Raw genomic sequence first — 284,395 nt, forward strand, 5'->3', positions numbered from 1 at the left:
GAATCACAGAGGGATTTGGTTTGGAAGGGACCTTAAAGCTCGTCCCATCCCACTCCCTGCCATGGGAAGGGACACCTTCCACTATCCCAGGTGGCTTCAAGCCTCATCCAGCCTGACCTTGAACACTTCCAGTGATCCAGAGACAGCCACAGCTGCTTTGGGCACCCTGTGCCAGGGCCTGCCCACCCTCACAGGAAACAATTCCTTCCCAATATCTGAAATAAACCCATTCCCTTTCAGTTTGAAGCCATTTTCCTTAAAGAAGTTATGGCTACAGAAAGGATCAACTAACCTGAATAACTCTTAAAACTCTGGGAGACTGGAAGGTGCTGTGTTGAACCAAGGGAACATGGAACAGCAAGGCTGGTACTTCCTAAACGCTTTCCAGTTGGACTGGTCTGAAGGAAAAAGCTGATCTTGGTCTCCAGATGGATGAGAAGTCCAAGGCTGGAACATTCCATCCTCTGCAGGAGATTCACCTTGACTCCAGGGGACACCTCAGGCTTGTGTTTTGAACCAACTCACTCTGTAGACAGTGAAAAGATTTAGTGCCTAATGTGAGAATAAATCATGGAAATCTGTAGGATATACAGCAGGCTGCAGCTCTTGCCCTTGGCTGAGGCCTTCTTTGAAGGCTTCCATGCACCAGAGGGTTCAAAGAACTTTTTCCATGGCTGATACTTCCCTGCTGGCACTCCTGGCAAGGCAAGGGCTACCAGCTGCTCTGTGGCAGGAGACAGAAGAGATGTTCAGGTTTATGTCCCATCTCCCAGGCTTGTCCCAGGGTAAGAACCACCCTGTGAGAGCACTGGGATTTCAATCATTTCCTCCTTCCTTCTCTCCAGGGGTTTTAATTAGCATTGCCATTGCACTCCTTAATTTGACCACATGCCTTGCTTCCAGTTTAAGCCCCCCTTTCATTTTTTTTCCCCTTGCTCTGATCCCTTTAAGACTCAGCTGTAAAACTTCGCAGACCTTGTGTCATAACACTTCATAATCACACTGTGAGTAACCCGACAGAAATCAGCTCGTTCCTGGTGATCCAGGGGGATTGGGAGCAGCATCTCATTCCTTGCTGCTGGATGCTTCCCACTGCAGGTTTTCTTGGCAGGGCTCTGGCAACCACTGGGATGAGCCTGAGGCACCTTGTGGAGGGTCCTGCATTTCTGTGGAGAGGGGTAAGACAGAAGAGGAAAAACAAGATTCTTTTTGTGTTGTGAGTGCCCAGGAAAGTGATCTGTGCGTGAAGGGAAAACAATTTGTGTGTGAAGACAAAAGCCTGCCAGTGCAGAAAATGGAGTCATAAATCCTTTGGGGCACAAACACACATGTGGGCACAAAATTGGCCTTGCACTCACAGGTCATGAAATCCTGGAATGGTTTGGGTTGGCAAGGATCATAAAGATCATCCCACCCCCTGCCATGGGCAGGGACACCTTCCACTATCTCAGGCTGCTCCAAGCCCCAGTGTTCAACCTGGTCTGGTGTACTTCTAGGGATCCAGGGGTAGCCACAGCTCCTCTGTGCACCCTGCACCAAGGCCTCCCCACCTCACAGGGAAGAATTTCTTCCCAGTATCCAATCTAAACCTCATCTCTTCCAGTTTAAAGTCATTCCTCCTTGCCCTTTCACCATTCATTCCCTTCTTCCACCCTGCAACGTGCTGCAGCCCTGTCCTTGCACATTTTTCCTCCTGGCTGCATTTTTCAGGCCCTGATCCAGCCCTCTGAGGAGCTTCCCATTGGCTCGAGCAGCTCTTGGATCAGGTGCCTCCAGTGAAACCCATCCCAGCCAGATCCCATCACGGGGGTGTCATTTGGGAGCCTCAGTTGTGAGCCTGGGCTTGGCTCTCTCGCTGACCTCTGCACAAACCTCTCCTCGTTTTCCTTGGCTTCTCCCGTGGCTCTGCAGCCGCCTGTGGGTTCGGCGGTGGCTCAGGTTACTCGCTGATGGCCTGTGCTCCTACCTCTGCCTTTCAGGAAGTGTTCACTCCAGGATTTATAAAGGGTTCTTGGTAGCACCCTCTGTACTTCAATCTGTGAAACCATTTCAGTTTAACCACCTGTTTTCACACGCTCATAATTTCACAAAGCATCCACCTTTTGGGATAAAATTTTCCATGCTTCAGCTCTTGCCCGAGGTGCTAGTTTGTTTGTTTTTTATTTTTTTTTTTTATTTTTTTTTATTTTTTTTACTTTAAATGAAATTCCAAAAGAAAAAGTAAGTTTGAGCCAAATCCATTCCACATTTCTGTGCTTGGCGCCAGGCAAGAAACTTTCCCTATTAAAAAAAAAAAAAAAAAAAAAAAAAAAAAAAATTCTATCAACACTTCTTGTCCTGGAGCTCAAAGAAAAAAAAAATCTGCTTGGGAACTGCCACAAACACAAAAGTGTTGGAGCCCAGCCATGGGCTGAAAACCCTGATCCACCCCAAAGACTTGAAAATGAGGTGCTTCTCTTTGCCTTGCTGTCAGGCCATGGGTGGTACAGAGCCTGTGGTTCCTCTGACACCAGAGCCCATGGCCAGGCTCTGCCCCAGCCTCTCCTGGAGTCAGAAGCAGCTTTTCCATAAAAATGGAAATTTTTTTTCTCATGCCGGTAGGTCCATCATTAATTATGGGTGGGCTCAGAGTGCCCTGAGGTCAGGAGGAGCTTCCCAGTGACATTGGCCACTGGGCAGGTTCAAGGGGCTGCTGGGGTCTGGGGGAGAAGCAGCACAGGTTGTAAAATATGTCACAGGTTTTCCTTGGATATTTCACTCAGGGCACCTTGGGAAATGGAACACAAAGAAGTAACAGCAGGCTGTGAGATCAAGCAGTCAAAGTAATCAGGAAATGGTTTTTTAAAGCTTTCCATTGCTCAGAAATAATGTCTCAGCTTCCCTGAGCCATCTGTGTTCTCCCTGGTGTTGACAAACACATCCCTTGTGCTGTTTGAACCTGTCCTCATTCCTGTCACCAGAGCACGCTGTCCCAAGCCACCCCAGGGCAAACAGAACAGTCCTGACCCCAAAACAGTGCTCTGGCTGCCCCCAACAGCATTTTCCTGCTCCTGCCCTGGAGAGTTGTCCCACTAGTGCCTCCATGGATTAATTCCTGGTGACACAAGCCTTCACTCTGAGCTCCAGCTTGGAAATCCATAACCTGGAAGTGTCCACGGCCAGGTTGGATGGGGCTTAGAGCACCCTGGGATAGTGGAAGGTGTCCCTACCCATAGCAGGGGTGGGACTGGATGGGCTTTAAGGTCCCTTCCAAGCCCAACCAGTCTTGGATTCTGTGATTCTCAGAGTGCAGAGACACAGTTCAGCCCTGGCTGGATATTTTTCCCAATATCCAATCAAAAGGAGTAGGAGCTGTCCACATTGATTAATCCCTGCTGGGAGCACTGGGAGTGTGTGAAGGTGTGGAGGTCACCTAGGACAGATTAAACTGTGCCAGGTCCACATTTTGCTATTTGATTTAAGAAGGGGCACTCTGCACAAAATAAGGGCAAATATTCTGTTCAGGCACTGGGAATGAGCTGGAAGTGAAACCCAGTGGGCATCAGACACTTCACACAAACCCTTGGCATATTTCAAGGTTAATTGGACACCAAAATCTGCCCTTTTTAAGCCAACATTTCCTCAAAAGTGCAAGAGAACCTCCTGCCCACCAGCTCCTTTCCTGCAGGCCCTGCATGGCCATCACTCCATGAATTTGGGAAGGGCTTCCTGCCTTCTGGAAGGGCTCCAAGCACATTTTTCTCCCCGGGGGAGCCATCCCACAGTGGCTCCCCACAAAGCCCAGCCTGATGCTGAGGGCAGCAGAGGAAGCTCCCACACATTCCCCACCTCTGGAAGCAGCTGGGGTGCCTTGGGGTGGTCCTGTTCTCCCGGAGCTCTGGGCAGTCACACATGGAGAGCAAACACAGCCCCTGACACCTGAGAAAGTGACATTGGAACAAAATCCCACGTTCTCCGCGCGTTCCCACATGGCTCCCGGTGGCTCCACTGGCAGGTTTGGAGCCAGCACAATAGAACAGTATTTGGGTGTGAGAGACCTGGAGCTCCCACCTTGCTCCAAAGACAAGGATCCCATTAATGGGAGCTCCCAGCTCACAGCCCAGCAGGGTTAAATATAAAACCAGCCCTTTCTTGACACTTCACTGGAATGCCAGGAGCTCTGAAATTGCTGGGAGTGCTGAAACTGGAGGAGAATACCTTCCCTTCCTGCCAGGTTACCTGAGCAGCACAAAGCTATGGTGGGTGGCCTGAAATTCCTCCTGGCTGCAGGGCTGGTCCTCTGCAGGAATGCTGAGACCATCTCTTGCTTTCCTCTCCTCATCCTATGTGTGGGGACAGACACAGTTATCGCAAAGAAAACCCATCACTATTGGAAACTCTCCCCTGGTTCTTCTGCTCAGCAGCTTTTCCCCATCCAGGCTGCTCAGGATCCTGAGCACACATCCATCCTCAGGTTGGATGGGGTTTGGAGCAACCTGGTCCAGTGGAAGGTCTCTCTGCCCATGGCACAAGATTATTTTTAAGGTTCTTCCCAACTCAAACCATTCTGGGATTCTGTGCTCACTTTAAATCCAGGTGTCTTGGAGCACCCTCCAGAACTGATATCCCTTTGCTCTCCTCTCAGAACATTTGTGTTTGGACCCAAACTGTTGGGACTTTTGTTCAACTGCTGTCCTGTCAGGAGCAACAAGAAGCAGGAATAAAGCTCTTAGTGATACTAGAACAAAGAAACCTTCTTGTAAATTGAGCGGAACAGCGCACAAAGGGTTCTGCATCTTTGTACAACCCAAATAATGCTGTCTGTCTTTGCAGGCCTCTCCTCCACGTGCAGCTTCCAGGGAAGAAAACCCCACAGCAGAGCAGGGAGATGCCCAAAGGAACCTCTGGCCCCATGAGAAGCTTGTGCTGGAGCAGGGTCCTGGGAGGACATGTGGCGCCATGGAAAAAGGACCCACCACAGATGGTCAGGGGAGTAATTTGGGTGTTGTGGAGAGGAGCATCTCAGGCTCTTTCCTCTTCCTAGTGCCACCTCTCCAGTTAAAATAAAATAAAATAAAATAAAATAAAATAAAATAAAATAACATTGTGCAAATGGTTAAGGGCTGTTTGTCTGCCTTTTGGCAGGATGTGAGGAGACAAAGCTGCTGGCACAGGGTGCCCAGAGAAGCTGTGGCTGTCCCTGAATCCCTGGAAGTGTTCCCGGCCAGGTTGGATGGGGCTTGGAGCATCCTGGGGACAGTGGAAGGTGTCCCTGCCCATGGCAGGGGGTTGAATGGGGTGATCTTTAAGGTCCCTTCCAGCCCAAATCCCTCTGGGATTACACAGAAGCCCAGGTCTCTGTGTTCTGGCCATCAGTGTGACTTGTGGTTGTTTCTGTCCCCTCCTGTGCTCCAGCCCCCGGTGCTGACCCAGGCCCCACCTCAGGTTCACTCCAGTTTCCAGCCCTGTAACGTGCACTGGAAGTTCTGCCGAGATTATTTGAATTGGACAGAAAAACTTCCTTTCTCCCTCCCTAGGTTAAAACCAGAGCAGCTTGGAACCTCCAGCTCGGAGCAACTGCTGCTTATCCAAACAGCTTCTCCTTCCCAGACATGGATCTCCAGCTCCTCCCAAGCTCAGCCGACACTTGGGCTCCAGCAGCAGCAGATGCTGTTCCAAAAAGCAGAGAAAATCTGAAAGCACAGGAGAAATGAAGCACTTCTTGCCACCAAGCTAATCCTAGGGAAAGCTGCTGGCCAGGAAGTAATCTCTGTGGCTAGGCTGCCAGCCCAGGAATGAGGAGACACTGGGAAGCTCTTGCCCCACTTCCCATCCCTTTCCTTCTAGACCCATTCAATCCTCTGTTTGTTACCAAAACTCTGTTGAACACTGAGGTTTGTTTAGGAGAGTGGGATAGAGGTGGGATGCTGTTGTTTTGTTCTGGATGCAAGAAAATCTTTTCAGATCAATGTAAGTGAAGGGACTCACAATGGAGCAGTTCCTGAGGGACTGGCCCCATGGATAAAGAGACCCACACTGGAGCAGTTCCTGAAGGACTGAACCCCTCAGAGAGGGTCAGAGGTCCCTTCTTCAGAGAGGGGACAGTCCTGTTATGCCCTGGCCAGGCAGGATCTGCTGCCCTTCCCAGGGAAAGGAAATTCCTCCTGTTTGTGTCTGTATTTGGGCTGGATCTGTTATTTCAGGTATTTTGATAGTTTCTTCTTTTCCTTCTCTGCCTGATCCTACACAGGGTAGAGTGAGCCCATTGCCTTCTGCCTGATGCTCCTCAGTAGCCAAAAAATGCCCAAAAGGGGAAAACAGCTGTGAGGGCAAAGCCTACCTTGCATGTTCACCACAGAGCTGGACACACCCAGCCAGGAGCCTCAGTGACCGAGGCAGCACCTGAGCACACGAGCAGCCTGAAAAAAAGCAGTCAAACCCATCCATTCCCTGCCCATTCCTGGGCACACAACAAAGCCAAGCCTGTGGGAGCAGCAGGGCATAAAGCAAGGCCGACCCAAGCAACTCCTGCCTCACAAGTCATAAATCTGGGGGGGAAATTCCTTTCCCTTTTCTCCTGGGAAGCGTTTCCCTCCTGTGGCTCACTCTTGGTTTGTGGATTTGGGTAGGAGGGGGTGGGAGCTAATCCTTTTTTCATCACGTTAAATTAAACTATAAACCATACCTCTTAATTCCTTTCAATTAAATTTCTCCCTGGAAAATGGAAATGTTATTTTGCCATGTTTTTTCACAAAACAGTGCAGGGAAGAGACAGGCCTTGGTGTTGCAGGGAGTTTTCCAAGGAGTTGTAGGGGCTGCCTGGGGCTCTCCAAGAGCTGAAGGGGACCCTATGGCTGACAGATTCCAAATCCATCCCTTGTGCTATAATGGCACACCTCCACAATTGGGTGAATTGGGGAGGAGGGAAGGGCACGAATTCATCTGAGGAAGAGTCCAGCCACTTTAGATAAGTAAAGTCTTAGTGCCAACCCATCCCTTTGAATTCTCCTGCTGGAGAAAGGATACACTCACAAAAATCCTTGAAATGCTTCTACACAGCCACAGTCCTGCCTTTCTCTCCTACAGCATCAGCTGTGGTGGTTGCTTCCCCAGTGGGTGGATCCAAGGGTGCTTTGTGGGGAAAAAAAGATTTTGGGGTGCTTTGGGGAAAAGAAGATTTTTTTAAAAATCACTGGAATATTAAGTGGAATCATTGGAATATTAATAATATTCAAGGAAAACTGTTGGAGCAAGACCAGCAAGAGCAGGCACCAGCTCGAAGGGAGTGAGAAACCCAGACTGGACTCAGGGACATCATGGCTGAGTTGGAGGTGGGATGTTCCACACATCAGAATTTCCTGATTTCAAGGCAAAAATAGCAATGCTAATGAGGATAATGAAATGGAAGCAGGGGTAGAACTCTTTTCCCAGGTCAGCAGACAGCCTGGAGCCACAGCCTGGGAAGACAAAGCCCTCAGCATTCACCTCTGAGGCCAAAGCTTCCACAACACTTCCAACACCACTCTGCACGTGTTCGCTCCACAGCCACACATTTCCCAGCGAGACCATGTCCCAGCAGGGCCACAGCAAGGGTGAGCTCTGTCCCCACTGAGGACACTGCAGGGCACCAGGGGAGTGGGAATTTGGGGGCCCCAAATTGGGGGCTCCCTGGCCCTGCACAGACACCCCAACAATCCCACCCTGGGCATCCCTGGCAGCTGTGCCTATTCCCTGGGGAGCCTGGGCAGTGCCCAGCACCCTCTGGGGGAAGAATCTTTTCCTGAAACCCAGCCTGAGCCTGCCCTGGCACAGCTCCAGTCACTCCCTCAGGTCTCGGTGCTCAAGAAATCAGCTGGATGTGGAAGCAGCTCACATGACCAGCCTAGCTGGACTGGCAACATCAGGCACTGGTGTCTCTGGTGAGGTCCCAGGTGAGCAGAGGATCCTCACAACCCCAGCTGGACCATCTTGTACCTAAAGTCCACCCAAATCCCATGTCACATACCTCAACCCTCCAGCCTTCCCTTCTCTTGCACTCCTGAACACAAAATTAAACCTCTGCCATTCCCACCCGCGGGAGCAGCCTCCAACACCCAGAGCACTCACAGATGTCTGAGTTCCACTTGAGGCCTCTGAGCTCGCTCCACTGTCCCCTTCCTTCAGCCTCCTCTGTCCCCGAGTCCCCCTGGCCCGGGGAGGTCCTGTCACTCCGCAGTGTCCCTCCCTGCCCAGTTGCTTTGGGATCCTGCCACCAGTTGCACCTTTCCAGCTGAGAAACATTCCCGGCCCAAAGGCAGAGGGGCTGGCAGCGCCCTCTCGACCTGCTACACGGCACAGGAATGTCAGGCACGTCGTGAAACACAAATCCTGCTTCCCAGAACTGTCAGGCTCCATTAGCACAGCAGGGGCTGACAATGAGAAGGGCTTTCGATCCCAAACCACCGATCCAGTGAAGTTTCCTTTGCTAATGAACCACCCACAGGCTGAAACACAACTCCCGGGCCCTGGGTGTGCACACACACGTCCCCCATCCCCTCCTCCAGGCACAGCTGCCCCGTTTGCTTTTCTGCTGCTGCATCCTCAACCTGCCTCAGCTCCCAGGCTTTGTTCCATCCCTGGAAGACAGAACAAATTCAGAAGTTAAGGCTGCGTGATGTTAAAATGCTATTAAACCTTAACACCAACCAGTTCTTGCTGAAGTGATATTTGGTCAGCAAGCACAAGAAAATGGGCACATAAAGAAGCACAAAGTCACCCCTGAGTTCTCCCAGGCCTCCAAGCCCAGGCTCCCCACTCTGAGAAGGGACAGGCACTTCTAACACCAAGGACAGATGGACACAAGGGTCATGTCACCAGGCAAAGACCACTCAGAGCCCACCAGCAGGGACAGGATGAGGGGAGGCTGAAGGGAATGTCATGGAGCAGCTGAGGGAAAGGAAAAATCATGATTGAAATCCTGTTTAACTCGTAAGTCCCTCCATGTCTCTGGGAAACACCTGCTGGTGCTCCCACTCCGCTTTCCTGCCAATCCCAGGCTCCAGCAGCACCAGGCTGGATTTTGTGCACGAAGAGACGTGTGAGAGGGCACCAAGGGGTGACAAAGGCTGGGGGACAGGTGACAAATCTCTCTGTGCCCTTTAGGGGTGGCTTGGAGCAGTGGGAAGCTCACGGGGGCAAACACCACCTGAGCAGGAGTCTGAGCAATCCCACCAAACCCTGTATTGTACAATCCAAGCATTTAATGGGAAAATACTTTCACCAACAGTTCTGGGCTCTGGGAGTGCTGCTGGACATCCTGAAGCCCTTTTCCTTCATGTGCTGAGACCCAGGATGCAGTTCAGGTGTTGGAAAAGGGCCAAGCAAACAGAAAGAGCTCAGTGTCACAGCCTGTTGTTACCAGAGATCAAAAATTTCTCCTCTTCCTTCCCAAGCCCTCAAATGCTTCTCTACCCCCTCCAAAACCCCACAGAGCAAAGCCTCCCACCCTTCCAAACATCTCTATTTAACACCCTAAACACTCACATTATGCTGATGATCATTTGGTAGATTTTTAGGTCCAGACACCAGATAAAGAAACCATGAAGAAAAAAAAAAAAACAAAACAACCATAAACCCAGGAACCCAAAGAAACACAGATACACTAATCAAAGAAGGAAAAACAAGGCCACTAACACTTCATCCACAACCAAAACATCATCATAAAATCCTTGGCAACAGCCTTACAGGGGACTAAAGCCTCTGCACCCAGCACAGAGTCACACAGTTGTGTCTGCACTAATACTCTTTGCAGATTTAGGAATCACTAACACTGGACTCTCATGGGCAGAACACTCCAGGCGTCATTAGGAAAATGCTCCAGACATCTGCAGTTCACTAAAGAAAAATCAGTGGAATTATTCCCCTAGAAAAAGCTACAAGGACATGCACTGGGGAGGAAACAGGTACTTAAATTAATCCTTTCCAAATGAACATATGCAATAAAAATGGAATTAACACCTGTGCAGATAAAACACTTCAGCTCCCTTACGTGGTGATGCTCGAATTGCATTTTCAATTAGTCCTAATCAGATTCCTGATAGCTCTGAACAGGATTGAGGAACCTTCTGACCTGCAAGAGTTTGGAACATTTAAGGGGGAAAAAAAGAGTTCTTTAATACTCGTTTATCAGGACAGTGTGTTCAGAGGGAATTTCAGGGGAGATAACGAGAAGGAGATGAAGGGAGAAGTGGCCAGGGAGGGAAAGGGAAGTGAGAAACAGCAGCTCACAGTTAAACAAACAAGTTCTTTTAATAGCTCTGCAACTCGAGCATTCAAGTGAATATAATTTTATCCTACGTAATATCAACATCTAGAAATCAATGCAATAGTGGAGTTTTTTATATAATTTTTAGGGTTCTGGTTCCTAAACATTTTATATCTGAACAAGGTGTATCTACTATTTGGGTTTTGGTTTTTCGGTAGCAATGTCAGTCAGTGAGTCCCAAGGCTCTTTCATTTCTTTTCCCTCTTCTTCACCTTCTTGAAGGCAAATTTATGCTAAGAACCATCCTCTGGATTTTTTCTTCATTACTTAAAATACTTGCTTTTACAGCACAGATCTTGTCTTGCTGGTCTTTAATCAGCTGCTCCAGTTCAGCCAGGTCAGCTTTAAGTGGTTCCACAGCGCTGTCTGTGATGCTGGAAGAGACACAGGGAACGTGATGTTGTTGGAAACTTTCAAGCTGCTTCAGGTTATTTAACCCTCCAAGAAAGTACATTTCAGTATCTGGCAGGCTGCAAAGTATTTCATGGAATCACAGAATCCCAGGATGGTTTGGGCTGGAAGGGACCTTGAAGCCCATCCAGTCCCACCCCCTGGCCTGGGCAGGGACACCTTCCCCTATCCCAGGGTACTCTAAGACCCATCCAGCCTGGCCTTTAAGTTGTTCCCACTCTTCCTGAAAGAAAGATTGGAATAAAAAGCACAAAGACAAAGCTAGTAATATGGATAGAGGGGAATATTTTTCAGAGGAGATCACTCAAAATTCAACAGTAAAAATCACTTCTTGGCTCATCTGGTTTTTCTGCTAAACTCTGAAACAAGAGACAGAGAAGCTGTGTCTGCTCCTGGATCCCTGGAAATGTTCAGGGCAGGGCTGGACAGGGCTTGGAGCACCCTGGGATAGTGGAAGGTGTCCCTGCCCATGGTGGGGGTGGGAATGGATGAGCTTTAAGGTCCCCTCCAACCCAATGCCATGCCATGATTCCTTAATGTAGAAAAGGAGCCATCAGGAGCTGCTGACAATGACAGGCAATGCCACACTAGCAGGAAATTTCATAAATCCTACACTAATGAACACAAGTAGCATCTTAAAAATATTTTTTCCATAATTTTGCTTATCTTCAGGAACACTGCACAGCCGGGAAATGCTAGTCTGTCATTCTGAATGACCCAGTCACTCGAGGGCTCACCACCTAAAGTTCAGATCTCCAAATCCTTTGGTTTTCCCCTTTTGCACCACAGAAATCACCAAATCACTAGGAATCACATGGGTATTTGCTCACTGGGATCCTGCAAGCGTCTGTCACAGAAGCAAAGCAAACAGGGAAGAGTTTCCCAATCCCAGGACATGTGGGAAGCATTGTCTTCTTCATGGCTGCTACTCTGTAATCCTGTCCTGAAGGATTGGAAGTGCCTCACTGCACTGATTTGTGACACAGGAGAGAACTCAGCTAAGAATCCCCCCATGCTGCTTCTGCACAGATTCAGGGAGCAGCAAATCTCTCTGGGCTGAATATGGCTCCAAAAATATTGATCTCTACCTCATGTTTAAGATCACAGCACATACAGCTGGAAGGGATGTTCTGTTTTCAAGGAGTGTAAAGACACAGAGGTGAGACAAGTAAGGCCAAAGGAGCTGTTTCAACCACTGCCATTGACACCAGAACACGATGAACCCATGGCACAAAGAGCAGGCTGGGGTTTAGAAATCCACTCCTGCTCTGGGTTCAATATTTATGTTGTTTGTAAGTTTTAAGGGCCCCTAAAATCTGTCTCAAGAGACAAGCCCAGCTGGCCTGGCCACATTCACCTCTGCTCCCTCTGCAAAGCCTCCGTGTGCTCCCTATTCTCCTGGCGCCACGTGTGCAGCTCGTTCCTCATGGCATCCATGTCCTCCTGGATGTAATCCACAATTCTGCCCAGCCTGAAGGCATTCTGGCACACGGTCTGAATGGACACCTGGAACTTCTCGATTTCTTTGGCTACCAAGTCTCTCTCCCTCTTCCTGGATGCTTCTGAGACAATTGGCTTCTCCTAACAAGAGAGACGAAGAGGGAAAGCATCAGAATTAGGGAAAATTGTTGCTGCAGGCTGAACGAAGGATATTTTGAGACTGCAAACTGGGAAGTAGCTGGAGAAGTGTTTGTGATAGTCTGAAATGGAAGAGAAGAATCGTGGAATCACAGAATGGTTTGGGTTGGGAGGGACCTTAGAGCTCATCCCATCCCATCCCCTGCCACAGGCAGGGACACCTTCCACTATCCCAGGTTGCTCCAAGCCCCAATGTCCAACCTGGCCTGGGACACTTCCAGGGATCCAGGGGCAGCCACACCTTTCTGGGCAAGCTTTGAAAGCAGCAGCAAATTCTGCTGCTGTGTGGGAGCTCCAGGGCACAGCCTCCTCTGACTTCTCTGCATCAGCCCCTTCAAGATGCTTCTCTCCCTCCACTGTCCATATCTGGGTTTCCAGCTCCTAATGCTGCTCCTAACAAGACCACTTCAGAGCTATAGCAGCCTGTGGTTATTCCCTGCCTTGCATTCCTGTTCATGGCTGTAAAGCCACACAGGCTGCAGGTGTGGCCTCCATAAACTCCACTTGTCCAAATGAATTTGGGCTCGTGCTGCTTCCCTCATGTGCAGCCAGCAGAGTCTCTGTGGTTCAGGTCCTGAGGCCTCTCAGCTCTCTGCAAGTCAAACTCAGAGTTTGCTCCAGAGGTAAAGCCAGCAGGAGCAAAAGGATGCTGTAAAAAGAGCAAAGTGATGCCACACTGCTAATACACTGGAATAATCTTATTCCAGCAAAGCCATTAAGGAAAAGCCCACTGGAATTTCCCCCCATCCCGTGAAGAGAAAACAACCTCCTTTTTCTTTCTTTCCAACGCTCCTGCAGGTCAATTTCCCAAACCCAGATACAGAGCTTGAAGTAGAGTTTATTTAAAGCCATTTTGGTCGTTTATTATGTGCCAGATAACTAGAAAGGCCTTTCTCTGCCACCCCAACCAGAGGATGAGCCAATTCCTAGGCACAATTCCTGCTAAACGCAGAGGTGGCAGTGCTGGGACAGGGAATCTGTCCCGCTATCCCCTCCTGCCCTCCTCCCAGCTGCCTGGCTTCCTGTGCGAGCTGGGGGCTGTTTTCTCAGCTGGCTTTTTGGAGGCTGCAGGGCCTCCTGCCAAGCACATTTCAGCAGCCCTGGGCTGGCTGGAGGACTCAGGGAGAGATGTGTTTGAGGAAAACAGTTTCCGAAGATCCGAAGGCTGAGCCTCGCTCTGGGCTGCGGCCCGTGCTCTGCCACACACACGGAGCAGGAAAACACTGGATTCCTGACTTCACTGGAGCTCATGTTTGAGTGGTTTAATTAGGAACTGGGCTGAGGTGACAAAGACTGCTGAACCCGTGCCCTTCGCTGCCAAAGTCACTTCAGGAGTGCTGGCTGAGCTGTTAAAAACAACAAGGCCCCAAATTCCCTCCTGTTCAGGCCGTGCCTCCCTCACAGCAGCAGGTGTTTCATTACACCACACCACACAAACCACAGGAGCCAGAGCTTTCCTGAAGCCATCCATGCATTTGCTGTTCTTTAGGATGGAAGAGCTGCAATCTCACAGCTTTTCAAACCCTTCTCTCTCTATCCTGACTCTTTTCCCACTCCTTTTCCTACTCTGTGCTCCACCAAAGCCAGAGGGAAGGCTCAATCCATAGCACTGGATTTTCCACGTAAGGCTGGGAAGTGAACTATGCAGACAAGCACCTCCAGTCCATCAGCACAGTTATATCAGATCCAACAGCTTCCAAGGAAAAAATCTCTTTCCCTTGTTTTTCCCCTCCTAAATGCTCCAAACCCTCACCACTCTCCTTGCCACCATCCATTAGGCTCAGCCAAGAAATAAGGAATTTATTTCACATACAGAACTCTCAGGAGGGAAAAGACTCAGCCAGGCCATTATCTGAGGGTTGGTCTGTGAAAACCTGCTTCATTTCTATTTTCCAAATGTCAAGTTTTGGAATGTTTCCCAAGGCATTCTGCTGGAAATGCTGGCAATCCATGGTTTGGATAAGTGTACTCTTCACAGGATAAAACTGGCTGATGGCCTGGCCCAGAGAGGGGTAGGGAATGGGGCCACATCCAGCTGGGATTGGTCACCAGTGGGGTTCCCCAGCGCTTGGAGATCTTTTCCAACCAAAATGATTCTGTGATTCTATTTCTCATTCTTGTAATGCTGGCATGACCTCTCTGATACCTAGACAGATCAAGCGGCCACACTTCCCTCCACAGGGAATTACAGGATCAAAATAAAAAATAAAACAGAAATGAAAATCCCACAATTCAGTAAAGAAGCAAACCAGAATTGTATGCTTTAGATACAGAATATATCGATATACAGATCTATAAATACATAGCTCTGTAAACACAGGTCCAGCTCACAATTTGAAATATTCCAGGCTAAAATACACTTGAGCTGCTTGAAAAGCTCAAGTGAAAACAAACAAAAAAAATGGAATATTTTTGATAAATCAGTTACTTAAAGTGTATTAGTAAAAACTGAAAATTAATTCTAGTGTCGCTGTAATTCCAGTTCTTTGTGCAGGTGAATACTTCAAAAGTGAGATTAAAAGGAGAAAATATTATCCCATCCAAAGTCAGTCATGGAATTACAGGATTGTCACAGTTGGAAAACACCTTTAGGATCATCAAGGCCAACTGGCATTGCAAGAACTGAAACAAACCACTAAAATCTATTAAATACGATTTGAAATAAAAATCTAGTAAATACTATTCATACAGGTTCATCAATAGGCTTGTTTAAAAATAAAGAAAAAAAACAAATAGAAATTGATAATTGCCTTTGAAACATATGATATTGAAGTGGTGTAAGAACTCCCAAGTTTCAAGAAAAATCCAAGAAAAATTTCCTCCCAAGAAAGATTTCCCAACCTGAAGGCACAGGAGGTCAAGGGGCACACTGTGTCCCTCATCCCACAAGTTAGAAAAATCACCATCTGTTCTTTCTTTGTCTCATTAACACCTGGGCTACCAAGATCCCAGAATCCCAGAGTGGCCTGGGTGGGAAGGAACCTCAAAGCTCATCCAGTTTCAAGCTGCTCTTATGACATTCCAGGGATGGGACAGCCACGGTTCCACATGCTGCAGCTCAAGGCTCACAATTATCACCGTGACACTCTCAAGCTTTGGCAACGCATGCTGATTTTAAACAATTAAGGGGAGAGAAACCCATTAGTGCCTGTTCCCAGCTGCACAGTTCCAGCTATGGGTTAAAATCTCAGAAATGATGGCAGATGGTTTCCCATACGCAACAACGTGGGCAGTACAAGCCCTGAGTGCCACCTTTGCTCACTCTGCACAAATGCGTAACAGGAGATTTTCAGCCAGGAGAAAAATGCCAGAATCTGAATTGTTCCAGGCTTTTTCATTAGGCCCTACACCTCAACGAACTTCCCTTTCACAACAGCCCCAGAATCAATAAATTATCCCCATATAAAAGGCTGGATCACTTCTGTAGGCCCAACATGTTTCCTTTCTTTCATGTTTTTCATAAGGCACCAAGACAAATGTTTACTTTGGATTCCTGGAAAAAGGCTGCTTTTCCCATTACCTCAATGTGAGCAGAACACAATGTGGACTTGGGTGCAGGGACCTGAGAAATCTGAAAGCAGGAATTTTCTTTTTTAATCAAGAAGTGGGAAATTATCAACGAGGCTCCAGAAACCACCAGAATTTCAAGAAACAGTATTTGCTTACTTTTATATACCTTGCCCTTTTTTTTTCATTAACGGTTTTTAAAATATGAATCAAATTAGTACAAGCATCTATCAAGCATTTTAATAGCTTCTACAGCCCCTTTTAACTCTATTATTATGTCCCACTAGGAAAACAGACCCAAGTAATCACAGTTTTATTGAGCTCCACCATTTCCCCCTACCTCTTTCTACAGGACAGGGCAGAAACTTCATTTTGGACAAGTAACTGGGATATATCCAGTGTAAAACCAACAAGGTGGGATACTTTTTTATTGTATAAAATATATATTTTTGATCATAAAAGGGTGTTTTCTTTTCCTGGTTTTTACAGAGTCTGTGTTTTAAGTAGATTGTAACTATCCACCAGGGATCCCCATAAGAAACTCTTTCACAGAACAAGGGGGGAAACAGTAAATGTTAAAGCATTTCAAATGAACAGGATGCTTTTTCTGCTGATGCCAGGTATGGGGTTCAGGCACAGGCCAAGGAGTTGGAGACACAATGTTCTTTATCACTGTATTTCCCAGAGTCAGTCTGACCTGCTCCTGAGCTGAAATGCTCCACAAGAAAATAAAAGAATGGCTCTTTCAAGAGAGCTTTTCCAATCTCCTTTCTCTTTTTTTTTTTTTGGAGGGCAGTGGTTTTCCTTTCAGTTCATATACGGTCCTTCCAAAAAGAGCTGGACTTTTCACCCACCCCAGTCCACACACCCACCCTGCTTTCCTGGCAAGAAGTCAGTTCCCAAAATCTGCTATATTTGGGGCAATATTCAGCACACAAAGCAAAATCATGGAATGGTATGACTTGGAAGGGACCTCAAAGCTATTCCACCCTCGCCATGGGCAGGGATACCTTCCACTGCCCCAGGCTGCTCCAAGGTCTGTCCAACCTGGCCTTGGGCACTTCCAGGGATCAAGGGGCAGCCACAGCTTCCCTGGGCACCCTGTGTCAGGCCTCTCCACCCTCCCAGGGAAAAATTCCTTCCCAATATCCCATCCAGCCCTGCCCTCTGGTAGTGGGAAGCCATTCCCTGTGTTCTGTCCCTCCATCCATATTCCCAAATCCCTCTCCAGCTCTCCTGGAGCTCCTTTAGGCCCTGGAAGGGGCTCTGAGGTCTCCCTGGAGCCCTCTCCTCTCCATGTGAGCACCCTCAGCTCCCCCAGCCTAGCTCCAGAGCAGAGGGGCTCCAGCTCTGTGGATCCTGAGCCAAAGGAGACAAGCCAGGAAATGATTCCAGCTGTAATTAGTGACAGCAGAGCACATTAATTCACCCACGATGCCACACTGTGCCAGCTCTGCCCAACACTCCCTTTCACCTCACACTCCCTATGTCCAGAACCTCTTCCTCCTGAAAGAGCAGCCTTTCCTGGTGAAAAAGGACTTGGAATAAACCTGCTCCTTGTGTTAAACAACTTCCCCCCCACCAGGCCCGAGCACCTTGAAAAATGTGACAGGCCCTGTGCTGTGTCCTTTACACACTGCACCCTCTCCTGGGGAGCAACCTCAGCTGCCTCACTACTTTTACACACCCTTTGTGCCCACAGATCCATCTGCTGTCTCACTTGGATTTATAGTGCACCCACAGGACAGAAGTTCTGTGGTTTGGGGCACGAAGGAGCCCTGACACCAGGATTATCCCAAGAGTGGCCCTGTTCCTGTGTTCACAGCTTGTAGCATGACTGCTTGGGGGCCACATTTTTGTTTCCTGAGAGCTGGGAGCAGTGGAAGGACCCTGGAGCAAACACTGTCTCCATTTGAGCTCCCGTGCTGCTCAGCTGCTGAGTTAAAAATCTTATTTTTGAGAAACTGTGTGCTTGCACCAGAGATTTCCCACTGAATTAGTGTCACCTCACCATCAACAGAGATGTCACAGAGGTGAAAACCCTCCATAGGTAACGCCTCCATTTTCCTGTCAGCATTCCTGAGGACACACCAAGCTGGCAGGATGCTGTGGTGGGAATGACGAGCCTCCTCCAAACACCTGAATGATGGGATTTCTGACTCCAGCTGCTTAACACAGCACATTAATTGCATGGACTGGAGGGCATGCCCAGAGCTGTAATGTAAAAATGTAATTTTTAAATGTAAAAATCAATGATCTGCAGCTCTTCAAACAAACAGAATCAGCATTGATTAGATCTGTCCTGTGCTCTGAAGTGTATAATGTACCACACTGGGTAATTCAAGTTAATATTGCCCAGGTGCTGAGCTATTCAATACCACTTGTTCCTCCCAGAAGCCTCCAAGCTGCTGCTTTTCTGAAGCTCTCTGGGTAGTGCAAAGATGGGAATTCTGTTATCCCACTTGCTTCAGCTATTTAATAACCTGCCTACGGTTTTCCACACGTCAAATAAATGAAGTGGAATACAAAATGGAACATCTGTTTCTTTCTCTGGTTAACATTAGAGGCTTAGATTCTAAACAAATACATTTAGGAAGTTTTTTTTAGGAATTTGTTAGGCTGAACACAGCTAATCAAGGCAGTAAAAATCTTGTGTATTTCCAGAGTGACCCCTTTGTTTGACCTCAAAATTGTGTATATTATTTTAAGTTTCTGCACATGCAAAACCTAGATGATGAAAGTCTCAGTTTTCTTTCCTTCTCCCTTCTTTTCCTTTATTAAAACTCCTTAAAAAGCAAATGCATGTTTGGGAAACACAGCACAGAAAGGGTTCTGGAGGAATGTTTTTAACATAAATAAATGTTCCCCAGCCATCAGCAGCTGGAAGGTGTGAAACATCCCTGAGAGGGCACCAGTGTCACATTTGGATTAAGTATTAATCCACCAACTTCACCTCATTTCTGGATGATTAATCCCCAATAAATCAGGTAGATCCATTGATCTTTTTTTGCTGAATACTGGAGTTAATAATGTATTAAAAAAAAGTTCCAGCACTCAGCCTGCGATTTTTTCCCTCTTCATTTTCCCATCTGGCAGAAGATCAAGGCTTTAAAGACTAATGAACAGAAAAGGGAAAATATTTCATTTCTATTGGATGAATTGAACAGTTTAATCAAATGAGGGAAGATGAACATTCTAGTGATAAATAGAGGGAAGATGGAATTTCCCAAAGCAAGTTTTCTGTCAAGTATTCCCCGGGTTTTTTGATACCTTACTCCAAAAATATGGCAGTACCCTTAATTTTACTCTATGATGCACAACACAGTTTGGAATACAGCTGTATCCTGATGCAGAAGGTATTTGTCCTGGAGAGTTTGATGGAAAACAAATTAAATAGACAGAAACATTCCCAGAGGCAAAGTCACACTGAGAAATTCGGAGGTTTTTTTACTTTTACTGTCACAGCAACTCTCTTCTCTAAAATAATTTCCCAGGATTCAATCCTGTCCCCAGCTCTTGTTTTCTGAACTACCAAGTGCCTGTCACACACTCCAAGCGTTTTTAATCATCTTTTCCATTCAACTCTGCTGTCAGAAAAATCACACTTCTCTCTGGATCACAATTTCAGGAAAACAACACTCCTGTCTGGATCACAATTCCAGGAAAAACACACTTCTCTGTGGATCTCAGTTTTAGGAGAACCACACTTCTCTCTGGATCACAATTCCAGGAAAACTACACTTCCATCTGGATCACAATTTCAGGAGAACTAGAATCCTCTCTGGATCATGATTTCAGGAAAATCACACTTCCCTCTGAATCACAATTTCAGGAGAACAACACTCCCCTCTGGATCACAATTTCAGGATAACTAGACTCCTCTCTGGATCATCCACACCACAACCTAAAAAGCAGTAGCAGCAGAGGAACCTCCTGCAGTAGTAGCCAGCTGCTTGGACAGGCGATCCCATGGTGTTCCAGGAGCTTGGGTAGGTTTCCACGTGATGGACTAGAAGTCAGCAGTTTTTTTTCCAGAATTAGTTGTCTATTCTCGGCACTGCTAATGCAGAGCAGGGCTTCAAAAGTGCAACAAAAGTGAAACCAGCACTGAATAAATGTTTCAGGGGCTGAAAATCAGCAATGGGACTCAATGGTGATTGTAGAGGGTCACAATTGGCTATTTAAAAATATTTAAGGGGTTAAAAAAGGACTGGCTTAGTTTGTTAGTCAGGGAAAAAAGCCAACCAGAAAATTTAGCACGGACACCAGAGGAAGCTTCCTGAGCTTGAAATTCATGTGATTGTGTGAATCCTCACCCATTCTCCTGTTCTATGCCCAGTGTTGGACAGGACACACCACCAAGCAGGGCAGCCCACAGTGAGGGAGTGCTGAGAAACAGCATTAATGAATTCCTAATGCTTGTCCCAAACTGAGCCTGGAAGTGATGATCCAACAGCACCATCTAGTTATAAACCTGGAAACGGGAACAGCTGCATGGCTTGGGCTCAAGTGCCAGCTCAGAAATGAGCTTTGGAGCTGCTGCAGAAACAGCAGAATCAACCTGGAACCCTTCTTTGTCTCCAAACAATTCTCTAAAGGCAGAATTTCGCCAAGCAGACAAATTTTCCCACTGGATAAACTCATGTGAAGCAGGCACAGGTGTTTCAGTGACCACAGAGACCAAAAGAAGCACATTTCTAACAAATGGATGCAATTCAGCAAGTTGGGTAAAGCCAAAACCACTCCTAACAGATTATGGACAGCAATCTAAAGGTGTATTCCTCATTTTAGAAGGATTTGGTTGCTTCAGTTACAGAATCATCCCAGAGGAATTTGGGCTGGAAGGGACCTTAAAGTCCCTCCAGTGTCACCCCATTCCACTGGGCAGGGACACCTTCCACTGTCCAAGGCTGTTGCAAGCCCTGTCCAACCTGGCCTTGGACACTTCCAGAGATCCAGCAGCAGCCACAGCTGCTCTAGGCACCCCTGTGCTAGGGCCTCCCTGGAACAATTCCTTCCCAATATCCTACCTAACCCTACCTGGGCTCATCAACCACAGCCCTTGCAATACATAAAAGGAATTTTCTTCCAAGCCTGGATCTCAGCCAATCCCAAACTTCAGAGGGGAGGATATTCCCCAAGAGTCAGATCTGCCATCCCAACTTTCTCAACATGCTGGAAAAGAAAGGAAAGCCAAAAGAGACAGACAGGAGTCTGCCTCAAGAGTCTTGAAGAGTCACCACTGATTTCACAGAGCTCTGTCAACAGCTGGTCTCAAACACTTCAGACCATCCCTGAAAAGAATACAAGTAGGAAAACCCAGTTTTCTTTTACAATACTGAATTAAGACTAAAATAAATGTGATTGGAAGATATAAGAGCTCATTAAACTCACTCACCTCCCCAAAACATCACGTACTTGTCTAATTTTATGAGACTTTTATCACTGCAGTGCCTCAGTGCCTCTCCCCAGCACATGAAAATGGATTTAGAAGCTTTCCACAAGGCCAAGGGATCAGAAGAGTCCATCTCAATGTCCTACCTTTGCTGCCTCTTATAACAGGACCTCTGTAAGGCAGACAAAGCCAGAGCTCTCCATTGTAACAGGAAGACACGCCAATATGGGGGGTTCAAGCTTTTGCTTTTGGTTTGTGATCACTGCTAGAACATTCCCACACACTTTCTAAGTGATCAATACAGAAAAAAAACCCCACAAAACCTAGCAAAAACAAAACCTACCCTCCCTTTCTCAACTGTGGAAAGAATCACTTAAGCAAGACAAGACATGATAGAGAAAAGCTTGATCACAAATGGAATAAAACACATTTAAAGCAAAGAAAAAGATCACAATTACAACATTTAATCTCCCAGTTCTTTGAAGGCCATTGCCACCTCACCCTGTCTGTGGTCTGTCCTGATTTCTGTGATGCCTCGTAATCCTTCTTTGTTTCTAGGAGTCTTTTCACCAGCCCACCTGTTGAAAAAACAGTGATTTTTCTAAGCACCGATGGACACTAAACAGTTTCAAACATTCAGACAATAAAATTAAACAACTGTTTGTTTTTTTTATGCAGACAATTTTTAGAGCAACATAAACAGTATTTTATTTTGTATTTTAAACACTGACACACAAGGTATTTGTTATTTGACCTTTTTTTTCCCAAGCTTTTCTAGAACTTGTCTTTAAATCCAACCTCATATCTCAGAGCTGACAAGCTGTACCTGACACTTGAAGAAACATTAATTTATGAGCTTTATGCAGAATTTTAAATCTGCTGACATTGAGGATGCATAGAAAATGTGTATTTAACAAAGCTGTAAATCCAGCTGCACAGGAAAACAAGCCTGGGTAAATAAGTTGGTTTTCCTGCAAACGTTGCAAACCCCTTCCCTCAGGAGGGATTTAACTGCTCTGTTCAGCATTTTAAGTGTTCAGCATTTGGTTTAAACCCAGGGCTTGATTCTAGATCTGTATAAATATAGATAAAAGCAAACGTACCATGCTTTTGATCTTCAACCAGCTCCACTTCTGGCTCCTACATATGCAGGAAGAGAGCTTTAGTTGCAAAAAGTTGGCATTGCTGTCATATGGAACTATTCAAAAACATTCAGCTGGAGGATAGTTCAACAAGTCAGGGAATCATGGAATGGTTTGGGTGGGAAAGGACCTTAAAGCTCATCCCATTCCAACCCCTGCCATGGGCAGAGACACCTTCCACTGTCCCAGGCTGCTCCAAGCCCCAGTATCCAATCCGGCCTTGGACACTGCCAGGCGGAGTCACAGCTTATCAGGAATTCCTTCCCAATACTCCATCCAGCCATGCCCTCTAGCACTGGGAAGCCATTCCCTGTGTCCTCCATGCCTTGTCCCATGTCCCTCTCCAGCTCTCCTGGAGCCCCTTTAGGCCCTGAAAGGGGCTTTGAGGTCTCCCTGGAGCTTCTCTTCTCCAGGCTGGACATTCCAAACAAAATATGGAAAAAGGTTCAGTAAGATGCAATAGGAACAGACCTTTGGCATCTCTGGCAGGGGCACTGCTGCCTCCACCATGAACTGCTCATCCTCCTCATCAGAAGCCTGCTGCTCCCTGATCACGTTCGGGGCCGTTTTAGTGCTGCCACTCCTGTCAGGGACACAAGGAAAAGGGAATATACACAGGAAAAGGAAAAGACACAAGGAAAAAGGAATGGAAATACTGAGAGATCTATCCAGAATAAACAAAATTCAACTAAAAGCCATCAAAATATCACAGAATCCCAGAATCACTGAGGCTGGAAAATCTCTCCAAGTCCGCCCTGTGAGCAATCCCCCCCCACAGCACTGAGTGCCACATCCAGGCCTTCCTTGGACACTCCAGGGATGGGAACTCCACATGTCCCCACCATGAGATGACCACCCCAAACTGGTGATGCCAGAGGAGCTGGGAAGGGTGTGCTCCAAGGAACACCCACTCTGCATCTCCCTCATCCCTCACCTTTCTGGCATTAGGAGCTCGGTGCTTTCCTGATGTTTCACTCGCGGAGGTGCCGGCCTCGCGCTGCCAGGACGGGGAATCCGTCTGGAATAACAGCAGGAATAGAAAAATCATTTTCACAAGTGACACAGCAACACAAACTCTTGCTGAGAAAAAAAAAAAAAAAAAAAAAAAAAAAAAAAAAAAAATCAAACACTCAAATTAAAAACCAAGTTCACCTTATCCACACCATCCCTATGGAATGCACAGAGGAAATGCAACATTCTCCTCAAAAACTTTACTAACATTCCACGGAAGCAGTTTATGGACGAAGAACAGAAAAAAGGATGGAAACATACCTTTGGGCAGGCTGAGGTGGGACATCAGGAAGTGCTTCCCCATTTTCAGGCTTTTCAGGACCCAGGTTCTCTGCTTCTCTTTCTATTGAACAAAACAACATAAAATTTGGCTTAGCTGGGCTAGGAAAACATTTTTTTAATGACAGCATTTGGAATCTTAGCACTGCATTGAAAAAACCAGATAAATTTCTTCATATTTGTTAAGTTTCTCAATATTGTGAAATTTGCCCCTCTGTGAAAATGACATCATCTCACTCAGTGCTTTTGTTTCCCTTAAACTCTTATCTTCCCCTGCTGGGATGCTTGGTTGAGGTGGTTGCTATTCTTCGAGTAAAGCCTACTCAAAGCATCTAAAATCACCCCGATTATGCTTAAAAATTCTGTAATACATCACAAAAAGAGCAAAAAGCATTAGAGAAGAGCTTGATTTATTAAAAAGTACTTTTTTCCATTAAAAGTTTTCGGTTATGTTTGATGCTGCTCTTTTGTCATTGGAATGTTACTGAGTCTCTGGCAAATTCATCTGTAAATGACAAATACACTGATTTTTCAGATAAGTTTTACTTACTCTGCAATCTGATCAAGTTAGTTAGGCATGAAGCACACAACAGGAATTACATCCAGAATCTAGGAACTACTCCCAGGGCCAGGAAAATTTGGATACAGAGTCTTGTTACTGTGCAACAAAATATAACTGAAGCAGACAGAAACAATTCTCTAAAAGATCCAGGAAAATCAGTTTATTTCAGCTAATAAACAATGTTTTATAATCCTGGGCTCATGGAATGGCTTGGATTTGGGATCTTAAAGGTCCTGAATCTAAAAAATGAAGGGTTTACAGTGCCTTGGTGAATAAAGCTGAAAATCAAGATCAGTCAATAAAATAAAGGTTGAGCTTGATGATACAGGTTGGACTTGATGATTTTGGAGATCTGTCCCAACTTTCATTATTCTTCTGATTTGGAATATTTGGTTCTTACACCAACAGAGGATCCAATCCAAATCAATAATGAACCTGGGGTACTCCTCTTACATCCATCTCAAATATAACATGAATTTATTTTCCATCCCAGATGCATTCCAAAGGACAAGACAGCTCCAAGAGATGAAGTGGAATTCACATGGAAATTCTCCCAGCTGGGGAAGGTCACACAAATGTCTTGGCCATCCATCCATATTTCATTAGGCTGCCACAGCCACAAGGCCCTGGAGGCCAAAGGTGGGCTGGGAACACCTCCCACATCCACGGGATCCATCCTCCCAACCAGGCCAAGCATGTGGATCTGGAGGGAACAAAAATGCAGCTTTTTGCTGCAATTTCAGTTCCTCCTCCTGCATTTTGCTTCCATGGCTCCACGCATGTTGTAGCTGGAGACAAATCCATGTCTTGGGAGCTATATCCAGATTGGGGGAGAAATGGAGAAGTAAGAATGCAGAGATGAAATTTTCCTCTGGAATCCTGTAAAATGCAAACACTAAGACTCCCAAATAGTTGCACAAAAAGGCAACGTGCAAAGATTTGCTTCTTACAGAGAACAAGTCACCAAAGGATTCAGGAGCAGCATCTGCCTCTTGGAAAACAGAAGAATAGGAAAAAGAAAATATAAGTAATTGCTTTATCAGGGGATGGACATTTTTCAAGGCAAAATATGACTCAGATGTGATTAAAACACACAGCAACAGTTGGATTAAGTGTAAATCACCCTCCTTACATCATTTAGCTGCATGGATTTGACCCAAAAAATCCAGCTGGGCTTTCCATGGCAGTCACACTTTACCTTTCCCTACCTTTCTGTTTTTCTGCAAGGCCTGATTCATTTTTCTCCTGCAGCTCAGCAGCACCATCCTCTGAAATCCCATCTGCCATACTCCTTGTGTCCACAGCTCCTGTAACAAAACAGTTTATAGTCAAATGAAACCCAAGAGCCAATAAAATTCAAAATAAAAAGCCATGCTAAATACTTGCTAGGATTTCTTTAAGGGCTACCCTAGTTTAATAAACCCTCTTCAGCGTCAATAAATCACATTCAAGGTGCACAAAGACTTTATAAATGAGTGCTGACTGAACTCCTGAAAGCTGAAATATTCAGTATAAACCTCTATCATTTATCTGCCCATGGAGAAGAGACATTTTCTCCTGTTGTACATTGATTTATTTCCAATTAATAGAAGATAAAATAGAAAGCTCTGATCATCAGCACAGCTCCAGAAAGTTTTCCTACCCTCTGGATTATTCACCTATGGCAGTCCCACTGTGTCAGAAAATAAAGAGGGCTAATGCCCCCAAAATATTCCTGGCTCTGGTAAACTAAAATTTAAGTGCTGCATCAGGGAAAGAGGAGTATTTTAAAATATTCACCCTAAAGTCATTCCCTTTTTTAAACTTATCAGGAAAACTGGATTCTGACTTTAAAGGGACAATCCCATAAATGGGGTGTGTCTGGTCCTTGAGTTTAGTGTCATATAAAACAAATACTGATATCTTGGGAAATAAAAGAAGTTATAGGATCAGCTAAGGATCACTGAGTAGTAAAATAAGGCTGCAGTTTTAATGGAATCCAGACAGAGGGTTTTTCAGCTGCCAAATTATTCAGACTTCACAGCACAGGAGATGTGACATAAAAATTTCAATTTTCTAGCACCAACTTGAATGAGGCTCCTAAATTAACACACATTCAGATTCCAAGTGTCAGGGTTTTCCCAAGGTATTTACAGTGCCCAAACAGGGCTATTCATTATCCTGAAAGCAGGACTGATTTAACTCCAGTATTTTGCCTTGGATACACGGAAACCTAAAAGAGAAATCCAAAAAAAAAACACGGGGATGCTTGGGAAGACACCCAGCAATGCATGATCTCTTTACATAAATTATTAATAATGAGATTGGCAAATGAACTGTATGAAGATCTCCATTAGTCTAAACAGCACCAGTTTTTAACCAGAACTGGCTGTTTTCAACAGGCATCAATTCACAGGTGTCACTGAATCTTCTGAACGGAGACATTAAAGTGATTTATGTACAGTGACTTCTTCTTTAGGATTAAAATACCAGGGGCACAAAGCTCTGAAAGGAAATTAGGAACAATCACTGAAATAAGAGATGGAAAGGAACTGAAATACAGACAGAAATTCCAGTTACACTGCTGCTGTCTGAGCTCTGGGTATTAGCCACTTTTATTCCTTATCCAGGAGTTTTTCCAGGCTCTTCCTCTTGGTTTCCTACACAAAGGGATGGCAGTGCTAGGCTTATTCCTGATGTGCAATATTTGGGATATTCTGAAGATAATCCACTTTCCAGTAAGTGTGTAAATACAGTATTTAAAGGTTGAACCGCAAAAGTTGGTGACATAATTGCAAGGAAGCACCTCTGCAGAGAAATAATTTATTTGGAAAGCCTGGCCCAACTGCCTATTAAACCCAATAAAAATCATTTCAAGGCTCAAGCCTTCACTTTGCTCTGCTGTAAACACTTAACAAATGTTAAATGTCAGAAATAGTTGCAGACAAGTCCAAATGCTCATTTAGAGAGTAATTACACAGAAATTACCAAAAGCAGGCTGAATTTGTATCTGCAACTGTGCACGGGGAACGAGAGCAAGCTGAACTGAATCTCGCTTCCTGTATCCCAAATCCAGGCAGGAAAATTGCCTCTTGGACTCACAAATGCAGGCTGGGAGTACAAACCAAACCCCGACAATAATAAACAGGGATATTTAGGTATTTCTGCTATTCCTACTCAATAACCCTCCAGCACATTTGATAGGAATAACAATATCCTCCCTGTGGTTACCTTCTCCTCTGGGCTTGGAATGATGCCTTGATCCTTTTGCTGAAGGCTGCTTTGATATCCTTGCAGCAGTTTCAGTCTGGAAAAAAAATCCAAACCAAACCAACCAACCAACCAAACAACAACAACAACAACAACAACAACCAAACAACCAACCAAACAAACAAACAAACAAAAAAAAAAAAAAAAAAAAAAAAAAAAAACCCAAAAAATTTATATAACAGTAGATTTAAAAATTATATCATTATATCTGAAATTTACTTCCTTGTGTTGCTTTTCTAAGTATTATACAGAGCAAATATTGACCTAAGAATTGATCCACACATTTATGCTGAATTTATTTCCCTCAAAGCCTGTGGATATTTTTTCCTGCATATGTGCCAGCTATTTTCTTTCACAAGAACTTATTTGATGGAAAAACAACTTCCAAATGGGAACTAAGAGTATCCAACCTCACGGAATAAAAAGGTTATGAAAAGGAGGAAGATTCCTACAATCACCTCTGGTTTTCAGCTGCATCAGATACACAGCTCCTCTTCAACCTGCTGCAAATTCTTTCAGATTCCCTTCCAAAACAGAAGCAAGGATTTAAAAAATTGTGCTACCAGGCTTGCACAGTCCATTACTTAAATGGCAACTTCCCTGGTTAAAAATCCTGTCTATTATGCAAAGTCCTAAAATATAGTTAGCATCTCCAGGGATCTCCTTCCATATGTGCTTTTTTGTCTTGCAGTCTTCATCCAAGATTTTGTGTCAGCCCTGCTGATCATCGTTAAGGTTGGAAAAGATGTCCAATGTCCACACTGATAACCCAAGAATCACAAATTCTGCCATTTTTATGCCATCAAAGAATGGTTTGAGTAGAAGGGACATTAAAGCTTAAAAGCTCATCCCCTTCTACCCCCAGCCTTGGGCAGGGACACCTTCCACCAAAACAAAGTATTTTTCCTCTTTAGGAAATTCTGGCATGTTCTAAGGAAAACCAGACAGGATTCCAATCTTCAAGTGGTTCATCCTAATTTTAATTCTTCATAATTACCTCCACAAGCCCAACACTATGGAAGGAGGGAAAAGAAAGCTCCTACCCCATCATGAGCACATCTGGCACACTCCAGCCCCAGCAGCTTTCTGAGTGAGGTCATTATTAGCACAGGTGGGGAGGGAGCTGGGAATAGGTGCTGAGGCTGCTGCAAGAGGGGATTGGGTCATTTATTTATGTGGCTACAAACAGAATTTTTGCGGAGCCACATGTGCAGCCTGGCAGCAGGTGCAGGGTGAAAGCTGACGTTTACTCGCTATAGCATTACACAAAAACAGAAAGCCCCCAATATTTATGACTGGTGGGCTTTCCAAAGGGAGATAAAAAGAGGTTATTCCCCTTCAAGACTTTGAAAAGCAGCCACTGGAGCCATTAAAGGGAAATCTTGCACTTCATCTCACACTATCCTGGAAAAAACACATTACAGTGGAATCCTTGATGGATGCATGCATGTTTCCCAGTCCTGGGTAATTTTGTTTCCACATGGAGAGGATCCAGAGCCTTCTGCAAACCATCCAGGCTGCTGCTTTGTCCTCATTATTAACCTTTAAAGAGGCCAAATTTCACTTTGAGACAGAAGAAAATGTTTGCTGGTGTTTCAGAGCTCATTATAAAATAAGCCACTGTGACTTCCCCCTCTAATTCATCAGCTCTACCAAGGGTTCTCTAATAATAAATAAGAGTTAAGTCTGTGAACAGCAATTTCATTCCATCAACCCTCCACAGTACTTTTCTTGTAATGAAATCCACAGGAGGTATCTTTCCACCTCTCCAACATAAAATGTGCAGGTATAGTTTTATATTAATAAAACTACATACAAGGAAAGATCTCAACTTGCTAAGGCCAATTTGAGTGCTGTGCTGATAAGACTTAGGAAAATATCCATCAATTATCTTTTCCTCATCTAAAGTCTCACGAGGTGATGTTCTATGGGTATTAGATTCTGCAAATTAAAACTTCTCAAACATAGATGAGGAAAATCTGGTTTTTTAACCAGTTTAAATGCTGGATTTCTAACATAGTGACAGCAAAGAGAGAGGGACATTCCCAGCTCCAGAACAGAAATATTTGAGCCACATCCTGCAGATTTCCATGGAATGATTCTCTCTGCTGTCCTTTTTTTAATTTCACAGTTTCGTTACATAACCTAAATAAGTTCCAAGGGGAACAGAAGTTCATTAGGTAGGATTTAGAGGCTGCTTCAAGTGACCACTTCCAGAGCAATAAAGCTTGCAGGGCAAAAATCAAGCCCATTCTGCAAGTGGCCAGAGGTGACAGGATATTACAGAAAGCTTTAGCTAAGAGTTCCAGCTGCCATGGGAAACATGGAAGAGACTTTTCCAAGGTGTTTGGCCTCGGGGGGAAATGATGTACCTGTTCTGCAGCCACTTCCAGCACCAGATGCTCTGTGACCTCCCCCACCTCTTGTCAAGTCTAAATAATAATGATCTTCATTATTCAGGAGGTCCAGAAGAAGGTCCATTTTAAATCTGATTTTTCCCTGAGATGGACTGAGAGTGAACAGAACACAACTCTACACTGATCCCAAACTGTGGGATGCAAGAGCCAGCCTTGAAGCAGTTTCTGATTGCCATGTGGCAGCCAAATGTCTATTAATTCCTACTTATTACTGCTTTCTTCTAGCTCCAGAAAATTATGGATACCCATGTGATGACTACTGCACGCTGGGTAACACAGAGTGTCTTTAGCAACAGAAAAATACATTTAAATTACAAAAAGGAGTCAGTCTTAAGTAGATTTGAAAACTGGCATTGATAATTAGCAGCAAGAAAAACTGAGATTTGCACGAACAGAGAAAATCTCATTAAGCAAAGCCAGGGACTAAACTTTAGGTGACAGCTTTGCTGTATGCCTAGAATGTTAAAAAAAAATCTAAACTGATCTGTTCTCTAAAGTAAATGCAGTAAAAGGTTAAAGATGTTAATCCTGAGGGGAAAAGAACAGTGGCTGACTCATTGGGTACTGCCTCAAACTGTTTTACTTCTATTATAGTGAGTATATATATTCTGTAACTATCTATAGAAAAGATATATATAAAAAGCTAAAGAGAGATGCTGAAGATTTATTAGTTCTGCAGCAGAGACCACAAAATAAGATTCTATATCCTCCATGTGCACAGAAAGTTGTTTGCCTTCTTTTGAATGCATTTGTTTCCCTGTCATGTGACTCAAGTGGAGCCACTGGTTCAACTGGGGTAAATCCCTGGAAATAAAGGCTGGGAAGCTCCTGGGAGGGCCAGAAGATCAACCCCAATCCAGGAGATGCAATTTCCAATGACATCCTGCTGGAATTCCCTCTAAATCACTTTGTGCAGATATCTCAGCTCTCAAAATTCACTGGGCACGTTTTCATGTCACCTCTCCCTTCCACAGCTTTAAAATGATGACATTTGCCATACTCTGCTCTAAAGTTTGTGTTTTCATCACCTCAGAAGTGAGCAGTCTCCACTGTTACGCAAGCAGGCAGAGGCAGGAATGTCATTTGGATTTCAGGTAATAATTCCAAAGCATTGGAATCCCTCCCAAAAGCATTTAGGAGGGGAAATGAAACTTTACTGCCCTGCTGCATTATTGTGGTGCCCAAGAGCACAACAGGAGTTTGGGATGAGGCTCAGAATTTCCATTAGAGACCAAATTTGCAGGAAGTTTGACTTGGCCATGAATACTGGCTGGAGGCTACAAAAAAAACCCCTCTTTTATAAGCTCTCCGTCCCACTGCCAACAACTTAAAGAGTTTGGTTGGATTGGAGTCAAAAAGAGCCATAAATTTGTCCTCTCACGAGGAAGACATGATAATGTCAGTGGGCCCAGAGACTCCTGCTAGGCTTGGAATCCTGCCTAGTTTTGACTCAGCCTCTGCTGCTTTAGGTTCATTTACTGAAGTCTCCCTCTTCAAACATTTGGTCACATGGCTCCATAATTCCCCAAACTGCCTCAGGTCATCAGGAAGCAGCAGATGGAGGTACAACGGTGTGTCAGAAGCAGGAGCTTCTGTGCAGAGGCACTGAGTTGCTCTCCCTGCTGCAAAACATGGACCCTGAAACAACACTGGACTCATTTTCTTTCCAAAACAGTAACTTCTGCTAAAATTCAAAAACAAATGCAAAAACCCTATCAGCTTTCCAGGAAAAATTCTGAGGAATTAAGAAAACTCATGGCAGGGAGTTGGAAGAGATGAGCTCTAAAGTTCTTCCCAACCCAAACCAGTCTGTGATCCTAAGAAGTGTCCAGAATACGAATACACAGAAATAAAATCTGCAAAATTAAATAAATTAAGTATACTTTTTTTCTGTCTCGAATCTCAAAGAAATTTTTAATAAATAAACAACCAAAAAACCCAGGAAAGCATCTGTTCCATGTATTTCTCAGCCCTAAAACTTGCCATTTACCTATCTTTCAACCCTACATTATTTTCGAGCAGGTTCCCAAATCAAAATGCAACACTGAATATTCCTGCCTCCTCCACTACTGACCTCAGTGTCTGGCTGGCATTTGCTGTCTTTAGTTGGCCTCTGTGGTTTTCTAAGTGCGGATTCTTTGGGATCCGAGGGCTGGGAAGAAATGAACTGGTTTAGGTTCAAAAGAAGCATTTTGGTGCCCATCAGTCCTGAATTTCTAACAGAACAGAATGGCAGAATAGGAAATACTTAGAGGAGGAGGAAATAGAAGAATAACAAAATGAAAGGCAATGAAGAGGTGGCACTCAAGGCAGTTTAGGACTTAAAATCCTTAGAATATTCAGGAATCCCAGACTAGTTTGGGTTGGAAGAGACATTAGAGACCATTCACTTCCAACTCTGAGAAGGCTCTCCAGCACCTGAAGAGAGCCAACATGAAAGATGGAGCGGGACTTGGATGAGGGCCTGGAGTGACAAGACACAAGGAATGGCTTCCTACTTCCAGAGGGCAGAATTAGATGAGATATTGGGAAGGAATTGTTCCCTGTGAGGGTGGGGAGACCCTGGCACAGGGTGCCCAGAGAAGCTGTGGCTGCCCCTGGATCCCAGGAAGTGCCCAGGGCCAGGCTGGACAGGGCTTGGAGCAGCCTGGGACAGTGGAAGGTGTCTCTGCCCATGGCAGGGGTTTGGAAAAAGGTCCCTTCCTGCTGAATGAGCAGGAATACAAACATGGAAGACAACTGGAACAAATACAGTCCCAACCACAGCACGGGGAAAGTTCTTCCCCAAAATTACATTTCAATTACCTTTTTCTCTGCTTTCTCCTTTCCATGTTCCCTTAAATGTTCCCCATCTTTTTCTCTGCCCCGATCTCTTCCTCTCTCTCTGTCTTTCTCTCCTTCTCTGTCTCTGGCCTTATCTTTGTCTCTTCCTTTCAGCCTGTCCTTTTCTCTTCCTCCTTCATGTCTTTTCTCTCTTTCCTGTCCTTTATCATGCCCGAGGCCATCTCCTTGCTCTGGGTCTCCTTTTCCTTTGTTTTTTTCTGTTTCTCTTCCTTGCTTGGTCATCCTGCTTTTGCCTCTTTCCCTCTCTTTTTTTTCTCCTTCCTTTGAGATGTCTCTTTCAGGTTCTTTGTGCCTCTCTTCATTATTCTTCTGTTTATCCCTCTCCTTTTCTCTTTCTCTGCTCTCTTTCAAATCACCTTCGGGTTTTCTGTCCTTGCTGGAGCTTCTGTCTTTAATTTCAGTGTCTCTCCTGCTCTAAAAAGAAAGTAAATACTAAAAATTAATTCCAACACACAATCACTCTACAAACACAAAAATGCTAAAAAAACCCCAAGCAAGTAAATAACAGTACCCCAGTACCCCCCAAAAATGCAAATGCTACCTCTTTATCCCTATGGCTTTTTTGTTCTTCTGCTTTGGGCTCTCTGCTTTCTTTGTCTCGAGGTTTAGAGGGTGGAGGTTTCCCTTTAGCATCAGCTTTCTCCCCAGCCAAGACCCTTTTTACAGCAGCGTCACTGGACAGCTGCAAAGAACAGAAAAACACCACTGAAATGAGTAAATTGTTTCATTAAGTAATTAATGCAGTAATAAGTATTTTAAGGATGTAACAATTCACTGGAAAAACTTAATAATTCCATGAAAGAATGCAATAATTCTGTGTAAGAACAGCCCCTACAATTGTTTTCAACCAGTTATCAAATTTCTCCATTATTCTATTTCCATAACCAAAAAAAAGCACAGTGGAAAAATTACTTTAGTTCCACAATTAAGAGATTTGACTGAAAGGAGATAAAGTCAAAGGTGAGCAACTGATTGTACAATTACTTTGTCTGTACCACAAAATTTTAAAGGTTCTGAAGCTTCATTTTGTGCTTCAAATGTAATAAAAGTTATTAAAAGACAAACAAATAAAGTGAGCGACAGTAAACATTAAAATCCTTAGTATTCAGAATGCATTTGTTTGGCAAGTTGGCTCAAACTCTTGTTAAAGATCATGAACTCTCTATCTGCTGTTACTAAGGGGTGACTAAGTGTTTCTACTGTGCAATTAATGACAGCAGAGGGGTAATTAAGGCACAGAATCATCTGGGCTGGACAAGATCTCCAAGGTCATCAAGTCCAACCTGTGACTGACGCCCACCTTGTCACCAGCCCAGAGCACTGAGTGCCGCATCCAAGTGTTCTGTGGACATCTCCAGGGATGGGGACCCCAAACCTTTCTGGACAGCCCCTTCCAAGGCCTGACCACCCTTTCCATGGAGAAGTTCCTACTGATGTCCAACCTGATCTTTCCCTGGCATAGCTTGAGGCCATTCCCTCTCCTCCTGTCTCTGTTCCCTGTGTGCATAAAATCTCTATCATTCTGTCCTACCTTATTTAAGCAACACTTCCCAATTGCCTGAAGGAATTCATTGGTTTTCTCGGGCTCATGTCCAGCCACAACTCGTGCTGGTTTCACTGACAGTGGCTCTCCTGTCACCATCACAACAGCATCGATGGCCTTCTGAAGGAAGTTGATTTTGGAATCCTTATCCTGGTAAAAGAGTAATTAAGAGAAACTTTTATCTCCACCATTATTATACTTGTTTTAGTTCCCTAACTGTACTTAACAAACGACCTGCCCCAACTACCCTTCAACAGAGATGATGTCTCCCAGTGATTACATAAAATCAGAAGTAAAAACTAAAAGACCAAATAAACAAAGTAAAGCCAAGTGAAATTTCACAGAAGTCCTCATAATTAAGGAATCTTCATGATTTCAGTCCTCCTTACAGCTCTGTCCCATTGATTACTCAGGTAACAATTATTCTCCTGATATCCTACAACTCCAGGAGGGATCACAGTTAGGAACAAGCCAAGTCTTCCTCCTGACCAGTTTTGGGAAGAGGAACTCAAGGTTGAGATATTTTCCCCCACACTCCAGGATTTTGATCTCCTCTGCCTGAGCTCTGGAAAAGCCCATGGGCTGTGAAAGAAATTTGTGAAAGAAATTCTCAGAGAGATAGCAGCACACAGAAGCAACAAAGACCTGCTCAGGAGCTGCTGGGAAATCTGCTTTTTGGGTCAACAAGAACACTATCAAAAAAAACAACAATTCAGTTATAAATTACTCCATTATAGTTATCCTGACAGCGGTAGGAGCAGTCACAGAAATAAACACACACATTAATCAGTGACTAAAACATGCAAGAACAGGCTGGAGGGCTGAGAAGTCAGGCTCCCAGAGCACACACTTAAGTTGCTACGTTAAACAAACACCATGGGATCAGCTGCCTAAGTGGCAACACACAGATACTGCTCTGTTTGCAAGGAATCAGCAACCAAAGCTCCCAAATCAGGCTGGGAGTTGGAGAACTCGGCATCAGGTCAGCCAAAAATCAAGGGAAAGCAGCAAATAGAGAGTAAAGCCACCCTTGGACTCAAGAAAAAGGGTTTTCAGCAATAATATTAACCTCCTCTTTCAGTAATCAGCCAGTTTTATACTGCAATAAAGCTACTGTGGAATGCAAATCCTAGACAGGTGAATCCTGGGATATTAAACAAGGATATTTAATGTATATATTTATATACCACATTTATATGTATTTGTACATATACACAAATATATAAAGCTATATATTTAGGGCCACAGATTCTGCTGAGAGACCACAAGACTCTTTAAAACCTATATGTGCACAAATCTACAGGTGTTTACCCCATGGAATGCATAATATAAGCCACAGGCAGGAACTTTTACAACTTCTTCACAAAAATAACAAGTCCTTGATGCTGAACACAGAAAAGGCCAAAAGAACGTTGTGGCAAGCTGCAAAGAACATTGAGAGCTAAATAAGCAAGAAGGTCCTATGCTCACCTTGACATTATCTGATTTCAACTCGAAATCCGTGTAAAGTCCTTTCAGAAAACCTGTGACCCTGATCACCTAAAAAAAAAAAAAAAAAAACCAGAAAAAATGGGGTAAGTTAAGAATATTTAAAGCCTATGTTCAGTAAATCTCGTGCAGCAGCAGGAAATGTATTCTTCCTGGAAAGGGTGGTCAGGCATTGGAATAAAGTCTCCATCCCTGGAGGTGCCCAAGGAACGTCTGGACGGGGCATTCAGTGCTCCGCGGTGGTGACAAGGCGAGCACAGGCTGGACTCAGTGACCTCAGGGGGGCTTTCCCAACCTCAATGATTGTGTGATTCTGTGCTGTTTCACTAGCCCAGGCTACTCCAAGAGCCAGTGTCCAACCTGGCCTTGGACACTTCCAGGGATCCAGGGGCAGCCACAGCTTCTCTGGGCACCCTGTGCCAGGGCCTCGCCACTCTCACAGCGAGTAATTCCTTCCCAAAACCCCACCTAACCCTGCCTCTGCCAGCGTGACCCCCTTTTCCTACTACTTTCCCACTCCAAACCCCGCAAACTCACCCCGCGCCCCAGAAGCCCAGTGATTTACACAACGCTCCGGCATCCCCCGCAGTGCCGCCCAGCCCGGGGGGGACCCCACTCCCACACCCACACCCACCCACCTCGGAGATGAGGTCGTGCAGATAGCGGAAGGGCGGCTTGCTCAGCAGCGCGTCGGTGAGCGGCGGCTTGCGGATCACCTGCCCCAGGGTCTCCCGCGTTTGCCGCGACACCGCCTCGTTCATCGCGGCCGGGTCGGGACCGAGGCCGGGGCTCGAACCGGGATCGCGGCGGGACCCGCCCGGCCCCGGCCCGGCGCTCCCGGCGTGCCCCGCGCGGCGCGTGCGCACGGCCCGTTGCTAAGGGGCAGCGCGGCCATAGCAACCGGCCCGCACCGCCCTCAGGGGATAAAAACCCTGAAAACAGCCCCAAAACCTCCGGAAACAGCCCCCAAATCACCTGTAAACAGCCCCCAAACCCCCGGAAACAGCCACAAACCTCTGGAAAGAGTCACAAACCCCCCAGAAACAGCCCCAAAGCCCCCGGAAACAGCCCCAAAAAAACTCTAGAAACAACCCCGAAGACTCCGGAAAGAGCCCCAAAACCCCGGAAACAGCCCCAAACTCTTGCCCCATGCCCCTCAGCACAACAGGTAGCAAATAAAATGTGTTAGGGAGAAATGCTATGTGTCAGCAGGTGAATCGTATTGGGAAAAGTTGTGGGGTTTTTTTGCTTTATCGCTAAAGGGTGGCTTTGTGGGACCCGAACACAAGGAAAACAGGGACCGTGGGAAGCACATCTAGAGGAGGACAGGGAGATGCTCCAAGGCTCTGGAGCCAGGCTGAGAGAGCTGGGGGTGCTCACCTGGAGAGGAGAAGGCTCTAGGGAGAGCTCAGAGCCCCTTCCAGGGCCCAAAGTGGCTCCAGGAGAGCTGGAGAGGGACTTGGAACAAGGGATGGAGGGACAGGACACAGGGAATGGCTTCTCACTGCCAGAGGGCAGGGCTGGATGGGATACTGGGGAAGAAATTGTTCCCTGTGAGGGTGGGCAGGCCCTGGCACAGGGTGCCCAGAGAAGCTGTGGCTGCCCCTGGATCCCTGGAAGTGTCCCAGTGTCCCAGGAGGTTGGGCACTGGGGTGTGAAGTCACCTAGGACAGTGGAACATGTCCCTGCCCATGGCAAGGGTGGCACTGAAGCACTGTTCCAATCCAACCCACACCCTTCTGTAAAGAAAGAATCAGATTTGGGAAGAAAAAGTGGCATGACAAAGCAAATGGATCTGGTCTTAGTGCAGGCAAAGACATTTTCCAGCAAAAAGGAAGCTGACTCTTCCATGCCAAGGGGTAATGTCACCTGGGCTCCTGCCAGCAGCTGCTTGAGGGAAGTGAATTTTACCTTCCCCCAAGCCCACTGCTGCTGAGGTTCCCAGACAAGCTCTGACTCTGGGATCTGGTGATCCTGGGAAGAACAGGTGTTGACAGCTCCCATATCCCAGGGCATCGGAAGAAGTCTCAGAGGAAGCAAGAAGACTGAGAAGAAGCTGCCCTGGGGAAGAGGGATGTTTATTTTGGGTTCGTGTGGTTTATCTGGGTTTTTCCTGATTCTCTATGAAGCATCTGAGATGCCTGAGGCGGAATCTCTTAAATTTGGCCTCATTTGCTCATTTTCCTGCAGAGGCACCCCAAGGAAGCAAAGCTCCATTTAACTGAAGAACCAAAAGCCAGGGCCAGGGCTTCACCACCCTCACAGGGAAGGATTTCTTTCCACTATCCCATTTAACCCTGCTAAACCTCCTGGAAATGCCATGAACTCTGCACCATGCTTGTCAGGAAGGATGCTGAGAAAAGCGTGGGAATCTTTCAGCTCAACTCTGGGATATTCCCATGTACCTGGAAAACCTCAGCCTCCAGGTCCAGAATCCCAGAAAGGTCTGAGCAAGCTGGGATGAACCAGATGACCAAAAACAAACAAACAAACAAACAAACCAGGAAAAAAAAAGAAAAAAAAAAAAAAAACAAAAAACCCAAAAAAACCACAAACACCACCTCCCCCCGCCAAAAAAAAAAAAGAGTTAATTTCCCAGAAAGTGGCTTAATAGTCTCTAGAAGATAATAGCTAATTTCAGTCAAAATCTCTTGCTCAAAATAACCAGTTCAAACAACTCATTAAAACTGAGATTAGAAAAATTTTCCAAGGCTTTTTCTAAGTCTAGGGCTCCAGAGTGGCTTTAATTTGTATCCTGGAGGAACATTCCCTGCTATCCTTGGTGCTTTCTCCACAGAGATTGGAAACATGGGACAAAGCAAAGCTGCTCCTGGACTCAGAGCCCTGAGCCAGGGCCAAGCCAGGACTCTCAGGAAAAGACAACAGCCACAAGGAATGGGGGAACCTCCCCCAGAGATGAGAATGCTGGTTCAGGAACACTGGAAAATTACTGCTAATTAATAGTCATGTCAGAAACCAGTTTGTTCCCTTCCCAACCAGTGGGACATCCACAGACAACCCAACTGGGCAGATAAAAATGACATTTTATTTTGTGAAGAACACTTAAAAAATAAAGATGAAAGCTCTTCCAGGCTTTGCAAATAACCATCAGAACCCACAAGAACCCATCAGAGTCACAAAGACTCCGTTTCCAAAAGGTGTTTCCTCTCCCCAGCTCCGTTTTCCATGAGTTCTCTCACTGTGGAATGGCCTGTGAGAGTTTTAAGAAAAAAACCTTGCATTTTGAGCCAACATTAGAAATAATCCAAGATTGGTTCAGTGCAGGCGCTGCTACATTACACTTGAACAAAGGCACAAAATTCCCACTTGGAATTTCCATTTCAATTTCTCCAAACTCAGTGTCCTCAGGGGGAGGCCAGAGTTATTCAAGAGCGGAAGGCTGAGCTCAGTCCAGTTCTCCAGCAGGAACCAGAGGAACTGAAGTGACAGCAAATAAATCCAATGGGTTGGAACCATGTGCGAACACAAACCTTTGGAATCAGCACCTTTGATCTCTGCTGTAAACCCAGACTCCCAAGAACACCTGATATGGAAAGAAGGCGACACGAATTAAGATGGGAAAACATCCACTGCCCTCCCCTCGGGCAGAAAGTGTATCCATGAAACTGGGATTTCAGGATTCAAGTGAGTGAGGACATTTAAGAGCCCCTTCTGCAGAACATCAGCCCCAAAAACCACAGGAGCACCTGCTGAATTCTAAAGATAAGCAAAGAAATAAGTTATAATCATGTGTTTCATGGTGCTTTTCACTTTTTTTTTTTTTTTCTGATGGCAGAGTGTCAGTTTTTACCTTTATGCTGTCCAAAATACAGAATAGTGTTAACCTACAAAAGGTACATGAAAACCCCCAGGTTAGCCAAAACTTGATAAATCTGCTCAACTTGGCAGCTCCTACTACAAAATCTACACATACAGCAAATAGGTCAAATATTTACTGCAGCCCCCAAAAGCAAGCTTGTGTTTTGTCCTGTCATTATCACAGATTTAATTAAGGATAATCAGGCTCACTTTGGAGTTAATACTTCAGAGCCTTTGACCTGGAGCCCATCTCAGTGAGCTGCTTGAGGCCAACTCCGGACACCAAGAGAAACAGGTTCTCTAATGTAACAGACTATCAGAACAGCTGGGAAATTGCTCTGAAGAGGAGCACTGAAAATAGATAAAAGCCCTTTTCCTGAGTACAGTAAAACCCACTGAAGATCAAACATTGGATCTGTCCTTTTTTTTCCAACCGTTTTGTCAATTAATGAAGTTTAGGGACAACAAAAATGCCCTAGAAACTGCAAAATTAAGTTTTACAGGCAACAAAACAAGCCCCAGAAACTTCAAAATCTAAGATTACATCCCTGTTGTTCCATATCACAAAAGGCCTCCAGGTTTTGCATCTTGACAGATCCTGGACTGGCTCTTTTTCATCCAATTTCCTACACTTTGCTCAGAGATTTCCACATTTCCTTAATTCTTAGGGCTGACTCCAGCTCCTACAGATTTAGGTTTAGAGATAAAGAGAAAAGCAAATTCTGGTAGCAGCAGCAACTTCAGTGATCAGAGATGAGAAAAAATTCTAAAAAGAGATGATTATGACTGCATTAAATGTCAGTAGTGATGGTGCAAGAGGTCAGATCTGACCCAACAAAGCATTTTGGGTGGTTACAAAAGAGTCACTGAGGGATTATACAATATATTAGTCCTTTTCCTCCCCTATAAAGTGCATTTACTCAGCCTGAGAGTAAGTACCACACAGAGAAAGGGACCTTAAAGCACTTCCCCAAGAGAGAGCAGAAGAAAATCAGAGTTATCCTGAATCCTACAGCCAGTTTGTGCCTCAGGGATCCTTGAAGACACTTTGGGAAAGTCCCTCTTGCTGCTGGAGCTGAGGCCCTGCAGGCCAGGTTAGTACAGGGTGGTGGGGGCAGAGCAGCTCCTGGTGCTATCTGAAAACCCCCACGTTGATGGAAAGAGCCACCTCTGGTTTGCGGGGCTTCATGGGGAACTTCTCCTCGGTGAAAAAGGGATCCTGGACACGCTCCTGGCGGCTGGAAAACAGAAATAACGTGGTCGATGTTTAGTGCTGGGCCTTAGCAGGGTGAGCCTGGCCTGAACTCGGAGTTCCAGTGAGCTCTGAAAACAGCCTGTGCAAGGCCAGGCCAGCCACGGGTTCATCCTCATCTCCACAGTACGTTCCAGAAAGAAGAACCATAAGGCTCAGTGGAGGAGCCCTGAGAGCCAGGAGCTTGAATTATCCAAGTGCTCCCTGCAGGATTACTAGAATTGTGTGTTCTGACAGCACTCAGCTACCACTGGCCTCAAAAATTATCCAAGCAGGCTGAATCATGGAATGGTTTGGATTTCAAGGGACCTTAAGGACCACCCAGTGCACCCCCTACCATGGGCAGGGAAACCTTCCACTATTCCAGTTGTTCCAAACCCCATCCAACCTGGCCGTGGACACTTCCAGGGATGGGGCAGCCACAGCCTCCCTGAAAAGCAGCAAACACTTTGCATATTTCTAAAGAAAAATGAAACTAAATTCTCACTACCTTTTCCTCTTTTCCAGAGCCAGCTTGCTTTGCTTCTCTTTCCCAGTGTCATCCCTGACAGTGCTGAAGTCCTTAGCGTCATCAAGGAGAAGGTTCTGTAATGAAAAAGGATTGGAGAGATCCAAATCAGAAGGTCAAACTATTTCCCAGCTGTTCCTCAACTGACACAATAAATTTCCAGATTGTTTCTTTTGACTAGTTTTGCACTGATTAATTTCAAGTTAATTAGAATTGCAATTGTTTGAGTTGGAGGGATATTAAAGGTGATCCAGTCCCACCCCTGCTGTGGGTAGGGACACCTTCCACTATCCCAGGTGGCTCAAAGCCCAGTCCAACCTGGCCAGGAACACTTTCAGGGATGGGTTTCTTCCAATAGGCTAAAACAGCAGGACAGGACATCACATTTTTTCCTACTGCTCTAAAACACAGCCAGAATGGTCTTTCCTTCTAACTAAGCCTGACTGCTAGCTCAGAGCTCAATGCTGGGTAATGCCTTTTCATACCATGAAATAGAACTATCATAGTTCAGTAATCCGTAATATGTAACAGGTTTGTATCTAGGATTTGATTTTTAAAGGGCACTTCCTTGGATTTTACTCAGATGTCCTGGGTTGCAGTGTAGGATGTACACAAAGTATTTATTCTATCACCATCTTCATGAACTGTTAAACCAAGTGGGGCAGTGTCTTCCCAGGCCCCTTGCCTTTGGGCTGTCTTCTGTTAATGGCCCATTAACGCCTTGCCCATGACTCACAGGTAACTCCCTCCAGGAGTTCTCTGTTTAATGGGCCATCAAGGACCCACCTCACAACTCATCATCCCACTCTAAGATGTTCTGCCCAGGGGGAGGAGCCAAGCATTCTCACCTGGATATAACCTGGGATTTGGGACAGGACAAGCAGCCCTTACCTACTGGATTCCCAGAGGACCAGAGCTACCAGACCTTTCTAGAGGATCACTGCTTCAGGAAGACCACCTCACCTGGACTGCTTCCACCATCCTGCTCAGGTTGTACTCTGACTCTGTCAGTGGTCCTTTGTGTTATTGCATTTATTTTATTTTATTTCTACCTTTTTACCTTTCTTCTTATTAAATTGTATTTCTGACTTGGAGCCTCTCACTCGTTTTGCTTTCAAACCATGACATCAGAATTTTAAAAACAAACAAACAAAGAAAAACAAAAACAAACAAACAAACAAAAAGTCAAAAAACGAGGGGAAGAAGAGAGATCCAGAAGAAAAAGGGAAAAGAGCAGCACCAGCAAGAAATTTCCTATTGACACAATGCAGTGTCCAAACCCACATCCCAGTACTCTCAGAAATGCAGCAAGATGAGAGAAAATCAGGAAGAAATTAAGATACTGCCAAGGGGACATTGCCTGAACCTGATCCTCACGCAACAATTAAATCCAGGAAAATTTACCTTCACCCCAATGATGTCTCCATCCTTCAGGTGATAAGGTGCTGACTGCAAACTCTCCTGTTTTTTCCTCCTTTTCCTCTTGGAGATTTGCTGTGTCTGAACAAAATCAAAGCAGAAGAGTTTGGAATTATTCTTAAATTCAATCCCTAAGCAACTGCAGCCCAAACCAACACGTGCTCCTCTCCAGCAACTGTTGGATTCTGTCATTCCAGATCTTACCCAGCTAGATATTGGCAGCCACTCAAATCTCTCAGGGAAGTATTTGGCTATTTCAATTTTATCTACAGGGAGACAATAGTGAGAAGCCACTCTTTGCCTCAGAGCCCAGGTTGTGCATTCCTTGGAGATATCCCACACCAAATCCCGGGAGTCAGAGTAGTCCCTCTCTCCTGGTATTCCCATCTGGACTCGCAGCAGCAGCTCATGGGGGCTGGCAGCAGGATGAGAGAATAGAAATTCTTGTGAGCCATGCTTTCAGAATTCCCAGCTTCCCCCTGCTCCTGCCCTCCCTCAATTTGTGGAAAACAATAAATAGTTTCCAAGCTGACATTCTGAGAGCCCTGAAGTCAAAAGCTGCTCAGTTAAGGCTTCCCTCAAATGCAGAGCTGTAAGAAATGAGAAATAAAGACCTTGAGATCTTACCCCAAATTCTCTTCTTCTTGCAAAGGTTCTATGCAGATTTCCACTCTGGCACCCAGCCTGTAGTCACTGAAAACAGAACAGAGATTGTCTGCACGGCTCTGGAGCTGGGCTGGGAAAGCTGGGGGTGCTCACCTGCAGGAGGGAAGGCTCCAAGGGAAACCTCAGAGCCCCTCTAGTGCCCGAAGGGGCTCCAGGAAAGCTAAAGAGAGACTTGGGACAAGCAATGGAGGGGCAGAACGAGAGGGAATGGCTTCCCACTGCCAGAGAGGAGGGTCAGATGGGATATTGGGAAGGAATTGATCCCTGTGAGGGCAGTGATCAATTCCTTCCTGTGATCAATTCCAGCTGTGGCTGCCATTGGATCCCTGGAAGTGTCCAAGGCCAGGCTGGACACTGGGGCTTGGAACCACCTGGGACAATGGAAGGTGTCCCTGCCCCTGGCAGGAGTGGGACTGCTCATCTTTAAGATCCTTTCCAACCCAGACTGAGCTGCTGCATCTCCCCACAATCCATCCCACATCCAGTCTGTTGCACATTCCTGAGGAAACCCACCTGAGTCTCCGCTTGTTGTCCCGGAGGAGCTTCCCGGGGCGTTTGCTGTCCACTGTCCAAGCTCTGAGGAACGAGGGCAGGGGCACAACTTGCTCCTGGCAGCAGGGTAAGGTCAGAGCCTGAAAAACAGAAATACTTTCTCAATAATTTTAGCAGCCAGTCTCCCTGGAAAAATAGAAAACCACCAGATTAACTCTCAAGAAAGAGGGCAAGGTAATGAAATTTATTCCACACCAGCTGTTGCTTGTGCCTATGAGCAAAATATTCACTTTTCAGCCTCAAAGGGAGTTGGATTTCCCTCCCTCTCAACAATTCTCAACTCAGCTTCCATTTCCAAAGTACTCAATTTCTTTCTTTTAACCAAAATTTGAACAACTGGGAGGGAATGAGGCTGTTGCAATCATTGCCCCAGTCTCCGGCCAAGTGCCGAGTTCCTCTAAGCCCTTCCCAAGGACACAACACTCCCCATGCTCAGCCAGTTCTCCTTGTTCAAGCTGCAAACAGTTCTCCATAGCAGTAGCCCGGCAGAGCCCATAACTGATGTCATACCCAAAAGATAAGTATTGGTATGGAGCTGAATCAGGTGAGACATCCTTCCCCATGCAATTCAAGTAGAGCAATCAACTGCTTAAACCACACAGAGCCTTTTGGTAGGACTGGGTTATACATCTTTGGGGGTTTGGGTTTAGTTTTTTCTTTTGGGGTGTTTTGCTTGGGTTGGTTTCTAGTGTATTAAAACCATACAAAGGTATTTAGTTTCTGGCCAAACAAAATGAGCCAGACCTTCCTGGCTGTCAAACCTTTGCACCCCAAAGTAATTCTTCATTCATCAGATTCCACATACAGAAATTTAAAAAAAAAAGATGCAGAAAACTAATACAGGAACAATGTGGAAATGGCAAAGTGGCTTTTTAGGAGGTGCTTGTTATGTGTGTGTTTCCCATGGAGAGATTTTACACTGAAATGAAGACAAAAGCTGCAAGGCAGAGCTTCAGCTGAAGTGCAACAAGGCTCCCGCGGGCCAGGACACGTGACAGGGAGGATGGGGACAGCACGGACACTAAGGAAGTGTCTGAGCTACGTGCCCTGGCTGCCTCTTGGTACTTACCAGTGACCATGGCATAAATGCCATGGCACAACACACTGGAGACAGGGGAAAAGGAAATAAAAAAGAGCTGTTAATAGAGCTCAAGTCATCACAGTGCTGCCGCACAGTCCAACACAGGAGAACATCTAACCTGCATCTTCAGATCTTCCAAAGAGGCCTCTCCTGCTATCTCTATCCTGCCAGCATAACAGAGATCCAGGCCTGGGTGGGTGGGCTCTGGCAGAGCTTTGAAGCAGGGGAGAAGGGGGAAGAAGAAACAACAAAAGAGTCAACATGATTCATGTAGTCCTGAGAGATAACAGTGACTTCAAGGTCTCATTTCACTTAGAGGGATCTGGAGTCCACTTAGAATATCCAGGAATCCTAGACTGGTTTGAGTTGGAAGGGACCTTTAAGGTCACCTCATTCCAACCCCCTGCCATGGCCATATCCAGCACATAAAATACATCCTGGTAATTTCCAAGCAGTTCCTATACTGCAAATTTCAGAACTAGGAGCAGTTATTCCCATTGATAAACAATGTTAGTTGTTGTTTAAACCTACTGCAAGTGAAGCCAGATTGCTCTTAGCTCCACTACTGAAATAACAGGGGAGAAACTGAAACTCAGAAAAGGTTTGGGGCAGAAGAAAAATGCAAAGGAAACTTCTACAAGGAGAGGGGTCCTGCCCTGCAGCACAACTCAGCACCAGAGGAATATTACTTTTAATACAAAATGAAAAAATCGATTTTCCAATTTTCCTATTCTCTTATTTCCACTTCATTTTCTTCTCCCTTCTAAACCCCCACTTGATTTTGCTGCCCTGGCTGGATTTTTGCTGCCCTTTTAAATTTGGATTTGACCTTTAGGAGGACAAATAGAGTTAAAACACTGCATTTAAGGTCTTTGATACTATCCAAGCTTTACTCATCCCTCCTTTTACAGCTTCCCAAAAAGCAACATAGCCTGAAGGGAATTAAATGTGCCTTCAGGAGTCTGGCATTTGAAGCCGACCACCTCTGCGGTCTTGATGGAAATGCTTTACAATGCTACCACTGCCTTCAGTACAGAGACTGACAAATAAAGAGCTCGTGCTACAAAATTTAGTGGGGTTTTGAGCAAATCCAGCTGAGGAACATCCCTACAGCAGGATTATCCAGCATTTATGTCCAAAAGTCCATCTGTCTCCTGAGTTGGTCCTTTCACCATAATCTGGATGTAATTCATGCAGCCCCTCCTAAGTTTCAGAAGGGTTTTAAGGCTTTGGATTAAAATTTAGGTTTGACTCGAAGAGCAACCACAGGTGATTCCATTCAAAGCCTGGCCAAGCTCACCTGCTGCAGCAGATACCTGCAAAACCTCCATCTTCCAGGTGATCCCATTCATCTGGTCTTGTGCATTCTCTTCATGTTTCTTGTGGCTTGAAGGCTTCAGCCACCAGATGGGGATTTTCAGGAAACCCTGGAAGAGAAAATACCAGGTGCCTCAAGTGTTGTGTGCAGACAAGGAGAAATTTCACCTTTAGCACAGGAAGAGAGAAAGAGTTTGTTTAAAACTAAGCTTTTGGAACAGGCTGCCCAGGGAAGTGGTGAAGTCACCACTCTGCAAGTGTCCAAAGAATGTGTGGATGTGGCAGCTTGGGATGTGATTTAGTGGGGAACACAGTGGTGGTGCAAAAATAATGATGCTACAATTTTGCAAGAGATAACCTGTTCCAGGCCAGGTTGGACACTGGGGCTTAGAGCAACCTGGGATGGTGGAAGGTGTCCCTGCCCATGACAGGGTGGCACTGGATGAGCTTTAAGGTCCCTCCCAACCCAAACCACTCTGGGATTCCAAGTCTCCAAACATTACCCACAGTCTCCTTTTACCTTTTCTGGAAGCTTTCCTTCAGTTATAATCAAAGTGTCTCCTCTACAAACATTGAGTTCCTTCAGAGTGGCATTCTGCAGGAAGAGAAAGCACAGGATGCCTGTCAGCCCACACCTGCCTTTTCCCCAGGGAGAAAAGAACCGGTGGATTAAAACAGGCTCCTCTTACTTCTTGACTTAATGCTTCCCCTGCTTCATAGCACCAGTCAAGCCTTCTCAAATGCCAGTTGTCACCTACCAAAACCCAAAAAGATAAACGCAGAAAACTAATTAGTCAATAATACCAGTGTGGGAAAATATTACAAAACTCTTAGGAACCATCAAGGGTCCTTTTTCTTTTGTTCTTTATTTTTATTTGCATTTTAATCACAACTCTGACTAAATGAATTACCACTTTCATCATCCTCAGATCTCTTGCTGTATGAAAATAATCTTTTATTTGCACAGATCTCTCTTCCTCACCTATCTCATTATCTTCCCCGGTTTCAGAGGAAAGAGAAGGAATTCCCATCTGTCAAATTATCATTTGAATCCATGAAAAGCTCTTTAAAATAAAAGAAACTATTAAAAAGACTTCATGTTTAGAATTCTTTCCCCTCCTCACATTAGAATGACACACAGATCACTTAAAAAACTTACAAGGTTAAGGGTAGGAGAAGGTCTCTTAAAAATATTAAAAATTCCTTTAAAAATATGTAAATAACACAACTAACCTGATAATCCACATTTCTCCAGCATTAAACTGAGACACTGAAAAAATAAACACAGAAGAGAGTTGTGTCAATGCTGAAGATGGGAAATAAATCTTTCAGCAAATCTATGCTAGAATTTTCTGATATAAAAAGTGACTGAGTGCTGGTCAATTCTTAAAACAATATAACTAAATACAGAAGATGTATTTGGGCTGCTTATTAAACCCTTCACAGATGAGATTGTTTTCAGGCAAGAAATTCACCACATCAGCTGAGCCAGCTTTCCCAAACTGGTAGAAAATTAAACCTGTGCTGTCAGTTTGTTCCTTTACTTGAACAAATTCTGACCAAGAGTTTGCAGATGCGCGTTTTAAAAAAATCAAAGCTGCAAATTCAACACTGGACTGGTAGCAGCAGAGCTTCCTTCACTCTGTGCATGGCTCTTCCCAACTCCTCTGCTTCCAGTTCTGTGCAAGGAATGCTGTCCAGGAGCTTGGGAGCAGAGCTGTGGGAGCAGCCAGCCTTACCTCTCTGACAGAGGCAGTCTCGTCCACAACTATCTCCATCTCAGGGCTGTAGTTTTGGTCACTCCCAACCATGAAGTACAGGAAGAGCTGAAAATCCAAATGCAAACTATCAGAATAAATATAGAAGTGTAAGAACAGGTCCTGTGGCAAGAATACAATCAAACAGCACTAAAACAGCACAGGAAGCAAAGAGTTACGGCCATCAGCAGACCCTCATTAGCCACCCCTGGTCTCCAGAAATGCACAACTACTCCTTCCCCTGCACATCAAGGCCAGGTTGGACAGCGCTCAGAACATTCTAGGACAGCGGAAGATGTCTCTTCCCATGGCAGAGGGTGGAATTGGATGAGTTTTAAGGTCTCTTCCAACCCAAACCATTCTGGGATATTTACAACTTGCACATTCCAAGAGCAATATACCCTCTTTTTTTTTTTCTTTATTCTCTTTAAGAAAGTCACTGCACCAGGCTCCTCCCATCCCACACTCCTGTACCTGAGTGGATGTTGGAGCTTTCCCACGACACAGCCCAAGCAAGCTTCCCATTTTCAGTTCTGCTTCCTTGACTGTGTAATCCTCAGGCACTTCAGGGAGGATAAATAAAAACATCAATTTTATCATCCTCAGAGCAAGCTAAAACCCTTCAGTGCCCTCTGGGGAGGTTAACTTGCTCAGCCCTGACTGCAATTTGTGAGTGTCCTATGAGGAGAACAAAGGCATGAGCTCTCCCAAGGTCCATCAGGAGCACAAATGGATTAGGTATGTAAGCAATAAAACCAAGCTGAATATTTCAGTTTAACCCCTATCTTTGTATTGGTATTGTTAATTACTTTTAAAACTGGAAAAAAAACCCCACACAACTGGTTCAGTTAAGCCTGTGAATCAGTGGAGTTACGCGTGGGTACTTCTCCCAGGAAACGACAAACAGAGGCACCAAATCTCCCCAGCTAATTTCTTACAGGACAGTGATACAATAAATCAATTTACCTGGAGACAGAAGTTTCCCATTGCCACTAACAGGTCTAAGACAGCTCTCATTTGCTGCAGCAAAAAGGGCAGGAAAGAGAGAGGCATTAAGTAATTCAAATAGGAATAGGAATTTGGCTCAAAATTTCAGACAAGTAACATCTTTAAGATTAATTACAACAGGTTTATCTGAGAGGCCTCCCTCTGTGACATCAAAAATATAACTGGAGAGAGACTCCTCGAGACTCCATCAACAGTCTCAGCTTTTATTCTTTAACTGAAAGGAAAATTCTACCACTAAATCCATTCAAAACCCAGTAAACTGTAACATTAGCAGATTGATAAAGCAGCTGAACACTTACCCAGCTCCTCCTCCAGCTGAAGCTCCCGGATCGCTTTCATTTTAATATCCGCCATCACCTAAAAGACAGGGGCATTAAAAGGGATACGAACACCTCCAGCCTGGAATGCCACCAACATCCCTGCTTGTTCAAGTGCCAGTGTACAAAGATAATCCTTCCCTCCTCTTTTAGCTTTGGTTACTGACACCATCTCAAACTTCCATTCACAGGATGGTCCAAAGAGAAAACTGTTTGACACTAAAACACTGCACTGGTTTAAGCTACCTGCAAATATCCCAGGGATTGTAACTCTGAGCTGAACACTAATTTCAGCAGGGACAAGCTCCATCCCCGAGGCTAAATCAAATGAGCTGGGCCAAGTGCAGTGGCCAAGCTGCTCAGGAAAGCAGTCCTTACTGTTTCAATAGTGGCAGTGATTTTAACGTGTTTCTCCTCCTGTTCCACCCCACAGAAGTTTTTTACTTGGAGCCAGCTGATGTCATAGGTGAAGGCAGTCAAATTCCCACTTGCCACGTTGACAAAGCTGTGGGAATCAGCAGTGCAAAGGCAGTCAGAGACAGGAAAACTAAAGACAGGCAGGGCTACATCACTCCCCAGCACAGTTCCCAAATAAACAACGATGCCAAAGTTGTTCATAGTGATGGCATCTCACAGAGCAGAGGCCTCAGGGAGCACAGAGTGTCATGAGACTATTTTCAAGGCAAATTATGTCATTCATGCTTTAGCAGAGGCCTTTTGAGGCATTTTCTCGATTTTTTCCTCTTAAATATATCTTTACTTGTCACAAAAGAGTATTAAACATGAAAAACAGAGTATTTGTAAAGTGTCACATTCAGTTACAGATCCTCACTCAAGGTAGCAGCATGGAGCTGTTTTCTTTGTGCCACAGCCATCAACAATGCATTGCACACAGATTTCTCTCTATTAAACAAACTTATGCTGTGTAATATGATTTACCAATGGCCCTAAAATCCATTTGCCTGCGGCTGATGGCTCTGCCCTGAGCTCTCTTTTTTCCCACAAATTGGAGCAGGAGTTCTTCCCAGCAGATTTTTCCCCCTTTACAAGTGTAAATCAAAGGTTGTGACTGCATTTTGAGAGCAAGAAAAAAAATCTAACAGCTGATAAATAACTAGTCTCCAAAACTTAAGCTGAAAATACTTGTAAGCTCATGGTGATAATTAGTTACAAGAATATATGCTGTTAGCATAATTTGAACAAAAAGGGTTTGCCAAAACTGCTTTTTTTGTTTAATTATAATCATAATCAAAAAGGTTACCTCTGGTCATGGCTGTCTAAGATCAGCACAGAGCACCCATCCCTGAGCCCAACACTTCGGACTGTTTCCTTCATGTCTTCCTCATGGAAAACTTCCCAGTTCTTGGCTTCTCTATCTGCTCCTGAGCCATTTTTGAGGATGATGCCCCCGGCTGGAGCCAAGGCTGAGTGCAGCTGCCCCAGGCTGGTGCTGGAGGAGAACACGTGCTGGGCCTCGCTGAAGTGCTGCCCCTTGCCGCCTTCGTTGTGCTCAGCCAAGCGAAGCACGTTGAGCATCACGGGCTCATGCTCAGGGCCCGTCAGCACCTTTGTGCCTCCAACCTGAGGGAAAGGAGGAAGGAATGGCAGCTTTGTGTGACGCTGATCCAGAAAATACAGGAAAGACTGAGCAGCGAGAAAATTGAGACCAAAAACAGACACTCCCCCCTCACAAACAAACCACCTCAGACCTAATTCTTGCTGAACAAACAACCAGAGTAACCCACAGGTGGTGGGAGGAGAACACACAAAGTTGTCCAGAGCATCAGGGCTGCCCCTGGATTCCTGGAAGTGCCCAAGGCCAGGCTGGAAGAGGAGCAACCTGGGACAGTGGAAGGTGCCCCTGTCCATGGCAAGAGGTGGAATGAAATCCTTAAGTCCCTTCCCAAGCCATTCCATGGAAATTGGAAACCAGTGGACACTTGGTAAAATCTAGAACACAGGAATTCAGCCTCTCAGGACATTAAAGAATTACCCAAATGTGACTGAACATTGTGACCTTACATTTTAAAGGCTTCATGTATCTGATATTCAACCTAAATTCCTTGCTGAGGAAAATTTAGTGACACAAACGCTGCAATAGAAAAAACGATACCAAAAATAAAACCAAGACAAACCCTGACCCTGTTACTACATGTTTGGGTGGTTTTGTTTGGTTTGGATTTTTTTTTTAAGAAAGCCAAAACAAAATGGATATTTTTACAATAAAAATAATTTAAAAGTAGCATTTCATTCTACTAGAGAGACAGAATAAAATGCTGTGCTTCACAACTACTTCTAGGTTAAGCAGAAGCCTTAATATTAAAAGGAAGATGGAAAACTACAAAAGCAGCACAGGATCTGCAGGAGACCTTGCACAGTCTTATCACTTCAGAGCTGACAAGGAAGGAAGTTTCTTGGTTCCTTTACCTCTTTCCCATTCCAGACGAAGAGGTCTGCTCCATGAGCCAGCCCAATACCGTCCAGGGTCAGCTCATCTCCTAAAAGACAGGAGCAAATCAAGCTCATCAAGCTCTTGCTCCCCACAAAACGCACAAACACGGTCAGCAAGTTTTTAAAAGTCACTGCACTTAAAGAACTGTACAAGGAGGGGGAGAATATTTAGAGCGGCTCAGAGTCTGTTTTGATGTTAACATTATGTAGAGTGGTATTATGTTCTGGTTCAACACTGATTTTCTGAAGCTGACCACAAAGAACATAAAACTTAAAAATTACTAAGTTTATAAAGACTGACATTTAGAATTGCCTAACAAAGCAAAGCTGGAGACAAAAATGATGATTTGAAAAACTGATGTACCCTTAATAAATTGATGAACTCTTTATGTGAGCATTTCCCTTTACAAAATTCCTACTTTAGCTGAAGTCTAACCTACATTTTCCTTTGATGTCACCCTGGCTCCTCTCTTCTATCCTCTCCTCCACCTATTAGGCCAATCCTATGAAAGCAAACATCCACAAGCAAATCAAGGGCAAGACACAGACTGATACATTCTTGTCAGCAAATGTGCTTAACTTGCTTAAGATCTGCAGTCTTACTGCATTTCACAACAAAGATTTCACAGCAAACTCTCAAAATTATTCATTCTACTAATAAGAGTGAAATAAATAATTTAAATAACTTAACATGAGTTTGAGCTGGAAGAGTGTTCAGTAATACACATCTCCAGGATGGTTTATACATGAAATCTTTGATGTCTGCAGGAATTAAAATACAGCAATAGCATGGAAGCCTGGCATGCAGCACTCTTACCATCAAGCACCTGGTACAGGTGTAATCCTGCTGGTAAAGGTTTGGCCGTGCTGAGAACCATGTCCCCTTCCCAAGACGACAACATCTAGTTGGGAAAAATAACCAGAAAAATGATGTAAAGTAACAAAGAGCAGTTACTCACAGCATTCACAATAATTACAATCTGCTGAAAGCTGCCACAGCCTGGCTCCCAAGCTTACTTGGTGACTCCTTGAAAAGACAAAGACAACTCTGTCACAAAATGAAATATTAAGAATAAGCCTGGAGCTCTGTAGTGTCAATCCATGGCCATGCTACATGCTGCCCAAATATAATTAACTAGCTCATATGAACTTCAAAGTCTCCATATTTGAAATTCTAGCAATTTCATGGCTTCGAGAACAGACCCCACACCACTCTTTCCTCCTGTGTAAACTCATTAAGTTTTTAGCCTCCTGAACTCCATTTACTATTGAAAATTTCTCCTTGACGCAAGGATTGCAGCATAAACATATATGTAGAGGTTGCAGAGGCTCAAGTAAAAATGAAGTTTGAGTTTATTTGATAGAGCAGGTACCTGGAACACTGTCTGCCGAAGGTCTCCCAGTGTTTTCCTTCTGTCAATAGTCAAATCCACCACACTCTCTTTCCAAGACAGTGAAGGATGCAAAGCTCCATTGTGGAATTTATAGCAGGAGCTCAGGTGAAGATGTAAATCAATGCCATTGTTTGCTGAGTCACATTCAGCTCTTTGGGAGTAAAACACAACAAACTGGTGAATTTAACACCTAACAGGTATTTCTGTGTAGCTGTCCTGGAACTGATCCCCCCAGGGCTAAATTCCCTGTCACATCCCTTCCTCTTTCATACCTGCCCCTAGTTGTAGCAGCAAACATTTAAAAAATAAATGAGTGGAATTCACTCAGAAACAGAATCCCAGGATGGTTTGGGTGGGGAGGACCTTAAAGCTCATCCAGCTCTCCCCGCGCCATGGGCAGGGACATCTTCCCTATCCCAGACTGCTACAAGTCCTGTCCAACCTGGCCCAGGACACTTCCCGGGATGGGGCAGCCACAGTCTTGTGTGAAATATCCCATAAACTATCACTCTTGTGTCTGTATTTTGATATCTTAACTGTGATTCAGGTGTATCAGCACTTGTGTCCCTCAACACAAGGGAAAGTTTTGTCCAACCTAAATACCACAAGCTCTTCAGTTTTCTGGCAGAGAATATAATTTATCTGTAAATTCACTATAAACAAAGTCCTTCCCCCTCCTCACAGAGAACTCCCTCTATAAACACAATAAAGATAATGCATTCCATTCTCTTGCCAGAATTGCAATGATTTTCATCAGAAAATGGTACAATCTGAAACTGTAAGTATGTTTCCCTTGAAATTCTGTGGGCTGCCTGCTAACAGGGAAGGCAGGGAACTAGCAGAATATGGATATAGAAATTATATTCTTCAATTAACCTGTATGACATTGAACCATTTCAGTTCTGACTCTGCTCAAGGAATTTCTTTCCTTTTGGATCCCTTGGGAGTCCTGCAGACAGGAGCTGTTTGAGTACAGTGACACCAACATACCTCTTTTTTTGCAGTTCTGTATTAGCAGCATTCATTTCATTCAGCAGGTGCTCAGGAATTTGGTACCTTGGATTTCCTCGTGCTGAAACAAAAAAATATAGGCTTAAAATGTTGTTGGACAAACAAGAAAAGTGATCAAGAGGAGACATAGTACAATAATCACTGAAAACAACTGTGAGATGATATAAAGAACAAACAAATGCTTTTACTCCTTCCAATCAACCTTTCCTTAAGGGAAATTAACACATAAATGCCATTAACAACAACTTGTACTTGTTTCAGCTGATGCTCTGCCATTATTTCTGGAGCAAGGTAAAAAAAATTAATCAGCTACAGCCAATTAATAGGTCACCACCTCCTCGTATCTTCACTTAACTCTTTTTTTCAAATGATTGCTATACAGAAAACTGGGGAAAATAAAACTTGGAAAGGATGAAATAGCCCTCCAGAATAAATGTCAAAGCAGGAAGCCCCCACAGAATCTCCAGATGAGTTTTGTGTACCTTCAGGGGGCCTTTTCAGCTGAGCTTTTCTGTAGAACAGCATGTAGGCACTCTCTTTACCCTGGAATTGCTTCTCAATATCCTTCTCCTTGATGGGCTGGACTTTAGAATCATTCAGATCAAACCAGTGGCACCCAGCAGAAGCGGCCCTTGGCCTTGGGGGGTTTTTCTCACAGTTCCACTGGACATCATTTTTCTGGGAAGGGCTCTCGAGATTTTGTTTATGAGAATCCAGCTTGAACAGGAGCTTGTGTGTTTCCTTCAGGCTGACCTTATTTCCATCAGGACTCAGCTGGAATATCTGAGGATGATTCTGCAAATACTGAAAGGGAAGCAAGGACAGGATGAAGAAGATGCCAAGTTTTAAATGTAACAGCCTGCATTAAGCTGCTCCATCTAATTCTCCTCAAAGTGAAACACAAACCGCATTAATTCATTGATTTTGTGGTGCTTCTTCATGTATTTTCTCAGTTTACCTCTGTAAAAGCCTCACATCTATACTACACACCTACATTTAAATATTTCTTGTGGAAACTGCAGGTAGCTCCCTTCAAATAACAAGCAAACATCAGTTTTCCACCCAGCTACAACACAAATGCTGAAGTATTTTCCTTAAGACATCATAAAATACAGCAACCAATTGGAAATTTATTTTACTGGAAAAAAATTACACAAAGTTTCAGGCAAACAACTCCTTGAGAATCTTATTTTCCCCAGCCTGCTAATTCACATTACAAACCTCCCTTTGCACAAGGTCCATCTTCTCAATTATCATCCTTCTGACTATTCAATAAGAATATAAATGATTTTAAAAGTTTCTAAAACCAAAACTAGCAAACCTGTAATTACCTTCCGTAATGCTCCGTATTGTTTTCTGTATTTCTTATTCCAGGACTCCCCTTTCTTCTCCAGTAATTTCTGTCCTAACTGATCCACAGGAATTTGTTTAGCTTCTTCCTGTAGGGAAATGAAAAACTAAGGTAACAAAGACTACAAAAGTCAAGGGATCAACACAGAGAAGCCAATTTTGAAGTGTTTTAATCATTCCTAGTTTTTAATAAGCTGCTGTAGCCTCATCTGGAGCTGTGTCAGAGGGGGTTTAGGTTGGGTATCAGAGAAAGGTTCTTCCCCCAGAGGGTGGTGGGACACTGCCCAGGCTCCCCAGGGAATGGGCACATTCCCAAGGCTGCCAGAGCTCCAGGACAATGCTCTCAGGGATGCACAGGGTGGGATTGTTAGGGTGTCTATGCAAGGCCAGGAGCTGGATCAATGCTGCTTGTGGGTCCCTTCCAACTCTGGATATTCTGATTCTTTTTGCAACAGCTTTGGTGAGCAGCTTTAGAAATACTCCAAAAGGACCTTTGTCTGTATGAAGAGCCACTGTTAATATTAAAACCAAGTTTTAAATGCTTCACACCAAGTTTGGCCTGGACACTTAAGCCTGCCCAATCCCACAAGCACCAACTCCTTGCAGGGTCCCTAGCTCCAAAACCAAAGCAATGAACTCCTTACATACCATACCTCTGATAAAATCCCTTTCAAGACTGCCAGTGGATTTCCTGTTTCTTTGGCATTCTCAGCGTCTCTTAAAGCCTTCTCTTCAATCAGCCCATCCTCTTCTTCCTGGGTAAGAAACACACTCACAAATATTGTGGTTTCACACACGATTAGAGGATTGTTCTGCACTGACATCATCATGCACAATTTCAGAGTGTGAAGGACATTCTGATAAACTGCCTTTATCAGTGAGGCAAGACAAACAAAGCCTCTTTAAAATATTAATTAAGTTTGGATGCACATTCATCCACTAGTTCTTAATACTCTTCTGAAAAGTACAACCTCAAAAGCAAGGACGAAAAGCCTTTGGGAACTTACTTGGAGTTGCCAGTTTCCTAATTCATCCACATCTCTGATATAAACATGATAGTGTCCTCCATAGCAGCCACCTTTGTGTATAATAACAGAGAAGAGCTCATACATGTACTCTGAATCATCCATTTCAGTCTTTAAAAAGAAAAACAATAATTGTAACAACAACTGAGGTCAGTCTCTCACACAAGGACAGCTTTACACCTTCAGCGTCACTTCAGACATTTCTCAGTGTGTGTTTGTATGTGCTGAGACTGAAATGGCTTTTGAGGGCTGGGGACACAAGGAAGGACTGGCATAAGCCACGGAGCGAGGCACAGGCTGATACATCATAAAATCCCAGAACAGTTTGGGTTGGAGGGACCTTAAAATTCATCTGGGTTCCTGCCAGGGGAAGGGACAACTTCCACTAGCCCAGGGTGCTCCAAGTCCTGTCCAAGCTGGCCTTGAACACTTCCAGGGATGGGGCAGCCACGGCTTCCCTGGGTAATCTGTGTTATTAAACAAGCAGCATTCTGAACCATACTGGAAACTCAAAATATTTTCAATTTCAGTGTTTGTTCACAACCAAGCTTATTTTGTTTATAAGAGGAGAGAGAAAAGAAGCAATACTAGGAAACAGTAAAGCTGGGCAGGGGGGGAAAGCCTTCCTCAAATGCAAACACTGAGAAATTTCCAAACTTGCATTGCCACACTTCAAGAAAAAAAAAATCTGTTCCATAACAGCACCTCTGTTGTGTTGTTTAAGGATCAAAAATTGTCATCAAGCAATGGCATAGCTCAGTTTATAACCAGAAACATATTTATGAATACAAACAGAGGTTCCTAAGAAAAACGGAATAACTACAGGCACCTAAAGCACATAAAGCTCAATTTATACATGATGCTTTCAGAGAATAATCACACAAAAAAAATATTTCAATTTCTATTTCCAGATAATAACCTTCCTCTCAAGGAAAGGTTCAGTAACTTTCGGGTAACTATTTTACCCTTCCCCCTTGTAGCTACAAGGGAGCTCAGTTCAAAAGTGGATGAGGACACCACAAAGCTACTCAAATACCTGACAAAATGCAAAATAAAAGATAACCTTGAGCTGTGGGTTCTCTGCTGAGCATATAGAAACTTTTAACAAATGTTAACATTGCCCACCTGGTCACAGAAAGGCCTCAGGTTGATCTGGATGGGGAAAGTGTAGCAGCTCGTTTCCTTGTACCGCTCACACTTCTCAAAGTCAAAGTTGAACCTCAGGAGGGAAATGGTGAGAAAGGGAGGCAGCTTGCGTAGTTTAGCAGACTGGGAAGGGATTTAAAAAACACTTTAAGCAGAGACTTAAAACAAAATTGTGCTTCCACCTTGCTGTAGTCAAATCCTTTTTCACCAAAGCTTTGTTACCACCAGAGAGACAAGACCAGTGCCCTCATTTTTGAAATGGCTTCACTAATTCACAATTTCCCTTCCAAATACACAACCTAAAAGTGACCTAGATCTTCTCCCCCTGTTGAGCCCCACATCCTCCTTGACTGGTGATCACCAGTCCCATACTTGATCCTGCCACAGCAAATGAAGGACATTGGTAAAATTCCAGTCAGTAATGACCTTTCCATTGCCCATGGGTTCTATACAGGCAGCCACAGAACAACCAGGAGCTAAAGTCTCCCTCATTTCTACAGGGGAGGACCCTCCAGGCAGGAAAGCCAGAATAATCCATTTTAATGATTCCAGATTAATCCAGATCCAACCATTTGATGGGTGAGCACATTAAGAACCCTCTTGAGGAAGTAAAACCAACCATCCTGTACCACCTGTGACAGCAGGTGTGGGCCTCCATGGCCACGTTTTTGAGCCTCTCCAATGTCTCCATCCTCCTCTCCACTGGCAGAGCCGCAACAGGAATACACACAGGGTTTACAAAATCCCCTGAATTAGGAATTCCATTTGTATCCACAGCCTGGCAACCCCCAGTACTGTGATTTCCTATCAAAATTCAGAGTTCCCACTCTCCTCCTGCATGGATGTGCACTTGTGAGAGGCAGACAAAACTTACCCCGTACTGCCTTGAACCCAGCCCAGCTAAACTCCAGCTAGCCTTTGCAACAAGACACATGAGGCACTGCTGAGTGTCCCTGAACTCCCAAGTCACTGATTAACCTGGCCTGACCTCAGTTGCCCTTTGAACTACTCCCTCCACATCCATAGGGCAGCAGGGTTTAGACTTCACTCATCCTTGCAGGAGGCCAAGGAGCTGCTACAAAGAGGGAAGAGTGCAGCAACAGCCTGAGTGTGCTTCCCTCCACAAAAACAGAGCAACAGATCCTATCCCCTGCACAGAGCAACGGCTGCTCATTGTTCTCTCTCATTTGGGTTCTTCAGAAGTGAGTTTCCATGATTTCTCTCATTGCACATTTTTGTTTTATGGTCTAACTTGTCCTTCCAAAATGCCCAGAGCAAGGTGCAGCAGAGGTGTTGAATGAGGCAATACTTTCCAAATTACACTACACTCAAGTGTTAGGGACAAAAAACTGCAACATTTGGGAAATGAGCCACAGGAGCTTTTCTTGACATCCCTGCTGAGGTTTCACAGAATCCCAGAAGAGTCTGGGATGGAAGGGACCTTAAAGCCCATCCTGCGCCACCCCCTGCAGTGGGCAGAAACACATTCCACTATCCCAGGTTGCTCCGAGCCCAGCCTTGGACACTTCAAGGGATGGAGCAGCCACACCTTCTCTGGGCACCCTCTGCCAGGGCCTCCCCATCCTCACAGGAAGAATTTTTTCCCAGTATCCCATCTAACTCTACATCATCCCACCCCAAGGTGTTACCTTTGAAGCTTCAACCAGTTTATCACAGGCTCCACATCGATACAAGTTGTCATTCTCAAAGTATTCTTCTTCCACATACATATTCCACAGGGCCTCCTCCAAGCCAGCCATACCTTTCACTGCCACTGTGAGGTCCAAGAAATCTTCCTGTGCAGAAAGGACAAGAAACAAGGTTCTGAGAGGTGTAAGTTGGTAGTTGTTAGAAAGATACCCATCCTATTCATCACAGTGATGGGCAAAAAATCCTCAAACGATCACAGAAACTAATTGTTAAAACCTGATTTTTTTAAATTACAAAGAGCATAAAAGACTAGCAAGATATGTTTTGCTGTTGCCTCACTGCACTCTACATCTACCATCTACTCAGAAGATGCAAAGCATTTAGGTTTTTTACCTCTCGTTTAGAAAGTACAGCCAAAGACTTAAAGTCCAACACTCACTACCTGGATTCAACATAGCTCTCAACAAGGATGGCATTATTTTTGGACTTTAAAAGCTAAAATATTCAAAGTCAACAGCCTGAAGAGACCCCCAGTGGAAGATCCCCAGCTTTACCTGTCTCTCACTGACATTCTTGCACTCCTTACAAACAATCTGGTTGACAACAATGCCATGGTACAGGCGGTTGATGAGGTCGTGTCCTGATGTCCCCACGAGGGAAGTCTCCAGAGCACTGAACAGGATTCTGTTCAATTCCTGCACATCATGCTGCCTCATCTCCTGCAGGAGGAAAACCAGACAGGAAGGAATGAAACACTACTGTGCTTATGGCTTAAAAATAACACATCAAATGTCCCAGAACCTCAACAACTACTCACACATTTATCCCTTGAGTAGTGAAATACTACCTTTATTATTGTTATTATTAATTTAGTTATGCTACAACCTACCTAAGACAGTTTCACTTGGGCACAATCATAGAATCTTGGAATAGTTTGGGTTGGAAGGACCTTAAAGATCATCCAGTGCCACCCCCTGCCATGGGCAGGGATACCTTCCACTGTCCCAGATTGCTTCAAGCCCTGTCCAGCCTGGCCTTGGACACTTCCAGGGGTCCAGGGGCAGCCACGGCTTCTCTGGGCACCCTGTGCCAGGGCCTGCCCACCCTCCCAGGGAACAATTCCTTCCCAATATTCTATTTAAACCTGCTCTCTGTTAATTTGAAGCCATTTCCTAGATTTAGATTAATCTCTGACTGACACAGTTCAACTTGGGTAAGAATCTAAGTACCTGAGGACAAGAAAAACACTCCTGTAAAAACAAAGGAAAAGCAACTGGAAACATATCTAAGAGAACAGTCATCTTCCGTTCCTCCCTGTAAACAACTGCCACGGACTCCATATGGAGATCCAACAGGATACACCAGGAGCTGATTCAATTCAATATCGTCTCCGCAACTTGGAGGATTTTAAGGCATTTCCTAAATGTCAGACTTCCAGAACCCATCTCTATCCAGGGAGAAGTGTGGGGATGGAGAGTGGCACCTCATGGCTGTTCCAGCCAAAGCTCTCGGTGAGGTCCGTGGTGGATGCAGCCTGCTGGTCCAGTAGCAGGAGCTGAGCAAACAGGCGCTGCAGCTGCAGTGGGATTATCCGCACCTGGGAACAACAGCAAGGGAACACAGCCTTCAAACCAGCCACGTCAACAGAAACAGGAGCAATTTACTACAGAGCTGGTGAGAAACTGCTGCTGCCTATTTCATTACACACATTACTCAATTCACACCCAGCAACCAGACTTTGTTCCCAAAAATCTACAGTGCCTCACCTTACACAGCCAAGGAGAATGCTTTGGGTTGGGAGGGACCTCAAAGCCCATCCCATTCCCAGGCTGCTCCAAGCCCCAGTGTCCAACCTGGTCTTGGACATTAACAGGGATCCAGAGGCAGCCACAGCTCTGTGCAAGGGCCTGCTCACCCTCACAGGGAACAATTCCTTCCCCAGTATCCCATCCAGCCCTGCCCTCTGGCAGTGGGAAGCCATCCCCTGTGTCCCGTCCCTCCATCCCAAGTCCCAAGTACCCCTCCAGCTCTCCTGAAGGGCTTGGTGGTGAGGTGGAAGGAGGTGGGATGGAGAACATCCCAGCAGATTCCATATCAGATTTCTGAAGCAAAACCTTATGGCAATAAAAGCTTAGGATTGTGTGAAAGATCTAGTATCAGCCAGACCAAACTGCCTCTCTGTGTCAAATTTAGGTTTTTTACTCATTTTCTTAAGTTTCTCATGAACTGGAACCATATTCCTCCAAACCAACATTGGACAGTGATGAACAAGAAAATTCTCAACACCTTTGCATCTGGTTTCCTGCTGTCATCCAAAGTCCCAAGTTCTTCAGGTCCCAAGGAGAACAAAGCCTCTGCAATTGGTAAAAAAAAATAATATTTAAAAAGACAACATCCCCTCTTTAAAAATTCAGCATATTTTGATGGCAAACACTATGACTTTATTCTGCAATAATTTATTTAAAGTGAACTGTGCCCCAAAATCACCTGAGTTCACTATTAAACAAATAACCAGAAGTTCAAGTCTCACTAAAATATCAATCTCAACATTATTTTAAGAAGGTTTTGAGCACCTCACCTCTAAATTCAGGTGTGAAAAGCAGAGTCTGCAGAAGGGAATTGAGGTAGCAGGTCCCACCCTGATTTTTGATTCCACTGAGGTTGGTGAAATCCCTGGGAGCTGGAGGCTCAGACTCTCTGGACTTCGATTTCTTCCCTTTCCCACAATGATTGTTGGAAATAAAGGAAAAATCCTCTTCAAATAAGTCCCCAAACATTGTGAAGGCAGAAGAGTCCTTTAAAAAGACAAAATAAGCATTTACCATAAAAAATGCAGTTGAACCCACTCACTTCAAATCCTCCAAGATAAACCTGGAGGACTGATGGAAGAATTTGTTTATATTTTTTCCCACCTTATAAATTAATCCATGTAAAAGTGTAAATTAATGTAAATTAAGAAAGGGTGAATTAAAAGCATTTCTGTTACGATGGGTCTGAGCAGACTTCACCAGAATCAAACCCACCACAATTCCATTTTGCACAAAGCTGTTATTTATTTCTGCAAGTGAACTGTCCCCTACCTTGGATTATCCTTATCCACCTCCTCCAAATCCCTGGGACTTCTTCATCTGAGATATTAAAGCAGAAAGGTTGTAAAGTTTCACTTTCCCAATGAACATAAATAGGAAATAAATCACTTTGCATCAGCTTTTCCTCCTCTGAATGCAGCTCTTGACTGCCTTAAAATCTTTGCAAAAGCCCCTCCTCCCAAGCTGCTAGATGGAATTCCTGGGCTTGGCACTCATTCCAAGCTGTCTCCCAGCCCTCATTCCTGTTTCCAGTCAGGCCTGTTGCACTTTAGCATTTAGATTCTTCTCTTCCCTGGATGCCTAGTGGCTCCTGAGCTGATCATTTGTCCCAAAAAAGGGCCATATTCAGGAGACAGCACCCACCCACCACTCTGGAGAGGCACTCAAGTGCCAAATCCTCCCTCACTCCTTATTTCTGGATCCTCCCTCCCTGAAAAACCACACAGGAATAGCAATTGGAAGGGATTCTGGATGGACCAGTGCCTTCACAAAGCAGAGATAGCTCAGAGCACAGGGCCTCAGGCTGGAATAAAACCATGGCAGGAGTAACTAAACTCCTGGAATAAATCCACAGCAAGAAATGTCAAAACTTCTCTAATAAATCCATGACAGGAGGTCCCAAAATTCTCTAATATCTCCATGACAGCAGATCCACAAATCCCTCTAATAAACCCATCATATTCCCAAACCCGTCTAATAAATCCATACCAGGAGATCACAAAATCCTCTAACAAATCCATGACAGGAAATCCCCCCAAACCCTTTGGGATATCAATGACAAATGATCTCAAACCCCTGTAATAAACCCACAGCAGCAGATCCCGAACTCTTCTAATAAATCTGTGAGAGGAGATCCCGAACCCCTCATAAAAAGAACATGCCAGGGGTTCCCAAAACCGTCTAATAAACCCATGGCAGGAGATCCCAACATCCTCTAATAAAGCCCTAAGACTCCCAAAGCCCGCTAATAAACCTATGACAGAGGTTCCCCAAACTCTCTAATTAACCCATGGTAGGAAATCCCAAACTCCTCTAATAAATCTGTGACAGGAGATCCCAAATGCCCCTAATAAATCCATGGCAGGAGATCCCAAACCCCTCTAATAAATCCATTCCAGGAGCCCCCCAAACCTGGCAGTCTCCCCTGGGCCGGCGGTCCACGGCCTCTCAGGGCCCGCCGCTCACCGTGCCCGGCCCGGCCCTCACGGCCACGGGCCCACGGCCGCCGCCATATTTGTTGTGTGGCGCCGCGCAAATCACACCGGGACCAGCGGCCCGCGGGAAAAGCGTGGGTCCGCGCGGGGCATGCTGGGAGTTGTAGTTTTTCCATGCGTTAAGGCAGGGGATGTCATGGGAATCTGTGGGACCTCCATTCCTGGAAGTGTTCGAGGACACACTCCATGAGGGCTAGGAGCGACCTGGAATACTGGAAACTGTAACTGCGCATGACGCGCGGTGGAATGCCACCCTTTAAGGGGAACTTTAAGGTCCCTTCCAAAGGAAACCATCCTGATATTCTACAAAGACCAGCTCCCTCTTTCAAACACACAGTTGTTTTGTGTCGTGGATTTATTACAGGGATTTGGGATCTCCTGCCATGGATTTATTAAAGGATTTTGGGATTGCCTACCGTGGATTTATTAGAAGAGTTTGCAGACCGCCTTTCATGGATTTCTTAGACGGGCTTGGGGATCAATTGTCATGTATTTATTAGAGGGATTTGGGATCTCCTGTTATAGATATATTGGAGGAGTTTTGGCATCTCTGTCTGGACTTATTAGAGGGGCTTGGCATCTCCTGCCACGGATTTATTAGAGGGGCTTAGGGATCACTTCTCATGGATTTATATGAGGTATTTTGGGATCACCAGTCATGGATTTATGCCAGCCTTGGCCGGTGTGTTGAACCTACGCTAATAATTCCCTCCTGAGTTTTCTCTAATAATTCCTGAGCCTGGAATGGCCCAGCCTGCACCTGACAGAATCCTCAAGCTCGGAAAAGACCTCCAGGATCACCCAGCCTCAGCCTCACACCAGCACTGCCGTCATCACCCCTAAACCACATCCCCAAGTGCCACATCAAGGCTCATCTTGGACACTTCCAGACACGGCGACTCTACCACCTCTCTGGGCAATTATTCCAACACTTAACCATTCTTCTAGTGATTTTTTTTTCTAATACCGACTCTGAACCTCCCCTGGTGCAACTTAATGCCATTTCCTCTCATCCTTTCCCTTGGGACACAGCAAACCAACCCAATCCCAGCCCATCTCCCATCAGGGAGTCGTAGAGAGCGACAAGGTCTCCTGGAGCCTCCTTTTCTCCATAAACACCCCCAGTTCCTTCAGCTCAGGAAGATTTTTTTCCCCTTCCCCAGCTCTGGACAGGGCTTCCCCCAAATTGGTGACTTTGCACCAAATCCAGCCTTCCCACTGTCCCTTTGCCCATGTGTGTGCAGGGAGCAGCTTTGATATCACCCTACCTTGAACCCAGCAAATAACAGAATTCCTGGCTGGGATAACCTGGGATAACCAGGCCAAGTGAGGAAGCCTTTGGCAAGTTCACAAATGCTGAGGTACTGATTAACTTCACCCATGCCAGGGTTGCCTTTGCACCCATTCGTTACGCTGAAGGTTTGGATGGAAAATTGATCTGGCATCAAGAGGCAGGGGAGGGCAGGACATTTCCCTGCCAGCTCTCTCCTTATCCCACTTCACCAAACAGCTGGGGTGCCATCAGAAAAATATACAAATTAACTTCTTTTATGTGAGAAAATGCTGATTGCTATATTGGTCAGCTTCCCACTGCCCAGATCCAAATGTGCTTTATAAAAATCTGAACATATTGAGTAGTTGTTTGTATGATGTTCTCTTTTCTTTAGAGTTTAGAAAAAAGCTTCAGAGAGTGTTTTAGTCTCATTTACCACAGAGCTTCTCTCCCCTACTCTGACAATCAAAAGGTTTTTTTTTCTGAAAAGCCATCCTGACATAAAACTGCTCTCTGCCACCTTCCCAGGAGAAGTAATCAAAGACCTTAGTAAAACAGGGAAAATAAGTAAGGCTGATCTGAGGAAAATAACATGCAGTTCACTTTGGTGCATTGCCCGTGGTATGAAGGGAGATGAGAGAAGGTGTGTTCCTGAGGCATGGAGGCTGCATGGCTCTGAATATCCTGGGGTGCATTATTTGTAATGTTGGCATCAATGGCAATGCTGTGAGGCTGGGGAAATCACGTCTGTGCTGAACCTGCTCCTTGGCTGAGTCAGGTCTGAAACCTGAGGCTGCAGTGGTTGCTAAAACACATTTAGTGCTGGTCTTATTGCTGGTGGGCAGCAGTTTTCAGCTACCGGAGGGCCTGTTTCCCAGGCAGGAAAACATCTCTGTAAAGTGAGAATGTAAGCTAGACAGAGCGAGGTCAGCCTCTGTATAGAGGGTTTGGTTTACCCAATTTTCTTTGCTAACTGGGAGACAGGATTTTTGGAGAAAAAGGCAAAATAGGCCAAGCTTAAAAGTAAAACAGATAGATTTTATTAACATACACTAAGAGAAGAAAACAAGAAAAGGAAAAAAAACGAAACAAAAAGCACCACAAATTAATTTCTAAACCAACCTTTTCTCCCAGCACAAACTGTTCATTTCCTACAAACAATGTAAAGAAGCAAAACTCAGAACTTCAGGTCAGTACCACTTATAAAATAGTCATTCATTCAGTCTTTGAGACAGAGAAGTCTCTCCTGTTGTTTGGTGACTTTCCACAAGACAAACAGTCTGGTCTTGGCTTCTAATTCACACAAAAGCAGCCTGCCCAGGAAATTCTGCAATTGTGGAACCTTCCATATTTACGTGGCCTTTCCCATGACCACACTTATGGGTAGGAGGTTCACAGATTGGAGTGGAACTTTTTTAAAATGAGCAGTTTCAAAGGCAAAGGATTTTTCACCTCAAGGAACAGTGATGTCTTCCCATTTCTTCACTGGCAGAGGGCTTCTTCTCATCTTCTCTGTTCAAACCTCTCATGGGATTACCCAAAACATAGCTTCTAATTCAATATTCACTCAGTCCATCACAGATACCTTTGCACAAATCCACAAATCATCTCCCCAATTCATATTTAAAGGATTATTCTAGCATATTACAGCCTGTTACCATAATGCATAAATTTTCAGCCTAGAACAAAGGCATCTGGGTTCCCTATCACTTAAAAAGTCACTCTCCCTTTACTGACTTTGACATCTCCATATTTTCCCTTTACATGTCTCCAATTTGGCATTTTCTCTCATTTCTGAGAAGGGTAAGAGTTTAAGAAAGTCTCAATCTGTATCAGGAAAGAGTTAACACTTATCTAGGCCTGCGGTGGCTATGTGATCTCTGCCACGGCAGCTGCAAGGGTTTCAGAGCCATGCCGGTGGCGGTGGAAGCTGATGGATGCCTTGTCTTCCATTCCTCCATCTGAAGGTGTGAGCCGCTCGCAGCTGCTCTTTGAGGCCCAGTGTAGGGTGAGGGGGAGACCCCCTCCTCCCCTTGGGCAAGGCCAGCAGCCAGGGACCCAGGGCACGGCCATGCCACGACCCAACCCAATCCCCGCTGTGGCTCTAGACACACGGCCAGCACTGTTGAACTGCAGCCCTGCCTCCTCTGCGGGAAGTGACTCTCAGATGCCTGGCTGGGTCCCAGCCACCTTGGGGGCAGCCAAGGCCAAAGCTGAGCCCTCCTCAGCTGGCCACGATGTTACCTGGTTGCCTGACAGGGAGAAAGAGGAAGTCTCAAACCCAGCCTCAGTTTATATGGGTATTACCAAAAGTCGTATTCCGTTTCCTGACTGCTCAGAACTGCATGTCAACCCAAAACTGGACCCCTAATAGGTTCCCGTCCTTCCCAGAGAATTTTAAGGTCCTAGCGGAATGATATTCTATTAACAAAAAAAAAGCAAACTATATCAACCCATGACACTCTCTCAGCACATTTTGGTGGTGTCCCTGGCACTGAGGAGATTCCTGCCAGCTCAGAAGAGCCTGAGCCTTGTCCTGAGGGTCTCCTGCTCCATCGCTGCAGGAATCATCTCAGGATCCATGTCTCCAACATGGAGAGGCTGCTTTCATTTGCTCCTGTGGGCTTGGGAGTTGTTCACACCAAGGTTGCCTCCCTGGGTCATGGCCAAGCTGTAACACAAGATGCAACAAAGATGAGGAGTCTTGATGGATGTGAGTAGCAGGTCAAGAATGAGCTCATTGAACTCTGAGGACCTCCAGTGACTCAGCATTGAAAGGGTCACCAAATCTTGGCATTCCATGTAAGGAGGGAAAAGGTAAAATAAACCACCCACAATTCAAAGCTGTGAATCATTAACAACAGAATTATAACAGAGGACAGTGCAACAAATCCATCCATCTGTTGCTTTCCAAAGTACCTACAGGTTACATCGTGCAGGAGAAATCTCTTCCATGCCCCCTACTCCAATCACAACAACATGGCATTGAGGCATTGCTGGGCTTGCATTTCCATCCTCCTCCTCCTGCCTGGCCTCTCGGATGGAGGGAAGCTCCTGGTGGTGCCCATGGTGGGAAGCCACTGGCTGAGCATGAAGGAAGTGGTGGAGAAGCTGAGCGAGAGAGGACACGAGGTGGTGGTGCTGGTTCCCGAGGTAAGCTGGCATATGGAGACAACGCAGGCCTACAAGGTGGTCACACACCCGGTGAGTCAGACCCTGGAAGAGCTGGATAATGCATTTCAGGAATATGTCACTGTGCACCTGATGGAGAAGGCCTTCCCCCTCAATGTCTTGGCAATGTACAAGGCCTATGTTCACACTTACAACACCTTTTTTGGGCAGTGCAAGGACCTGTTCCGCAGCCAGGAGACCCTGAGATTCCTCAACCAAAGTGGCTTTGATGCCGTCCTGACAGATCCAATCTTCATGTGTGGGACCATCCTGGCCCATCATCTCTCCCTTCCCTTTGTGTTCTTCATGAGGGGATTTGGTTGCAACCTGCACTTTGCAGCCCCACAGTGCCCGAGCCCTCCATCCTACATCCCAAGACTCTTCAGCTTCAATTCAGACGACATGACTTTTTTCCAGAGGGTGGAAAATGCCCTGATTTCCCTCCTGGAGTTCCAGTACTGCAACGGTTTCTATGGAGAAGCACTCAAGCTTTCCTCAGAAGTTCTTCAGAAGGATGTGTCCCTCACGGACCTCGTGAACTCCGCTGCCATTTGGCTCCTGAGGTTTGACTTTGTGTTTGAGTACGTCAGGCCAGTGATGCCCAACATGGTCTTTGTTGGCGGGATCAACTGTGCTAAGGGGAAACCACTGCCTAAGGTAATGGTCCTTTGCCTACAGATTGTACATTTCCCAATGAAAATTCATTATGTTGTTTCAAGAAGTTTATCGCTATTGATTTTTTTTAAAAATTCTGGCCAATATATAATTCATTCAGGTCTGAGTAGTTGTTTGTCGCAGGCTGAATCAAATAATCTTTATGGAGACATATTTGAACTGATGAGGGATTTGTAACAAATCCAACAAAAAAGATATTTCATCTACCATATAAATTCCTGTCCTCAGTGAATGTGTATTAACCACCAACCAGATCCAGTTTTGATTTCATTGTAATGGCATCTGACATATATTTCTTTTATCTGATCAAAAACCCACGATTCATCTTTGGTTTTTAAATCCAGCGTCATCAGCATCAGTTTCTTCACTTGAGTTTTCATGACAAATTCCTTCCAAAATGGCTGTCTGTGTTAAGTTACTCCTGTTTGTGGGGGTGAAATATAGATGTCACATTGAAATGGCAAGAAATAATCTTAGAATTGTGGATTTGGTGAAAGACTCTTGAATGCAGAACTCAGGTAAGATTTCATACCTGCTCCTTGACATCTGCTTTCACCAGAATTGTTCTGCTGGGTTTTTTAACGCTAATCTAGAAATCTAAATCTATTTTGATAGCCACCATGTCATCTCTGAAATGGTAACAGTGAACATTTCTTTCCAGGCTCAAAGCAGGACACCAATCTCTTTCCGAGGATATTGCTCCTTTGAGAAATTACACTCACTTTTAAAATTTCAAAGATTTATTAAACCTTAACAAAATACAAGAAAAGACAGAATAAGGAGAAAGAACAGCGCTGGGAGTCTCTAGGACCAGCAGCCATGTGTCGTCTATAAAATGGATGCTTTGCCTTTTATACTCCTAGCCCCTTCCCAGGGTCTTCTCAGCCAACCCCTTCTTCACCGTCCATTGGTGGAGATCTCTTTCTTACATCTTGATTGGAGATCAGCTGTTGCCACAGTAACAACCTGGCCCTCCTCCAGTGCCCCAACTACCAAGGCCATTGTGTGAGAACAATACAAGGGAGAGGGGAAAGAGGACTAGGGGAGGACATATCACAATACACCTACAAAACTTCTTCTAGCGTACACATAATATTTATCCCTTAATTGTGAGAGCCCATCCATCTAATTACTCATCTACAACAAACACCCCTTTTCCTCTTCTATAAGTTATTTGGCTCGCACAATTAACACCCATTTTTGATTCCGATAATCTACTCCCACTTCTCAAAGTCAAAATTTTTGAATGACTCATACTAGCATTTGTTGATGTGGGCAAGGACAGTGGGAACAGAAAAACCCCTCAGGTTTCCCTTAGGGACACTTAATGATGAATTGGTTGGAGCAGACAAAAGGGGAACTCAGAGATCCAATATGGCTTTTTACCCCCATCTACCATGCCTATGGGGTTGCTACCCATAGCAGGAGTACCTTGGTTGTGAGTATAGAGGCCAACTCAGTCTTGCCCTCTAGTTCCTGTTGTTAATTGCACCCGTATTGGATTTAGAAGGAAAGGATAGTTGAGGAATGATAGAGGTCTGGTATGCCCTTTTTGCCCCCACCTTACCATGCCTACAGGGTTGCTGCCTGCAGCAGGGCTATCGAATGTTCTCAGTGGCAAACTCAGGGGCCAACCCAGTCTTGTCCTGTATTTCTTGTCTTACTCCATTTGTTAGGTCCTAAGCAAACCACCCCAGCACCTCTTTATGGTTCCCTGTGTACCTCCCCTCAATAGATGCTTGCGATCTCTGTCTATTAAAACAGAACAATTACATTAATAACCGATACGGTTCAAACTCCCTGCCCGAAGTGTTACTTAAAACAGTCCTCGAGCTGGCTGGTGGAAGCTTGATTCTACTTTCTGCACATGCTGCTGCTTCTCTGGTTATCTCTCAGTCTCTGCTTAAGAGTCAATCTTGTCTCACACAGTCTGGAGACTCTTGTAGTACATTCATAGGGTTCTTCCACCAGGCATTTAACTCTGTTGGCATGAGACCATCCATCTCCACTCTGTGGTTCACACAGCTGATTCAGTGGTGAGCAATACCTGGAAAAGACCTTCCCACTGAGGGGTCAAAGGCTGATCTCTCCATGACTTGATCATTACCCAATTTCCAGGATTAATATTATGAATTTTGAAATCCAGGCTGGTAGTTTGCAGAATTGCCCCTTTATGCCTTAGTCCTTTTAAGGTTTGTGCCATAGATTGATACAGGCTGTGTGGTGGCCAGCATGTTATAAGCCCCACAAAGATGTATCAGGCCCTGAGGGCTGACTTGCAACCTCCCAGAAATGGCTCTAAAGTAATTGCAAGATGGATGATCAGGTGTGCTTTGAAAAGCGAAGTGTTTTAATTAAGGCAGAAAATAACAAATGATACAAATCAAAAGCAAAAGCCATGCACAGTGCAGAGAAGCCTCTAGCACCTGCTAAGGCACCCCAAAAAGCACCAATCACCTATTTCTTACGTAACTTAATGATTTAGGAGGGGGTTTTGGCTTGCTGCCCAGTAGAAACAGCTACAAGTTTAGTACATTTCAAGATCCAACCAGTACCCTCCTGTTTGCACTGGGCCAATTCCGATGAGCGAACAATGGAAAGTTCTGGGTCTTTTTCCTTAAGAGTCAGTAGTGAAACTGAAACTCTTTTCCCAAAATGGAAACACCCACACACCCACATGTGTGTCAGGGGTGCACCGCAAAACAGACATATTTCCTAGCATTGGCTTCCCTGTTTTCGTAGGTGGCAACTTTCTGTGGCAAGGTCAAAAAAGGTAGTCCAAACATCATTTCATATGATGAGACTCCTAGATCTGACTGGGGTTGGGTTCTAATTTTTAACAGAGCTAAAGGGAGGCATTTTATCCATGACATTTGAGTTGCTATCATCAGCTTAACCAAAGTTCTTTTAAGAGTTTGATTCATCTTTTCAACACAACCAGAACTCTGTGGATGCCATGGAGTGTGTAACTCCCATTTTACCCCCAGGCCTTGAACAACTTGCTGTAATATCTTAGATGCAAAATGAGTTCCTTGGTCTGGATCAATCATATTCACCATCCCATATCAGGGAATTATTGATTCCAGGAAAATTTTACTTACAATACTGGCATTGGCTTTAACTGTGGGCACTGCCTCTACCCAATGGGTTGAGTGATCTACTATCATTAGCAAAAATTTCTACTGTAGTGCTTGGGGAAGCTCAGTAAAGTCTACCTGGATGTTCTGAAAGGGCCATAAAGCTAGTTCCCACCCTCCTTTGGATGTTCTTTACGTGATTTTCCTATTTACTTGTTGACATATCACACACTGTTCAGTCACTTGCTGAGCTATTCCAAAAATTCCTCTGCAGCTCCAGTCCCTTTGGAATCGATCACTCAGCGCTTGGGTACCCCAATGTGCTGTACCATGCATGCCTTCTAGCATTTCTTGGCAAGTGGTTTATTTAACAATTGTCTCCCATCAGGTAATCTCCACTTCCCCTCATTATCTTTATTTGCTCCCATTCCAAGGAGTTCTCCCTGATCTGTCTCACTAAATACAGGGATTTCTTGCATTTCTCCTGGGGGGGTTAACACCATCATTAATTTTTCCATCCAACACTCAGCTGCATCCTTAGCTTCCGAATCTGCGAAATTGCTTTCTCCTTGCCTCCAGAGTAACCTCGTTTTGGTGTCATTTAACATATACCACTGCCACTTCTTCTGGTAATCGTAAGGCTTCTAATACCTCCAAAATAAGCTTTTCCGGAACCAGTCCCTTTCCCTTTGAACTTAATAGTCCCCTCTCTTCCCAAATCCTTCTAAAGGTATGCACTACCCCAAAGGCATATTTTGAGTCTGTATACACTGTTCCTCTTTCTTGTGTTAATATTTCCAGAGCTCGTTTTAGGGCATATAACTCATTTGCGTGGGCTGACCAGTTGGAAGGTCATTTTGCCTTTTCTTAAGGTTACCAACCCTTCATCTATTATAATATGCCCCAAAACCCAGTGGCCGTGGATTACCCTTGAAGATCCATTGATGTACAATCGTTTTTTTCCTTGGAGCAATTGATCCTTTAGCTATTCGCTTACCTTAGTTTGATAATTAATAACCTCTAGGCAATCATGCACTAGTCCTTCTACAGGTTCCCCATACAAAAACTGGGCAGGATTGAGATGGTTATCCACAATTAGCTCCATTTCGTTATCTATTAAAATGGCCTCATACTTGAACACTTGAGAGTCGGTAAGCCATTTCTCAGTCTTTTGGCTTAGGATACATCCAACTGAGTGTGGGGTATATACTTTCCATTTTCTCCCAAAGGTTAATTTCTTGCTTTCTTCCACCTGTAGGGTGGTTGCTGCTGCTGCCTGAATGCAGGTTGGCCACCCCCAGCTGACAGGGTCCAGGCAGGTCTGATAAATAGGCCTCTGGTTTCCTGCATCCTCCCCAGTCCTGGGACAGTACTCCATGTGCTACCCTGTAGTATTTTCCGTGGATGGCAGGGACAAGGAACTTTGCAGATCTGAGATGTTCTAGAAACACGTGGCTTTATTACAAAGGTCGTGGGTAAAGAGGGCCTGCTTTCAGCCACCAGCCTCGGCTGAAGCAAAGCCCTAAAGAGAGAATGGGGAGAGAGAGAGATAGAAGAAAGAGTAGGGGGAAAAAGGGGAGAAGCAAGAGGGCAGAGGGACAGAACAAGAGAGTAAAAAGAAGAGAGGCGAAGGGTGAAAGAGAGAGCAAGCAAGGTAAGAGAGTAAGAGAGCGATCACCTTGTTACAATACATTATATCTCTTTTTGTGTTGAATATTCTAATTTACAGTGACCAACCCGTGCAAGATACAAAACCTACAAACTGCATGCAGCCTATAAGAACTACTACATTACCATGTCATTTTATATTCTAAACTCTAAAAGCTACATTTCTTATCTGTTTTCTACCTGATGCCTTTGCAGAGTGGAAAGGCAACATTCCTGAGCCTTTTGTTTTCTTGTCTTTCAATCCATCTTCAGCTAATCACTGTCGTCCTGCCTAGCATGCCTACATCTCAAAACTGGCTTTCATTCCTATTTCACTCACAGGTTTTACATCTGCAGTATTTTTTACCATACAATCATATCCATAAGTCCTTCCTGTTCCATCTTTCCCAACACTACCCCTTCTTCTATATCCACAAATGGATAGGAAGGTTTGCCTAAGGCAGGAAGACTCAATGCCAGTGCACTAATTTCTGTTTTAAATCTTGAAACTTTCGCTCATCCTCCTTTTCCCACTTAATCTCCTCTTCCACTAACTTTTCATACAAGCACTTGATGGCCTGAGTGTGTCCCTCAATCCATAGCTTACAATATCCCAACAAGCCTAAAAACCTTCTAATGCCCTTCTTAGTTTTCGACTGTGGAACTGAGACTATCCCCATAATTCTTCCAGGGTTCAGGCGCTGGCTCCCTTGATAAATTTCATGTTCTAGGTATTTTACCTCATGCTCTACAAGAGTTTTCCTTTTGATACCCGAAGTCCTTGGCTTCCCAGAAAATTCAGTAATGATATGGTGGATTTTAGACTTTCCTTTTCCTCCTCTCCTGAGAGAAATAAATCACCTACATATTGGATAAATTTTATTTCAAGTGTGATGGAGAAAAGTTGTAGTACACCTTCTAGCGCTTGACCGAATAGGCTGGGGATTCAGAAAACCTTTGGGGTAACCTTGTCCACCAAAGCTGTTGCTTTCTTTCTGAACTGGGGTCCTCCCATTCAAAAGCAAATACATCCCTACTTTCCTCTGCTATGGGCAAGCCCAAAAAGAATCTTTCAAGTCTGTCACACTGAACCACTGGTGTAAATTCTGGCCATTATTTAATTCAACAACGTTTGGGTAGTTGTATTCCACTAGCTGAAATCAAATAACCTTGACAGAGACATATTTCAATTGATGAGGGATTGTAACAAACCAAACAAAAAAGAGATTTCACCTATCAGATCGAAATTACTTTCCTGAATGAATGTGTATTAGCCACCAACCAGATCCAGTTTTGATTTCATTTTAAAGGCATCTGACATATATTTCTTTTATCTGATCAAAAACCCCCGATTCATCTTTGGTTTTTAAATCCAGCGTCATCAGCATCAGTTTCTTCACTTGAGTTTTCATGACAAATTCTTTCCAAAATGGCTGTCTGTGTTAAGTTACTCCTGTTTGTGGGGGTGAAATATAGATGCCACATTGAAATGGCAAGAAATAATCTTAGAATTGTGGATTTGGTGAAAGACTCTTGAATGCAGAACTCAGGTAAGTTTTCATACCTGCTCCTTGACATCTGCTTTCACTCGAATTGTTCTGCTGGGTTTTTTAACGCTAATCTAGAAATCTAAATCTATTTTGATAGCCACCATGTCATCTCTGAAATGGTAACAGTGAACATTTCTTTCCAGGCTCAAAGCAGGACACCAATCTCTTTCCTGGGAAATTGCTCCCTCACTTCTCCATTGTGGTCACGCAATATCTCTGCACAATATCTTTGAGCTGAATTGGTGGGGTTTTTCTCTCTTCTTTTTATGCTCTTGGACAGAGCTTATGGAGGGCCCTCTAAATTTCATAAACAAGGGGAAAAAAATTATTAACTAGAATATTAGGATAAATTTATATCTAAGCCATTCTATCATGTTAGTGCTCACAATATTGGTGCTAGTTTGTGATTTAAGAGGCACATTATTGCTGGTTACACAACATGGGTCTTTGCTTTTATATCCCGAAGGTCTCAGAGCTGCAAAGCATTTGTAACTTGGCTACAAGGGTAGAGACATCCTGCCCTCATTTTATCCCTGCCAGCTCCTCTCTTCTCACTCCCATTAGGTGCACATCACATGTTCCACAGCTTGAAAAAGCTTGTGTATTTCTCACAACTTTCTTCAGTCGCCTTTTCTAGCTACATTTTCTACCACAGCAGAGGAATTTCTCCTATTTCCCTTTGAGTAGTGCCCAGGAGCTGGATGTAAATGAGAATAAAGTGAGTCATAGGGGAGAAATGAAATCTGCGTGTTCACACACACCGGTAGAGCCCTGGGTTGGTCATTCCTGTTCAGAAATATAATCCTATGAAAAGAATAAATAGTTTTCAAAGCCTTTTGAACCCATTGCTCAACAGGTAAGAAAAGAAAACGGATAACTGGAAGAGGGAGAGAGAAGAAGAGATTCAAAATGCAAATTCTTTCTCACACAAGGAATCCACAGGCCTTTCTGGTACACCACTTCCATAGTTTTCCACAGACAGGGGAATGGGTCCACTGTGGTCTCATTCCAGATAAGGGCTCCTCTCTGCTGTAGCTGATGTGGTCCTGCAGAGGGAGGAGCTGCTCTGAGCTGAAGGAGCTCAGGCTTATGCAGAACTGGCCCTACTTTCCTTATGCAGCTGGAAATCCAATCCTAAATTGTGTAAGGATCATCAGAGAGGTTGTGGGAGAACATGAGACCAAAGGGCTGGGCCTGGAGGAACACAAACTGCACTTAGACATTGACTAAGCTGCCTCAGGCTGATTTCCTCTTGTCCTGCCCCTCTTTTGCATGGGGATCTGCCTCAGCAGCAAGTACACTTTCATTAACAGGCAGAGAAATCCCAAGTTTCCAACTCCTCAAGTCTCTGGAAGTTCAACACAAGGCTTGCAGGAAGCAGAGCCAATATCTTGACACTAGAAGTACCTGAAGGCTGGCATGGTGACATTGCAAATAAACAAAAACTGTGAGGCCTGAGACACTCTGGTGACAATCGCATCTCATCTTTTTAGCCAAAGTTAACGCAAAGTTGCTTTTTCGGCCAGCTCAGAAAACCAAAGTTAGTATGATTCAATTAAACCAAATTCAGGAATTCAATCTACAGCCACCTCTCAAAGTTCTCCCTGTTTTTCTTTTCCAGCCAAAATCTCCCAGTACTTATTTCAACAACTGGTTAACTGAAACCATTCAATTAACCTCAGGTTTAGGTAGGTTGCTACTGAAGTAAAGAAAAGCGTAACTGAATAAACTCCTTTTTCTCACGAGCACAGGGCTTAAGAGCACAGGTCCTGCTTTAAATCCTCTCCTTTCACAAGGTTTCTATTTATGGCTTAGGAAATAGCAGCCCTGGAAATGATTTTGGTTCTGTGATTTGCTTCTTGCTCTCACAAAAATTTCAATTCCCTTCCAACTCATAGAATTGCTCTTATAGGTTGTTTCTCCTTGAAAGATAGTGTATCTCCAGATTGTGAAAAACCTGAGGGGGAATCAAGCAGGCTCCTGTCAGCAGCCACCAATCTGCATTCCCCAGATGCTGCTTAGCACCAACAAGGGTCTGGGTTCAATCACACAAGGATTCCGCCATGGATAAGCCTGATCCTTCATCCAGAAACCAGGGAAATCAAATTACACGGAATCACAGGCTGGTTTGGGTTGGAAGGAATTTTAAAGCTCATCCCATTCCACCTCCTGCCATGGGCAGGGACATCTGCCACTATGCCAGGTTTCTCCAAGCCCTGTCCAGTCTGGCCTGGGACACTTGCAGGGATCCACAGCTTCACTGGGCATCATCCCCACACTTTTGGAGTTGAGCAACCTTTTCTTTCTTGCAGCACCCAGAGTCTAAGTGGGTCAACAATCTCACCTCACAGCAGGGAAGCAAATCCAGTGCATGAAACCAACACTTCCAGGCTGCCACAACAAATATCAGGGGTTTTAGCGGTGCTGAGGTATCTCTTTGCTACTCTCTATCCTCAGTGCCACTCAGAAATCCACACATCACAGCCAGTCCCACTCACAGGTGAACAGTTTGCGAAAGTTTTAGTGCCCTTTGGAGCTGAAGCAATCGTAGGGTGAGGGGGCCAAACCCTGCAGAGCTGATCCATCACTCCCTGCCACCTCCAAGAGACTCCCTGGAATAACCCACAAAAGCTTTCTCACTTCTGAGAGGAAAACAAACCTACAGTCCTGGCTCAACCAAGCCTTGATGTCCTTTGGTATGCAGTGGGGAAGGCTTTCCTCCAAGCAGGCACCTGGCTCTCTCTCATTTGGAATCCTCAGTTCCTCAGCTCCTTGTTTGCACATGGAACAGGAGCTGGTAATGAGCACCACACCCTTCAGAGCTGAGGAGGGTCCAGGTGCCCTTTGCTACTCATGGTGAAAACCAAACACATACACACTTATCTGTTGCTTTGAAAAATGAGCCTGGCTGTTAATTTTCTCAATAATAATTACCCAGCTTAGATCTGACCTCAGCTGATCCTGTGCTAATCTAAGGACTTCATCCTTTCTTTGTCTGTGCCCCTTTATTTCTAATTTCTCTTGCCCTTCCTGTTGCTGCCTCATGTTTCCCCAAGTTTTTGCTCTTATGGTCTGGTTCAAAAAGTAGGGAGTCTGTGGAGTCCATGAGACAGTGTGGCCATCTTATTATGAAAAGACTCCTTTTGGTATAGTCAAGGGAAATGAACTTCTCTGGCTGTTTTCATCCAAGTGTTTTTGCCATTGGAAATCCAATTGAGGCCAGAGTAGAAAACATAGTAAGCAGCAACTTGCAAGTTAATTTGGAAGTGACTTCTTGTCACAGCAGTTGCAATAAACTCTTTGCGTCCAGATTTCCTGCATTTAATGAGAATTATTTGTAAATCTGTTCAGTCTCCTGCTTTCAGTCTGTGGTGTTTGCCACCTCTCCCGTGCTGGCCCTCTCCAGAAATTGGTTTTCCATGTCTAAGGATGGTTGCTCCATGTCCAGTGTGACAGAGTGGAGCTCTGGCAGGGCAGTCGCAGCACCCTTTGGGTGTCATGAGACAAATCTCTTTGCCTAAGGCTGTAAGGATTTGTTTGTCCCAACTGAGGATGCTGGGAGTCCCACCACCATTTATAAAAAGAACAGAAAAACTTGGTGCTGATGATAGTTTTCCATCACAAGGACTTCTTCCCTAGCATCATCAAAAGGCTTTGCTCTGGCATTGTTTTCACTTGCACAAAGACAAAGCATCTCTGCAGGGGGATTAGTGGAAGGCGTCACACCTCCTCCTAGATTTTGTCTTGCTCACAATACATGGAAAGGGTTTTCAAGGCTGGAGCCAAAGACCAAAACTCATTTTCTGTGTCCCTGTGCTGGCCTCCTTTCCCTTTGATTGCCCTGAACTCATCCATCAGTTCACTTTTTTGGTGCAGTGCCAGGGGGGAAAAAGCCAATGGGGATTGTTCTCAGATTTGGGATTGCATGGTACATCCTGGTGGCTGTGACATCTCTGTAGGAAGTGCAGGTTTGACTGCTTCCAGGAGGTGGGAATTCAACATCACCCTCATGTCCTCAGGAATGCAGTTGCATCCATTCTACTGGGTGTATTTGTACTGTTTTCTCACTGTGTATTCACCAGGTCAATGGTTTTAGCCACAATTATTGTTAACATGATTCCCCTGCTCTTGGTGTCACAGACATAGTGCTGACAGTGTCTTAGTGCTGACAGACTTTGCAGCTTAAACATTAACAGAAAGTACAGATGTTTTTCTAAGGACAAGGCTTCTCTTCCCTTCCACAAATGTAGGCAAAATCACAGGGTAATCACAACAGAATAGGGAAGTTAATATTTAACTTTTGTAGCAAACAAATTCCCTGCTTTGTCTGTATGGACAATCATATAAAGGCCTGTGTGGATCCCTCCAGAGCAGAGTCCTCTGCATGGCTTTTCCCTGCATTTTTTCATCAGACCTTGGCCATGGTGGGCTGGTGGCGAAAGTGCCACAAAGCTGGGATCCTGCTGAAGGAAGAAGGTGGCATTGAGACAATAAACTAAGCTTGGCGTGAGTGATGGTGATGCACCATGCTGGTGGCACTGCTTCTCCCATTCATGTGCGTCCTGAGCCCAGCTGGTGCTGGGAAGCTGCTGGTGATCCCCATGGAGGGCAGCCACTGGCTCAGCATGAAAAAAGTGCTGCTTGAGCTGAGCAAGAGAGGGCACAAAATCGTGGTCATCGCACCGGACAACAAAATCCTGATCGATTCCTCAGATGTCTATGAGCTGAAAACCTACCCTGTGCCAGTCACGAAGAAGGACATGGAAGAACACATAGGTTCCTTTGCTGCAAGAACTTTCAGCCAAGAGCCTTTCCTGGTGAGATTCTGGAAGCTTTTGCAAGATTACCGGAAGAGTGGAACCATGTTTCACGCTTCCTGCAAGTCCTTGCTGTACAACCAAGAGCTGATGAAGTACATTGGAGACAGTCACTTTGATGGTCTGCTCACAGATCCCGTGACACCTTGTGGGCAGATCATTGCCCTGCACTTCTCCCTCCCCAGTGTTTTCTTCCTGCGGATGGTTCCATGTGCCTTGGAGGTTCATGCGGCTCAGGGCCCGGACCCGCCGTCCTATGTCCCACGCTCGTTCTCACAATACACCGACCACATGACCTTCTCTGAGAGGGTGAAGAACTTCCTGATTGCCCTTTCCGAGTCCTTCATCTGCAATATTGCCTATTCTCAATTTGAAGAGCTGGCCTCAGAGTTCCTCCAAAAACCGATGACAATGACAGAGCTTTTAAGTCATGGATCCATCTGGCTGAGGAGAATCGACTTTGTCTTTGAGTATCCCATGCCTGTCATGCCCAACATGGTTTTCATTGGAGGCATCCACTGTGGAGAGAAGAAGAAGCCATTATCTCAGGTCAGTGGCTGGCTGGGTGAGGTTGTGGCAGTGTGATGGTTTTAGTTCAAAACCAGAAGGATAAACCCATTCATGTAGTGGTTTCATGTTCATCAATTGCTGTTTCTCCAAGTTAGTGTAGTGGTTTGAGTGTCTACCAGAATCATTTACTCTTTTTCTCTGTGAGATCGGACAAAGAGAGAAACTAAGCAGGCTCAAGCCTTAAAGGCATAAACACAGGTCTATTAACAAACCTACAAGAAAAAAAGAAAAAAGAAGAAGAATCAGAATGAAACCTTCAAAACACTTCTCCTCTCCCCATACTGAAAGTCAATTCACTTTCCCACTGACCACATAAAGAGACAAAACCTGGGAGTTTTCAGTCAGCTTCATCCCTTTAAAGTAGTCTTTCATGAGTTCTTAGGGAAGGAGCCTCTTAGAACTCCCATGGAGACATCGCCACAAGAAGCAGTTCTCGTGTAGCTCCCATGTCACAAATCTGCAGCCCTCCGGGGAATTCTGCAAATAGTGACATCCTTCCCATTTGGCAGCCTTGCCATAGCTGCACTCATGGGCATATCAGCTTATTTTAGGCTACAGTTTAAGAATGACTGTTCTAGTACACAACAAAGGTTCTCTTCATCTCTCTCCAAAATCATCTTCATCTCAAGAAACAGAAGTCTTCTTTATTTCCTTGAGGGCAGAGGCCTTCATTTCTCTTTATCTTTCTCTGTTCAAAATTCTCTATTCGATCACAGCTATATCACTCCAAGACTATGAGTAGAACTTTGCATCTCCCTAAAAAGCATTCTCTAAGTTACAGAGATATTTTAGTCCATTTTCAATGGCCTCACAACAGAAGTCCAGCCCAAACTAGGACACTCCTTGATCTTCCTCCCACTTAGGACTTTTACACGCTCTCTCGCTCTCCACTGACTTTGGTCTCATGCTGTGTCTCTCCATGTCTCAATTGTTCCATCTTTTCTCTCACTCAGAGGATTAGTGCTTTGCAAGTTTCATCTGTCAAGGAAAGAGCAAAAACCTCACCCGGGCCTGCGGATGGCCATGTTATCTCTGCCGAGCGGCAGCCGCTCTGGCTGCACGGCTGTTTCTGGCCCCTGCCGCATTCAATTCCAGTTGTGGGGCTGCTTTCTGTGTGGGGCTACAGGGCTGCCTCTGTTCTCAGCCACGTGATTTTCCCATGGTCCTGCAGGATGGCTCGGCGGCTCGCAGCGAGAGTGAATCTCAGCTGAACCGCGCCGCGGGCTGAGCCGGCCGGGCTACATGGCCGGCCAGTACTGCAGCGAAGCAGAGCCCGGCCTGGCCCCATGGCTTAGTGGCAGGATGTTTTAACAGCCGCTGGAAACCCGATCTGGGAGGGGACGGAACATATTCTTCTCCCCTTCCCCAGAGTCACCGGGCCCAGCAGGCTTCCCGGGAAAGGCCTGGCCCAGGCAAGGTCTGGCCGGTCCGGCCGCCCCTGGCCTGTGGCAAGCAGGGAGCCGCGCTGCATTCTTACACCTTCTGAGGCTGCGATGAAAAAGCGCTCTTCTCAGGATTTCCCTGATTTTCAACCCTGTGTGTTCGCAGAGGCGTGTCACCTTTCTAATGGCTATATTATCTGTCACTTTTCATGTAATTAGTAATTAGTTGGTTTTGCTATAACTTTTTTTCAGAAGAATCACTTCCTTACTAAACCACCTCAGGCAGTCATACATCTGCATGATCCAAGTGAGGTGTTTGATAGGGATGTATCTTATCTCTCTCTTGGAGGGAGCCTATTTACAAGAGCCTGAAGTGATAGCACAAGGGCATTTGCTTTAAGTGAGAGGAAAGGATTAGATGGGATATTGGGAAGAAATTCTGCTCTGTGAGGGTGACATGGCACTGGGACAGGTTGCCCAGAGAAGCTGTGGCTGCCCCACCCCGGAAATGTCCCAGGCTAGGCTGGATGAGGCGTGGAGCGAGCTGGGATAATTGAAACTGTCACTAGCACTGATTTTTTTTTCTAATACCCATTCTGAACATTACCTGGCTTAACTTGAAGCCATTTCCTCTCAATCTTTCCCTTAGGACACAGCAAGTCAGCCCAATCCCACCCCACTTCCTGTCAGGGAGTTGTTATAAATGAATTAGCCAGTATGAGAATTAAAGAGAATTTTTTAAATAATCAAATATAAGTTTTGAAAAAGCCACAAGCAAAATAGTGCTGAGCCCTCGTTCGACACTGGGTGAACAACGATCCGGACTCTATCGCACTGAATTTCCCCCTGGTTCACAAATTTTGTTTTCACGGGGTCTTTTTTTTATACTTTTATTTGACTGAGCAGGGGTGTTGTTGCTTACTCCTTTCTTGATCCTATCTTTTAGCATATTCCTGTATTTTTTGTTGCTGTTCTGATGAAAAGTTTCCCGGAATGGGTGAATAATTAATTGTCTTTACTGGAATTCTGTTTGGGAATGAACATCTTTGGTGATGAATATTATCTTATCAAGGGTGCATATTGAATGCATATCTCTGGGGCCTTGTCAGACAGAAAAATGCCTTGGAAAAAACATTTGTGGAAGCAGCTTACCCTTGGTTGGAGAATCCCTCTTTCCTGATCCGAATCGCTTCTTCCCTGTCACTCGCTTTGGTTATACAAATGCTGTCATTTTAGTTCTCCAGCATAAATTATTTTATAAAATATATTACAGAGTCATAGAGAGTGACAAGGTCCCCCCTGAGCCTCCTCTTCTCCATAAACACTCCCAGTTCCCGCAGCTCAGGAAATTTTTTTTAGCTTCTTCCCCAGTTCTGGACAGGACTGCCCCCAAATTGGTGACTTTGCATCAAATCCAGCCTTCCCACTGTCCTTTTGCTTATGTTTGAGCAGGGAGCAACTTTGATCTCGCCCTACCTTGAACCCAACAAATTCCAGAATTCCTGGCTGGGATAACCTGAGATAACCAGGCCAAGTGAGGGAGCCTTTGTCAAGTTCACAAATGCTGAGGTACTGATTAACTTCACCCATCCCAGGGTTGCCTTTGCACCCATTCGTTATGCGGAAGGTTTGGATGGATAATTGAACCTGCAGCAGGAGGGAGGGGAGGACAGGACATTTCCCTGCCATCCCTCTTCTTATCCCACTTTACCAGACAGCTGGGAGGTCATCACAAAATACAAATTTAAACCATTTTCTTGTGAGAAAATGTTGTTTGCTAAACTGGCCAGCTTCCCACTGCCCTGATGCTAGTGTTCTTTATAAAAATCTGAACATATTGAGTAGTTGTTCCTATGATGTTCTCTTTTCTTTAGAGTTTAGAAAAGAAACTTCAGAGAGTGTTTTAGTCTCATTTACCACAGAGCTTCTCTCTCCTACTCTGATAGTCAAAAGTTTTGTTTTCTGAAAAGCCATCCTGACATAAAACTGCTCTCTGCCACCTTCCCAGGAGAAGTAATCAAAAACCTTAGCAAAACGGGGAAAATAAGTAAGACTGATCTGAGGAAAACAACATGCAGTTCACTTTGGTGCAATGACTGTGGTATGAAGGTAGATGAGAGAAGGTGTGTTCCTGAGGCATGGAGGCTGCATGGCTCTGAATATCCTGGGGTGCATTATTTGTAATGTTGGCATCAATGGCAATGCTGTGAGGCTGGGGAAATCACGTCTGTGCTGAACCTGCTCCTTGGCTGAGTCAGGTCTGAAACCTGAGGCTGCAGTGGTTGCTAAAACACATTTAGTGCTGGCCTTATTGCTGGTGGGCAGGAGTTTTCAGCTACCTGAGGGCCTGTTTCCCAGGCTGGAAAACATCTCTGTAAAGTGAGAACTTGGGCTAGACAGGGAGAGGTCAGCCTCTCTCAGCACATTTTGGTGGCGTCCCTGGCACTGAGGAGATTCCTGCCAGCTCAGAAGAGCCTGAGCCTTGTCCTGAGGGTCTCCTGCTCCATCTCTGGAGGAATCACCTGGGGATCCATGTCTCCAACATGGAGAGGCTGTTTTCATTTGCTGCTGTGGGCTTGGGAGTTGTTCACACCAAGGTTGCCTCGCTGGGTCGTTGCCAAGGTAAAACATAAGACCCAACAAAGATGAGGAGTCCTGAGAGATGCAAGTAGCAGGTCAAGAATGAGCTCATTGAACACTGAGGAACGCCAGTGACTCAGCATTGCAAGGGTCACCAAATCTTGGCTTTCCAAGTAAGGACAGAAAAGGCAAAACAAATCTCCCACAATCCAGAGTTGTGAATCATTAACAACTGTATTATAAGAGAGCACAGCTCAACAAATCCACCCACTTGTTGCCTTCCGAAGCACCTACAGGTTACAACCTGCAGGAGAAATCTCTTTCACGGCTCCTACTCCAATCACAACAACATGGCTTTGAGGCTTTGCTGGGCATGGATTTCCATCCTCCTCCTCTTCCTGCCCGGCCTCTCAGATGGAGGGAAACTCCTGGTGGTGCCCATGGTGGGAAGCCACTGGCTGAGCATGAAGGAAGTGGTGGAGAAGCTGAGCGAGAGAGGACACGAGGTGGTGGTGCTGGTTCCTGAGGTGAGCTGGCATATGGAGACAACGCAGGCCTACAAGGTGGTCACACACCCGGTGAGTCAGACCCTGGAAGAGCTGGATAATGCATTTCAGGAATGCCTTGCCATGCACCTGACAGAGAAGCCTTTCCCTCTCAATGTCTTGGCAATGTACAAGTCCTCGGTGCTCACTTACAACACCTTTTTTGGGCAGTGCAAGGACCTGTTCCACAGCCAGGAGACCCTGAGATTCCTCAACCAAAGCGGCTTTGATGCCATCCTGACAGATCCAATCTTCATGTGTGGGACCATCCTGGCCCATCATCTCTCCCTTCCCTTTGTGTTCTTCATGAGGGGATTTGGTTGCAACCTGCACTTTGCAGCCCCACAGTGCCCGAGCCCTCCATCCTACATCCCAAGACTCTTCAGCTTCAACTCGGACCGCATGACTTTTTTCCAGAGGGTGGAAAATGCCCTGATTTCCCTCCTGGAGTTCCAGTACTGCAACGATTACTATGGAGAAGCACTCAAGCTTTCCTCAGAAGTTCTTCAGAAGGATGTGTCCCTCATGGACCTCGTGAACTCTGCTGCCATTTGGCTCCTGAGGTTTGACTTTGTGTTTGAGTACGTCAGGCCAGTGATGCCCAACATGGTCTTTGTTGGGGGAATCAACTGTGCTAAGGAGAAACCACTGCCTAAGGTAATGTTCCTTCACCTACAGATTGTACATTTGTTGTTGGAAAAACCCAGCTCTACAGAGACAGGACAACTGAGAAGCATTTTTAAAGATTTTATTCCATTATCGATCTTGCAGAAGTGTCAGACACAAGAGATGTAAAACTCTACACCATTCTATCAGAAGCTAAGCTTCTTTTTTACAATACTCACACATATTTTTCAGCCTATTGGCTTTTGCCACACAATGCTGCTAATACTTCTACCACCAATCACCTATTATTTTACCCCACCTCCTCTTACTACAATGCATCTTTCCCAGTTCTAATTATCAAAAATATCTGGTCTGTTATCAAGGCCATCATTTGAAACTTGTTTCCAGTTCAATTTCTCTCTCAACGATGTCTTCTCTATTCCATGGCCTTTCTGAGTCCGCACACCTTATCCCCGAATTTGTATACAGATGTAGAAGATTATATGAGCTTTCAGTCAGGCCTTGAGAATCCTCTACAAACCCATTTCTCACATCTCTCCTTTATTGAACTGTAAAACCTTATTGATGGTTTTATTTATTATTTGCTTCACACAGTGAAGTACACAATATATTACTGATATTGCTACTAACAATACATAGAAATGTATTTTGCAAAGTTTTTGAGCTAAGGGGCAAAGTTTTATCCTTCAAACAAATTGTCCAACTATGATCTATCATCTGTTTTAATTTGATTTGCTAAATCTTTTAGGTTTTGAAGTTGTTTGTGGATGGATTCTGAATAGTCAGACAAATTCATACAACACAGTTTTTCAAATTTTTTACAACTATGTGTACGTGCTAGTAATAGAAAATGGATGGCGGTTCTGTTCTGTAAGGTTGCATGTCTAACAGCACTAACAGCTATCATCACATTACTAATTATAATGATAGTAGCATTGATTTCTTTGCTCAACTATCACTCTGATTGGTTTAATTGTTTTAATGCTACAGCTGAGATAAGTTGAAGTAAAAATATACTTGATGTAATTTGTTTTGCAGGGCTCTAGGGTTAAAAGTTGCTATTACAGTTTTCTTCATAATGAGGGGCAGACTTTTTTTTCTGTTTTTTCTTGATGGCTTTTTTAACATTAGGTGCTATTACAGTGAGCTGTTTCATGTTACATGGGCTACTTTTAATTTTTGAGGGAATGTCCTGACAGGCTCTATCTTCATAAATGAGCTAATATCTTTTTGGCAATTGCCATGGGAATTCACCAAGATGAACAGTCTCACCCTTAGGGGGCACAGGGGTGGTACAATTACACTACACACTTGCGGTTTTGTACATAGGATGATGGGGAGTAACACTTAATTGTGGATCTCTTTGATACTGAAACTCAGCACAAAATTCCATGGTCAAAGAACCAAGAATTTCCAATTCTTGAGGTTTAAAGGGTGCTTTAAGAAGATCGGGGGCTCAATGATACCAATCAGTCACAGGATTTTTCTTGTTGGCTAATAATTGTTACGATTGTGTATTGACCACTTTTTGGCTGGCACTGGCACACTGCCCAAACAGGTCGCAAAGGGTTTGTCTAGGCACGAATTAATCAAACATATGGTGTCTGAGCTTGCTGACTTAGCTAAAGCAACTTAAATATTTGTTTTTGGTTGATTTACAGGCATATCTGCACTGCAAAAGCAAGCAAGTAAAACTAACAGTCACCAATATATCGTTTGCTCTAACTCCGTGTTTTTGTTTAGTTACTCTTGGCAAAAGGCTTTTCTCTGTATTTTAATTTTCAAGTAAATATTTTTGTACATTTGGCTTTTGTGTTTTCCCAAATTTGTTTAGGGACCGGCTAATTGTAAGGTAATTGTCCTGTTTACACTCGATTTTGCAAATTTGGATATCTTGGGATTTTTTTTTTTAACATGACGGACACTACGCTTTTGCTAGAAGAGCTTGATGATCCTGACAATTTTTACAGTTTTAACATTGACATAAAACTTAAGGTTTGCAGTTTTTGCAAGTTGGGCAGGGACGTTGGGCATGAGCTATAGTCTTTCTATGTATCTCACGTCTGTGTGTTCATTTCCTTGCTCATGGAATTGTCAGTGCGTGATACGGAGTCACATTTTTCACTGGAATCTGCTTATGTCTTGCACCTGTGTAAACACAAGCAAACCTTTTGCCTTAGGTTATTAAACAAAATGCGCCTTCAACTTGACTTGTCTCAGGGCTTCTAATTAAAACTGGAGGATTTTCTTTCAGTTTTGTCTGTGTGTTATTTGAAAAATGCCTAAAAATTGGTGGATTGGGTTCTGCAAATGAGCTATTTAGAAAGTAAAAGCATAGAAAGCTTTACTCAACCTCATCTGAGGCATTGCTTGGGTCATTTTCCCCTTTTGTTCGTCTAAAATGCTTTTTAGAATGTGATGTGTCCTTTTAATAATTGCTTGACTTGTGGGAGAGTAGGGAATTCTAAAAGTGTGATGAGCACTCCAATCCATTAGAAATGTGGCCAATTTCTAAGCTGTGTATGCAGGGCTACAGTCTGTTTTTATTTCTTGGGGTACACCTAATGAAGCAAAAGCTTGTAGAAAATGTTGACAGGCATGACTCAGTTTTGCTTGTTCAAAAATGTTTGTCAAGGTATTTGTAACAACTGTTGTTATTTTTAGCAGTCTTGTACTAAGTTCCCGCTCAAAAGCAGTGACTATTTGACTATGATTAATATGTTCTTAATTTAAAGCAAGGATAGATTCTTCAAAAAGAAACTGGGCACTGTATAGACTCAAATTATCTTTCCAAGGCCATAAGTTGTTAGTCCTCATGCAGTTGTTGGTGACTCTTTTCTCACAGGTATTGTTAGAGGGCGAAATTACAAATCTTTAGAGGTGGATGTCAGGGCTGGGTGGCAATTAGGTAATTTTTTTTTCTCTGGGTCTCATTTTTCTGGAGGTGATCAGTGTTTTTCTAGATGAGCAGGTAATTATTTTGGACCTGTTGGTAATAAAACATTGGCATACTTTTTCTTTAGGTTAGTAAATTAGCTAGACCTATCATGGGACACTTAATTAAGGATTTTTATGTAGAAATTTTAGAAATTGCCTCTGCACATGCAAATTTTCAAAGTAGTATCTCTCTACCTGGGATCAAATTTGAAGCCAACACAAAAAGCAAAACAATATGTGGCAAAACAATAAACTCACGCTAAGCAGAAATATATCAGATAGTACATGCAATTAATAGTACATGAGAGATAAAACAGTAATTTGAAACAATGCTTTATCAATTCCCTAAATGTTGTACTATTGCCCAGGGTCTGCAATAGCTGGCAAGCCTTATTTTAAAATGAGGGCTTAGAACACCATTCCCAAGTATGATTCACAAATTCACTTCAAAACGGGGTCTAGCTGTTATAGATTTAAATTCAGCAAGTCAAATGACCTGGGTACAGTTTTGGCGTACTTCCTGACTAGGTAAGACCAGGACTTGGCTAGGGTCCAAGCCTTAACTGGAAGAGTCTCTCTAATATACTCTAAAATCTCTCAGTCATAGTAGTTAGGAAAGTTTCTTAAAATGCTACCTGTCTTGTAGATGGCTATACAAAGATACATTAAAGTTTGTAAAGTAGCTGGCTTTATCATTTATCTTTAGTTAAGCAGTCAATGGTACTATAGACAAATAGCAAATGAGTTATGTAACGCCTGTTATAAAAAGTCAGTGAATTCACATCATAATATTAACAACATAATCAGGATTATTAATATATCAGTAGTAACTGTCTTAAGAAATTGAGGTCATATTTTCCTAGACATTTATGCATATATGACATTAAAGAGAAAAAAGTAAAAAAGAATTTCTTAAATAGCTTAGAAATAATAACAGCCATAATATGGAATTGTAACTCATTCTTCAGTGCTGCCTATGGAAATAAAATACCAGAAATTGTTCTTATGTCTATAACAAAATAGCTGTATCTTGTAATTTAAAAGAGCAAATTTTAACAGAAATTCATTTAGGCTTTAAATCATTCATTTGTCAAGGTAAACAACATGCAAGTAAACAATTATACTGAAATAGAAGCAAAATGGATTTACTAGAGGGATTAAAGTACTGCAGTTTTTTAAGATTGCTTGTACAATAGATTTGAGTTTGGCCTAATAAAAGTAATGTGATATAAATATTGAAGGCTAAACTAATAAAAATTTAATTATATAATAGTGCCATGAGTTTTTACAAGTAATTTGGTTAGGTTAGTGGGTGTGTAAGATTAATACTTGTATACAAACAGCTACAAATTCAGGGGTTCAGATTATTCTAAAGAGTAAGGTACTGTTTATTCTATTTGTTGTCTATTAATATACTTAAACTGTTTTGATATCAAATGTAATTTTAATTTAAACCTGTGTCTTAGTTTGAAAGACAGGTGTCTGCTAGGGAAAGCTGGTGCCTCCCTTGGAATGGAGAATGTAAACCCCCTCCCACCAAATTATTATAATTTTGAAATTAAGGGGCTCTCAGGCAAAGATATGGGGATAGGAATAACAGTTCTTTACTAGTATGTATAACAAGGCAAACAAAACAACAACTACAGCATTAACAACAAGACAGAACTAAGAAACCTTGTGACAGCCTTCTCAGCTGAGACAGGAATGGATGGAGGAGAGGTTTTGCTTCACAAAACCCCGGGGCAGTCTGATCCCAGTGCCCCTGCAGGACTCTGAGGAGCAACAGCTGGAACAGCAGAAAATCCTGGGCTGGTGGATGAGATGTATCAGAAGCTCCACAGTGGTAGCTGGAACTGCAGGATGTCCCAGCGGGCAGGGTTGTGCAGGGCTACAGCGTAACCAAAAAGACCCAGAGCAGTGCCCAAGAAAAGGTTGGCGTGGGGCAGTGGCAGCCCTACTCCAGCAAGGCAGGAGATGGCAAGCTCAGAATTCCTGGACACACAGACAGATGGTGGTAAATCCATAGGTAGGACTGGACTTTGGTGGTGACAGTGAATCCTCCCTCCAGTAAGCAACAGTTTGACTATGCTTATTCCGATGCTGAGAGCGAGAGAGTGCAGATGCCCCCATCCCCGTCCTTTACCTGCCCCCCAAAAATGAGAGAAACTCCCAGAGCCAAAAGAAGTGTAGATCCATGCTACACTCCTCTCTCAACCTTTGTCCACCTCTTTGTTTTGGTCAAGCACCCACAAGTACCCAGTTAGTACTGGGTTAGTACCGTACAGTTAGTACTGTAGTTAGTGGTTAGTGTCCTAGCAACTTATGGGAAAAAATTCCATAAGTAAAAAAGGAAGAAATCTAACCACCAACAATGTGGCAAGGAAAAATAATTACACTTGAATCACTAAATAGTTGTACTGAAAGATTCACAATAAAATTGCCTTGTTAAAACTGTGGAGTAAAAGACAAGGAACTGGTAAAGCTGACAGTAAAGTTTCATGTACTAATTATGGCTAAGTCTCAAATAACTACTGCAGATAGTTGAAAGTTTGCTTTTAATGGGAGCAAAGGAATGTTAAATTTACGACTTAGCTAATTACTCTCAGTTAATCATGCATTCTTGTATATTACCAATATGCAGGAAGACATCATATTCACACAAACAGCTTTAATTCTTTCTAGTAACAATCATGTTAAAAACCACAAATCACAGGTTAGTGAAATTAGAAGGCAAATTTTAAGAGTTTTGGTTTTTTTAAGAGTTTTTTTTAATTTTAAGAGTTTTGATAGTATCAGTTGATATTTTGATGTGCTATAGCTTCAGCATGCTATAGCTTCAGCGTGCAGGCTACGATCATGCTGGCTGAGGCCAAGTGCGGGGCTGCACCCTTCACAGCAGCAGCAGCCGCCACAGCCACAGCTACAGCTACAGCTGCCATCATGTGGGCATCATGTGGGGAGGTAAAGGTCTGGTTCTTTTTCAGGGTTGACAGGTCCAGGGTCAGAGGGGTATTCTTCATCTTTGTAAACTGTAGTCTCATAAATCATCCTCTAAGCAGGGAGAATTTCAGCAGCTAAGGGTGATGCAGAAGGGAGTGGTGGCAATGGGGCTGAGGGGACTACTGAAGATGTGGCTGAATTAGACTGTTTACTAAAAATGTTAATAAGTACATGATACGCCGGGAGCAACTTAGCAGCTGTCAAATGGTGACAAATGGTTGTGTCATAGAGTTAAACTCCCACAGAGTCCCAAAAAGACATGGGAAAAGCAGACTCAGGATCTGTATTAGAAAAAAATTTCAGCACCCAGCATAAAAGGTGTTTAAGCTCTTATTTGGGTACAGCACAAGAAATAGATCTGATCAGAGCCTTGTAGCCTTATAAATATCTCTGGGTTGTTTGGACATCTTGTGCTCGATCATGTTCCCCGAAGCCTACCAGTTGTCATGCAGCAGGTGATAATATCAGTCTCCAGCTAAGTCAAACCAGCAGCACATGCAGAGGTTCCAATTGCTCCTTCCTTGCAGGAGGACTATAAATTATTAGGGTTCCCATTTCCTCACAGCGGCACTTAACAAAAAGTACTTCAGGGCATTCCAACTGCTCGACAAATTAGCCAAATCGCGTTCCTCACATTTGGGCGTCATTTGTTGGGAAAGCTCAACTCTACAGAGATGGGGCAACTCAGAGGTGTTTATAAAGATTTTATTCCATTATCAATCTCATAGAAAAGTCAGACACAACAGATGTGAAACTCAACACCATTCTATCAGAAGCCAAACTGTTTCTTTGTTACAATACCTTATACATATTTTTCAGCCTATTAGCTTTTGCCATACAATGCTGCTAATACTTCGACCATCAATCACCTATTATTTTACCCCATGTGCTCTTGCTACAGTACATCTTTCCCAGTTCTAATTCTCCAAAATATCTGGTCCGTTTTCAAGGCCATCGTCTGAAACTTGTTTCCAGTTCAATTTCTCTCTCAACAAAGTCTTTTCTATTCCATGGCCTTTCTAAGTAAGCACACCTTATCCCAGAGTTTGCATACAGATGTACAAGACTATGTGAGCTTTCAGTCAGGCCTTGAAAATCCTCTACAAACCCATTTCTCACAATTTCCCAATGAAGTCATTATGTTGTTTCAGGAAGTTTATAATTATTGATTTTTTGGTTTTAATTTCTAGTCATGATTTAATTCAATCAGGTTTGTGGAGTTGTTTTCCACTGGCTGAAATCAAATAAACTTGATAGAGACTTAATTGAGTTAATGGTGAGATAACATCATTTTCTAACAAACCAAACAAAAAAGGGATTTCATCTACTGAACAGAAATTACTGTTCTCAGTGAATGTGTATTAACCACCAACCAGATCCAGTTGTGATTTCATATTACTGGCATCTGACATATATTTGTTTAATCCGATCAAAAACCCAAGAGTCGTCTATTGTTTTTAACTCCAGGCTCATCAGTATCATTTTATTCACATCAGCATCAGTTTATTATTTAGTTCTGTTTTCATGACAAATTCTTTCCAAACCGGCTGTGTTAAGTTACTTGTGTTTGTGGGGGTGAAATATAAATGTCACATTGAAATGGCAAGAAATAATCTTAGAATCCTGGATTTGGTGAAAGACACTTGAATGCAGAACTCAGATGTTTTCATACCTACTCCTTGACATCTGCTTTCACCAGAATTGTTCTGCAGGGTTTTTAAAGCTAATCTAGAAATCTAAATCTATTTTGATAGCTACCATGTCATCTCTAAAATAGTAACAGTGGACATTTCTTTCCAGGCACAAAGCAGGACACAAATTTCTTTCCGAGGAAATTGCTCCTGTGAGAAATTACACTCTTTTAAAATTTTGAAATTTTAAAATTTCAAAGGTTTATTAAACCTTAACAAAGTACAAGTAAAGACTGAAAAAGGAGAAAGAACAGCGCTGGGAGTCTCTAGGACCAGCAGCCATGTGTCGTCTATAAAATGGATGCTTTGCCTTTTATACTCCTAGTCCCTTCCCAGGGTCTTCCCAGCCAACCCCTTCTTCACCATCCATTGGTGGAGATCTCTTTCTTACATCTTGATTGGAGGTCAGCTGTTGCCACAGTAACAACCTGGCCCTCCTCCAGTGCCCCAACTACCAAGGCCATTGTGTGAGAACAATACAAGGGAGAGGGGAAAGAGGACTAGGGGAGGACATATTACAGAAACATGACTCTACATCTACAAAACCTCTTCTAACATACACATAATATTTATCCCTTAATTGTGAGAGCCAACCATCTCATTACTCATTTATAACAGGGGGGTTTGGGATCTCCTGCCATGGGTTTATTACAGAATTTGGGGGCCTCCTGGCATGGATTTATTAGGATTCAGGACTGCCTTTCATGGATTTATTAGAGGGGCGTAGGGTTCTATTGTCGTGAAGTTAATAGAGCGATATGGGATCTCCTGTCATAGATTTATCAGAGTGGTTTTGGCATCTGTCTGGATTTAGTACAGAGGTTTGGCATCGCCTGCCACGGAAGGGGTTGGGGATCTCCTCGCATGGATTTATAAGAGGGATTTTGGGATCTCCACTCATGGATTTATGCCAGCCTTGCCCTGTGTGTTGGAGCTACGCTAATAATTCCCTCCTGAGCCTGGAATAGCCCAGCTGGCACCTGACAGAATCATCAAGCTTAGAAAAGACCTGGATCACCCAGTGAGCCTCACACCAGCCTTGCCATCATCACCCCTAAACCACATCCCCAAGTGCCACATCAAGGCTCCTCTCGGACACTTCCAGACACGGTGACTCTACCACCTCCCTGAGCAAATTATTCCAACACTTAAACCATTCTTCCAGTGATTTTTTTTTTTTTTTTTTGTGCTACCATTCTCTGAACCTCCACTGATGCAACAACTTGGAGCCATTCCCTCTCCTTTTGTCCCTGCCTTTCTCTTGGGACACAGCAAGTCAGCCCAATCCCACCCCATCTCCCATAAAGGAGTCATAGAGAGTGACAAGTACCCCCCTGAGCGGCCTTTTCTCCATAAACACCCCCAGTTGCCACAGCTCAGGAGATTTTTTAACCCCTTCCCCAGCTCTGGACAGGGCTTCCCCCAAACTGATGACTTTGCACCAAATCCAGCCTTCCCACTATCCCTTTGCCCATGTGTGAGCAGCAAGCAACTTTGATCTCACCCTGCCTTGAACCCAGCAAATTTCAGAAGTCCTGGCTAGGATAACCTTGGATAACCAGGCCAAGTGAGGGAGCCTTTGTCAAGTTCACAAATGCTGAGGTACTGATTAACTTCACCCATGCCAGGGTTGCCTTTGCACCCATTCGTTACGCAGAAGGTTTGGATGGAAAATTGATCCTGCAGCAGAAGGGAGGGGAGGGCAAGACATTTCCCTGCCATCCATTTCCTTATCCCACTTCAGCAAACACCCAGGGAGCCATCAAAAAATAAATACATTAACTTTTTGTTGTGAGAAAATGCTGTTTGCTAAACTGGTCAGCCTCCCACTGTCCAAATCAAAATGTGCTTTATAAAAATCTAAACATATTGAGTAGTTGTTCCTATGATGGTTTTTTTCTTTAGAGATTAGAGTAGAATGCAGTTCACTTTGATGCATTGACTGTAGTATGAAGGGAGATGAGACAAGTTGTGTTCCTGAGGCATGGAGGCTGCATGGCCCTGAATATCCTGGGGTGCATTATTTGTAATGTTGGCATCAATGGCAATGCTGTGAGGCTGGGGAAATCACGTCTGTGCTGAACCTGCTCCTTGGCTGAGTCAGGTCTGAAACCTGAGGCTGCAGTGGTTGCTAAAACACATTTAGTGCTGGTCTTATTGCTGGTGGGCAGGAGTTTTCAGCTACCTGAGGGCCTGTTTCCCAGGCTGGAAAACATCTCTGTAAAGTGAGAACTTGGGCTAGACAGGGAGAGGTCAGCCTCTCTCAGCACATTTTGGTGGCGTCCCTGGCACTGAGGAGATTCCTGCCAGCTCAGAAGAGCCTGAGCCTTGTCCTGAGGGTCTCCTGCTCCATCTCTGGAGGAATCACCTGGGGATCCATGTCTCCAACATTGAGAGGCTGTTTTCATTTGCTGCTGTGGGCTTGGGAGTTGTTCACACCAAGGTTGCCTCCCTGGGTGGTGGCCAACTTGTTAACACAAGACACAAAGATGAGGAGTCCTGACGAATGTGAGTAGCAGGTCGAGGAGCTCAGTGAGCACTGAGGAATGCCAGTGACTCAGCATTGCAAGGGTCACCAAATCTTGGTGATCCAATTAAGGAAAAGATAAGATAAACCAAGTAAGGAAAAGGCAAGATAAACCACCCACAATTCAAAGCTGTGAATCATTAACAACTGAATTATAAGAGAGCACAGTGCAACAAATCCACCCATCAGTTGCCTTCCAAAGCACCTACAGGCTACATCCTGCAGGAGAAATCTCTTTCACGGCTCCTACAGCACCATGGCTTTGAGGCTTTGCTGGGCATGGACTTCCGTCCTCCTCCTCCTGCCTGGCCTCTCGGATGGAGGGAAGCTCTTGGTGGTGCCCATGGTGGGAAGCCACTGGCTGAGCATGAAGGAAGTGGTGGAGAAGCTGAGCGAGAGAGGACACGAGGTGGTGGTGCTGGTTCCTGAGGTGAGCTGGCATATGGAGACAACGCAGGCCTACAAGGTGGTCACACACCCGGTGAGTCAGACCCTGGAAGAGCTGGATAATGCCTTCAAGGAATTTGCCACGGTGCATCTGATGGAGAAGCCTTTCCCTCTCAATATCTTGTCAATGTACAAGGCTTATCTGCACATTTACAACACCTTCTTTGGGCAGTGCAAGGACCTGTTCCACAGCCAGGAGACCCTGAGATTCCTCAACCAAAGTGGCTTTGATGCCGTCCTGACAGACCCATTATTCATGTGTGGGACCATCCTGGCCCATCATCTCTCCCTTCCTTTTGTGTTCTTCATGAGAGGATTCGGTTGCAACCTCCACTTTGCAGCCCCACAGTGCCCGAGCCCTCCGTCCTACATCCCAAGACTCTTCAGCTTCAACTCAGACCGCATGACTTTTTTCCAGAGGGTGGAAAATGCCCTGATTTCCCTCCTGGAGTTCCAGTACTGCAACGATTACTATGGAGAAGCACTCAAGCTTTCCTCAGAAGTTCTTCAGAAGGATGTGTCCCTCATGGACCTCGTGAACTCTGCTGCCATTTGGCTCCTGAGGTTTGACTTTGTGTTTGAGTACGTCAGGCCAGTGATGCCCAACATGGTCTTTGTTGGGGGGATCAACTGTGCTAAGGGAAAACCACTGCCTAAGGTAATGTTCCTTTATCTACAGATAGTATATTTCTCAATGAAAAGTCATTATGTTGTTTCAAGAAGTTTTTCGCTATTGATGCTTTGGTTTTAATTTCTGGTGATGATTTAATTCAACCAGGTTTGGGTAGTTGTTTTCCACTGGCTGAAGTCAAATATCCTTGGTAAAGACTTATTTCAATTGATGAGGGTTTTGTAACAAACTAAACAAAACAGGGATTTCATCTATCAGATAGAAATTAATGTCCTCAGTGATTGCGTATTACGTACCAACCAGATCCAGTTTTGATTTCATTTTAATGGTACCTGACATATATTTCTTCTATCTGATCAAAAACCCAAGAGTCATCTATTGTTTTTAACTCCAGGCTGCTCAGCATCAGTTTCTTCACTTTAGCTGTATTTTCATGACAAATTCTTTCCAAACTGCATGTCTGTGTTGAACTACTCCTGTTTGTAGGGGTGAAATATAAATGTCACATTGAAATGGCAAGAAATAATCTTAGAATCCTGGATTTGGTGAAAGACACTCAAATGCAGAACTCAGGTAAGTTTTCATACCTGCTTCTTGACATCTGCATTCACCAGAATTGTTCTGCCGGATTTTTAACGCTAATCTAGAAATCTAAATCTATTTTGATAGCCACCATGTCATCTCTGAAATGGTAACAGTGAACATTTCTTTCCAGGCACAAAGCAGGACACCAATCTCTTTCCTGGGAAATTGCTCCCTCACTTCTCCATTGTGGTCACGCAATATCTCTGCACAATATCTTTGAGCTGAATTGGTGGGGTTTTTTGTTTCTTCTTTCAGATTTCTTTTATGCTCTTTGACAGGGCTTATGGAGAGCCCTCTAAGCTTCATAAACAAGGGAAAGAATAATATTATTAACCAGAATATTAGGATAAATTTATATCTAAGCCATTCTATCACGTTAGGGATCACAATATTGGTGCTAGTTTGTGATTTAAGAGGCACATTATTGCTGGTTACACAACATGGGTCTTTGCTTTTATATCCCGAAGGTCTCAGAGCTGCAAAGCATTTGTAACTTGGCTACAAGGGTAGAGACATCCTGCCCTCATTTTATCCCTGCCAGCTCCTCTCTTCTCACTCCCATTAGATGCACATCACATGTTCCACAGCTTGAAAAAGCTTGTGTATTTCTCACAACTTTCTTCAGTCTCCTTTTCTAGCTACATTTTCTACCACAGCAGAGGAATTTCTCCTATTTCCCTTTGAGTAGTGCCCAGGAACTGGATGTAAATGAGAGTAAAGTGAGTCAAAGAGGAGAAATGAAATCTGCGTGTTCATACACACCGGTAGAGCCCTGGGTTGGTCATTCCTGTTCAGAAATATAATCCTATGAGAAGAATAAATAGTTCTTCAAAACCTATTGAACCCATTGCTCAACAGGTAAGAAAAGAAAAAGGATTACTGGAAGAGGGAGAGAGAAGAAGAGATTCAAAATGCAGATTCTTTCTCACACAAGGAATCCACAGGCCTTTCTGGTACACCACTTCCATAGTTTTCCACGACAGGGGAATGGGTCCACTGTGGTCTCATTCCAGATAAGGGCTCCTCTCTGCTGTAGCTGATGTGGTCCTGCAGAGGGAGGAGCTGCTCTGAGCTGAAGGAGCTCAGGCTTATGCAGAACTGGCCCTACTTTCCTTATGCAGCTGGAAATCCAATCCTAAATTGTGTAAGGATCATCAGAGAGGTTGTGGGAGAACATGAGACCAAAGGGCTGGGCCTGGAGGAACACAAACTGCACTTAGACATTGACTAAGCTGCCTCAGGCTGATTTCCTCTTGTCCTGCCCCTCTTTTGCATGGGGATCTGCCTCAGCAGCAAGTACACTTTCATTAACAGGCAGAGAAATCCCAAGTTTCCAACTCCTCAAGTCTCTGGAAGTTCAACACAAGGCTTGCAGGAAGCAGAGCCAATATCTTGACACTAGAAGTACCTGAAGGCTGGCATGGTGACATTGCAAATAAACAAAAACTGTGAGGCCTGAGACACTCTGGTGACAATCGCATCTCATCTTTTTAGCCAAAGTTAACGCAAAGTTGCTTTTTCGGCCAGCTCAGAAAACCAAAGTTAGTATGATTCAATTAAACCAAATTCAGGAATTCAATCTACAGCCACCTCTCAAAGTTCTCCCTGTTTTTCTTTTCCAGCCAAAATCTCCCAGTACTTATTTCAACAACTGGTTAACTGAAACCATTCAATTAACCTCAGGTTTAGGTAGGTTGCTACTGAAGTAAAGAAAAGCGTAACTGAATAAACTCCTTTTTCTCACGAGCATAGGGCTTAAGAGCACAGGTCCTGCTTTAAATCCTCTCCTTTCACAAGGTTTCTATTTATGGCTTAGGAAATAGCAGCCCTGGAAATGATTTTGGTTCTGTGATTTGCTTCTTGCTCTCACAAAAATTTCAATTCCCTTCCAACTCATAGAATTGCTCTTATAGGTTGTTTCTCCTTGAAAGATAGTGTATCTCCAGATTGTGAAAAACCTGAGGGGGAATCAAGCAGGCTCCTGTCAGCAGCCACCAATCTGCATTCCCCAGATGCTGCTTAGCACCAACAAGGGTCTGGGTTCAATCACACAAGGATTCCGCCATGGATAAGCCTGATCCTTCATCCAGAAACCAGGGAAATCAAATTACACGGAATCACAGGCTGGTTTGGGTTGGAAGGAATTTTAAAGCTCATCCCATTCCACCTCCTGCCATGGGCAGGGACATCTGCCACTATGCCAGGTTTCTCCAAGCCCTGTCCAGTCTGGCCTGGGACACTTGCAGGGATCCACAGCTTCACTGGGCATCATCCCCACACTTTTGGAGTTGAGCAACCTTTTCTTTCTTGCAGCACCCAGAGTCTAAGTGGGTCAACAATCTCACCTCACAGCAGGGAAGCAAATCCAGTGCATGAAACCAACACTTCCAGGCTGCCACAACAAATATCAGGGGTTTTAGCGGTGCTGAGGTATCTCTTTGCTACTCTCTATCCTCAGTGCCACTCAGAAATCCACACATCACAGCCAGTCCCACTCACAGGTGAACAGTTTGCGAAAGTTTTAGTGCCCTTTGGAGCTGAAGCAATCGTAGGGTGAGGGGGCCAAACCCTGCAGAGCTGATCCATCACTCCCTGCCACCTCCAAGAGACTCCCTGGAATAACCCACAAAAGCTTTCTCACTTCTGAGAGGAAAACAAACCTACAGTCCTGGCTCAACCAAGCCTTGATGTCCTTTGGTATGCAGTGGGGAAGGCTTTCCTCCAAGCAGGCACCTGGCTCTCTCTCATTTGGAATCCTCAGTTCCTCAGCTCCTTGTTTGCACATGGAACAGGAGCTGGTAATGAGCACCACACCCTTCAGAGCTGAGGAGGGTCCAGGTGCCCTTTGCTACTCATGGTGAAAACCAAACACATACACACTTATCTGTTGCTTTGAAAAATGAGCCTGGCTGTTAATTTTCTCAATAATAATTACCCAGCTTAGATCTGACCTCAGCTGATCCTGTGCTAATCTAAGGACTTCATCCTTTCTTTGTCTGTGCCCCTTTATTTCTAATTTCTCTTGCCCTTCCTGTTGCTGCCTCATGTTTCCCCAAGTTTTTGCTCTTATGGTCTGGTTCAAAAAGTAGGGAGTCTGTGGAGTCCATGAGACAGTGTGGCCATCTTATTATGAAAAGACTCCTTTTGGTATAGTCAAGGGAAATGAACTTCTCTGGCTGTTTTCATCCAAGTGTTTTTGCCATTGGAAATCCAATTGAGGCCAGAGTAGAAAACATAGCAAGCAGCAACTTGCAAGTTAATTTGGAAGTGACTTCTTGTCACAGCAGTTGCAATAAACTCTTTGCGTCCAGATTTCCTGCATTTAATGAGAATTATTTGTAAATCTGTTCAGTCTCCTGCTTTCAGTCTGTGGTGTTTGCCACCTCTCCCGTGCTGGCCCTCTCCAGAAATTGGTTTTCCATGTCTAAGGATGGTTGCTCCATGTCCAGTGTGACAGAGTGGAGCTCTGGCAGGGCAGTCGCAGCACCCTTTGGGTGTCATGAGACAAATCTCTTTGCCTAAGGCTGTAAGGATTTGTTTGTCCCAACTGAGGATGCTGGGAGTCCCACCACCATTTATAAAAAGAACAGAAAAACTTGGTGCTGATGATAGTTTTCCATCACAAGGACTTCTTCCCTAGCATCATCAAAAGGCTTTGCTCTGGCATTGTTTTCACTTGCACAAAGACAAAGCATCTCTGCAGGGGGATTAGTGGAAGGCGTCACACCTCCTCCTAGATTTTGTCTTGCTCACAATACATGGAAAGGGTTTTCAAGGCTGGAGCCAAAGACCAAAACTCATTTTCTGTGTCCCTGTGCTGGCCTCCTTTCCCTTTGATTGCCCTGAACTCATCCATCAGTTCACTTTTTTGGTGCAGTGCCAGGGGGGAAAAAGCCAATGGGGATTGTTCTCAGATTTGGGATTGCATGGTACATCCTGGTGGCTGTGACATCTCTGTAGGAAGTGCAGGTTTGACTGCTTCCAGGAGGTGGGAATTCAACATCACCCTCATGTCCTCAGGAATGCAGTTGCATCCATTCTGCTGGGTGTATTTGTACTGTTTTCTCACCGTGTATTCACCAGGTCAATGGTTTTAGCCACAATTATTGTTAACATGATTCCCCTGCTCTTGGTGTCACAGACATAGTGCTGACAGTGTCTTAGTGCTGACAGACTTTGCAGCTTAAACATTAACAGAAAGTACAGATGTTTTTCTAAGGACAAGGCTTCTCTTCCCTTCCACAAATGTAGGCAAAATCACAGGGTAATCACAACAGAATAGGGAAGTTAATATTTAACTTTTGTAGCAAATAAATTCCCTGCTTTGTCTGCATGGACAATCATATAAGGCCCTGTGTGGATCCCTCCGCAGCAGAACCCTGTGGTTCAGTCCCACCAAAATGGCTTTTTTTTGCCGATGTACCTGGATATTTCTTCTCCTGACACTGTATTTAATCCTGGCTGAAGGTGGAAAGATCCTGGTGGTACCTCAGGATGGAAGTCACTGGCTCAGCATGCGCCCAGTAGTGGAGAAACTGCAGCAAAAGGGACACGACGTTGTTGTGGTTGTACCCTCCACCAGTCTGTATATGAAGTCAAAGGAGCCTCAGAATTACACTGTGAAAATATATCCAATACCTTACACAGATGAATATTTGGGTCAAATGCTCAAGACCTTCGTTAATGCCCATTTTATTGAACAATCTGTTTTGAATGTTGTTCTTACCTCGTATCAAAGCACGATTGAAATCTCCTCCATCTTCTTTTCCAACTGTAAGAGCCTTCTGCAGAACGAGGAGCTGATGCAGGACTTGAAAGAGAGCAAATTCGACGTGGTTTTCACAGATCCCATCCTGATGTGTGGGCCCCTAGTGGCTGAGTATCTTTCTGTTCCTTCTGTCTACTTCCTGCGGGGCTTTCCCTGTGGAATGGATTCTGCTGCTACCCAGTGTCCAAGCCCTCCCTCCTATGTCCCCAGGTTATTCTTGGACAATTCAGACAGCATGACGTTTTCCCAACGGGTGAAGAACATGCTGGTCGATCTGCTTGAGCTCTTTTACTGTAAGCCTATCTATGATAACTTTGAAGAGCTTGCATATGAGGTTTTCAAAAAGAAAGTGACAGTGACAGAACTCCTGAGCCGTGGATCCTTTTGGCTGATGAGATATGATTTTGTGTTTGAGTTCCCCAGACCAGTGATGCCAAACATGGCTTTTATTGGAGGGATTAACTGTGTTCAGAAGGAAAAACTGTCTCAGGTACAAAATTTTGTTTGGTTTTTATATTGAAATAGCAAAAATATAAATGCATCATAGAATGGCAGAATGGTTTGAGTTGAAGGGGGCCTTAAAGATTATCTCATTCCAACCTCCTGCCATCCTGGGCAAGGGATGTCATTCACATCCTTACATCAAATCCTGACTGACAACAGCTTGGTGTTTAAAGATAGATATCCTGCATGATGTGTAGAAATATTATTTCCTAATACCCAGGATTCAGATTATATCACATCCTGCCAAACCTAAGCCTTATCAGACTTAATTAGGACAATTTAAGTGACATGTAGCTTTTATGCAAATGATAATCTCTTTTGTTGAACTGAAGAATTACAGCATCCTCCTTTCCCAGCTGTCTCAGGGGCTGTCTGTCCATACTTCCATATATCCTCTCTCCGTTCATCCACAGTGAAGGTTATAGGACTGAAGATTTTACCTCTTTTCTATTGCGACCATCCACTAGATTGATTCCTTTCCATCTGCCTTTATTATCAAGGTGGCAATATCTAAGCCCTCCCAAAAAATACTCTTCCAGTTCCATCCTCCCCTTCTTTTTTAGATTATTGAATTAGGTTTTAAGCTTTTCTGGGTATGGATATCTCCCGTAAATTTCCACTTTAGCTTTTGTGTATCAACATTCCCGTGTTCATTTGGCAGCCTTGTCTGAGACTATGGCCCAACTTCTGTGCATCTCCTTCCTCTGAGCTGTCTGAAAATTCCCATTAAGTTAATCCATGTTGTAAACTACCAATATGGGATCAGCATGGGTGATGGAGCTGGTGCTTCTTTTAGGGGGCAGGTTCTCATCAAAGTCCAGGATTTCCCACCAGGCTTGTGAAGGAACACTGCATGGGAAAAAAACCCAAAAACTTGAGGAAGGATTTAAAGCCCAGAATGCCCTGGAGAAGGAAATTGTTTCCCATATTTGCCTACTTATAAACTTTCATGAGAGGTTATCACCAGCATTAAACCCCTAGCAATTTATAACCAAGAAGGACCTAGACACAGGATTGAGGTCATGAACTGACCTCTCATTGGCTATGAATGATTCATGACTTTGTGAACTAGGGAGGTGTTGTTGGTCTTTGTTATCTGGGGTACAAGGGTGAGATGCTCTTTTGCAACTTCATTTTATACCTGATAGGATAAGAAATTGGTGAAAGTTATATGGAGAGATGAGGAAAGATTTTCTGCTGGCTGCTTTTTGGGGGTTGGGCTTTTTCTTTCCTTTTCTTTCCTTGTTACATGTGGAATTTTTTCCCATTGAGTTGCTAATAAGCACTGATGGAGGGGAGGGGAGACACTCAATCTGGGCTTTCTGAGTGGGATGGTGGAGCTGCTGCTTGGGGAAAGGAACTCACTGCTGCTACAGCTCGGTCCTGTTTCTTCTGGTGTGGGGTGAACTCCTGCTTCAGGGAGCAGTCACCGAACTGGGACCTGGTTATCTCCTGCTTCACTAAAAGAGGAGCCTGTCACCGTGCTGGGAGCAGGGTCGCTGTCGTCTCGCCCCCCCCCCCCCCCCCCCGCCCCCCCCCCGCCCCCCCCCCGCTGCTTCTTTGGCACTTCTCTGAGATTTTTGCTACTCTGTAGCCTGCACCCTCTGCCTGCTGAGACCTCCTGCATCTTCAGCCATGGCTCCTGCGTTTCTGATCCAGCCCTTCCATCCCTCCCGGCTGGGACAAAGCTGCTGTTACTGTGCGCTACCCAAGGCCGCCCCACAGCGCCCCCTGCAGCCGCGGGGGATCATAGCACTTGCCCCACCCACCGGGAGCCAACAGCACCCCTGCTGGTTGTGACCAGAACTGCACCAAAGGGGAAAGTGCCCACGGCCAAGAAGGAGTCACTTGGTTCCTGGTTCTGCTTGTTGTTGATGCTGTGGTGGTGTTGTTTTGTTTGCCTTGTTATACATACCACTAATGAACTGTTGTTCTTATCCCCATATCTTTGCCTGAGAGGCCCTCAATTTTCAAAATTATAATAATTCAGAAGCAGGGGGTTTGCATTCTCCATTCCAAGGGAGGTCCTGCCCTCCCTAGCAGACACCTGTCTTTCCAAACTGAGACACTGCTTATCTTCGAAAAAATGCAAGTTTGCAGTAAGGAAAATTAATTTTTCTCAGGGGTGCCAGCTGGTTTTGACAACTGAAAAAAAAAAAAGCAAAACCCAAAGCCCAGGTACTGTAACACCGATTTCTCATATTAATCTTTACTGTAAGCTATGTTTCACTGTACTACTTGCATCAGTTTTATTAGAGAAGAAAATTCTTTTTAAAAATGCTAAATTACCTCAGTCTGTGACAACTCTGTCAGTCTTCAGTGGCAGTGATGGAAAAGAGTCCCTTCAATGCTCTCTTGATAGGCACAGTCCTCCCATGTGGGGTCAGCACTGTTTCTGCCCACTCACTCTGTGGGTACAGTTTTTTCACAGATTTTCCCTGCATTTTGTCATCAGACCTCAGGAATGGTGGGCTGGTGGCAAGAAGTGCCACAAAGCTGGGGTCCTGCTGAGGGAAGAAGGTGGCATTGAGGCAATAACCTAAGCTTGGTGTGCGTGAAGGTGACACACCTTTACTGATTCATGCAAAGCCACCTTCGAAGTCCAAATCTACCCTGAATCTTTCCTAATCAATTATTGCTTTCTGTGACCTTCTTGGAAAGGTCTGATGACCTGAAATGGGAGGCAAGTCAAAAGGGCAGAGGCGGAGCATGGCTACAAAAGCTGGCAAAGCACCCTGGCCTCGCTGGTGCAAGGGTTCCTCTCTTCACAGCCCACACCATGCTGGTGGCACTGCTTCTCCCTTTCCTGTGCTTCCTGAGCCCAGCTGGTGCTGGGAAGCTGCTGGTGATCCCCATGGAGGGCAGCCACTGGCTCAGCATGAAAAAAGTGCTGCTTGAGCTGAGCAAGAGAGGGCACAAAATCGTGGTCATCGCACCGGACAACAAAATCCTGATCGATTCCTCAGATGTCTATGAGCTGAAAACCTACCCTGTGCCAGTCACGAAGAAGGACATGGAAGAACACATAGGTTCCTTTGCTGCAAGAACTTTCAGCCAAGAGCCTTTCCTGGTGAGATTCTGGAAGCTTTTGCAAGATTACCGGAAGAGTGGAACCATGTTTCACGCTTCCTGCAAGTCCTTGCTGTACAACCAAGAGCTGATGAAGTACATTGGAGACAGTCACTTTGATGGTCTGCTCACAGATCCCGTGACACCTTGTGGGCAGATCATTGCCCTGCACTTCTCCCTCCCCAGTGTTTTCTTCCTGCGGATGGTTCCATGTGCCTTGGAGGTTCATGCGGCTCAGGGCCCGGACCCGCCGTCCTATGTCCCACGCTCGTTCTCACAATACACCGACCACATGACCTTCTCTGAGAGGGTGAAGAACTTCCTGATTGCCCTTTCCGAGTCCTTCATCTGCAATATTGCCTATTCTCAATTTGAAGAGCTGGCCTCAGAGTTCCTCCAAAAACCGATGACAATGACAGAGCTTTTAAGTCATGGATCCATCTGGCTGAGGAGAATCGACTTTGTCTTTGAGTATCCCATGCCTGTCATGCCCAACATGGTTTTCATTGGAGGCATCCACTGTGGAGAGAAGAAGAAGCCATTATCTCAGGTCAGTGGCTGGCTGGGAGCGGTGGTGGCAGTCGCACATCTGCATGATCCAAGTGAGGTATTTGATGGGTGTGTATCTTGTCTCTCTCCTTGATGGAGACTATTTAAGACTATTTACAGGAGGCTGAAGTGATGGCACAAGGAGAATGGCTTTAAGATGCCAGAGGAAAGGATTAGACAGGATATTGGGAAGAAATTCTTCCCTTTGATAATGATAAGGCACTGGGACAGTTTGCCCAGAGAAGCTGTGGGTGTCCCACCCCTGGAAGTCCCAGGCCAGGTTGGATGGGGCTTGGAGCAACCTGAGACAATGGAAGGTGTCCCTGCCCATGGCAGGAAGGGAAGTGGGATGAGCTTCAAGGTCCTTTTCAATCCAAGCCATTCTGCAATTTTTCCTAAGGATATATTTTGTCTTAAGACTTTCTATACAGCCAATCCATATAAGAACAAGACCAGAAACACAAGAAATGATTCCAACTTCTTTCTTTAGGTCTACCAAACCTAGGGATTTCGTTTGTGAGGGTATCACGTGCTATGCTGTATTTAATTCCATCTGATATCAGGCACAGAAATTCTTAGGCAGGAATTAATTCCAAATGGCCTGGTGAATTTTAACAGCTCTTCCAATAATTCTTTGCATCACGTAGAAGGCAGGAGAATATTTCTTCAAGACCTTTAGCTGCTTGTCTAGTCAGAAAAATACCTCACTGGGTCATGTGCAAGAGCATCATGTTCTCTGTTATGTACTAGCAGTTCTTGAGTCAAAGGTTCATATTTCGTGTTGAAGATTTTGGTCTAACAGCTTCCATGAAAAACGGCTGAAATCTTGGATGCTATTTTAGGACACATCCAGTTTGGATAGGGAAATGTAGATGGGTGGTTCCTGGGGAATCTGTGGAGTAAAAAGTCTTTGATTAGCTCGGTGGTGCTTAGGATGTACATTAGCTTCTCGCTGCATGTGATGTGTGTTCTTGCTTGTTTGTGCTGTCACTGGAATAGTCTGATGTGAAGCCAGGGATTAAGTGGAAGAGGAGATAAAGGAGAAGGGAACTCTCCTCAGCGGTGATGGATCTGTAGTTAGTGTCATGCTGCTCTCTCAGCAATACATAATTTGGTTTCCTAAAAAGGAAGAAGTTTTATCTTTGTGAACATTACTTAAAAATCAACAAACTCTCCTCTCTTATTCCCTTGAGCTTTTTTCACTTGCTAGCCTTCCAAAGCCCTTAGAATGGATTCTTCCCGGCTAGCACCACTCTTCCCTTGAATTCACAGGCATTTGTGAACATGAATGAGAGAAGCTTCACAAGAAAAGAGATTTGCTTTTCACACCTTCCCCAGAGCAAATCTTCCCTACCCTCAGGCTTTGCTTCAGTCCTAGCACTTCCCTAGTGCCAGCATTGGGTTATTTGTTTCTGTTGCTCTGCTTTTTTCACGAAAGTCTCTTTCAAATTGTTACTGAGCCCCTCCTTTTATCAGGGCAGTACTTTTTTCTGTCTCTTCTGTCCATCAGAGCTGCTTAACAGGTCCTCTGGGACAAAGCCAGACAGATCCTCTGGGAATGCAGCAGGACATCCTGACTGCAGGCAAAGCCATGGAGCAGCTCCAGCAAGGAACCAAACTCTTCTCTGAGGGCAAGACTACCTCTGTCTTTCTGTCTTTTTTTTTTTTTTTTTTTTTTTTTTCTTTCTTTCTTTCTTTAGGAGGTAAAGATCATAGTCCAGCAGCAATATATATTTATTGCAGAAATGCTGATTATTCACTCCTGATTTCTTCCTATCACTCCCAAAAGGAGAAAATGATGGAGAGAGATAGGACAGGATGAGAACAAAGAATGGTGTGCATGACAGCATCAACCCAGTGGTTTTCCTTCACTGATGCAAACCCCTTTGCTTTTCCAGTGAATTCAATTCATACCTGGTGGTGTTCCTGGCTTCATTGCTGAGCCATATGGAAATCCCCAGAGCCTCTTCCTAAGAGTTTACATAGATATCCTGCTATATAGTGGCACACCTTTAGAATTTTAAACATAAACTCACCAAGCATTTCAGAACAGCTGTAAAATTCTTCTCAAAAAAGAAGGAAACAAATAAACCATTGTTTTCAGCATGCCTGGTTACTTCTGTTAGAAACAACGTAGCCAAATTAGTAATTAAAGAGAATTTATTAATTTAAAAATATAAGTTTCAGAAAAGCCACAAATGAAACAGTGCCGAGCCTGGGGTTGACACTGGGTGAGACAGAGAATCGGACTGTATAGCACCAATTCCCCGTGGTTCACAAGTTCTGTCTTGGCAGGATCCTGTTTTATACAGTTTTCCTACTGAACAGAGGTTTTTTCTCATCCTTTTGTTGCTCTTGTTTCTTTAGCATATTCATGTCTTGCTGCCAGTCTGACAAAAGTTTTCCAGGAAGGGATGAATACTTGAAAAGGATTTTCCAGGAAGGGATGCATATTTAATTCTTTTTCCTGAAACTTGGTTCAGGAATACACATCTTTGGCTAGGCATATTATCTGATCTATTATCTGATCTCGGTTGCATATCAGATACATATTTTGGAGATGTTATCAGATTTTAGAATACACATTTTTGGAGACAGTCTCTCTGTGCTTGATGGTTTTTCTCCTTTTCTGGTGCAAATGGCCTTCTTCCCCTGTTGCTGGCTTTGCAAAGGCTGAAATATTTAATTCTCCAGCACGAATTATTTTATAACATATACCACACTTCCAAGTGCCAGGACTGATCTCAGGGTTTTATTTTGGCAAAGCCTGGCTTTATTTTCAATCTAGCATCAATAAGCACAGACTGAGGCAGAAGGGACCCTCACTTATCAAGCCCAGTTCTGCCCAACCCAAATTCATTTATCACTTAAATGGTTCATCTATGCCTTCAATGGTTACCAGTCAATGGTTCTGCTGGAAAAGCCAGGTCCTTAAGGGAGAATGTGGGAATCTGGCAGGGAGCTGTGGCTGTATTTAAAAGCTGCTAGGTCAGGGCAGATGAGCAGAATTTGGATTTTTGGGAAATGGCTCCTGCAGGTAAATACAGCTCCTCAGCTGCGGTGGGGTTTCTGCTTTTCCTATCCCTGCTGTGCTCAGCCTGTGGTGGGAAGCTGCTGGTGGTGCCCATGGATGAGAGTCACTGGCTCAGCCTGCTGGCGTCCCTCAGCCAGAAAGGCCACAAATTGTCACCATGGCACCAGAAGTAAACTTGAGTGTGGAGGCATCCACATATTGCACCCTCAAAAGGTATCTGGGCCTGTATGTAGGAAATAGCTGAGAGCACACGTGTCCTCCCTTAGAAATTATCTTTTTGAAAGAAAACCTTTTTGTCAAAGAATTACTCCTCTCCTTGAAAAAGTCTGGTTCATCTCCAGCCTCTACACCTCCTCCGGCAGCAGTGTGCTGCATGAGAATCCGATGCAGCATCTTCAAAGAAGTAAATTTGATGCTGTTCTCACAGATCCTCTTATACCATGCGGACAAATCCTGGCTCTGCATCTCTTGGTCTCGTCTCTTTTTTCTCTCTGGGGATTTCCCTGCAGTTTGAATTTACAGGTTGCTCAGTGCCCAGAAATGCCTTCCTACATCCCAAGAACATTTATGGACAGCTCAGACCACATGGTGTTTATCCAGCATGTGGAAATCTCAGCTCTCAACTTCACAGATTCCTTTCGTTGCCTTTTTGCCTATTTCCCATTTAAACTTCTGGCCTCAGATGTTCTTCACACACAATTAACAGTGGAGGAGCTCTTAAGCCATGGATCCATTTGGCTTGAAAGAACAGATTTTGGGTTTGAGTATACCATGCTAGTGATGCCCAACATAGTTTTTATTGAAGGTATAAACTGCGGAAAGAAAAAGCCATTATCTCAGGTCAGTGATTGCCATGGTAAAATAGATGAATGTTCAATGCTGTTTGCAAATGCTTTGTGTGCCTGTATCTGTGTCCATGATTTGGTTTTACTGTCACAATTGATTTTTAAAAATGGGGAATCTTTTTGGTTAATAGACCCAACCTTTCATAATTTAAAAATGAAGCAACTAATGCACCAAGAGGTAGATAATGTTCTGGTTGTTCTGGCAGCATCTGTATTTGCAAGAGCTTTATGCTGCCTTCCCAAAGTTTCCCTACAAAGGATGTGCCTAGAGCCACAGTAGTTTGATAAATGTCTGTAAAAATATTCTGGTGTAGGCTACCAACCTTGACACTTAATGAGTCTATTGTCAAAATTACTGCAATTTTTGCAGTATTGCAAAAATTATTGCAATAATTTTCATGATTAGGGCTTGTTTGCAAATCCTGTCTGTGTATTAATATTGTTTGCTTTCATAGCCCAAGGGCAAACTCTTCCCAGACTGATCTAGAATGGTATTTCTGAGTTGCTAATTCAGTTTTAAGTACAACTGCAAAAAAACATGTCCTTCCTCCTTCCAGCCCCTACCTCATCTCTCCAAAAAGAGGCCTTGCAGGGAAATTAACTTTGATGGCCAATTTTCTACTTTCCTCACAGTGTCATGATATAAAACTGGTGAAGAATTCAGACCACTTCCTGTGTGAAGTTTTAATATTTCTTCTAATCTTTCGCAAACAGAAAACAATACAGAATGGCAGGAGGGGAGGAATTATGTTACACTGAAAATTCTTTTCTTGAAAATTAATGATCTGTTAATTAGGTCTTTTGAGCAGACCACTTATTGAAGGATCTCTCATTTACTTAAATCATAGAATGTCTCCTAGGAGGGTGTGTTCCATGATCATCCAGGCACAGAGGTGAGGCTGACAGGTTGGTAGTTCCCAGGGGATTCTTTTTTGTCCTTTTTAAAGGTGGGTGCAATGTTTGCCTTTTCCCAGTCACTGTGACTTCACCTGACTGCCAGGACTTTTCCAATATCATGGATAGTGCCTTGGCAACTCCATCAACCAATTCCCTCAGGACTCTGGGATGCATCTCATGGGGTCCCATGTGTTTGGGTCATCCAGTGCCTTTATGTTTGGGTTCCTCAACTGGTCACCAATGTGATCTTCTCTTACACTGGGTGGAATTTTGCTCCCACAGCCCCATCTTGCCATCCATCCAACTTGAGAGATGTGGGAAGAGAGATTGCCAGTAAAGGCTGAGAAAAGAAAAGTTCTTGAGTCCCTCAGCTTTCCCCTTGTCCATTGTTACCAGTTTCCTAGTCTTGCTTACCGGAGGGGAAACACTATCTTTGACCTTCCTGTTGTGGCTGACAGACCTGTAGTGACCCTTATTGTTATCTTCACCCCTGGGCAAGGTCAGCTCCAGATGCACCTTGGACTTCCTGATCTCTTCCCTACATAACCAGGCAGTGTTCCTCCAAACCCAGTGTTCCTCCAATACAGAGAGAGGGGTGTTTCCCACAGTAGCTCCAGCCCTGATTTGTGTCTGCCAAATAGGATGAACTTTAACAGCTTTTCTGTCATCTTCTGTCGTCTTTGCTATGTCTATGTTTAAACATTTACCAAATGCAAATAAGTCTAAAGATCATCCATAAAAACCAGAGACTGCATCACTTAAAATCACTGAGCTGGGGATCTCCTTCTGTAGTGGCACTGACCTGATCCCTGCAGGAATGGCCCCAGGGCTCAGTGCTTCTCTACCAGTTGTGGTTCTGCTCCTGTCCCTGCTGGGTCTGGCTGCTGCTGGGAAACTCCTGGTGGTGCCGGCAGATGGGAGCCACTGGCTCAGCATGCATGAAGTAGTGGACATCCTGGGGAAGAGGGGACACGAGGTGGTCGTGGTGGCACCTGAAGTCACTATGCGCATCAAACCATCTAAGAACTTTGTGATGCAAATGTACTCAGTCCCCTACACTCAGAAAGATTTGAAGAAAGAATTCCAGGCATTTTTTCATTTTTCATTTGAACAAGGATCTTTTCTGGAGAGGTTTGTTAAAGCGTACCAAGGTATTAAAAGAATCACTAACTTTGGGGTCTCCGGCTGTGCACATCTCCTGCAAAACAAGGAGCTCATCAGGTACCTTGAGGAGAGCAAGTTCGATGCCATCCTTACAGACCCTGTCCTACTCTGTGGGGCAATACTGGCAAAGCACCTTTCAATTCCTGCCGTGTATTTCCTACGAGGAATCCCGTGTGGGTTAGATTTTGATGCCACTCAGTGTCCCAGGCCTCCTTCCTATGTCCCCAGGGGATTTACACAACTTACAGACCGCATGAGCTTTCTCCAGCGGGTGAAGAACCTACTCCATGACATCCCAGATATTTTTCTCTGTGATTTTGCCTTTCAACCCTACTCAAAACTGGCTTCAGAGTTCCTGCAGATGGAGGTGACTGTGCAGGATCTCTTACGCCAGGCTTCAGTTTGGCTCCTGAGGTCAGATTTTGTTTTAGAGTATCCAAGGCCTTTGATGCCCAACATCATTCCAATTGGAGGAGTTAACTGTGCTCACAAGGAGCTGCCTCAGGTGGGTCTGCATTTAATACATGTCCTGATTGGTTTCTGTGTAAAGGAGGGGGGAATTTTCTTATGCAAGAGGCATTGAGTTCCCATTTCTGGTGAGTGAGGTGAATCCTCAATTGTTTTCCTTCCTTCTTCCTGACTTTCCACTTCCTGTGTAGACAGCTTTTCCTTCTGGCTTTTAAAAGGTGCTCAGTTGAAGGGAGTCACCGGGGTTTTCTGGCGAAGGTCTGTGATGGGAGATTTATTCCACCAGCAAAGTGCCCAGCTCCTGCCTGGAGCAGGTCTGATTTGACACATCCAGCACATTTTGACTGGCACTGAGGGTTTGGCTTTGGGTGCAGCCTTGGTGATGATGCCAACTTTGGGTTCCTCTGGATGCTGGCAAGAGCCCTGTGCAGTGTTCCTCCTGGAGAGACTCCTCTGCTACTCCAGTGGTGAGCCTGGGAACTTGGGTGAGTTCTTTTGGAGTCCTGGCTTTCTATTCAGTCCTGTTCCTTAGGACTGGTGTGCTTCAGGGTGGGATCAAAAGCTGCTGTGACAATTCCATCTATCCCCAAGTGTGGAGGTGGCTGTGACATCTGACAGACATCCCTGTGCAGAGTGGCATTGGCAACGTGAGCATTCATACAGCTCCACCACAGCTGGACCCCATGTGTGTTTTGTCAGTGACGAAAACAAAAGCAGAATTAAGTCCTGACTTGTTCTGTGGAAAGTCTCTGTCAAAGACTGGATTTTGACACTGATTAGAAGCTAGGCACCCACAAAAAGCCATTTACTCATTCTTTTCTGCTATAGTTGAGCAGAGGAGGGGGAAAGGAAAGAGAAAAGGGGCTCATGAGTTGAGGTAAAGATTGGGAAGAAACACTTTAAGGGCAAAACAGGCTCAAAACTTAAAAGGTATAAAGAAAAAAATATTAACAGAATTAAAAGCGGATAATGAGAGCTAATATAAACCTTTAGAATGCCCTGCACCCCTCACCCTTCTTTCCTTCCTACCAACAGTGCAGGGAGACAAAACGTGGGGGTTGTAGTCAGTTTGTCACTCCTAAAAATCTTATTTCAGTTTGCTTAGGGAGAGGAGTCTCCTCTGTTATGCCATGGAGTCTTTTTCATGGGACAGGACTCTGTAAACTTTTCCAACATGGTTCTAATTTTCACGAGTAGCAGTCAAGCCTTGCCTCCTACAGCATGAGTCCCTCCCATGGGCAAAGAGGTTTTCCTACAACTGTTTGTGTGGGTCATTTTAGTTCATGGGGTGTAGTCTTTTGAGGATGAGCTGTTTCTAGTTTTGAAGCAAGGGTCTTCTTTTTCTATCTATGGAAGCAAGGAACTCTCTCCATTTGAGTTTCTCACTAGATCACAGCTTTTCAGCATCCACACGTTCCAGCATGAACATCCTTTCTCACGGGCTGCAGGTGAAATCTGCATCCCCCATGCACTTCATGAATTACATGAATTACATTGTAGCCCTCAGCACAGCTTGCAGAAGAATCTCAGCTCTGAGGCCCAGAGTACCTCTTCCTCCCCCTCCCTCCTTTTCACCAACCTTAGTGTCACCATGGTATTCTCATGTGTCTTTACTTTTCCCTCTTCTCTGACTCGAGAGAAAATTGCTGTCCGTGTGTTCATTTTTTCTCAAGTTCTATTAATTGAAAAGTTTTTATAGAGTCACGCAATGCTCCTCATCGGGGAATTGCTCATCATGCCCTCATTGCTGCTCACGTGCTCCCTGCCAGCACCCCACAAGCCGCACTGGCCACCGGCTCCACTCGGCGCCTCTCCTTGTGTGGGGTGCCAAAAAGGAAAAGCCACTGCTACCACTCCTGTCTTTTCTGCCCACAGCATAACACAGGCTAGTTAAAAGTGGCTAGGAAAGCACAGTTTGCTGCGGATCATGCCAAGATAGCCCTGGCCCCATGAGTGCTCCCAGCCCTGGACCTGACCACATGGTCTCAGCCACGTGGTCACTCATGGCACTGGGATGGACCCAGCCCATGGCATGGCCCCAGCCAGGACAAGAAGGGGCCCAGCAGACCCCTCACCACCCCTCATAGGAGAGGAAGAAAGAGGAATCGCACACGTTTTCTCGTTCTTAAATATGTCACCACAGAGCATTACTAACTTCTCTAATTTGGCCAGCCAGTAGGTCAATCATCAGAGCCTTCAGCAATTGTCTCTGCTGAACAGAGTAGAGATTTCAATGAGCTTCTCTCTCAGAAGCTTCTGTGGCTGCCTCTGCCCCCACTAAAAGCCAGGTTGTGTTAAACTGAAACAAGTAATCTTAAAACTCTCCTCAGAAACCTGGCATCATCCTTCCACCTCTTCTGCCTTCTCAGACTGGAAACCATCTTAAAGAGCTGTTCCAATGCTGCTGTGTGGTCTGGGTCTCCTAGAGATGAGTTTTCCAAGAGACAGGGAGAGGGGACAGACCTTACCTGGGGGAAAGGAGAAGCCTCTGCTGGTCCATGCGTCACATGCTGATGTGCATGTGACACGTCTCCTGAGCATGCAGAAGGTTCAGCCAGAGGGAAGGAATCCAAAGTGCAGTCCCAGAGCCACACCTGCCTCCTTCTTGGGGCACTCTTTATTGTTCTTCTGATAGAGATAAATGGGCATTATCTGGTGATTCTATGGACGTGGCAGGAGTTCCATGCTTGTTCTGCAGCCTTTTATCGTATCAGGGATTACCCATTCACTGCCCAGCACATAAAATAAGGATCCACAGTTGGGCTGTGGCACGGAGTTCTTGCAAGAGTGGAGCAGGTGCCAGTGCTCCAGTGCTGCCACAGGTTTCCTTCCTTGGAGACACTGACCTGATCCCTGCAGGAATGGCTCCGGGGCTCAGTGCTTCTCCACCAGTTGTGGTTCTGCTCCTGTCCCTGCTGGGTCTGGCTGCTGCTGGGAAGCTCCTGGTGGTGCCAGTGGAGGGTAGCCACTGGCTCAGCATGCGGGAATTGTTGGACACGCTCCACAAAAAGGGACACGAGGTGGTTGTGGTGGCACCTGAAGTCACTATGCACATCAAACCATCCAAGACATTTGTGATGAAAACGTACCCAGTTCCTTTCACTCAGGAAGAGATGGATGAAGTTTTCAAAGGGTCAGTACAGATTTTTTTTCAAGAGGGGCCTTTTCTGGAAAGAGTTATTAGCCAGTATCAACAGGCAAAGAAGTCTTCTGCTGTGTTCCTGGACATCTGCACACACTTAATCCACAACAAGGAGCTCATGAAGTACCTTGAAGAGACCAAATTTGATGCTGTCCTTACAGATCCTTTTCTCCCCTGTGGGCAGATAGTGGCAGAGCACCTTTCCCTGCCTTCTGTGTACTTCCTGCAGCAAATGCCATGTGGTTTGCAATATCAAGCCACTCAATGCCCCAATCCCCTTTCCTATGTCCCCAGAGCATTTACAGACCTTACAGACCACATGACCTTTCTCCAGCGAGTGAAGAATATGATTTATGAGATCCCAAATTTTTTTCTCTGCGATGCTATCTACCAACCTTATGCAGAACTGGCTTCGGAATTCCTCAAGCGGGAGGTGACCATGCTGGATCTACTGCGCCAGGCTTCCATTTGGCTCATGAAGCTGGACTTTGTCTTTCAATTCCCAAGACCCTTAATGCCCAACATGGTTTTGATTAGTGGAGTAAATTGTGCTTATAAGAAGCTAAATCAGGTGGGTCATGCTCTGTTTTCTTTTGCTGTACTTGCAGGCTTTGGAAATCTTGGGGAAGCTGAAACACAGCTTTGGTCAGGAAGGTGGATTTGGAACTGCTCGTGCTTTGCAGAGAGGTGCTGGTTGTGGTATCAGTGAAGGATTATCAGAGTAGAAAGGTGGGGAAAGTGTTGTATATGGAATTAGCTCTGGGAGACTCCCCATTGGTCCTGTGCCTCTGCTCCAGGCCACCTTTGGGTTGCAGTGGGTTCCTCAGAGCCCCTTCCAAGCCTCAAGGCTGTTCTAATGGCACAAGACACACTTTGAATTGAGGACGTGTTCATTTATCCTCTGGCCCAATCTGGCTGATTTTCTCTATAATTCTATCCTGGTTTTTTCCTTTCATGAAGGATTTGCAGTGTTTTGAATTGCCATTGGTTCATCCAGCTTTGTCATCTGGAAGGACATTTGAGGTCTCTCTGAGAACCTCCTTTCAAAGCATGTCCAATTAGGTCAGGATGTTCCTGTCTTTGTCTTGTCCAATTTTATGTGTCCCTACAATCTCTAATTTGCTGTGACTTTGTGTATATTGGTACTCTCTTAGTGGGTGATGAATGGGTGTGAGGGGCTGGCAAAGCCTTGCAGACAGGTGTAATCCCTAATTAGCAAGTTGTTGTAGTTGAGTCTGGTGTTTACTGAGAAATGCACCTCAAGCTTCTGTCCCTGTTGCCTCACTACGTCTTTCTTTGCCGGTGGATACTTCTGCTTCTTCACCTGGATAATGCCAAAGCTGGAATCCAGAGGAACGTGGCTGCTGGGCGTTCTTGCGTTGAGAAGCATCATTTCTGTTTGCAGACTGATCTCTGACAATTTTGGCTTGCTGCTGGCTGTGTGCAATGTAAAAGCCAATTTCAGAGGTCTCAAGGGGCTACAGGGGCTTTGTAGGTGGTGCTCAAAATTGACAAAAGTGCCAAGGGTTTTGTTATAAAATGTGAGACTGATCTGATCCATCACCCACATTTATGAGCTGCCTGAACTCTGCTACTGGTTACTGCCTTTTATCACACCGGTGATTACAAATTTACCACACAGCAAATAAAGCAAAGGTACAAAGTTGATCTTGGGCACACATTGCTGAAAGCACGCAGTGGGTGCCAGAGCTCCGGTGCTGCCCTGCTGTGGGTTTCCTTTGCTGGAGGCACTGACCTGATCCCTGCAGGAATGGCCCCAGGGCTCGGTGTTTCTCCACCAGTTGTGGTTCTGCTCCTGTCCCTGCTGGGTCTGGCTGCTGCTGGGAAGCTCCTGGTGGTGCCAGTGGATGGGAGCCACTGGCTCAGCATGCGGGAAGTTCTGGACATGCTCCAGTAGAAGGGACACGAAGTGGTTGTGGTGGCACCTGAAGTCACTATGCACATCAAACCATCAGAGAACTTTGTGATGAAAGTGTTCTCCATCCCCTACACAAAGGTAGAGATGGAGGGAGATTTCAAAGCATTTTTATACTCTTCATTTAAAGAGGGATCATCTGTGGAAAAATTTCTGAAAGTGTACAAACATATGAAAAGACTTGGTAATTTGGCAGTCAGCAGCTGTGAACAGCTCTTGCAAGAAAGAGCCTCATGTGCTATCTTGAGGGGAGCAAGTTTGATGTCCTTCTTACTGACCCTGTAGTACCTTATGGGATGATCCTGGCAGACCATCTTTCACTGCCTTCTGTGTATTTCCTACGGGAAACCCATGAGGGTTTGATGTCGCTCAGTGTCCTAATCCTCCTTCCTATGTGCCCAGGGCATTTACAGACCTTACAGACCGCATGAGCTTTCTCCAGCAGGTGAAGAATCTTCTCTTTGACACCCAAAACCTTTTCCTCTGTGATTTTGCCTACGACCCATTCTCAAAACTGGCTTCAGAGTTCCTGCAGAGGGAGGTGACTGTGCAGGATCTCTTACGCAAGGGCTCTGTTTGGCTCCTGAGGTTGGAGTTTGTTCTTGACTATCCAAGGCCTTTGATGCCCAATATCATTCCAATTGGAGGAGTACACTGTGCTCACAAGGGGCTGCCTCAGGTGGGTCACACTCTTTCATTAATTTCTGCTCTGATGGATTTCTGTCTTCAGGAGGCTTGAATCTTGTGTTGTAGATGGGAATCGAGTTCCTGCTTTAGCTGAGAGATCGGAGTCCTCATGAAACAAATTGTTTTCATCTCACTTTGTTGTTGACTTTGTACATCCTGTACATCCTGTACAGCTGCTGTAGGCAGCTGTTTCTTCTGGCTTTTAAAGGATTCTCAGTTGAAGGGAGTCACCAGGGTCTTCTGGTGAAGGTCTGTGGTGGATGTTGATGCCATCAGCAAAGGGATTGTGAGAATTTGTGGACAGTAAGACGAAGTCTTGGGTTCCTATAATGAACAACTCCAATAGGATGCCCAGAGAACCTTAAAAACTCCTTCCTAGCTCCAAAGCCCAGCTCTGATGCCTGGAGAAGGTCTGATTTGACACATCCAGCACAACATGACTGGCACTGAGGGAAGAGCTGCAGCCTTGTGCGTGGTACCAACCAATTAAATATGCCATGTGCTTGGATTCCCTGGGGTGCTGACAACATTCCTGGGCACAGTTCCTCCTAGAGAGCTTCCTCTGCTGATCCAGTGGTGAGTCTGGGAAGTGGCATGAGTCCTTTTGGCACCCTAGCATTCTCTTCATTCATGTTCCTTAGGATTTGTGGAGTGTAAGGTGGGATCACAAACCTGCTCTGGCAATTCCACCCATCCCCACATGTGGAGGTGGCTGTGATAGCTTACAGACATCCCCATGTACAATGGGATTGGCCAGGTGAGCAGTCCCACAACTCCACCACGGCTGGACACCATTGGTGCTTTGTCAGTGACCAAAATGAAGGCAAAATTAGGTCCTGAATTGTTCTGTGGAAAGTCCCTCTGAAAAGTGCTCATAATTTTCTGCTCAAACCTCCCAGCTCACAAAGCCAACCCTTGCATGCCCTGGGGCAGGTCTGGGGCTCTGGAAGTGCTGCTTGATGTGGGTCACATGTCCTGCAGAAACCTGGCATCTTCCTTCCAGCTTCTTTGTCTTCTCAGTCTAGAAACCAATTTAAGAGAGCTGTTCCACAGCTGCCGAGGGTTCTGGGTCTCCTAGAGATGAGTTTTCCAAGAGACAGGGAGAGGGGATAGGCCTTGCCTGGGGGAAAGGAGAAGCCTCTGCTGGTCCAAAGGCTGATGTGCATGTGACACATCTCCTACATGTGACACGTCTCCTGAGCATGCCGAAGGTCCATCCAGAGGGAAGGAATCCAAAGTGCAGTCCCAGAGCCACACCTGCCTCCTTCTTGGGGCACTCTTTATTATTCTTCTGATAGAGATAGATGGGAGTTATATGGTGATTCTATGGACTTGGCAGGAGTTCCATGCTTGTTCTGCAGCCTTTTATCATGTCAGGGATTACCCATTCACTGCCCAGCACATAAAATAAGGATCCGCAGTTGGGCTGTGGCACGGAGTTCTTGCAAGAGTGGAGCAGGTGCCAGTGCTCCAGTGCTACCACAGGTTTCCTTCCCTGGAGACACTGACCTGATCCCTGCAGGAATGGCTCCGGGGCTCAGTGCTTCTCCACCAGTTGTGGTTCTGCTCCTGTCCCTGCTGGGTCTGGCTGCTGCTGGGAAGCTCCTGGTGGTGCCAGTGGATGGGAGCCACTGGCTCAGCATGCGGGAAGTTCTGGACATGCTCCAGCAGAAGGGACACGAGGTGGTTGTGGTGGCACCTGAAGTCACTATGCACATCAAGCCATCTGAGAACTTTGTGATGAAAATGTATGGAGTCCCCTACACACAGGAAGAAATGGAGAAAGGTTTCAAAGCATTCTTTCAGGTTTCATTTGAAGAAGGATTATTTTTTGAAAGATTTCTTAAAGTATACAAAGGTATGAAAAGAATCACCGAATTTGGGGTCTCCAGCTGTGAGCATCTGCTGCAAAACAAGGAGCTCATCAGGTACCTTGAGGAGAGCAAGTTTGATGCCATCCTTACAGATCCGTTCATACCTTGTGGGGCAATACTGGCAGAGCATCTTTCACTGCCTTCCATGTACTTCTTGCGAGGAATCCCATGTGGGTTAGATTTTGATGCGACTCAGTGTCCCAAACCTCCTTCCTATGTGCCCAGGGTATTTACACACCTTTCCGACCGCATGAGCTTTCTCCAGCGGGTGAAGAATCTGCTCTTTGACATCCCAAATGTTTTCCTCTGTGATCTTGCCTTTCAACCCTACTCAAAACTGGCTTCAGAGTTCCTGCAGAGGGAGGTGACTGTGCTGGATCTCTTACGCAAGGGCTCTGTTTGGCTCCTGAGGTTGGAGTTTGTGCTTGACTATCCAAGGCCTTTGATGCCCAACATCATTCCAATTGGAGGAGTTAACTGTGCTCACAAGGAGCTGCCTCAGGTGGGTCTGTTGTTAATTCATGTTCTCTGATGGATGTCTGTGTTCGGAAGGGTGGAAATCTGTGTTGCTATAGGAATTGACTTCCCATTTCTAATGTGTGAGGTGAATCCTCGTGAAAGGAACTGTTTTCTTCTTACTTTGTTGCTGACTTTAATCATCCTATGTAGGCAGCTGTTCCTTCTGGCTTTTAATTGATGCTCAGTTGTAGGCAAACACCCGGGTCTTATAATGAGGGTTTGTGGTGGGACATAGATTGCACCAGCCAAGGGATCGTCAAAATTTGTGGATAGTAAGACAAAATGCAGGGTTTCTTTAATGGACAACTCCCTTGGGCAGTCTCAGAAAAGCTTAACAGTGCTATTTTGATTGACAAGCCTAGCCCTGATGCCTGGAGCAGTTCTGATTTGACAGAGCTTGACTGGCACTGAGGGTTTTGGTTTTGGGTACAGCGTTAGTTATGATGCCAACTTTGGGGTCCTGTGGATGCTGGCAAGAGCCCTGTGCAGTGTTCCTCCTAGAGACCCTCCTCTGCTGATCCAGTGGAGAGCCTGGGAACTTGGGTGAGTTCTTTTGGAGTTCTGGCTTTCTATTCAGTCCTGTTCCTTAGGATTGGTGTGCTTCAGGGTGGGATCATGAAGCTCGATATGTGGCAATTCCACCCATCCCCACATGTGGAGGTGGCTGTGACACCTTATAGACATCCCCATGTATAATAGGATTGGCCATGTGAGTGTCCCACAACTCCACCACGGCTGGACACCATTGGTGCTTTGTCAGTGACCAAAATGAAGGCAGAATTAGGTCCTGAATTGTTCTGTGGAAAGTCCCTCTGAAAAGTGCTCATAATTTTCTGCTCAAACCTCCCAGCTCACAAAGCCAACCCTTGCATGCCCTGGGGCAGGTCTGGGGCTCTGGAAGTGCTGCTTGATGTGGGTCACATGTCCTGCAGAAACCTGGCATCTTCCTTCCAGCTTCTTTGTCTTCTCAGTCTAGAAACCAATTTAAGAGAGCTGTTCCACAGCTGCCGAGGGTTCTGGGTCTCCTAGAGATGAGTTTTCCAAGAGACAGGGAGAGGGGATAGGCCTTGCCTGGGGGAAAGGAGAAGCCTCTGCTGGTCCAAAGGCTGATGTGCATGTGACACATCTCCTACATGTGACACGTCTCCTGAGCATGCCGAAGGTCCATCCAGAGGGAAGGAATCCAAAGTGCAGTCCCAGAGCCACACCTGCCTCCTTCTTGGGGCACTCTTTATTATTCTTCTGATAGAGATAGATGGGAGTTATATGGTGATTCTATGGACTTGGCAGGAGTTCCATGCTTGTTCTGCAGCCTTTTATCATGTCAGGGATTACCCATTCACTGCCCAGCACATAAAATAAGGATCCGCAGTTGGGCTGTGGCACGGAGTTCTTGCAAGAGTGGAGCAGGTGCCAGTGCTCCAGTGCTACCACAGGTTTCCTTCCCTGGAGACATTGACCTGATCCCTGCAGGAATGGCCCCAGGGCTCAGTGCTTCTCCACCAGTTGTGGTTCTGCTCCTGTCCCTGCTGGGTCTGGCTGCTGCTGGGAAGCTCCTGGTGGTGCCAGTGGATGGGAGCCACTGGCTCAGCATGCGGGAAGTGCTGGACATTCTTCATCAGAAGGGACACGAAGTGGTTGTGGTGGCACCTGAAGTCACTATGCACATCAAGCCATCTGAGAACTTTGTGATGAAAAGGCACTCCGTCCCCTACACACAGGAAGAGATGGAGAGAGATTTCAAGGCATTTCTACAGACTTCATTTGAAGAAGGATCTTTTGTGGAAAGATTTCTTAAGGTGTATGAAGGTATGAAAAAATTCAGCGAGATGTCAGCTGCTTGCTGTCAAGAGTTGCTGCAAAACAAGGAGCTCATCAAGTACCTTGAGGAGAGCAAGTTTGATGCCCTTCTTACTGACCCTGTATTACCTTGTGGCGTGATCCTGGCAGAGCATCTTTCACTGCCTTCTGTGTATTTCCTACGAGGAATCCCATGTGGGTTAGATTTTGAAGCCACTCAATGTCCCAATCCTCCTTCCTATGTGCCCAGGGCATTTTCACAACTTACAGACCGCATGAGCTTTCTCCAGCGGGTGAAGAATCTTCTCTTTGACACCCAAAACCTTTTCCTCTGTGATTTTGCCTACGACCCATTCTCAAAACTGGCTTCAGAGTTCCTGCAGAGGGAGGTGACTGTGCAGGATCTCTTACGCAAGGGCTCTGTTTGGCTCCTGAGGTTGGAGTTTGTTCTTGACTATCCAAGGCCTTTGATGCCCAATATCATTCCAATTGGAGGAGTACACTGTGCTCACAAGGGGCTGCCTCAGGTGGGTCACACTCTTTCATTAATTTCTGCTCTGATGGATTTCTGTCTTCAGGAGGCTTGAATCTTGTGTTGTAGATGGGAATCAGGTTCCCATTTTGGGTGGTTGGAAGTATGCTCAAGAATTTTTCTCTCCCTTTCCATTTGTACGTGGCTGTGCTGTCTCTCCTTACCTATAAAGTAGCTCTGCATTTGATGTTTTCATTTCACTTATTCAGAACTTTTTTGTGTAACTTTGTGTAACTTGGTACACTCTTAGTGCGTGATGAACAGGTCTGTGGGGCTGGCAAAGCCTTGCAGTCAGGTGTAATCCCTAATTAGCAAATTGTTGTAGTTGGGTCTGGTGTTTACTGAGAAATTCACCTCAGGCTTCTGTCCTTGCTGCCTCACTACTGTCTTTCTTTGACAGTGAATTTTTCTGCTTCTTCACGTGGGTATTTCCAAAGCTGGAATCTGGAAGAATGTGACAGCTTGGAAGCTCTTGAGGTGAGAACCAGCCTCTCTGTTTGCAGGCAGATCTCAAAAAATTTTGTCTTGGTGCTGGCTGTTTGAGGTGTAATAGCCAATTTCAGAGGTCTCAAGGGGCTACAGGGGCTTGGCAGGTGGCACTTAAAAGTGATAAAAGGGTCAAAGATTTAGTTATAAAACATGAGGCTGATCTGATGCATCACCCACATTTATGAGCTGCCTGAACTCTGCTGCTGGTTATTCAGCCTTTTATTGCACCAGTGATTATGAATTTACCACACAGCAGGTAAAGCAAGGGTTCAAATTTGGGCTGGGGCACAGATGCTTAAAAGTGTGGAGGGGTTTTGCCAGTGCTCTGGTGCTGCTGCGGGTTTCCTTTGCTGGAGGCACTGGCCTGATCCCTGCAGGAATGGCCCCAGGGCTCAGTGCTTCTCCACTAGTTGTGGTTCTGCTCCTGTCCCTGCTGGGTCTGGCTGCTGCTGGGAAGCTCCTGGTGGTGCCAGTGGATGGGAGCCACTGGCTCAGCATGCGGGAAGTTCTGGACATGCTCCAGCAGAAGGGACACAAGGGGCTTGCAGTGGCTCCTGAAGTCACTGTGCACATCAAACCATCTGAGAACTTTGTGATGAAAAGGCACTCAGGCATCGGTAAGAGATGGATGGAGAGATTTCAAAGTGTTTTTATACTCTTTATTTGAAGAGGGATCTTTTGTGGAAAGATTTCTGAAAGTGTACAAACACATGAAAAGACTCGGTGATTTGGCAGTCAGCAGCTGTGAACATCTGCTGCAAAACAAAGAGCTCATCAGGTACCTTGAGGAGAACAAGTTCGATGCCCTTCTTACTGACCCTGTATTACCTTATGGGATGATCCTGGCAGAGCATCTTTCACTGCCTTCTGTGTATTTCCTATGAGGAATCCCGTGTGGGTTAGATTTTGATGCGACTCAGTGTCCCAAACCTCCTTCCTATGTGCCCAGGGTATTTACAGACCTTACAGACCACATGAGCTTTCTCCAGCAAGTGAAGGAATCTTCTCGTTGACATCCCAAATGTTTTCCTCTGTGATCTTGCCTTTCAACCCTACTCAAAACTGGCTTCAGAGTTCCTGCAGAGGGAAGTGACTGTGCAGGATCTCTTATACAAGGGCTCTGTTTGGCTCCTGAGGTTGGAGTTTGTGCTTGACTATCCAAGGCCTTTGATGCCCAACATTATTCCAATTGGAGGAGTTAACTGTGCTCACAAGGGGCAGCCTCAGGTGAGTTAAAATCGGTCTTTAATTTGTGCTGTGATAGATTTCTGTCATCAGGAGCTTAAATCTGGTGTTGCACATGGAAATTAGGTTCCCATTTTGGGTGGTTAAAAGAATGCTAAAGAAGTTTTCTCTCCCTTTCCATTTGTAGGCAGCTGTGCTGTCTCTCCTCACCTATAAAGTGTGCTCTGCAATTGCTGTTTCCATGTCACGGATTCAGAGTCACTTTGTGTAATTTTGTGTAACTTGGTACTCTCTTATTGAGTCATGAACATGTCTGTGGGGCTACTAAAGCCTTGCAGTCAGGTGTAATACCCGATTAGCAAATTGTTGTAGTTGGGTCTGGTGTTTACTGAGAAATTCACCTCAGGCTTCTGTCCTTTCTGCCATACTATGTGTTTCTTTGCTGGTGGATTTTTTGCTTCTTCATGCGGGTATTTCCAAAGGTGGAATCTGGAAGAACGTGGCAGCGTGGGTTGAGAAGCAGCCTCTCTGTTTGCAGGCAGGTCTCTGAAAATTTTGGCTTGCTGCTGGCTGTGTGCAATATAGCAGCAAATTCTGGAGTCTGAAGGGGATTGTCTTGACTTGGTAGGTGGCACTGAAAGGCGACAGAGCTGCCAAAGATTTTGTTATGAAACACGAGGCTGATCTGGTGCATCCCTCGCATTCAACAGCTGCCTGAACTCTGCTGCTGGTTATGCAGCCTATTAACCCATCAGTGATTACACATTTACTACACAACAAACAAAATAAGAATCAAAAGTTAAGCTCTGCCAGAGATTACATAAAAGCGCGCAGTGGGCGCCGCTGCTCCGGTGCTGTTGTGCATTTCCTTTGCTGGAGGCACTGACCTGATCCCTGCAGGAATGGCCCCAGTGCTCAGTGCTTCTCCACCAGTTGTGGTTCTGCTCCTGTCCCTGCTGGGTCTGGCTGCTGCTGGGAAGCTCCTGGTGGTGCCAGTGGATGGGAGCCACTGGCTCAGCATGCGGGAAGTGCTGGACATGCTTCATCAGAAAGGACACAAGGTGGTTGTGGTGGCACCTGAAGTCACTTTGCACATCAAGCCAGCAAAGAACCTTGTGATGAAAATGTACCCAGTGCCTTTCACTCAGGAAGAAATGGATGATGTTCCCCAAGGATTAATTAAGGACGTATTTGAAGAGGGATCTTTTCTGGAGAGAATTACGAGACTTTATCAACGGGCAAAAAAAAACTCAGCTCTGTTTCTGGCCACCTGCACACACTTAATCCACAACAAGGAGCTCATGAGGTACCTTGAAGAGACCAAATTTGATGCTGTCCTTACAGATCCTTTTCTCCCCTGTGGGCAGATAGTGGCAGAGCACCTTTCCCTGCCTTCTGTGTACTTCCTGCAGCAAATGCCATGTGGTTTGGAGTATCAAGCCACCCAGTGCCCCAATCCCCCTTCCTATGTCCCCAGAGCATTTACAGACCTTACAGACCACATGACCTTTCTCCAGCGAGTGAAGAATATGATCTATCACATCCCAAATTTTTTTCTCTGCGATGTTGTCTACCATCCTTATGCAGAACTGGCTTCAGAATTCCTCAAGCGGGAGGTGACCGTGCCGGATCTCCTGCGCCAGGCTTCCATTTGGCTCATGAAGCTGGACTTTGTCTTGCAGTTTCCAAAGCCCTTAATGCCCAACATGGTTTTGATTAGTGGAGTAAATTGTGCTTATAAGAAGCTAAATCAGGTGGGTCATGCTCTGTTTTCTCTTGTTGTTCTTGCAGGCTTTGGAAATCTTGGGGAAGCTGAAACACAGCTTTGGTCAGGAAGGTGGATTTGGAACTGCTCGTGCTTTGCAGAGAGGTGCTGGTTGTGGTATCAGTAAAGGATTATCAGAGTAGAAAGGTGGGGAAAGTGTTGTATATGGAATTAGCTCTGGGAGACTCCCCATTGGTCCTGTGCCTCTGCTCCAAGTCAGCTTTGGCTTTGGAGTAGGTTCCTCAGAGCCCCTTCCAAGGGGAGTTGCTGTTGCTGTGATGCAAGACACAGTTTTAATTGAGGACGTGTTCATTTATCCTCTGGTCCACTCTGGCTGGTTTCCTCTACAACTGTGTCCTCTTTTTCTCTTTTCATGAAGGATTTGCAATGCTTTGAATTGCCATTGGCTCATCAAACATTGTCATCTGGAAGGACATTTGAGGTCTCTCTGAGAACCTCCTTTCAAAACATGTCCAATTAGGTCAGGATGTTCCTGTCTTTGTCTTGTCCAATTTTATGTGTCCCTACAATCTCTAATTTGCTGTGACTTTGTGTATATTGGTACTCTCTTAGTGGGTGATGAATGGGTCTGTGGGGCTGGCAAAGCCTTGCAGTCAGGTGTAATACCTGATTAGCAAATTGTTGTACTTGGGTCTGGTGTTTACTGAGAAATGCACCTCAAGCTTCTGTCCCTGTTGCCTCACTACGTCTTTCTTTGCCGGTGGATAATTCTGCTTCCTCACTCGGGTATTTCCAAAGGTGGAATCCAGAGTAACGTGGCATCTGGGACGCTCTCAGGTTGGGAAGCAGCCTTTTTGTTTGCAGACAGATCTCCGAAAATCTTGGCTTGGCTGTATGAGGTGTAACAGCCAATTTCAGACATCTCAAGGGGCTACAGGGGCTTGGCAGGTGGCACTCAAAGGTGATAAAAGTGCCAAGGGTTTTGTTATAAAACATGAGACTGATCTGATCCATTGCTCACATTTATGAGCTGCCTGAACTCTGCTGCTGGTTATGCAGCCTTTTATCACACTAGTGATTACAAATTTACCACACAGCAAATAGAGCAAGAGTACAAAGTTGGGCTAGGGCACAGATTGCTAAAAGGGTGCAGCGGGTGCCGGATCCTCAGTGCTGCCACAGGTTTCCTTTGCTGGAGACACTGACCTGATCCCTGCAGGAATGGCCCCAGGGCTCAGTGCTTCTGCACCAGTTGTAGTTCTGCTCCTGTCCCTGCTGGGTCTGGCTGCTGCTGGGAAGCTCCTGGTGGTGCCAGTGGATGGGAGCCACTGGCTCAGCATGAGGGAAGTGCTGGACATCCTTCATCAGAAGGGACATGAGGTGGTTGTGGTGGCACCTGAAGTCACTATGCACATCAAACCATCTAAGAACTTTGTGATGAAAAGGCACTCAGGCCCTCTCAGCACCCAGGAAGAGATGGAGAGAGATTTCAAAGTGTTTTTATACTCTTTATTTGAAGAGGGATCTTTTGTGGAAAGATTTCTGAAAGTGTACAAACACATGAAAAGACTCGGTGATTTGGCAGTCAGCAGCTGTGAACATCTGCTGCAAAACAAAGAGCTCATCAGGTACCTTGAGGAGAACAAGTTCGATGCCCTTCTTACTGACCCTGTATTACCTTGTGGGGTGATCCTGGCAGAGCATCTTTCACTGCATTCTGTGTATTTCTTACGAGGAATCCCATGTGGGTTAGATTTTGAAGCCACTCAATGTCCCAATCCTCCTTCCTATGTGCCCAGGGCATTTACAGACCTTACAGACCACATGAGCTTTCTCCAGCGAGTGAAGAATCTGCTCTTTGACACCCAAAACCTTTTCCTCTGTGATTTTGCTTTTCAACCCTACTCAAAACTGGCTTCAGAGTTCCTGCAGAGGGAAGTGACTGTGCTGGATCTCTTACGCAAGGGCTCTGTTTGGCTCCTGAGGTTGGAGTTTGTGCTTGACTATCCAAGGCCTTTGATGCCCAACATCATTCCAATTGGAGGAGTACACTGTGCTCACAAGGAGCTGCCACAGGTGGGTTAAAATAGGTCTTTAATTTGTGCTGTGATAGATTTCTGTCTTCAGGAGGCTTGAATCTTGTGTTGCAGATGGAAATCAGGTTCCCATTTTGGGTAGTTGGAAAAATGCTCAAGAATTTTTCTCTCCATTTGTAGGCGGCTGTGCTGTACCTTCTTACCTATAAAGTGTGCTCTGCAATTGCTGTTTTCATGTCACGGATTCAGAGTCGCTTTGTGTAATTTTGTGTAACTTGGTACTCTCTAAGTGAGTGATGAAGGGGTCTGTTGGCTGGCAACTCCAGGGTGTAATCCCTGATTAGCAAGTTGTTGTAGTTGGGTCTGGTGTTTACTGAGAAATTCACCTCAGGCTTCTGTCCTTGGTGCCTCACCTCATCTTTCTTTGCTGGTCCATTTTTATGCTTCTTTATGGGGTTATTTCCAAAGCTGGAATCCAGAGGAACGTGGCAGCTGGGGGGCTCTCAAGTAGAGAAGCAGCCTCTCTGTTTGCAGGCAGATCTCCGAAAATTTTGGCTAGGTGCTGGCTGTTTGTGCAGTGTAGCAGCAAATTCTGGAGTCTGAAGGGGATTGTCTTGACTTGGCAGGTGGCGCTGCAAGGTGACAAAGCTGCCAAAGGTTTTATTATGAAACACGAGGCTAATCTCATGCATCCCTCGCATTCAATATCTGCCTGAACTCTGCTGCTGGTTATGCAGCCTTTTGTGCCACCAGTGATTACAAATTTACCACACAGTAAATAAAGCAAGGGTACAAATTTTGGCTAGGGCACAGATTGCTTAAAAGTGCGGAGCAGGTGCCAGTGCTCTGGTGCTGCCACAGGTTTCCTTTGCTGGAGACACTGACCTGAGCCCTGCAGGAATGGCCCCAGTGCTCAGTGCTTCTCCACCAGTTGTGGTTCTGCTCCTGTCCCTGCTGGGTCTGGCTGCTGCTGAGAAGCTCTTGGTGGTGCCAGTGGAGGGTAGCCACTGGCTCAGCATGCGGGAATTGTTGGACACGCTCCAGCAGAAGGGACACGAGGTCGTTGTGGTGGCACCTGAACTCTCCTGGCATATCAAACCATCCAAGACCTTTGTGATGAAAATGTACCCAGTTCCTTTCACTCAGGAAGAGATGGATGAAGTTTTCAAAGGGTCAGTACAGATTTTTTTTGAAGAGGGACCTTTTCTGGAAAGAGTGATTAGACAGTATCAACAGGCAAAGAAGTCTTCTGCTATGTTCCTGGACATCTGCACACACTTAATCCACAACAAGGAGCTCATGAGGTACCTTGAAGAGACCAAATTTGATGCTGTCCTTACAGATCCTTTTCTCCCCTGTGGGCAGATAGTGGCAGAGCACCTTTCCCTGCCTTCTGTGTACTTCCTGCAGCAAATGCCATGTGGTTTGGAGTATCAAGCCACCCAGTGCCCCAATCCCCCTTCCTATGTCCCCAGAGCATTTACAGACCTTACAGACCACATGACCTTTCTCCAGCGAGTGAAGAATATGATCTATCACATCCCAAATTTTTTTCTCTGCGATGTTGTCTACCATCCTTATGCAGAACTGGCTTCAGAATTCCTCAAGCGGGAGGTGACCGTGCCGGATCTCCTGCGCCAGGCTTCCATTTGGCTCATGAAGCTGGACTTTGTCTTGCAGTTTCCAAAGCCCTTAATGCCCAACATGGTTTTGATTAGTGGAGTAAATTGTGCTTATAAGAAGCTAAATCAGGTGGGTCATGCTCTGTTTTCTCTTGTTGTTCTTGCAGGCTTTGGAAATCTTGGGGAAGCTGAAACACAGCTTTGGTCAGGAAGGTGGATTTGGAACTGCTCGTGCTTTGCAGAGAGGTGCTGGTTGTGGTATCAGTGAAGGATTATCAGAGTAGAAAGGTGGGGAAAGTGTTGTATATGGAATTAGCTCTGGGAGACTCCCCATTGGTCCTGTGCCTCTGCTCCAAGTCAGCTTTGGCTTTGGAGTAGGCTGTTGGTAATGGTGGAAGACACAGTTTGACTTGAGAATGTGTTCATTTATCCTCTGAGTGTTTTTCTCTACATTTGTGTGGGTTTGTTTGGGGTTTTATCAATGCTTTGAATTGTCATCCCCTCATCAAACATTGTCATCTGGAAGGTCATTAGAGGCATCTCTGAGAACCTCTTGTCAGAATATGTCCAGAGAAATATTGTTCCTTTCTCTGTCTTGTCAAATTTTAAATACCTTTTATAGTGAACACACCTTATTATATCCAGTTAATATCTGTATCTAGTTCACATTTTGCATGTTGCAACTTCTGATTGTTGCCTCTTGTCCTGTAATTTTCAATCTCTTTTTTTTTCTTTAACTTTTTGTCATCTCCTGCAGTCAAGCTGTAGTGCACCTGTCCTGGTGGTGGCACGGGATTATCCTATTCCAGAGGCAGAATTTTGCATTTGCCATCATTGACCTTCATGAGGCTCTTATAGGCTCCTTTTTCCAGCTTGTATGTCCCAGGCCAGTAATGCTCCTTAGTTAAATTCTCATCCAGCATCAAAAAAACATAGTATATGTTACTTTTTTCTTCTAAAATGAATGTTGGATTTACGTCAGCCTTTTTTTAATGTGTTTTCAAATAGATTTTGTGGTTTGCAGAGTATCTTAATAGATTCTATTTTTAATAATAACTATTCACATTGTTTTTTTCAGATATTTGCTTTACAAAATGCTGAGATGAGGCTGATATTTCAGAAAAAGCCCAATCTCACACACTAAAAATGGAGGATTCAAACTTGGCCCTCAGGCTAGAAAAGCAGAGATGGAATAAAGTGCACAGCTAAACTTATGAAAAAAATTATGGCAGGGGTCTGTAAAATCTGGATAATCATAGCTAAAGGCACAAGGGGAACTAGTAGTGTCTCCCAATATTTGTCTTGTGACTAATACTGAAATGCCGCAAGCTTCGAGCAAACAAAGGGGGTATTTTTCACACCATGCCCCAAAAAACCCCAAATCACCTCTCAAGAGCCACAGATTTTCTTTTTTGTAGACACACCCACTGAATTTTAAAGGGATTTAGGGGGTTAATAAGAGGTAGAGGCTGCCTGCCAGGATTTTTAGGCTTACAGGAGAGATAATCTTGGGTTCCCTTAGCTCGGATATTTGCTGTACTGTTTTCAGCTTACAACCTTGGCACTCAGTTCAGTGCTTATGCTTGACTTTTTCCTGCTATCTCACCTTTGAAATGGGCTGGACCTATGGACTTCAATCTCTGCAGTCATAAACATGTGGAGGGTGTTCATGTGCTGCTCAAAATCCAGTGTCACAACTTCTATGAACTTTTGCTGAACTTTTCTGAACTTTTTTTAAAAAAAAACTTTTCTGAGCTTGGCCTCAAGGGCTTGGGTTGAGGGTTTTTTTTAACCTCTTTAGTGTTGTTTTATAGAGTTTTGTATTAGTGTCTCATAGATGATACACATTTGGCTGAAATGTTAGCAGAACTTAACTAGGTGGGAGTGATTATATACCAAATAGGAGATTTGAGAGGCCTTTATGCAGGGTAAGAGTGTTTCTGCAACTCTGAGATTACTACCTGAGTATGTACTGCCACCTTAAGGCTTGTTTAATGCTGCTTCACCTCATTATTTGAGATCTTTTTACCACAGAAATGTGGAAATGCAGCCCTGGCAGGTGAGCCCTTCCCTCCACCTCCAGTAGTTTTTGGTCTGTCAGTGCTACCCCACTGCCAGCTAGAGCCACAGTTCTGCTTCACCAGCTGCAGAATGGGACTGCATCAAATCATGGAACTGTTAAGGCTGGAAAAGCCCTCTAAGATCACGATCCAACCATTAATCCAGCACTGCCAGGTCTACCACCAAATCGTGTCCTCAAGTGCCACATCCACACATTTTTTGAATGCTTCCAGGGACAGTGACTCCACTGCTGCCCTGGACAGCCCCTTCCAGTGCTTGACAACCCTTTCTATGAAGAAATTTTCCTAATAGCCAATCTAAACCTCCTCACTGATGTCTGAAATTCCTTCCTATTTAGTTCATTTTCCATAAACATTACAGTCTTTCTTGCTGGCTTTTAAGAACCCCTTTCCTTTAATAGGCCACATGGAGGACCTCCTCTCTCAATATACATTTTAGGACACACTAAGTCTTAATCGTGGAATAACACTTAGGATTAGCCTTAGAGTGTGTTTATCACACTCAAGTGCCTTTGGCAAAGGTAACTACTTCATGGATCAGACTTCCCATCATTCCAACCTGCTCCAAGAGAAGTCTTCCAAGCCTGGAGAAACTGCTCAGAGTTCACTCTGTTCAGGAGTGCTTGCCTGGGGGGGTCTAAAAGAATCTGTCTTCTCCGGCCAGCTCTTGTCCAGTTACCATTCCCGTATCTTGTATTGCTTTTGTAAACTTGAAAACTTTTGGCATCCAGCTTTTCCCTATCCATGTGGAATATGCCTTAATGTGCAGGTGAGATCTGCTTGGCCAGGCCTCTGTCCACATGTGTGGATTTCCACATACCACATACCACAGCCAAGCTGTCTGAAATTTGTGAATGGGACTGTTATTAAGAACTTTCAAACCCAGTTGTCCTGAACCTTGTCAGCCTTTCACCCTGAACTCCCATGGCCTCTCTTGAGCAAGAGCCATGTATTCTGCTGCATTATTGCTTTTCAGAAAGATGTATAGCCTTGAGCCACTCATCTGTGAACGCTGATGGCCCCTCTTGAGCACAAACTGTGCTTTCTGCTGTACCACTGTTGTGCTAAAAACGGTGAAAGGTGGTTGGTTAATGTGTTACCCAAACTGTGGTGACTCTGCTGCTCTGCGTGCCAGCTCCTGCTTGCCATGGAGAACATTCTCTGTGAGCTCCAGCCATGTTCCTGAGCAAAGGTTGGGGGTTTAGGTCTTGCACGTCAAACAGTCAAACACAATTCTTGTGATATAAGCTCTGTGGAGTGGCGATAAATTTGATTCCTGACTTGAATCTGGCCTGGGACAGTTGAGTGCACAGTGAGTCACTTGAAGCAACTTTGAGACAGCAAAACTTCTCCATGAATCAGCTTTATCTGCTGATTATTCTGAATAATTCGAGATAACTTAAATGCAGAGAGAAGCATAGGTGCCTCAATAGCACTTTAATCAAAGCTTTTATCAGCAATGTGGTTTTTGAACTCCAATAACCTGTATCATTTTGTAGAGATAAACATTATAGTCCACCATTATATAAATGTTACAAAGAGATTTTTCTTCATATGCTGCTGAACAACATAAGGAGGAGCAGCTCGTTTCTTTTCCTGCCCCATGACAGTTATGTGGAGGCACCAGGTACATGCTGGGCTTGTGCTTTTCTTTGCTTTCTGGAGTCTGGCAGATGGTGGGAAGCTCTTGGTGGTGCCTCAGGATGGAAGTCACTGGCTGAGCATGCGCATGGTCCTGGAGAAACTCTGGGAGAAGGGGCACGAAATTGTGGCCGTGGTTCCAGATGCTGCCTTGTTCTTGAAAAGCTCCCAGTCCTTCACCATCAAAACATACTCAGTGCCTTACACCCAGGAGTTTGTGGACCGATCCTACCAGGAGATGGGGGAAAAGACCATGGAATTAACGCTCTCTGTTTTACTCCGCAATATCTCAGAGATGACCAGCATGTTCTCTTCTGCTTGTCGGCATCTCTTATCTGACAAAGAACTCATGAAGTACCTCCAGGACAGCAAATTCGATGCCATCATGATGGATCCTGTGCTGCCCTGTGGGCCAATTCTGGCTGAGTATCTCTCCCTCCCCTCTGTGTACTTCATGCGTGGCCTTCCTTGTACCTTAGACTACAAAGCCACGCAGTCTCCCAGCCCTGTATCCTATGTGCCCAGGACTTTCTCATCTGCTTCCGACCACATGACGTTCCCAGAACGTGTGAAGAACTTCCTGATCGGGCTCTCAGAGCCTTTGCTTTGCCACCTCTTTTATTTGAACTACAGGAACTTGGCCTCTGAGTTCCTGCAGAGGGATGTAACCATGCAGGAGCTGTTCAGCCAAGCATCAGTTTTGCTGATGAGATACGACTTTGTTTTTGAGTACCCGCGCCCCATCATGCCCAACATGGTCTATATTGGAGGCATCAACTGTCAGCAAAAGAAGCCACTCTCAGAGGTTTGTTGTTGCTTTACCATGAGGGTGGTGTTGGTGCTTGTTCAAGATGTGCTTTTTTTAAAGTGTTTCCTGCAGTAATGTTTGTGCTTAAGGCAGGGTATGATCAAATCCCAGGATGGCATGGGAGTGGGAATCTTAGGCTTGCTGAAGGGTTTCTCTCCAGGAGAGCTTAGGTCAAGTTGTCACCATCACTCATGGCATGCTCTGTGTCCAGGTAAATGACAAAATAATTCTAAGTCAGAGGATTTAATATCCCTAAGGGATGTGGAATGCCAGTTAATTGCAGGAGACTTGATTGGACAGAAATTGGAAATACAGAATTAGTTCTGTGGATATACCCAGGCACTTTTGCTGTGCCACTGAACATGAAGCTGGGTGAAGCACAGAACATCAGGGGAGGGAGTCAGGCTGGATTTCAGGAAAAGGTTCTGGTGCAGGGGCACTGACCAGCCTGCCCAGGGAATGGTCACAGCCTCAAGGCTGCCAGAGCTCCAGGGGAGTTTAGACAGCGCTCCAGAGATGCACAGGCTGGGATTGTTGGGGTGTCTGTGCAGGGCCAGAGGTTGGATCAATGATCCTTGTGTGTTAGGATTTTCTAACTGAGGATATTCCATGATTCCATGTGCACCAACAGCCCAAAACCAGGGGTGTGCAAAGACGGCAGAGGGAGCTCTGTTGCCTCTGAATTTGTGCAAGCAGCAGTGCAAGATAGCAAATAAGAGGATGGTTGGAAAAGGAAGCCATCAGGATTGTAACTACTGTCCCTTGTTCAGATTCCCTTCATGCTGTGCAAATAGTGCAGATATCCTCAGTTTATTCTGCTTTCAGACTATTGTGGGTATTGCAACAGCAATTGCTCAGCTTACAACACTGTACTGCTGTAATTTCAGGGCTTTCACTTTGATAACTGCTGTGATAGAGCAACAAACCTGGAGATAAACTTTTACAACCCACTCTATATCAAACCTCTGTCAATCTTTGCTTCTTGATTATGCTCTGAGAGCACAAAGCAATCCAAAGGTCAGATCTGTGCCATGTTCCATGTCTAATCAGTGCAGTGGACTCAAGGCAGGGGGTTGGTCATTAACTGGATGTTAATCCTGTAGTGATTGCTGTGTCAGTCCCATTCATGGCTCTCATTCAGCCTCTCAGCCCCAAAGGCTGTTGGTCACTCCTCCCTCCTGGTGTCAGTCCAAACATTCAACTTCACCTCACGACACCCACTCACTGAAAGCCTTCCCTGCACACAGATCACAAACCCAATATTTACCCACAGTTAAAAATTACCCTGATTTCTGTCTGTTAAAAATTAAAACCCTACCTTAGTTAAAATTCAAGTGGTTCATTTCTCATCCCCAGCTGCAGTTTCACTGCTGTTCAAAACTTCGCTAGTGGCAGCAGGGAAATGGTTTCTTCAAAGCCAGGATTTCTTTCTCTTGCCTCTTGGGCTGTGTTTTTCCTGCTGCTGTGGGTCTCTGGTGAAGGTGGGAAACTTTTGGTCATGCCCATTGACGGTAGCCACTGGCTCAGCATGCGCCCGGTCGTGGAGAAGCTCAGGGACAAGGGACACGAAATCGTGGTGGTTGCGCCGGAGATAAATTTGCGGATCCATTCATCCCCATTTTACACCTTGAAAACCTACCCTGTGTCCTACACCAAGGAGTTTGTGGAGGCAGAGTTTAAACAGATGGGCCACAGGAGTTTCACACCTCAGCCCTTCTTGGAAAAACTCTCCAAAATTGCCAATTTCACAAGGATGTTCTTGGACTCCTGCAGGCGTCTCCTGTCTGACAAAGACCTGATCCAATACCTCGAGGGAAGCAAATTTGACGCTGTCTTTATGGATCCCTTCTTTCCATGTGGGCAAATAGTGGCGGAACATCTGTCCCTGCCCTCCGTGTACTTCCTGCGGGGGCTGCCGTGCAGCCTGGAATTCCAGGCCACAATGTGTCCCAGCCCTCCTTCCTACGTCCCACGGTTCTTCACGCGCTCCACGGACCGCATGTCCTTCCAGCAGCGCCTGGGCAATCTCCTGGCCACCCTGGGCAGCTCCCTGGCCTGCTCTGTCCTTTATTCCCCCTATGATCCCTTGATCCGGGAGTTCCTGCGGCAGGAGGCGACTGTGCCCGAGCTGTTCAGCCACGCTGCTGTTTGGCTCATGAAATACGACTTTGTCTTTGAGTACCCTAGACCCCTCATGCCTAACATGGTCTTGGTTGGAGGCATAGGCTGCACTCGGGAAAACAAATTGTCCCAGGTTAGTTCCCGTTTTTTCCCCGTTTAGCTGTGGGTGCGCTGCGAGCTCTCTCCAGGAGATGGAGCTCCCAGGCTGAAATAAATGATGCCAGGAGAAAGTGTCTGGGAATGGATTTTGCACCGCTGCATCCCTTGAGCAATGAGAGAAAAGTTACTTTGTGGGACACCTCTGCATTCCCAGTCAAACCTGCACCAAAAAAAAAAAAAAAAAAAAAAAAAAAAAAAAAAAAAAAAAGTCTTTTTCTTTTCCAATTTTTCTGTCTATTTCCATTCCCTTTTCCTTTTTTTCCCCTTTTTCCCTCTCTACAGCTTCCTTAAGAGGGACAGTGGAGGGACAGCTTCCATCTGTTCTCTCTGTGGCCAGGGACAGCATCCAAGGGAGCAGATGGAGCTGTGTCAGGGCAGGACCAGGAAAAGGTTCTTCCCCCAGAGGGTGCTGGGCACTGAAGAGGCTCCCCAGGGGGAATGGGCATGGCCCCAGGCTGACAGAGCCCCAGGAGCTCTCTGGAATGCACAGGGTGGGATTGTTGGGGTGTCTGTGCAGGGCCAGGGGTTGGACTCCATGATCCTTGTGCGTCCCTTCCAACTGAGGATGTTCCATGGACTTCAGACAGTTCAGGCAGGCCCGAATGAAATTCCCGTCACCAGTGAAGCAGCACTTCTGCCACTTTTGTGTAAAATACTTTGCCCTTTAACTGTATTTTGCTTCAACTGTGCCAAAATTCCTCAGAATGGGATATCTCCCACTTTCAATTAAGAAATCCTCCTATTTCTCTTATTTTTCCATGAGTCTCCACTGCAGATATTTTGTAAAAGTATGAGCAGGTGTTGATTAAAACCACTACTAAAATAATCTGTGTATCCCCAAAGCAGGGCTGCAAAGAGTTTCCTCATAGTAGGAGAATTTCTGAGCAGAAAGTCGGACCTTGGAACTCAAAAACATCTAAAAAAACAAAGTAAAGCTGATGTCCTGCAGAATATAAATAGGATTAAATATGCCTCGAGACAGCCACAAAAATAGGGAAAAGAGCATAATCTGACAGAGTCAGTCTCTGTTGTCCCTGCCCATGGCAAGGGGTTGGAATGAGATGATCTTTAAAGTCCCTTCCAACCCAAAGCATTCCATGGCTCTCTGGTTATCCCCTCAAATAGCCAGAGATAACATGGCAATTGCCAGACTTACAGGAACATTTAGTTCATTGTAGTTCCCTGATTTAACTCTGATGCCTGCAACAATTTCCTCCAGTTTTGCCTTTCCTTCCTTGGCTAAACTGAACAATTTTCTACTTCAAAGAATTTTTGCTCCAGCCTTGGGAGGCTGGAGCAAAGGTTTTTTTCTCCTTCATTAGAATCTTTTTGTTCCCGGATTCCAGTGCTAGATCTCCTTCTATTATTTAAATCACTCAAACAAAAGAGAGACAAAACTGGCAGCAGTTCAGTGTTATCATACCCAAAGCAGATACAATAAATCCAGATATTAGAAATTTGAGTTACCTGCTGTCAGAACCCTCTTCCAGGATTTTAATCCTCTCTTGCAGCTGCATGGCCTGAAAAGAAGAACATCAGCTCTGAATCCAGGCTTGGGTTAAATGTGCCCATTTTTACTTCCCCAAGACTCATTTGCTTTAGGATCATAGAATGGGTTTGGCTGGAAGGGACATTAAAGCCTATCCAGTCCCACCCCCTGCCATGGGCAGGGACACCTTCCACTATCCCAGGTGGTTCCAAGCCCCATTCATCCTCCCCTTGGACACTCCCAGGGATCCAGGGAGAGCCACGGCTTCTCTGGGCACCCTGTGGCAGGGCCTCGCCACCCTCACAGGGAAGGATTTCTTCCTGATATCTAACACAAATTTCCCATCTTTTGGTTTGAACCCATTACTCCCTGTCCCATCACTCCAGTTCCTCACAAAGAGTCCTTCTCCAGCTTCCTTCTGGGCCTCTTCAGGCACTGGAAAAGAGCTCTGGAGTCTCCACACAAAAATCTTCTCTGCTCTAGTATGAACAGCCCCAGTGTCCCAGCCTGTCCCCACAGGGGAGGTGGTCCTGTCTCCTTGTCAACTCCATGGTTCTCCTCTGGACTTGCTCCAACAGCCCCATGTCCTTCTCACATTGATGGCCCTGGAACTGGATGCAGGATTCCAGGTGTGGTCTCAGGAGAGGGGGAGAATCTCCTCCCTGGACCTGCTGGTTCTGCTGCTCTGGATGCAGAACTGTGGGTAACAACTCATTTTCTTGGTTCTAATTTTGTTGTGCTCACTGCTTGTTCTGTTGCCTTTTCAGAGAGTTTTGTGGGAACGTGGCAGCAGTTCCAGCCTCTGACAAGAGAAAGGACTTTGACTAAAGGCTTGCTTTCCTTTGGCAGGAATTTGAAGCTATGGTGAACGCCTCTGGAGAACATGGAATTGTTGTCTTCTCGCTGGGCTCCATGGTGTCTGAGATTCCCATGAAGAAAGCCATGGAAATTGCGGAGGGCTTGGGAACAATCCCTCAGACGGTACCAATTCCCTCTTCCCCTTCCAGCAGAGCAGCTCCACGCTGTTCTCAGGTCCTCCCTCCCTTCTCCTGCAGGGATCTGACGTGGGCTTTTCTTCCCTTGCCAGGTCTTCTGGCGCTACACGGGCAAGGCACCCCCCAACCTGCCCAAGAACGTGAAGCTGGTCAAGTGGCTGCCTCAGAACGACCTCCTGGGTAGGTCTGACACACCACGGTGCTGCTGGTGCTCCAGGGCTGCTCTTGTGAGGCCCCAAGGGCATCATCTGTGGGTCAGGTGTGAGTTACCATCCTCTGACCCATCACTGTGGGGCACAAACCTTCCTTGCAGCCATTGCTGTTGGAACCAGGGCTTTTCCTTTAGGAACGTAGCTGGGAATTGCCCAATTATGAAACGACTCTGTTTGAAAATGTTTTCCAACACTTCAGTACCAGGCAAAGATGAGAGTCTTTATGTCTGACTAAGCAGTCTCAACACCCAGCTGTGTTTTTGTCCCATCTTCTGGCCTGAAAAGAAACTTCATGGTCCTCAAGAAATTGCTTCCAGACAGGTCTTTGGGCTTTTAAAGTGGTGGAATTGTTGCTGGGAGAGCATTTCTTGGTAAAAGAACAGGTCAGCAGTGAGAAACCTTCACTGCCGTGGGAGAGATGGTGAAAAACTAATCAATGATAACAAGCCTTTTTAACCTCTCCTGGCTCTGGTTTAATCCTAAGGTGGAGGATTACCCAAAACCAAGAGAGGTCTACAATGTTCCCATCTCTAAGTCTGGCCATGATGCTCACAACAGTCCCAAAATCCTTGATTTATCCCAACCACAGCCCGGTTTTTGTGCATGTTTTTTTCCCCAGAGACGTGTTGCTGGGAGTCAGTAATTCCAGGAGCTAAGCAAGCCTGTCTTTCCTTCCACAGCCCACCCCAAGACTCGTGCCTTTATCACCCACGGAGGCTCCCATGGTGTTTATGAGGGAATATGCAATGCAGTGCCCATGGTGCTGATGCCTCTGTTTGGGGACCAGATGGACAATGCCAAGCGAGTGGAGTCCCGGGGAGCAGGGCTGACCCTGAACATCCTGGAGATGACTTCCAACGACATTTCCACCGCCCTGAAGGCAGTGATCAACGATAAAAAGTCAGTACCAGAGGCATCAGCCTTCCGCCTTCTTACTATGTAGCCCCAGCATGGTCACTTCCAGCTTAGCACGGCATTTTTCTCTTCCTAAATGGCTTATTTTATCAAAAGTATGTATCTGATAGCAGCTGCTGCCACAGAGAAGCTGATGCTAGCCCTGGGTTAACTTCAGGCTGTCCCCTTTAGGGGACTAGAAGTGAGAGGGGAGGATGCAGGGGGAAGGGGAGATGGGCTATGAATGTAATGGAAGAAATCAAGTTGGCAAAAAAATGTGTTGCTTTCTTAAAGCCTAGGCAGTGACAGAGGGTTTTGACACAAGCAGCAAACAGCTTTTGTTCCCAAACATGTGGTAACACAGGTCAATGGGGAGCCTGAAAAGGATTTATCAAACATATTTATCACTAATTTATCTTACAGACGAGTTTTCTCAGGCATTTTCCCCCCTCAGTGCTCATGAGGAATTCTGTGAGCACAGAGAGCTGCTGCCTGGCTCAGCAAGGCTAGACAATCCCAGCACGGAGCAGGAGGGACATGCAGGGATGCACTGAGGAAGCCCAGGGAACATCACAGCGCTGCAGGCAGCACACCCAAGGGGTTTAAAGGAAGCACAGAGATTTCTTTCAGACATAAGAGCTCTCCCCTACTCCCATTCGAGGATGCCAAGGACTAAGAAACTCCACCACATTCCTGAGAAATAGCAGCTTATTGACATTGTTTCCTACCCAATTTGTATGGCAGTAATAGCAATAACACTACTACTAACAAAAACAATAATAATGCAGCTGGAAAAGCTGGCCAGCTTTTCTACCCTTTTCAGCCAGAGTCCTTCACCCCAGAGATTTTGCAATTTTGCTGAGAGCCCAAACTGAGCTTTCCCTCTTTTTTTTTTTTTTCGTCATTAGAAACAGCATTTCCTGAGGCTGTAACATTGCCATTATCCTTCTCAAGGGGCTCAGTAGCACAAAAGCCGGGAGCAGCTGTGGCTGCCCCATCCCTGGAAGTGTCCTGGATGGGGTTTGGAGCAACTTGGCCTGGTGGAAGGTGTCCCTGCCCATGAGGGATGAGCTTTAAGGTCCTTCCAACCCACCCCACCCTGTGATACTGATGTCTTGGAGTGGCTACCTAGAGCAAAGTCTAAACAGGATAAGGAGAATAAAGTGGGCATTTAAGAAAAGCTGGATGTTTCTCTGGTCCAGGGGTTTTCCAGAAGCCTTTCTTGCCTCATCTGGGGGGCCAGAAAACTGATGCCTTGGAGTGGCTACCTAGAAGAGAGGCTAGACAGGACTGAGAAAATGAAGTGGGTATTTATTAAAGGCCTTCAATAGGTTCACCTTGGGCAGCCAGAAGCTTCCCAGAGGCTACACCCAAGGTGGACAGTGTTCACGAGTTTTTCAGACAGTTATAAGTTTGGTCCATTTACATATCAGGTGTTAATCGTTCAGTTACAGCTTCAGGTGATGAAGTCATTTACCCCCAGTTTGCGCCTCCCCCAGTTCGCTGTTGTTTACATTTTTCAGGGCCTGAGGCAATAAGGTGTTCTTGAGTTTCAGGCCTAGAGGGCTTTTATTTTGTCTGAATAAAACGGGAGAACAGTAGCAGACAAGCTACAGAGTTTTAGACTTACACCCTGAAGCAGTGCACGGTTCAAAACAACATAAAAGCTAAAATCCTAAGGCATCAGCCCCAGGTTTGACCCACCCCCCTTGCACCTTGTCCCTGCAGGTACAAGGAGAACATCCAGCGCCTCTCCGACCTGCACCTGGACAGGCCCATCCACCCCCTGGACCTCGCCGTGCACTGGGTGGAGTTTGTGATGCGGCACAAGGGGGCCCCGCACCTGCGCCCTGCCGCCCACGACCTCAACTGGGTGCAGTACCACTCCCTGGACGTCATCGCCTTCCTGGCCGCCGTCGCCCTCCTCACCCTCTTCATCTCCTTCAAGTGCTGCCTCTACTGCTGCCGCAGGTGCTTCTGCAAGAAAGGCAGGATGGGGAAGCCCACCAAAGCCAAGTCCCACTAGCACCTGGCAACTGGGTGGTGGGTGACAAAGCTCCTTCTCCAGACCCGGCAGCGGGGTCAGGGAACAGCTCAAATTTCACTGCAATAAATAAAATGCTACGATTTTTTCAGTCAAGGAATGATAAGGATCCTTTGAAATAGCACCACAACAAGGGTTGTCCCGCTGATCTAATTTTGGCCTTTTAATTAAGGATGGCTTGTTAAAAATGACTTGTGTAGGAGTGCTGCAGTCACTTGGGAAGGTCTGAGTGTGAAATCCAAGCCCCCTGGCTTCCACCTCTTGGTGTGCAGAGGACTCTGAGTGACTTTTTCTTTTAACCTGCAGCAGAGATATGTAGGGATTTTGGAGGACTTTAGGAGAACCATCTGGTCAGATTTGTTTGAAATCTCTGTGTGGCTGCTGTTGTTGGAGAGGCAAATGTTGTACACTCACAATTCCTGTCACACAAACCAAGTTTGATGCACATCTTTGTGTGTGTTTACAAGACCCTGAAGAAAACCAAGGTTTCTGGCAGGGGACCTGCAGGAAAACCACTGGTGTTTCCCCCAAATCCCCATCGGCAGATGTGCTTTAACCTGGAGCTCACCTGCTGGTGAGATCTTTGTAAGCGTTCCTTACACACCCCCACAACTGATTTGCTCTCTGTAAGTGATACTCAGGGAAAGACCCCAAACCCCAGCCTTATAAATAAACCCCGAATACTAAAATTAAAGGCTGCTGTGTTTTCTGTCTTGAGAGTTACTGGGGGGATGCTTGTTTGTTCATGGAAAAAGAGCTGGAGAAGGGACAGATTCAATCCCCCAAGGTGTAAAAGCCACCTTGATACACAAACCCCCTTCATTCCTGTCCCTGCTGCCAGGTGACTTGGTCCTTGCTGAGGAGTGATATCGTGAGGCTGCCACAGCTCCCAGGTGAATATTCTGGGCTCTGAACTGGGGGATCCCAGTACATCAGGGCAGGACAGGTGTCCTGCTGAGTACTTTTCTCTGGCTGTTTGGAAAAAGCAGGGATTTCAGAGGAAGCTGTGTGAAGTTTGAGGCAGTCTCTGTCCTCAGCCTGTCCCCACTGCAGTGCCCAAATCCCATGAACACCCACCCCATCCACATCCTGTCCAGCACTTTCCTTTCCTTGCTCCTGCCCACCATAAACAGAAGGAAACTTTTCATTGGGGTGTGCAGACTCCCCTTGGTGTGTGAGGGCTGACCTGCTTGGAAAATGCAGCTTCTGCAGCTCCACACGTTCCTGAGGTGACAGCTCTGGCTGTCCCCGAGGTTCTGGTGACAGCAGTGCAGCTGGAAAGGAGACCCTGTGAGAACTCTCAGGGCTGTCACAGCACAGCCATGGTGGCTTCAGTCCTCTCTGAGCATCCCTGGCTCCCAGCAGTGTCCAATGCCAAAAAAAAACCCTCTTCAAAATGTCCTTGAGGAGAAGTTCTTTGAGTGCCCTGCTGCAAACTGGCTCTGGATCAACCCAGTGACTTTCTCTGCACGGACAAGGGGGAAACTCTTTGATTTCAGGTCAGAGGAGCACAACTGAGGAAAAAAAATAAAAATATCCCAATTGCAGCTGCAACCCCCCAGTGCAGGGGAAGTAAAACTGAAAGGAAGGAAGTCAAAATGCCCATCCCATGACTTATTTCATTTCAGAAATACTTTTAACACAGCCAAAGAAAAACAACAGCAGAAACCAAGTATCCTCTTCTTCCTCCCTTCGCTCTCCTCACCCTTAACAGCTTTATCCTGCTCTTTATTTTCCCTTGGAGAAAGAATGTGCAGGTCCAGGGCCGGACAAGCATCCTGTGCCCAGCAGAGGACACTCTGGGATCACCCAGAGGCAGGAGCGGGGAAAAGGCCACCCCAGCTGGGTGGCTGGAACTCCACAGGGACTTAGTTATCCCTACCCTGTGCTCCAGGAATATGGACCCTGCTGCCAGGAGAGGATTTCCAGACGCAATTAGGAGCCAAAGCACTTGGGACAAGTGGCTCTGGAGCAGAGGAAGGAGCTGGATCATCACCACAGCTCGGGCCCCCCAAACCTTCCCAGGGGAAGGGTTAATCAGAGGATGATTATGCCCCTTAATTGGGGGCCATACAGAACCAAAAAACAGGGCAGAGCCACCAGCCCAGCTTCCCTAACTGGGAGACGAAGAAATCCACAGCCCAGTTTAAAGCACCAGAGCTGAGACTGGGGCACTTCCTGGAAGGGGAAACTGAGGCAGGGCCAACCGTTGCTTCTCTCCCCGAGCTCCCCAGAGCCCCAAGCACTGCAGGCTGGGCTTTTCCAGCAAATCCTTCAAATTTCTAGGGAAAAGGCAGCAGCCAAAATGCCCCCACTGCCCTAGGATAACGGGAGTACAAACACCTCCCACCTCAGCAGCTTCCCCCTGAGAGCTGGTGATTTCTGCTCCCACCCAGTGATCTTTGGAGTGTTTATTTTTCCCTGGATTCTAACACCCAGTAAGTCTGGGAAAGAGACAGTGCTGCTTCCCAGCTCCTCTGGACCGTTCAGACCCACCCCAGCTGCAAAATACAGCCAGGGAGCACTTTGGTTTTGGGATGGGGTGTCCTGGGGGACACAGCAGCCCTGGCTCGGGGGGGAGGATGAAGCCAGCATCTCTCCCTGCTTCCCACCAGCCAGACCACGGGAAATGACTGGAATTGCTGGCATTTTTATGCAGCCACAGGGTTTCTCAGCCTCAGCCCAATCCTCAAGGGCAATAGTGAGGTTTTTCCACTGCCATGGGAGCTCTGGGTGGATCTCGGGCTTCTCCACCTCCCCAGTGTGGGGGCCCATGGAGACCCCTGGCCCATGGACACCAGGGTGTCCAAGCCTGTCCAACCTGGCCTTGAACATTTCCAGGGATCTAGGGGCAGCCACAGCTTCCCTGGGCAACCTCACTACCCTCACAGGGAAGAATTTCTTCCTAATATTCCATCTGAAAGTAGAAAGCCATTCCCCCTTAGAAATATGCCCTTATAAATAAATATCCTGGTTATTCACAGGCACAGGAACACTCCCTCTTCCTTACCTGTGCAGGGCTCCACCCACAGGTGGGGCCCTTGCCCTGGACACGCTCACTTGGATGCTCACACTCAGACCTGCAATTAATCATTTAATTAATTTATTTGATAACCGACCTTTTGGGTGGCTTTGTAAGAAGTAAACAGTTACTGCTGCTGGTACCCAGCCACAACTCCAGTTTGGGGAAGTTTTCCAGGAGCTCATTTCCCACTGTGGGAAATCATGGAATCATGACATGGGAAGATGTGGAGTGCATCCCACTTTCCTGAGGAGTGTGGATGAGGGAAACCAACCTGCCAGGAGCAGCACCAGCCTGATTTAACACTCAAACTCACCCCAAACCCACACGCATCCACAAACAAAAAGAAGTGGCTTTGGCACTGCAGATGTGATGGTCCAGCTGGGGAGCAGTGCAGGGATAACGCTGTGGAACATCCAAGGGAAGTGGTCCAGAACACGTCTTGGCACCTGCATCATCCCCCAGAGTTATCCCTGCAGCATTCCAGAGGGTTTGGCCCTGGAGATGTCCCATCCCACGGCAGTTTGGACCTCTGGCACTGCCTGAGGGTGACAGAGAGCTGGCACCAGCAAGCCCAGGTAATTTTAGTTGCAGCAGCCACAGAGCCCTCAGCTTAATTATCACCTGCAGAGGTGTTCTTAGGAGTTATTTCTAGGTGAGTGGGATGAAACCTGGGGAAAAGAGATTGCCAAAATGTCTAACACAAAAGGCGGGACAGACTCCCTCCACGGGGGGGAGCATCAATTCGCATTCTTTTAAGGAAGGGTGAAAGGTCTCCTGTGCCAGATCTGATTGCTTAGGATGATAAAAGCGAGTCATCGAGCAAATCCCAAATCCCCCCAGCCAGCTCCTGCCTGGCTTACTTAATAAAACCAGCCTGAATATAAGGAGCAGATTTCTTCCCAGGAATGCTGCCAGCCTGGATTATCTTTGGGGAGGGGGAGACGTGATCCCTGCTCCAATGTTCAGTGGGGGGAATCAAAGCAGGGCAGGAACACACAGTAATATTCCAGAGGCTGCTGAAGGGATGCTGGGGCCGTCCTTGGGGGCTGGGTTGGTCCCAACCCCTTGGAGATGATCTCAGCAGAGCAGGAGGGTGATTCAGAGCTGGGATGACTCAGGGAGGGGCAGGGGGAGCAAGGGGAAACCACAACCAGCGTCACTCTCAACATCCCAACACCGAGTGAGGCTGTTAAACTGTAAAAAAATTACACACTTCTCCCTCCAGCCATAGCCCTCTTCCTTTTCACTTGGACATCAGGGTCTTTCCATCCCAAATCCAGCAATCAGCCACCCCTTGAGAAAAACTTAACTTTACAACCTTTTTCCCTCCCCATCCGCTCCCCAAATATAATACATTTTTTAAAAAGCTCAAAGGTGCCATTCGTTGTTCAGAAGCCCCTGAATTCCAGCAACGGATTAAACCTGCTGAGGTGTGAAAAGGGGAGACCCGGGGGATGCTTTGGGTAAAGCCTGTTACCAAAAAAAAAGAGCTTTTGAAAGGAGACTTGAGTGGGTCATGCTGTGAAAGTGAAATGCGAGTTTCATTTCCAGGGATGATCATCATTATCTCCCTTAATTTCCAGCCATTCAAGCCCTATTTTTGTGAGGGATCAGGCCTGATTAAATCACCTCGGGCTATTAAGGTAAAAAAAAAAAAAATTAAGGATCCAGCAAACAAGGAAACCCAAACCTGGAACAGGATCGCTGAACCTGATGTGCTTTACATGCCAGCAAATCCCAGCACCCAGGGCAGGATTCCAAGGAATCCATTGTGATCCTCACTGGAGGTATTTCTACCACGGTTTTCCACAAAGCAAACCATCAAGCCTCCAGATGGCCTGGGAACGGCTCCCAGAGGAGGCTGAATGCAGGGGACAGCTCTGGGAAGGGGGGGTTGCTGACAAAAGAAAACTGAGGAAGACTTGGGAGCAACCCTGCTCCTCTAAGCACTCACAGCCAGCTCCTCCTGTTGTATCCTGTTCACCTACAAAAGGCTTTTAATGGAGAGCTGGGAAGGAAACAAATCCAGACATTTTCAGCAGGGATTTTAGGGATGGAAATGAGCACCCAGAGAGCTCCAGAGTCTTTCACCACAGGCTCCAGATTTCCCTGCAAACCACACTTTGTGTGGAGACCCCAATAACCATGGGGTGACTTTCCTCTCCTGACACCTCTCCTCCAACTTTCTGGTGCTGGATGAGCCCACAGATGATCCCTGACTTGCGATGGCTGAAAATGCCGTGGGGATGCATTTGCAAAGTGACCTGCGCTGGAGCATTTTGTTCCCTGAGGAATAAAAAGCTGAATCCTTTCTTCCCTTGAAGGTGAAATAGTGCAGGGAGCCAGACAGCAGGGAACAAGCCAAGGGGGAACTCCACAAATCATCTGGCTGGTGTCCCTATCTCCCAGAGCAGGGTATCCATGGTGGGCTGTCACCTGTATCCATCCCACAGAGCTGGAGTAGGGCAGAAGGGGCCTGAGAGCCCCAGCAGAAACCAGAATATTTCCCTTCCCTGGCTTGGGATCTGACTTGCAGTGGGATTGGGAGCACCACAACAGCCTTGGCTGAACACAAGGGCGTTTTCCCCAGCCAGACAAGAACCAGGGAAACTCCTCCGTGCCAAAACAAATCCTACAACCCCATCTTGTCCCACTTCAGGAAGTTCCTGACCTAGAGCCTGAGCACAAGCAGCAGTTTGGGAGGTGAGATCATTTCCAGCCACTTCTACCCTGGAGACGGTGGGATGGAAAGGCTGAGGAGAAGAAATAGGTTTTACCACTGGCTCTGGGTGTTGGCACAGTGGAAACTCCACTAAATTAATCCCACTCTGCTTTGGGATGAAGAGACAACAGCAGATGACATCTAACCAGCAGCACCAGAGAGTAACAGCTTTAATTGGAATGATTTTTTCCCCCAAAACTCCTTTTTCTTTAAAAAAAGGACCATTAACAATAGGAACAAAACCCAGTTACTGCAGGAGAGTGGCAAAGCAAAGCCCAGACAGATTTTTAGGAGGCCTTAACGTTTAGTTCAGAAGGCATCTGAGGGTCACATTCCCAGTCCCAGCACAGGAGGAAGGACTGGATTTCAGACCAGAAACGGGGAGAAAATAATGCAGCCTCACCCCACAGGCCCCAAAACATGCTGGCCATGGTCCCAAGGGTCTGGGGAGGGCACAGGGTGGTGAGGAGCTGAGCCCAGGGTGTTTAAGGCAGCGAAGGTGGGTATTCAGAGTACCTGAGGTAAACAGAAAAACCAAGGAGGGGTGAAAAACACCCTGGGATTATTTGTGGATCATGGGAGGCTCAAACTCCTGCCCTCACCTGCTGCTGCCATTCCCCCAGCACAGCCTTCTGGAGCCCAGCAGGAGAAGGGGGAAAGCTCAGATTTGGGTAAAACGCCAGATTTGGGTAAAACGCCTGCAGAAAGGCATCCTGCTGCCTGCACCTGGAGGGCACCCTCACTGCAACAGGGATTTTAGCTCCTGCATGGAAAAACGGGTGCCTCAGGGAGAGGGAATGGGGCTGGGCTGCTGACAGGTCCTCTGTGCTATGGGGAGCTGCACAGGGAACCCCTTAAAGCCCTTGAGGAGAAATTTAAGGTGCTGTTCTGGGGTCCATAGAGAGTGGTCTCTTTTGCGGATGGGATTTTGGGAAAAGACACCATTCCTTCCACCAGATGCTTTTCCTACTCTTTTATTTCTGGGTTTGTTTTGTTTGGTTTTTTTTAATTAACCTGAAAAGAAAAAAAAAAATCCCTCCTTTAAGAATGTTTACACATCCTCTGGTGGCAGCTTTTCACTAAAAGGAGCCTTTGCACTTACAATAATCTTGCTGTGCAAAAATATTTCCCTCCCAGGTGAAATATCTGAAGGCTGAGGAGCAGGAGAAGGAAAGGAAGTCGTTCAAAAAACTCATATTAAAAGGAACAGGAGAATAATATGGGCACTGGGTGACACAAATACGGAGTTTTTTGGCACCAGGTTTACAGCAAAGATTATTTACAAGTTAAACTGGATTTGAGGAGCCTTGAAGAATTAGAAATTAATGGTAAGGAGCACCTGGAACATCCCCAGTGAGCTCAGATGCTCACAGGGCCTGTGAAAAAAAAGGAAAAAAAAAAAAAAAAAAAAAAAAAGGCATTTTTGGTGCAAGGTGCTGCTTGGGCTGAGCACATCCCAAATTTGGGGACAGCCCAAGTTCCTTATGGTGCTTTAGTCACATCTGGTAGCTCAAAACTTGCCTTTGGTGGGGGGAAAGGGCATTTACTGTGCTTCCTCTTAAAATATGTATTTACAGGACTCATATTTGTCTCAAACCCCATAGTTCCAAAGCAGCTTCTACCATCTAAAACCAGCCACAGCTTCCCCCAGCCCTCCCCAAAGTGGTGACAACTTTTACTGCTCGTTACAAAAATTAGACTTTTATTTGTAAATGCCTAGAAAACTGATCTCTTTTGGGATCCCTCCCCACCCCCTGCCCTCTTGAAAGTGGTTTTTTTAGTAAGAAATAGTGTAACTGGGTGAAAACCTATCCCCTTCCAAATGAATTCCCATCAAGGTGGGAAATCGCCTGCTGATTTCCAGTTGTGGTGGACAACTTGCAAACTTTGGCCTCTTCAAACCCAGGGGAGAGCAACCTCCACTCCTTCCCTTTACAGACAACTGCTTAAGGAAAGGGTGGCAGGGGAGGAAAAAGCACAGGGAAAAAAATTCCCAGCCAAGGAGAAGTGGACAGACAGGGGCTAGATGGCAAAATCCTCGTGGTCCTGGGGGCTGAAGGCAGCTGCCCGCAGCATGTCCAAGGCGTTGACAAGGATCAGGGTGCCCGTGAGGTGCTTCCAGCGCCTGGTGATGGGGTTCTTCATCTTGTCCAGCCCCGTGTGCAGCTCCTGGATGACATCCCTGTAGCTGTCCCCCATCTGGCTGCTCCAGGTGAGCAGGAAGTCGTATGCTGGTTTCCACATGGCCTGAGGAGAGGAGGAGAGAGGAGGGAGGGGATCAGAGCTCAGCCAGGGTGGCAGTGATAAAGGAGACGGGACTCCATTTCTCCATGCAGAACAAAACCAATTCTTCATTCACAGAACTCATTTTATTCTTATGTTCAACTCCAACTGGCTAGTAGTTTTCTTGCTTCCTTAATTAATTTGTTAGCAAACAGCATTTTACCTGCTTTCAAACCTCTCTATTCTTGGATTGTTTACATATTTTTTTCACTGATTCTCATGGGATAGGTTTATTGTTTATGCAGGTGCAACCTTATCTTTCTCACAAGAATAAACTGTTGTGTTAACTGACTTTCATTGTCGAGATTCTTTCACACTAGCTAGCTGCTAAGCTCTACTTAGTAGTGACAAGCCTGATTTTATAAAGCTTTTCTTTTATAAGATTCAATGTAGCACTGAACCAGGTAGATGTTTTCTATATAAGGGAAAGGGTTCCAGTTTCACCTTAGGACTTTTAGGGGAAAAACAATAGAAGTTTCTTTTCTCTCCTGGCAGTAATTGGCTCAATGCCAAGACAAAAACACTGATAGGTCTCTTTACCTGTTCCTCAGAAAAGGAGCTGTTCTCTATTGGGCTGTTTGCCAAAAAAACCCCACCAAAATCATTCAATACTTGAGGGAGAGCACGAGGCTTCTCAGCACATTTTCAAGGTGATGTAGCAGGTGTGTGGGACCTGTCACTACACTGTGAGCAGCTTTGTTCTTTTGTTTTGCATTATTTTCTTCTTTTATTAAAACTTTTTTCTTTTTAAAGACACACTCGATCATGCCCTCTCGCTATTATTTTAAGCCATTTTCTGTGAGGTGCTGAATACCCTCAGAGGTATTAAACCCTTGCAGAGCTAAATACACCTATCTCTATGAGAAATTCAGTAATTCTTATCTGGATGCAACAAGCCAGCATCCCAGAACAGGCACATTCCTGGGAAAACAACCTCCCAGCACCCTCAGATCCCTGTGACCCTCCAACAAGAGTGTGCTCAGGAGGAATCCCCAGAGAAACACGGAATGGTTTGAGTTGGAAAGGCCTTTGGGCCCAGCCATTAACCCGGCGGGTTTGGCAGTGCCGGCTCAAAGCTGGATTTAAACATCCCAGAGGCCTTTTCCATCCAAGATTCCAAGGCCTGCAGCAGCCCCGGGGGGGCCCGGCCGCCCTCACCTCGCTGTCCACCGTGCCCGTCTTGTCGCGGTGCGGGGCCTCGTAGGCGTCCATCTGCTGCCTGGACACCTTGGCCAGCTTCTCGGCCAGCTCCCGCCAGCGCTGGGCCACCTCCACAGCTGTGGTCAGCAGCACAAAATCCTGGATCAGCCGCACCACCAGCCCCTGGCAGTCCATCTTCAGCAGCGCCTGGAGGACACCGGGAGAAGCAAGCAGGGGGTCAAGGCCGGGGAACTTGCCCCAGGAGCGTCCCCAAAATCCTCCTGCCTCCTTTTCAGTGACAGCTGGAGAAATTAGGCCACCAGGCTTGGCAAGAGAATAATCCCATGAACCGCACGAAGCGCTCCGACCCCTCTGGGATGGGGTTTGCAGCCTCATTCTCCAGGCAACCCCTCCCGAGGAGTCCAGGCCCCACCTTAAGCAGTTTAAAGCATCCCAGGGGCTGAGGACAACAGATGCTTTTAATCAAGAGAACTAATCCAGACTCCATCCCAGAGCTGCAGGATCCTTCAAAGCAGTGGGCAAGGGGCAACCAGGACATTTTGGGATGGGATCTGGACATCAGCCCTGTGAGGGGGTGGACTGGGGTGAGACCCAGGTAAAGACTCCGACACTACAGGACCATTGCTCAGCTTGGGATGTTCCTCCTCTTCCTGCATCTTTTATTGTCCTAAAAGATGAGATTTTCCACAAATGGTTCTGAAGTGGAAAGAGCAACTGCATCAGTCTGGGTTTTCTAGGTAGGAGTGACTGAGCTGGGCAAAAAAGGATGGAGTAGGGTTAGCTCCTGTCCTGAAGTGTCAAATCACATTAAAATCCCCTCAGAGTGCGATGAAGCTGCAGTAGGGGAAAATCCCCAGTGCAGCCCTGGGAAAGGAAGGGTTGAATGGCAGTGTTCAGTCTCAGAGGATGGGATCTGACCGCCAGGATTGGACCATCATCCCACTCCCCAGGGCTCCCACAGCCCCTGCAAGAGCCTCTGGACCACAACAGTCCCAGCAGCAGCAACCCCAGACCATGGGCAAATCCCACCCTGAACCTCAGGAGGGGGTTTGATGTTATTAAAAATGGAACTCAAGCAAACAGACCCTTCACAGCAGCACAGGGACAGTTCTTACGGGAATCATAAGGATAAGGTGGTTCCCCACGTGGCCAGAATCCACCTCTCTGCCCCTGTGGGTCCTGACATCCTCTCCCAACACAGGGGTTTGGCAAATCCAGGTTTGGTTCTGGGGCAAAGAAGGGTTAAATCTTCCCACTGGGAACAGCTGGGGGAGGGAGGATGGGAACATCTGAAACCACTCCAGCGATTTGCAAAACAAATGCACGTTGATTTTCCCCTTATCTGCTCCCAGCTTAAAGCTGAGCTGGGCTCTAATCACAGCTGCAGCCCAGCACGTGCCTGCTCCTCCAAAGTGCTGACACCGGCTTCCTGTGGGAGCCAGGGAGGCCATAAACCCCCTCGTTAAACAAGCAAGGAAAACTCATCGAAAAAAGCACTCCCTTGGCTTGGCAAAAAGACATTAAGAAGCGTTTAGATCTAACACACCTGCGTCAGAACCGCCTCCTCTCCTACAGTCCACGGATCCCACACCCCCCTCTGGATCCACCACCCTCTCTGCAGGCAAGGGATCTGGAGGGCCCTGAAGAAGGGGCAGACTGAACATCCTCAAACCTGCCTTTCCAGGCAGCTGGATCCCAACCCCGTGCAGGACCTGGCATTTAGGAGAGCAGGGTGAAGGAGCTGCTCTCATCTCCTGCCCTAGGCCAGAGGCAGCACTGCAGGATTTAGAAGGATGGAGCTGCAGGAGATGGATTCTCCAGCTCCTTTGCTGCAGGAGATGGATTCTCCTGCTCCTTCTGCTGCTCCAGGTGAACAACAAAACAACAGCAAAGAAAATACCCGGGAGGCCCCCTCAACAAGAACTGCAAAACCACTCAGAACGACTCTGTGAGAGATGGATCGGTCTGGAGCGCTGCAGGTTAACTCGGAAACCTAGTGATGGCCACAGCAGCACCTGCTGTGCCCTGGCAGCTCCAGTCACACGGACAGAGGTGACAGGATGTGGGGACAGCACCAGAACCACGTGGGGATGGGGTGCAAGGCATCACAGATGCCGAGGTGGCAGCCAGAGGGGGAATGGTACTGGAAACAGCAAGACACTGGGATTACCTCAACAGACTTAATCCTCCAGTGAGATTATGCTACAATTTTTTTCCATCCTCCTCCCCTGCCCTGGACAAGCCTCCCGGGATAGCTGGGTCCACTCACTGTGTCTCCATCCCTCATCACCCAGGTGTGACCTGGGCTGTGCTTTGCCAGAGCCCTCAGAAATATTCATTATTTATTCCCCTGGGAGCAGCTGGGAAGCGGCTCCGCCAGCCCAGCAAAGAGCAAAGAGGGTGTTTGATATTCAAATCTCAGTTCAAAGCAGAAACACCTCAACTTAAAAGGCATCCAGGAGAGGTTGAATTTACATCCCAGCTTTGAAATGCAGAATCCCAATTCCTAATGAAGGAAAGCAGCATTGTGGAGGAAAAGAGCTCTCCCCCCCCCTCCCCCCCGGAACTTCCTGAAACAGGGGGAACAAAGTCCTCAAGGAGACCATGAGACCCACGGGGTGAGACGACGCTCGTGCACGGGCTCATCATCCTCTCTAGGATACAGGTCAGGTTTTGACCCAAAAAAGCTGGCTCTGTACAAGTGTTCCCCAAAATGGTTGAGGCATCAAACATATCTTTCACTCATTGTTTTGGCTGTCACCACCTCCAAAATCATCTCACATGTTTAAAATACACACACTGAGCCTTAAATACAGATTTTTTTTTTTCTTTTACCTCATACAGTCATGCACTGCCTCCCTGGGGTAATTCCCTTGGACATGATGCCCAGCTGGATCTCAGCATGCTGAGGGTGGTGAGGCCCTGGCACAGGCTGATCAGAGATGTGGCTTCACATCCCTGGAAGTGTCCAAGGCCAGGCTGGATGGGGCTTGGAGCAACCTGGGGTAGTGAAAGGTGTCCCTGTCCATGGCAGGGGCTGGAAAGGAATGGGCTTTAAGGTCCCTTCCAACCCAAAGCCAGGGAGACTTTGACCTGCAGGACTTTAGGACAGCTCCAGCCCCCCCAGCAGCCCTTTGAGGCTTGCACACACCAGAGACAAGCAGAAAGTCTTGGCAAGAGACAGGCAGCACATGGATACCTGGATACCGGGAGTCAGAGCAAACAAAACAATGGGAGGGGAAAAAAAAATATCCTAAACTCATCTCCTGTGTGACCTTTACAAGTAGCCTGGAGAAGAACCAGCTCATAGTTTCCTCTGCACAGCTCCCTGCTGCTGTGCCAGGGACCATTCCCAGCAGACCCGTGTTTTTCCCAACAGCAGTGTCTGTTGGAAGGATGATAAATGAGAGTCTCTCTGACAGCCAGAGAGGGAGAAATGCTGTGTCTCAGGGCAGGTCTAACCCCATGGGCCAGGCACCAGGGGCAATGAAATATTTTTAAATCCATGCCCAGCTTTTTTATCCAAACCATACATGTGCTGCCTGCTTCCAACAGGCAGAGAGGAGGGAGGGAGAGCTTTCCCTCTCTGCTGTGTAATTCCTGAGGCACATCCCCCCGAGTTACCTTCACACTCCAGTACGAGTGCCTGATTAGAAAAATAGTAATTAAAGGCAGATTACTGATTAACCAGTCATCATGACCAGGCTTTTCCTTGCTTGGCTGCTGGTGCACAACTCTGCCACTGGTGTTTTGTGTACTCAACACTGATAAACCTGCTTCCAGTTCTCCTTTCCCTGTTCTTTTGAGGGGAGACAACCAACTTTCAGCTGAAATGGCCACACTGGAGCTTAGTGCAGCTGGTATCTCTTGCCAAAAAGCCACTCCATTTGTTACAAATAAAATCAGATTTGAACACAATAAAATCCATTACTGCTCCATTGCCATCCCCAGAAACATCATTATTTTCCTCCTTCAAGAGGTTCAATCTAATTTCTCCATAGGCTAAGGAGGATTAGACAGCAGCCAGGGGTTTGGAAGCAGCATCAAGTTCCACCAAGAAGGGAGCTCATCCTTTATCCACAGGCTCAGCCTCACAGAGAGCAGGATTAGAGAAACAAGGAGAATAAAACCTGCCCTGGGACTCTGCTCTCCAGGCAGCCACATGGGAGCATGGTATTTTCATGCAGCTCCCAGCCCTCCCCTTGAGCCTTATCTTTCCTTTTGTCTTCCCAGTGAGGATTTTCCATGACCTACAGAGTTGTCTGGGATACCTGAAAACAATGGGGATAGATAAAAGCAACATCTACGGGGTTTGCAAACAGGTAAAGCAAACAGCACAAAGCTCCCGGCAGCATCCAGCACGGATTTCATCCCAACATTCACTGAACCTGATGATTAAAGGAATAAACCTTTCCTTGGGAGAAACAGGGGGGCCAAAGGGGGGATTTTCCAATCCTAGATGAGGAAAGGGTCCCTGACAGTCAGGAGAACTCTGCAACAACAGCAGCATTAGTGGCCCCACCTGAAAGCTCAAAGTCAAAGCTGAACAGGCCCCAAAGTGGTACCCAGGCACAGAGGACTCTTTGGACAACATTTCCATGAAAAACAATGGATCCCACACTCTTCATAATACCTCCTACTGAATCCTTAAATTTCCCCCTTCTCCCTGAAAAGGCGTGTGGGAACTGAACTCCTTCATTCAGCTCCAGTCCCCTTTCGCCATAATTGCATTTTGCCAAGCAAGGTCGTCGCTATTCATTAATCCAATTGACATTTTAAACCATCCTGTTCTCCATAACTCAGTTGTTCTGCTCCTGTGGGAGAACACAGAACAGCAGAGAGCTGCAAATCTCTTCCAGACATTTTGCCCTGTATTTTCTTTGGCTCACTTCCTATGAAATGCTAGAAATGATTGTGGAGATGATAATTTGTGAGGGATTTACTTGCTAACAGCATCCAAGAAATATGGGCAGGCAGCGCTCCTCCCAAATTCCTTCCAGGACAAGGAGCAAGCCGTGCATTTCCATTTGCAATGTATAAAACATCCCAGCTCAGAGGTGCCCTTGGTTTAGCTGCCACTCCAAAAAAAAAAAAAGGCTCCTCATCCCTGAAAGTGTTCCAGGCCAAGTTGGACAGAGCTTGGAGTGACCTGGGACAGTGGAAGGTGTCCCTCCCCATGGCAGGGGGTGGGACTGGATGAGCTTTGAGTTTTCTTTCAACCCAAGCTATTGTGTGATTCTGGAATTCAAAGTACCTGAGTGCTCCAAGTACCTCATTATTGCCATGAACCCACTAAACCAAGAGCCTACCAACCACAGAGCAGGACTCCCACCTGGCAGTGCCCAGCAGTCTTCAAAAGACCTTTGAGATGGACTTTATTCTCGAAAGACTGAATTAAGAAACCTCCACCTTCCCTGCCCCTCTGCAGAGCCAGAAATGAAGCCGCCCTTCATCAGGCCTCAGACTCACCGTCATCAGCTCCTTCTGGAAGGATTTCCTCTCCTTGTTCTCCACGCTGTTGCAGTCTTCCTTCAGCTTCTCCAGGACGGAAGCCACTCGCTCTGGCTCGCTGTCTAGCTCCGCCCGACAGAAGAACGTCAGCGGCAAGTTCAGGTAGCCCAGGGCGTCGGCGAAGGAGCGCCAGCTGCTGAGGTTCTCCATCAGCAGAGTCCTCACCGAGGCGTAGATGTAGGTCAGGAACTTGCAGGGTCTCAGGATCTGCTCCAGCAGCAGGCTGGTGGTGAGATCTGGCCCGGAGAAGTAGCTGGGTTTGACCTTCCCGACCACCAGCACATTTTTGGTGTGCACAAGGCCAATCTTCCCCTGGTAGTAGCCAATGTACCACTCCTTGGTCCACAGCTGGCCTTTCAACCTGATCTTCTCCTCACTGAGGAGCGCTATGACATCTCCCTTCTTGTACTCCAGCAAGTAGTGGTTCTTGCTCTGCCTCACCACTGTCTTCAGCAGCTTCCCGTACTTCAGGCTCAGCACTGGCCGGTCCTGAAAAACCGGATACTTGGCAGTGGCAGCCAGAGGGGAGAGGATGATCTTCCCCACCTCATTCTTCTTGAGGAACCGCCTCTGCCCCGTGGGCTTGATGGTGCTTTTTGGAGGTGGCTGTGGTGTCTGGACGCAGAACTGGGTCAGAATGCCATCCTGGTCATCCTTGACCTGTATCCTCAGCGTAAAGTCCGAGAGCTCATTGGGGTCGTGGGACGAGATCGGGAAGATGAGGCGGCTGACCTTGCCCAGCTTCATCTGGAAGCCCCGGATGATCTTGGCTTGCTCACTGGCCTTCACCTCATAGTTGGTCATGTTGGAGAACATGCAGAGCTTGAGGTCCTGGGGCCGGGACAGGGCGAACTGGTGCTTCCCCCAAAGCTGGAGGGCGACGGGAGCCGGGCCGTGGGACTGCCTGGTGACCTCGTTGACCAGCAGGGTCTTGGGCGCACACTCATGGCCGAACACGGCCACCACGGTCTTGAAGGAAGGGTGGATGTGCTTGGGGCCATAGACACCCACTGTGACCTTCTTGCTGATGTAATCCCACACGGTGTAAGGGTAGACTATGTTCTGGCCCTGCGCCACGGCCGCGACGTACATGCAGGGCTCCAGGTTCTCCAGCTGGACCTGGATCGTGTCCCCGTAGGAATAGCTCAGCTGCACTGGCGTGTACGGCCCTTCCTTCACATCACTGCGCAGGCACTGCAGCCCCACCAGGCTCTTGCTCATGGTGTCGTTCTTGACCTCCGCCGACACCTTCATCTCCAGGATGATAAAGGTCTTCACCTCCATGTTGCTGAGCTTGATCTGCAGGACGGGGCTGATGGTGCTGCACTTGTCGCTGTTCAGCTCCAGCGGTGGGTCCAGCATGGCCTTCATGGAGATCTGCTGCGTCTCCCCGGGGCACACATGGCCCTCGGGCACGTGGATGCTGATGTTGGTGTCTGGCAGCTGGACGGCCCCGCCAGAGCTGTCCAGCTTGCACACAATGTTGGTCTCCACCGGTTGCGTCTGACCCCAGCCAGGATTTTGGCCAAGCAAATCCAAGTCATGGCAAGACCGAGCCAGCTTCCTGTGGTTCAGCCATGCTGTCCTAAAATCCTCCCTGCTCTGGAACTGCTCAGGGGTGGGAGACTTCAAACCGCTGAAGAAACACAACGATGCCGGTGTGTCCGACTTGGCCTGGAGGACAGACAGCTCGGACAAGCTGTAGGAACGTTTGCTTCGGAAGAAGGGGTTGTCCCTTCTCACAGGCTGTTCCACATCCAGCCTGTTTGTGGAGGGAAACTCATCAAAAAGGTTCCCCAGGCTGCTGTTGGCAGCCAAACTGGGAAGAGCTGACGTGGGAGCCCCCGTGTCGAACAGCAACAAATCCACAGCGACGCTGGAGTCAGACTCTTTGTCCGAGCCGGGCACTGCTTGCAAATTCCCATTCAGAAATGGGTTGGTCTGCACCCCGTTGAGGAAGGGGTTGTTGTGGTAGGATTTGGCAGAGTTTCTCTTCATGTCAGTCCATTCCCCGAGCAGGTCCAGCTCCTTGACACCCTCGTCGGGGCTCTCCAGCATATTGTCAATCATCCCGCTGTCCGTGAGGGAAGAGTTGCGGTAGTTGATGGGCTGCACGTAGGAGGACGGGATGTAGCCCATCTCTGTGGTGTTGTGGGCGTACCACCACTCCCCTCCCGACGTGTCCAGCACGTACAGGTGGTCCCCCTTGGAGAACTTCAAGGTGGTGAAATTTGTGGGACAGTAATCCTTGATTGCTATGACTTCCTTTGCGTTCCCGAAGGATGTGGGATTGTCCACCAGCAAGGCATTGGGAGAAGGCACTGCAGAGGCAAGGAGGAGACAGCACTGTGAGAGATGCACAGAGTCAGCACTGACTTGGAATCCTTTATTCCAGGTCACCCTCTCCACGCTGTTTTAAGTGGTGAAGTTAGTTTTGGAATCACTGAATCATTAGCATTGGAAAAGGCCTTCAAGATCATCAAGTCCAACCATTAACCCAGCACTGCCAGGTCCACCACTAGGCCATGCCCTCAAGTTCCACATCCATGTGTTTTCTGAACATTTCCAGGTCCACTAATTCGCTGGGCAACTTCTCAAGCCTGAAGGTAATTTTTCTCCATAAAATTTTTTCAGGAGAACTCCACTATTACTGGTACATTCACACCTCTCTTCCCTTGGGTTTGGATGAACTCAAACCCAAGATAACTCTCTCTCCAGGCTAAAAGCCCTCTTGCTCTGCTGTAACCTCTCTCCTGCACATGTCAAACATGCCCAAAGAAGCGGTCACTGTCCCTGAATCCCTGGATGTGTTCCAAGCCAGTTTGGATGGGGTTTGGAATAACCTGGGCTCATGGAAGGTGTTTCTGCTTTCAGGTCCCTCCCAAATCAAACCGTTCTGTGGTTCTAAAGGTTACCCTGTTTGAACCCTCACAGAATCCCAGCACCTCCCTCCCTCACTGCTGTTCTGGTCCTGGCAGCATCTCCAACATCCCTTTGCAGAAGTGCCAGTGGAAGAGTTTTCTGCTAGGGGATCCCAATTTACATCCAGGCTGGGTTGGTCCTACACTGTCACCCTATTTATTGGATTTGCTCTCATTTTCAGGAGGTGTTTTTGTAAAAAACACTAAAACAAGCTGCAGATGATGCTCCATCGATTTTTAAATGTGTGCTGTCTCCCTAGAGAGACTGAAGAAAACAAAGAAAGCTGGATTTTCACCAACAGCAAGCTGCAAGGGAACTGGGACAGTACCTGCTTCAACAGACTCGAGAGCTCTCTGGGAGGAAAAGGGAGTTTAGAGAAACACAGGAAGCCCTTAAAATCCCAGAGACAAAGGGATGAGAGCTCAGACTGCACATCCCTGCAGTCACCACTCGCAGGCTGGCAGCACTTCTCACCCACGGAAATAGCAAGGCAAGGGAAGATATGGCTGAGCAAAGAAGCCTTTAAATATAGCCTGGGGATCGAGCATTCGGAGGAGAAGAGTTTTGTACACATCCTGAACAACTCATCTGCCAGCAGGCAAAGGCGTGAGGACAGTCATCCAGTGGAAAACTACACAGAAACTCTAAATTGGAATTTTTTCAGCAGCCTGCTAGGCTGGAAGCCGCTGTTAACTCTGTCTTCCTGCAGGATTGAGCATTTTTGGTATCAGATCAGACAGGCAAGTGGCTGTTCCCGTGTCCCTCAAGCTGGGCACACAGGGGTTAACAGGGATGTGCTGAAACCCCTTGGAGAAGAGGAGCAATTCTTATCTTTGCATTAAAACCCATCTAATTTGCAGCAAGTGTTTGATGTTCAGGTGCTACACCTGCAAAAACAATTGCCTTTGTGCATGTTTATTTTCAAGGCCCTCAGCCCTCTCCAGCTTCCACCTGGCGTTTTTCCTTGGGATGCTCTCCTGCCAGGGGAGCAGTAATTCCCCTCACACCTGACCATGGCTTTTATGCTGGGTAAGGAAAACACAGCAGGAAAAAAGGCAATGAAAGGTGGGAGAAAAAAAAAAAGGATTGTTGGAGGAGCAACCTGCAGGCTCCCAGCGCTGGGGAGAGGGAACACCTTTGCAATTGCCTTGTTAGTGTCACTGAGCCCTCCCAGGGGGTGAGGATGGGCCTGAAATGTTTGTCACCACCTTATTGGTGTCACAGAGCCCTCCCAGGGGGTGAGGATGGACCCAAAATGAGGAGGAGGATGGTCCCCACACACCTTTGACGTCACAGAGTGTGGTCTCAGCAAAGCCCTCGCCCAGGTCGATGAGTGTGCCCTCGGACCTGCACCGCGGGAGCCCTCCCGAGTTGGCTGCCCGGATCCTCTGCGCTGCCATCTCCGCTCCCTACATGGCCATGGCCTCTCTGCCAGCGATGGAGACCCCAGTGTCACCTCGAGGGACCAGCCTGGGGGAGACAGACAAAGGGCAGGGTGTTAGAAAGGCTCCGGGTCCCCCCGTGCCACCCACACGCTGATCCCGTGGTGGGATAGAGGAGAGCCTGTCCCGTTCTCCTTAAACCATCGTGGAACATAAACTGGATGCTCCCAGGAACCAGTGCTGCCTACAAACCCTTGGAGAGCAAGGACAGCCTGGTCTTGCATGACGCTGGACACAACCCCACCCAAAGCAGCCCTCTGGCCTTTTAAGAGTTTTTTGGGAATACGCTGCTCCCAGGATCATAAATCGGTCCTTCTCCCCATTGCCCAAGCATTTCATGTTGCTGTAACACAATTATAAAACTACCGAGCACTGGGCTGCTGTGGGAGCACGGAAGACCCACAGGATTGAGTTTTTTCCCTGTTCAAATGGGCCATCCCTCTCTCCCACTGCAGCATCTCCTGGGATAGGGACTGGCTCTTCCCACTTACTCCGCATGTCTCTCCCCTCACCCGGCCAACCAGACAGAGCAATCTGATAAAAATAGAGGGGGTTTTCCACCTTTTTTTCCAGAAGCACTTGCAAAAACACTTCCAGAACCCCTGTGGAAGAGCAGCTTCATCAGCCCTCTGGAGCTGAGAGGAAAACGAGACCGTTCCCACAGGACGCTCCAACCACCAACATCGTGGCTGATGCAAGCGTGGGCAAGAGCTCCCCTGACGTCACTTGTGTCCTCTGGAGCTGGGACAGTGGCCAGATGGACCAGGACAAGCAGGGAAGGCTGGAGGCACGGCTGGAGCACAGCCTGAGCCATGAGTTGCTACTCCAGGTTTGCACCACGGAGCTGGAACACTATCTGACACACCCAGGATCATCCTGGAAATTCTGGATTCAGCCCCTGCCTCCTGCTCCCTCAGAGCTGCCACAAAGCTCCAGCCTGGCTGCAAAACACCAACAAGTCTTATACATAAAAGTTTCAATTAAAAGTTATATCCAAATCCCTTGTTTTACAAAGGGATTTTCATCCACTGTTCTTCCCTTCTCCCCCTCCCATGCAATTTTTTTTTCTTTTCCTCCCTCTGTTTGAAAATCAAATCAAGCAGAAAATAACAGCCAGACCGAAATTCCTTAGGTGGGAATACAGGGCTGATGTCTCCTTCGGCACTGTGAGGGGGAACAGCAAGTCCTGAAGGATTTGGTGCCCTTTTCTGGAATGCAGCAAGAGGAAATTTAGGGGAGAGCCTAAGCAGGAGATATTCCAGCCTGCTTGAAATGCTTCCCAAGCCATCCCCAGGGCTGGTATGCCAGGAATGTGGTTGGCTGGAAGGGATGCACCAGGCTGCAGCCAGAAAAGGGAAGGGAGAACTTGTGTGCAAACATTTCCCCTTTGAGAAGAGACTCCTGTCGGGTCCTGCGGGGAGCAATCCAAGGGGAAAGGGTTTGGCAGGGAATAAACACAGGGAAACTAGGCTTTGAATCAAGGCTGAGCTTATCAGAGCTGGGACAGGTAAGAGAGGGGACCTGGAGCTGCTGCCAGAGGCAAGACAAAAGAATAACCAGCAGGAAGCAAGGAAGGGATGAAGGATGCTCCCCTTGGCTGGCACCATTCACCACCCAGTTCCCCATTAAAGCCATTTGGGATTGCAGCTTTTCTAGGTGGCACAGAAAGACCCCAAACACACAATGCCTCCCTCTAGAGGCCCTACACCACACCAATTCTGGCAATTCTTGTACACAATCTTGTTTAAAAAAAAATTTAAAAAAAATCAAGCCACTGTGGCATCCCAAGATTCTGCCCCTGCTCAGGCAGCACTGCACAAAGCAGGAAAAAAAAACAAATACGTTTTGAAACACCTGTCTGCTGATCCAGCATCAAATGAATTTTATATTAATTATGGCAACTATAGCCTTGACAGCTCTCACTGACATATCCACAAGCCTGGAATTTGCACGGATGCTCCCCCTCCTTCTATTTACATAAGGAGATGGGAAGCTTCCTGCTAAAGGTCTCTGACAGATGTGGCCCTGTGAAGAAACAGCTGGAAAAATCTCCTATGCATCAAACCCTGGGGCCCCAAAAGGCAGTGAGAATCTACACAAAAATGAGAGATAATGGAAAGGTATTTCCTCTCCTGACAGCAGCATCCCGGATCTGTCTGTCCCTCCTGGATGTCGGGATGCACACACACACTGAAGGATGGGGGACCAGGCCCCCCATACCTGGATTTGGGATGGGAGCCTTCTTTTGGAGCTGGGGATGGACCTAGAATGTTTCTGAATGCAGAGGTAACCAGCAAACCCTCAAATTCAAGCTGTGTGAGGATAAAAGGGGTAAGTGGGGGGAAACAAAGAGTGGAAGGGGAAAGATTTGTTTAGAAATCACCAAGACAATGGTCTGCAAACTCTCTGAAAGCGCTTTAAATTTAGCCTGGGGTTAAATATAGACCAGGGAAAAACCCAGCTCCATCTGTTTACCCAAAGCCACAAACAGAATCCGAAATGAATGGTGGGGGGAAGGAAACCAGTGGGTGACCTGAGCATACCCTGACAGAGCCAGCAACTTGTCCTGCAGCTTCTCAAAGGCACCCACACCTGGTTCTTCCCTCCCACGAGGGACAGGGAATGCTGCAGGGTCAAATCCAACCCTACGAGCCGGGGGGACTTGCTGCCTGCTCCCCCCATCCCAACAAATCCAGCAAGGATTAGCGCCCTGCAGTGGTTACATTTTTCTTTCCCAAATCCTACCCAGGCTTTGCTGGGAGTTGGAGAAACTTACAAAAAGTTTAGGGAAGCCCCAGTGAGCAGATTCCCATGGGTGCATCCTCACAGCTTCCTGGGATGGACGGTGCTGTCCCTGGATTTAATTTTCCCTGGGGAGCCTGGTCAGTGCCCCCTCACCCTCTGGGGGAAGAACCTTTTCCTAAAATCCAACCCAAACATCCCCTGCCACAGCTCCAGCTGCTCCCTCAGGTCCCGCCAGGCAGGGAGCAGCAGGAAGTCTGGGGCTGGTGACGGTGTCACATCTATTAAAAAAGCCACTTATTAAAACTTAACTAAAAACTAAACCCAAAGGTCGATTTTCCTACTTCAGTTGAACACGCAGCATTCATCATCCCAGCTGCAGCATTTCCCGGTGTGCAGTGGCATGGAAAAGGTTAAAAATAACATCTTATCCCCAAAATAAATATTAATAAAATAAATAAAAATAACTTATCCCAGAAATCCAACTGCAGCCCCCCAAGACCTCCTGGCACAGGCCAAGCCCCGTCCTCCCCAGTGCTCCCAGTTCCATCTATCATTCCAAGCTCATCCTGATGGGATTATGGGATGGACCCACCTCTGCTATCCGTCAAAGACACACCATGGGCACCCAGCAATGCTGGACAGGGAAAAGCAATCCCGGGAAAAATACCAAGCCATGTCCTGGAGCGAAGAAATGCAATAAAACCACGGGAACACCCAAAAGTGCACAGCCCGATGGCGGGAAGCAGGATCTGCTGTTGGCCAAGGGTGGGAGAGGACTCCTCCAGGAGCCTCAGTGAGGGAAAATCCCTGGCTGCCAAGAATTTGGGCTGATAAGAGCCAGGAGGGCTGGCAGGGCTGGGCGGCACCAAGCACTGTCAGGGCTGGAGATGGAGCCAGGTCCTTCCAGGTGCAGCCAAGGAGCTGCCACCAGCAAAGGGAGCAGCACACACGTCCCTGCCCATCCCACATTCCCAGCCTCCCTGGAACTGCAGGGGTCCATCCCATCAGGGCACATCCATGTCCATGGGGTGCACAAGGAACAGGAGCCACTGTGACACAAGACTGGTCAGCTCTGCCATGACCACCACCCTGCAGCCCTGGTTTCCCTGGAAAATCCATTAAAAGCCTCTCAAGACTGTGGCACCAGCTCAGGGGAAATCTCCCACCCTACCTTTGGCCACAAATTGAAAATTGGGGGAAAAAAAAAGGAGCTTCCAATCAATCTCTCCCCACACCAGAACCAAGATCAACTCCAAGCACTTGTTGCTTTATGGATTTTAATTTGCTTTTTCTTTCTCCAAAGTCGAGTTCCTCTGGCTCTCCTACAAACACAGAAGTGGTTTTGGAGGTTTCTTTTAAAAACAGTTGGTTTTGCTTGGATATGAGCAAACTTATAACATTTTCTAGGGAGGAATTCATGTCCCAGAGCCACAGTGCTCCCAGGAACACTTGTCCCACACAATGAATTCACTGAAAATGTTGCTTTTATCAGTCACAAACCCCAAAGTAACTCCAATCAGATCAGTCCCATCAGATGCAGAAAAGACCCTTCCACACCCTGGGGACACCCCAGCCCTGAAGGAGTTGCTTCAAGGAGTGCCAGATGACACCAATCCACTGCAAGGTGCAATGGCCTACAAAAGAAGCTGTAAAAAGCCTCTAAGTGACCAAAACTGCCAAATTTCAGCAAACAATCTGATTTAGGAACTTGGTTTTGCCCTGTGAATTCTTCACCTTCAAGATCTCCCTCATGGCTATGACACAATACAACGCTGGCCCTTGTTCGACATGCTTCCCCCCCAGTGGAAAATGATCTCACCACCCCACAAATTCCCTCCTTTCTCCATGCTTGTACTGACAGATCTTCAGGCAGGGGAAAAAACACAATGTCCTCAAAACTGGCAACATCAGCACAGCCCCACCCAGGTCCTCTGCAGCCTCCTACAAGGCTGGGATGGCTTTGGAAGCTGCTGGTGGCAAAGTAATGCCTTAAGTTTTAACTTTCATGTTTTCAGATTTTGTGCTCCCTACGGGTGTAGTTCTGAGCCTCATATTAAGTGCTAGTAAGCTCTCTTCACAGAGTAGGTATATAAAACAAATCCTTTTCCTGCTGAAGACCAAGGACAACTTTCAGGTCCAAAAGCATGAACAACAGTGGACTGAAGAGAGAAACAAGAAGGATGAGACCTCACCACCAGAAGCTGTAATTGGACAATTAAATCTCAATATATAAATCGAAACTTATAAAAATGTAAGACCTTGTGACTGGTCACCCATTTTGTGACCATTCTAAATCCACCTTGGGTGTGGCCCTGGTGAGGCTCTTGTCCTATCCAAGGTGTATCCATAAAGGCCTTTCAATAAGTATCTACTTTATTCTCTAGCTCTGTCTAGTCTGTTTCAGATCAGCCCTCCCAAGGCATAAAAGGAACAGACTGATGACCTTGTAGCTCATCTACTGGTGATCCAGGTCTCTTCCATGAGCCTTGCTGGTGGGGATGGGTGAGGAAGAGCTGGCTGTTGTTGAGTTCTTCCCCTCAAAAACCTGGTCCAGGCACTCCCCAAGTCTGATGCTGGCCCTGTCTGGTATCCCAGTGATTCCTGACCCTGCTGCCTCTCTCTTATCTCCTTCTCCTCCTCCTTCACCGCTTGTGCTTGCCAAGCCAATGCTTTCATCTTCCAAAAAAAAGAAAAAACACACCCAAGCCAAGCAAAGATAAACCACCCCTTAAGACAACACCAAACACCAGCTCTTTGTACCAGAAAGAACACCCTGGTGTGAACTCACACGTCCGTCCCAGTGTGAGTCTCCCGGGAGCTGCCAGGAACAGCTGTCCCGGGTGCTTTTGGTCACTTCTCCAGCAAATAAGAAGGGACTTGTGGAAGTATCAGGTCCTCCCACCTCTCCTGCAGCACCCTCACGTCCCAGGGGTTTGCTTTGGAGCCCATTCCCACCATGTGATGTGGGAATGACTGCACCCAACGCAGTGGCAGCGGAGCCCAGCCCTGTGCCATGCTGTGCCCTTCCGCTCCCTGCCAAGCCCCATGGAAAAATCCTGCCCTGGAGCTCCAGCTTGGTTCAGCTCCTGCTGCCAGGAAAGGGCAAGCCAAGCGTGGCCAGTTTGATGAAGAAGGGAGGGGAATGAAGGCAATTTTGGCTGAGCATGTGCTGCCAGTGTCTGCTAGTGGCTGGGGTCCGTCACGGCCTCCCTGCCAGGGATGTCATCCTTCACAGGCAATACAGGAAGGACGGGAAAGTTTCCTTTTATAGCAGCGACTCCGGAGCATGAGCCCTGCTGGATATCCATCACCAGCTATATGAGACTCAAATATAAATTAGTCTTGAGGGTGGGATAAGGGAGTTTTCCCTGCAGGACCTCCTGCTGCTGCCCAGCACTGATGCCATGGCAGAGGAGGGTGCTGGAGATGCAGGCACCACTCTCAAGCACCCACCGCAACCTCAAAGCCCACCCCAAATCCCTGAAAACAGTGCTGGTGTGGCAGAGGTTTAACAAACCTGGAAGTGCAGGAAGGTGCTGAAGGTGCTGCACAGGGCAGGAACCCCCATGCAGGTTTACAGGGCCACAAAAATGGTTTTCCTGGGACAACAGCCCAGGTCCTCCTGCTCCACAGCAACACTTCCCAGCAACAAAACCACGACACGCCCGTCCTGGTAGCACAGGGAAGCTGGACTTCCTTCCATAGTTTCAAAACTCCACAGGCTGCAAGACCAGCCACTCCCTCTGGCATCTCCAAAAAAAAAGCAAGACAGAGGGATGTCATCAGTGGGACGGTCCTCGGTGCAACGGATGCTGCCGGAACATTGGCACGGAGAGTGAGGCCATTCCCAAGAGCAGATTCCTCTGTTCCACAGAGCCATTAAACATCCAGAGGTGGTGTCTGCCCAAACATCTCTTGGTGAAGCAGTGAAATCAAGTGACCTCAATGGGGATCGTTCTGCAGTCTCGCCTGGACTTCTTGCTCAGGGAAGGGCTTGGTCAGTCTTTCCCTGAACCCATAGACATTTTTGCCTCCACAATGTCCTACAGCAAGGAACTCCATGGATGGGCTGGAAGGCAGTAGAAAATGCATCTACATCAGGACAAGACTCTCATCTGATGTCCACCAGCCCTTGTATCAGAAGAGGCAGAGCTCAGTCCTGGTCCACCCTGTCCCTGTTGTCTGCCCAATGTTCTTCCAAGGGAAAAAACAGGCAGGGCACTCTCAAAGGTGTTCTGGCTTTTCAACAAGGAGCTGTGGATGGATGCTCCTCTGGCAGGGCAAGGAGCTTAATTCAGACAAATCCCACAGGGACCAAAAAGACCATGAGAACCCAAAGTCACATCCAGGGCTGTGCTCCCAGAGGAGTTAAACATAAAAGCCATAAACTCAAGCTCTAAAACCCTTGGATGGAACAGGGGTCCAGGAGAGAACTGCCTTCCTCCAAGCCCTCACAGCCCCTCCGAAGTCCTTCACAAGCCCAAGAGTTTGGCCAATAGCCAAAGCAAGACTGTTCCTGGAGGATGCTTAGGGCCAAAAGCACGGACCAAATGTCTCTCAAAGTAGGGAAACTCACATTTGTGCTGGATCAGGCAATCGGTGGTGGAGGGGAAATGAAACCCAGATTTCCAGAGCCACAATAAGACACTTTTAAGGAAAAGATCCTCCCAGAATCACCAGGAAAATGCATACAGACACCATGGTCACCCAGGAGATCTCAGGCCAACATCCACAAAGAGCAAAGTAAGGAAGCCATGGAAGTCAAAAGAAGGGGAAACAGCTTCCCGCCTCTGTGGGTGCTGCAAGAACCATCTCACAATCACCCAAGGGGCGCCACTCAATCCCTCCTCCCCATCTCAAATCAACCAGACCTGCAGAAGCTTGAAGGCAAAAGGCACTAATTGAGAAAATCCTGGAGCAACTCGCTATCTTCCCACCCTCTAGCCACAGTCCCGGCAGCATCTCCTTCCTCAGATAATTTGGATGCTAATTTGGCAGATGATGACAGATCTTTAACTGCATCAACACTTCAGAGCCCCGTCCCCATCACCCTTCACTGATTCTGCCCTTGCCTGACGGAGAGGAGCTGCTGCAATGCCACGTGTTCTCCTTGTTCCTGGCTGGAAAACCAGTCCCACCAGCATGACCAGAGAAGGGCAGGCACAAGAAAGTCACTCGTGCTGCTGGCTGGACAGGCTGCCACCACAACTGGTGCAGAGAGGACAACACAAAGCTCCAGAGATGATCTGGAGACCACCAGAAATGAGGCAGTTCCCAGCAGATCGTCACAGACAACTCCATGCAGCTCTCCCAGCCCAAGTACTCCACCAAGATTGATCCATCTCCAGGTACCCTCACTCAGGAGGTCCACTTCTGGGAAAAACAACGGGTTTTGTTCCCAACTTGCCACCTGAGCAAACCTATGGACACCAAGCAATGATGAATGAAACACCTCTGGATTCCAAGAACTGATTCAAGCTGGGACAAAAGCACTGTCTTTGTTTAATTTTCTTGCACACCTTCCTGATTAATCCATCACTGATCTGCTGCTGGATTACAGGACACCCTCAGCTATGCTGAAAATCCTGATAGGAGCCAAAAACCTCCTTTCCTGTCTGAGTAGAAACAAAAAGATTCAGGCATTGCAAAGAATTCCCTCAAAACAGCAGGGTTTTTTAAGCTCCTCTTTGGCAAACATTCCCAAACCAGATTGCCTGGGACACCTGGGTTTAAGCAGCTTAACCCTTTGCTGGAGCTGATCATCTTCTCATGGGAAGGCAAGATGGGGTTTGGTCACATCATAGGATGCTCCATGTTTGACCCAATCTCACAAACCAGGGATTTCCATGCTAGAAAAGGGCAAGGACACCTGGAGAGCAAGCTCCCAGGTGATGATGCAAGTAGGAAAAGGATGTGAGGACAGATCAGAGAATCATGGAACGGCTGGGGTTGGAAAGGACCTTAAAGTTTGTCTCATGGGCAGGGACACCTTCCCAGGATGCTCCAAGCTCCAGTGTCCAACCTGGCCTGGGACACTTTCAGGGATCCAGGGGCAGCCACAGCTTCTCTGGGCACCCCGTGCCAGGGCCTCCCCACCCTCACAGGGAAGAATTTCTTCTTAATATCTGATCTAAACCAACCAACTAGAGCCTGGATTAGGACCTCAGGTTTGATCTCACCTGGAAATCCAGCCAGCTGCAGACCCGTCCCAGGAGTGTTCCTGCTTCGATCCAGGGCATGCTTTGAACACCACACTAATTACGTGGACACAAAAGACCACGTGGATCATTTTAGGTGGTTTTCAGTGGCACAAATCCTCACTTTAATTTAGCTTAGAGCTTTTCCAGGGGTGGGAATGAGCTTTCCAGGTGCAGACACCTACCTCTGCCTGCCAGCCAGGAGGGTGCCTGAGATACACCAAAACCGGCTGCTGTTTATGCAACTCAAGAGCAAACACCACGCCTGCCTGTTTAATTAATTACCCCGAAATTAAAGCCCATCAGACTGCACAGAGACTCTGTACAACCTGCAAATTAACTCAACCTGGGGGTGAGGGAGGTCAGACAGCATCCAAGTAGTGGCTCCAAGCGTTTTCCACAGCATCAGGAGTGCCATGAAGGGGAAAAAAAAACTCAAAACAACACCATCCACCCCTATCTGTCACAGCCTTCCGGGTTTTGTTGTTTCGGTCTGGAAGCTGCTTCAGGGTTTTGTTGTTTTGGTCTCGCCAGGTTAAGAGCTGCTCAATCCCATCACCGTGGGTCAGATGGCTGATAAGAAACCAATTTCATCACTTTTAAGCCCCAAATGTTTATGGGCAGGCTTTATCTGCAAACAAAGTCACGCACTTTGAACTGCAGCCTTGCGTCAGTTCAAGAACACACGAGGCCCTTGTGGGGATTAATGTGGTGTGAGGAGAGAGCCAAAGTCCTCTCTCTGCAGCCTCTGCTGTGTGGGATGGCAAAGCTGCTTCCCTGGGCCAGGACATAACCCCTGGCAAAACATTTAGCCATTTTGGGGATAGATGCCCCTTATTTAGCAAGATGCTTTTGCACAAAAATAGTAATTTATGCAAATTTGGCAAAAGTCTTTGCTCAAAATTACTCTCTTTGCTGGACGAATCGGGGTTGAATCTCAAACACATTTTTTGCAGCATTAGTCACCAGGCAAAATTAAAACGACACCTGAAAGTCATCCTAAAGCCAGGCCAGGTTGTTCCCTGCTCAAGGCAGAGCTCTATTGCTTGAGTGGAGTAATTTCTACAACTCTCTGCATTGCACTCGAAAGGACAAAACACCTCCCACATGATCACCAGACACAGAGCACAAGAGCATCCCTTAAAAAAGGGACAACTCCAAGCCACCACAGAGGGAACATTTCCAGAGGACAAGTTATTCCCTCTCTGCCAGCTCCTTGCCCCAGGCAAGGCTGGAAGGAGACAGACCTGCCCTGGCTTCTCATTGCCCAAGAGGAAATCTCAGAGCTGGAGCCCCAGAGCCACTTGCTCCATTCATTCTCACTGAGATTTTACAGAATCCCAGAAGGGTTTGGGTGGGAAGGGATCTCAAAGCCCTCCTTTGCCCATCCATGGGCAAACCTTCCACTAGACCAGGTTGCTCAATTCCCATCTGTAAGACTCCGCAGAGCTAAATTTTGATTTTTGGAGCTTGAATTAGGGGTGAGGTGTTATCAGCTGTGATAAGGGGTGGCTTTGGGCCAACACACAAGTGCCCAAATTAGAAGAAAGCCACTGAGAGCCATGCAGAAGACACAGAGGAGCCCAAAGCTTGTCCCCTGTCTCTACAACAACAGCTCTTTTCAGAAAGTGAGGACTAAACTGAGGTTAAAAAGCCCCACGTATTCAGGGACAGATTCCCTGTCTCAGCAGGCCATGAGCAACACAGAACCCACTTCATTTATGGATTTCTGTGGAAAACAACTTCAATCCCACCACCAGCTCTGCTCGGAGGCTGCTTTGACAACCACAGCAATGTGTTTTAATTTCCAGACCCAAAACATGGGGCTGCAAGCAGCAGGCTCTTGGCTGGAGAAGACAAATCCATGGCACCTTCACCGACCTGCCCAGACAACACCTCCTGTTCTCAGCATCTTCCACAGCGGCATCAACATCTCAGATTTTTTTTTCCCCTGTTAGGATTGAGCTCTTCCATATCTCAGTGTTGGTCACATGCAGCAGATGTTGGTGCCCGTGATGAGACAGCTCTGCCAGGAGAAGCAGCATGGACTGAAAGCAGCCCTGAGGAAAAGACCTGGAGTTCCAGGGAATGGGAGATATTTTACAAGGGCCTGGAGGGATAGAACAAGGGGGAATGGCTTTTAATTGACAGGGGTGGGTTATTGGGAAGAAATTCCTCCCCGTGAGGGTGGGGAGGCCCTGGCACAGGGTGCTCAGAGAAGCTGTGGTTGCCCCTGGATCCCTGGAAATGTCCAAGGCCAGGTTGGATGGGGCTTGGAGAACCTGGGACAGTGCAAGATGTCCTTGCCCTGTAATGAGATGAGCTTTAAGGTCCCTTCCAACTCAAACTATTCCCTGATTCCAAGCGGGACAGAACAAGAACTTTCTAGGAGCTGAGGGATGCTCTCCAGCACAACCAGCTGATGGCCACATGCAGCCTGCAGGACTTTGCAGGGTCAGGCTGGAATTAGACACACTTCTGATGAGGAAAAAAAACTCCCTAAATATCAAAGCAATGCAGATGGACCTTTCTTCCTTTTTTTTTTTTTTTTTTTTTTTTTTAATTAAAACTTGCTTGAAGTGCCACAGAAAAGAAGAAATCCCAGGCACAGCTGACGCATCAGTAGAGATTTATATTTAGAAGAATGATTTAAGTACTTGATCAACAGGAAAAAAAAATGGGAACTTTTTCAGCAGGGTCCAGAAGGAGGAAAGAAAACTAGAAGGGAGACAGCCACCACCACCCATTATTCCTTAGGGTAACATCCACTGGCATTTTAGCCTCCCAACAATCCACTTTTACAGTGAATTCAGCTTGGGGTTTTTTTGGTTGTTTTTATTTTTTTTTTGCTATGCACGATCCCAGTAAACAACATTTACAGCCAGAACACATGATGTGCATCACAAGACAACTGGCACCAGCATTATTTTTAAATACCATCAGCTCTGCTTTTAACAGGATGATGGGAAATGTGTTATTACTTGAGCATAAAACAAATATATTGAGGAGATTAAAAAAAAAAAAAAAAAAAAAAAAAAAAAAAAAAAAAAAGAAAAGAAATCCATTCCCAAGTTTTGCAGAGTGAAGATTTAAAGAGAGATAAAACAGAGCACCACCAGAAAAATATAATCCTTTGAAATGTGCCATTCCTCCTGCTGCATTATTCATTTGGGAGCTTTCAGTCCAGGAGTCAGAGCCCTGCTTAGGCCGGATATCCGATCTTTGCTGGGCCTCATCCCAAATTTCTCCAGCATTACTCACATTTTTTGTGCAGGAAGGGGGATGAGGATTTTCTGGCAAAAGGCAAAAGTGAGGCAGAAGTGTTTGCAGCACTTGGAGTGTGGGATTTCCATGAACAGGCTCTGCTTCCAAATGATTCCCATCCACAGAAGAAGAAAGAAATCAGGAAGATGCTCAGACTCTGCACGGTTTTGGAGCTGAGGATGAGCTGGGACCTTTCCAGGCAGGAGCACTGGATGCTCAACCCAAAGGAACATGCTCTGCATCCTAGGAGTGCCCAGCAGCATCACCTCCTCAGCCAAGCATTCCCACTGAGAATTACCCTCTGTCCCACTTTCACAAGCTCAGTTGCCTTAAAGCAGAAATTACCTGCTCTTTCCCAAAGCAAAACACCTCCCCTTCCCTCTCCAAGCCAGGGGAGCATCTGATGCAGCATCATCACTCCGTGATCACAATCTCCTTGAAATCAAGCCCAACAGCAAATGTTCCCACACTGATTTTCTCAATCCCCCACCAAAAGCCCTTTTGGAGTGATTTTGGAGCCCATTTTTGGAGGCATGGGCACCAGGACTGCAGAGACCATGGTTTGACCTTCCCACAGAGAAACTCTGATGCCTCATGCCTCAGTTTCCCTGCACTATTTTCCAGTGGTGGTATCCAAACCCTTCAGGACACACATTCCCCCTTTTGCCTAAAGGATGCATCTCCACCTGCCTGCGCTCAGGTTTCCATCACAAGCCAGGAACACCAGCTTCCCTCAGGATGTCTGTAAGGCCAGGCTTTAAAACAGAGCCCAACACACGGGGCTAAAGCCAGGATGGAACAGTGACAGTGCAGACAGGGGGTTAAACACTCACCCTTCCCAAATCCCTGTTCCAGGGCCCTGCATTCCTCTGCTCATACAGCGTGCAGGGCTTTTCTCTGCTCACTCTTTCCATGCCTGGCTGTGTCCTGGATTTGGGGGATGTTTCAGGAGCTCCTGTTAACAGGCAGAGCTGCAGCTTCTCCGACTTGAGAGGAGCCTCAGGGACATCCCATCGCAAAGCAAGGTGCACAATCCTGGGTTGGAAACACCTTAAAGCCCATCTCATTCCCATGGACACTTTCCACTGGCCCAGGTTGCTCCAAGCCCCGTCCAACCTCTCTCCTTGGACACTCCCAGGGATCCAGGAGCAGCCACAGCTTCTCTGGGTGCCATCCTCACAGGGAACTTCTTCCCAATATCCTGTCTAACCTTGCCCTCTAAACCTGTGAATTTAAAGCAATTCCCCCTTGTCCTGTCACTCCATGCCCTTGTCAAACACCTCCCACTGCAGGTCCAGGAGCAGCAATGCTCTGGAGAGCACAGCACATCCCGTGGAGATGTGGATGAGTCCCTGTGTCCTCCCTGTCACCAGGGTGGAGCTGCGACCTCATTCCAGGGACCTCATCAGGCTCTGCAGGAGCCCAGATGGACCATCTGGCTAATTTAGTTAATTAAAGCATTTTTCAGCAGCAATTAACTTTCAGGCAGCTCTCCCTGGGGAGCAGGGGCCACAGCTCGAGAGCAGCAGGAGAGACGGGAAAAATTACTTGGAAGCACTGACAGCACGAGGTGTTTCCCTGCAGTGTTTGCTGACTCCAACAACTCTCAGTGAAAAAAACAACCCCAAATGCCTCAAAACTTCACCTGTTTTCCAGACTGAGCAGGATGCGAAGAGCCAGGCAGTGGAGGAGAGCCACCATGCTGATGTCCCTATCCCAGAGGATCCTTCCCAGGCAGCCCTTGGAATGACAAGCTGGCCAAGGCCAGCACTGGCAGCTCTGCTTTGATGACGAGGTAATTGCCACCCCCCAGGGACATAAAATACTTTGTCCATGGTCCATTCCCAGAAAAGCAAGGAAAACACTTCCAAAGACCCCAGGAAAGCCTTGTTTTGTGGTCTCGCTCCCTAATAAGCTCAGCTGCTGGAAAGGAGACGCTTTCTGGGAAGATGGTATCGAAAAAAAAGGCACAAAACACCCCCAAAATAACCCATTCCGGTGCCAGGGATGCCAGGTTTCCCTCTCCTTTCTCCAAAAGTCCCACTTGTCCCATCTGAGCAATCACAGGATGCATCCCTGCCCTCCACTCATGGGGAGGCTCTGTCCGAGGAACCTGCAGCCAACAGCATCCACAGGGAAGGAGGAGCTGGAGCAAGGGAAGACAAGCTGTGGGATGCACCCCTCCCTTCTCCTCCTCTCTTTTTGTGGGATGCACTTGGGCATCCCCTCTTTCTTTTTCTCAGATGCACTTTCTCCTTTTTTGTGGGATTTACTCCAATCTCCTCCTTTTAAGGGAGGCACCACCCATGTCCTCATTCGTTTTTTTTTTTGCAGGATACACTCACAGCTCCTCTTTTTTCCAGGAGGCACCCACGCATCCCCTTCTCCTTCTGTGGGATGCACTTGCACATCTCTTTTATCCAGGATCTACCCACACATCCGCTCCCCCTGCTTTTTTTTCTGGGATGCACTCACGCATCTCCTCCTCCTTTTTCTGGGATGCACCCCTACCTCCTCCTCCTTTTTTTTGCAGGATACACTCACACAGGTCCTTCTTTTGTGGGATAGACTCGCAGAGCTCTTTTTTTCAGGATGCACTCAAGCATCTCCTCCTTTTTTTCCTACCCCCAAACCTCATCCTTTGCAAGGACCAGTTTCCCCCAGGCCCACTGCACTTCCCTACGGATCCCAACAGCTCAACCTGCCCCAAAGGTGGAGCCACATGCACCCAAAAAACCCTACTGAGGATCTTTTTGGCAAAATAAGCACGGAGGGGATTTGGGGGAGAGAGTAGAGCCATTCCTAAGCCAGGCTCTCCATGCAGGCTGCCGCCTGGGAGACGCTTCCCAGAGCAACCCCACCCCGGGAGCCTAATCTGATGGCACGTTTCCAATGGACCAGCCAGGATGGGGAGGGAGAGAGGCTGGAGAGGGGAGAAAGAAAGCAAGGAAATGCCTCTGAGGTGAGGAGGGTTTTGTTTTTTTTTTTCTGGCCGGGGACGCCTTGTTTTGTTTGCCTGCCTCCAGCGCGCTGCCATTTTCCGGAAGCTGGAGCACTCACAAAAAAAAATGGGAAGTTTCTCTTTGTTTAATTTTAGCCGTGGCAGCCTCTGTACCGAGGGACCCAAAAGCCACTCTGGGAACGGATGTGAGCCAAGAGGATGGAGCAGCAGCAGGGAATGAGGCAGGAACTAGGGATTTAACATCTCTCACAGTGACACGACCCAGGCTGAAACGCTCTCAATCTGAGAGGTGTGTGAGACTCGGGAGACTTTGGGCTGAACTCCCTGTGTGACCACTGCATCCGTTCCTCCAATTCCTGCTTTTTTTTTTCCGCTCCCTTTCTCCACACTATATCTGTGGAGGTGTTTTTAGCTGGATATCTTGAGCATCTTCCCCCACCACGGCAAGCAAAATGATGGATGCTGCACCCAGCCTAAGAAACCAAACCTGCTCTTGGACTTACCCCAGATTCATAACTCAGCATGGAAAAGACCTTTAGGATCATTGCTTCCAGCAGCAGTGTCCATAAAACACCTCCTGCCCTGCTCCTCCGCACTGACCCAGCCAGCTCCGCACCATTGTTCAATTCCCCAAAAGCCTTTTTCCCCTGTTCCTAAGGAAACAGCCAGTGTTGTTCAAACAAGGCCACACACCATGCCGACCCTGCACCCCCAAAAACGACCTGAAACATTTTATAGGGATGACCTAAAGCTCTTTATCCTGGCGGAGTGTCCAGGCATGGCGGGAGGAGGGCGGCAGCTGGATTTACCCCCAGAGAGAGGGAAGCACGGAGCTTGTGCAGCACGGGATGAGCAAGGCAGCCTCACGACCCCACACCACAGCCAGGAGTCTTTGCTGGGGCAAAATTTTCTGGAGTCAGCTAGAAAGCATCTGGTTTGACTCCGTGATTTCCCCTCTTGGAAATGATGGGATGGTCCCCAGGGAGACCCTCCCACAGGGCAGGAGAAGGAAGCAACTCCAGAGAATGCAGAGAACAGTGAGAAGGAAAGGTTTCCACAGCATTATTACTATTACTATTATTATAGCTTTCCCCATCATTTAACAGGACTGCAAAACAGACGTGTATCCCTCCAATTTACACAAAAGCAGCCAGATGATGAAAAATCAGCCAATCCCAGAACAGTCTGGGTTAGAAGGGACCTTAAAGCTCATCCCATCCCACCCCCTGCCATTCCAGGGACACCTTCCACAGCCCCAGGTTGCTCCAAGCCTGTCCAACCTGGCCTTGGATGTTTCGAGGCATCCAGGGAGGCCCTGGCATAGAGTGCCCATAGAAGCTGTGGCTGCCCTTGGATCCCTGGCAGTGTCCAAGGCCAGCTTGAGCAGGGCTTGGAGCAGCCTGGGACAGTGGAAAGTGTCCCTGCCCATTGGAAGGGGGTGGAATGGGATGAGCTTTGAGGTCCCTTCCAACCCAAATCAACCTGGGATTTTGTGATGATCCTACAAACAGGAGATGGGATGTGCCACCTTCCCACAGCTGGATTTGACACAACCTCTCTCCTGGGTGGAGCTGGAACACCCACTCAGGTAGGAAAAAGAAGGAACACTTCTTTAGCCCCAGGAGCTGGGGAATGAGAGCACGACTCTGCCATTGATATGCCAGCTGGGAACAGGAATGGCTGCCTCCCAGCACCAGAAATAACCCCCTGCACAAATACACATGGAATCAGCAGGTTAAAAATAGAAATATCCTGTGGGACTGGGGGGCACCACTCATGGGGTTCCCAGTGGAGAGGCAGCAGCTTGGCCACCCAAAAATGGGATTGAAGCCAGGAAATGCTGCTCATGGAACACCAAGGGATTCCTCCCAAAATCACACTACCCACCCAAAAAGCCAGCTTCCCAGCAGAGGGGCAAAAAGAGAATCCAGAGACACAGTGAAAGAATTGGAAGTTTTATGGTCTGCTCTTTGATCCATGAAAAACTGACTTTACCCTAGGAAACACCTGGACCTGCAGCCCCCCCCCCCCCCCCCCCCCCCCCCCCGAGGCAGCAGAAGGATTTCATGTGCTCCTGCATTCCTTGCTGCTGTGAGCCATCCAAGCACATCCCACTCCTACACTTCTCTTTAGGAGCCCACAGAAACAGAAATACACAGAAATCACTTCCAGGACTACCAGGAGAAATTAAGGACCCCAGGCTGCAAGGAGGAGCACAAGAGGGGGAGATGCCAGAGGTACTCTCAGAAACTATCCTTGGGTGTGGATGGTTGTAGTGTTAACGGATCTGGGGCATCACTTGAGCACTGAAAACCGGATCTGAGCTGCTGGGAGCAAGTCCCTCCACCTTGTCTGGGAAGCAAAGGGACTTGTCAGGACATGCATGTGCCAAAGCTGTGGGTCTTGCAAGAGCCTTCTCCTTTTTCCCTTCCTAAAACCCCAAACATTATTTATGGCCACAAAGCCAGCTAGGGCTGCAAATCCTTCTGAATGTAATAAACCCTGCAGCCTCACAATTACCAGCAAAGCTGCCTGGTGTCCCCACAGGTTGGTGACACCAACCCTTCAGCTCCTTCAGGGACATGACTCAGCCCCACCACCCCCACCAGGAGCAGCCCAGGGTTTCTCCTGTCCCTCCAGCCTCTGCTTCCAAGTCCCGCAAGTGGGATTTTCCCTGTGCCAGTGCCGGCAGAGCCACGTGCTCCCTGCCCCAGCCAAGGCTGGCATGGCGCTGCTGAGGCCTCCAGACAATGCCAGCCCTGTGCCTAAGCCCTGGGCAGGGCTAATGCAGGGACTGTTGCCCAGGAGGGAGCCCAGGGAAGCAGCCCCTGCTCAGCTCCCTGAGGGATGCGTTCTGTGCTTTAAAATCTCCCTCTGCAAATTTTGAGGAGCATCTTGGGATGGGTCCTGAGCTGATGCTGGCAGTGGAGATGCCTCCTGCATCCTGGCAGAGCATTGTCCAGAGGGCAGGGAACCCCAGCAGCACCCGCACCCTGCTCTCCATGAACACCTTGCTGCAGCCATGAGAGAATCCCAGAATGGTTTAGTTGGAAGGGACTTAAAGCTCATCCCATCCCACCCTGCCATGGGCAGGAACATCTTCCACTATCTCAGGTTCTCCAAGCCCCATCCAACCTGGCCTTGGACACTTCCAGGGATCCAGGGGCAGCCACAGCTTCTCTGGGCACCCTGTGCCAGGGCCTCCTCACTCTCCTGGGGAACAATTCCTTCCCAATATCCCATCCAGGCAGTGGGAAGCCATTCCCTGTGTCCTGTCCCTCCACCCCTTGTCCCAAGTCCCTCTCCAACTCTCCTGGAGCCCCTTTAGGCACTGTAATGGACTCTAACATCTCCCTGGAGCCATTTTTTCTCCAGGTGAACATTCCCAGCTCTCCTAGCCTGGCTCCAGAGCAGAGGGGCTCCAGTTAAGATATCTCAGTTAATAAGCAGATAATACATTTCCCAGTGGGTTGATCACCTCGTTTCAGAGCTGACTCATCACTGGTCACTGGGGAGGTCAACATTTGGCTACAAAACTTTCCTGTGTGTATCCCATGCTCTCTGTAGCCAGGGACAGCACCCAAGGAAACGGCTGGAGCTGTGCCAGGGCAGGGTTAGGATGGATATCAGGAAAAGGTTCTTCCTCCAGAGGGTGCTGGGCACGGCCCTGAGGCTGCCAGAGCTCCAGGAGGGTTTGGACAACACTCCCAGGGATGCCCAGGGTGGGATTGTTGGGGTGTCTGTGCAGGGCCAGGGGCTGGACTGGACAATCCTTACAGGTTCCTCCCAACTCAGGAAATTCCATGATTCTATAAAAACCCATCTTACCTCCTCACCATCTCCTGGGGAGCCTCCGGGCCAGCCCACAAAGCTCAGTGCTTTCAGGATGAAGTTTTGGCCAGGAAAGAAAAGGCAGGTGCCAAACCCAAGGCCAAGAGGCTCCGAGGTGAGGTTATTTGTATTCACTCCGGTGCCAGCTGCGGGCAGAAATCCACCCACGGAGCCAGGAGGCAACGCAACTCTCAGACCACTTGGAAATAAGGAGACTGAGGAGGATGCAAATTCCCTTGCACATCCTGACCTCTCCAGCTGCCAGCTCCCTCCACACAGACAGCCCCGGCCATGAAAAAGCCTCTTGCTGTATTTAAATGCTTTTCTCATTAAAAAAAAAAAATAAAAACTCCGCACAGTGTCTAAACCACCTCCTTACCATCCACACAAGCTCTTGAGAGCAACTCCACCAAGCTAAAATAAATATTTTAGCTTGGCAAATAGTTTTCCTCTCATTAAAAGGCAAACATAATTAGGATGTCGAGCACCGAGGCGAGTGGCAGCTGCAATCGTTCCTCGCTGCTCCGGCTTTGGTTGATTAAAAGTAACGAAGCTGCTATTTTTGAAAGGCACATTCCCTTCCACGGCCCAAATGGGGGTATTTTGGAAATACATATCCATGGAAAATTGGCATCTCTGCCTGCAGAATTCCCCAGCCAGGAGGGGATGCACTCAGCAGAAGATGCAGGTCTGTGGGACGTGGGGTCATGAGAAAAGTGGGAATTCTTTTGCTGTGAGTGATCAGAGGGTAAAAAGCTCTCTGTGTGAAGAACGTGGAGACCCTGGAAAGCTGAGGGAATCATCATGGAATCATGGATGGTTTGGGTTAGAAGGGACCTCAAAGTTCACCTTCATGGGCAGGGACACTTTCCACCAGACCAAAGCTGCTGCAAGCCCCGTCCAACATTCCAGGGATGGGGCAGCCTCAGCTCGTCAGGGCAAGCTGCTCCAGAGAAAAGGAGGAAAGAAGGACAAAGCAGAACAGGAGAGGAGAGCTGCCACCAGAGATGCTGTCCCCTCTGCAGGGTCCGGTACCAACACAGCTGTGCAGGAGCAAGAGCCAGGAGGAGACGTGACCGTTCAAGGATCCTGGAATTATTTACATTGGAAAAGCTCTCTGAAGGCATCAAGCATTAACCCAACTGGCAAACCCACCACTGACCCCTGTCAGACCTACAACTCAATCCAGGAGGATGCTGTTCTCATTATCAAGATTTTTTTTTACTTTAAGGTGAATTGAAGCATCCTACCGCCGCAGTTAGGCATGAGGAAATCAAGGATGGATCCTTATTCCAGAGTCTCAGCATCCAGATAGAGCTGTTAACACAACACACCCCCAACTCCAACTCCTACCCAAGCTGCTGCTCTGTTCAGCATAACTTAATTATTAACTTGTAATGCATATATTAATTAACAGCCAAAACTTAATCACTGCAAATCTCAGGGGGCATCAGCCAGGAAGGACAGGATGGAGGTGGGGCGGGGGAAGGCAGTGATGGGCATTCCAGAGCAAGGGATGCTGCGCTAGGAATTTACATCTGCCTCATCCCACATCCCACAACTCCTCTGGGTTTTGGGGCTTTGATGCCACGTGGTTTAATTTGGGCACACAACAGCCTCACAGTCACTCCTGTCCTCCTTTGCACCAAAGTTATGCCGAGTCTAAGTAACATCCAGTTACTCCTGAAAAGCCAGGAATCCCAAAAACTCGGTATTCCTGGGAGCCCGAGCCTGCAGCATATCACACACCTGCACAACTCCACCTCTCCCACCCAATAATGTCCCGGGAGCAACAGCTGGAAAACCAAGCCCTGCACAGCATCCCTCGCTGCCAAAGCATTCCCCCCGGGCAGCCAGCAAGGAGCAACGAGGTCAGCGACCCCTCGGCGAGCCCCAGCTGGGAAAATCCTCCTGCAAAACGAATGCCAGGCACAGCCAGTGGAATGCTGCTCGGAACAGTTCCGAACACCGCGGAGCGTCCCAGCTGCGGCCGATAAGGAAGAGGAGCCAGCCCAGCCCCTCCGCCCTGCCTGTCGGACACCGGGAAGCGTCTGGTGACGCCGGCGGGGTGACAACCCTGGGAGCCAGTGCCCATCGTCCCCATCCCCTGGTGGCAGTGCCACCTGGGAGACAAGGGATGCGCGCACCCACGGAGGGCACCGCACACCCACAGCATCTCCCAAGGAGCGGGGACACGGAGCCGCGTGTGTCGCGGTCACACATACACCCTGACACACCGCATCGCAGCGGGGACACAGCGCAGGGACACGGGCACCGAGGGCAAAACGCAGCCACTCACAGGGGACACGCTACACACGGAGACACTGCCACACACACAGGGACACGCACAGGGGATATGTGACATACAGTCACACACGACCCACGCACAAAGTGGCACATGGAGGACACACGAAACAGTCCCACTCGGACACCAATAGGACACACGCACAGTTACAACCCCACAGAGGACACTTACAGTCACACACACGCAGTGTCACACTGTCACACACAGACACACGACACTCGCATACAGTCACACACACGCACAGAGGGCACTTTACACACGGTCATAAGCGCACACACGGTGTCACAGAGGGGACACACAGAGTCCCACGCACACAAACACCCACACTCTCGCACTCACACTCTCCCCGGCCGCGCTCCGCCGCTGGCTCACCCCGACCCTCCACCAGCGCCGCCGCCCTCCCGGCGCCGCCGCCGCTTCAAACTTTTCCCCGGCGGCGCCGGGAGCCCGCGGGGAGCCGCTCCTATCCCCGGCAGCCGCCCGGCTCCCGCCCCTCACCTGCGCCCGCTCCGCCACCGAGACCACCGGGACCGGCCCCGCTGCGCTCCCGGGCGCGCCTCCGCCGGCACGGGCCGCGCGCGCCCGCCCGCCCTGACGTCACGGGGCGTGGCCGTGCAGGAGCCGAGGGGCGGGAGGGGGAGATGCTCGTGGAAAACACGTGGGGAGGGGAGAGGGACGGGAAAACCGGGGACGGGAGGAGTGCGTGGGAGCGGCCTGGTGCGCGGGGCGAGTGCGGGTGAGAATCGCGCCCGCCCAGCGCGGTAGTCGCGCTCAAACCTCTCTCTCTTTGGCAGCTGAGGGTTTATCCCCCATTCCCCTCCCCCCCCCACCCCTTTTTTTTTTGGCCGTTTTTGTCACGGCCGCTGGTTCAGCCGAAATCCCGCACGTGTTGCTCTCCCCGGGTGGGAAAGGCAGGAGAAGCATGGCTAAACTCTGATTTCTTGCCTTAACAGCGGTCGGAGAGCGGCTTCCAAGCTTCCCACAGCACCCAACGCTGGGAAGAGGGAGTTGTGCTCCCTGAAAGCCCATAGGTTGAGGGAGCATCTCGTCTTGGGGTTGTGCTGGCCGGCTGGGATGAAAGGTTAGGAAATGGGATACCAGGAGCATCAAGGGAGCAGGACAAAGATGGATACAAAGTGCACCCGGAGATAGTGGCCACCAACACCACCACAGTGGCCATCTCCCCTTGGAACACCCTTTGGAAAAGCAGCTGAGAGAGAAATGCTGGAGCAGATGGGTCTGGGCTACTCAAGCCTCTGCACTTCCCACCCCCTCCTTGTTTTTTCCTGGGTTTAATCGGGATCTGATGATTAAGTTTCCTCTTCCTGGTGCTGGCTTCTCCTGCGCCCAGCGTGGCAGAAGGAGACGGGGTTTTGGCTGGGCTGAGACAAAAGTAGGGTGGCAGCAGGGTGGCTGTGAGTCCTTGCATGGCCAGACCCCATCCCGGGGCTCAGCTGGGACTTCCCAGCCTCATCCAAGCTTTTTCCTGGCTTCCCAAAAGGAGCCACACAGAACCACTTCAAAGCACCCTTGGGAGCTCTTTTCTGTGGCCTTATTTTGGGAGCTTTGGGGTTTCTCCAAGGCAAGCTCCCTGCAGCCGGATAACCCAGTTCTCTGACTGCAACGGGACATTTCTGTCCTGTTTTGCCAGTGGAAAACATTGGGATGGCACCTGGGATGCAGCTGGGCTGGGTGCTGCTCCCATGTGTGCCTTGGCACCGAGCCTGGGGTGCTCCTGTCCCTCTGCTCCTGCAAAAATCTTATTAAAATCACTACTTGAGTTGCTGGTTTATTCCTCTTTTCCATCTCTTTTGTGATACCCCATCTTTAGGATACTGGAAAGTGCAAAATTATTCCTGTCTTGGGCTGGCACCTTGAGTGGCTTTGGGGACAAAAGCGTCTTTTCCAATGGGTTGGAGGAGGTGTACGAGAATCTACAGTTCCAGCTCAGCATCCTCATGATCCCTTGGGAAAAACCACATCTCCAAGTGCCAAAACTGTGCTTGGAGGCCACTAAAAATCAGCAATTTGTGGGTGACGACTGTTGATTTTCCTAGGAGCAGCTTTCCCAGCGCTCAGGGTGTGCCTTGGGCACATTGCTAGTGCCAAGCCTGGATTAAGGGATGAGCATTCCATCTGTATCCATCCCTCTCTGTTTTCCAAGCAGTTTGCAATGCCTGGGAACAGCTCACAGCAAGGAAGAGATACCAGGGACCAATTAGCCCCAAACAAAATGCCCTATCGAGGGCAGCCTTTTCTGGGGTGCTGGGATTCTGTCTTGCAGGAATTCCATGGTAAAGTTAATTTCTCTGTGCATTCCCCTCTACGGTGTTTCTCAGGCACAAATCTGGGTGGAAATTGTTGGCCTGAGCAGCTCTTTGGAACAGGGCTGGTCCGGGATGACATTCCCGTGAGTCGGGTATGTGAGTGTAGCCAGCTTTTTTGGGGAAGAGAGCAGCTTCTTTGCTCGGATGCTGCCTTGGGAATTGCAGACAGGGGCTGGACATCCAGACCTGGGCCTGATGAGCCCCAAACTCAGCAACACCAATCCCCTTACCAGGGCTGGAGTATGGATCCTCCTCACCAGGAGGATCATGGAACCACAGAATCATGGAATGGTTTAAAGCCCATCTCATTCCAATCCCTGCAGACACAGCAGCAGCTCAGCCATGAATCCCGAGGTCCCGAAACCTTCCAGAAGGGAGTGTTCCCAAACCTGAACCGATAAAATCCGCTCCCACGTGGAATATCAGAACACCCCAGCCCTCGGTGGGACCAAGCTCCGTGTTTGTTGCAGCTGGTTGCTTACATGCTTTTCCCATGATCCTGCAGTTCTGGTAGGAATGCAGTGAATCCCTTAGCCTGGATCATGCTATGGATGGCTTTCCAGAGCTGGGGAGGCACGTGCTTGGCTGCCAAGGTACATTTAATAACGCTTGGTTAGTACAGCACTCCTAGCAAACTCCCTGGGGCGAGCTCTTCCCAGGCCAATCTTCCCCTTGCTGTGAATTAATTATAGCCCTGATGGTTAATGACGAAGGTGAGGGATAACTGGCAGGGTTTGATGTCCCTCTTCCCCTATGGCAGCTGGGTTATTGACTCCTTTCTGGAAGGCAGCAGCTCTTTGTTTGCATCTCGAGGAAGGATTCGAGGCTCTGGAGCATTGTTGCCACAGGCAGCACTTCCAGGTGTTTGCCCAAAGGTGCTTGGGGTTTAGGAGATGGATAAAGCCAATAAATTCCAACAAGATTTATTCTGTAGGTATAACATTCCTGCTTCAAAGCCAATTACCCACAGAATTGCCTCATAAACGAGGCTTGCCGCTTTTGGAGCTGGCAAACAAAGCACCTCCATCCCTCTGCCAGGCTCCCCAAATGGATGATTTCTGCTTCGTTTTCAGAATTCCACTGTGGCGGGCTGGAATTAAAGCAGGGTGGATTTTCTCCTCCGACACCCGTCTCCACAGGCACCCACCCGCTTTCCTCCTGTAGCTGAGAGTCTGGAGATTAATTCCCGTTCCATCCGTCACAACGGCTGAAGGCAGCAATTCCCTACATGATATTGGCAAGCCTAGCCTCTACTTTTGCCAGAGGGCAAGGATAGATGGGATATTGGGAAGGAATTCCTCACTGTGAGGGCAGGCAGGCACTGTCACAGGGTGCCCAGAGAAGCTGTGGCTGCCCCTGGATCCCTGGAAATGTCCCAGGCCAAGTTGGACACTGGGGCTTGGAGCAGCCTGGGACAGTGGGAGGTGTCCCTGCCATGGCAGGGGGTAGAATGAGCTTGAAGCTCCTTTTCCAACCCAAATCACTCTGTGATTCCATGATTCATAAATCTGAGGCCATGTTGGCCCCAAAGGGGAAGAAAAACTGTGGGGAGGGGGTGGGGGGTGGGGGAGCATTGGTATCACCTGTGATCACTCCTGGATGGGGTTTGTGAGGTGACAGGTTACCTGCCTGGCCAGGTAACAATCACTTCCTGCTAATAACAGGGATTAGTTTTTTAAGCCTGATGAGGATGTGCACAGAGCAAAAGACAGAGCTTCCGGAGAGGCTTTTAATATCTTTGGCTGCCTGACATCAGCTGAGAGAGTGAATGAACACAGGACAGCAGAGGTGAAAGGGAGAGATGAAAGAGCTACAGGGACAGGTCTTGCACCTTCTCTGCTCCTCAGGGTAAATCCTGCAGTGTCCTTCCACAGTTCGTGCCCCCATCACACCCCTCACCCCTGCCAGGGTACAAATCCCACCTGCTGCTCACCCTGTCCTGTGGAAGGATTGGGTTTTGGAGACCTTTGCACCAACCTCCCTCCTCCTGGAAGACTACTCCACATGGGAAAATCCTTTATTATAACCAAAATCCTAGAATTCTAGAATGGTTTGAGTGGGAAAAAAGCCCATCCCATTCCACCCCTGCCATGGGCAGGAACACCTATTATCCCAGACTGCTCCAAGCTCCAGTGTCCTACCTGCCTGGGACACTTCAGGGGATCCAGGGGCAGCCACAGCTTCTCTGGGCACCCTGTGCCAGGGCCTCTCCACCCTCACAGGGAAGAGTTTCTTTCCAGTATCCCATCTAACTCTGCCCTCTTGCAGTGGGAAGCCATTCCTCCTTGTCCTGTCCCTCCAGGCCTTTGTTCAAAGCCCCTCTCCAGCTCTCTTGGAGCCTCTTTAGGTTATTTTCAATAATAAAATATTATTAGGTATTTTTACCTAATAAAAATACCTCTTTAGGTTTGTTTTTTTTTTGGTAACCAAAACACTTCCTTTTAAGCCACCATTCCCAGTAAATCACCCACTTCATTTTTTCCTTGTCACCTTTTAGAAGCCAGTATCCCTGTCCTCACCTCCCATACTGCCTGGCTGCTCAGAGCAGCAAGACCCACAAACCCACGAGTTAACACTGCCCTTCTGCTTTTCTCCTTTCCTCCCCGAGTCCCATCCCACAAAATAAAACAGCTTTTGTTCCTGCTGGAGATTCTCTTGGCAACAGAACCACGGAAGCTGCAAAAGAAAAAAAAAATAAAATTCCCGGACTCAATGACAGCTCTATCTGAAACTAACCATCAGGATAAGGCTTTTTCATCATCGTTAGGGGAGGGAGTGCTGGGATAATGGGAACAGGGAAATCATAGCTGGTTATGATGGCTTCTCAGATGGATAAATATCCCTGGCTAGCAGAGGGGGGATGCCAAGGAGGATACAGTTGTTGATGTGTCCTTGTGAATCTTGACACGAGAGTGAGATGGTTCCAACCTCCTCCCTCTGTGTACCAACAGATTCCAGATTGTGGGATTTCTACAGTCAGGCTCCAGCAGATTTCTGTGGGCCTGGAAAAGGCCCAAGGCTTGCATGAAGGAGTTAGAGGAGCAGAAAGTCCTGTTTTTCAGCCAAGAATACTTTTGTCTTTAGCTAAATATCCTCCTAGGCTGTCTTTCCGTGCCCCTCAGAGGCTCAGAGCAGCCCTTTCTCCACCACTTTCAGGCTGCTGATTCCCAAATTTTCCCTCCACACCTAAAGATTCTCTGGGGCAAAGAACCACTTAACGGTGCTGCCAAGGGATGTACCTTTATTTATTATGATCATTTATTCCCTTCTCTCGGATATCTGCCAGAGCCCTTCCACTTTCCAGACAGCTCCATGATAAAACGGGAAAGTTTCCTTCCTTAAGCAGTGTAAGACACAATAATTCCCCATGTCCAGTGACAAACAGCCTCGTTTATGGCTATTGCTGAGCTCCTGCATTAATCAGTGGGTTTAATTGAATTGATGACTGTGCTGGCTTGTGTTCAGAGCAGCTGCTTCACATCGTTAGCCCCGTTTAACAAGAGGATCTGCCTGTGGTCATTTCCACCTGGATTTCCACCCTGGGTGTCCCTACTGGACACAGGTGTGAGGTGTGGCTTGGGACAGGGACAGGAATTTGCAAGACCCTGGTGCAAACACAGGGCAAGCACAAAACAAAAAGCATTTTCTACAAATTTTTCCCAGGAATACTGGGTGGAAGTGTCCTGGAAAAAAAGCAGAGGCTAAAAGTATCAGCACCCTCAGCTACCTGCTATCCACATTGGAAAATGGCCCAGAACTCAAAAGATAAAGGAGAAAATAAGAATTCCCTTTTTTAGGAGTCTTTAGAGGCAAAGAGAGAGAGAGGAATTAGACCAGGTTGGGCAGGGATTGGAATGACCTGGTCTAGTGGAAGATGTCCCTGCCCATGGCAGGGGAGTGGAAGAAGATGAGCTTTAAGATCCTTTTCCAAACTGTCCTGGGATTCTCTGATCAGCCCCACGTATCACAGCAAGGGCACAGTGCTAGAATTTGCCAGCCTGCCCATAATTCAGGATATTTCCAGTCATTTCATATGATCTCAAGCACAGCTTGAGGGGCTGACAAGTGTTTCAGCTTTCAGCCCAAAACTGTGTTGAGATAAAACTGGGGGCATTTATTGCCAGGACCAGGGAGACAAAACAGTGATGCTGATGTTTAGATTTCCCTCATTTCCCCGGGCAGGGTTTAAAATTCAGAACCACTTTCCCTACTTCACCAGGCATCCTGGAGCAGCCCCCAGGGACAAGGATGTGGTGGCTGTTTTGCCACACAGATGCATGTCCTGGGTGATTTGTCCACCCTGCCAAGGATGAGGAGCATCCCAAATTAGTTTTTTATCATTTAAAATGATGCCAAATATCAGCTGCCAGGTACAGCCCCACACACTGCCCTGCCTGTGGCTCTCCCCACAAAGCCTGGCTTGTCCAATGCTCTGCCTGGCTGAGATTTAAGCCAGTCAGAGATAACCACTGGCTGTTCCTTCCCTCAATGCCTCCTCTGGCCCTGGTGGAACACACTTCCTTTCTGTGCCGCCGGATTTGCTTTTCAATGCCCCATTATGTCCCAAGGTCACGGCGGATCGAGGAGTTTGCTCGGCTGCCCTGCAAAGAAACCAAGTCACAAGAATTATAGTTCTTTTCTTTCCCCCCGTTTAATAACTGCATGTGCTGAGCCTGAATTGCTTTCTTTAAGCATGTGAAGGAGAGCAGTGAGCACTCGGCTCCACGTTTTCCTTGGCACTCCCTTTTTTCTAAGCCCATTATTCACCCTCCTTTCCTCCAGCAGAGAAATGCCCAGTTCTCCTCTTTTCCAGCTGGCAAGTGCCAGGGTCTCATTTAGTTCCCAGTGCCTTAGGATTATTAGCATGGATGTTAAGAGACCCTCCCTGCCATAACAGTGACCACCAACCCGTAAGTTGAGCTTGCCACCAGCACGAATGGCATGATTCCCATTTTAAAAGTGGGAAAATTGGAGCAAGGAGGCATTTATCAGGCTGCTTCTGTTGTGGTGGGCACCCTGCAGGAAAGATTTGGCATTTGTGTGGTCCATTCGTGCCAGGGATGGAGCAGCAGATGGGAGCAGCAGGGTTTTGGGGCAAAATGCTGGTTTCTTTGAAGGCAGCAGTGAAATGCCTGCTGGCTTTAACCACCAGCCACGGCACGGCCAAGGCTCTGCAGACCTGCTGACAGTCAGAGCCAGAGCTGGAGCCTGTCTGGTGGCGTCCCCTTGCCAGCTTCTTTGTACTATTAATTATGGCCATGAGTCTGCAGGATTTCCAAGCTCTGTGGCTCCAGTTTGCCATGTGGGAAGGAGCTGAGATGCAAACTGAATTCCCCCTGCAATGCTTCCCGACAGGTCCCGCATTATTTATGCCTCTAACAACGCTCAGATCCATCTGGGGTGATGGTGGGGCTCTCACAAAGTATCCTCAGAGCAGCTTTTTTTCGCAGCAGAGTGTTTCATGGGGTGTAGAAACCTTCCTCCTGGACATGGAGTTCTCATTCCTGCCAAGGCTCCAGCTGCAAAGCCAAGCAGCCGGACCGGTTTTCTGCCTGTGAATTTTTGTCAGATCTCCTGACACAAAGCCGAGGGCAAGCAGTTCTTGGGCACTGGCAGCCCCCAGATATCCTTGGAAATCTCTCTGCAATCTTCTAAAGGTGAGGTTTATGCAATTCCTTCTCTGTTACAAATCTCACCTCCTTGGCTATGAGTTTTCATCACTTCTCTGTGCTGTTGTTTGCCCAAGGTGAGGTCCAAGCCGCCATGTTCTCTGAGGAGCCTTCAGGGCTTGGACTTGAGGATCTCAGAGGTCTTGTCCAGTCTTCATGATTCTGTGGTTCTGTTTACAATCAGATCTGACACAAGGAAAAATCCATCCTGGCAAAATTTTATGTGGAAAAACATCTCTAAATGCCTTGGTAGAGAAAAAAAAAAAAAAACTGCACAAAGTGGTCATACCTTATTAAACACCAGAAAACCCACATCGAGGAAGATGTAAAAGTTATAAACATCCCCAAATCCATTGCTGGGTGAGTTTTCTGGAGACTTTGAGAAATGGAAGGAGCAAGTAAACAAGCTGGGATTTTTCCCTCTGCGTGGAGGAACGTCTCCAGCACAGCAGAAAGTGCAATCAATAATTGAGTGAGAAGCCACACGGCTCAGAGCTCTCTCACAAAGCGCAGCCCGAGCATCCAATATTTATTTTCAAGCCTTAAATAATGCATTTGCAAATGCTTCTAACTGGATATTTCAAGGCAAACAAATTTATGTCATGAAAAGTTAATTGGCGAGAGTATCTCCAAAGGAAAATCACCAGCAACCCCGGGAAACACCTCTCAGCTCCTCAATGCATTGGTCCTGTTCTTCCTCATAAATTAGGGGGCAATTCCATAATTTCTAATTAAGGAATCATTTGCTATCAATTAGCCCATGTAAGCAGATTTCACTTTTTCCCCAAGCTAAATCACTTAAGCCCTGGCATTTCCTCCTCACTGCTGCAGCGCCAGCAGCCGGTGGAGCAGTGTGGGAATGGGAGGCAAAGGATGTTTCTGACACCAATTTCTCATGGGAGCCAGGTGGGATGTGTCCATTCCCATGGGTTAATTCACTCTGCAGATGTGTGGCAGCTACTGTGGGCAAACGGGGGGAAAATCACCTGTTGTCCAGGGAGGTGGAATGGGTTGGACTTTGGTGATCCAAGTGGTTCGCTTGCAACTCAGAATATCCTGTGATTCTGTGGTGGGAGGGGAGGGATGTTTCAAGGACAGTGGTCACAGGTGGCCTCAGAGGGGTCCTGGGGCTCAGACAGGTGGAGGTATCACCATTAAGGATAACTTGAGCTGGATGTGAAGGGAATGCAGCTGCTCCACTGCTATCTCCCAGGCACTGCTGCATCCCAAAACACTGCTTGGTGTGGGCAGGAGCTCTGGAGGAATGACCTTGGCCAGGGCTGGCACCTTCCCACAGGTGTTTGCTTCCACCTTGGCAGCAGATAAAGGGTTTGCTGTTAAATCCACCATGGCTCCAAGGCTGACCTGTTCCCTCCCCACCTTGTCCTTCAGCCCCCCTGTTCCATGGAATGAGTAACCATGGCCAGGGACACAAGGGCCACAGCTTCCAGTTTTCCTGTCCCAACCTCATCCCACGTTACAAACTTGGGGAGCAGAGCTGGCTGCAGCACCCCCAGCCACCCCGGGTACCCCAGCCCCCAGCTCAGGGATGAGCTGCTGCCACATCAGGCTACTTCTTATGAAACCCAAAGAGATAAAGGTGAGACAAGATAAGAAAGGTTCATAACCTTTCATCACAGGACAAGATTTCTCATCTCCAGCCAGGCTCTCTCCTGCCTCTGATGTTTATTTGCCAGCATCCAGCAGGAGATTAATTGCCTCCACTGGGATTTCAACTCGGTCTGATCAGAAGAAATTGGTTTTGACAGCTTTGTGATAGAAACACCTTGGGCCAAACTCACCCCTGGCTGAAGCTCTCTGGGGTCCCTGGGGCTAGATGTGGCTCTGGCTGGCTGGGAAAATTAAAACCAGGAATAAAAAGCCTGGAAACAGAGTAACCTGGATCCAAAAACAGGTAACAAGGGGCGGCTTAGCCCACAACAGCCTCGAGCTGTTGGGAGCTTAGCGGGTAATGGGGGAAGAGCCAGAAGGAGGGAGAGGCTGGCTGTAGCTGCATGGGCTATGTGACATTAGTGTTATCCCCTCCAGGGCCTAGGCTGGCACAAATACAGCCTTAAAAATCATAAATTAATCCCAAATGCTCCTGTGCAAACCGAGCTGACCTGGAGGAACCAGTGCTACCACTTCTCCAGGAGTTATTTCTTCCTGGGCTTTAGGGAGAACCAGGGTCATGCTGACACAGAGCCCTGAACTTCCAGGTGTTGCTTCTCAATTTCTTTCTCATGGCAAAATGTTTAGACTGAGGGAGGCTTCCCCACCCTGCAAGCTTTGCAGGAGGTGGGAGGAGTGGGGAAGCACAAATGTACTTTTTATGCCTTGCTGCCCTCAGTTCAAAAGCCTTTCACCTCCCTGGGAGCACGTTCACCACTCCTATCTAGTCCCAGCAGCTCTCATGCTCGTCAGGAGCTGGGACAAACAGGAAAGCATGGAATTACTTTGATCCTAGCCTTTAATACCTCAAGGTTTTATGTTACTCTTGGATTGTGGGAGCTGGGTGCTGTCAATCCAAGCTCAAGAATTTTTCCTTGGAGCCTCATTGAGGTGTCAGGCCCATTTGGATCCAGCTCCACCAACCCTTTTGATTTGAGTCCAAAACTCCCTTTTGTTCCTTGGAGGCTGGGGAATGGGTGACAGATAAACATTTCTGTGGCAAAACTGCTCAGTTCAAGTAGGCCACACAAGTGCCAATAGGATCCTATATCCCTGTATCCATCCCAACCCATCCCAGATGGATAACAGGGCTGTGGTAGTGGCAAAAGTAGCCTGGATGTTGGAGCAGCTGGAATGAGACAGGGTTGTAACAGATATTCTCACAACACAAACAAAATTTGGGATGAAAACACCACTTTAAAAAGTTTATCAGGAATTACATCCAAGAAAACTTGAGAAAAGCATAAATCTTACAGGAATTTATGGGTTATAAAAATACCCTCATCTCACTCTTCTTTTCATCCCTGTTTTTCTGCCCATAATTCACCCACTCAGGCTTCATTAAAGACTCCAGTAAATCATTCCCAGGATCAGAAGCTCGCCAGTTTGCCTACAGCTTAATGGCACCTTCCACTTGACTCTTGTTTTCTTTATTTGCTTCACACTGCAGGGAAATACTCAAGTCTGACTTAATATTAGTGGGAGGAGCATGGATAATGGGAATAGGAAGTAGTTTAGCCCTGGTCCATTTTGTAATTACCACACTGAGGGCTCATGGACTTTCAGGGTATGCTTATTAAAACATATATATACTGGTATTTGTTATATGTGTGTATATAGTATGCCCAGAGAAGCTGTGGATGCTCCACGTGTGGAATTGTTCCAGGCCAAGTTGGACAGGGCTTGGAGCAACCTGGTCTAGTGGAAGGTGTCCCTGTCTGGGATGACATTTATACACACTTACTTTAAAGCACATTAAATCCTCCCTGGCCCCTACCAAACCCAACAACAGAGAACTGAACTTTTGCTCTTTGGGGTCACTCTCCAGATCTCAACCAACACCTCTGACACCTGCTGGAGCACTAGTTCAACAAATACACATCTCCTGGTGGATTTTCCCAGCCCTGGAAAGGAGCTGTGACCCTCATGGACAAGAGAGAATGAGTCCCTTTGAGACCTGGCAAAGATCATGATGAGCTTTCAGGTGCCCATATCACTCATTTTGAGACTTTTGCTTTGTCCTGAAAAAGTAATTCAGCTCCCTGTTTTCCATCCCTACACACCACCTCTTGCCCAAGTGGGATTTTTATTAAGGCTTTGTGAAACAGTCTCAGGAGAGAACCATCAGAGCTGTGAGACCCTCAGCAATGCTCAGCCTCCGTCCCCCGGCAGGCTCTGCTGCACCAGCCCGGGGGAGCAGCAAATTCGGGTGATTCGGGGGCAGTCACAGATTTCAAGCAGAGTGTGATCACCTTTCCTGATTGGTGTCACGCTTCACTGGCCTTTCTGACTAATTCACCATTAATATTCCCGTCATCCTTATCCCGAAAACTCCTGGCTCTTTGGTAGGCAGACCTGGTGTATCATTCACTGAGCGCATAAAATTCTCAAGGGTTTTTCCCAATTTTTTGAGGAGTTGGAAGAGGACTGACTGTGCAGCTCCAAAGGAGATCGTGGTACATACTGTGATGGAGCAAGGGCTGATGTTATGAATAAAGTGGGCGGAGATAATATTAATCTCCTTAAAATGCCTTTATTAATCAGCTCTTATAATGGTTGCTCGAGGGGTTTTTGGCAGCCCGCGCGCCGTGGAGGAGCAGGGTCCTTTCAGTTCTGTTGCATGAAGTTCAACAGAGGTGGAAAACTCGTCCCTCGCGGGGAGTAATCCCAAAGTTCTGAATTGCTTTTGTTTTCTTCAGGGGTCTCACTTCTGGTTTGACACTCTTAAGTCACAGCCAGTCACAGAAACTGGAAAAATTAGTTCCCCCGATACTTTAGGGTCTACACGGCCTAGCATTGGTTCCTGTGTGTTTTAATTTTACTTAGTTTTATTTTTATAAGGGGTTTCTGGTGTTAAAAGAGTCCCGAGATGCACCTCGGACTTTTGATTTGCATGTACAGGGTCGCTCTCGGGCAGCTTTGCAATTCAATATGGCGTCTTGGAGGTTTCGGTGGTGGGCAGCACCAGGGCTGTGAGGTGGGGACGGAACGTGGCGGGCGTAGGTTCCCCTTTCTTGGCGCGGGGCGGCGGTCTGGGCGCGCCCGGGGACGCAGCACAGGAGCTTGTGGACGCGCCATCTAGCAGCGGCGGCTGGCCGCCCGTCGGCCGCGCCACGTGGTGGTTTTGCAGGCTTTGGGGTTTTTCCGCGCCGGGGTCGGGCTACTTGGCGGGCTTTGGGATCCCCCGTGCCGGGCTCGGGCCGGGCGGAGCCGGCTACGCTGCGCTGGGAAACCTGAGGCAGAATCTCGACGGCGGCGGCTGCAGGCAGCCGGGGTCTCCCGTGCCGGGCTTGGGGGAAGCGGCCGGTCCTCTCTTCCCCTGCTTCGGCGGTGGCAGTGCTGGCTGCTCCGGCGTCGGCGGGGGTGGGGGGGGGAGCCGCGGTGAGCTTCTTTGAAGGGAACGGGCTTTTGCTTTTGAGGTTTGTTTTTAAGGTGGTCCAAGGTCTGGGGGGGTGCAGACTCCCCCTCTTTCAGGGCGGCAGGCAGCCCACTTTTGGGGTCTGGGGGAGGGGCCTGCAGGCGGTTTCTAAGCAACCAGGCAACTCCCCCTTTACTGCCCCCCCCCCCCCAGGGGGGGGCACGGAGGTGGCTTTTTACAAAATAAACATTTAAGATATTAATACACTTATTATATGACAATTAAAGGTTTTAGTTTTCCAAATTTCATTTTTTTCAGCTGACACACCAACAAGGAACAGGAATGGCATCTCCACAAGATTAAAGGTGTGTCAGTGCAAAGGAGGAGTGGGGTGCTCTTCCTCCACTGGTTTAGGAGAATCTCCCTAGAAAATCAGCATTGTTCCCCTTCTCTCTGAGGCAATGTGGCTCCAAAACTTTGAGACCCGAAGGAGAGAATTGTGGCTACACCTGGAGGCTGCTTCCTCTCTCCAAGAGCCTGCATAACTCCTTATCAATGCATAAAGGGCTGCCAGACTCCATTTCTGCCGCCCCAGTCGCTTTCACGCAGCTCAAAGGGCAATTTTCAGTTTATAAACACTCATTGCCCAGCCCACGTGGGCAGCCACAGGAATGCAGAAGAAATTGCAGCATGGAACCAGGATCATGAAAACTCGTTAATTCTTGGCTCCTTATCAGCTGCACAGTCTGGATGCTTTTTGGTCCAGTTTAATCTAATCTGGACTGGAAGAGCTGCCCCCGAGGAGGGGAGGATCATGAACAACTGTTCTCCCAATTCTGTTTGGATTGTGATGTGATTTCCCAGAGCAATGAAGAAGAAGCCTTTTCCCAAGTGCTGTTAAACATGATGAAGGGCCTGAATTTTTGCCCAGCACCTCTGAGCCCTGAGGTGCTCAGGTGAATCTGCTCTAATGACATCAAAACTCCTTTTCCCAGAAGTGGCAGGTACTAATGTTGCTTGACAAGCAGTAAAGTTTTACAACTTGCTGTAAAAGGAGACACAGAGGTTGTTTTTTCCCCCCCTCAAAAAAAAATCCCCATTCAGTAGTCAGGGAGAGATATCCCCCTAGGCTCCATCCACAATTGTGCCTTAAAAATACCTGTCCTTGAGGTATAGATTCCTCATCCATCCCTGAGTGCCCTGGACATGATCACAGACTCATTAGGCTTAAATTCCTAATGTGGTCGGAGCCAGGAGGGACAAAAAAATACTCATTTGGGATCCCCTCATCATGTCAGGAAAGGAAAGAAAGTGTCAATCTTTTTTGTTGTTGTTTTGCCCTTGACAGGAGCCCCTTTCCCGCAGCCTCTGGGTTGCACTCTGCCTGCAGAGAAAAGGCAAGGAGTTTTGGGGTGCTCAATGGGATGTTATCCTGCCAGCTGTCCTCCTCAGGTGGTTTCGGGGTAGGAATTTTTGTGTAGGAATCAAATGATACTTAGACTGGATTAACTGGGAAAGGGCAGAGCAGACTTAAGACCCCTAGAGAGGGTGAACTGAGCCAGCAACAGCCTCAGCTGAACCATCTCTGCTCAGTGAGTCCCTTTCTAATGCTAATATCTTGCGGAGAAATCCTGCCAAGGAATTGCTCGCATTCCTCCCTGCAACAACAAACCCACAAGAGCCAAACCCCCGGCCCCCCACATTCATCCTGAGCCTGTTCTTGCTTTAGGCTCTGCATTCTGCTGGCCTGTTCCCTTTCTCTCCCAAACTTACAGCCTGGCAGCCCAGCTCCTGGGGCAGTTTTTTCATGGAATTCGGTTCAGGCACTGGGTGTGCAGACCCATGCTCCTTTCCCACAGCATAACCCAGCTCCCTCCACCTCCCTTCCTCTCCATCTCACCTGCAAAGCCTCAAGCTAATACTGGTCTGGAATTCCCGCAAGGAAAAAGGGATCTGAGGGGGTTTCAGAGGTCTGAAGCAGGAGGAGGTCGGTTCCCCCCTTTCCCATGAGGTTGGGTTGATCAGCAAAGGGAGCAGAGCAGAGACCCAGGCAAGCCAGAGCGGTGCAGGGTTAGAATCACAGAATTATCCCCACACGGATTATTAATGCAACCCCTGACCCTGTACAGACACCCCAACAAATTCCCCTCCTGTGCCTCCCTGAGAGCGTTGTCCAAATGTTCCTGGAGCTCTGGCAGGATTGGAGCTGTGACCACCTGGATTCAGCCCAGGTGGCAGAGGAGGAAGGTGACCAGGGCAGCCCTGCCCTGCCTCTTGCCAGCATCACCTCCACGGAGATCCTGCCTTAGGAGGCTCCTCCTTCAGATATCATTGCTTCCCACAATCAGCTAGGAAGGCCTGGATTCCTTCCTGGTGAGCAATTAACTGTATTTAACACGCAGTTAGAGGGTTTCTATTCCATTGTATCCAACCAGTGGGATTAGTCACTAATCATAGAAAACCCCAGGAGATTACAAGCCTAGGGTGAAGCTCTTTTGTGAATCCTACCAAATTCTGATCCGAAACGCCCTTCTCTAATTAGGGTCCAGACACATGAAGAGGCTGAACATCGAGTGGCTACAGTGAAAGCTCCCTTTAAATATGTCTACTTTTCCAAGGGGAGCCATTCCTTGGCAGGCTGGAGCGTGCTCTGGATTCAGATGAGCAAATTCCCACACAAGGGACAATTACAAGACGAGCCCATGAGGACAATGCCATGGTCTGGAAGTGAGAGTGAGACACTGCACGTGGGTTCTCCATTGTAGCTTGATGGAAAAGCAGGAACAAAGCCCAAGTCCTACTGAGCCTGTGTTCCTGTACAACTCTGAAAATAGTTGTTCTGGAGGCAGATGAGAACATAAAGCAGAATGAAAACACTTTTATTTTGTTCAGGCACTTAATCCCAAGGAAGAGTCCATTGACAGAGCATGGCAGGGTGCACGGTGCTTATCAGCCCCTCAATTTTCTTTGGCATCAGGGCCATAAACAAGAACAGAGCAGCACTGAGTCTCTGAAGTCCAGAAGAAGTCTCCTGGCTTTAGAAAGACTCTGTAAACATCAGGGCAGACGCTATCTTAAAAGGCTCAATGCCTTTGATTATGTTCCCGTGTTGAGCTTCCTCCATTTATTTTTGTCTCATCGTCTCTAAAGTTGGACTGTGTTGCCTGTGGAGAAGGTTGTGAACTGAAACGCCACCGCAAGTTTCTTCTGATGGAGCCTGAGCTCCAGCAGAGAAATTGGCACTTAGTTTGGATTTTGTCAGTATTCCCAGCCACAGGCTCAAAAGATGATTTTTTTCCTAATGGCAGAGCTGTTGTAGCTCTGATAGTCCAAAGTCATTGGTAAGGCAAGATCTGTGAGGAGAGAGAATATTTTTTTAACCCAGCAAAACCCTTAAGCCCCCAGAAACAAGGAAAAAATTTAGACAAGCTGGGCTTTCACAGGATCTGTCTCACTATGGGGGAGTAAAGTGTTCCCAATACATGACTGCAATTTCCCAAAAAGGCTTTCAGACTTCAAGAAAAATGAGAGTGAAGAGTGTTGCTTGTTCACATGACTTCACAATCTGGGGCTTCCAGTGAACTTCAGGTCAGGTTGGGCAGGCAGCAAAGACATGTGAGGTGATTACACCCATGTGACTGATGATGGCTGCAGGACTTGTCAGCTGGATAGAGAAGGACCTGTAGGTTGGGATGGTGGTGGATCTGTGGGCTGGACAGAGGAGGATCTGTTGATTAGGAATGTGTAGGACCTCTGGGTGGGGTGGCATAGGATGTGTAGGTTGGGTGGAGATGAACCTGTAGGTTGGGATGGTGTAGAATCTGTGGGATGGATGGAGAAAGATCTGTGGGTTGGGATGGTGTCAAACCTGTGGGTTGGATGAAGGAGGACCTTAGGTTGGGATGGTGTAGGACCTGTAGGTTGGGATGGTGAAGGACCTGTAGGCTGGGATGGTGAAGGACCTGTAGGTTGGGATGGTGTCAGTCCTGTGGGTTGGGCAGTGTAGGATGTATAGGTTGGGTGGAGATGAACCCGTAGGTTGGTATGGTGTAGAATCTGTGGGTTGGATGGAGAAGGATCTGTAGGTTGGGATGGGTTTGATAGAGGAGGATCTGTAGGTTAGTAAGGTGTAGGGCATGTAGGCTGGGATGGCATTGGGCCTGTGGGTTGGATGGTGGACTACCTGTAGGCTGGGATGGTGTCAGACATGTGGGTTGGATGGAGGAGGATCTTTTGGTTGGGATGGTGTAGGACATGCGGGTTGGTTGGTGCAGGATGTGTGGGTTGGGTGGAGAAGGACCTGTAGGCTGGGACAACCTTGTTGCTGCAGTTCTGGCTCTGCCCAGGTCATTGGTGCTGGTTTGGGAGCTCCTGTGCTTTGTTGTGACCTCTCTGGGCCAGGTGACCTCTCTTGCAGCTGCTGTCCCCAAGGCCACCACACAGAGGCTGGGTTTGGCCACGTGTCCCCAAGAGGAAATGTGTCACCCACCCCAAGACCAAGAGGACTGTCCCTAGGCCCTCCTGGTCTGATCACGTTCTCTCCAGACCGTGGCAGAGTTCCCACTGCCTTCAGGGAGAACAGGGACCCAGCTATTGTCCAATGCCTTTGATATTTTCTGTGACTGAGAGGAGCTATTTTTGGGTGGGGAAGGTCAAAGTCAGAGCAGGCCCAGGGAAGGAGGGCGGACAACTTCAAAGCCCAGCTCTGAAGTCTCTACGGGCAGGAACCCATGTGGAGACATCCAAAGCACCGCTGAGCAAGCTCACTTTAAAGGAGAATTCTGAACTCTGTTTTTATGGTGGAAAGATCTTTCCAGAAAAACGTTTCATAACTCCCCCGAAGGCCTCAGCCACTTGCCTTGGTCCCTTCTCTGCTGTCAATTCAGCCCCATCTCCTCACTCCAGGCTGGGCATTGTCCCCTGCCTGCTCTGATGATATTTGGGATATCAAGGCCATTAAACTCTTTCCCAAAGGAAGTCACAGCCTGTCCCTCTGGCTCAACCCTGCTACTCATGGTCTCTTGTGTTAATTAATGTTTGCCATTAACCACACCCCTGATAAATTAACAGAGGGAGGAAAATGTCCCTCACAGCCCCAGAGCTGGGATGTCTGCTTGGCTGAGCCCTCTTTACTCTGTCCAAGGAACAATTATTAGGAAAATAAATTTGCCTGGAACATCAAAAGCCACCCCTCTCTCCCGTTTGCTGTCGGCACCGGGATGAGTCATGCTGGCAATCGGAGGTCTCCAAAGGAGACGGCAAAGCGGGAGGGAAGGGGGAAGGGAAGATGTTGCTTTCCCTATTTTTTGTGCAAGAGAGATGTCAAAGAGAAGTCTTTTCACTGAGGAGTGTCTGTCAGCTGTGAAGTGTTGATGTTTGGGGCAGACGTGCCAAATACCTGCTAAAAACACAGGGCTCAGTTTGTGAGGGCTGATCTTGGTGGAAACGGAAAGGCAACAGGGAGGAGAATGAGCATCTTTCCTGAGCAGTGAAATTCCACGAACCTGTCCAAGATCTATCAGCAGCAGCAGACCTTTCTGCCTGGCAGATAAGTAGAAAAACAAGTGAGAGGTCCCGTTAAAAATTTATTTGTCACTTTAGTGCTGATGTCTTGAAGGTTTGGGCTCAAGAAGCAGAACACCACCACTGCCCATCATTTTCCTTGTTTCCTCAGCTGAAACACCCCTGTACCTCTTCTTCCTCTGAAAATGTCCTTGTCCCTTTGGCATTACCGAAATAAACTCACATATTTGACAGATATATTTGACCTTCCTTGAACAGTTACCCAGGCACAGCTTTGGAAAACACCAATAGCCAGAACTTTTCCCTTGGGAACTTAATTCCTAGGAAAATTAATTCCTGTGACTTTGCTTTAAGTGCACAATTACCCTCACAAAGGTGGGTACCAACAAAGTCAAGGCAAAGACCACACAGTGCTTCCTGCAGCTCCCCAGATCTCAGCCACAGCATCCAGGACCTACATCTGCCCAGGGAATGCCAGGACAATGTGCCTCCTGGACCCTGCTCCACTGGTGAACATTGGGTGGGAAGGACACATGGCTGTCAAACGGGATGTGGGAGTGGGGTGAAAAAGAGCTGGATTATCTGGAAGGAAGGAATTTTATTAGAGTGAAATAATAGAAACTCAGAATCATGGAATGGTTTGAGTTGGAAAGGGACCTTAAAGCTCATCTCATTCTAGGGCAAGGAGCACCTTCCACTATCCCAGACTGCCCCAATTCCCAATGTCCCACCTGGCTTTGGACATTTCCAGGGATCCAGGGGCAGCCACAGCTTCTCTGAGCACCCTGTGCCAGGGCCTCTCCACTCTCCCAGAGAACAATTCCTTCCCAATATCCCATCTAACTTTACCATCCTTCAGTGTGAAACCTTTCCCCCTTGTCCTGTCACTCCCTGCCCACATCCAATGTCCCTCTCCAGCTCTTTTGGAACACCTTTAGATGCTTATCTCAGTTTTCAGCTACGAGAGATTGTCTGTCTCTCCTCACATCCATAAATCCAGTGAGCTCAGCCTTCTCTGAAGGCAAGGCCCTCTTCCAAAACCTCTCTGAGATGCCTGGTGAGCAAGAGGATGGGGAAGGTGAAATTCTCAGCCTTGGTAAGAGCAGGGCTGAGTTTGGCCTGGTTTTGACCACGCTCTTTCCTGCTGCTCAGTCGTCACTGCAAGGAGGACTTTTGCCTTGGTCTAGACGCAGACAAGAAGCCTTCCCTGAAAAATCTCTCCTGGGAGGTGTAAATTGGGAATTGGGTGGTGGGTTAATGATTTGACTCGATGATTTTAGAGGGCTTTTCCAACTGAAACGATTCCATGATTCTCTGGATATTGCTGAGCTTACTGCAGCCCAGGCCACAGCATGGTTGGACCTCCAGGGACAAATTCACACTTCATGGGCATCCTGGCTTTGTCCTGGCTTTGAAACAAGAAAATGAAGAGCTTTTGGGCTGTGAAAAAAAATTCTGATAAGCACAACTCTTGCTAGAAAACATGGAAAAGTACTCAGCACAGAAGTGGTGAAATGGGGTTCCCCACCCCATATCTCAGCAGCCTTCCTGAGGGCTCTTTAATCCCATGGGACAACTCACATTCCTCAGTGATTTGCAGAGATTCGTTTCCTGAGGGATTCACATGCTTGGCAAGAGAGTTTTAGGAGCACTTTATTCTTTTATTGCATTTTTTCACTTATTGTTCTTTAGCTTGCTAATAAATAAGTGCATTCCAGGGTTTTGAGATCATGTAAGGGAGAAGGAATGAAGGTAGGAAATGAAAACACAAAGGGGAGCAGAGCCATAGTCAGAGGCTTTGCTCCCTAGCTTATTTTGTGGCCAATTTCCCAAATTCCAGGGTCTTTCAGGATTATTTGTATCATGACTCAAGCAACATCTTTCCATTGTGTGGGTCTTGAGCAGGCAAAATATCTTAATGTCACAGCAGGCAAAGATGAAAATATATTTGAATAAAACATTGTTTCTGTTATAAAAATTATAATTTAAAAAATATTTAATAATGAGTAATGGAATTTCTTAGGAGACATTAATGCTCCATTTCTGGCTTTGGTAAGAAGGGATGGAGAACTGGCATCAACCCTCAATTCCAGCATCTCTGATGTACAAACCTGGGTTTGGTTGTAACCAGAAAAAAAAAAAGAGGGAAACTTCTAGAAATCAAAGTTTTGAAATCCTAACAGTCTGAAGAATGGAGGGCAAGTGTATTCAAGCTTAAATTGAAAAGAATTCTGTGGCTTTTGTCCATAGAAAGGTCCTTTACCAACATGAGGATAAGTGAACCACCACCTTCCTAGAGGTTGGAGATTAAGCTCTAAATGAGTTTTTAAAACAAGGTAAACTCCCTTGCTCCAGGGCATGAACCAGTGAAGACCTGGAAGAAACCTCAGCCAAGCACAGTCACTCCCTGCCTGCCTGCTTCCAAGATTTTTATCCTTTATTTTTGCAGGCTGGCGATGCCAACAAGCTCTGGGGATTGAAGAGGTATCAAACTATGGATTATTGTGTGTCTGTTTCTAAAGATGTCTCAGAAAGGCTCACGGAAAAGCACACTTCACTGGATTTTTTGTCTGCTGCTCCTCTCATGTGTCAGCTAATGAGCTGCCACAGCCCCAGAACGGGGCCAGGCAACTGCTTTATTTCAGTGAAATGGGACGTGAGAGCAGCCTTCTGGCACCTCCACCTCCAAACCAACAGCAAGGTATTGATTACTGAAGGAAATCAATTAAGTTTGGCCCTGGGATTGGCAGTGAACTCAAACCCATAAGAGCAGCAGGATTATTCCTAAACTGAAAAGGAGGTGAAGGCTTAATTACTTGGCTGATTCCAGGGCTGCCAGCGTGGAGAACTCAGGCGCTGAATGTCAGCACGGAGGCAGATTCCTATGGCCGGTTACAAATCACTGGGATTTATAATCACTTTATAGTCCAGGAATGCTGACAGCTTTAAATATAGCGCCGTGCCTGTGATAAATTGCTGGCATTTTTTTCTTGTTAGCCTTTTGTAACTAAATTTAAGGTATCCATTTCAGCGTGATCCAATTATGGAAGCATGGTCGGGAACAGCTCCCCATGCAAGAGGCCACATCTATTTTTGCCTGCGAAGCTTAAGTCTGCATTTCTGAGCTCATGATTTATGGCAGGCTTTAAATTAATAATGAGGCATCCATCCACAGGCAAATATTTGTATTTGGAGAGCCATTCAGGCCCCAGCCAAGGCTTCCCAAGCAGCCAAGGATCAGTTACAACACGGATCCTATTTCAAACATCACCTGGCCTTGCACAATTAGCATCAACTCCTCCTTGCTAACGAGAGCCTGAAATTAATGGCATGTCAGCCGAAACTATTGAAGCCCCGAAGATGCATTCCTGAGACCAAGAAAAAGGCCATATTTCAGCTAAATTTCTGCCAGGCCGCACCCTCACCTCCATTTACTGATGGATACATTTCCATAAATATTTCCAGGGACACAATGCAGGTGTCCTGCAGACACTGTGGGATCAAGCAGGCAGCTGAGCAGGCACAGATGTGACCACACAGACAGACCCCAGGGGAGTGCAGAGCTTAGAGGGAGAGGGATAAACCTTCCCCAGGCTGTTGCCCAGCAAAGACACGAGTTTGGGGACATTTTGAGCCGTCACTTCTCCTGCATTAATCTGTGGAAAATGCACTGACTTCCTCTGGAAAGTGCCTGGAGACCTGCTGGTGGCAGAAGCCCAGAGCCAAGCACTGTTACCATGGTCAGGAGTCAAGAAACCTCCTTCAATTAGTCCTGACTACAGCAGCTTGTCCTGGAGACAAGGATTTATGTATTTTTAAACAGTTGAGGCTGTTTCAGCTTCAGGTTACCTGTGGAAATTGCAGCTCAATTTTCTTTCTCTCGAGTCACCATAGAACAGTTTGGGTTGGAAGGGACCTTTAGAGGAGCTGGAAGATGCCGTGAAGAGTCACTGCAATATCCATGGATAATCTTTCGTGGTTGGCTTTGTGAGTAGAGGGTTGTGTTGCCTGCTTGGTGATCAGATATTAGGAAAAATTTCTTTATGGAAAGAGTTGTCAATCCCTGGCACAGGCTGCCCGGGGTGCAGTGGTGGAGTCAAGATCCCTGGAGGGATTTAAAACCTGTGTGGATGTGGCACATGTGGATGGAGACATGGGTTAGTGGTGGCCTTGGCAGTGTGGAGGGAATGGTTGGACTTGATCTCAGAGGGTTCTTCCATCTGGGATGTCTGGAACTGTCTGAGCTGGGCTGCCCTGATGGCTGAGGACAGCACAGGAGGCCTGAAAATGCTCCCTGATCTTCCTGTCCCAAAGGAGACAGAGGACAAGTGCTTGCTGAATGTCCCACCATGGTCAGCGGCAGCACAGAGAGCAGGATCTGTGTGTCCCACACTGATCCCTGTGCCATCCTTCCTCTCAAAAAGTCCATTTACTCCATAGCTTGGCTCGGCCTCCATCTGGAGTAAAGCTCCTGGTGCTCACCTTGAGCACCTTGGGCAGCAGCATCAACACTGGAGGACATTTTTATCAGTAATTAATTTAATGATGCTTTGAATCACATCTGGGTGTTCCTCTGTTGATTTGGGATCATGGAAGAGTTCATCCACTTTATTCCTGCTTTTTCTCTGGGAATGACCAGCTTCCTTTAAGATGCTTTTCCATCTCTGCATGGCAGGAGGTTCTTTGGGAAAAATTATGTAAACCATGGAGCTCCTGCCTTGTTTGCCTGGCAGCCCAGCAGGAGTGTGAGCATCACACAGCCTCAGTTGAGCCTCTCCAGGCTCTCCAGGCTGCAGCAGAGATTAATTAAGTGGTGAGAAAACACCTCTGCCCAGCCTGGCAGCTGGAGCGGAAAGCTGAGCTTATCAGGGAAGGACAGCGAGGCTGTGAGTGATTGGGATCATATGGAATCACAGAATCCCAGACTGGGTTGGGTCAGAAGGGCCCTCAAAGCTCATCTGGTTCCAACCCTGCCATGGGCAGGGACCTCTTCCACCATCCCAGGGTGCTCCAAGCCCTGTCCAGCCTAGTCTAGATTGGATATTATGGAAATTTTTCTTCTCTGAAAGGGTGATCCAGCACTTGACCAGGCTGCCCAGTCCTGACAGGCTTCTTTTGACTTGGAGAACACAGAAAACACACAAAGGTGCTGCTGCAAGCAAAGTTACAGAACCCCCCCTCAGAGGCCACAAGCTCTGTATGCAGTTCCTTCTCTCAGCAAAAGAGAGCTTGCAGCTGCTGACAGCTCTGCCATGGAAAAGAAGCAGGGAGGCAGCAGGGACTCGCTTGTGGCTGCTGCAGACATGGGAAAACACCAAGTGTGGCAGAATGTGTTCCAAATCAGCTGGAGCTACCACCGGCTCCTGACAGGCTTCTTTTCACTTGGAGAACACAGAAAACACACAAAGGTGCTGCTACAAGCAAAGCTACAGAACCCCCCCTGAGAGGCAGTGGTGGAGTCCCCATCCCTGGAGGGATTTAAAAGCTGTGTGGATGTGGCATTTGGAGACATGGTTGGTGGTGGCCATGGCAGTGCTGGGGAAATGGTTGGACTCTGATCTTAGAGAGCTTCTCCAGCCTCAGTGATTCTGTGATTCAATGATCAAAGATTCTTGCTCTGCTCTGAGCTTATGACCCTCAGTCCCCATCAGGGTGAGACACCCTGAAAGTCCTTGGCCTCGGTTGGAAGCTCTGTGAGGAAGGGATTTCCAGCAGATCCCAGCCTGGCTGTGGCTGTGTCCCATCCTGTGTGGAGAAGCACATCCTTGAGGCACCTGGAAACACAGCCTTGCCCTCCAGTGCTCATCTCCTACACCTTACATTGCTCAAAGCCTACTCTGAGGTGTCCTACACCTGGGAAAACTCAGGAAAGCACCGTGTTCCAAGAGATCCTGGAGCCAGCCCCTCTAAAGAGTGCTGCATTTTCCTCTCCCTGTGTTTCACCCTGTGCAGGGAAGGGCAACAGCCACTTCAGCCAGGCAAGGAGTTTATCCAGAGTCTGGGAGAGACTTTCCTGATCCAAAATGCAGCTGGATGGTAGGGAGGGACCCATTTGCCCAGAGCTCCATTCCTGTCTGCAGAGCAGGGGCAGCACTGCCCTGGGGGTGTCCCCAGCTGACCCCAATCCGTTGGATATAATTCATTAATCACTCCTCACTGCTTATTAACATCGTTAATGCAGTAGAGCCCACGAGTCTTCACCACTTCACCCTCCATCTGTTCACGGACTGCTCCCTGTTCTTCACCCTGCCTCGTTCCCACGGTGCTGAACCGAAGGTTCTTCCCTCCCTTCCTTCCTCACCCTGTCTGGTGACAGCCCCAAACACCCAGTCTGGTCTGCAGCAAGGTCAAAATTACCTGACAGACTTGAAAAGATGGGTGAGCCTTCACTAGGAGACAGCCTGGCACTGCCAGGGGGGACAGATAACAGCAGCAATTTGTTTATCTCACACAGAAAACTGAAATTTAGGTCTTTTACCAATTTTTTTTTTCCCTGAGGTGATGTTTTCCCTCCCCAGCCTGTTTGAGGGTTCCCAGCAGCTCACTTGGTGGCATTGCCCCGATTTTAATGGGCCCATCCCCAGTGAAAAGCCATGTCAAACCAAGTGTGATGCTTTTCCTTCCCCTTCAGGATGATCCAAGAGCTTCTCACCTCTGCCCAGAGCCCAAACTGAGCAGCACTGAAAGAACATGTCCAGACAAGCTGCAAACTTTGCACGGCTGATATTAAAGAGCAAAAAACCAAAGACACCCGAAGGCAGGAGAGATCCCAGAGCTCCCTGACTCTGGGGCACAGGCAGCAGCTTGGAGCTGCAGTGCTGAGCCCTGCTGTGATTTTCAAACAGCTCATTTATTCTGTCCTCACTGACTGCTCAGCTCTGCAATTATTTGTCCTTGGTTTTGCCAGCTCAGGACATGCAGCCTTTGCTATTCCCCTCTCACAAATCTTGCTGTGCAGAGGGCAGAACGAGCCCTGGCAGCAGGAACAGCTGTTGTAAGAAATCCAAGGCTTCAGGGGGCATTTACAGAACCCTGCTTGCTTTTTAAATGGTCTTTTTCCTGACCCTTTGTGGCTCCTGGCTGGACAAAGCACCCCATAAAACCCAGGCACTGGTCCAAGGCAGTCTGCAGCACAGACCCAGACCAGGCTTAATTTTCAACTTGCAAAGCAAGAAAGCAGGAAAAATCACTGAACCCTTTCCTTTGGGGAGGAGATTTCCCACAGACATGGCTCAAGCTCCTGCTGGAGCCCAAGTGAAGCCCTGCTAGGAGCATCCCGGGGCCCCTACAGCACAGCCAAGAGGGCTTGCAAGGACTGGGGAAGAGCAGGGAACCATCAGCTGGGTCTCCCCAGCTCAGGGATGCAAATCCTTCCCCACTGCACACTCGGAGCATTGAATTTGGCCTGAGGATCTTTTATGAGACAGCCCCAGGGCTCTCTGGTGAGATGATGCATGAATGGTGATAACCCAGGCCAGTTCCATGGAAAGGGGCCACAGGAGCCCTTCCAGGGGCTGAAGGAGAAGCTTGACCTTGAATATGAACCACGAGAGCTCACACTGCCCCCTCCTCATGATAAAATCAACTTTTCCCAATAAACAGCAGCTTCAGGGAAGAAAAAACCCCGCAGAACAATTTCTACCCTGAGATTCCCCATATTTCAGGTAATTTCAGCATCAAGAAAGATTTGGGTGACATCTAATTTCGGAACAACATCTGTCTCTGGGGACCAAACTTTCAAACTACTACAGAATCTGCAGTATTCCAACAAATCTAACCCCGATAAAATCCCAGCTTCCTCGACATCTGGACAGTTGGGGGCAGGGGGAGGTAAAAAAGCCCAGCAGATGCAGAAAAGCAAGCAATCAGGGCAGAGTTTATTTTAATAAACTTTTGTGACTGCAATAATCTCAGCTCTGATTAGCACTGGAGATTAAAAAATGTAAATATTTACCAGAACATCTTCAATATCCTTGTGGAGTCAAAAGGGCAGTTTCTGTGTGCAGCGTGTCAGAACTACTCGCTGTGGCAAACCCTCTCAGACAACTGTGGAATTATGCAGAGCTTCAGCATAATTAATTATATTCATTACAAAGCCAAAATATTGGAGTTTATTTGCTTTCTGTTCCAGCTCTGAGTTCTCTCTGCTTTCTGCCTCTTGTGCGAGACTCCGATGGCTCCTTTAACAAAAGCTGTGATTCCCGCTTGGCTCGAGGAGCTGCATTTAATGAAAACTAACAAGTTGCATGATGCCTGCAGTAAATTTGGGCTGCCAGACCTCCTCTAAGTCCCTTCAGGAGGGATGTTTTGCTTCTCCTTCATTTCAGCAGCCCAGAGAAGCTGTGGCTGCCCCTGGAAATGGCAAAGGCCAGGTTGGATGGAGCTTGGAGCAGCCTGGGATAGTGGAAGGTGTCCCTGTCCATGGCAGGGGGAGTGGAATGAGATGGGCTTTAATGTCCCCTCCCACCCCGGTCATTCCATGCTTTTGTAAGCCCAGGACACATTGTGGCTCGCTCTGCCATGGGGGAACACCTGCCCTGGGTTGCTGGTGACCCTGGTTCCCAGTAAGCTCTGGATGCAGCACATCAAAAGCAAACCAGCGGCCTGGCTCCTTCCCCAGCTTGCCAGGGACCTTGTTTGAAGAGGCTCAGAGCTGGTCCTAATTAACAGAGGTGCTGTGAATGGGCTGGGGCCTGTCCTGCCCTCAGTAACAGGATTACATCCCAGTGAACTCACCCCGGGCACGGAGCCTGCTGTGTGTGTTTGGGGCAGGCTGGGAATTTGAGGTGAGGCACAAGGAGCACTGTCTCCCTGCTGACACATTCCCATCCTCTGCTGTCCTTCCCACCTTTCTGCTCTGTTCCCATCTTTCTGCTGTGATCCCACCGGTCTCTCAATGCACAATTCTCAGTTTTGGTACGGAGCAGGAGGTAAAGAGGCCACAGATGCCACCTGCCCTTTGGTCCAGGTCTCCACACCCACCTTCCAGGGCCATTCACACCCACCCAGGATGGAGGGCTTGGAGCTGCTGCTTTTGCTGCTGGGGTTGGGTCACTCTGGATTCTGGATCTAGCCTCGGAACGCAGCACACGTGGAGATTATGGAGCAAAAAGCAGCATCCTTCTTCCCTTAAATCTAAATTTTCTCTTCTTTGTCTCCCTGGTGCTCCCACGCCTCAGTCCCACAATGCCAGATTTAACATCTCTATGGGATTGGGTCTGTTGCTGACACAGGAACCTCATTGCTGGACTAAAAGGAATGGAAGCTGTACACTGAGGGAGTGACACAGAACAAAAAATCCAAAGAAGCCTTTTATTGCTTAGAAAACCCAACAAGGCCTGGGTGAGGGGAAGGAGGGAAACTTCCCTCCCTTCCAGAGGGTGAGAAATGCCAGCAAGGGCCTTTCCTGGATGCAGGGTCAATCCAAGCTTGTAATTATGGTTGTTAAATCGTGCAGTGAACAAAGATGTGGTGGTGAGTTTGGGCAGGAGAGGCCTCTTTGCTTTCCCTGCCTCCAATGAAGGGAAAATTCTTGCTTTTTGAGGCAGCAAAGGTGCTTGAGGGGCCCAGCGAGATGCAGATCTCATGCCATGGCTTTGCTCTTACAGAGTGAGGGTAAAAATCGAGTCAGACAGACGGGGTGCAATTCTAAACAAGTGATAAAAGCCACCGGCTTGCTGGGTTTGAGGCAGAAACCACAGCTCTGGGGCAGCCATGCAAATCTTCCTGCTGAAGATCCCACCATCTGCAAAGAGCGGGGCTGGCAGAGCTTAAAAGAAAGAGGAGGAATCACTACCTCTCCATGACATCGTTAACGCATCCAAAAAGATCCTTGGAAATACAATTATTTCTGGATACATAAAAATCTGGTTTGAGTTGAGCTCATTTCAAGGCAAGCAGAACAAGAAGAGGCCGAGCACGATGAGTTCACACAGTGACTGCTAAAAATGGGGGGTTAGCTGTCAGAAACCATAAAGCGAGAGGCCAAGTGGGATTTTTTTGACCTGCTCTGTCCCTGGATCCCTTCCCACTTCAAGCCTCGAGCTGAGCCTCATGGCAAGCCAACCATTTGATTTGGTAGGCATGCTCAGGCCAGGCCTGCCTTTTAAGTAGTGCTGAGCTGCTAAAAAAAAAAAAAAAAAAAAAAGAAAATACATAGCTCCACCATGCATGAGGAGTAGCTGTTCTTGAACTGCACTCAAGAGGGACAATGAGTCTCCTCACGCCAGGAGGAATTAGCTTTTCCTTCCCACCCAGCCTGTGAAGGAAGGGACAGGCCCGCCACAGGCACTCAGAGTAAACAGAGGTGAGCTGCAAAGTTGTCTCCAGGCCCAGCCCTCGAACAATGGGGCCCAGAGGGAAATGGAAAAGCAAATATCAATGTTTTGCCATTTGCATGGCCCTGGAGAAAAGAGAACAATGCCTTTGGTTGGACACCACCTTGATGTCTTCCTCCTCCTCCTCCTCCCCTCATGCTGTAAAATGTCATCTCAGGAGCTGTAATTCCTTTGGATGGAGCAAGGCAGAGCTGAAGGTTTCCAGATTTTCCCATGCCAGAGGGAAGGATAGCTTCATTAGAAACCTATTTCTGTGCCCCCCACTCCAGGCTCCTCCTCATGAAGTAAAAATCAGAAGCACACGAGGGCCCCTTTGACCAGCAATGAATCCCCGCAGCTCACTGAGAGCAGGACAAGGAAACACAGGCACCCAACTCCTCTGAAACCTGGCAGAAAGGATGAGCAGGACCAAAAAAAAGGGGAACATTTTGCCAGGGAGAGGCAGAGATGAGGGCCTGGCTTGTTATTCGCTTTTTTCATCTGTCCAGTGGGGACTGACTGGGAGAGCTGGGAATGTTCACCTAGAGAAGGGAAGACTCCAAGGGGACCTCAGAGCCGCTTCCAGGTCCTAAAGGAGAGCTGGAGAGGGACTCAGGACAAGGGATGGAGTGACAGGACACAGGGAATGGCTTCCCACTGCCAGAGGGCAGGGCTGGATGAGATATTGGGAAGGAATTGTACCCTGGGAGGGTGGGGAGGCCCTGGCACAGGGTGCCCAGAGAAGCTGTAGCTGCCCCTGGATCCCTGGAATTGACCAAAACCAGGTTGGACACTGGGGCTTGGAGCAACCTGGGATGGTGGAAAGTGTTCCTGCCCATGGCAGGGGTGGAACAGGATGAGCTTTGAGATCCCTTCCAATCCAAAGCATTCCATGACTCTGTGAGGAAAATGCCTCTCGGCTTCACCAACAACCCTTGGAAGGATCTCTCAGGTAGGCAGGTGACCAGGAATTGCAATGGAAATACAGGCCAGGCTCCTTGGGCCCCCTCAGGGCTCAGTGCTGGAAAAGGAAGGCTCCCACTCCTTCTGTGCCTGCCCAGAGCTGTGCAACACAGCTGGGCTCTCATCGTGGCCTAATTGTTCCAGAGGCAGAGCAAGGAGGAGAGAGCCCTTGTGCTCGGCCATTTGATTGGGGAGGTCGCCATGGAAACTGCTGCATAATTAAAGCCTCTCTCTCTGCTGTTGGAGGTTTTGGCTGTGCGGGAGCTGGGCTGCAGCATCTGGGCCTTTTCAGCTCTTGCTGGTTCCAAAGTGAGGTGTCCTCTTGAAATGAGGCTGTTCCAGCAGCAGGAACTTGCCCTGGGAGGGGTGCGCCATGGATAAATGTTTGCTGTCTTCAAACAGCAGCAGTTTTTGTGGCTGACCAGCAGCCAGGGGTGTCCTGCCCTGTCCTTTAGTCCCTCTCCTCCAGGGCAGCAGGGGTAAGGGCTGGTGGCCTTCCAGGACACAGTGCCATGGACTAATGGGATGGTTAATATTGGAAAAGCCTCCCAGATTATCAAGTTCAACCTTTAACCAATGCCTGTTACATCACATGGCCACATCTCTTCGTGTTTCAAACATTGCAGGAATGGTGACCCCACCAGTGCCCCAAAGTCTGACCGCTCCTTCAGTGAAGAAATTCTTCATTCCATATCCAATCTGACCCTTCCCTGGGGCAGCTTGAGGCCATTTCCCCTTGTCTTAGTGGTAGTTTTTCCTGGGAGAAGAGGCCAGGGACATCAGGTGGAGAGAGGCTGGGATGTGTACAGGTGTCTCTGCTTCCTCGTAACACACTGGGTTTGAGCCCTTCTGTCTGGCACAGAGGGAATCTCTTAAATCTCTTTTCACACACATAGCTGAAAGGTCAGGTTTATGCTGGATTTTTTTTTTTTTTTTTGGGTTTTGTGCTTGCTTTTTTTTTTTTTTTTAATAAACCTCCCAGCATGGGATGAAATCACTGTTTTATCATTCCATCTCTCACATTCTTCCCCCAAATGGAACAAGATAAGTTGTAACTTATTAAAATCAGAGGAATAGACTGAAAAGCCTCACCAGCAGTGAGGGTTTCTTTCCCTGCATAGCAGCCAGTAAATTATGCTCTACACTGTAAGGGAGCAGGTTCATTAAATTGTACCACTTTGATGTTATCTCTTGGGTTGAGCTGCAGGAAAGTCTGGGGAAACACGTGACACTTCTAGGGGAAAACACTTGTTTTGTTCATTAGTATGCATTAAAGCCTGGCTGCTTGGGAGCCAGGCATCACCAAGTCAATAAAGCAGCTCTGATTTCAGGTGCAAAGCAATATCCACCCTAACAAGGGAGCTGTGAGCCACCCTCAAGCTCAGTGTTTTTTTTGCAGAGACCTCCAGCAATAACCCTTGTGGCCATGTGCTGCAGCCCAGGGCCACAAATTCATCCCACCAGGTCCTGAGAAAGCTTTGTATGACACAAACTGCTGCACGCACCAGCTCAGGGAAGCCCTGGAATGAGGGTGTTGTGGTGAGAAAAAGGTTGTGGCACACCAAGGGGAAGGGACTGGCCACCTCCTGAAATGTCAGGGCAAGGCTGAATTGAGAAATGATGTCTTTGGGGCAAAGACTTTGGGGGAAAATGCTGCAAACCCACTCCTTCCACTCCTTCCTGAGCTGTGGGAAGGAGCTCATCCCTCTGGGGGGGCAGGCAGACACTAATGGATCTTGTTTTCATAAGGATGGGAGTGTTAGCATTTAAAAAAAACAGCCTGTATCCCACTGATACTCTTTGCAGTGGAGAAGTCTGATCTCGCCTTGAAATAATTGAACTTGTCTCTTGATATCTCAGTTCCAGAGCAGGTTGGGGAGAAAAGCTGAATCTGGATGTGATGAGCAGCTCAAGCCTTCCCTGCTCCTGGTCAAAACCAGAGGAGGGTTAATTTTTAATTACAACATTCAGGTAGACAATCAGATAATTCAGCTCAAACAGGGAAGGTAGTGAGGAGAGGAGCACAGAGGATCAGCATCTTGGATGAAGTTATCACCTAGGAAAGGTCAGGGGACAGGGGAAGGTCTGGTGAGAGAGGCCAAGGAGACACAATTGGCAGAAGAGGCAAATGAGGAATGATGAGACTCTCTCTCACTGCATATCCAAGGTGCAGGGTGAGGATGGGACTGATATTTCCCACCCCCCCAAACACTGTGCTCAGCTCCAATGTGCCTCCTGTGTTCCCAGAAAATGCAGATGTGCCTGTTCTCTGATGGATATCTCTCATCCCTGCAACACACTGCAGACTGCTTCAATAATAAACATGAAAAAAGGCAGCTCCATTACCATTCCCCTCTCTTTATATAACAATTTTTTTGCAGCCTGATTGCCAGCAGCAGAGGCAATTTTGCCATCAGCTTTACAAAGTCTCCCTGCTGGAAAAAAATAGAAAAAAACAACAGCAAAAAAAACATTAAGAGGCTGCATGGTCAAGTGCTCTGATATTAAATTATGCTGAGGCAGAGATTGCCTCCAACAGCAGAATTCTGGGAGTTTTACGTGGATCTTCAGCATTTCACAGGAGCAGAGACAGGAAGATAGTGGTAGCATTCGCAGCACACCCATCCCTTCCCAAGAGGGCTTTGTCCTTGCCCTGCCCAACTCCAAATTTCTGCAGGACCCTGGAGGTCGCTGCACCTTTGTGGCACAAGCCCTCCACACATCCCATGGAAAATCTGGAAAAAGCACCTACCCAGAGCTGGAAAACTGCTGAAGCCTGGAAGATTTGAAATTAATGTGGAGAGAAGCAAATGGAGATGATGTGGCTGATTCTCATGGGAGAAAGGTGATGGCTGTAATCAGATTGTACTGGCTTCCCTGGGAAAAGTTAGGATACAGGCACAGTTTATCTTACTTTCCAAGTGTGCTATCCCAAAGGAATACAGCTCAGTTGAACAGGCTGTGCTTTTCCTTTGCAAAGCCACCCACAGCTCCTCTGTGTGGAAGTCATGGTGGAGGTTTGTCCCAGATTATCTCCTCCCATCCCACCCAGCTTCCCCAAACTTCAGTCAAACCCAGCTCTCCATCTCCAGAGGGTTAAAATCCAGGACCTCAGAGCCCTTTCCAGGGCCTAAAGGGGCTCCAGGAGAGCTGGAGAGGGACAAGGCTTGGAGGGAAGCACACAGTGAATGGCTTCCCACTGCCAGAGGGCAGGGTTAGATGGGATATTGGGAAGGAATTGTTCCCTGGGAGGGTGGGGAGGCCCTGGTACAGGCTGCCCAGAGCAGCTATGGCTGGCTCTGGATCCCTGGAAGCATCCAAGGCCAGGTTGGACAGGGCTTGGAGCAGCCTGGGATAGTGGAAGGTGTCCCTGCCCATGTGGAACAAGATGGTTTTGAAGGTCCCTTTCAACAAAACTATTCTGGAATTCTATGACTCTATTTCAGTGCAAAGACACCAGAGATCCAAGCTTTTGGAAACCTCTGCAGATTCCCATATCCCAGCCAGGACAGCTGACAAGGTAATTTTTTTTTTTTTTTTTAAATGCTTTGGAAACGAGGGAATGCAGCCCAGAACTTGGCTGGGTGACAGTCACTGGTGCTGGCGAGCAGGTCACAGTAAAAGTGTTTTTAAAGAGAAATGTGATTCTTTGGGTATTTCCCCGTGGGTGTTCCTGCCATTCCCTGTTATTTCCGGATTGCAGCAGCTGAGTCACTGCTGGCTCTGGAGGGCTGAGAAAGTTCAAGAGGGAAACTATCAGGTCCTTGTGTCCCTGATGACCTCTGGAGAAAGTCAGAGCTGGAGTTTTGCACATGGGATGAGCTGATGGAATTTGTCAAAGGCCTGAAAATGGTCTGAGATCGATGGGAATTAACAGAAGGGCTCAGAGCAGGGGTGGGAAGTGAAAGTGGAGTCAGGAAAAGGGTGGAGAGTTTCCCCTCTTGTTAAAAAAGGTGTAAAAAGTGAGGATTTTTGTGTTTTGCACAAAAACTTGAACCATCTGTCCTTAATGTTGCTTCATCTTTAGTCTGTAGGTGAATTTTGTGGGGAGAAACTCCAAGCCCTAGAGTCAAACCCTCAGAAAATGTGGAGTTGCTCAGGTAGAGCATCTTTGGGGTTAAGCAGCAGTGCCTGACTCTGTTACCCTAACAGAAGCCAAAGGTAAATTCAAAAAAAGCAGTTTTTAAATCCAACAAGCCGGCGAGTCATGATTTTCCAAGCACCAGCCTGGGAAGAGGTGAGGCTGATGGGAGCATCTCAGGAAGAAGGAGCTGCCCCAAATCGTGAGGTTGCTGTGGCTCCATGCCCAGACCCAGCCAACCCTTTCCCGCGTTATCCCATAAATCCTTTGCAATCACAACATGCCCATGATGTGTCCTCTGCCAGCAGGCAGAGAGTTCCCAGGGTCACTGACTCATCTGATGGGTGTCACATCAAATGCTGGGACAGCCCTGAGAGGGTCCCAGGCGGGGCTCTGGTCACAGAACCTGGGGCAGATCTGTGTCTCCTTCAGAGGGAAGGCAGGGAAAGCAGCAGGGAGTGCAGGACGTCTCCGTATTATTTCTCTTCCTAGCCCAGGCTCGGTGCCAACAGTGCTGCTGGTATAAATAATGGAGCGTGATGACAGGGACATTTTTAAAGGAGAACAAATCGCCAGACTCCTTTTCTCGGCTTCTTTGCTCCAGTCTAAAGTGATGCTAATGAGGGAGGTCAAGCCGTTTCCATCCCTCCCTGCTGCACAAGCTGGGACATTTATCTCTTTTGACAAAATAATAATAAAAAAAAGAAATCCAAACTCCTAGAGTAGACCTTTTTTTCAGCTTGCATGACTGGTGTGTCCCTTTCCAGGGAGAAGAACTCCTCCAGAAGCTGGCTGATGCCCTGGGGGACACACCAGTCTTTTCTCAGTGCCCTTGCTGCCTGCAGGGATCAGCTGGAATGTTGGATTCCATGAGGTGCTGCCTCCAAGGTCACCTGGGGGTGTGTTGGGGACACCCTGTGCTGGTGACAGGGCCAGCTGTCCACAGGGAGGGCTTGGAGCTCAGCAGGATGTGGGGGGGATGCCAGCAGTGTCTTCATGCAGGGACAACTTCTTGTCAGAGAGGATGGCTTGGAGTGGCAGCACCTTTCCAGCCCTGACCTCATATCCCAGACATCCCATTTTCCTGTGATCCATGTGGGAAGCACTCCCATTTCCAGCGCAGCAGATGCCAGACCACACACATGCCAGACTCTGCTGAGTATTTGAGTAAAACTCGATGTATCTTCACATCTCTGAGGTTTGGGAGACAACCCAAATTCCTGGGAGAGCACTGTCTTTCCTTCCTGCTGGGGTAGTTGGAAGTGGCTCAGGAGTTCCCAGCTTCACAGGACCAACACTAGGCTCCCAGCTCCTCCTCTGCAGGCAATCTGGATGTGTCCAAAGGGCTGGGATCTTGGGTCTGTTCTTCAGGGGAAGATGCTCCCTCCTCCAGACAGACTGGATGTTCTCAGGGAAGATTCCAAAGGAGCTGGCATGGCCAAAGCATGGCTCAGACAAGAGGAGCTGACTCCTCCAGGGTGCAGCTCCTCATGGAAGTAGTTGGTGAATGTCAAAATGTGCCCTGGGCTCCAGAGAAGCTGAAAATAGTTGGAGAAGCAATTCTTAGGAGATCATAAATCCCAGAATGGTTTGGGTCAGAAGGGACCTGAAAAAACATCTGGTTCTATCTCCCCTGCCATGGGCAGGGACACCATCCACTGTCCCAGGTTGCCCCAAACCCCATCCAGCCTGGCCTTGGACACTTCCAGGGATCCAGGGGCAGGCACAGCTTCTCTGGGCACCCTGTGCCAGGGCCTCAAGGATTTCTCTGGTTGCCAGGTGGAGTACTGGAGGACAGGTGTAAAATGGCTTTTGTCAGCTGTGGAAAGCTTCATTAGGAAAGAGCAGCCACTTCCAGTTATCCCTGCTGAGCCCTGTTAAATTTGTCAGGGGAGGTGAGAGCCTGGAAAAAGAGGATTGGCTCCTGTCAGGCACCTCAGCATCCCTTCTCATCACCAAAAGCTCTCCATGGTCAAGAAACCTCCTGCAGGCAGGAGTGCCTCTGGGCAAGCTCATGGAATCCCAGAAAGGATTGGGTTGGGAAGGACCTTAAAGCTCATCCCATTCCACTCCCTGCCATAAGCAGAGATGTCTTCCAATGGACCAGGTTGTTCCTGGGGTCCATACCTGGTTACAGTCATGGTTCACACTAGAATTTTTGCTTTATTTAACAAGAGAGTGGTAATTTTGTTCCAGTCTAACCAAAAAATCCCAGTGGACTGTTGATGTCCTCCTTCAGTGTGATTTCCTGACCAAAACATTCTGAAAATGCCATTCTCCACCCTCTTCCAGGGCCAGCAACCTCGAAAACAAAGACCCTGGCTCAGTTCCTTAAAAATCACGGAGGATTATTCCCTATTCATGGTTCTTACCACTCAAATCTGCAACTACCTCTATAAGCTTTTTTTTTTTTTTTTTTTTTTTTTTTTTTTTTTTTTTTTTTTTTTTTTAACAAGGAAAGCCAAAATTAACAATTAACTGCCTCCTTCAGAGCTTCAACAGAATAATTTAAAATATCTCAGGAAATGCAGACAGAAATAGTGGTGACATTGTCTGTCTCTCAGAAGACCTGGCTTCTTGCTTTATTCGCACAGATTGCTGGCTGATAACAAACCTCTGAGAAATATTCATTTTTTCTCAGACAGAGACAGAAAAAAAAAAAAAAAAAAAAAAAAAAAAAAAAAAAAAAAAAAAAAAAAAAAACCACCAGCCTGAGACAAGTCTAAAATCCCCAGAGCCTTCTCATTTGGTGAATGGGCTCCGTGTGCTTTACACTAATTAATTAATTTCCTCAATTTAAATTGCTTCTTCTGCATCCCCAATCTACAGGAAAACTTACACCAGACCTGAATGCATAAGAGGGGAAACAGAATTTATTTAAGGTATTGTTTAATAGCAGCTTCCCCCCACCTTTTTTTTTTTGCCTTTTTTTTTGGGGGGGGGGGGGGGGATGGGGGGGGCGGTCTTTGGGGTTTTTTTTTGTGTTTTGTCTCCCAGATTGGGTTTGGTGTCCAGGGATGCAGCAGCCTGGGGAATAGTTCAGCTATTTTTGACCCACCTGGGGTCGAGGATGTGCTGGGAATGAGTCTGAAGCTGCAGGAGGAGCAGCAGCCTGGGAGCTGATCTGCTCCCTCTGCTGAACCAGGATGGGGTGATGGGAACCGAGCAGGAATCACAGAATTCCCGCCCGGCTGAGGTGAGAAAGGACCTTAAAATCCATCCAGTTCATGGGCAGGGACACCTTCCACTGTCCCAAGTTGTTCCAAGCTTTGTCCGACCCGGCCTTGGACACTTCCAGGGATGGGGCAGCCAAAGCCTCATCATTCCGAAATCTACAAAGATTTTTAAGGGGATCTGATCCAGGATTGAGCCCTAAAATGAGCCAGGAAAGTGCATGGAGGTGGGGACCTTTGAGGCTGTCCGGTGAGGCGAGGATGCCACCACGCGGGCGGGGACAGCGGGGACACCGCGGGCTCGGCTCCATCCGACAGTCCGACGCTTCCCTCTAGCGACACAGCAGCCAAAGAACGGGAGTCCTGCTGAGGTGGAATTCCAGCAGTCGTAGGGAATTCCGTGGCTGCACACGGCATTGGATTTTTTTTTCCTCATCCTTTAAAAAACGGGCTCTTCCACAAGATGGAAAATCCCTTTTGTGCTCCCACGGCACCCATTGGGTGGAACGGGATGGGCTTTAAGGTGCTTTCCAACCCAAACCACTCATATTCCATTAAAATTCCAGATTTACGCCCTGGTTGTGGCTATCCCACTGGCTAATCAGGGTGAACGAGCTGTTGTCCTTCTCAGCAGCCCAAAACAAACAAACAAACAAACAAAAACCAAACCAAACAAACTCCTCGTGGGTCAGCTCACATCGCTCTGTGTTATTTATTCTGCACACCAGCTTTTCACTGACTGAAAACAGCAATAAAGGCATCCAGAGCCCAAAGTGCACAATAAATGGGGAGAGCTTGGAAACACACGGAGTCCCAGGCAATGATGTAAATTGGGATTAGGCTCAAATTCCGATGGCAAGAGAAGGGCCAGTGCTCTGCCGGACCTCAGAACTGCCAGGTGTGAGAGGCTTCTTCGGGCTCCCGAAATCCCAAAGCAAGGCTTGTCCCTGTGCCATCACCAGGTGGCCCTAGAAAACAGCTTTTGCCCGCCTTGCCGAGCCTCCCGTGGCTGATTAAACGCGACTGCTTTTAGGTTTTTTGCTTCGGTGTCCTCAAAAGCAAGAGGAGGGCAAATGTCATCTGCATTTGCCAACATCTCTGTGGGCAAATCTCGGCCCTGACCCTCTGGGGCTGGTTTTGACTCGGCTGCCAAGTACAGGGGAAGGTTTCTGTGCCACGGGGAATTTGTTTGGTTATCAAAGTCCCCTCGGTGGTGATTTGTGGACACAGGAGACGCCCCTTGCTGGTGTGACTGTCACACGGGTGGCCGCCACTGCTGTCTGCCTGGCACGTGGGGAACATCCCAACGGAGAATTCATTTCAGGGAGACACGGATTGCAAGGAGGAGGAATGATTTTCAAACCCTTCCCGGGCCAGAGAGCACAAGCAGGGCCTGTCCCCCTCCTTGGGAATATCCCGTGGGAAAAAAACAACCTGCGGCGGGGACCTTGGGGGAGTTTGCCCCCGGGGTGGGTTATCCAGGCCAGCCCATGGATCCCAGCTGACCTCGGGTGGTGAAGTGCAGGATGCTCTAAGAAATTCCTGCCCCAGTCCGCTATTCCAGCCAGCCAGAGAAACTTGCTGACAACACAAAAGGCCAAAAGAGGGCAGCTTTTAGTTCGGATTCCTTCGCCTGCCCAGCTGACAGAGCTGTGCAGCCAGGAGCAGGAACAACTCCCACTGTCCCAGGCTGTTCCAAGCTCCAATGTCCAGTGTGGCCTGGGACACTTCCAGGGATCCAGGGGCAGCCACAGCTTCTCTGGGCACCCTGTGCCAGGGCCTCCCCACCCTCACAGAGTGGAATTCCTTCCCAATATCCCATTTAACCCTGCCCTCTGGTAGTGGAAAGCCATTCCCTGTGTCCTGTCACTCCAGGCCCTTCTCACAAACTCAAAGTCCATCTCCAGCTTTCTTGGAGCCTCTTTAGGCCGTGGAATGTTCTCCAAGGTGTCCCCATGATGGAGCCAATATTTGATGCTGCAGTCACAGCTCTGCCTCTCTGAGGAAAGCAGGGATCAGGCAACCCTTCCCTCGAACCTGGATGAGCCATGAGGGGGATAACCCTTCCCTTCTCCAGCTGGGTAAGTAACTGCTCTGAAGAGCATGAAACTGCGCCATCCCCTCCCCTCACTGCCCACAGCACCCGGGGGACAGCAGGGATTCTCCCTGTCCCCATCCAGCCCTGGACAAGCCTCATCCTTCCAGTTGTGAGGCTTTGTTTTCCTCAAGCTGTTGCTGCAGCGGGAATCTGGGGATGCCTCGCATTGGTCAGGTGTGGGTTAGGAGCTGAGATCTGCCCTTCTCTTTGATCCTGGTGCATTTTTTCCTTAAATCAGGCTCCAGCTGAGCAAAGTAGCTGCCAACAACCCTGCACCTGGTAAAGAGCACGGAGCTGGATTTCTCACCTCTGGCCATGGAGCAGCTCCTTTTCCTTTAAGGTAGAAAAAAATCCCAACCCACCAGCCAAGGAATAAAAAAAGGACAGACAGCAAATAAAGTGCTCTGACATTTTGGGGGGCTAAGCAGAAATTTGTGGTGCAAATCACCAGAGGAGAAAATTTGAGCTGCTGGCATGCCGCAGGTGATTCATGAGTCCTAAATCTCCTCAGCCCTGTGCTTTCCTTCCTCTGCAGTGCTTGCAGCTTGGAAGGCTCCAAGATTTACTGCCCTGGGAATGGGTGCTGGGAAATTGAGGGTTTTTCTAAGAGTCCTCTGCTTATCACTGCCTGCAGGGCTAATCCACTTTTACTTTTTTTTTTTTTTTTTTTTTTTTTTTTTTTTTTTTTTTTTTTGGCTTGGGACAGAGTGTCACAGAAAAATTATAGAGTGAAATCTGCATGGCTGATTCCTTTCCCCAGGCAAGACAGCTTAGGTCAGGAATTTTGCCACAGTAGGAAAGGGCAATTATTATCCCGAATCATTCAGGACAGGAATGAAGGAGGCCAGGTTGGACAAGGCTTGGAGCAACCTGGGACAGTGGAAGTTGTCCCTGCCCATGGCAGGGGGTGGAACAAGATGATTTTAAGGATGGTTTGGGTTGGAAGGGACCTGAAAAAACATCTTGTTACACATGGCAGGAACACCTTCCATTATCCCAGGCTGCTCCAAGCCTCAATGTCCAACCTGGCCTTGAACAATTCCAGGGATCCAGGGGCAGCCACAGCTTCTCTGGATACCCTGTGCCAGTGCCTCCCCACCCTCACAGGGAAGAATGTCAACTTGTTTCAATGATCTTAAAAATCTTTTCCAGCCTAAATGACTCTGTGATTCCTTGGCACCCTTCTGAGGGCAGCAGGGATTTGGGGAGCATGGGGCCCCAGATGCAGCAGATAAACCCAAAAAGCTGCCAACACCTCAACCCCTAAAAAGCTCACAGGAGGAAATCTTACTTTCCTCCCTCTTCACACTTCAGGATTTTATTCCAAGCACCCAAGCAGCCGGTTAGGACATCCAAACCTGAGCACAGATGTTTAGGAGAGAAACAGAAATGCTGTTTGGCTGGACCCGGAGTGTGAGGCCACTCCGTGTTCCCCCCACCGGTGCCCTCAAGCAACAGCGGCAGTGCCAAATTGACATTCGACATCTCGGCAAACCACGGGAACAAAGGCAGGGAGCTCCCTGCTTTTGTCCCTGCCTGCTCCACTCAGGCACATGGTTTGTTCCTCCTGCCCAATTTCATGGCTTGGCGGGGGGAAAAAAGGACGGGCAGAGTTGGGGCTGCATTGAAAGGAAAGCACAAAAAGAGAGATTTCTGGTGAAAATCACAGCCACGGGTTAACTGCGAGGCTGTGCTTGGGCTGTGAGAGTTTGCAGAGGACATTTCCAGGTAGTTTTCACACCTCTTTATCCGGCAAAAATCAGTGAGCCACGCATTCTGCCCCAGGATGCTGAAAAGGATAAAAACTTCATCATGGGTGTGAATTCACGAAGTTTAAAAAAATAAAATAAATTCTAATATGTCAGGTTTTTTGTGAGAGATGGGACTTGATTTCCCACACTAATATATGCCTCTCCTGGTCCTGTACTCCTCCAGCTGCCCCCACTCCTGGCTCCTGGACTACATGGATTTTGGGTTGCCTCAGAAAGGCTTTTTTGACACCAATTCATTTGGAGGAAGAGTTTGTTCCTCCTGGGTGTGTGGCTGTTTTGGTGTTTCCTGGGGCTGAGGGTGTAAGAATCAGCTTCAGGCTGGTCCTTGGAGGACTTTGCTCGGCCTGAGGAGGCATCTGAGGTGATGAAAAGGAGCTGAGCTGCTGCTGTGCTGCATATGAACAGATTATTTCCCACTCCTGCATTAGGAGCTCTGTGGATTTAGTAATTTCTCCACTATGATGCTGCTTTTATCGCCCCTACAGCCCTTCCTCTGCACGTCCTTCCATCCTCCATCCACCGGGGAGCACCTGGAGACACCTCTGAGCCACCAGACCTTGGTGTTTATTCCAGGAGCTCTGGGAAAGGATGGAGAGACGCTCCTGGAGCAAGGTTGAAGGCTGGAGGGTGAGACAAAGCACAGGAAAACACCCACGGGAGGCTCTCCAGCAACCACTGGGGAAACTTGTGCAGAGGTGTGAAAGGAGCGCTCAGAGGGATCACCTGGTGTTAAATATGTAGTGTCCACCTGTCTGTCTGTCTCTCCCCGTTCCCCCGCGTTGCTCTGCTCTCCCCCATTAACCCTTTCCAGGGGGGGACCCGGCTGTGTCACCGGAATCCAGCGCTGCCTTTCACGGGAGGAAGAAGTCCCGTTGAATCCGCGATGCTCTTTTCCCCCAGAGTCAACATCCCAAAGGCTCCCGTGGGACTCCCAGGCTCCTCAGCCCTTAAGTGATCCTGCAGCACCTGGCCTCGTTATCGAGCAAGTGGGAAACCCTTGGAAAGGAAAAGAGTGGGTGAAGGGAAGAAAGAGAGGATGCTGACCACGACAAAAGCCTCCCCAAGGTCTTTCCCCCTCCATCAGGGCTCAAAATCTGGGATGAGCATTCCCTACACTGTGTTTTCCATTGCTGCCCGTCCCAGCTCACGCTGCCCTGGGAAAGCAGCTCCTTGGACAGAGCTGGTCCCTGAAACGCCGGGGGAAGAGGGGAGGAGCCCCCAAAGGAGCCAGAGACCCCAATCCCGTGCCTTGTCCCATCACCGGCTCTTCCAGAAGTGGCCCCGCGGCTGTGGCAGCTCAGCGCTGTTCCTGCATCCCGGGCATTAGTCACTGGCATGCTATTAACTATCCCCGCGATCCCCAGGAACGGGGACAGCCCTAATTACAGCCCCGGCCTCGTGGCTTTGTCTGGGCTGGTGTCTCTGCCTTGAACGCAGAGACAAAAGGCAGCAGATCGGGACAAGGGATGCTACAAAGAAGGAAGGAGCAGGGGAGGGAGAGAGGATCCTGCGTGCTCCAAGAGCTGGGATGCTCCCTGAAAACCGATTTTTCGCCTTCTCCGGGTCACGAGATTTAGCAGAAAGCTCCGACAGAAGCTGCTGCTCCGACGTTTCGCTTTGCCCGGGTGATGAAGGGCTAATTGGATGCAGATTAAAAGTCACTATTAGGGATAATCCCTGCGCGGCCTCGGCCGTGGAAGCGCGGGGAGCATCCCTCCCTTAGCTCCGGGACGTCGAAGCCCCTTTGTATTTCTCCCCCCGAAAAAAAAAAAAAAAAAAAAAAAAAAAAAAAAAAAAAAAAAAAAAAAAAAAAAAAAGAGAGAGAAAAAATATATTTTTAAAAAAAAAAAAAAAGTTAGAAGCGCAGGATGAGCTGGGGGAAGGGAGATGGGATGGGTAAAAGCTGGGAAGAAATAATTGCCATGTCTGAAAACAGTTACTATGGCAGCGAGAGTCTTCGCGCCGCCTGAGCGAAATGTTGGGGACCAGCAGCGGTCCCTTTGTCACATCCTCAGACGCACATTTAGATGCTAATGCTGCCTTTAACCTTGGCTGCTTAACCTTGATAGGAGGGGAAGGGCGGCGAGGGGGGAGAAAAAGCAGCTAGAGGCGGGGGGTTTGTGGAAAAGATGGGTTTCCTCTCCCTAAATTTGTCACCGAATGGACTTGGCAGACTCCGCTCAGCTGCGATTAACGCTGTTATTTCTGCGCTTAATATTCCGCGGAGGTTTTACCAGCTTATTTATGGATAGCAGGCATTAGCCGCAGCATAATTCACCGCTGCGACGCTCCCGTTTATCTCCATCCCCTCGGGACTGTCTCATCTGAGGGCGGTTTGGAGAACATCCCCAGGTTTGATCAGCCTGGCTATCTAATCTCACCTTTATTTAGAACCGGCTTAAAAAAAGGAGGGGTGCGCAGGAGGGAAGACTCCCCTTTAGACTTTGGATGGCGGGGAAAGGAATTCTGGTGGCCTGTGTGGCTTTTCTTGAGGCTCCAAGCTGTCTCCAGCAGCGGGATGAAGGAAGAGAGAGGGAGAGAGGGAAGGAGACTGGGGAAGGAGTTCCCTGGGGAGCGCTACCCGGCACAGCACCGAGAGCTGAAACAGCATCCCCTGCACTCCCGAGCATGGGCTCACAGCCCGACGGTAAATTCCTAAATCCCAGCCCTACTGCACGCAGATTAGCCACTAATTCTGGGAGCAGCCCGGGATGCCCTCGCTTTGGGATTATCCTTAACAGCAGCCTTTAAGGAAGCTTTTGCTGGAGCCATTGAGGCAGAAGAGATGAGAGCGGTGCCAGTGCCGGATCTGCCACTCACAGATATGACCGTATTCTTCTGTTTCTGGTATTTTTTTATTCCTCTTTAATGCTCCGGGTCCTGGAGTCAGGTGATCACTTACAGCTTTTCTCCCCGTGCTCTCGGAACCTTATTTCTTTGGCGTGGCAGCAGAGTAAAGCCTGAGCTCACACCAGCTCAAAGATCAGTCTAGGACAGCCCCGCTGCACAAAACATTTCCATTTTCTAGCCCATCCAGTGCGTGTGCCTCGACTTTGGATTAGCAGTGCCACCTCACTCGTGCCAAGGAGTGTTTCTCCCGCCTGCATGATGCCGAGCACAGAGTTCCCTGCTCTTTTCCCGCTGTCACCACATGGTGACTTCCACAAAACTGTGCCCAGTGTCACCTCTGAGGGCTGCAAAAGCAAGTTGCCTATATTTTTAATGACAGCATGTGTTAATAAGGTAGCCTTATCTCCACACAAAGCCTCCACACGCATCCTCGGGATGAAATATGAATGTGAGGAATGATCCCACTCCAGCCCAACAAATCCTCACCACACGCTGAGGGGTGAAAGCATCTTAAATTAAAAGCAGTATCTGTCTTCTGCAGGGCACTTCTTCCTCTGGGGCTTTCTGGCTAAGCTGTCACATAGAGTCGATATTTATTTTACAAACGTTGTAAAAAGAGGCAATGGGTAATATTGTAGCAACCAGCCTGCTGCTGCTTTTTGGCTCCTGAGCGAGAGCAGAAATAAAAGCAACAGCTCTGGCTCAGGTTTTGCCCAGAAAAGCTGTGGCTGCCTGGAAGTGTTCAAGGTCAGGTTAGACGGGGCTTGGAGCAGCCTGGGGTAGGAGAAGGTGTCCCTGCCCGTGGCAGAGGGATAGAACTGGATTTTTAGTCGGAAGCAGATCTTTAAGGTTCCTTCTGTGAATAACTGGGACAGAAATTCCATAGCTCAGCTCTCCGGCCGTGGAGACCTCGGGAGCACTCACAACCTTTACAAAATATGAGGCCCAAAAGGCATTAGCAGCAGTGATCAACATTAGTGCCAGCCCTGCCCTGGATCCAGCACAGGTGAGGTTTTCCCCGCGTGGCATCTCTTTGCTTTGGGACACTGTGACAGCAGCAGGGGACACAGATCCTCCACACTGCTCTGCTGCTTTCCAGCTCGAATCATCACTGGTGCCAGGTGTCCCTGGAGACCTGTGCCTGAACAGCTTCTGGTGCAATGCAAAGTCCCTCCTGGTGTCTCACGTGCAATGAATAATCCCAGAATGGTTTGGGTTGGAAGGGACCTGAAAAAATAGCTGGTGCCACGGACAGGGACACCTTCCACCATCCCAGGTTGCTCCAAACCCCAGTGTCCAACCTGGCCTTGGACACTTGCAGGGATGGAGCAGCCACACCTTGGCTTGGGGTTTTTTATTTTGCTGCTTGCTGCGGTCGGTCACGATGACAAACACGAGGATAACCGAGCTCCCGGGTTCTCCGAGGAGCAGAAGCGCAGGGCCAGGTGAAGAAGCTCAGGCAGGGCCAGGTGAAGAAGCTCAGGCAGGGCCAGGTGAAGAAGCTCAGGCAGGGCCAGGTGAAGCTCAGGAGGGGCGGTGCAGGCTGGGGAGATCCGGGCAGGACGCGGGGCGGAGCGGGAGGAAGGCGGCGGCGCGGTCCCTCCTCCTCCTCCTCCTCTCCTCCTCTTTCTCTTCCTCCTCCTCCTTTGCCTCCTCCTCCTCCTCCTGCCGAGCGGGGCGGGGCTCGGCAGTCCCGGCGCGCTGCCGCCGCGTGGAGCCGCGCTGCGTGTTCCCGATCCCTGCTCCCGTCTCCCCGCCGCTCCCGGCTCTCTCCGCCGCCCCGAGCCGTGCCCCCGCTGCGGGCCGGCGGCGCGGGGATGGGCGCGGGGCTGTGAGCGCGGCCGCGAGCCGTGGCCATGGGGAACATCTCCTCCAACATCTCCGCCTTCCAGTCCTTGCACATCGTCATGCTGGGCCTGGATTCGGCGGGCAAGACCACGGTGCTCTACCGCCTCAAGTTCAACGAGTTCGTCAACACCGTGCCCACCATCGGCTTCAACACGGAGAAGATCCGGCTCAGCAACGGGACGGCCAAGGGCATCAGCTGCCACTTCTGGGACGTGGGCGGCCAGGAGAAGCTGCGCCCGCTCTGGAAGTCGTACAGCCGCTGCACCGATGGCATCATCTACGTGGTGGACTCAGTGGACGTGGACCGGCTGGAGGAAGCCAAAACGGAGCTGCACAAGGTGACCAAGTTCGCGGAGAACCAGGGCACCCCGCTGCTGGTCATCGCCAACAAGCAAGACCTGCCCAAATCGCTGCCGGTGGCCGAGATCGAGAAGCAGCTGGCCCTCCACGAGCTGACCCCTTCCACCACCTACCACATCCAGCCCGCCTGCGCCATCATCGGCGAGGGGCTGACAGAGGGCATGGACAAGCTCTACGAGATGATCCTCAAGCGCAGGAAGTCCCTCAAGCAGAAGAAGAAGCGGTAGAAGCCCAGCCGAGGCGGGCAGGGATGGAGGAGCAGACAAAGGAACCGAGGGGGAGACAGAACCAAAGCGATTCTTTTGGGTTTAATAGTTCTCTTTTTTTTTGTTCTTTTATTTTTTCCCCCTCTTCATTGTTTTCCTCCTTCCCCAAAGGACAGACAATGGTAACAAAGCGGCTCCCGCCAGATCCTGGAGCTCCCCTCTCCCACCGCCCCGTGCTCCTGAGGGTCTGATCCGGACTCCTTTGAGCTGGAAACATGGAAAAACGGGATGAATCCCCCCTCTCCATCCTCCAGGACCACCGAGCCTTTGTGTGTGCCAGGGAGCCAACAGGGCAGGACCCTGTTGAAGTGCGTTCAAGAGAAGCCCAGCGTGCTTTTGGATCTTCAGCATGGGCGTTTGGGGGCATTTGGGAGTGTCGATGCCAGCCCCCCACATGCATTTTGAGGCGGGGGGTGCGGATGCACCGTGGCTCGGCAAGGTCAGCGGGGAGGGGGCTTGCAGCCCTGATCCCCGCATCCCTGGATCCCTCCCCCGCGGGTGGCGGTGGGAAGGGGTGTTGAAAGCTTGGAGGGTGGGTTGGCCCAGCAGAAAATGTCTTGGAGGGGTGGGTGTGATGGGTAAGGGGACATCCACCCACCCTGGCTGGTGTTTTAGGGTGCAGAGCAAGGACAGGCAGCCTTTGGGGTGGGGGGGGGAGGATGCGACATTGGGGTGCTGAGCAGCTGCTGAATGGTGCAGAGCTTTAAGCTCTTGGCTCAAAAAAAGGGTGGAAAAAGGAAAAAAATACACCCGAGGGTTTGGGGTGAACGCTGCTGGAAGCGTTGGGGGGGTTGTGCAGGAACCCCCCATTTCTCAAAGGCTCGGTGGTGTCACCTTCTGCAGCAAAGCCCCCCGCAGGTGTGCATCGTCCCCGTGCACAGGGGGCTCCCAGCAGGTGATCCGAACTAGGGGTCACTCGGTAAAACCCCCCAAAAAGGCAGAGTTTGGGGTCCTGGCCACTGTGCTGCTCTGCAGTGGGGCAGGAGGCCAAGTCGGGGGGGGGGTGGGGGGTGGGGCGGGGGTGATCATGACAGGGCAGGATAGATGGATGGACAGAGATGGCCAGAACCTGCAAAAAAATCTCTACTGTGAAGGGAAGATGGCAGGGGGTGAAGAGTTTTTGTGGTAGGTTTTTAATAAAGATTCAAACCTGATTAAAAGCCCCTCGCTTATCCCAGTAGCCACATGGGCAAGCTCTCTCTGCAGAGCACCCTGAGCACCCGGGCAGGGTCGGGCCTGGCCTGGCCGCCTCCTCCTCCTGCAAGTGAACATTTTGGTACCTGCTTGGGGCTGGGGACCAAAATCCACTTGCTGCCTGTGTTTCAGCCTGAGATCCGGCTCTCCGCGGTCCTGGCTTCCCACAGAGCTGAAGCAGGCAGCCCTCAGGGGCCAAATATCCTGAATCTGGAGACAGGCAGGATTTTCTGGTGATTTTACACCAGCTTTTCCGTTTGCAAACCCCTTCCCAGAGCAGCCAAGGGGAAAGCACCGAGCAGACGAAAGCGAAACGCCCTTCAGAGTTGATCCTCCCCCTGCAGCGACGAGCACCTTCCAAACAGTTTTTTTTTTTTTTTTTTTTTTTTTTTTTTTTTTTTTTTTTTTTCTGGGGAGGGGGGGGTGGGGCGGGGGGTGTTTGTTAGGGAACAAATGTTGCAGCCGAGTTGTGTTTCTTCTCCTCTTGCGGGGTTTGAGTTCCCGGCGCGAGTCCCGATTTGTGTGGGCTGGTCCCATCCGTTCAGGTGGCTCTCCTCCCGCTTCCTCGGGTTTCCCTGCTTTGTCTTCGCCTCCGACACTTTGGTACTTGCTGTCAAGAGAGAGAGAGAGAGAGAAAAGAATTATTTATTTTTGATGCCGCAGAAGCCACATGTATTAACCCTTTTTTTGGAGAGCGACCTGTTTGAAATGTAAAAGCTGTGCTGACCCCAGCAGCTCCAGAGGGATCAGGTTTTAGGAATGGCACGTGCAGGCTGTTAGTGGTGGTTTTTTTCACCTCCTGGCTGGTCTCGGTTTAGCAAATGCTGGCAATGGAAAGGCTGTTGTTACAGGTCTGGGTCCTTCCTGGGAGCTCGTTCCACCCAGCGGAGCATCCCCTTGGAGAGACAGCAGAGTGCTGGAAGGTTCGGGCTGAGCCAGGCGGGACGCCGTGCCCGTGCCCTTGTTGACCACTCTGCTTTCTGCAATAATTAAAAGGACTTTTCCAACGAGTAGCTCCTGGCTTCCGTGGTGTTTCCGTGACCACCCGGTTCCGTTCCACCACGACCCGGTTTTCCCCCCACAACCTGTGTGAAGATGAGTGTCGCCCTCGGGTGGTGCAAGAAGAGGGGCCTCAGCAGAGCAGCTCCCAAGGGGAAGTGTCTGGGCTCTTTGCAAGGCTGTGCATCTCCTGAAATTATGAATGGCCTGTGATTTTTTGGCAGGTCTCATTCCCCCAGGTCCATTTGCCGTGTTCCCATCCACGACATCCCACTGCCCCGTGTCCTCCTCTCGCCATTGTCCGTCAGTCTCTGTTCCTCCTCTCGTCTTTCCTTTTTTCCTTTTTCTGTGTTTTTTTATTTTTTTTTAAGATGCAGACATAATGCTGTGAACTGAAATAAATTATTTATACAATGAAAGGGCCTGATTAAAAAAAAAAACACAAAAAACAACCAAAACCCAGTGTTCTGCTCATTTCTCAATATCAGTGCTGCATTTTGTGTGGTTTGAAGGAGGTTCCTGCTGCCTCCCCAAGGAGAGGAGACAAGGGGACAGAGAAGTGACCTGCCGAGGATCCAGTGTCACGGGTCTGTCACGTGGCAGCCCGCTAGGACACAGGGGACATCCATAATTTGCTGGTTAATGAAATCTGAGCTCTTTTGCAGGTCACTCAATGTCTGCATCTCTGCTGCTGTCTGTGAGAAAGGAGGATACTTTCTGGTGAGGGGAGGATTTTGTTCCACCACTTCCTCTGATTTTAAATCCATGTTAGGGGAGTGATCATGCAGAGAGAAAGTTTCCATTTTTGCTCAGCCTGGCTTTTTTTTTAAACGGGTGGCCTCGGGAGAGCGGTGTTGGTGGCAGAGAGCCAGGTCTGCAGGGGTTAAAACACTACTTGGGAACAGGATGCTGCAGCAGACAGAGCTCGAGGCTGCCTCTGCTCCTGGGTGGCTGCTGACACAGGAAACCCAGGGTGACGTTTCGGAGGGGAGCAGTGCAGCTGGGTGGCAAATGACTTTTTTTTTTTTTTTTTTTTTTTTTTGATGACGAGGCAGCCAGAGGGGAAATGATGAGCTGACTTGTGAAAGTGAGATTTGGAAGGGCTTGGGGTGTTCTCACCCTTCCCGAGGTTCATGGGGTGTGCAGTGCCTGAGTGAGGGGATGTGGTGTCTGTTCTGCAGGATCAGGGATGGGGACCTCTGAGGGGTGACAGGACCCCAGGGCATGGCTGTAGCTGTGTCAGGGCAGGATCAGGCAGGAGCATGAGGGAAAGGTTCTTCCTCCAGAGGGTTCTGGGCACTGCCCAGTCTCCCCAGGGAACAGGCACAGCTCCAGGGCTGCCAGAGCTCCAGGAGGGTTTGGACAATGCTCTCAGGTATGCACAGGGTGGGATTGTTGGGGTGTCTGTGCAGGGCCAGAGGCTGCACTGGATCCTTGTGGATCCCTTCCAGCTCAGGAGATTCCATGTTTCTTTGAACCTTAAAGGCTTACCCAGTGCTACAGCTGCTGAGCTGCTCAGAAATCCCTTGGAGCTCAGCTGTGGCATTCCAGGATTAAGTTGTGGATTGCTCAGCTGCCCCCTGACCCTGCAGAGAGGCTCTGGAAGGTGCAGCTCCCCACGGGCTCCTTCCTCACACAGAGCATCTCCCATGGGCTCCTATCCCTCTGCCACACAGTCCAGTGCTCCTGAAAATGTTCCTGACCATCCTCTGGCCCCATTTTCCATGGGACACCATGTGCTCCTCCTGGTTTCATGGATCTGAAAGCCCAGCAGTGGATGCTGCAGTGCCCACACCTTCCCTAGCCTGAAGGGACTTGTCCTCACTGATCCCACCTAGCAGAAGCTGATTTTGGGGGGTTTTCCAGCTGGCATGGAAGCGTGCATGCTGTAATTGTGTCCCTGGGCTTATCTGTGTGCCAGGGGAGCTGGATTTTGGTCCACATGGACCTGGGGGAGGCTTTCCTCCTGGTTTAAAGGGGAACTATCCCTTTCCCTGTGATGGGGAAGAGAAACAGCTGCGAGGGTTTGGGCTGTGGCTTTGGGAGGCCGTGACCGGGTGTGTGTGACTCTGCAGCTGTATCTACTCCCTCCCCCAGTGCCGTGGAGGGGCCGAGCTGGGGTTTCTCCCAGGCTTTGCGGGAAGGGGCTGTGCCCTGTGGCCAGCAGAGCTCCCTGTGCTTCCAGCAGCAAGGACGGACATCCTCCTTGGAGCAGGCTGTCCCGCTGGCCAGAGTGCTTCTGTCAGCAGGGGGAAGGCGATGTTTGGGCCCGTTGTCATGAAAACATCGCACCAGGGGCTGCTGACCTTGCGGCGCCCCGAGGAAGCGCTGGCCCTGACTGATGGGGCTGCGCCACCTCCCTGGGCAGGCAGAGCGGCCGGACAGCGAGGGACAGTCCCCGGCGTGATGTCTGGGGACCCTGGTGGCACATGGGACCACCGGGCAATGCCCAAGGATGCTGCCCCTGCACGGGACAGGCCAGGGATAAAACAGTCAGGGAGGGAGTGGTTGGGTTGTGGGCTGCACCAGCTGAGAAGGATCTGGAAAATTCCAAACAGCAGAGGATGGATCAGGGCTGGGAGCAGTGGGAGAGGGGTCAGAACAGGAATAAGTGGAGAGGAGACACCAGTGTGTCTCCTGTTGCTCCTCTGCTGGTCCCTGATGGACCCCATCCCCCTTTGAAGGCCACCAGGGAAGGCTGCTGAGTGATATCCAAGTGTTCCCATGGACAAGGGAGCCCCACCAGCTTGGTATATCCCACTTTTCCAAGCACGCAGCTTCCTGATGTCTCCTCCACCCCAGGAGTCCCTCTGCTGCAAGTTCTGCCTTGCCTCGTACTGTATCAGCCACACAGGTCTTTCTGCCTCTCTGCCCTGGCTTTGCCTCATTAAGCTAAATCCCTCTGCTTTATTTCAAATGGGATTTACTTCCCAAGCAAGGATCTTTAAAAGGATCATCCTGGTTAATGCAATCCGGAGGGCGCTGGATCCTTGGAGCATGGTGGAGTGCACTGGCAGAGACTGCACAGCACCAGGTGCTTCTGGCCAAATTTTGGGGTGGGCTGAGGATGACCATCACTTTAAAACAGGCTAGAAATCTACCAGAAGAAAGAAAAAATAATCCCACAGTGATTCATATGTTATTTGCTTTGTTTCAGGCAGCTCCATCCTGGAGCTTCTTCAATATGAATTACCCCCAAATCACCAGAACTTTTTGTCTGAGCAGCAAAAGGCCTCTGCTGTGAGTTACTTTAAGCACTTTGCACACACACCGTGCAAAAAAAAAATCCTTGTGCTGGCCTGCTAGAGCAAATTGAGACATTTCAGCATGAGGATGTTTGAATATGGAAAGCTCAGCCTGGGAATATTTGCTCTAATAAACCATTCTGTTTATTTCAGCTTAGCCTGTGTTTGCTTCCTTCAGACATTCGTGTGAGATTTCAGGGAGGAAATCTCACAAAGCCCATCAAACTCTCCAGCAATGACATTAAAACACTGTTGGAAGGTGAGTTATGGAGCCTGGACACCCCCCAGGTGACCAGAAGGAATCCCATGTGTCCCATGACCCCCTGTCCTCCCTGCCTGACCGCCCCGGCTGATGGCATCCCGCAGCTTCCCAAAACGCTGGAAGCATGACGGGAATTGGTGAGAAGGGCAGAGCGCTCTTCATCAGTCCACAGATTAGATTCTTCTCATTTATTAGCAGTCATCCTTAGTTATTGCTGTGAATGATACAATAGATAGGAATTCTAATTATTATTAATAGTAATAATATTAAAATATAATAAATATATTTCTTAATAAATAATGATAAAATCAGTAAATAAAGAACAAAAGGGTGGGGAGGCACAGGGTGCCCAGAGAAGCTGGAGCTGCCCCTGGATCCTTGGAAGTGTCCAAGGCCAGGTTGGAAAGGGTTTGGAGCAGCCTGAGATAGTGGAAGGTGTCCCTGCCCATGGCAGGGGGGTGGAATGGGATGGTCTTAAAGGTCTTTTCAACCCAAATCATTCCAGGATTATGTTTATTGCTCAGCCCAAATTTTCCAGCTGGGGTGAGCTGCTCTCATTCTCATGATCCCGTGGTGCTGGAGCATTCCCAAAAGGTGGGGACTGGGGGAACAGGCTCTCCCAAAACTCCTGATCCCACCTGGCATTGCTTTCAAGTGTTCTGCTGCCAGGAAGAGAGCATGATGCAAAGATGGGCCTAAATGCAGATTTTTTCTACTCCTGCCTAACCTTGGTCACATCACTCAACTTGTCCCAGACTTCTTTTCCACAGGAATAAAAGGAAATTGCCAGCATTTTTCTTTTTTCAGAAAGAAATTGGGGCATGGTGAGAGGCTAAACCTGCAGGATTGTCCCTTCCCTGGTGAAGAAAGGTGTTGAAGGTTGAGGGTGTGGGGAGATCCCAGCAGATCCAGGTCCTCCTGCTGTGCTGTGGGCACCGGAGCTGGGTCAGGGCTGGCTGAGCACCTCGGCTCAGCTCCCAGCAGCTCCAGGCCACGCTGGCTTCACTTCTAAGCCCTCTGAAACCCTCCAGCCGTGTCCTGCAAGTGATGGCTGTGAGAGGGAAGTTAACAACCCGTCCTCACCCCCTGACCCCACATCTGTGGGCTGCCTGCAGCCACGGGGATGGCGCTGGCACCCTGCGGGCAGAGGGGGTGGCACAGAAACTCCTGTCACCGCCACAGCACCGTGCCAGGCCATGTCCCCAGGGCTGGGAGCAGCTCAGGACTCTGCAATCCACCCACCCTGAGGTGAAGGCCCAGCATGGCAGTGGGAACTGGGAACACAGGGTGATTGTTGTGCTGGTTAATGTTTAAATAGCCTCTGGAATGCCCCTCCTGTGCCTCCCTAACAAAGGGGGCCCTTCCAGCTCTTTGGCAGCTTCCCCACCCTTCTGCTGTGTGGTAAAAATGTCCAGGGGCTGGAAGGGAATGGCAGTGCTGCAGGTTTCCTCCTCCCAGGATGGGCCACACACTTCCCAACCAACCTTGGAAAACGCCTGCTTGCTTAGGAGGGAGCTGCTCAAGAGGACAATGAGTGCTGGAGAGAAATAAACACCAAAAGTAGCAACTCACGACCCACACACCATTCTTCACAGAATCACAGAATTCCAGAATGGTTTGGGCTGGAAAGGCCTTAAAGCTCATCCCATCCCACCCCTTGCCTTGGACAGAGACACCTTCCACCAGACCAGCTTTCTCCAACCTGGTCTTGGTCACTTCCAGGGATTCAGGGGCAGCCACAGATTCTCTGGGCACCCTGTGCTAGGGTGTCCCCATCCTCACAGCCTGGAATCCCTTCCTAAATTTCTCCTTGGAGCCTGTGCTTGGTTGTTCCCCATCCACAGCCACATCTCTGGAACAAAAGGCCTTCAGCCATCCCTGTGGATCTGGACAGGGCCTTCTCTCCCAGTAATGGCCAAGGGGAAGCACCTGATGGCTCCAGAGAGGTGGGGGGACTTCTGCTGCCTCATCCCAGCCCTGGGACCTGCTGTGTTCCTTCTGGGACTTCCAGCAGCTCCAGGGTAGCCCAGACTGGGAATGAGGTGGCAATGATGGTATAAACTCTGCCAGTTTCCCCTGCAGATTCTGGTACCAAACATCTTCCCACCCAACCCGGCCTCTCTGGAGGTGCTGCCCATTTTTCATCACGGGATTGGGATGCAAAGAGTCCTAAGAGCTGAGAATTTGTCCCTCATCAGCTACAGAACCTCCTGCAGGACAAATAATCCATGTGGGGCCCTGTCCTTATTCCCCTGTGGGGGCAAAGCAGAGGGCAGGGCTAAAACTATTTATTACACCTGAGCATCAGCACTTTTTGTGTCCCAGGGAGCTGCTGGGTTGTAGTGGGGGAAACCCATTATTGCTGGCAAGGAAGTCCTGGTGTGACAGTGTGGATCATGAGGGGACTATAAACCCATCAGGAGGATAGTGGGGGGAAAGAAGAGTCCTGCTGGAGTTTTACCACTGTGGCCTGAGAGTTTATAACTTCTGAGGACTGGCTTAGCTCTGGATGAGGGAAAGCCTGGAAGGAAGAGAATTTGAGGTCAGTGAGCTGGGTGCTCCCAGCCCTGGAGAGAGGTTCCTAACACCAAGGCTTGATGTTTATCATCCAGTGGCCCGTGGGACACTTGGATGCTCAAGGTTCCTTTATTTTTAGCTGGATAATGGAGTGAGTGATGTGTGAGAGGAGGGGAGAGAGAAGGTGGGGCTGTCTCTGCTGAGACCATGGAGATATTGGAGTTACTTCATTGTCATTCCTGGCAAAGAAGTTCTGGATATGTGGGGGGTTTACATATATTTATGTGTATTTATATATGGGTGTTTATATCCCATCCATGTTCTGGTTTACATATATATATATATATATATATATATACATATGAAATTGCACATGGGGAAAGATGTATTGCAAATATTCCCTTAGCTTCTTCTGCCCCTCTTGAAGAAGAGCTTTAAGGTGTGGATGTGGCACTTGGAGACATGGTTTAGTGGTGATCTTGGCAGTTTTGGGCATTGTATTTGGACCCCATGATTTTGAAGAGCTTTCCCAATTCTACAGTTCTGTATTTCCGGTGGTTGGCATTTCCAGCCCACAGCTTTTCCCATCCTGTGCTGAATTATTCCTTAACTCCAGCAGCTTTCCTCACCCCATGGATGTGTTTATGGAGGCAATCACAGATCTCTGTGACCTATCCATGTTCTTATTGAATTATTTGGTCCCAAATTATTGTTGTGAAATTATTTCTGCTCTGGGATAAGAAACCCAGGGTATCCCCCAGACTCTTAGCTGGAGGTGGCAGGGATGGGTTTTTGGGCTAGAATAAGGTGGTTTTGGTGGGGTCTGTTTGCCTGGGCACCCAGATTTCCACCAAGCCCTAAAGTGGGAATGTTGCCCATGGAGTGGGTGTTTATCCAGCCCCTGTTCCCAGCAGGCTCAGCCAGGTCATGTCTCAGCTCAGCCAGCTCAGCCAGGTGATCCATTAACCAGGAGGGGAGAGAGGCCCCTGTGCAAACCTTGGCATCTGCAATGGAGCTACTTGGAAAGCAGCCAGCACTGCTCTTCCCTGGCCATCCACAAAAAAAAAAAAAAAAAAAAAAAAAAAAAAAAAAAAAAAAAAAAATCCCAGAAGATTTATCAAAAAAGGAGCCATTTCATGGAAATGCTGGTGGCAAAGTGCCACAGTGAAGGAGGGAGCTGCAGTGACCTTGGGCATTGGGATAATGCTGAGACAACATTGCTGGGATGGATCGTGCTTGCTCTGAGATGGCTCCTCACTGGGAATTTTTAAAGGAATTTTGCATTATTGAAGGTACATAATAAAATTTGGGCAGGGCACAAGGGGCATTCTCCATGCTGGGACATCCAGAAATTTCCAATATTGGTAGCCCAAGAATTCCAGGAAACTCTGAGAAATGGCAGCAGGAGAAACCCTATCCTATTTCACCCCCGCTCCCAACCTCCTGCCCCCGTGGAGCTCCTTTTATCAGGAAATGTTCAGGAAAACTGTTGCATTTCTGATGATCTAAACTCCCTCAGTCAAGACAAGACCCAGCTTGCAAAGAATGCGGGTAATTTATGTGGAGATAGTAGTGAGAGGGAGAGCAGCAGGCAAAAGGAGTTTGTCTTTCATTCCCCTCAGCCCTGCTCCTGAGGCTTTGCCCTACCCAGAAAAGTTCTTCCCGGGGGGATTATTCATGTGAGGACCTCCCTTTTACTTTAATCAATCCACTGTGGATGCAATTACTAAATCAAAAAAAAAAAAAAAAACCCAACCAAAAATTACTTTTCTCCCCAAATTCCTCCTAAACCTGTATTCTTTTGCATCCTTGCAGATCCTAGACTGGCTTTTCCCTGCAGGCTGGTCCTTGGGAACAGAAATAAATCTAGCTTCCAAGTCCAATGTAATAACTCACTCTCCAAAACCCTCCTGGTGCTGGCAGAAACCAGAAGCCCTGACACATTTCTTTGGTTTTTTTCATAGAAAAACCCTAGCAAGGGCAAATATAGAACTTGGGAGAGGTATCATGGCAGAAGAAGAGCTTTAATAAACAGATTTATTACCTGAAACAGTAGGAGATTTCTGACTGCAGGAAAAGTCCTGGGAGCTTTGCCCTGCATGGCACAACTGAAAAAGAAAATCCTTTAAAAGGTGCTTTTTGGGTGAGAGGAACTTTGGCAGTTTCAGGACTGATGGGGAAAATAACACAGGGAAATTTCAACAAGGCTCAGATATTTTTTTCCCCTCTCTCCATCTCCAAAGGGGTCTGATCTGTGCCTTTTCAAAGCAGGGAGAGGTTGAGCCTAACTCTGAATTCCTCACTCCATCCCCAACAGCACATCCATGGATAACGTGCCTTTAATTACTATTAATTACTTAATTGTGCTCTGCACGGCTCTGCTTAAGACACTGCCTTAATTGCTCACAAACAAGCCCTGAACATGCACACGGTGTAATGGAGACAGTAAGTCCCTTAAATCCCATTCCCTGCAGGTTTGGCCCCTCTTTCCCCACCTTTGCCAGAAGATAGAATTCCCAGTGCTTTGCTCCAGGGTTCCCGTGTCAGTTTTCCTGGTGATTATCAGGTTGACCTGATGACACAGGGCCTTGCTCAGGCTGCTCTCACCTCCTTGGAGATTAACAAGGCGTGGGACATCATTTCCAGCAGCACCAGGGGGACATCCCAAGCACGAGGAATGGGAGAATCCCTTCCCTTGCAGAAGGGGAAATGGGAAACAAGAAGAGAGAATGAACCCACAGCCCTGGCCAGGCTGGGTGCAGTGAGTTCTGTGAGAAAAGAACAGTGTGAAAAATTCAGTTTTCAGCCCAGGCTGCTCAGGCCAAGGCCTAATGTCTCAGAGGGAAAGCAGCAAGTCCTCACTGTGGAAGAATTACAAAGAAATCGACTTCTAAAACAAAACAGTGGCAGAATCTCCAATCAACACTGGCTGCAGGCAACAAAATCAATCCCAGTCACATTTTCCCAGCCAGGCTGCTCATCAGACACGATCTTAGTGCAGGCTGGGAGGAGGAGGAAGAAATACAAACTGGAATTCCTATGGGCAGAACTGAGGAAATCCATGGATACAGCATCAAGCACCACATCAGCTAAAACACACGAAAGCCCCATGGCAACCATTCCCAGGATGAGACAGGAGGAGAATATCAAAATCACAAAATCCCAGATTAATTTGGGTTGGAAGGACCTTGAATCTCATTCCATTCTCCCTCCTGCCAGGCCAGGGACAGGTTGTGCCAAGTGCCATCCAAGCTGGCCTGGAAGACTTCAGGGATCCAGGGGCAGCCACAGCTGCTCTGGTGCCACCACCCCTGGCTCGGGGCAGGAGGCAGCAGGGCTAGATGTGGCAGAGATGTGCAGGGTGGTATTTCCCCTCTCTGGGTATCCTCACAACACTGGCTCCATCACCCCCAGTTACGAACAAAAAGCAGCAAAAAAGCTCCTCCTAGGGAAGGAAAACGGGTGGGGAGGGGGGTCCCTGAGCCCAGCTTGGCTCCCAGAGTGTGTCAGGCAGGAATGAATCACTCCAGGGTACCTGCAGGTGTGTAATTAGCAAAGTGAGAGGTCTGGCAGTGCAGTTTGCCATCAGTCATCACCACAAATCAGTCACTTAGGCTGGGGCACCTCCTAGCCTGGCTGCCAGTGATTTCAAATGCCCGTGTTCCAGGTGAAGTCCAAACCCTCCGAGTTCAGTTCCAGCATCCCAAGTGGTTCATGCCACATTCCTGTCCCAAACTCCTCCAACAAGATCCTTGTCTGCCCAGCTGCACAGGGGATTTATGCCAGGAGAATCATGGGGACTGTGCCTCTTGCCTTCCCTTAAATGCCAGCTCCTCCACATGATGCTAGCTCCTGGGAATTTCATCTGAAGCTTCATGGTTTAGCACAAGTTCCACATCCTGGGGGTAACTTCTCATGCTGAGTAGCTCCATCTTCCCTCTCAGATGTCGGAAGGTGAACTTGCAGCCTCCTGGGTGATGCAGCAGATTGGAAAGAAGCCAGTACTTAGCATTAAAAAAAAAAAAAAAAAAAAAAAAAAAAAAAAAAAAGAAGGAAAAAACCAAAACAGGCAAAAAACCAAACCAAACCAAAAAAAAGAAAAACAAGAAAAACAAACAAACAAAACAAACTAAAAGTGAATTCCCAAGTTTTATTCCTTTCTCAGGATTTTGCAGAGAGTCTGGTGGGAGCCATCCCAGCTGACCTAAACACTGCTGACTCATTTTTTTGGCATTAGAGACATCCTTGGCCCTAAAGCTTTGTCTGGGGTGAAAGTGTGCAGTGACAAAGCCAAGGTGCATTTCCCAGATGGAAAAAGCCTCGGGTCCCTGTGCCCTCATTTTATGTTCCTGATTGCAGTGGGGGTCTGGGGAGTGGTGGGTTCCACTCTGCCACTGCCTGCAGATTAAATAAATTAAATTCCAGTGACTATTTCACTCTCATCTGGGGAGACTTTGACTCCTGGGGAAGTGCAATTCCCAGAGACTACCGAGGGATCAGCTTCCCTACTTTTGCTCACCCTCAGCCATCAGGCTTATTGGAGGGAAGGGGAATCAGGGATGGAGAATGATGATAAAGTAACCTGTTAATTAATCCCAGCCTCAGCCTGAGTCCTTGCTGATCCATCCCCAGGCCATGCCTCAGTTCACGGAGCCAGACAGGGAGACACAAGATTTTGTGGTGGGCTGGAGGGAGCAGCACATCGCCAGGGCAGAGGATGACCCTGTTTTTGCCACTCAAGGCAGGGCATCCCCCCTGGAGAGCCCCCTCATTCCCCAGTCACCTGGCCAGAGGATGGACGTGGCTGAGGGACCTCCTGGTGGCATCTGGAGTGGCCCAGGGAAGGACAAAGCCCCTCCCGGTGGTCCACAGCCCCCCCTGAGGAATTCAAGCTATACAGGGAGCAGAGGTCACTGCAATCAGGTGCAGTGTAAAAGGGAAAGATAAACCCCATAAATCAGGCTGTGGGAAGAGGAGGAGGACCCAAGTGCACAGAGCTGCAGGAGGATGGTACAAGGAAACCTCACCCCGGGCAGAGAGAGGGAGGAGGTGAGGGATAACCTGGAGCAGCCTAGAGAGGGGGGATGGCCAGAGAAAGGGGAGCTGAAAGTATCCTTCAGTGGGGGAGGTCGTCTCAGTGTAAAAATAACACAAATGAAACAACAACAAAAAAAGCAAAACGTGGGAGAAAAAAACCAGAAACAGTGGGTTAGGGAAAGGAAAAAAAGCCCTCAAAATACCATTTTACTTCAATTTTATATATTACTCGCATAATGGAAGATGGAAGGGGATACAAAACTCCTGTTGAAGAACATTACAAGTGAAGTATTTTAAAACATGTAATTATTTTTCTGCTTAGGCAGGAGATCCCCCTAAGGCTGTAAGCTCCGTTGCACAAGTGTTCATCCCTGTGGCTCCAGCCTTCCCACATGATGCTGCATGCCCATCTGTCCTGGAGATGGATGGATGGATGGATGGATGGACAGATGGACGGACATCTTGGCAACTTAGCTGGTGACCTGCTCTCCTTTCCTGAGCCCTCCAGGTGAAAATGTATCCGGGCGCATTTTTGGGACACTGGAGTAGTAATAAGCTCCTGGTGAAAATCCATTATTTGTGATCATGAAGGTGGTAAAAAAACCCCACACTAGCTACTCTGGATCTCATCCCACCTGATCTGGTCAGAGCTGATGCACCCTGGGAGGGATGATACCAACAGAATCCCAGCTTCCACAACAGGATACTGAGAGCCAGCTCCCGTGCAAACCAAGAAGGAAAACGTGAGTCTGTGGAGGAGCAGATGGGAAACATGACCCTTGGAGCCACTGAAAATAGAGAGAACTGTGTGGTCTTGTGGCTTTTAGCTTGATTTCACACACAGGGGGATCTTAAAATGCACCATTCCCAGTCCTGAGAAACTCTGGAGCAGAGGAGAACTCCTCCGGCAAAGGAGCCGTAGCCTCGCTGACACGGAGCGCCCACAAGCCGTGCGAAAATAGGTGACTCGCTGGAGGAGAAAGGGAAGAAGCTATAAATATCCTGAGTGAGGGAAGAATTCATCACTCACTCACTCAGCTCTTATTATACATCACAGAGAGCTGTTATACAAACCCCTGCCACAAAGAAAGGCCCAGGCATGAATCACTCCCCGTGAGATATCCAAGAATGCAGCCACAGGGGTGAAACCCAAAGGGACACAGACAGCCTAGGAGCCTCTGCTCCAACCACGAGCTCCTGTTCATATTCCTGTGATCATCCAGGAGACACTCTGTCCTTTTGGGAAAGATATTCAGGAGTAGAGAAGAGAGAACATCTCCCTCTGAAGGACTTCTAATTCAAAACATCTGAAGGGGAGCAGTGACCAAAGCCTAGGTATCATCCCCAGCCCAAAAGATATGGGGAAAAGGTTTTTTAGGATGCACAAAATCAAAGAGAGAGGGATCACAAGCCCACCTCCCTTCCTCTGTGGGCTCCCACTGTGCCTCATTTGAGTTTTCCAGTCAGCAAGGAGAACTGCGCCTCCCTGTTCAAAGCTAATTCATGAATTCAAGGAATCACAGAATGGTTTGGGCTGGGAAGGACCTTAGACATCATCTCATTCCAGGCCCCATGCCGTGGATAGGGGCATCTTACTTCTCCCCTTAGTTCCCTGATAGAGAGGAGAAAAGGAGCAGCTGAAAGTTAGTGTCTGAAGGCTGTGGGGATGAAACCTGTTCTCCACAATCCAGGATCACAGAGACGGCTGGACACTGAACGCCAAGATAAGGCAGATGCCTAGAATAACCCAAATAGCTGAGATAAGCCCTGGTCTGGGGCCTGGCACATCCATCCATCACTGACCTGGGGCCAGGAGCCTGCTCTGACCTGACCCAAGCCTCCACACACGGCAGCCACTCTGCCTTCTAGATCCCAGGGTTGCTCCGGGCAGGGTCAAGTTTCTCGGAATACTGAATCCATATATGGGAGGGTGACAGGTGCTGAGGCTGTTGACTCTGAGTTGTGCTGAGGGGCTCTGTTGGAGCAACCAAGCCCCCCTGAAGGCAGTGGGGTGAGGTTAAATGGGTTCTGACCAGCCTGGCACACAGGGAAGGGTTGGCAGTGACCAAGGTGGGACACCACCTGTGCAGTGGAGATTCTCTAGTGTCTTTTTCTCATGTGATACTCCTGAGCCAGTGGCATGCAGCTCTCCAAAAGGTCAGGGATGGGCTGTGTAGGGGGCTCTGCATGAATTTATCCCCCCTGATGAGCTCATGTCTTGGCAGGAGAAAGCTGCAGATGAAGCTGAGTGGTTTCTCATCAGTCTCATCCATGCCTCAAGCAATGCTGCTGAGTCTTTTGCTCCAGGTGGAAGAGATAGTGAGGGCCTGTTTTCCAGCCTCTCCTCATTTTTTTATCTCTTCTCCCACTTCCTCAAAGCCTACGAGGGCTGCAGCCAAGTCACCCCTGAAATATGAGCCCTTGTTCATCACCACATCAAACCATTCCCCTGAATAATCATGGTTAAAGCCAAAGCTGGAGCCCCACAGCTCCCCTCCTCTGGAATTCCAAGGGCGGAGAGTCCTAGGAAGGGAGAGCAGCTCTGATGACAACACAGAGGAGATGGATGGGAAAAATGGATCAGAGGTGTCTTTGCTTGTTGTGGGCACTTTGGTGCCTCTTGCAAGGAGAGGCTCAGAGCGCAGAGCAGGCACCCACAGGAGGCTGCAGGAGCCAGCAAGCTCTGCTCCTGTCATCATTCCTCCCGGGAAAAACAGCTCCCAGCACTGGGATTCTTAATTGGGCTTCCCTCATAAATCACCTCGATGTCACCCAGGTGCAAGCACTTCCCAGGCTGACATATAAAGGCATTCTCTGTTTTCATCCCACTCCATTCTTCACCTGACTCCTCAGAACCTCTATCCCTGAGCCCCCTGGGAGATCCCAGGAGACCTGCCCCTCCAAGAATGTCAGCTATTCCAGGTTGTTTTGCCCTGCTCAAAAGGCACATTGATGCTTTGAGAGATGCTTGCCCTGCTAACAGCCACCACAGCACCTAGTTTCCTCTCCTAGATTAGTCATTCTTCCCAAATTTCCTTCTTTTGTGTAGGGATTCCCTCTGTTTCCTGCTACAGGCTTCATTTTCCCTGTTCTGTGAGCACTTGGAAGTATTTGTACTGCCAGGGAGGCTAGTTCATCTATCAGCTATTTTTATTCCTCCTGCCGTACCATCTAAAGAATTGTTTTTCCAGAATAATCTCTGCAGGTCGGGAAGGGAAAGAAATCATCTTGGATACAGCTGAATGGATTGAAAGCAGTTTCCTATACAACAGGACCGCATAATCCTGCTGAAGTCTTTAATATTGATACTCCATGACTCAATGATCCTTGTGGGTTCCTTCCAACCCAGGGTATTCCATAATCTAGGAATTATTTGGTGGCAGAAATTCAAAACAGAGCCTGTTCTTTGCGACATCAGGTCTCAGTGTCAAAGGTGCCAGTGCTGGAATTATGGGGGATCCACAGCACCTCTGAGAACTAAAGGGCTTTGGTATCTTTCCAGAACTATTAAACCTCAGCTGAGCATCCCACAAAATTGCTCTCAGCATGCCCAGGCCTGGCACCAGGAAACAAGCCCTGCCCATGGCAGGGAAGTTGGAATGAGGTGATCTCTAAAATCCCTCCCAACCCAAACAATCCTGCAATTCTGTGCTCAAGCCTCTGCAAATACAGATTCCTCTGGAAAACTATAATCAAAGTATTTCTGGGCTCAGGTCATTCTCCATGGCTGCATTGGTATTTAGGGAGTCAGGCTCCCTCTTGCTGCTCCTTGGAGGCAGCGTGGCCATGCTGCAGCTCACCCAGCCTTGCCCACCAGTGTGGGATTGTGTGGAGCATCCCTCATGCTCTGCCTGCAGGGACACGCCTGAAATTCCTGCTCCGAGCCAGGGACTGGCTGCTGCTGGCGAAGCTGTGCCAAGGAGACAAAGCTTTGCCAACTCCCTCCCTGGCTCCTTCCTCTGGGGTCGGTCTGGTCCCAGCAAGCCCCAACACCTCTCCTGTGCCAGCCATCTCTGCTCCAGGAAGGATCCCTACCCAGCTCCACATGGATGGACCAGCCTCCACCAGGTGGGGAATTTCACAGGGGACAAGTCCAAATTGGAGCACCCTTCTCAATTCCCTCTGTGGGTGTCTGTAAGGCCAGGCTCTGCTGAGCCCAAGTGCCCAAGCACATTCTCCTCATTGCATTCAACCAAAATGTCCCCACGGCTGTTCCTGAGGGAAAACACCCCCTTTATGCTTGAACTGCACATCTGGGTCAGGAGGAGAAACAGCAAACACATGGAGTTTTTCTGGAGCAGAAGGGCCTTGTCTGGGTATGGCTGATGCTATCTCTCATTTGTGGGACATGCCTTAAACACCCTGAGCTTTCAAACCACTGTATTTTTCCTCATAGTAGCTTTCAAAATGCTGTATTTTTCCTCATAGTTGGCATTTGGAAGATGGCACATTCCAAAGCTTCTTTCAGCACCAGTGATGTTTAAAACTGAGCCTTCTGTCCTCAGGAGTGTGAGCAGCCTGGACCTCTTGGTTCAGAGGAGCCCTTCAGCAGCTCCTGCTCAGTGACCCTTGGTGGCCTGTCCCACTCAGCTTGGAAGTGCTGCCAGAGCTGGGGAAGTGTTGTGTTCCAGCTGCAGCTCCTTCTTGGATCACATCCTCACTTCCCAGCTACTCCCTGGCCAAGGGTCTGGTCAACTTTGAGGGCAGCTCTGCCTCTCCCTCCTCATGCACACAGTACTTCAGAGTCAGATCTAGCCTTGGACCAGCCTCAGTTTTACCCTTTCCTACCTGCTGTCACCATGAGTGGTCTCCAATGACTATCGTATTCCCATCAGGACACATCCCAAACCTTCTGGGCCCACAGCCCAGCCCAGCTCCGTGCTCAGGGTGTGTGGCAAGCCCAAATGGAGCTGTCTGGCCACACTTCTCTCTTCATCCTCCTCTGGTCTCTTCCCTGTCCAGGGCATCATCTAAACCCCAACACAGCCCTGCTGTTGCTCCCCCAGCCTTTGATCATTTATCCACAGGCCGGACAGATTCTCCCCATTAGGAATTACAGGCCTCTAATTGGATTGAGAGCCAGGCCTGCACCTTCCCCTGTAATTTAGCTTTAATTAATGCCCATTTATTATTAACTGTTTTCAGCTGGGCTTAGGCCTAATATCAGCTGGTTATTATCCAGAGGCCAGGACGGATTGTTTTCATCTCCTTTATTACCCATTTCAGCAATTTCCCCCCTCCCCTGTTGACAGATGCCCGCAGAATGTGCACGATCAGCATAAAAGGTCCCTGTGAAGGAACAATGGGGCTTTCAAAGCCACCGAAGCCCAAGGAAAGCCTCCCCACATCCCCAGGTCAGTGCCTGAGGTATGTGGATAAAGGAAAAATCCCCCTGTGTTCCACAGGAGATACACAGGGGTTTTTTTGTTTTGTTTTGTTTTGTTTTACTGGCACACAAAATCTGTGATTGAGGGTGGAAATTACCCAGGAGCTGTTTTGAAAGAATTGGGGCATTTTCATGCTCTTTTATATTTTCCATTTGCTCAATTCTGGCTTCAAGCAAATAAAGAAATAAGAAAAGAAGAACAGAAAGAGAAACTTTTCCTTCTACTTCCTTTTATTTTATTTCCCTCCCCACCCCTCAAAAAAAAAATTGCAGCAGTGAAAGTACAACACCACAAATCCAAGAAAACACCAATATTTAGGAGAAGCCTTCAGAGCCTGGATAAAAAAATAGGGAGCTGAAAAAGGAAGAGGAAAGGTTGAAAAAGATCATCAGCTCCAACCATTAACCTAAAAGCTGCCAGCTCCACCAAAATCACATTCCCAGGTGTCACATCCACACAGCTGCTGTTTAAGCACCTCCAGGGATAAACTGGATTTGTAGGAAGATTCTGCTTCTCAGGGAGGATTTTCTCAGGTTTTCTTAGCTCTGCACATATAGTAGTCATTGAGAGCTTGTCCAGGAGTAAATTAAAACTAAGACATCCTATGCCTCCAGCCAGGAAAGCAGAAATGGGGAAAAAAATAGCTTCTTCAAGAGTAATTATGTAGTAAAGTGACACTTCCAGAGGTGGGTATTCCACAATTGCCCTGGCCAGACTTTTCATGAGGAAATTTTTCCTGATATCCAATCTAAACTGTCCCTCCTCCAAGTTGGCCAAGGGCACTGAGTGTGCAGGGGACTGACAAAACTTGTCAGAACTCGAGGTGGGCTCTGGAGCCAGCACCAGGCACCAAAACAAGCACAAGTCTCTATTACAAACGGTGACAGTGACAATTTGTGAGGGAAAGCAACTGTGGCAGAGGTGAGAAGAAGAACTGAGGCATGGCAAGGCCCCTTGCTCCCCTGTTGGGGGTGGAGGAACATTCTGAGAAAGGTCAGGAAGTGTCGGAGGAGCAGAAACTTCCCCAAGGAGGGATGCAATGTGTGACTTGCAGGTAAAAAAAAGACCAGTTACAGCTGATCAGGCTTGTCATTTCCCCCACCCTTAGGGGATATTTCAGTTCAAGGGGATATCTCAGTTCACTGTTTCCTGACAATTGTTGTGAAACTGGCAGTTCTTCCCACATTTAGTGATTTCTTCTCCTTGCTTTGTGCTAAGGTTGCAAAATTGACCTCTGGTTTTTGGTGGGGAAAGAAATCAACACTCCAGAGTTTCCAGGACTCCAAATCCCATCTTGCTCCCAACCTCTCTTTGCCCCAGGGGTGTGGAGGATGCTAAATGCCCTTAAAACCTTTGGCAGCAGCTGAGTGAGACCAGACAGGCTCGGGTGGAAGTCACTGACAGCAGGTCAGGGTGACAGGGGGCATCCCAAGCACGTGCTGTGGCCTCGTGGAAATGGGAAAATAACGGGAAGGAGGGAGGAGTCTGTGGAGTGTTAAACCATCCCGTCCCCACCACAGCGTGAGAGCTGCCCTGGGACGCTTACCCTGAGCCGAGTGCATCCTCCAGCCGGGAGCTCTTCCCTGCAAAGGCATCGTTTGCTTTAATTACTCTCATTTGGAAGTCAATTCAGAGCAGCTTTCCTGAAGATGCCTGCCTGGAGCAGCCCTCGAGGAGCTGGAAAACAACGGAAACTGTTTTCAGTTGCCTATCAGCCCCCTCAGGCTTGACGAAAAATAGGGGAAATGCATCAACAAAACACTTCAAAGATGTTTTCTAAAGATGTTTTCCCCGAACTTGCTCTTACCCAGGCTTTCAGCACAGCCCTCAACTTCCCAGCCCTCAAGGGGAAAAATCATCATCATCATTGCATTTGGGCTGGGAGGGACTTCCAAAACCATTCAGTTCTACCTCCCTGCCATGGGCAGGGACACCTTCCACTGTCCCAGGCTGCTCCAAGCCCCAGTGTCCAACCTGGCCTTGGACACTTCCAGGGATCCAGGGGCAGCCACAGCTTCTCTGGGCACCCTGTGCCAGGGCCCGCCCACCCTCACAGCCAGGAATTTCTTCCCAATATCCCATCTAACTCGGACCTCTGGCAGTGGGAAGCCACTTGCCCTTGTCCTGACACTGCAGGCCAGGACAGAAAGTAGAAATTGCTTCATAAATTAGATGATGCCTGTCCCAATGCCTTTTTTGTAGCCAGGAGCAGCCTGACTGATGGTCCAGTGTGTTTTCATCCATGGCAGCTTGGGCTATGAAAGCAATGGCTGCTTGTGAGCACAGCAGTTTATTTTGGGAGATCTGGAAGGCACAAGATTTCGAAAAGAACAGCACACTGTCAAGGAAGGGTTTTTGAAATATTTTCTAGCACCCACTATTAAAAAAAAAGCTGATGTTTCAGCAAAATGTCACTACACCAGGAAAGAAAATCAAGAGCAAGCCAGACCTGTCCCCTTCTCTATTGACCTCCCTCCTCTCCAAATTCCTTTGGAGTTGAAGCAGTGACTGCCACGATCTCTGGCTCTCCCGGGTATAAATTCATCAGGGTCCAGCCACTTCCAAGCCAGACTCTGAAAATAAGCTCTGCATGGCCTTGCAGGTGACCCAGAACAAGCAGCAGAGCAGAGTTTGGATCACAGCTTTTAAATCCTGGCTCTGCTCCTGCCAGCAGCCCTTGTCACCAGCTGATAACCAGAAGCAAAGGGCTGGATGTGGCACTGTTTTCCAGTGCCCTGGAACGACAGCCTGTCCTGCAGGGAACAGATGGCCAGTGTGGATCTGGGCATCACCTCGGCTTGCTCAAAGCACTCCATGTCCAAGTCCTCTCCTGGCATGAATGAACACATCCCAAAGGTTTTCCTACACAGCAGCAGCTTTCCACGGCCCTTTTTTCCCATTTATGTAAAAACCAGGAGCAGTGGAGCTGCGGTTCCCATTTCCTGACACCTTGTGCTACAGGCACGCTCGGTCCCATAATCCCCACAGCAGCAAGGATAGAGCCTGGGGATCAGCATCACTGGGAAGTGGATTTTGGAGGGCTGGAAACGTGCCTGGAAGCACAGTCTTGCTGTCTGAAAGCCTTCTCTCACGCTCCTCCTCAGGGAAACAGCCTGCCCGAGGCAGATTTCTCACCTCACCAGCCTGGGGAGGGGAAAGGCACTGACAGCAGCTGAAGCTGGAGCTGCTTGGAAAATTTGGCATGCTGGCACCTCCCGGGGTTGCAAGGGCTGGAGGGTGGCCCAGGCACCTGATAAACTCAGTTCCCGTCCTCCAGAGGAAGGGAAGTGCTGGGAGCATCCTCCTGTGAGGCTGTGATTGCTGCTGGCCTTTTGTCCCTGCTACATTTGCCATTAGATGCTCCTGGTGATGAGCAGAAAGATTTTGAAGCCTTGGCATGTGCCTGGGAGAGCCTGGAGTGGGCACATGCAGCTTGGAACCCACCCTCACTCTGCAAACAGAGGTGTTTCCCTTTCTCAGAGCTCCCAGCCCTTCTCAGAGCCTTCCTCAGAGTAATTTCCAGGGTCAGAGTGGCCGGGTTTGGGATATGGGGGCAGCAGACTGTCCCTGCATCAGAGATAGGCCAAAAAAGGCAAGAAAAGCAACAAATGAAAAGGGTGGTGAGCACTGGCACAGACTGACAAGAGAAGCTGTGGCTGCCCCTGGATCCCTGGAAGTGCCCAAGGCCAGGTTGGACACTGGGGCTTGGAGCCACCTGGGATAGTGGAAGGTGTTCCTGCACATGGCAGGTGGTGGAACAAGATGGGCTTTAAGGTCCATTCCAACCCAAACCATTCTGGGATTCCACGGAAAACAAAGCCTGGCTATTCTGTCAGAAGGCATGGAAATGTGCCCTCCAACCTTTTGGATCACTTTCCTTCTCCAGGGCAGGTGTTGTTTAGTATTCCGGTCCCTTCACCTCCCCGCTCCTGCCCTAGCAGGGAGAGCTCCTGAAATAGCTGCTGCCGAGCAGTTTTATTTCGGATGCAAATCATTGGTATTCTGCAAGAATAGCTCTCTCTTGGAAAGCTATCCTGCCAGACCTGTTCCAGCTGATTTCCTCACAGAGCTGAAGCCCTTCCCATAAAAACTTCCAGCTGCAAAACAGGGTTCGCCCCTTTCTTTCTTTATCATTCCAGGCCCGTCCCCCTCCTCATTTGTCTCCTTTTATTTCCCTTCCCTCACATCTGCATTGCTGCAGAGTGCTGTTAATAAGATTTATGGCTGAACATTCTCTGGCATCCAGGTAATTCCATAGGCACTTGCTGGTCCGGTTTGAAAAGCAAACAGCTCCCCTCACCATTCCTCTTTCGGCTCTGCTACCTGAGTTCCCTAGGACAAACCCTGGGGAAGGTAAATATTTGGTCCTGGCTCCAAAGCCTTAAGGCTCCCCTCTCCGTGGGGGGATATGGGCAGGGTTAGGGATGCCCTTTCCCATGCCATGGGTGCACTGAGGACCAAAGGAGGGGAGGAGGGAGAAACGGGAACACCGTGACTCTGCAGGAGATCGGGATCACCAAACCAGAGTAATTCCATGTGAAGAGATCCCTGGAGGCCACTGCTCCAAACCCTTGTTCAAAGGCAGGGCCAGTCAGATCCCGTTGCTGTGTCCAGCTGCTGTTTAAGCACCTCCAGGGATAAACTGGATTTGTAGGAAGATGCTGCTTCTCTGGGAGCATTTCCTCAGGTTTTCCTTAACTCTGCACAGGCAGGAGCCATTGAGAGCTTGTCCAGGAGTAAATTAAAACTAAGACATCCTATGCCTCCAGCCAGGAAAGCAGAAAATGGGGAAAAAATAGCTTCTCCAAGAGTAATTATGCAGCAAAGTGAGTGAATGGGTGAGACAGCCGAGGTTAAATCCATGCCATGGATCCTGTGGCAGCAGCACTACCAGGGAAACCTTTATGGGCTTTCACACTGAACAGCAAGCAAGGGAAATCTGAGTTTCATCTGCTCCAGTGACTGGGAAATGTGGATTTGCAGATAACAGAGCAGGGATGTTTCAAAGAGTTGCGTTCATGGGATCACAGATTGGTTTGGGCTGGGGAGGACCTTTAAGACCATCCCATTCCACCCCCTGCCATAGGCAGGGACACCTTCCACTATCCCAGACTACTCCAAGACTGCGTCCAGTCTGGCCTTGGACATCGCCAGGAATCTGGGGCCAGCCACAGTTGCTCTGGGCACCCGGTGCCAGTGCTCACCACCCTCACAGGGAACAGTTCCTTCCCAATATCCCATCTAACCCTGCCCTCTGGCAGTGGGAAGCCATTCCCTGTGTCCTGTCCCTCCATCCCTTGTCCCCAAGTCCCTGTCCAGCTCTCCTGTGGTGTTTTTCAGCACATGGGCCACAGCAAAGGGACCTTTTTTCACCAAACCAGGTTTCCCAGATCCCCAAAGCATCGTGATAACTCACAGGATTTCTGTCAAAGGACAGAAACCTTTCCCTTAGCCCCAAATCTTCCTGGAAACTTCCCTGTGAAGCAACAGAAGGAAAGCCAGTGCCAAAATGTAAGATGAGAAACCACCCAAATCTCTCTCTAATCTACGGGCATAGCCCAGGCCTACCATAGGATGGGAAATTTATATCATCTGCCAACAAAAAGCAAATTGAAGGGAACTCCATTTTGCACCTTGCAGTTTCTTCTGCTGCTGAGATATATTTTTATTTTTATTTTAATGTTGATTGTGCTTCCTAGAGGGTAAAGTCTTGTTCCCTGCTTTGCTATCCAGGGATTCCCATGCACTTTCTCTTCCCTTTCTATGGGTTGCAGACCTTATAATATTTACAGGGTGCCTTGGGGACACGGTTTAGTGGTTGCACTCAAGCTTAGAGAGCTTTTCCAACCTTAGTGATGATTCTGTGATCTTGGAAAATCCTGTCAATTTTACATCATCTGCCCCTTTGAAGGGCTTGCCCAGAGCGGGCCAGCGGGGATTATCCATCCTGGAATCTTCCTGCCAGGCCTGCAGCTGGGGGTCAGAGGAGGATGGCACCGGGAATGGCACGCTCCAGACGGCCCATCTGCAATGCAGTGCAATCAGGGAGTGACTCCGTGGCAGCCCGAGCACTCCACGGGCAGTTTTCCCTTTCATGGAGGGCACTCCCTTGGAACGAGCACTTGGCAGCAGATGAGTGAGGAATGAGATGGCTCTAATCCCGTAATTTAATTAGAGCTGTGTAGAGCTGCCTAACGAAAAGCCCATTTCCTGAGCAGCTGCAGTGCTGGGTGTCTGGGACACTCCTGCTCCTGCTCCTCCACACTGCAGTGCTTTCCCACCTCTGCCCTATCTCCTGTTTTCCCTTCCCATGGGTTTTGGTCTGGGGCTGAGACTCCCCCCTGCTGTTCAGCCTCATGTTTGTGAACACAGGACCAACTGAATGGTCTGGTGGGGAGGGGAAGGGCAGGAGCTCTTGTTTTATCCCTCAGAGGCAGGAGGCAGCAGTGGAAATCTAAGCTCCAGGTCTCCTTCCATGTGGGAGAAGTTGCAGGCTTCCTTCTGTTTTACGACCGAGCAAAAAATGTTGGCCAGGATAAGACAAGGATCTGTTGAAGGAAGGTGCTGGAAACTGCAGAACAAGCTGGGAGGGCATGGCATGGCATGGACATGGACATCACTTCAGAGCACAATCAGACCTCCTTCCAACTGGCCTCAGCTTCCCCGTCATGATCTGTGAATGTCCTTGAGGGTGGGGAGGCCCTGGAAAAGGTTGCCCAGAGAAGCTGGCCCATCCATGGAAGTGTCCAAAGCCAAGTTGGAAGGAGCTTGGCACAACCTGGTCTGGGGAAGGTGTCCCTGCTCATGGAAGGGGGTGGAATATGATGAGCTTTAAGGTCCTTTCCAAACTATGATGGAGCAAAAGGATCTGGGAATGAGAGACCAGCAGCCTGAGGGACCATGTAGTAAAGGCAGGAATGCATAAATCCATCCCTCTAAGAGGGCAACAGCCTGTTGATACCTCCTCTCTGTCTCAGGGAAAAGCTCATCCTGACCCAAAATCCACATGGGATCAGTTCAGCAGGAAGTTTTCATGGGCTCATTCCTTCCCCACATATTTCTGGGCCAAGGCTCCCAGCAGCCTCCCAGGGGCTCAGCCAGACACAAAGCCCCCCTGGTGCAAACAAATTCTTGCACAGCAGCAAAATCCCAGCAGCAAAATGCCTGATTAACAATCACTGGCTCCTCGCCACCTATCCACCAGGCCCAAGCTTGCAGCAGTAATTGTGCCCCATTATGTTTTCCGGATGCTCCAAGGTGAAAGGGAGCTTTGTCCCAGAGCCCTGGGAGAGCCAGGGATGCCTCAAGCTGGCAAGCAGCTCCTCCTGCACAAAGTCCTGCTGCAAGGACAAAGGCAGGGCTCCATTCTGCTCCTCAAAGCCTTGGCAAGAACTCCCAGCTTCAAGGGGAAGGGGGAATTCTGCTATCTCACTAAAAGTCCTGATCAGTGTCCCTGATGATGCACTGGAGACGGCCTCTGGAAATGCATCCAGGAAATGTCATTATCCCAGTCCCACCAAAGTGTTCTCAGGCAGTGTCTCTACCTGAGTGTCACAGAAATGCCCCCAGGAGATGTCACCATCCTAGTGACACCAACAAATGCAGCTGCAAATCCCCCTCCCCTGGCACGGGAAGAGCCCCAGGACAGCAGTGATGGTGTTCCACGGCTGTGGCTGCTGCAGATCTGCAGCTGGTTGTCACCCCAGCTCTGAGGAACGTCCTCTGCAGGCAGCTTCTGACAGAAGCCAAAGGAAATCCCCAGCACTGGGGGATTTCCTACCTCTTCTGCTAAGCTGAAGGCTGCTGGAGAAGAAGCTGCACCAAGAACAAACATTTTGCTGCTGGACTGCCAACCTTTTCCTGATGCTGGATGAGACCTCTGGCTCAGCCTGGAGGGAGCATTTCTCTGTGGTTCCCTGAGGAATCTCACACACACAACGGTGCCTGGATGTGGTTGAACCGGGATTCCCCTGCTGCAGATCGCACCTTTCCCTCACCTGCAGCTGCAGGAGGGATCGGAGCCACTCCAGCATTTGAGATCTTCAGAGGAAGCAGAACAGGCAGGGAATGAGACTGAAGGCCAGAGGGAGTTCAGGAAACTTGGCTGTAAGAACTGGTCCTGGTTTGCAAACAAAAAAGGAATGAAGGTTCATGAATCCAGGGCCAGCACCCTTAGCTCAGGTGTGGTGATGCTCCTGGGCTGTGCATGAACCACCCTGTCTCCCACAGCCCAGCCCTGCCCCAGCCTGGAAAACCAGCACCAGGCACAGCCAGCCCTTGCTATTGCAGGTCAAATCCATCTCCCTGAATATCTGGGTCCTCTTGAAGGACTATTATCATGTATAGCACATTTCCCCAAAGGATTGCCTTCTTTTCTTTTCAGACTATTTATGCAAAGAGTAAATCATGGCTTGCTAACCCAGGCAGGAGGAAAAGGCTCTAAACCTTGGTGAATTCAGTGGCCTGATCTCGGAAGCAAAGCAAGCCTGGCCAGTGCAGCTGTAGGAAACCACCTCAATATGTTTTGATCCCACTGCTGTTTCCCAAGGGACTCCTGGGTGAGGAGAGACCCTAAGGGTGGCCAGCTGCTCCAGCCAAACCCAGGCTTGACCCAGCTGCTCTGCAAAGCACCAGGCAGGGCTCTTCCCACCAGCTTCCTCTTCTGCAGGGAACTTGCCTGTGCAGCTACGCCCAGCAGACGCAGAGCAGCTGCAACTTCCCTGTTCCAAAATCCCCCAGTTTGCCCTGCAAGCAAAAGTTTTGATCCCATAAAATCATAGAATGGTGTCGGTTGGAAAGGGACCTCAAATATCATCCAGTGCCACCCCCTGCCATGGGCAGGAACACCTTCCACTATCCCAGGCTGCTCCAAGCCCCAATGTCCAACCTGGCCTTGGACACTTCCAGGGATCCAGGGGCAGCCACAGCTGCTTTGGGCACCCTGTGCCAGGGCCTCACCACCCTCACAGGGAACAATTCCTTCCCAATATCCCATCTATCCTTGCCCTGTGGCAGTGGGAGCCATTCCCTGTGTCCTGTCCCTCCATCCCTTGTCCCCAGTCCTCTCCAGCTCTCCCTGGAGCCCCTTTAGGCCCTGTAAGGGGCTCTGAGGTCTCTCTGGAGCCTTCTCCTCTCCAGGTGAACACCCCCAGCTCTCCCAGCCTGGTTCCAGAGCTGAGGGGCTCCAGCCCTTGGAGCTGTACTGTATCTCCACATCCTTCTGTTTTGATCCCAGGGCTGGGGCAGCTCTCCAGGTGGGGTCTCACCTGGGCAGGCCAGAGGGGCAGAATTGCCCCCTTCCCTGCTGCCCATGCTGTGGGATCAGCCCAGCACACGGGGATTTTCTGGGCTGGAAGTGCCCACAGCTGGGTCCTGCTGAACTTCTCAACATATCCTTCTCCTCAGGGCTGCTCTCCATCCATTCCCCACCCAGCCTGTATTTCTGCTTCTCACTGAGCCCTCCAGCACCAGGGTGGAAATTCCTTCTTCCTGCCATGAAACAAGCTGCAGGAGTGAGGGATGCAAGATTCCCAGCCAAATCCCCTGCATTCTGTCCCTTCTTCCCACTCAGAGTGCCAGCCTGGTGGAGAAGCACTGAGCTCCAGCCTGGTGGTGCTGGAATGTACCTTTCCTGGAGACATCTCAGTGTGGAGCACCCCTCTCCATGCATTCCTCTCTCCAGGGAATGCAAGGTGAGGAGGGAATTCAGGAGTTGTTACAGCACCAGCTGGGGACAGAAAATGAGGTTTATTACCCTGCTCTGCTTCAGGCTTTGGATGAATCACAAGTGACTCAGCTGCTTTGAAACCAAGGGCACTTGGGTCTCTGAACAGCCAAGGTGACTTTGGCACTTTGTGGCCCTCAATGTTCTCTTCTGAGTGTTGTCCCCTGGTGGTAACAGGGGTAGGAATTCAGGCTCATTTTCTGAGGGAAGAAATCCCTCCAGGAACCTGCAGCAGCCATCAAATGGACTTGAGCTCATGGGTCATTCCAGCCTCCACTCCTGGCAAAGGCAATCCTGTGAGCAAAAGATGCCTTTGGAGCCTGCAGCACCTAATTATAAGGGAAGCTAAGGAAAAAGAGGGAAAAAATAAAAAAATAAAACCCACCAGGAGAAATAAAGGACATTTCTGAGCAATTATTGGTTTACCACTACTGCATTGCCATCTAGCCTCCAAAAATTCTGGAACAATCCCATTCCTGTGTCATCCTGTGTAGTTTCTGGAGCTAAACAGCTGGTTTTGGGAGGGATACTGCACTATCCTGCTCCAGCAGGAAACCAAAACAGTGGATTTATTCTGTCGGACAGTCCAGTGGTTTCTGGCAGCAAGCAGGAGGTGTTTACACACATCTGCAAAGCCCTTCCAGGCCCAGGGAGCAGCCAAACCTGCAGGCTGGCAGGGAGGCCTGCCAGGAAAAGAATTCACAATCTTCTGGGATGCAGCAGGGCATTGAAAAGGTAAAATGGGGGATCCAAGGAGGGCAAGGAGGGGGAGATGCAGCTATGGATGGACTAGAAAAACATGAAGAAGGAGGAGGAAAAGGGAAGTAGTGAAGGGAGCATGTCAGCACCAAGTAAATGAGGCAGTGACATGATAATTAGCCTGTCTTTCCCAATGGAAAGGTGTTTCCATCAGGAAGATTTCCTTCAGGCATCAACCAGGGACAGGCATCACAAAGCATCCATCCATCCAGTGCTCCCAGCACAAGATGGGCCACTGAGGAGGGGTGCCTGGGCAACTGAACTCCAGCTCCCTGCCAGAGCTTTCCTGCAGGAAGCTTTGCACCCTTGAGGGTGGGGATGAGGGCAGGCAGCCAGCCCACCTCGTCAAGTGCCAGGAGGAGAAACACCAATCCTGTCTGAACAAGAAACATCCGAGGGTTTCCAAGCCTGCCTGCAAGATTTGGGAGGGTGTGCAGAGATATTGCCACATTCCAGACTGCAGCAGTGTGGCTAAGCTGATATCCATCTTCCTCCTTCACCGGGTCTGACCTCAGGAGAGGCAGAGGCTGTGGCTGCTCACTCAGGGCGAGTAAAGCAAGGTTTGATCCAGCTTTTCCCAGCCCAGGATTGTACACCCACCACGCTCCTTCTCCAAGGAAAGGGCTGGAGGGGTTGGATTTTGCCAGCTCCTCTTTCCCCAAATCAAGAGCAGTGACACCCATGTGAAAAATCATCTTGGTTTGTAGCTGTACAGAGAGGTTCATGTTTTAATTTGGAGTATGGCCAGCCCATGCCAGGAAGATACACCACAGGGCTTCAAAAAGAGACTGGGAAGATGAAATTGTATCAGCATTTAATGGGGTAGAGAGGGACAGGGATAGACCTAAACTGGGTGCAAGGAAATAGACCCCTTGATTTTCAATGTTCCTCTCATGCTAAAATTCCCTCCTTTAGCACCTGAAAATGCTGGTTTTATGGGGTAACACCAGAAATAAGCTTCCTAAAGCTACAGGATGCTCAAAAGATGGGAGAGGTTTTTGAGCACTGGGTTTTCACGGCTCCCACCCTCAGAAGTCACGTCTTAAATACAAACTAGGCAGGACTGGGGAGTGCTGGGCTGCTGGGTGACCTCCAGGAGCATTGGGCTGGACCAGTTCCCTGTGGGGAACTGCTGGAGATGACAATGCACTAAAGGAGAAAAAGACTCTGGGTACATCTGCTCTGAGCAGCATGCAGGCCAGGGCCAGCCTGGTAAGAAGGAAGCAAATTCCCACTCCAGAGCCTGCTTGGGGAGAGGAACTCAGGAGGAGTTTACATCAGACTGGGCCAGAAGTGTCTCCAAAGTGTGACCAAAGCGAGAGCTCCTGGCTTGTGACAGGAGGCCAAGTGACTCAGTTATAGTGGGTGGGGGCAGGAGAGAAGGGGATGTGGTTAGGGAGCAGGGCATGAGTCACAAGGAAGGGCATCTGCTGATAACAGCTGGATAAACTCGAGGCAGAGACATCAGGTCTCCTCAGGAGAACATCCGAGCTGGAAGCCAAAACCTGGAGACAGCAATCCCGACTGACAGGGCAAGGCAGAGCTGTGAGAGCCTGGCACAGGCTCTTCCAGCTTGGCAGCTCAGCCAGGGTTCAGGATGAACATTTTCCAACAGGTAACACCATGACCTTGTGTCTCGCATTCCGTGATTTCACCATTCGTCTGGGCTTGGAGGCAGCCTTGTTCCCTGTCATATTCCTGCAACCTCACATCACCACGAGGGACAGACAATTCCCTCCCATTCCACAAGGCACCAGCCCTGCAGACTCCTCTTTAGAGCAGTTCCTACAGGAATGCTCTTGGGCAAGAGGCAGGAGCTCGGCTGAGATGTGGGACAGCACAAATCAATTTGCCCTCTGCCACTGCCTCCTCTCCTCCATCACCCTCAAAACCTCAGCTCTGAGCAGTCAGAGATACCACTGAAGGAAATGAGAGAAAAGCAAAGGCACAAAGGAACTACCTTCACCTGGTGGGAATAACACAGAGGGTGCAACCTACATGTCTCAAAAATGCCCCTGCCAGCAGGTGAGGAGCCTCAGGCAGAAATTTGGGCCAACATGTCCATCAAAGAGACCGAGGCACCAAGGATGGGAATTCATTGCCATCTCCCTGGGACATTGTGGTGCTCTGTGGTGCCCAGAAGCCTGAGAGGCCATGGAAAAGCACACACTGGGGGCAGGATTCCTGCTAGATCCTTTACCACACATTAGTCAGCACCGTGGAGAATATGTGCAGCCAGAGTGGGATCATGTCTCCAGCTCCTAACCCCTGCTCTCCACTGGTGTCCAGCTCCCATGGAGCTAAAATCCTCCTGCAAACCTATCCTCTCCTCCCTGGGAGCTGACTAATGAGATGTGTCATGGTCACAAGGCTGCTCCTCTGCATCCATCACTGCACTGGCACTTCCCCTTCAGCCAGGAAATCGGAGAAGCAGAGTCCACGTAGCACAGAAGCAGTGGGGGAAGAGGTGCCTGACTGCAAACAGCAGCTCTATCCCTCTGTTTCCTTGGGGACTCATCCAGATGATCCTGGTACTGTCCCACAGCTCTGCCATGTGCTGGAACCATCACTGAGAGGGCACCAGATCAAACAAGGGATCTGCTTTCTGTTGTTCACAGTGCCAGGGAGAAGGATCCTCATGGGGGAGGATGAAGATGAGGCCATGGAGACCATCTTTGGCACAGGAATTGCGGGGAGACTAAAATTCCTGAGCACAGAGAAGCCACAAACCATCCAGCTCAGCCAGCAACGCATAAGGACGTAGGTCAGCTTCCCTGCAGGGAAATGTTATCTCCCCACAATCCCATGGCAAGGAGGAAGGTATCAATTTCCAGAAGATGGGCTTAAAAGCAAGCACGGTCTAGGAAGAGCTCAGGAAACTCACCTTTCCCCTAATTCCTGTGCCTTGGCCTGCAGTCTGACTACATCTGTGCAGCTGTGTCATCCCAACCACAGAACCCAGACATTTATTTAATTGCCAGGAGGTTTCTTTCTACTCCTGTGTCTCTGGAGGTCAAGACCTGAAGGGATAAACATGAGACCTCCTAAAACTCATGACTTGTACAAGCACTTTATCCATCCAGGGCAGATTGCAACTCTTTGGTTTTTTTCCATGCCTTGCCTTAAACAGAGGAATAATCTGTGTCTTGGAGCAGTGCATCCTTTAGCTTGTGTATCTTGAAGCACAGCAATCCCCCATTTGCTTCCAGAAGTTGCTAGTAAAATTTTCCTAAGAAAAAACCCTCCTTGCTGCTTATGCCTCTCCCAGTGACTGAAGTTCTCTGCCTGGATGTGTCCATTGGCCACACAGTTGCAGCTACATCCTGATCCTCCCATCTCAGACTGAATCATGGAATCACAGCATGATCTGGGTTGGAATGAACTTTAAAACTCACCCAATTCCACCCCCTGCCATGGGCAGGGACACCTTCCACTACCCCAGGTCACTGCAAGGCCTGCCCAGCTTTGCCTTGGACCCTTCCAGGGATCCAGGGGCAGCCACAACAATCTGGGCAAAGGAGGCTCAGTTAGTCTGAAGAATAATCCCATTAAACATTACACACCAGGAGTGAATTGCTTTATGTCAAACCCACATTTGCCGACGTGTGCTGTAAATAATTATTTGATTAAGGTAATAACCCTGGTGCAAAAAAAGAGATTTACATTACCACCTTCAAGCTGAACACAATATCTGGTGCCTGCATGTTGCAAAAATTAGACCCTCCCTCCAACCACTCAAAAGCAACAGGAATCACAACTACACTTTGTGGGAAAGCCCACGGCAAGCACTGCTGAGAGTGCACTTCTCACCTCAAAGGCAAAGGAGGTAAGTAGTCCTGATCCTAAACCTCCTGCAGAGAGCCATCCCACCAGTGCAGGGATGCTCCAGCATTACTCGTGGCACTGGGAGCACTGAATTAAATGAATTAATTACTCCAGTATTACCCCAACTCCACAAAAAAACAGTAGGATCATTTCCTTGCCTAGACAGCCTTAATGATGCTCCTGTGTGGCAAGCTGGGAAGGGAACAAACAGGGAGATTACAGGTTTGGAGAGGCTGGAGTTGGCGCCAGCTGAGATAGTTGGAGGAGATGTCCATGCACACAGACAAGCGCAGGCACAGTTGTCAGGCTGGCAAAGTGAAACTAGCAGGCTGCAATCACCTCCTCCTTGCCAGCCTCCAGCCTGCTCCAGGTGTTCCCTCACACCAGGGCAGTGGTTTTCCTGGCTGGGAATGGCAGTGCTTCCATGGCATCACTGATGGGCTGACGGATTCCCTGCCTGCTGCGCGCCCTGCCCACGTTCCCATCCTGTGGCATGGTGCCCTAACACACTGACCTCTGCAAACTGTACTCACAATCAGCTTTCTAATTCTATCCCTCTGTGCTCCTCCACACTTCTTCCACTGACAGCTTGCTCTCCCCGAGCTATTTGCTGGACAAACTCTAACCAAAGCCTTGGAGGGAGGCAGCGAAACTTCCCTCTCTGCTAAATCCATCTCCCAGGACTGCACTAGCAACATCCTCCTATGCCTACAGCCATCCTGCAATCAGTTTCTACCCCACTTCCTCTTCCTATGGCAATTCACAGGGATGAGAGTCCAGCAAATGGGCCAAGTTTTATTAATAGGGATTAAAGAGATGTTGTTAACAGATAAAAGATGCAAACACACTACCTGCATTACATCATCTCACACTGCTTCTTCTAACAGGCCCCAAGGTCACTCCATCCTCCCTGTGGGACATCCAGGTCCTCTCTCCCATGCTCTCCACTGTCTCAGCTGCAGAAGTGATCCGTATGTTCCTCCATGTGAGCCCAGTTGATTAGGAAAGATATTAATTAAATCAATTCCAAACTGAATTCCTGTGCACTTCTGTTCACCTCTGAACACATCCTGTTATTCATCCTGTTTCCAACCCACCTGAAATTTCCACAGCAATGCTCAGGTTGGCTCCCTTCACTGGAAAGAAAAAAAAAAATCCTCATCAATAAAAGGCATTTTGGTTCCATCTATTCAAGCTTGTGATATCAGTCAGATGTTTGTTGAGCTTTTCAGTTGCTCAAAATAGTGTCATAATTTATCTTGACTAAAATCAGTCCTGTCTAAGGAAGAGGCCAGAGGAGCCAAAGCCAAAGGAGTGGAGGCTCAAATTGGACATCAGTCCATGGCTCAGGCTGTGGGTGGCAGCACCTCTGTGCAGGAGTCAGTAATGCTGCTGCATCTGGGCAAGAAAATTCCCTGTTAATGAGCTTTTTGCCTTTTAAAGATGAGCATGAAGCTGGGTCTATAAATGGAAAACAAATTAATAGGCCCCATTCAGGCACAAGCGCCTGAAGATGTGTTTCTGTGTGAAGATCATCTCTGGCAGAGCCAACGTCACCCCATCCAAATTAGAACAGGTCCAAAACTCAGCTAAAAGTCAAAGCAAATCTCCTTCATGCTGGCAGTGACAAGCAGTAACACGGATTGCTGTTCCCAAGAGAAAACTAGCCTTGTCCTGCAAGGAAAGGAGACTCAGGTGTTTCAGGGAGCAAAAACTAAGATCTTGACTGTTCTTGAATGTTTGGGAGTCAGCAGCACTGCTGATTCATGTCCAAAAATGTGTGGATGTGACACTTGGGGACATGGTTTAGTGGTGGGTTTGGCAGTACTGGGTTGGACTTTGTGGACTTGGAGGGCTTTTCCAACTTTAATGATTCTGTGATTCCCAGAGAACAAGAATTCTTTGCCCCAAACCCTACAAGACTAAACAGTGACATCGAACAGGGGTGTATTTAACCACAGGTACATTGATTAAAGCCCACAGGCAGATCTGGCAAATTCATCCAGAATGTGGCTAAAAAAGCCACATGGGACAAAACCATGTGAGCCCATGGGGCCACTGCAGCCATCCCTTGGAAAAGGGCAGGGATAAGAGCGTGGCTGGACAGTGCAGGATGGGAGGTTCCACTCAAGAGCAAGCAGATGCAAGCTATCCTGGGAGAGAATTTCCCAGGAATGCACAGCAGGACACAGACCCTGCCGCACCAACAGCATGTCAGAGGGGTCACAGCTGGCTCCTTCCCCAGGCACCACTTCCTGACCACTACCAACTCTCAGCAGGAATTCCCACTGGATGGAGAGGCACTAACTCAACACCTTGGAGGCAAAGAGAGCTGATGACCCTTTGCAGTGCTTTGCAGGAGGTCCGTGCTCCCCATGAGGCACCGCAGATGGAGGGCCAGGAGAGCTCCGTGCCTCACACATCCCACAGACAAACAGCACATCCAACTGCCGTGATTCACTCACACTCCCTAACCTGGAAGGTGTGAGCACTTGGGTGGCTCACAAGGCTCTGCCTATCTGCATCAGACCAGGCTGGAAATAATTTCTGGAGACAGGGAAGGAGTTGCTCCGGGCAAAATTTTGGTGCATTAAATGTCTGGTGAAACCCTGTGAGAGACAGAAGCCAAATCAATTAGAAGTCGAGGCCTGATGCCCTTCCTCAGCTTTATGGGAATTCCCACCAACCTGCACTAGAAAAACTGTCTTCTTAGGAGGTGATACAAGAATCAGGATGGAGTAGAGAACTCCCAAATACTTGAGGTGCCTCAGAGAGGAAGCAGCTTGTCCTGCTTTGTTTGATGGTTTTAAAGATGAACAGAGATCGCTCCAGACTAAAGCAAAGCCCAGACCAGGAGACACCGTCCTATAAAGATAGGACTGAGGAGGGCAATTCCAGCAGCACAATGCCAACCTTGGCAGCCTTTCCCTGGGGTTTGACCCAAAGGCCATTTGAGCTCAGGACACAGGGACTGCAGAGGTGATATATTACAAAGCACCCATCTCATCTGGTGTGGCCTTCTGGAAGTGCTGAAACACTCAGTCCCTCCCATATCCCTTCTAGCACACAATTCCAGAATCCGCAGGCTCAGCATCTTTGACTGCCAAAGGCCAGCATCCAGAAAGGATAACCCAGCTTTCCCTATCTATCTCCATGAAAACAGACTCCACAAACTGCTTGGTATTAATCCAGAGATCTCAACCATCTGCCAGCTGCAGCTCTGGAAGCAGGTGAGGGTTGCAGTGGGTTTGCTGCCAGCACTTTGCTGCCTTCCCACTCAGCTCTGCAGCTTCAGGAGGTTGGACAGGTTCCCCCTGTCGTGATGGGAATGCTGAACTAGAGAACTGCAGTGCCTCATCCCAAGCACAGCATGGGGAGCACTGTGAATCCCCTATCTCTTCAAGACCTGGGAACTGTGGGATCTGGTCCCTGCAAGTGCATGGGAAAGGGACAGGTGGCAGCAAGGAAAATGCAGCCACCACATGGCAGCCATGAGAAAATCCAGTCTTGGTTGCCCATCTGGAGCACTCCTTTGGCTGCAGATTGGGCTGACACGAAACCCCAGCTCAGAACTGCAGGACCCTGAGGGATTGTGGAATTCCAGAATGTTTTGAGCTGGGAGAGACCTTAAACCTTTTTCATTCGACTGCCTGCCACGGGCAGGGACACCTTCCAATAGGCCATGCTGCTCAGAGCCAGTGGTGGTGGCTATGAGAGAAATATCTGTGAATTAGGCCCAAGCTGTTCCCCTTGGGAATCACCAAGGCCTGGCAGTGGGATTCCAGCAGCCAGGGATCTGGGAAAGGTAGCTGTGCCCTGTGCTTCTGCCACCAGCACCCACTGCCTCTCAGAAAATGGCTCTGACCTCCCGGGAGCCACGTTTTATCCCCACTTCCAGAAGAGCAGTTGCTACGGCAACAGAAATGGTTTGCATTTTTAAATGCTTTCTCAAGGGCATCCATTAAGGAGGTTGATGATCAGGAGAGCAGAGGGATGGCCCCAGCCCTGGATGAGCAGGTCTGGAGCGAGCCCAGGTGTCCATCCATGTAATGCCTGGATATTCCAGAGTGCAAGAGCCTCCTCTTCACACTCCCCCTGCAGAGAAGACTGCTTGCATGTGCATCATGGAAAAGAAGATCCAGGCAGCTTGACACAAACAGGGAAAAACAACCACAGCTTCCAAGATAAAAAAAAAAAAAAGAAGAGGAGGGGAGGAGGGGAAAAAAGAAAAGAAAAAGGTCTTTTTCTCCAGAAGGTACTAAAATTGACTCCACTGTTGCCGTTTAAACGGACAAGGACATTCCGGCAGCACTCGCCAAGTTTCCTTCCCGAAAAAGACTTACAGAGAAAGTCCTCTGAGGGATAATTAACTGGCTGACAGACAGGAAACTAGGATAAAAATAAGTGGAATATTTCCACCGTGGAAGGAGATTATCTGTGGGATCTCTTCCCATGATTGCACAGCGACTCGCAGATCACAGAGCTACTCCCAGCCAGCCACTGGAGCATGAGTTTGGATGCCACCAGTGCAGAATGGAGAGCTCCCAGGTCATGGAATCACTACAGAGTGTTTGGGTTGGAAGGGATCTTAAAGCCCATCCAGTTCCACCCCCTGACACCTTCCACTACCCCAGGTTGCTCCAAGCCCCATCCAACCTCCAAGGTGGAGCGTCCCCTCTTTTTCTTAAAAAATTACTTATGGGACACTGGGATGGCTGGAGGGGAGGGAAAAAAAAAAAAAAGGCAGCAACCAGCAGGTTTAAACCCAACATTTATGCTGCTAATTGTTTTTAAACCCCTACACTGCCCTCAACATGTTTTGCTCAGGTGAGAATCACTTCAACAAGCATGGGATGAATGCAAACAGCACAGATTGTCCATGTGCCCATCCATGCAAACTCCAGCTGGAATGTTCGGCCTGCCTCTCTCCAATAGATGCCTCCCACCCTGGCGGCTTTGGAATCTTCTCCTGGCTCTCAAACCAAACTGAGCTGGTGCAGAGAGTCGCTGTGAAACCACACCCTGCATACGTGGACTGTATGGTCCTGCCAAGGGCTGGGTGGCTTTCTGTGCCAGTGGCTGAGCCAGTGGTGGCTACAATAATTACAGGGGAGCATGTGAACCTCAGAGGAGGCAGAGGGAAAAGACAGACTTGGTGGAAGAGGAGCTACATATTGTGGAAATTAATAATGCAAAGAGAGAGAGGGGTGTGGGGATGGTGCATAGAAAAACCTGCCCATGTGCCAGTCCTAGCAGCCTGAAACTGCATGTGTTCACCTGGGGAAGAGAAGGCTCCAGGGAGACCTCAGAGCCCCTTCCAGGGCCTGAAGGGGCTCCAGGACAGCTGCAGAGGGACTTGGGACAAGGGATGAAGGAACAGGACACAGGGAATGGCTCCCACTGCCACAGGGCAAGGATAGATGGGATATTGGGAAGGAATCGCTCCCTGTGAGGGTGGAGAGACCGTTGCACAGGGTGCCCAGAGAAGCTGTGGCTGCCCCTGGATCCCTGGAAGTGTCCAAGGCCAGGTTGGACATTGGGGCTTGGAGCAGCCTGGGATAGTGGAAGGTGTTCCTGCCCATGGCAGGGGGTGGGATGGGATGAGCTCTGATGTCCCTTCCACCCCAAACCATTCTGGGATTCTGTGATCCCCAAGCCTGACTGTGGAAGAGGCCATGGTGGGAGCTGTGGTTTGGAGTTTTGATCCGGCCAGCCACGTGCATTGAAACATTGGGAATGTCCCCAAAAACTGGTGGCTTACTGGAGATGTTTTAATTGCTCCCAGGTGTTTATTTCCTTCTGTTTTCTAGGCTTCTGTGGTTTGAAAGCTTCCTTCTTGACCAGCAGCCCTGGTACCAAATCTTTTGGAAAAAAAGACCCTTTTAAAAGGGCTGAAGCATATATTCTCTGCACTGATGTGATTTCAGAGCTGAGATTTAAAACCCAAGCAAAGCCATACAATGAGCTCTTGCTACAGACTAGGAGCTGTGGGGTTTGCTTCTGGAATGGGCCTGGTGTGGGAGAGAAGAAATCTTCTTCTACCAGTGAAATCTCAGGTGCTACAAGTAAGCAAATTCCACTCTCCAGCCCCCAAAGATCCCCAGCCTCCAAACACACGTGTGTTTCTTGCTGCCCTGCTGCAAAGCTCCACATCTTCCCTCCTCCCACCCACCGGCTGTCTCTGCTGCAGCTCCCAGCCTTTCCCCAGGGCCTGCTTAGCCAAGGATGCTCTTCCCCAAAAGAGCTTCCCACAAACACTCTCCCCTCTGCTGAGGAATGCGCTGTCATGAGAACTGCTGTCTTACCAACCTCCTGGGATCACCAAAGTTGGAAAATCCCTCCAAGCTCAATTCCAGTCTGACACTGCCAAATTCATGACTAAACCCTGCTACCCAGGCTCTGATTTTTGCCCATTTTTTTTGCCTTTCATTCTCTATCTGCACAGAGAGAAGCACTGAAGTGAAAGTTTTGCCAGCAAGTCAGTTTTCTGCCTGTGTTGGTAACCCCACACCAGAGATGTTAGTGGAGGTGAAAGGGTTAAGGCAGGCTGGGGACAAAAGCAATGGATTTACTAAATGAAGCAGAAAATCCTACTGTTTTCTTTCCTGCCCTTGCTAGAAAATATTTGCCTACCGTCCTCTCGACTTCTATCAAAAGCCCTGCAGGAAATCAAACTGTTCAAATCTGCTTTTCTGGTCACAATGGTTTCTAGCAGCAACCTCTTCTTCTCCCTCCCTCCACATGTGGCATGGCAGGGGTTTAACACCCACCATTGATAAAGATTGTTTTCCTCCCCCTGCCTGATCCACCTCAGGTTTTCCATCCTTAGAAATGCCCTCAAGTGTGGCTGAGGCAGAGCAAAAAAACCAGATGAATGTTCATGAGGAATTCCTGCATTGTCTGTGGCTCATTTCCCCTGAACCCTCTGAAATTGCCAACTCCTGTGGCCACCAAGCCTTCCCAGGGCTCTCAGGAGAAAAGGAAAGTTCATTTTTGAGGAAAAGCAGTGGGATGCCTTGCTCCCTGTGTGCTTCCTCCTCTGCAAAAGGAGCCATATGGCAGCGCTTAACTGCACTCACTGTGCTGGAATGACTTGGCCTCCTGGCTCTCTTCTTCAAGGCTGCCCAACTCTGCAATTGCCACCAAGCTGCCACCTGCCTGCCTGGCACAGGCTGTCCCCCTCCCTGGGCTCTAAACTTCTGCAGACAGCTTTGGAGGGCTGTGGTCCATTTCCAGTCTTGGATTTAGAGTGGTCTAGCTTCATGTGACCACCTGCAGCACCATGGTGTAGGTTCCTGCTGGTCCCCTCCAGGTCACAGCCTCCCCCATGCTGTGTAAACCACCATTTGAGGCCAGCTCCTCCTCTTCCTCATTTTCAGACTCCATCATGTGAATTCTTGTCTCCTTTGGGTCAGGAGGCTTGAGAATGGTTTTTCCCATGCATGGCATCTACCCTCTCCAAAATGAGTGAAATCCGAGGCCAAAGAAAAAGCCAAAAGGAAAACCCTACAAACCTGGTTTAGGGGAACATCAACATCTGGCAGTTCCGTGTCACACCTGATCCCACATTCCAGCTCAAAACGTAGGATGGACACTGTGCTCTCCTCTGCACCAGGAGCACGTCAGAGTGGCCACAGAGTCTCTGGATAGCAGCTGATGAAGCAGAAGCTGCTCTTGTCCTTTGGGTCACCTCCTGGAGCCAGGTCTGCTGAGAGGAGCCTGGTGGAGCACCAACTTTGGCACCTCTCACAATGGGATTCTTGGGGTGTCCCTGTGCAGGATCAGGAATTGGAGTTGATGATCCTTGTGGGTCCCTTCCAGGTCTGGATACTCTGTGATTCTGTACTCTCCAGCAGAGCTGTGTGTGGAGCAGACAGATCCAACAGGGATGGTCACAGACCTGAGGAGCTGGAAGCAGCAGGAAAGGGGAGCTTGAAGTGCTCTGAAAATAAATTCAACCTCAGAAAACACTGTAAGAGAAGCCAGGCAGGTGTTAAATCACAACAGCGGGTATTTGCTTTAAGACCTTTTGCATGGAAATATAAACGATAAAATCCAGGTTTCTGCTTCCCTATCGGAGAGAATAAATATTGGAGCCACTCACCATTACAGCCCAAGCAGGGAGCAGGGTCTGGGTGGGCTGGCAGGGAAAAGCTAAGATTTTACATGGGAGAGTTTAACAGCAATAACATTTCATATTAAAGAAAAAATCATGTTTGGTGTTAAACTCGGTATAGTCAGAAGGTGAGGCTCGCTTCACTCCCAGGAGAGAAGATCCACGGTGGGTTTATCTGCATCTTAAACGGATCACTTTACAAGTTAATCCAGTTCCACTGTCCTGGGGTACCTGGGATTACTGCAGTGGCTGTGCCAGGCTAGGCTTGTCTGTGCTGCTATCTCTCCCTTCGTGTCTGACACATCCTCCTGCTTTGGAGAGAAGGATGCATCTTGGGGGGACCAGAAACATGCACTAGGCAGCTCCAGCACAGCCAGCTCCGTTTGCCCTGGACTCTGCTTGTCCAGCTGCATTATCAGAGCTCTTCATTCCTGCCCCAAACCCACAGAGTTTGTGGGCGCACGGTCAGACCACCCAAAAGGAGAGGAGGAACCTCTCCCATGTGGTTGAAAATCACACTCAGCCCTCTGGAGAGGTGGTGGCTCAGTAAAGCTCTGCAGGATCCCTGCCAAGCACGGAGTGTGCCACAGGATTAGGGGCTGCTCCACAGACAATGCAAGGAGAGCACCCATTAATTCAGCTCACTTTGCACAAAGTCTTATTTTTAGCGCTCACTCACGGTGCCAGATTGGCAGCATTATAAATAGAAGACTTCTATTTATCCTACAGTCTTGGTATCGCCGTGCTAAGTCAGTCTTACAACCTCAATAAGTCCAGATCAGGTGCTCTCGAGGCACCTAAGAAATGACACCTCCTCTGTATTCACACACAGCTGGGGGGGCTCCTGCCCCTGTGCTCCAGCCTGGTGCCCTCTGATGTATCATGGTGTGACACAAGGTGTCACTTAAACAAGAAAAGGAATCCCATCTTGAGAGCCCTCAGTCCCATCTAAAAGGTGATTACATTTTGGGGATTTGAAGGTTTGCCTCCCAGGACAGGGAGCATCACACCCTTTCCCTGAATAATGGCCAGATGCTGCTCTGGGCAGGGTTCAGTCAGCTGAGGAAATTGTGGTGTCCTTGACCACATCAGCTGCACTCATGATGGCAAAACACCAAGGCTAGGAGTGAGAGCAGTCTGCTGTTCTAGAAAGGTGGGGGGAAAGGGGCGCAGCAGGAAAAAGAGTGTGGTTTGAATGAATAATATATGTGAAATCATAAGATGTTGCTTTTCTAACAATCTGACTGTCAATAACAAATCAAACACCAAATCAGAATCACAGAATGGTTTGGGTTGGAAGAGACCTTAAAGATTCATCTTATTCCATGGGCAGGGACACCTGCCACTATCCCAGAGTGCTCCAAGCCCCATCCAACCTGGCCTTGGACACTTCCAGGGAACCAGGGGCAGCCACAGGTTCTCTGGGCACCCTGTGCCAGGGCCTTGCCACCTTCACATGGGAGAATTTCTTCCCAATATCCCATCTAACCCTGCCCTCTGGCAGTGTGAAGCCATTCCCCCTTGTCCTGTAACTGCAGGCCCTCATCCAAAGTCCCTCTCCAGCTCTCTTGGAATCTTTCTAAGCACTGGAAGAGGCTCTAAGATCTCCTTGGATGCCTGTTCATTCTTCCCCTCTTAGAAAAAAACACCCTCTCCAGTTCCCTTCCACTTGTTTTTTTTTTTTTTTTTCCTTTCAGTGAGTAGTTGCTTCATTTAATCTGTGGCATTGTGACAATTCCCAGCACGACAAGCATTTCCTAGTGGTCACACACCTCCCTTTGAACTGGTTGTGCTGGTCCCAGGGACAGGGAGTGCTCTTCCTGCAAAATCCAGCCTTTCAGGATGCCTGCTCCCAAAAATGCCATCTAATTCCTTATGCATCCACCTGAGCCCATGCCCTCCTCAGGCATGCTGCATGCTTGGAGACTGACTGGTCTTCGTCTAGGCTCTCAGCCAAGGAAGGGCAAGGGGAAAAGGTTTGGAAGCCTGCAATTGCCCTGGAATTACCTACGTGGGAACCAGCCCGTCCGGCTGTTTCGGTCTCTGCTGGGAGCCCAGGGAGCAAATGCACTGGGAAGTGGAGAGTATCAAAGAGCAGAGGAATTCCAGCAGCTGGAGGTTTCTGATCCTTTCATCCTCTGGGAGATTTCTGTAGTTTCCAAAGCTGGAAGCCTGCACCAGTACAAGCTGCTTGGCTCAGGCACAGTGCTTTGTCTGGTCAGCTGCTTGGCACTGGTTTGAGATGAGCAGCCAGCCTGCTCCAGCTGCCCATGAGAGCTTGATTCTCCTCCTCACCTGAGCCAGGATAGGGTCTGGAAGGAGGGCAGAACCCCCCCCAGAATTATGAGAAGATGATTGAGGAAAGGAACAGCCTTATAAATTTCATAATATCATCAAATGGGTTGGGTTGGAAGGGATGTAAAGCTCATCCCATTCCACTCCCTGCCATGGGCAGGGACACCTTCCATTATCCCAGGTTTCTCCAAGCCCCAGTGTCCAACCTGGGCTTGGACACGTCCAGGGATCCAGGCCCTGTGCAAGGGCCTCCCCACCCTCCCAGGGAACAATTTCCTCCTAATATCCCATCTAACCCTGCCCTCTGCCAATGGGAAGCCATTCCCCCTTCAAAGCCTGGATCTGGAATGGCTGCTGAAGAGTATGGAGGTCTGGGCTGTGTTTTGTGGGCAGGGGAATGGAATTAAAATGCAAAGTGAGACAGATTGTAAAGGAGAAGGAAATTAAAAAAAACCAAAAACACACTCAAAAAGGAAGGAAGGAAGGAAGGAAGGAAGGAAGGAAGGAAGGAAGGAAGGAAGGAAGGAAGGAAGGAAGGAAGGAAGGAAGGAAGGAAGGAAGGAAGGAAGGAAGGAAGGAAGGAAGGAAGATAAAACAAGCCAGGCCTTGTGAGTTATTTGCCATGCTTTGCTGTCCAGTTTTAGAGTCACGAACCTGAGCACTAAAACCACCACAGAATCATCACAGAGCTGCCTGTGCTGCTAAACAAGGATTTCAGCCAACTTCCAGGTGCTCAGGAGAGACCCTGCGTCACCCAGGTGCCAGGATGGGATAAGGATCTGGGATGAGGACTGCTGGAAGGCACGTGGGTACCAGAGCTCCCTGGCAGGTGATGATCCCATTTCACGGCAGCTCCAGGGATTTCAGAATGAGTTCTCTCTGCCTGAAATGAAAGCAGCAGCTTTCAGATGCTTTCAAAAATTAAAAAAAAAATAAATGTTGAAATGTCTATTTTGAGATTAAAATTTTCAGTCTTTTCAGGACAGAGAGGATATTGTGCTGCATAAGGCAGTGGTTGGGAGGGTGAGCTTCCCATCCAAGCCACCCCAGCTCTCACCCCCCCTTCCCAGAGGCATGGAAGCAGTTTGGTACCCCAGCAGTGTGAACACACCACACTCAGCAAGAACACCCCTGTAGCCACCGAGCCAGAGGAACACTCTGGGTGACAGCTGACACTCAGCTCCTGCGTGCTTCCCACTTGGAAAGGGAAGTGGAATAAAGAGCTGAAATAAAAGCAAATAAAGCTCTTAATGGCTTGGCAGGAGGGTGGGGTGTCCTGTGGCCTGTTAGCACCCCCACCTGGCCTGTCATCGCTGTCTGCCTTTCCAACACAGATCCAGCTCCCAGGAACATGCTGGCTCCTGCCAGGACAACAGTTTGTGCCTTGGACCTCCCAGCTCTGGCATCCTCTGCCCACAGACAGATCTCCTCCTGTTTGCTCCTCACCTGAGGAACTTTTTGCCAGAGGACATGGAGGTAACACTTTAGCTCACTTTTGTTATAAATCCTCATTTTTCACACTTTCCATTAATTTTGCCTGAGTGGAAGCGGCTTAAGCCTGGGGAGATCTCCTGGATCCCAGCTCCTGATAGCAGACCCCACTCTGGGGGGGTCTGGAGCATATTGTGCCCATCCAAGGACAAGCAGGGCACTCAGAAGCAGTGCCTGCCCCTCTGGTTCCTGCCACAGAGCCAAGTTCCCAGACACATGCCAGGGTGCCCCAGAGGAGGAGCAAACAGGCTGGAAAGCTGACAGCTAGGTTGGCTTCCCTTGGATCGGTTCCTGAGCTGCCAGCTCAGCCAGACAGAAGGCTGCTTCCTTATTTATTTCATAATTAAAGTGAAAGGCATCTTCTGGGAAGCTCCCATTTTCCTCATTTACCAAATGAGGTTACAATAGTCGGAGGTTTGCCCAAAGATTTACGCCTTTGGGATCCTTGGGATCCTTGTGAGGGAGCTGGAGCTCTCTGCTCCACCAGTCCTTCATCACTGAGGCTGAGGATGGCAATCCCAAGGGATGAAGCACACAGCCTCCAGAATCAGCTGGAAAACACGATTTTTCTCTGCTGGAACTCATTTCAAGCCTAGCTCTCCCACTGCAGTCACCATAAATTAGCTGCAAAGCAGCTTCTCCTGCTCTGAGCTGTCATGCTAAAAAAAAAAAATATTAAAAAAAATTAAAAAAATTTTAAAAATCCATGAAGCAAATTCTACTCTCAACTTCAGACCTGCTCCAGCACCAGCCCAGCTGGGGTAAGTCAGTGTTCAATCAATATGAAGCAGTTTAACCCATTACTGCCTTGTTCAATGGGAAGACAACCCCTTCTCAGACCTGTGTTTCCTGTACAACGACCATGCACTGAGCACGGGCAGAAAAGATTAGAAAAGCCTCCTGTCCCACCTCATCCCACAGAGCCTTGAAGGCAATCCCAGAACTGTCCCCATCCCAGAGCTGAGGCAAATCCTGCCAACCACGAGGTGTAAACATGACATTTGGTTCAGTGGAGAAGGAACACAATATTCATCTTGGCTTTCTCATTTCAAATCCTTGGAGACGAGCTCAGATCACCCCTCAAGCTGACCACAGGTTATATTCTTCCTCATGCCTCGGTTTCCTGCCACAGTTATAGGAAGGAATTGTTCCCTGTGAGAGTGGAGAGACCGTTGCACAGGGTGCCCAGAGAAGCTGTGGCTGCCCCTGGATCCCTGGAAGTGTCCAAGGCCAGGTTGAACACTGAGGCTTGAAGCAGCCTGGGACAGTGGAAGGTGTTTCATGGCAGGGGGGTGGAACTAGGTGGTTTTGAAGGTCCCTTCCAACCCAAACCATTCCAGGATTCCATCCTGACTGGGCCCAGAGAAAAGAGCTATCTGGATGTGCTAGCTTTGGCCCCATTTTTGGCCCCATCAGGAGCAGCAGTTTGGTGTCACTAAATGAAGCAGCCCCTGAGTGTGCAGTTTATGTATTTCTAGATCATTAAGCCTTCTCCTAGCGACAGTGTTTAGAAGCCATGATGACGTTTCATTCCTTCCCCCACCTCTGCTGTTTGGCTCTTGAAAATTAAAAGATAAGCTTTGTAAATCTCACCAAAAAGAGGGAACTGTCACTTCAGCTTTAGAAGAAAAGCCAGCAAAGAAACAAAATTCCTCTTTTAGAAGAAAAGCCAGCAAAGAAACAAAATTCCTCTTTTGGCAGAGGAGAAAAAAATCCATTATTAAAGGCTTAGAGACAAAGGCTCTCGACACAATTAAAGGCAAACATAAGCCTTTGAAAGCAGAGGCCATGACACTGGAATACACACAAGAGGCAGAGATGAAAGCCTCCATTGTGGGGCTGCTGAAAAAGTTAGGAAAAAAAAAAAGAGGAGAGTTTCAATGGATGCATTTGCTTAAACCAAACTGGATGAGAAGCTTCCTAGAGCAGGGCTGGAGTCTTCTCATGTGTTTACACAATGCCAAGAGCCGCTGGGCTCAGTCTTAATTAGGATCCTGGGGCATTACTGGAATAACTTGGGGAGCAAGGGTCTCAATGTTCATTAAGCAGAAAGAAAACAAGGCTCCGATATTTTCTGTGGGAAACTTTCCACCTGGGAGACCTAATCTTCCTCTCCAGCCTGCTAAGCTGAAGCAGAAAATGTTTTGGTTTGGCGTTGTCAAGGCATCTGTTTCACAGGAGAGCCAGCTGGGGACACGGTGCTGCTCTGCAGGCACACAGGTGACTCTCAGACCACCTCTGGAAAACACTCAGCTTTCCTGGCTCTTGCAGCCTCTAAATTAAGAGCACCAGATCCAAGGAAAAGCCATGTCCAGGATTACAGAAATGCTGTTGAAGTGCTTTGCATCAAAACATGCCCCTTGTTCTCAGCCCCTCCATGTCCAACCAGCAGCTCCATGAGGCAAACCCTCACCATGAGATGCTCCCAACCATCATGGAAATGTCCAAGACCCCTCACTTACCACCCTGTGGTGGTAAGAGACCACCAGCACCGCTCCATAAAATCATGGATTTGCCATCAACCCTCCTGCAACTGCCCAAAGCCAGGGTGACCTGACCCTACACGACTGTACCACGCTGGGGAAATGATGTTTCTGCTGTCCTAAACTCTGACTCCTCCCTGAGAGCTCAGATGGCTTTAAAGGAGAGCAGCTGCCTCTCTACTGTGGATCACATGGGCTACAGCAGCTCACATGTCTCTGGAAGGGGACGCTCCAGTGGTGGCTATTTTTCCGGACCTGGTGTGTTAACACAGGCAGTTTAATTTTTATTAATGCTGGGCTTAATCCAGGGCTCTGCAAAGAAGGCAGGAATTACTTGTACCCAAACTCAGCACCATTTCTGGGAGGTTGGAGGGGGAGATTGTGTGGTAAGGGCAGTGCACAGGGTCCCAGGAAGGCCTATCATTACAGGTAGCTGACTTTTTAATCCTAATTCTCCTCTCCACAGAAGCTCTTGGGATACCTTAGTGTGTTTTGGGATGACTTGGACGAAGACCAGAGCCATGCCAGGCACACTTCCACCCTGCTCATAGCCATAGGCCAGGCTAATTCACTGTCCTCCACTCTGAAAGTAAAAGCAAGGTCCAAGGATGGGTTTAGATTCATTTGTGTGTGTGTGTGTGTGTGTGTGTGTGTGTGTTTTCCATTGGTTGGTTTCATCACCAAGGAGACTGAATTCCTACACTCGCTGTTTTAGACATTTCGCCGGAACATAAATCCCGGCTTCTGTGCCAATGGCCATCAGCACAATTACATAAGGAACGTGTTGTGTGCTGAGCTGGAGCTTTTCTCGCTCTACACCTGTGATCTGCTGGGTTTTCATGGCCATCCAAAGGGGAAAACTACACCCTCAGGGTCTGCTCCAAGCCCAGATCCCTCCTAGCATCATGGCCCAGAGTCGCCTGGAATCACTAGTCCTCATACCCACGTAGAAAACCCAGCATAAAACACAACGGGGCATCGGAGAAAGGAAAAGAATTCCTGGTGTGCTCCTGAGACAGCAGCTGAGGCACTAATTCAGAAAATACCACTGCTACCAGGCCATTTCCTGTCCTCAGTGAGCAGCAATGCTTCTCTGTGCCCTAATCCTGGCTCATTTTTGTCCCTCCCCCACCTTGACCCCACTCGTAAGTGTGAGATCAGTTTTCAAAGCGCTACACAGCAGCACCATTGGATGGTGTTAATGGGAATTCTGTGCCCGGGATGCCTTTCAGAGCGCAGGACTCGCCAAGTTTATCCCGAGTCCCCCAGGACACAGACTGTCTCATGTTGTTTGCCTGACGCCTGTCACAGTGGCCTCCATCTCCATGGCAATCCCGAAAATCCAGCACCTGACCAGAAAACAGGAGGGCAAAGCAATGTCCGCTGCAGGATGTTGGACCAGGAGATAGATGGGGTGTTTGCCGTGGGTCAGAGATGCCGTCAGAGCTCTCAGAGCTGTGAAACCTCAGCACAAACCCACGGCGGGTCACTTATATAAATGGTTACCTAATGATGTGTCTGTCTTCCCAGATCTGCATCACAGGGAACTGATCTGCAGGAGAGGCGGCTCCAGTAACACATCAGGGAAGATGTGTCAGGAGGAATTTGTGGTCCTGAGTGCTTTGTGAGGTTTTGGAGGTGAAAGCATTGCCTCTCTGAGCCCCCAAAGCAGCGCAAAAGAGAAAGCCAGCAAGCTGCTGTGCAGCAGAGAGATCCCCCGAGACACTGCTCGGTGCATTTGACCTCCTAACCTCCCAAAATGCAGCCCAAACACATCTGCTAGTCTTCAGGACTAGCTTTTTACATCAGCCCCTATTCTATCCTCTTCTAGAATCAACGACAAAACCCTTTCTTGAAGCAACAGCTGGTTTCCATGATCTTATTTTCAAGCCAGGTCCTTAACAGATACTCTCTTTCCCTCCTCCCCCCCACCAGTTTTAGCTGTGTTACTGCTCCATCTGGTCCCTCCACGCTTGGAGGAATGCCAATACCTCCTCGGAAAGAAAAAAAAATCTCCTCTTCAGTTTGGGATTGCTGGGAGAACGTGAGCAGGCAGTGACAATGTCTGTGTCCATTTTCACTCTGTCTGTGTCCATTTTCAGTTCCGACTCTGGAGCATCCCAGGAGGCTTCCGGCAGCTCTGAGCCTGTGTCTGCTGCCAGGTGAAGGTGGTCTCCAGTCCCCTGGGCATCTCTGTGTACCCCTTGGGCCAGTCTGAGGTACAGAGAGAGAGGCTGAGTGGGTGACACTGCAGGGAAAAACATTCCACTGGGGTTTTAACCTGTTTGCAGACCTCAAGCATTCCTTTCCTTCTGGTCTTCTCCCCTCAAAAAATGAAACACAGCAACTTCTAAAGATGCTGGTGAGGGTAGAGGGAAGTCCTGAAAGATTTCCCCATAATCCAGGATACTGTGGCACCATTTCTTACCTGTTGAACAAAAATCTGCTGCACTAGCTCTGCTTTTCTGCTCCATCCTGCTCCTGAGTCAAGGACCAGCACCACTTTTTTAGGATTGGTGAGAGGGAATACGTAGTTTGCCGTTTCTGGCTAAACCAGACCAGCCATGCATCCTGGAAAACATCAGGAAGCCCAGTCCAGGATGAAGTAAAGGCTCTGGGGCACTTCCTATTGTTGCTGGTGCATGTGAGGAAAAGTTCCTTTGTTTTTAGGACAATAGCTTCCTTGCCTCCAGGGATCCCGGTTCGGGCTTCTTTCTTGCCTGTGTTTACAGCTCAGGAATGAAAAACAAAGAAGGAATTGAGGAAAGCAAGTCCAAGCAACCCCAGGAAAGGGTGGGTTTGTGCTCCCCTGAGCACGGGCTTTGTTAGGGTAGCCAGGGAGGTGTGAGATTATGGCAAAGGGGATTTTCCCTGAGGGCAGTAGCCCCTTCTTCCCCTGTCAGGCAGGAAGCCCCGTGGTCCCCCACAGTGGCCATGGCTGGGTTTGTCACAGGCTCTAGGCTAGTAAAACCCATAAGGGACAGGGATATAAAATCTCCAGGGCTCAGGGCCATCCCGGGGAGCTGCAGCCCCAAAAGCAGGGCGAGCCAGCTCCATTTGCCTCTCTGCCAGCAGGCTGTCTGCATCCAGCTCCTGTCCCAGTTGCCTAATCCCAGGAGACAGCAAAGACACTCACAGTGACAGGCATCCTCCTGGGAGTGTGGCTGTGCCTGCCAGGGAAGTGTCTCCATGGTGGTTGAGTGCTCCCAGCCTCGGGAAGGGGGTGATGCCCAGGCAGGGGAGGAGGCAGCTGGTTCCTGCCACAGTGACTTGCCAGGAGAGTGAGTTCCCCATTTAAATCAGCACAGCCCAGAAAAAGTCTCAGGTGCAGAAGGGAGTCCAGGTACTTTCCTAGGATCAGCAGAGCTGGAGAGGATTGTCCTGTGGTTGTAAATACATTGTGACATGAGTTACGCTTTTCTTTTAAAGCAATAAAGAATCATGGGGCTGTTAGGTTGGAAAAGACCTCCAAGATTATCAAGTCCAACTGTTCCCCAAGCAGTGCCAAGGCCACCACAAAACCATGTCCCCATGGCAACATCTAAGTGCCTTTTGAGCACCTCCAGGGATGGGGACTCCACTACCCTGGGCAGCCCCTTCCAATGCCTGACCACCCATTCCATGAAGAAATCCTTCCTGCTGCCCAATCTAAACCTCTGCTGGCACAGCTTGAGGCCATTTCCTCTCATCCTGTCCCTTGTTCCCTGGGAGCAGAGCCCAACCATCCCACTCCTGTCAGGGAGTTGTGCAGAGCCAGAAGGTCCCCCTGAGCCTCCTTTTCTCCAGGCTGAGCCCCTTTCTCAGCTCCCTCAGCTGCTCCAAAACCTCCCAACCCTGCCCACACACAGGCACGTTTTTAGATCTAGTTTAGAGGGATTCTGGATCAACCCTAGCCATCAGCAGATCCCTACTGCCTCCCCACCCTGGCAGTGAGGAGGTTCCCAGAACTCCAAGTCTGGCTTTGCTCTCTCAGCCTCCAGACATAAAGCCAGGTTTTAGAAGACTTTTTTCCCCAAAACCTTTCTTGTATTAGGAAAGATTCATAGCCCAAAAGAAGCTTTTTTGGGGTGATATCCATCTCAGTTTTGTAAAGTGAGGGGGACTAAACCTTAAACAGAGTCAACAGTGAGGATGCCATGGCCTGGGAAGGTCCTGCTGAAGGGAGTAGAGAGGTTCCTACCTCCTTCTACAAGCCTTAGAGTAGAGAATAAGTTAACAGCCCTCTGAACCACTGATAATTATTTGTGGGGAATCAGTGAAAATTAATTAGAAGCTAGGAAGCTTAATTAGGCTGCTTTCCTTGAAAGGAGAAGAAAAATTAGGGACTCTCACATCCATCAGTGACATCCTTCATCTCACATCCCAGCTTAGCTGAGCTCAAGGCACAAGTTACCCCTGGTCAGCCACTGCAATCCTTCCTGGAAAGGACCAACAAGGATCAAGTCTACCCCAACAATCCCACCCTGTGCATCCCTGACATTGTACAAAAGCTCCTTGAATTCTGGCAGCCTTGAGAGTGTGACCATTCCCTGGGGAGTCTGTTCTAGGTGCAGGAAAGCAGCCCCAGCTCTTGCTTTCAAGACTTCCAAGCACCATCCTCGGCCAGGGAGGCCCTTGCTGTGCACCTTCTGCTGCTCAGCTGTGTGAGGCAGAGCCTCCCTTCCCTTTGAACCAGTGCTGAGCATCCCTTCTGCTCCTTCAGACACACTGATGGCTGGGCCTGGATGTGTCACACAGCAAGGCAAGAGGCAGACCCTGGCACTTGGGGCAGGGAAGGAATCCTTTCCTCTCCCCAGGACCTGCATCTGGATTTCATCGAACTCGGGGCAGGCCATTCCCAAAAACGCTGAAACCCAGAGCGAGCTCTGAGCTGGTTAACAACACGGGTCTTGAGGGATTGATTTATGGGGAGAACTTATGGGGTTCAACAAGCCTTGCTCAGCCAAGTCATGATTAAAGGAGATAATAGCCTGGAAAATACCTGGGGGGCTAAAAAATCCAATGGCCCATCGCTGTGGGGAGGCCCAGAGGGTGACCTCTGGAAGTCTGGAGGAAAGGAAGTGGAGAGGCTTGGCCTTGCCAAGGACTGAGGATGCTGCAGCAGCACTCAGGGGGCAGAGAGTGACACAAGGGACAAAGCAGCCCCACCGATAGGGGGGAGGACCCACTCTACGACCTCAGAGGGGCTGTGCAGCTGCATAAACCCATCAGGAAGGGTTGGAAAGGTTGCCTTTCCCACAGGAGAGCCAGAAACAGGGCTGTCATCCAGCTGTGGGTCAGAGCACAGGCCTGGGGCTCTCCTGGCTCCTCTGCCAGCGTGGTGTCCCCAGAACAGCTGGCCAGCTGCAGATGGGCACTGCCAGCTCCAGCAGCAGCAAGGATTGAGAGATCCCAGCAGCTGCACGGGGCTCCCTCTCCCCAGCAACCAATGCAATTTGCAGAGTGATTCAGCAGGGTATTGATTTAACTCTCTACAGACAAATGACCTCTCTCTCTGGGCCACGCTTTTTAGTGCAGGGCTTCAGTCTTCTGCATTAATATTTTAATAGATTTACAGTGGAGTCGTTGCACCTCAGCAGGGAGAGGGAGGGAGGGAGGTGAGGGCAGGGATGGGGAGAAGCCGGAAGGGAAGCACAGGCTGGGAGGTTTGGAGTTTCTACAAGCAGGCAATGAAATTGAGGTTTTTCAATATAAAGAGGTTTCCACTGCTCTTAGTTCCCATTAGGACTGCACCAAAAGCAACACACTTGGCTGCAGTTCTCCAGTCTGCAGCTCAGAGGAGGATGAGGGATCAGTCATGGCATCATTTAGGTTGGAAAATCCCTCCAAGGTCACCAAGTCCAACCATTCCCCCAGCACTGCCAAGCCCATCACTAACCCACATCCCCAAGTGCCACATCCACATGGCTTTTAAACTCCTCCAGGGACAGGGACTCCACCATTGCTCTGGACAGCTGTGCCAGGGCCAGACAACTTCTTTCCATGAAGAAATTTTTCCTAAAATCCAATCTAAACCTAAACCAAAATAAGCTACACTGGGCGGGGGCACAGCCACCAATATCCCATGGCTTGGATGAGGCACACACCTCACCCAAAAGTCCTCTACTCTCATTCAGCAGCACAAGAACTCCTGGCAGAAAGGCTTCTCCATGATTGCAGAGCACATTTTCCCTCCAAAATAGGGTTTTTTTCCAGTTTTTCCCTGTACAAAGCAAGCAGCACACAAACCACAAGCCAAGACCTCAGCCATCACAGCCTTGGAGGAATCCAGGCTGGTTTACCCCAGCTGGAAAGAGGCATCTCCAAAACGGAAATGTTTTATCACCACGTGGCTACTGTGACAGCTTGAAATGGAATCCTGCAGCACCAGGAATCATCTGTATCCCAATTCCAAACATCCTGTGTCATCCCCTGCAGCAGAAACCAACTGCTTTTTGTCTGTGAGCTTCAAGAAGGGGAATGCCTGCATTCTGCAAGGAGCAACCATCAATGGGATGTGTGGAAATGGTGCTGGCCCAAACTCCCAAACTTTATTCTGGAGATAAAGAAAGTTCTGCCTTTCTTTATCTCCAGAATCCCACCCTTACACAGAATTACTCCTCCAACAAGACCATTCCTAACACAAAAAGTTTGAGGGTTTCAGTCTTGAGCAGCCTTCACCTCCTCCGCATGGTGGAAGGAAATCCAAGCTGCTCTTTTCTTCCACAAAATGGGAATCTGCCACCAACTCCAGATGCAACTGAGACCTTACAGTATGATAAACTTAATTTTTCAACACAGCCACTACTACATCCTCTGCAGACTGGGCCTTCAAGTGAATGAGCTTTGATGGAAAAATTAGGCAGGAATTCCATGGCTGCAGAGGTTCCAGTCATCTTTAAAGGATGAGCTCATCTCAACCCTTTTCTTACATTGAACTGAAAATGTTTTCTTGCATCCAGAACAAGACTACAGCATCCCACCTCTACCCCACTCTCCTAAACAAACCTCAAAGTTCAACAGAGAGCTTTGAAAACAAATGAAAAACCCAAGCCACCCCAAAACCCAAAGGGAGAGTTACAAACAGCACCTATTGCTCCTTGGAGTTACCCAGAAAAGTTTGAGCACCAGCATTTTTACCTCTTTTTCAAGGCTGGTGATGAAGAACCTCTCCCACCCCACCAGGTAAAACACATTTCCACCACACAATAGTCCTGAATCCCCAGCGCCAGGAAGGCTGCATTTGCTCAGAGATTTCCAGGAAATGAGTCAATCAGCAGAGGAGAAACACTGCATTGAAAAAGGGAATGGGAATTTAAAGGGATTCTTTTCAAATTAACCAACAGAGCTGTCTGAGATGCAGAAGCCACTGAATTTGCCCTTAGGCTGTGGGAAATGAGTCATTTTCTTTTCTCTCTCGGTGTAAATGTCATTCCTTAGTGACTTCACCTTGTTCTCTGCATTGCTGAGAGACAGGTCGGGCACTGCTGAAAGGTTTTTAACACAGGGAGAGGGTCGTTGGTTGCTCAGCCGGGTGTTTATTATGGGATTTTTCTCCTGTGCCTGGAAGCAGAGGGGCACTGGAGAGGATCTTCTCTGCTGCTTTGGCTGGCTCAGCCAG

At 48.0% G+C, this 284,395-nt stretch overlaps 6 protein-coding genes across 25 annotated transcripts; 3 read left to right on the plus strand and 3 right to left on the minus strand.

Annotated features, from left to right (window-relative positions):
* Positions 1–10,247: 10,247 nt before the first annotated feature.
* TRAF3IP1 (TRAF3 interacting protein 1) lies at positions 10,248–36,548 on the minus strand. 5 transcript variants are annotated; one of them, XM_083865595.1, is made up of 15 exons: positions 36,407–36,545; positions 35,751–35,819; positions 34,269–34,430; positions 33,279–33,419; positions 32,699–33,151; positions 31,968–32,045; positions 27,438–27,513; positions 25,436–25,534; positions 23,648–23,729; positions 23,310–23,393; positions 22,847–22,958; positions 22,337–22,373; positions 21,735–21,811; positions 12,051–12,274; positions 10,248–10,656 (listed from the first exon to the last, which is right to left on the minus strand). In XM_083865595.1, exons 1-15 carry the CDS (start codon positions 36,527–36,529, stop codon positions 10,491–10,493), a joined length of 1,983 nt encoding a protein of 660 aa, XP_083721721.1. In that variant the 5' UTR covers positions 36,530–36,545; the 3' UTR covers positions 10,248–10,490. The 5 variants fall into 5 exon arrangements, with proteins under 5 accessions (XP_083721721.1, XP_083721722.1, XP_083721724.1 ...); XM_083865596.1 differs by lacking the exon at positions 31,968–32,045 and having other exon boundaries at positions 36,407–36,548; XM_083865598.1 differs by lacking the exon at positions 12,051–12,274 and having other exon boundaries at positions 10,510–10,656; positions 36,407–36,544.
* Positions 36,549–39,499: 2,951 nt separating this feature from the next.
* On the minus strand, positions 39,500–63,842 carry USP40 (ubiquitin specific peptidase 40). Of its 4 annotated transcripts, XM_083865582.1 has the most exons (33): positions 63,766–63,842; positions 62,572–62,619; positions 62,070–62,286; positions 61,778–61,845; positions 60,975–61,088; positions 60,046–60,210; positions 59,491–59,637; positions 57,821–57,964; positions 56,678–56,806; positions 56,324–56,425; positions 55,652–55,759; positions 54,803–55,124; positions 54,300–54,381; positions 53,289–53,460; positions 52,733–52,817; positions 51,892–51,962; positions 50,726–51,045; positions 49,843–49,969; positions 49,447–49,504; positions 49,106–49,159; positions 48,614–48,702; positions 48,122–48,208; positions 47,616–47,652; positions 47,072–47,136; positions 46,903–46,977; positions 46,366–46,492; positions 45,184–45,278; positions 43,946–44,064; positions 43,394–43,459; positions 42,971–43,181; positions 42,752–42,847; positions 41,330–41,424; positions 39,500–40,825 (listed from the first exon to the last, which is right to left on the minus strand). In XM_083865582.1, exons 3-33 carry the CDS (start codon positions 62,266–62,268, stop codon positions 40,720–40,722), a joined length of 3,735 nt encoding a protein of 1,244 aa, XP_083721708.1. In that variant the 5' UTR covers positions 62,269–62,286; positions 62,572–62,619; positions 63,766–63,842; the 3' UTR covers positions 39,500–40,719. The 4 variants fall into 4 exon arrangements, with proteins under 4 accessions (XP_083721708.1, XP_083721710.1, XP_083721709.1 ...); XM_083865584.1 differs by lacking the exon at positions 62,572–62,619 and having other exon boundaries at positions 63,766–63,818; XM_083865583.1 differs by lacking the exons at positions 60,975–61,088; positions 61,778–61,845; positions 62,070–62,286; positions 62,572–62,619; positions 63,766–63,842 and adding an exon at positions 60,721–60,820.
* A 4,118-nt stretch (positions 63,843–67,960) lies between these two features.
* Positions 67,961–143,510, plus strand: LOC310911718 (UDP-glucuronosyltransferase 1A1-like; the record flags this gene model as incomplete). Of its 12 annotated transcripts, none has more annotated exons than XM_083865603.1 (6): positions 67,962–68,271; positions 68,410–68,895; positions 139,521–139,652; positions 139,759–139,846; positions 140,559–140,778; positions 142,501–143,510. In XM_083865603.1, 6 exons carry the CDS (start codon positions 68,047–68,049, stop codon positions 142,796–142,798), a joined length of 1,449 nt encoding a protein of 482 aa, XP_083721729.1. In that variant the 3' UTR covers positions 142,799–143,510. The 12 variants fall into 12 exon arrangements, with proteins under 12 accessions (XP_083721737.1, XP_083721729.1, XP_083721735.1 ...); XM_083865609.1 differs by lacking the exons at positions 67,962–68,271; positions 68,410–68,895 and adding exons at positions 84,792–84,897; positions 96,131–96,968; XM_083865611.1 differs by having other exon boundaries at positions 67,961–68,895.
* On the plus strand, positions 121,786–139,540 carry LOC310911719 (UDP-glucuronosyltransferase 1A1-like). 2 transcript variants are annotated; one of them, XR_014590584.1, is made up of 3 exons: positions 121,788–123,309; positions 123,715–123,791; positions 139,439–139,528. XR_014590584.1 is itself a non-coding variant. In XM_083865612.1 (2 exons), exons 1-2 carry the CDS (start codon positions 122,260–122,262, stop codon positions 139,475–139,477), a joined length of 1,089 nt encoding a protein of 362 aa, XP_083721738.1. In that variant the 5' UTR covers positions 121,786–122,259; the 3' UTR covers positions 139,478–139,540. The 2 variants fall into 2 exon arrangements, 1 of the variants encoding a protein (XP_083721738.1); XM_083865612.1 differs by lacking the exon at positions 123,715–123,791 and having other exon boundaries at positions 121,786–123,309; positions 139,439–139,540.
* Positions 143,511–148,755: 5,245 nt separating the features above from the next.
* On the minus strand, positions 148,756–183,754 carry SH3BP4 (SH3 domain binding protein 4). The gene is made up of 5 exons (XM_083865592.1): positions 183,685–183,754; positions 161,723–161,910; positions 157,477–159,839; positions 152,005–152,193; positions 148,756–150,810 (listed from the first exon to the last, which is right to left on the minus strand). Exons 2-5 carry the CDS (start codon positions 161,838–161,840, stop codon positions 150,586–150,588), a joined length of 2,895 nt encoding a protein of 964 aa, XP_083721718.1. The 5' UTR covers positions 161,841–161,910; positions 183,685–183,754; the 3' UTR covers positions 148,756–150,585.
* Positions 183,755–228,735: 44,981 nt separating this feature from the next.
* Positions 228,736–230,454, plus strand: ARL4C (ARF like GTPase 4C). Its single transcript, XM_083865363.1, has one exon. The coding sequence runs from the start codon at positions 228,844–228,846 to the stop codon at positions 229,420–229,422; it is 579 nt and encodes a 192-aa protein (XP_083721489.1). The 5' UTR covers positions 228,736–228,843; the 3' UTR covers positions 229,423–230,454.
* The last annotated feature ends 53,941 nt before the right edge of the window (positions 230,455–284,395 follow it).

The sequence above is a fragment of the Zosterops lateralis genome, assembly GCF_965231275.1.
Source record: "Zosterops lateralis genome assembly, chromosome: 7".
Taxonomy (NCBI): Eukaryota; Metazoa; Chordata; class Aves; order Passeriformes; family Zosteropidae; genus Zosterops; species Zosterops lateralis.

Bases quoted from the DNA above. Each gene is read 5' to 3' on its own strand.
- TRAF3IP1 (XM_083865595.1), bottom strand. From the start codon at position 36,529: ATGAACGAGGCGGTGTCGCGGCAAACGCGGGAGACCCTGGGGCAGGTG. The intron at 23,730-25,435 runs GTAGGGAAAGGT...TTTGTTCAATAG, and splicing joins CCTTGCAGAAAAACAGAAAG to AAAGAGAAGCAGAGAACCTG. The intron at 12,275-21,734 runs GTGAGGTGGCAA...CTCTCTTGTTAG, and splicing joins CAGGACAGACCACAGACAGG to GAGAAGCCAATTGTCTCAGA.
- USP40 (XM_083865582.1), bottom strand. From the start codon at position 62,268: ATGTTTGGGGACTTATTTGAAGAGGATTTTTCCTTTATTTCCAACAAT. The intron at 56,807-57,820 runs GTGGGCAATGTT...TTCTTTTTAAAG, and splicing joins TGAGGCCTTTCTGTGACCAG to ACTGAAATGGATGATTCAGA. The intron at 48,209-48,613 runs GTACAGGAGTGT...TTGGATTTTCAG, and splicing joins AAGCTCCAACATCCACTCAG to CTCTTCCTGTACTTCATGGT.
- LOC310911719 (XM_083865612.1), top strand. From the start codon at position 122,260: ATGGACTTGGCAGGAGTTCCATGCTTGTTCTGCAGCCTTTTATCATGT. The intron at 123,310-139,438 runs GTGGGTCACACT...TTGCCTTTTCAG, and splicing joins CTCACAAGGGGCTGCCTCAG to AGAGTTTTGTGGGAACGTGG.
- SH3BP4 (XM_083865592.1), bottom strand. From the start codon at position 161,840: ATGGCAGCGCAGAGGATCCGGGCAGCCAACTCGGGAGGGCTCCCGCGG. The intron at 152,194-157,476 runs GTGAGTCTGAGG...GGTGTCCTCCAG, and splicing joins TCCAGAAGGAGCTGATGACG to GCGCTGCTGAAGATGGACTG. The intron at 150,811-152,004 runs GTGAGGGCGGCC...TCCTCTCCTCAG, and splicing joins CGGGCACGGTGGACAGCGAG to GCCATGTGGAAACCAGCATA.
- ARL4C (XM_083865363.1), top strand. From the start codon at position 228,844: ATGGGGAACATCTCCTCCAACATCTCCGCCTTCCAGTCCTTGCACATC.